General features: G+C 42.2%; 22 protein-coding genes and 1 long non-coding RNA gene across 30 annotated transcripts; 12 read left to right on the forward strand and 11 right to left on the reverse strand.

Moving 5' to 3' along the window:
- The first annotated feature begins 2336 nt into the window (after positions 1-2336).
- On the forward strand, positions 2337-3326 carry mc3r (melanocortin 3 receptor). The gene has a single exon (XM_071545829.1). It carries the CDS (start codon positions 2337-2339, stop codon positions 3324-3326), a length of 990 nt encoding a protein of 329 aa, XP_071401930.1.
- A 1863-nt stretch (positions 3327-5189) lies between these two features.
- On the reverse strand, positions 5190-9886 carry LOC139666608 (uncharacterized). Its single transcript, XM_071545897.1, has 5 exons — positions 9806-9886; positions 9512-9634; positions 8003-8210; positions 6234-6397; positions 5190-5738 (listed from the first exon to the last, which is right to left on the reverse strand). The coding sequence occupies exons 1-5, from the start codon at positions 9830-9832 to the stop codon at positions 5679-5681; spliced, it is 582 nt and encodes a 193-aa protein (XP_071401998.1). The 5' UTR covers positions 9833-9886; the 3' UTR covers positions 5190-5678.
- A 5956-nt stretch (positions 9887-15842) lies between these two features.
- tcf15 (transcription factor 15) lies at positions 15843-17157 on the reverse strand. Its single transcript, XM_071545895.1, has 2 exons — positions 16669-17157; positions 15843-15995 (listed from the first exon to the last, which is right to left on the reverse strand). The coding sequence occupies exons 1-2, from the start codon at positions 17155-17157 to the stop codon at positions 15933-15935; spliced, it is 552 nt and encodes a 183-aa protein (XP_071401996.1). The 3' UTR covers positions 15843-15932.
- A 5420-nt stretch (positions 17158-22577) lies between these two features.
- Positions 22578-38481, reverse strand: scrt2 (scratch family zinc finger 2). Its single transcript, XM_071545877.1, has 5 exons — positions 38322-38481; positions 34254-34532; positions 33767-34199; positions 24261-24447; positions 22578-23402 (listed from the first exon to the last, which is right to left on the reverse strand). Exons 1-5 carry the CDS (start codon positions 38479-38481, stop codon positions 23193-23195), a joined length of 1269 nt encoding a protein of 422 aa, XP_071401978.1. The 3' UTR covers positions 22578-23192.
- Positions 38482-62703: 24222 nt separating this feature from the next.
- On the reverse strand, positions 62704-67184 carry slc52a3-1 (solute carrier family 52 member 3-1). The gene is made up of 4 exons (XM_071545883.1): positions 67088-67184; positions 64667-65769; positions 64345-64468; positions 62704-63377 (listed from the first exon to the last, which is right to left on the reverse strand). The coding sequence occupies exons 2-4, from the start codon at positions 65674-65676 to the stop codon at positions 63165-63167; spliced, it is 1347 nt and encodes a 448-aa protein (XP_071401984.1). The 5' UTR covers positions 65677-65769; positions 67088-67184; the 3' UTR covers positions 62704-63164.
- Positions 67185-68280: 1096 nt separating this feature from the next.
- LOC139666551 (ubiquitin-conjugating enzyme E2 variant 1) lies at positions 68281-73011 on the reverse strand. 2 transcript variants are annotated; one of them, XM_071545820.1, is made up of 4 exons: positions 72915-73011; positions 71620-71768; positions 70933-71058; positions 68281-70048 (listed from the first exon to the last, which is right to left on the reverse strand). In XM_071545820.1, exons 1-4 carry the CDS (start codon positions 72934-72936, stop codon positions 69902-69904), a joined length of 444 nt encoding a protein of 147 aa, XP_071401921.1. In that variant the 5' UTR covers positions 72937-73011; the 3' UTR covers positions 68281-69901. The 2 variants fall into 2 exon arrangements, with proteins under 2 accessions (XP_071401921.1, XP_071401920.1); XM_071545819.1 differs by having other exon boundaries at positions 71620-71783; positions 72915-72936.
- Positions 73012-73286: 275 nt separating this feature from the next.
- peds1 (plasmanylethanolamine desaturase 1) lies at positions 73287-79594 on the reverse strand. 2 transcript variants are annotated; one of them, XM_071545818.1, is made up of 6 exons: positions 79425-79594; positions 78148-78267; positions 77850-77941; positions 77596-77671; positions 77172-77384; positions 73287-77030 (listed from the first exon to the last, which is right to left on the reverse strand). In XM_071545818.1, exons 1-6 carry the CDS (start codon positions 79558-79560, stop codon positions 76909-76911), a joined length of 759 nt encoding a protein of 252 aa, XP_071401919.1. In that variant the 5' UTR covers positions 79561-79594; the 3' UTR covers positions 73287-76908. The 2 variants fall into 2 exon arrangements, with proteins under 2 accessions (XP_071401919.1, XP_071401918.1); XM_071545817.1 differs by having other exon boundaries at positions 77527-77671.
- A 1949-nt stretch (positions 79595-81543) lies between these two features.
- On the forward strand, positions 81544-83144 carry cebpb (CCAAT enhancer binding protein beta). The gene has a single exon (XM_071545848.1). The coding sequence runs from the start codon at positions 81765-81767 to the stop codon at positions 82632-82634; it is 870 nt and encodes a 289-aa protein (XP_071401949.1). The 5' UTR covers positions 81544-81764; the 3' UTR covers positions 82635-83144.
- A 10813-nt stretch (positions 83145-93957) lies between these two features.
- Positions 93958-102156, reverse strand: ptpn1 (protein tyrosine phosphatase non-receptor type 1). Its single transcript, XM_071545824.1, has 9 exons — positions 101721-102156; positions 100930-101020; positions 99810-99910; positions 97922-98020; positions 97653-97790; positions 97220-97429; positions 96790-96951; positions 96427-96587; positions 93958-96252 (listed from the first exon to the last, which is right to left on the reverse strand). Exons 1-9 carry the CDS (start codon positions 101775-101777, stop codon positions 95958-95960), a joined length of 1314 nt encoding a protein of 437 aa, XP_071401925.1. The 5' UTR covers positions 101778-102156; the 3' UTR covers positions 93958-95957.
- Positions 102157-102308: 152 nt separating this feature from the next.
- LOC139666578 (kelch-like protein 12) lies at positions 102309-108976 on the forward strand. The gene is made up of 12 exons (XM_071545858.1): positions 102309-102569; positions 103180-103409; positions 103811-103964; positions 104171-104388; positions 105334-105483; positions 105626-105740; positions 105856-105962; positions 106046-106241; positions 106383-106541; positions 106638-106736; positions 106844-107030; positions 107991-108976. The coding sequence occupies exons 2-12, from the start codon at positions 103227-103229 to the stop codon at positions 108115-108117; spliced, it is 1695 nt and encodes a 564-aa protein (XP_071401959.1). The 5' UTR covers positions 102309-102569; positions 103180-103226; the 3' UTR covers positions 108118-108976.
- A 3481-nt stretch (positions 108977-112457) lies between these two features.
- tuba5 (tubulin alpha 5) lies at positions 112458-115007 on the forward strand. Its single transcript, XM_071545812.1, has 4 exons — positions 112458-112704; positions 113077-113225; positions 113709-114389; positions 114496-115007. The coding sequence occupies exons 1-4, from the start codon at positions 112458-112460 to the stop codon at positions 114793-114795; spliced, it is 1377 nt and encodes a 458-aa protein (XP_071401913.1). The 3' UTR covers positions 114796-115007.
- A 1649-nt stretch (positions 115008-116656) lies between these two features.
- On the forward strand, positions 116657-131456 carry kdm5bb (lysine demethylase 5Bb). Of its 2 annotated transcripts, none has more exons than XM_071545822.1 (28): positions 116657-116959; positions 118469-118546; positions 119179-119301; positions 119411-119581; positions 120199-120255; positions 121251-121388; positions 121665-121758; positions 121898-122019; positions 122305-122463; positions 122691-122810; positions 122901-123059; positions 123253-123434; positions 123606-123768; positions 123933-124052; positions 124556-124750; positions 125046-125227; positions 125420-125544; positions 125786-125936; positions 126069-126183; positions 126329-126684; positions 127653-127791; positions 127946-128125; positions 128225-128386; positions 128532-129017; positions 129153-129237; positions 129376-129584; positions 129677-129946; positions 130502-131456. In XM_071545822.1, exons 1-28 carry the CDS (start codon positions 116807-116809, stop codon positions 130637-130639), a joined length of 4632 nt encoding a protein of 1543 aa, XP_071401923.1. In that variant the 5' UTR covers positions 116657-116806; the 3' UTR covers positions 130640-131456. The 2 variants fall into 2 exon arrangements, with proteins under 2 accessions (XP_071401923.1, XP_071401924.1); XM_071545823.1 differs by having other exon boundaries at positions 121901-122019.
- A 981-nt stretch (positions 131457-132437) lies between these two features.
- On the forward strand, positions 132438-136670 carry lmod1a (leiomodin 1a (smooth muscle)). The gene is made up of 3 exons (XM_071545830.1): positions 132438-132689; positions 133852-135516; positions 135689-136670. Exons 1-3 carry the CDS (start codon positions 132438-132440, stop codon positions 135713-135715), a joined length of 1944 nt encoding a protein of 647 aa, XP_071401931.1. The 3' UTR covers positions 135716-136670.
- A 3363-nt stretch (positions 136671-140033) lies between these two features.
- LOC139666591 (ras-related protein Rap-1b) lies at positions 140034-149167 on the forward strand. The gene is made up of 9 exons (XM_071545876.1): positions 140034-140072; positions 141834-141989; positions 143856-143944; positions 144506-144574; positions 144708-144764; positions 144857-144997; positions 146584-146727; positions 146913-147031; positions 148412-149167. Exons 3-8 carry the CDS (start codon positions 143888-143890, stop codon positions 147000-147002), a joined length of 558 nt encoding a protein of 185 aa, XP_071401977.1. The 5' UTR covers positions 140034-140072; positions 141834-141989; positions 143856-143887; the 3' UTR covers positions 147003-147031; positions 148412-149167.
- A 1858-nt stretch (positions 149168-151025) lies between these two features.
- Positions 151026-155448, forward strand: xkr7a (XK related 7a). 3 transcript variants are annotated; one of them, XM_071545874.1, is made up of 4 exons: positions 151134-151401; positions 151480-151558; positions 154007-154206; positions 154493-155448. In XM_071545874.1, exons 2-4 carry the CDS (start codon positions 151506-151508, stop codon positions 155446-155448), a joined length of 1209 nt encoding a protein of 402 aa, XP_071401975.1. In that variant the 5' UTR covers positions 151134-151401; positions 151480-151505. The 3 variants fall into 3 exon arrangements, with proteins under 3 accessions (XP_071401974.1, XP_071401975.1, XP_071401976.1); XM_071545875.1 differs by having other exon boundaries at positions 151155-151392; positions 151483-151558; XM_071545873.1 differs by having other exon boundaries at positions 151026-151558.
- A 3082-nt stretch (positions 155449-158530) lies between these two features.
- Positions 158531-166719, forward strand: cables2a (Cdk5 and Abl enzyme substrate 2a). The gene is made up of 9 exons (XM_071545857.1): positions 158531-159078; positions 159783-159875; positions 161328-161405; positions 161542-161641; positions 161790-161958; positions 162092-162189; positions 162806-162912; positions 163085-163289; positions 164295-166719. The coding sequence occupies exons 1-9, from the start codon at positions 158531-158533 to the stop codon at positions 164433-164435; spliced, it is 1539 nt and encodes a 512-aa protein (XP_071401958.1). The 3' UTR covers positions 164436-166719.
- Positions 166720-166829: 110 nt separating this feature from the next.
- LOC139666599 (proteasomal ubiquitin receptor ADRM1-like) lies at positions 166830-173325 on the reverse strand. Its single transcript, XM_071545887.1, has 10 exons — positions 173295-173325; positions 172399-172623; positions 172171-172287; positions 170630-170753; positions 170400-170486; positions 170102-170183; positions 169038-169279; positions 168172-168329; positions 167529-167631; positions 166830-167247 (listed from the first exon to the last, which is right to left on the reverse strand). Exons 2-10 carry the CDS (start codon positions 172606-172608, stop codon positions 167144-167146), a joined length of 1227 nt encoding a protein of 408 aa, XP_071401988.1. The 5' UTR covers positions 172609-172623; positions 173295-173325; the 3' UTR covers positions 166830-167143.
- A 526-nt stretch (positions 173326-173851) lies between these two features.
- On the reverse strand, positions 173852-183063 carry LOC139666568 (oxysterol-binding protein-related protein 2-like). The gene is made up of 14 exons (XM_071545838.1): positions 182997-183063; positions 182525-182666; positions 182254-182365; positions 181727-181802; positions 181077-181211; positions 180826-180923; positions 180519-180701; positions 180254-180361; positions 180075-180164; positions 179818-179944; positions 179169-179288; positions 176426-176549; positions 176164-176254; positions 173852-175701 (listed from the first exon to the last, which is right to left on the reverse strand). Exons 2-14 carry the CDS (start codon positions 182559-182561, stop codon positions 175599-175601), a joined length of 1404 nt encoding a protein of 467 aa, XP_071401939.1. The 5' UTR covers positions 182562-182666; positions 182997-183063; the 3' UTR covers positions 173852-175598.
- Positions 183064-186068: 3005 nt separating this feature from the next.
- On the forward strand, positions 186069-195646 carry LOC139666561 (uncharacterized). Its single transcript, XM_071545831.1, has 10 exons — positions 186069-186743; positions 187707-187931; positions 188732-188881; positions 190513-190584; positions 190686-191586; positions 191698-191774; positions 192352-192471; positions 193175-193224; positions 193311-194544; positions 195065-195646. The coding sequence occupies exons 1-10, from the start codon at positions 186069-186071 to the stop codon at positions 195221-195223; spliced, it is 3663 nt and encodes a 1220-aa protein (XP_071401932.1). The 3' UTR covers positions 195224-195646.
- Positions 195647-200053: 4407 nt separating this feature from the next.
- LOC139666572 (microtubule-associated protein RP/EB family member 1-like) lies at positions 200054-204555 on the reverse strand. 2 transcript variants are annotated; one of them, XM_071545849.1, is made up of 7 exons: positions 204367-204555; positions 203413-203534; positions 203133-203278; positions 202848-203040; positions 202252-202358; positions 200733-200882; positions 200054-200612 (listed from the first exon to the last, which is right to left on the reverse strand). In XM_071545849.1, the coding sequence occupies exons 2-7, from the start codon at positions 203531-203533 to the stop codon at positions 200562-200564; spliced, it is 768 nt and encodes a 255-aa protein (XP_071401950.1). In that variant the 5' UTR covers position 203534; positions 204367-204555; the 3' UTR covers positions 200054-200561. The 2 variants fall into 2 exon arrangements, with proteins under 2 accessions (XP_071401950.1, XP_071401951.1); XM_071545850.1 differs by lacking the exon at positions 204367-204555 and adding an exon at positions 204110-204215.
- Positions 204556-204770: 215 nt separating this feature from the next.
- On the reverse strand, positions 204771-218247 carry dnmt3ba (DNA (cytosine-5-)-methyltransferase 3 beta, duplicate a). 2 transcript variants are annotated; one of them, XM_071545810.1, is made up of 25 exons: positions 218118-218247; positions 217860-218005; positions 217336-217522; positions 215474-217218; positions 214797-214974; positions 214379-214438; positions 213863-213918; positions 213187-213336; positions 212430-212501; positions 212071-212220; positions 211862-211969; positions 210684-210816; positions 210313-210429; positions 210149-210193; positions 209962-210041; positions 209721-209833; positions 209317-209500; positions 208719-208803; positions 208334-208479; positions 207774-207864; positions 207489-207637; positions 207302-207387; positions 207117-207186; positions 206868-206986; positions 204771-206464 (listed from the first exon to the last, which is right to left on the reverse strand). In XM_071545810.1, the coding sequence occupies exons 1-25, from the start codon at positions 218239-218241 to the stop codon at positions 206323-206325; spliced, it is 4536 nt and encodes a 1511-aa protein (XP_071401911.1). In that variant the 5' UTR covers positions 218242-218247; the 3' UTR covers positions 204771-206322. The 2 variants fall into 2 exon arrangements, with proteins under 2 accessions (XP_071401911.1, XP_071401912.1); XM_071545811.1 differs by lacking the exon at positions 204771-206464 and having other exon boundaries at positions 206878-206986; positions 207076-207186.
- A 403-nt stretch (positions 218248-218650) lies between these two features.
- Positions 218651-219186, forward strand: LOC139666542 (uncharacterized). Its single transcript, XR_011696913.1, has 3 exons — positions 218651-218700; positions 218798-218866; positions 218962-219186. It is a non-coding gene; the product is annotated as an uncharacterized lncRNA (long non-coding RNA).
- A 17522-nt stretch (positions 219187-236708) lies between these two features.
- nol4la (nucleolar protein 4-like a) lies at positions 236709-254229 on the forward strand. The gene is made up of 11 exons (XM_071545868.1): positions 236709-237050; positions 245190-245345; positions 246844-246955; positions 247797-247906; positions 250197-250338; positions 251177-251469; positions 251625-251810; positions 252474-252662; positions 252868-252987; positions 253138-253327; positions 254012-254229. Exons 1-11 carry the CDS (start codon positions 236709-236711, stop codon positions 254227-254229), a joined length of 2058 nt encoding a protein of 685 aa, XP_071401969.1.
- Positions 254230-255193: the final 964 nt, after the last annotated feature.

Genomic DNA, 255193 nt, shown 5'->3' on the forward strand with positions numbered 1-255193 from the left:
TTAGGCTAAATTTAGGCTGTATAAAACTATTTTGGCTGGATATTGAGTGTTTTTTTTCCAAGGTCATGATGTGACTCCAGGATGAGGTAAATGTACCACAGCAGTTCCAGTTTGACGACAGCATTTCAATTGCAAAACCATACAAACAATTAATACATAAAAAGTTAAAAACAACTACAGATCCAACACAGGTTTTATATTTTCTCTACAACATTGTCTCTGCCCAGCTGTCTTAAATTCTCTGCATACATTGTTGACTGTAGTGCCACTTATAATACTCTTCAGAATTAAAACCATACAGGTGGTGCATTATTTTAGAGATATGTGAAGAGAGAGAGAGATGTGTGAATGAGGAGAGAGGAGAAAGGAGTGAGCACAGGTGTTAGTGTGCTCAAGTTCTTGGCTTGAAGCAACTCAAGTGGACTCCATCTTCTCCTTTTTCTTATCCTTTTTTTCTCCTTTGTGGTAAGGAGCTTAGCAAATCTTCTCAACATGGAAGGCTTCTTGGTCTTTTTGGGGAGTTTTTGATCTTCCTCTCCAGAGCCTCCCTCTCTCTCTGCCTCTCTGTTGTTGGATTCAAGGGCCTTGAATCCAACTCTTTGGCCTTCAGCTGAATGATCTGCTCCTCCATCTTCTGGCGTAAGGCCTCCTCTGCACAGAGCTTTTTCAGCTCCTCAATCTCCAGCTCCTAGGTTTTGAGCTTGGTGGTCTGCTCATGGTTGCTCGAGGCCTTGTCTTTCTCGAGCATTTCAGTAAGCTCCTCCACTTTTCGCTGGAGGGCTTTCTTCTCCTTGCTCTGTTCCTTGAGCTTGGCTGCAAGCTTCACAGTGCTGGAGGCGATCTTTTTCTGGAGCACAGTCAGCTCCTCCACTTCTCTCCAATGTGCCTCCTCCATCTCTCTGGCCTTGTTCTTCATGGCCAGCCCAGCCATGGGCACTGTGGAGCTTCTCTGTGAAGTCCTTAATTTCCTTGCAGAGGTCCTCGTTCTGCTGGTGCAGGACCTCCTTCTCTGCCTCACGCTCGGCGGCCAGCTCCTTCTCTTTCTGTAGCATTTGATTAAGCTCCTCCACATCTCGGCGGAGGGCTGCCTTCTCCTGGTAGAGGTCCTCGTTCTCCTCCCTCTGTGTCTTGACCTCCGTCGCAACATCCTCAATGCCCATGGCAAGCTCTTTGTGGAGCATTTTCAGCTCCTGGATTTCTTTCCAGTGTGCCTTTTTCAGCTCATGGATCTTGCTCTTCATGGCCAGCTCATGGGCACTCTGGAGCTTTTCTATACACTCCATCTCTTTGCGGAGGTCCTCATTCTTACAGCGCAGAAACTCCTCCTTGTTCTCTGCCTGACGGTTATTGGCCTGCTCACCTCTGCAGAAGGCATTCTCTCTCTGGGGAATGAGCCCTTCCTTCTCCATCTAAAGGATGTAAACAGGATTTTATAATTGAACTATCAAATTCAGACTGTTATGTTGAAGGAAATATTGAGGGTTTGTTTATTCAGCAGAAAGTATGAAGTCATGAAAGCTTCTTTCACTCCTTGTGCTTTATTTCTTTGCAGGTAAATCCCAGGTCATGATCCAGAAAATGTTCACTCCACACTCTCTGTCCTTATTTGCGCCTTTGTCGCTACACATGAAAATGTCATACACCAATCAATTCAATATAAGTCTTGCCATTGACTGGGTGTTTTTTGTTTTCCTCTCCATGTAGGCAGTCAAATACAATTAGGGTGATTGATTTGGTATTTAATCAGGTGAAGTGAACATTTGCTCATTTGCAGGTTGACCTACGTATTAAAAACAACAATTGCGCTGGTTTGTCTCATTTTTGTGGAATAACCCAACATTAAATTCAAAATAAAGAAAATAGAAAAGCCTGACTTTCATTTACAACAAAGTGTCTTTTTTGTGTCTTTCATTTCAGGTCAGATCAAAGGAATCCCACCGATTTTCATCCCATGTAGGCCTATACATTTTAGATTTCTCTGGTTTTGCTTTGTCTTTGCTTGTGTGTGTGTTTGTGGGTCTTTGTATGCATATGCATGGTATGTATGTGTGTGTATTGTGTACCTACGCATGCTCTGTTTATTCATACAGCTCATTGGATGAGCTTGTTCCTTGTGTTCAGATTGATGAGGGGGGGTGCTTGCTTGCGTAAAGGGTCACACAAGGCTCAAAAGAGAGCAGACATCCACCCTCCTCTGAGTCTGGGTCTTCTCCGAGGACGTGAGGACCAGGACCAGCAGCACAGGATCACTGGAGACAGGACATAAAGGAGAAGCTGTGGGGTGCATCTGACTCACCGCAGCATCCCGACATTGCTCTTTTCAAAACCTTCACCTGATGAATAACTCCTACCGACAGCCTCTGCGGGGAGAGCTTCGCCTCAATGACACCGGGGAGCCTGCAGACGGTAAAGCTTCACCGGGGAACCGCACGGCTCCTGGCCTGTGCCAGCAGGTCCAGATCCAGGCGGAGGTGTTTCTGACGCTGGGGATCGTCAGCCTCCTGGAGAACATTCTGGTCATCTCTGCAGTGGTGAAGAACAAGAACCTCCACTCCCCCATGTACTTCTTCTTGTGCAGCCTCGCCGCTGCTGACATGTTGGTGAGTGTCTCCAACTCTTTGGAGACGGTTGTCATCGCCGCCCTGAACGACCACCTCCTAGTTGTGGGCGACCACTTCATCGAGCTCATGGACAACTTCTTCGACTCCATGATTTGCATCTCCCTGGTTGCCTCCATCTGCAACCTGCTGGCCATCGCCGTTGAGCGCTACGTGACCATCTTCTACGCTCTGCGCTACCACAGCATCGTGACAGTCCAGCGAGCTCTTCTGGCCATAGGGAGCATCTGGTTGGGCTGTGTGGTCTGCGGTATAGTCTTCATAGTCTACTCCAAGAGCAAGACGGTCATAGTGTGTCTTATCACCATGTTTTTTACCATGCTGGTGCTTATGGCAACACTCTACATGCACATGTTCCTTCTGGCCAGGCTGCACATCAAGCGCATCGCTGCCCTGCCTGCGGAGGATGTGGTGCCCCAGCGGACCTGCATGAAGGGAGCCGTCACCATCACCATCCTCCTCGGGGTCTTTGTCTGCTGCTGGGCACCCTTCTTCCTCCACCTGATCCTCCTCATCGCCTGCCCCAACAACCCCTACTGTGTGTGCTACATGTCTCATTTCACCACCTACTTGGTCCTCATCATGTGCAACTCTGTTATTGACCCCGTCATCTATGCCTTCCGCAGTATGGAGATGCGCAAAACCTTCAAGGAAATCCTGTGCTGTTTCACTAGGGGATGTAGTTTCCATTGTAAAGACAAACCCTAAACCCTAACCCTAAATACTGAAAAGTTGTTGAAAATGTATGTCTTATGTGATATATAGAGATTAAACCCAGAAACAGACACAACTAATCCTAATACAGATCACACCCAGGCTATGCACAGTGTGCACTATATGTGCAAAAGAATCAATATTCTCTTACTTACTGCAACTGTTGTTGGGTGGGTTGGTTTGTGTACAATCAGGCTTCTGTTTGTTTTGTGAACTATGTCACAAGCCAAGATTATAGCTTATAATTTTAGTGTTAGACTACAAGGATTTCAAATATATCAAACAAAGCTGCCGCGAAGAGGTAGATTCAAATGAAGATGTTTAATCATTTTAAAATGTGAATTTGTGCTCCAGTATAATTCAAGATATTCACAAGAAAGTTATTTTGTCAAAACATTCAATTCTGAAGTAAAGTATGAGTTGCAAATAGACGATGATGAAAAAACGTAGTTGATGTAATGATTCATTGTATCTGACCTGCTGTCAGACTGCATTAATACCAGCATGAGTGAATTTCAGCACATAATAGAAAGGTAATTCCTCCACAATATTATAGCCGCAGGACATGCAGCCAAACTGGGACTGGATTTCTGAAATTTTTGCCACCAAAGTAATTATTTACACGTCTCGCATAGCAACAAGATAGTAAATATCATTTTGGTCCATGATCGATTTTTATATGAATAACCAGCTCTTCAGCTCTGTCAGAGATTTTAATATTGTCTGCACTACTGCAAAGTGCCTAATGCTTAGTTAGGGAAGCCCTTCAATTAACCTGTATGAATTGCCCTAATTATAATTACTACCTGAATAAAGAGCTCATCTTTCCTCACAATAGTCTCTTGTGTGATATTGTGCAAGGATTACCTTTATCTTCCTTTTGATTAATTTTCTAACCTTCATTTATCCTGAAAAAGTTAAGCAACTCACAGCTTCACATTCACAGTTACACACATTCACACCTTGTAGCTCCACTGGAGGAGTTGGGGGGTTCAGTGCCTTGCTCAATGGCACCGTAACAGTATTTTGAGGGAGGAGAGAGTGTCACTGACTCACTTTCCCCAAACACATTTACCCCAGATGGTCTATGGATTTGAAGCAGCGACCTTCCAGCCACAAGCCCACTTCTCTAACCTGGAGGTTACCGCTGCCCCCTGTTCTCTTTTTGAAAATCATCCTGTTACATAAGTCCTGATGATGGAGGTGATGTTTGATTTTGTCTGACTGTGCCAGCGTTATCTAAAGAATTGCCAGCAGGTGGTGATCTGTGCACATTTTTTCAAAAGGAGTTCCCCTCGGCGAACCGCCTCACCTTCTCATGTGGTCTCAAATCGATACTCGCAATAGGCAGTGCTCCATATAATGTATTTCATACATTATTCTGAAGTTGGAAACCAGAGGAGGTCAAGTTCACTCCTGTGTGATCAGTGCATGTTACTGTCGATGTGTGTCGCCCTCAGCAGGATGCTATCTAACGCAACTGGGTGTCTTTACACCCCCAACAGAGAAAAGTCAATACAGGCTTGAGAGCACACAGAAAATAGTTGACTTTTACTTTTACTGTTTAACCTCAAGAGGACTTAATGTGTCAATCAAAGAAGAAACTGTGGAATTACTGATAACGATTCTTGTTGAGATTAAAAGGATATATTACTGATATTGTAGCGGCAAAATAGAACTGCAAAGTGACACTGTTTCTTGAGTGCTGTCATTTCCTTTTGGACTACATTCACGACAGGAACCTTAGGTGTAGCACATGGTATGAAAACCACAAGCCATTTTCACCATAAAAGACAAACCAAAGCAATTTGTATACATTTAACAATAGCATAATGAAACACACCAAGAGAATTCCCATCACTGCACTTTGTAATTTAAATCATGCTGTTGAACATCACAACATCATCAATATACACAAAATATATTTAAGTTTTGAGCCTTAATAATAGCTGGCTGTTCTGAAGCAGTTTGTGTGTGTGTGATGTAATGAGTGTGACAGTGATTGTTCCTCTGTCTGCACACATTACATCCTCTTATTTTTGTTTCTTTATGACAAACTCCGACCTAATTTTAGTTGAACTGACCTCTTCAGTGCAGAATAGGCAGTGTGACATGTTTCCACATACTGGGCTTTGCCAGAGAATGCAATTCTGTTCTCCTACTGTTACACCAAATACTGTATGCACTTACAAAAACGTAAACAAGTAAAAGAAAATAAATAAAAATACAATAAAATATAGTCATCTCAGCTGATTTTCAGCTGAGACACATTTATGTTGCAGCATTTGCTCCTGTAGTTACAGTATTTACAGCATCCCTGATGTTTTCAAACAGGAGGTGTTACAGTCAGCTTCGCCACCTCTGCTGTTGTCGTCTGGAGGACTTGATGCGAATGGCTCGAACGACCTGAATGATTACCAAAAAAAAAAAAAGCATAAGCACACTGTTTACTTGGAAAATGGCTGCCCACAAAATTACCCTGGAAGTGGAGAGAGGCCCCTTTAAGAGGAAACGGCACCTCAGAGCATGAGAAACTTTGAGTGAGCTCGCCTACACCTGGTTCAGTGGAACTGTTATTAGCACCCACACTGATGACGGCATAGCTCATCTACAGAATATAGTATACATTAATACTGCATTGCAACTTGTTCTATGTTTGTCTCATCAATAAAAACAAAACAACCAATAAAAAAGTCTGTCTGTGTGCCAACTGCTGATTTTACTTTTCATGTAGCATAAACTAGAATTTGATAATAACACACCAGATCATATTTATATACGAATATATTTTGAAATACAATGTTTTAAACTGTGGGACAGCCCACCAAACTATGAGACCAGGATTATTTCATAACCAGAACAAAACCATGTAGTGCAATCAGATAAATTATATTGATTTACCCCAATGGTGATTAGAGATAAAGCAATTTTGGCGAGGCCTATTAACAAGAAGCCTATAATGCTCCACATGACTGGCAGCTCTTTAGTGTGCATGGGGCAGCTGCTGGTATAAGTGATGTTCAGTTTATCTGCCACTGTTGTCCGGTAAGCCTGGGTCACACAGTCTGTAGAAGAATAACACAAAACAAAAAGATAGGAAACAAATAAGTGTACATATGAAGAGCTTCAGTCCAGACTGCTACAAATTAAAAATTATCTGATATTTGCATCTCACTGTTTCAAAAATACAGATGATTCTAGTCTCAAACATGCTTTTCAGAGTAAAAGTCTTTAAATAGCTGACAGCTTTTACAATTTTCCATACTGAAATTCCGGATTTTTTACTTTCATATAGCAATAATTTTGTCAGAGAGATTTAGAAAGCTGGTGAATAGGTAAGCTATGTATGGAAAACTTCAAAATGTCACAAAGGAAAGGAAAATATTGCGTGTTGGAGCAGATGGATGCAAGCAAGAGTGGGCTTCACAAGTCTGACATGCTGTTTGATGTTGCAGTTCTGCACGTTGTGCCTGTGCTGCTGTTTGCAGACTCAAACTGTGAAAATGGGGTTAAAATTATGTTCATAGATTATTTCCTCATATGAGCAACAAAACAAATCTAATTTGCTTTGTCTATCGGACGGATAAAGATTATGTCAAATAAAGTACTAATTTTTAGTGTGTTGTCAAAAATTGTCAACATGCAATGACTTCTAGGAGTTTGCAATCAATAAACACCAAAAAACTCTTGATTATGCTTTTGGGTGATTGATTGGTCTAAAAGAAGGAAATATTCAGCCATACTTGGTGAATATAGAAGAAGGAAAACCTTTGTTGAAAGTGAAATGCGTGTTTGCTCTCATAGCCTTCATCATAAAGAATCAATGTCCGATCAGAGAAGCCAACAATGGCCAATGTGACCAATCATATTGGAATTAGTCTACAAGCAAACTAAACTCATTTTATTTCAGTAGTGTGTCTGTATGAGACAGCAGCTGTCATCCACATTCTGCTTGTTATTATTAAGGTGGTGTCATGCAATACATGCTCAATCAAAAAAGGTCTAAAGTATCAACCCACGCAAAAAAGAATCAAGCTCCTGTGATGGAGCTTCATTACAGGCATCATTCACAGTCACTTTGTCCTTTCAGTCATTTATTCCTCCTGAACTGTGTGGGCAAATTACTCAAGAGAAACTACTAGTAAGGAGATTTCCATCTTGAAACTCGTTAGCAGGGACTTGATGGTTTCTCAAACACTTACAGGTATTTGTCCATATGATCCATAAAACACCAGAGTCATTTAGAGCAGAATGTAATCCACAGCTTAGTTCTTATGTAGGGAAACACTGAAAGGCAGTTAGGTTGTATCACTGACTGAAAAAGCACCTGGAAATAAGTTACAGTTTGTTGGTGTTTAAAGGATGGAAACTTGCTAAAGCCATTGCATGTCAAGAATTTTGATGACATATTAACAATGATTACTTAATATGTTTTTTTTGTGCTCAAGTACTTTGGCACCTGGAAAAAGACATACCATGTACAAAATATACTGCAAACTGTTCTTAAAATAAGGAGGAAAATACACTGTTTCCTATGTAGCTGTCTCCTTGTCACTGTAGCATTAGAAATGAAGAGCCAAGATATGAAAAAGCTGACCTTATCTGGTATAATCCTCTCATTGAAAATGTATATATTTTGCCAAGGATGGTGGTAACAGTAATAAACGCACCTGGAACAGTGAGGATGATTTTGGTGTTTAAGTTTTTTCCCCCTACATTTGCACCGATGCTACACTCGTAGGTCCCCGAGTCTCCAGGTATCAGACTGGGGAGTAACAGACTGTGGTCCTGTCCAAATCTGGCGGTTCGAGAGAAGTTAAAGTACTGGATCCTATTGGCACTCTTCCTGATGATGCCAACTTCTTTCTGGTTGATGACCTGTTCAAAGTGAAAAATAACATGGATGATGGCAGCTTTTTTCACAATAATAAATCAAATTAAATGAAAGCTAGTGACACACAAAGTGAAAAAAAAAATAATGGTAATACTTTCTATGACGCCCATGTCTATAATGCATTATAAACATACTTATAATGCGTTATAATCTGCTTATAGCACTGTATAACTATAGTTATAAGCACTCATAAATAGTCATAATGCCTTATAACAATAATCATAACACATCATAAAACATTTTATAATGACTTATAAGGTCAAGTATCATAATACTTCATAATTGCTGGTTACTCACAGACATTTTTTTGCAAGGATAATTCTCATAGTGGTAATACATTATAATAATTTTATAATGCATTATAATCACTGTTATAATGCATTATAATACTGATGAAATCTGATGATGAGTTGTTACCCTTCGCCACTTCACTGTGAATGTGCTCTCTCTCTCTCTCTCTCTCTCCCTTATCTCTTAAAGGTTGAAAGTTGAGACTTACCAAGTTTTTTTTAAGGAGTCACGTTTGTTGATCAAACATTTACATAAAAGTAAAATATACAGCTCCAGGTAAAGTAGAATTGTTTCAGTTATTATCTATAAATTGAGTCAATTGAGTCTTTAGAGTGAGTTTTTTGGGGGAAACATTACATTAGTGAAATGTAAATGTCCATCATTCAGTTGTTCATCATGAAAAAGCTGTGTCAAATTGGAGAACTCAATTTCTGTTATGAGCCATTAAACAAATAAATTAATTTAAAAAAAAAATTGTGTTATTCTTGCATAGATTTAATTATATTTTTTTCACTTTACTTAAAGCAAAGAATGACCACTTATAGTGACTTATAACCAGCTTGTAATGTATTATATCTGCCTATACCTCAGGAATTTCATTACTTAACTTAAAGCACCCAATGACCACTTAGAGTAACTTATAATCACATTATAATGCATTATAACAGTGATTATAATGCAACTATGAGAATTATAATACACTATGATCCTTGCAAAAAATGTCTGTGAGTGACCAGCAATTATGAAGTATTATGATACTTGACATATGATACTATGATACTTGAGTCATTATAAAATGTTTTATAATGTGTTATGATTATTGTTATAAAGCATTATGAATATTATGAGTGCTTATAACTGTAATTATACAGTGCTATAAGAAGATTATAACACATTATAAGTATGTTTATAATGCATTATAGACATGGGCGTCATAGAAAGTGTTACCAAAATAATAAGACAAACAGTATATTTCTGCCTGGACATGACTGACCTTATACCATGTCACTGCACGGAAGTTGGTGCCGTTGATACCTGGACACTGCAGAGAAACATCTTCATTGCAGTCTTCTTGGATTTGTATCAGATTCTGTGTTGCTGAATGCACCAACAGCAGCTGAGAGAAACAAACCACAGTGTTTTGGCAGCATAAAACACACATCAGAGTATATCATGTCACTGACACGGTCTCTGGTTTAAACAAGTACATTACGTTAAACAACTTTTGTTTGTTATATGATCGAATTGTCAATAAAACATGAATTTTAATTACTCCAAGTCTACTCACCTCAATGAACAAAACAATCTTGGACATCTTTTACAGTTCATCTGTCGCTTGCGTGAGCTGACTGAAGATTGATTTCACTTTTACAGAAATGGAAGTAGGATTTCCTGTGAAGGGGCATATTTAAGTTCAACAAGGTATTTCACAATAAGATGCATTCAGTTTCTTTTTTTGGGGGAAATATGCCACCATGTGGTGGTCGTAGTTGCTACGCCTGTTTGTGAACAGTGCATCATTACTGTATTATTAACTCATTATCAAATAGTCTATATTAGGACTATAAAATGTGGAAAATGTGTTTGAGGTGCGGGTCACTTCCATACAGCAGCAGCAGGTCAGTGGGTCTCTTCCAGAAGACTCTCCAAGACTGACTGTCTTACACAGAGCAGTCAGCAGGCTCACATCAAACACACACCAGAGGCTGGCTTATCCTGTTGTTTTCATCCCAGGGAACTCCCCATTGTCTCCCTTCAACCATATTATTTGTATGTGTCGCTCTTGTTGACAAAGGAGGCAGATATATGGTTATTAATAGGAGACTGGCTTTATGGAAAAGGGAAGAGTGAGGTCTTTGGATTCCACCATCTGGATTAAACAATGCCTCATTCAGCAGCAGCTGACACAATGAGCAGCAGGGAGGTAGAAAGTTATTGAGGACCAAATAACATCAGTGGAAATGAGGATGCTTGGCCACTTCCTATTGCAAGCCGGTAACTGCAGCTGTGAGTGTTTTTAGCTTTAGAACAGTCAACAGTGAGCAATTGCAGACAGAAAAGTATGATACTCCACATTTCTACATAATCCAGTAAATGTGTTCTCCATTATCTTTGTGGCGATGCTTGTGACACATTTTCAAAATTATTTTTCACTTGTTAGGCCATGCAAATGTCCAGGTGTCCCAGTGTTGTGGTCAGTAAAACACACTTTAATCAAGCACAAGGGAATTTTACAGTTGATGCAAAGTATGTGTTATACTCAGGAAAATAAATAAAAAAATAGTATTGAAGGTCATTGATTGGACAAACCTCGTCTGAAAATCGTCCACGTTAGGTTGAGATTAGCTTGGAAGAATCCTTAGTCATCAAAGTTGCAATTCTCTGATGGTTTGAAATATGTGAGTAAATGCACGTGTGTGGTGTGTGCATGTACGTGTCTGTTTGGTTCTGACTCTCTATATTGTAGCTACAGTGTGTTGCATACTACAGTAAATCCCAGAGGTTGTTAGCATGCCCAGCTGCAAGTGTAGGTCTCCATGTTTCTGTCAGCGAGGTTGTTCATTGCACACTCTGCAGCCTCTGATTGAGGAAATCCTCTGACTGTTTGCTCTTGTGTTGAAATGAAATGTCCCAATGGTTCCGCCATCTCTCCCTTAGGCCCAGTGCAGGGAGACTTTCCCATGAAGTCTGTGCAGTCTGTTTACTACGCTTTGACCGATAAGGCAGATACCAATACCAATCTTTCTGCACTGAAGTGGCTGATAGACGATATTTTAAGTCACTTCTCAATGTTTTTAAATTTGATAATTTTCATGCCAAAAATTACAAAATTCAGCGTTTCTCCTAGAATTGTATTTTTAGCCGTATGGAAAAGAAACAGAAACAACACTAAAACCATCATGTGACAGTAAACCTCTCCATTGAAACCCAGACTAATGACATTTTTTTAAGGTTAGCCGCTCTGTAAGGCAGGGTGACCATAGTAGGGGAGACTGTGATACATTACCGCCTTAAAATAAAGAATTACTTTACAAAATACATTAATGAACGTGCACATTAATAAATGAAATGTGCAAAAATAAATTTTCATTGCAGGTTTGCAGACTGTTATTATGCAGCTGAGGAACCTCCATCATATCAGCACTGACTGGTCGATATCCAATATTCAGTAAAAGGGCAATATCGGCCTGATATATCGGCAAACCGATATTTCGGCAAACTGATATCTTGGTCTAACCTTAATGTACACACATCTCACTCATGCATAACACACAAATAAACACACACAGCAACACATGGTCTTGATGTCAATTCTCATTTTCATATTCTTTGAGTTTATGATTATTTTTCTTGAATCCATGCAACATGTTTGATCTGGGTAATACAGTTGTTCTTAGGATGCTGTTGATTGTTACAAGACTGCTGCATTCGGCTAAAAGCGTTCCTGCTTTTGTGAAGGAATTGCGGCCATAGGGCTGAATCACATTGTTCAATTGTTTGTTTAAGGAAGCAAAGCCTTTGAGTCACTATTACTGGATTCTCACCTCTGCCTCTGGGCTTTGGCAGGCTGCTGAGTGCTGGGCGGGTCGTCCAAGCCTGCACCAGAACAGAGTTGCGTTACGATGGTCTGCATTGTTCCATAATTTCTTCTCTGGGAGTTCCTCTATTCTCTGAACACCCCCTCCCTCTCTCCCTCCACCCTCCTCCATTCACTATCCATGCACAGCCCTCCATCATCCTCCCCTGTCTCCAGGCCCTGCCAAACTCTCTGGCACAGGAAAACAATTGTTCCTGTATGTTTGGGAGAATGGCCTCAGACGCAACCTGCTCCTCAGACAGGCTCTTCTCCCCACAGAACCTCAGCTGATGGTCAGGCAGACTTCCTCCTCCTCCTCCTCCTCCTCTGGAAAAGCGGTCATGTACGGTCGGAAGCAGGGTATCCAAGTCTCAGGACAGGGAGAAACACCAAGTGTCTCACAGCCATTAATATATTTGACATGCAGGCTGAGTGAGGGGGCCATCTCCCCAGTCAATGAGCGTTTGAAACGTGGTGAAATAGACTTTGCTTCAAGCTGAGAGAGGATGCTATTAAAATATTACCCCATGTGCAGGTTTGTTTCCATAAAGAGCTCTTTAGAAAGACTCTCTGGGCTACAAAACGCTGAAGGTAAGCACCCATCTGGGAATCAGGGCTGCGCTCCCACATGATGTTGAAAAAACGTTTGACTTCCTTCCCTTTTCTGGATCATCTATTTTAGTTTTTCCTTTTTTTTGGGGTAAGGTGAGGGTAGGAACACGTTTGAGCAACCAGTGCTGACAGAGCAATGATTTGTGTTTACTATATAAAGATGGCTTTTAAGTTCAGGTTTTTTTTATAGTGCTATTCCTCACCAGGTGCATCGTAAATTTTCCCTTTTCTACTTCTGTATGCTTTACTTGTACAAAAGTTATTTATTTGTATCACCTAATAAGTCATTAAAGGGGAATAGGCATACTACTCAATGACAATTTGTTTGATATTTGTGCATGAATAACTCTCCAAAAGCTAGAAACAAGAAAACTAAAACCTTAATCTGTCATGTCACTAAGATGTAGAATATAGCCTTGAGCTGCTGTATGACAGCTCAAGACAAACTAAACTTTATTATATAGAACTGCAACCATCTCTGATCCAGATGATGTAGTCATATCTCCTGAAAATCATAAAGAAAGTTGTTGCTGTCACATTTTCATCCAGCTAAAATAAGACAAGAAGTAAAAGAGAAATAAAGACACAAGTAACGAGGGTTTCCTCTCCTTTTGTTTTGTATTTTCCATCTTCCACAAACAATAGAGCACACATGTAGGCCATTTTTCATCTCGGGTCATAGAAGTGGCAGGGGGAGGTGGAACCGCCGTCTAGCTTCATTTCACCCCCGCTGAAATTCTTCCGGCACAAAAATCTCTTTGGGCAGCTGGGAGATGCAAGCTTCCGAGGAAGAAAAAAAACTCACCAAAGTGAAGTAGTAAAGTATAAACGTTTGCAGCCGTCCCCCAGGTGGATCCATATCCTTGCCTGTCAGACATGTTAAACAGATCCACAGTGACCTTATTTGCTGCCTTTGCTTTTCTCCCCTTCGCTTCTTATGGTCTCTGTCATCAATTTCTACCTGTCATCTTGGAAAAAGTCTCCCTCCGAATTTGTTGAAAACTCAGTTTCGTTCTGGCACTCGCTCTGGAAGTACCACCAGAGAGCCGTACATCTGGGTCCCAGCGCCGGATGATGTCAAGACTGGCGCTGACCCAAAGCCTGCCGCACAGAGAGGAGCTCAGAGGGGTCGGCCGTGCGTGTTTTCCCTTCCTGTGCCTCCGTGACATCTTCCTGCCGGGGGGAACCTCAGGGAGCCATTCCAGGAGGCCTGGGCCTGAGCATGAAGGACTTAGCACAGCAAATTCTAATTAGCCTGACAGGGCAGGTGGGGAGGGGGGGAGGGGGGGGAGGGGGGGGAGGGACCCCAGCAAGCACCTTTAACTGCCTTGAAATTCACTTTCCATATCGCCTCCCCTGTCACCAGGGAGCCTTCCTCTGTCATTTTCAGGACTAAGTCTGCAATCTGATTCAAAGTGATCCCAGACAGGAACTTGTGAGCGCTGGTCTCAACTGTCTGTGTGTCTGAGCCACAGTCTGCCTGTTAGACCGATCACTACAGGGGCTTTTTCTGACTGGAGAAGAAAGAAAGAAAGAGCCCCATGGAGACTGGATTGCTTTTGCTTAGCAGCCCAATTTCAATTGACTAGTTATGAAACATTTTGGTCTAAGTTGGTTCTTTGCTATGGAGACTGTGTTGCAAGAGAATATAGCAAATACAGTAGAAAATGAAAAACCTTTTCTGCATCCTGCAAAGGGTCATATTGTTAGTGAATAAATGTTTAATAAATTAGAAAACAAAATGCAATTATTTATGGATATGTAAGATTGCAAAAATGTCACTGCCAAATGTTTTACTAGATACAATAAACATGTAATCATGATCCAGCCAGTCTGTATTATGAATCATGATGCTCAGGTGAAAGTGAACCTGGGAAGTGCAGATGTGTGAACTCTACAAATCAAACCTTATCTACTAATAAGATACAGTATCCTGAAATTATAGAAAGTATTTTCACAATCGACACCAGAATTATATCAGCATCAGTCTCCATCATTAGATGTCAGCAGGGTTTCACTTCTGTGCTCCACCATGACCTCTGACCTCTCACCCCATCTCTCCCTGTCCATTGGGCCCACAGCAGTGATTTATCCCTTTGACATACCAACAGCTGTGTAGGGGGCTCCGAGCAGAGTGAGGGCTACTATTTGCCGTGACTAATCGATAACAGACTTCAAAAAACAGCAACCGTGAGATTTGCAAAAAATACACCAGTCAATGACACCAGAAACCCTGACCCTTTGCTGTGGCTCCACGGGCTTCATAAACAACTTCTTGGCAACGCTATTGGAAACAATGGAATGGAATGTGTGTGTGTGTGTGTGTGTGTGTGTGTGTGTGTGTGTGTGTGTGTGTGTGTGTGTGTGTGGGCGGGTGGTGGGTGTTGTCACATAAAAGCCATTTCACATTTCTAATTTGGTGATATGGAGGATCGATGTTTGCAAATGGAGCTGAAGATAAAGATATTAATTGAGCATTAGGCTGTCGAACAAAAAGAAACTTTACACGTTGTCTTCATAAGAGCTGAAGTAGTCAAGTGTTTGGGTGGGGACCAGTCTCTTTTTTTTCACTGCATGCTCTGAACTGCTTGTTATAAAATAACAGCACCCTTCCTTATATAGCTACCAGCAGTACTAGCAGAAATAGAGGAGGTCTCAATAGATGCTATACTTTTTGATCCCAAAAAGACAGCACATCTCATTTTGTTCTTTTTCTTCTATTTTTTCTTATAGTCTCTTTTATATAGTCATGTAGCTTTCCATTCACATCCCACTGTAACCACATAAATCAGAAATATGTTCAGACAAGGCTAAAACTTCATTTGCTTTTAAAAGTATTTCTTCAGTTGTCAACAAACTTACTATAGTGTTACAGGTGATTTCTTGTCAACGTGAGATAAACTTTATTTCATCAAAAATAATCAAGAGCCAGGAAGAAAATCAGCTTTCATTTTGATAAAAATATATTTTATTTTAAACTTTTGCATTCATGCTCCAAAAAGTCATAAACTCTAAACAAATGCACTGCATTTTTGAAAGGCTCAAATTTCTCACTCAAGTATAAATAGTCTCTTTGGTTCCGTTATTTTATCCAGCAAGTGTGTTTGTGTGTGTGTGTGTGTGTGCGTGTGTGTCTGTGCGCGCGCGCTCTGTTAAACCAGCTTTGATTCTTCCCTGAGAAAGTCTATGAGGATTTTCAGGTTGCTGATCATTCACTGGTCTTCAATCAGCGTCTCATTCGCAGGGAGCCCAGCCCTCGCATTTTTAAACAGTCTTTGCCATCCTTTATCTGGAAAAAAGAAATGGAAATCAATTAGTCATACAAAATGACAGATTCAGCATTTTTATAATTTTTTATTTAAGCATATTTAATTTATCTGCCCCAGACTTCAACAGATTTCTTTTCTAGGCAATGACAGCATATCTAATAAATCATTTCAAGATAATTTATACAAATTACTACCCATTGACAAGCGCATCGTTATATTTTTAAGGTAACAAGGAACCATGAGCTAGCTCACTAGTATTTGATGTATCACATTCCAAAAGGATGCTGAGTTATGCTGTATGTTATTGCGTTACGTTGTGCACTATAGTAGTGTGAACTTCTTAGTAAAGAGGTTATAGCGATAACCATCTACAGCTGTGTGAGGAAGGCGTGCGTCATGAGAGACAGTGCGTAAAAGTGCTTTTTACGCACACACACGCAAGACAAAATAATAGAGTACAATAACAATGGGTATGACTAAAAGGTAAACAGATACTGCACGAGACACTACACCCCTATAAAACATGATCAAAACCAACAAATAGTGTCTGGTCTCAGAGATGATTGGCCTATTTCATGCCAATAACCAGCCACTGCGTCATATTTAGCATATTTGAATACATCAATTGTATTTAAGCTGCACTGGGGCTTTGGGCTGTTTGGTTGAATATATGATCTAAATAGCAGTAATTACCCCTTTCCTCTGGTTGCTCAAACAGAAGGTGCAGATGGTCCGCGGCTGCTTTGCGCCGCTCTCTCCTTGCGCATAGACAGCACCGAGACACGGCTGTCCATCACCGCTGCCGCCGTCTCCCAGAAGAAGCACGTTGGCCAAGTGGGAAATGTAGCTGGACGCCAAGCGAAGAGTTTCGATCTTCGACAGCTTTCTGTCCACCGGCTCGGTGGGAATCAGAGTCCGAAGTGCCGTGAAAGCAGTGTTGACACTTTGGGTCCGGTCTCTCTCCCGGGCATTAGCTGCGTTTCTCTGTTTTATAATCACAACGTTGCTTCCTTCCGATTTTCGTGAAAGCCTTCGTCGTTTTTCGGTGGTCGAACAAACTCCGTAACTTTGATCCGAGCTGCCGTCGCTCTCGCTGCGGTTTTCATCATCCTCGGACATCATGCTGAGGTCCGAGTAGATCAAGTGCGTCGCCATAGGCCGCAGCATGGCGAAAGTCATCATCAAAAGTTTGCCGATCCTAGCCCGAAATAACTGCAGAAATCCTCTCTGTAAAATCAGTCCTCTAGGTCTAACCCTATAGAGCCATCTCAGTATTGAACGAAGGCTGCACAGAACCGCTGAAAATAATCCACGACGGTTCTGATATAACTGACCGACCTCTCATCAGTCAGGAGTCGACTTTCTTTGGCCTGTTGAACGAATGGACCCGGACTACCTGGTCAGCTGGACTCTTATAGCTGGATGGGAGGAGTTGCCAAAAGGAGTCTACCCTCATAAAAAGAACTAGGCTATAGCAATCCTAGACAATTTAGAAGGATATGCACCTATACTACAATTATCACAACGAAAGTAGCCTAAGCCCCTGTAGGAAAATTAAAGAAACATAATAGGCCTAGTGATTTTTCGTGTGGGTAATTAAATATCAATAATCAGCACGCTTATATAAACTAATTATTATTTTATGTTTATAGGTTTTATGGTTTCATTTTTGGAGAGAGAAATTAATTCTGTCTTGCTTATTTCACCCATTTCAGCGAGATATAGCTACCTACTGTATATAGGCCTAGCTGTAGCTGCAGGACTCCTCTCGCCTAATTCATGATATCAATTAAAAGTCAGATGCATGATTATAAACTTGCAAAATTCTCATCTAGGGTATTTTAATTTTAATCCCATAAAGAAAGAGAAGTGTTGGTTTTTAATTGCTTTCCGACAGTTACCTTGTGTTTGCTTGACATGTTTATGGTGCTGCCACCCGCTGAGGTTTGTTTACCTTGATTTTAACTGGGCCATATAGTCAAGGCGCAAAATGGCGCTTTTTCCATAATAAATAGCTATAATATCAGCTTGCCACTCATTCCTTCATTGTCACCTTGATTAAAACAACCTGAGGATACGAGTTAAATCAATTTCATAACAATTTTGCAATTACTCAGGCGCTTGGTGTATTGAAGTGCATGTGATTATGTTTGTATTGTCAACTCTCAAATTTCCAATGGAAACTGTCAAGTCTCAAATGTAAGTTCACTTCTGTTCTTTGTATCTTTGAATATCTTTTCAGGAAGCCCAATTTACCTTTTTCTGCCACTAATGCACAGCAACATATTGACCTAGGCTCTCTTTTACTGAATGCTGACAAAACTTACATTGTAGAATTGATATTTCCTGGAGTTTCTATATACTTGTTATATCTAAATCTTCCTATGTTCATGTATCAGTAGCTGCCCTTGCCTCATGCTGAGCAGCATAGGTTAGGCAGAGGGAGAAAGTGAAGTGTGAGTAAATAAACACTGAGCAGATGTCCAGGAGTGATCCTGGAATGGCAAGGATTTATTTTCTTGTTGGTCCGGGTTTGAAAAAACAAAGTGGAAGGGCAAATGGCTGATTTAGAACCTCCTAACGTCTAACAGCCACGTCACCAGAGACCAAGTCCGACACACGTCCCCTCCAGCCGCAGCCACCGGCTCATCCAACCACTTCAATGTACCTCAGCTGCATCAACAATGCTGTCAGACACCCAGACTGGTTGGTGAAGCAGCACTGAGGTCTTTCAAAGGACCTGAACCAAACACAGGAATCTGACGTGGCAAAGGCTGCGTGAATGTGTGGACTTGCAAACAATTATCCAGAGAGATTTAACTCCATACAAATACAAAACATTTACTAACATTATTTTTATTAACAAACTGCACTGCTGAAACTACGCAAGATCTCTATAAAATGATACAACTTTTAATTTGTCTATCTCTGTGTTGTGATATCCAATATCCCAGCAATGACATGCAATTTTACATAAAGCAGACCTTATAGGCACTGGATGGGGTTAACAAGTGTTATTCTCTCTAACTATCAGTCAGTAAATTATGTTGTATAGCTTCAGTGGCCATATGGTTAACACCCATACCATGACACATGGAGGCTTAGTCAGAATTTATCATTGTGTTTGTTTGTAGCCTATATTTGGGCTGTGTGAGCCTGTGTATGCCTTAAGCAGTAAGTTTCTCTCTCTCTCTCTCTCTCTCTCTGTGTGTGTGTGTGTAAGTGTATGTGTATGAGCATGTTGACTTGGGACTGAGTCATGGAAGGTTAAGCCACGCTTTCTTAGAACAACACTCATATTTCATGGGATTTTGGAAGGCTCTTATGCTCATCCGGAAGAAGTGCTGCCATTCATCCATAGTGATGAGGCAACAGCCTGTTGGCTTCGCCACCCGCAGAGTCCTGTGTTGTTTTGCTTCAGAGAGCGCTGAGAACAGCAGCTCTGTCTGAGCCGCGGAGCGCAGAGCGGAAAGCTGTCTGCCATGTCTGTGCCACTGCATATTTCAGAGGAGAGCGTCCCGTACTGAGTCCCGCTGAACCATCCTCCGACGGGTCAGGGGAAACTTGTGAGAGAGACAGAGGCCTATTCACAGACAAAATGTTTTATGTCTTTTCTTAAAGTTTTATTTAGCTGTACCGTTAAAACAAAGAATACAATAAATGTGGTACGATATATACATGTATGTATGTACTACCAGTCAAAAGTTTGGACACACCTGAGTGAATGTTCTGGTTTTCATTCTCTTAAAGCCATTTTGACCTAAAGGCTTATGCTTAAATGCTTGAAATTTGTTTCTTAGACAAACATAAATCGTGAAGTTGATGCCTATATATGAATTTCTCTCCAAAGCCTTTGCCTTTCCATCAAGGCAAAGGGCGGCTACTTTTAAAGAATCTAAAATATAAGATAGTTTTGATTTGTTTAACTTTTTTGGTCACTACATAATACCATTTGTGTTATTTTATAGTTTTGATGTCTTTACTAATAGTAAATAAAGAAAAATGTGGTGTGTTCAAACTTTTGACTGGTAGTGTATGATAGCGAAAGGTTATCACTTATAATTTACAATAACTGTATTTTAAATGAAGACCTATTGTCTATGCTGATCAAATCTGAATTACACATCTAATACAAGTTGTGGGGGCATGACAAATGAAAAAAAAATCACATCAAGCTACATAGAGTTGTGTTAACCAGAGGTGGGGAGGTTGGTGCACAATGCGTCTCTGTGCAGCAGGGAGGTCGGAGGTTGAGTACAGCATTGCAAATCTGGCGCAAATTACACGCCTGTAGCGGCCGGTAGTCTGATGGAATTCCGGATAGGGAGCTGTGAGAAGACATCATCTCCTCAAACACCTACGCCCAACCTCCTTCAAAAGGACTGCGGCTGTAATGCCTCCCCAAGTGGAACAAATGGGTGAGCTGGCTAACCAGAGATCACTTTCCAGCTTTCGTTTTAAATTTAGACAGACTCTACAGGGGAGCAAGGATCAAGGGTGCGTTTAAACACCCCTAGGTAGGGCTTGGTAAGATCTTGGTAGTTTTATTCCGCCACTGTACTGGATCACGTTACAGACCCACCAGTGACAGAGAGACAAAAAGAGGGTAAAGCTCTTTCTATGGACACGTTGTTCGCTCCTTTATAAGCCTATTTGCAAAAACTGTAAGAAAAATAAAGGCTCAGTTGGATGAAGTGCATACATCCTAGGTTACAATCCTAACCTGCCCAATAAATCCTTAAAAAAAGACCTTTCGCTGAAGGTCTGCCATGTCTCTGAGCTTTAATAATTACAACTACACAAATAAACGGTAACTGAACTCAGCATAAGTTAGTCTGGCGAAAGTCATCATTGAACAAAACAATTCCAAATGGCACAAAGCACAGAGGGCAGGAGTGTGACATGGCAATAAACCATTTATCAAAAATGACCTGAAACACTTCCTCTTCTTGGCCCCTAAACCCCCTTGATCCGTTTAAATCCTCAAAGATGAAGCGTAGAGCACCACCCATGGAAACGGCTCCCCAAAGTAACAGGTGCAGTGTTTTTTTTTTTCATACCGGTTTTGCGTGTCAAAAACCCTTTGAGGATATGGTTACTTCCAGACAGTGAGGGAGCCACAGGAAATCTTCTCACACGCGACGATTCATTGGAGAAATTTACAGTCCTTCAGGGCCTCGCCGGTAAAGACTGCCCCGGGTCTCCCCTCACTTCCTCGATGGCCACAGAGGGACGCCATCAGGCGGGTCGGTGCTCGCATTGTGAGGGTACTGATGTAGGAAAGGCCTCGTCTCTGCGTAATGACCTGCGATGTATAGTTTACCTGGTATTATTCTGCTCTGCTGCAGTTCCTTCCTCTATGATGCAGGCAGGGGAGCCGACTGATTTAGTAAGCAAGGCCAGTCTCAAGGTCTGCACCAACAAACAGACTATTATGTAAAATACTCCACAGTGATGCATTCACTTAATAAGATTCTTCATCGCACCTGCAGGACACCGCATTAAGTTTTGGCATGATTAAGGAATGCAAAGGGCCAATATCTGTGCAATGTATTGTACTGGAATGCGTTCTCTTAAATAAATGCGTCAAGGACTGCAGCGCCATGCATTGGTCAAGCATATCACAATGTGGCCTATTTACAACAATGTGTATGTAATTAAATTCTACCTGATGTCATTCACCCTGTCAGTCAAGAGCAAGGATGTGAGAGAAAAGGTCTTGTTTTAGAAGGGGGGTTTTCTTATGAATTCACCCTCAGCCCTGCCATCCCAGAGGAAAGACTGCTTCTCATTCTCCTCTTTAGTTGGGCAAAACACAATCTGGAAGGGGTTGGAAGGTTAACATGAGGCATCCTTTTTACAGACGGCGGCTGGGTAAGACTGATGATGGGAGGAAGGGGCAAGACTCCAACGCCTGTCTCAAAATAGCCCGTACTGTAACATGGAGTGAAGACAGTCTTTTCCCAGTCAGCCTGATCCCGGCACTGTGTTCTCATGACACCTGACCCCTCCTACAACCCATCTGGTCTATCTATAGGCTCCTTTACATTATGCTGCCTGTTGAAAACATCGCAATTATAAGTGGAGTGAGCATGAACGACCCAACAAAGTGGTAAATACCGCTGGGAAAGTGGGAGTTTTCTATGATACTCTGAGCTGCAGAGATGTTGAAAGTACTGCATTTTGTTGCTATATGTAATTGTTTGTTATTTATGTAAATTATTAGCATTGTTATAGGTTTCTATTTTCACTCTGTTTAACTTTTAGTTGTCACTCATTTTTGTTGTGCAGAAGTAGGTCTGTGCTGCTTGATTTCTGACATAAAGCTGCCACCAAAACACTTTCGTTACAGGATCCATTTTGATATAATTTCAGACAAATAGAACTTGAATGTGCAAAGTTGTATTTACAACTTTACAATTTAAAACCTCAGTACTCAGAAGCAGGAGCTCAAGGAGCACCTGAAGGCAGCATTATAAGCAACTGTTGGACACTTGGAAAGTGGCACAAAATGCACAAACCTTCTCCCCGTTTTGTGCCACTCAACTATATTCCTATGGCAATGTAAATATTACATCTATTATAGGAAATGGCAATGAAGTCTGATCAAGCCAATGATTCATTCATTAAGTTTTCAGCCACATGCAGAAGAGAATAACGGCAGGAAATTGAAAATTTAAGTTACTTTTTATGTACAAGGGAATGACAAACACTTACTTGGTAAAATGTGAAACTTACACAAACACACACACACACACACACACACACACACACACACACACACACACACACACACACACACCTGCAGATGTTGGCTGACAGCAGAACCAGGCCAGCCTGCTATTCCATCTACTGCATACATTTTTCTTTACATTTTTGCACAGTATCTATCCGATACATAAAGGACAATGTTAAATATGGGATCTGTTCTGAATAGACCTTACTCAATATTAATTCATGAAGTAATTATAGTTCTGATAATAATGTGCCTTCAGCTGCAGCTTCCTAAACAGGAAAGTGTCTTGTGTACAATAACTAAAGAGTTACATTTCCCCCTGCTGGTGCACACTTTGCTCTGCAGTCATCAGCTGCAATTGAATCATCACTCCTAAAGGGAAAATATAAATTTACCCACTTACGAAATACAAATGCAGTCTAACTTCAACAGGCGTGAGCTACCTGAGCATGTCGGTTAAACAACCCAGACTACTGCTGCTTCACAGCAGATCAGGCGTCGAGGCACCCAAGTAGGTCCTAAGGTCTGAGATGTTTGATTTGAAGATCTTGGCTGGGATCGTTGTCATGTTCAGCCTCTGGTACGCAGCGAACCTGTGACAGCCTCCAAAAGAGTAGTAGTAATTTCCCCCTTCTCTACCTTTGATCCAGAGGACATCGATCGGAGGAACGGTGTTGATGTCTGCTGTCTCCTGGAGGAAAAGATCAATGTCAATTAATTCATAGGTGCATGGAGCATTAGGCAAGTGTCTCATTCAAAAGAAATGTGTTGCTGTGGAAATGATGAGCAACATGCATGATAACAACCCACTGGAATCTGATGTGTAAAATGACAAATGTAACTATCTGTTCGAGCCTCTATCTTTATTGCCACTTTAAAATCTCTTATGAAAAAGAACTATAATCAATTTTAGAAGGATACTATCTTTGAGAAGGATACATGCTTTTTTCTTCTACCTGAATTTCATTCATTATTTCATCATTATTCATCATTAAGATGTGCCAGTATTGATCTTTTTTGACTGGTGGTCACAGATACTTCACAAAACTGAATTACTTCTCATCAAAGGAAGCCATCTCTTTGCTCTTCATAGAAAGATACTACACAAATAACACAGACACACTGCAAGTCTCTACAGGAATACTATAGAATGCTAACTAGTGTATCACAGATACACTCTATGTTCCTACAGGAATATTATAGGAATACTATAGTGATATCATAGGAGATAAAAATACCACCTATGTTCCTGAATATTACAGACATTTTATAATGATACCATGAGATAAAAAAAAAATAATAACAGCCAAATACAAGGTAACTATAAACTCATAGTTTAGATTAGGCCTACAACAGACACACTATGTGACCCTGTAGGAATATAACAGTAATTTTCCACATCATCATTGTAGACCAGGCAGGTACTATCTCTTCCTATTAGAGCTCGTCTCTCTTTAATGTCATTTTTAACTACAGCCACCTCTCTATAGGTTAACAGAGCTGTCTTCAAACACACCGACAAAACAGTAAATATGTATATATGTTTTACCTTTATTGTGTTCATAAGGCTCTGAACTTTGTGCTCGTCCAGTACAGGAGGGATCGGCCTTGTAATGACATGCATTGGGACGTTGTGAACCTCTTCAACGCCATCGGAGTGAACCGACCTGTTGTCGCTGTTTTTAACGGCCGGACCGGACTGCGTAGACATGGACGGGCTTTTAGGGGAAAAAGCTGACAGGTTCACTCGGGTTTTTGTACCGTGAAACAACCGAAACATTTCCCTACAGTGCTTAGTGTTGCTTAGTGTCGTGTGTGTTTATTTCTTCACTTCCCTGACGCGAGTTTGAACGCGGAAATGAAACGTGCGTAATGTTTTGTGTTTTTTTTTTCACAGGAAGCTTTTCATTGGCTCTTCCGCGCTGTCCATCATCGCGCCCCGCCCGCCATCTCTCCCTAGTTGGCCTGTCTGGTCTCTGCACTCCAAGAACTCAAAGAATTTTTTTTTTCCATCTAAAGTAAGGGAACACATGTCTTATTTGTTTTGTTAGCATATAACATAACTGTTCTCTTTCTGTTCGGTCTTGTTGTGCGAACCAGTAAGAACCACATTCCTGCTGTTGTATTGTAGATTACAGTGTCATTATCAGTCACAGGTCTCCTGCTTCTTACATGCAAACAGGCCTGTAAAGTATTGCAGGTGGCTGATGAGTTATAGTGATCCAAACAAAACAAACCTAGTTAACATCAACTTTCCCCAAGCTGCATGGCCTACCCTTTGGATAGCGCACCCTCTGCAAGATAGCCTATTCATATCATGGCCAAACTATCTCTCATTAAAATTCATTCCAGCAATTAGTCGTACAGTTGAAAAGAACTGCTACAAGCTCAGAATCCTTTGGTGACAATAATTTTTAATGAGGTGAATGTTTTGTATTGTTGAGTGTTGCATGATATTAGGCTTCCTCCTTCAAAGAGCACTTGGTAATATGCTATTTTTGTAGATTTCAAAGAGCCAGCCAGGTTGCTGTGGTTACAAAAAGGACGTCTGGGCTCAGAGCTTTGCACAGGTAAGTGGAAAGCTTCAAAGATCTGCGGCAGTAGAGTGGAAACAGAACTATTGTTGTTTTCTCCAATCCACTGCTACAGCATCTTCTAATGAGACAATTAAAAATGATTTCTTGGACAGGAGAGGCAGACCATTATATTGAATTATTACAAATACTTTGAACTACAGTGGCAGCGCCTTTTATGTTGATTAATTGGTCACACGGGGATCAGTTGCAATATGCAGGAGGTCTATATATAGTGTGTAATCATTAACAATGGTAACAGTACATAATATAGCTTTGTAGAATAAAACTGAACAAAATACACCTTGTAATCTGGCTGCTGCAGTGAATATAATCAACTTTTTAGCATCGTTATTATAATGACAGTTACTCAGCAGTAGCAGCAGCAATCTGGTTCATAATTTTCCCAGAACAGTTAAGCATTGAAAGCCACTTTAAATTTTTAGCTTTTTTCTGAGAGAGCAATTCAGCTAATTGCAATAGGTTATGGTGTAAAAAGCCAACAACAAAAAAAAAAAAATCGAATAACACTATAATTTGCTCATAAACTGTGCACCTGGCTGCATGACTTGGTATTTCCGTATGAATAACGATGGTAAATATGTATGGTGACATATCCCTCCTGGGCATTCACTTCTTTTTACAATGCCATATTCAAGGCGATGCTTTGCTGTCAATCAAAAGCCACTACATCACAAACCGCCAAAAGAGCATCACATGAAGAGAGCGGACCATGTCAATCAAACCATATAGACATGTAAATGATCTGCAGTGCTGAGGTGTATTTGGAGTCCCACTACACTCTGTGTGACCCTCGGCTGTCACAGCAGGACTGTATTCTAGTTGCTAACATATCTCAATTACTTAGATTGAGTTAGTCACACAGGTACAGCGGCAGGTCATGGAAGAACAGTTCCCACATAATGATTTGCTGTTAATATTAGATTTCAGTCCCCGTGGGATTGTCACACTTAGAGCAGCTGGAGAAAATTACCTGCCAGCTCCCCGACAGGGAAGTGAGCTATATTTATTTATACCTTCTTTTTTTTTAACACATTGACATGCTTTTAAAGTGATAATTATTCTAACGGTGATTTTCAGTCTTCAAACCAGCTTTGTGATAGATGAATGTGTCTGAAATCATGACACGGTTTAGCAGCAGCGGATGTTGCTGTGTTTGCAGCTGAATATGTGACTGATTTGTTCAGTGATGTTGATTATTCACTGGTGGCTCTCGCTGCCTAAACCTTTGAAATTATTTTCATCGCTATCTCCTTCCAGTACAGCTGCCCAGAATGGGATTTCTGTTTAATGATCTTCCTTGCCTTGAAATGAATTTGCTCGCCCAACCTCATCCGGAGAGAGTACAAGTGGTTCTTTGGAGAGTGGTTATTTATATGTGGATTAAGCTCGCAATGCTGTAGTCTTTCTTTACGCTTACAGTAAGTTAACATAAAAAAAAAAACACGACTAAATTTCTAACAGTTTTTCAACTATATATTTCAGCTTGGGTATCAACATAACAAGCCACTCAGGAATCCTGAAAATAGTGTGTATTTCCCCCTAAAACAGATTATAAACACCTCGTAACTATTTTATCTGTAATTCATTTGTCTATTTTCCTTGTTACTGCATTTATTGTACATTAAGAAAAAAAGTATCTATTTAAGGAGCGCCCTTTTTGACTTTTTCCCTGAGTGCTGATGACAAGTTGGATATCTTAGATGCATAAAAATATGATTTTGACATGACTTCAAAAAGAGAAGCATACGGATGAGGTGGACCCTCTGCCAACAGAGAGAGGAGGAAACAGATGGGTTTTACACAAACAGCACAAACATCAAGAACACTGAGTTAAAGAGCTTGGCAGTCTCACTTGATGAAACAGTGAGGAATGGAGGCGCTTTAATGAGCATCTCTCTCCTGTGATGCAGAATGTGAAAAGACAAACTGTTAGCTCTTAAAGGGGAAGTTACAGTTGGTTGGCCTTGACTGATTGAACCAACTGGTGTTACCAGCCTCGTGTTGAGAGTGACTTTGGTCAGAAAGCATGCAGGTTGGTTATAATGAGTAGACTGCGTGGAGATGGAGCTGCAGGTTAAGATGGAGATGGAGATGAAGTTTCCATTTTGAAAATTAAATTGCCTACATCATAACTTTGCCTCCAGTTAAAGCATCCAATTTAGCTGATGACAGTGTCATCAATGAACAAAGGGTACTGAGCTTGTTTTATTGTTTCATTGTTTACGATGTGAGCTGACAGTAGGTGATCAGCCAACAGATGGCGCCAGATGGATGCATAGGGTCAGAGCAAGAGCCCACACCAGTTCAAAGACTGTTGGATTCAGTACTGATAGTTTTTCTTTTAATTACAAAGATGTCATGTTGTGTATTGCGTCAAGTGTGAGCAACAGACAGACACTGATTGCAATTAAAATACTCACTTTCACCAGTGAATCTGATTTGGACAGCAGCACGCATTAGGAAGATAATGCTTCTCCTTATTAGTTTTCCTGCCCATAATCTCAACAATAGAGGGAATTTCTTTGTGCTGGGCACCAGAGCAGAGTGTGAATAAATAGTGTTTACCAGTAAATAAGGCGATAATGACAGATGGGTTTGGATCTCATCCTCCTGTCTGTGTGTTGTTTAATAGCCCTATACCTGGTGCTGAATGCAGATTTGTGCAGTAACCTTGTGGTGCCCCTTACTCCATCAGAAGACTGATTTTCCTCCCTGACAGTCACTTAAAAGATGAAGGCGCTCTCAGGTCAGTCTCTTTGAAGTGAGAGTGTACCGCGCTCAATTTTGCAGGTTAGTTTTCAATAATTTACTTTATGTTTCCCTGAGTGTGTGTGATGGTGGGTGGCGATGGCTGTCATGCAGCAGAGTGATGCAGGGATATGTATGCAGGGCCACGGTCCCCCTGCCTGTGTCCCGGCGCTGATCACTCATAGCTGCTCTTGTTACACACGCAGCACACCCAAGGGTGATGTAATTGGATTCCATGGGTCCCCATTTTACAGTCCATTGGCATGTAATGAAATCAGTTATTTACTTTCATCATAAAATCTGATAAGGGGCAACATCTGCCACGCTAAACTTTCAGTGAGCAGCTCACATGAATGTTGATGTACGGTCTGGAGCATCCTCATCTGCAACACAGTGAGCTGCTGTTGTGCTGAGTGTGGTGTAGTGCGCTCCAGTCTGCACCCACACACACTCGGTGTAAACTTAGCGTTTGACTCTCAAAAGGGGGCAACATGTCGGCGAATACAGATTTGTCAATATATGTATGTATTTATTTGTTTGTTTGTTTACTTTTACTGATTGGACCTGCGAGGAGGCTTGTAGCTACAGTCGTGGCATTCACCACTTTCCTGCAGTTGGATGGGAGGAGAGTAATGTGCAGCAAAGAGTCTTGTTTCCGAGTCCTTGCTCAGCCTGCTGTCTCATTATACTGCTGCTGCGCTGCTGGAGGACACTGAAGGACACAAGCGATTGAATTCAAGTGTTGTATATTCCCTGGAAACCAATCAAGAAAAGCCCCAGAATAATAATCCCTGTCCTCTGCCATGATTCATTTTTATTTTGTTCCATAATTTTCTCTGGCTTTTGAGTCACTCAGAAAGAGTAGTTCCAGCATAAAATCAATGTTCCATTAAAATTTAATGGTCAGGAAGGGCTTAATAGTACTGGAACAGATGCCTCTGCTTTTGATATTACCCTACATCTCAGGAAGTCTTATTCAAAGCTTTATTGGTATTGTCAATGAATCCAACCATTCCTGTTCTCTTCAGCTGAAGACAGGCGCTGTGAAAAAGAATGGTTATTGGCACTGAAATTGTTGTAGATTCGAAGAACTGAAATTATAAGTTAGCAAATTGATAATAAAGCTCCTAAAATCCATCAAACACTGAGAGAGGAAGCTACAGCTGATGGCACATTATTATCATAACTATAATTACTTCATGAATTAATGTTGAGTAAGGTCTATTCAAAACAGATTCCATATTTAACATTGTCAGCTATGTGTTGGATAGATGTGCAAAAAATATATAAATAAATAAAAATAAAAAATGTATAAAAAATGTATGCAGTAGATGGAATAGCAGGCTGGCCTGGTTCTGCTCTGTCAAACAACATCTGCAGGTGTGTGTGTGTGTGTGTGTGTGTGTGTGTGTGTGTGTGTGTGTGTGTGTGTGTGTGAGTGTGTGAGAGAGAGAGAGAGAGTGTGTGTTTCCTTGAGCAGTGATAGCATAATCTTGTGTGTGTGTGTGTGTGTGTGTGTGTGTGTGTGTGTGTGTGTGTGTGTGTGTGTGTGTGTGTGTGTGTGTGTATGTCCTTGAGCAGTGATAACATAATCTCCAAAATATCTATCCTGGCATAATAAAATACTAAATAAAAACAAAATATCCTTTGAAAGTCCAGTGAATATTTCATAAGAAATAAAAATGGACTTGTAGGTTACTTGTGCTATTGTTTTTATTAACTTTATCATTGTTATTGTTGTCATCATTATTAATTGTAGCAGAACAAGATAAACCAAAACACCCCTCAGCAATCATGGCTTAAGTTTCTTCATACTCAGCTGGAACAGAGAGATAGAAAGATAAAGAGAGAGAGAGTGAGAAAGAAAGTGGAAAATCTAAATCAGTTTTTTTTTTTTTTGAGGACCATATGGAAGGTTTCAAGCAGCCAACCATATGTTGAAGGCTTTTGTCATGGAAATCATACTTTTTGGCACTTTTCATTGCGCAGCCAAGCCGGGCACATAAATAAAAGAAAACAAGAACAGAAAATTATACAGAACATGGTCAAATCTTTCAGAATACACAGAGTTTGAAGTTTTGTTGGTAACTTACAACAGATAGCTTTTAATCAAGACACTCCCTGATTCACATTGCCACCCAGACTGCAATTGGTACCTGTATTTGTCTTTTTTTTAAAAAGACAACATGAATAAAAAAGAGCAATTAAATGTCTACATGCATTGTCATATTATTGCTGTGATATATTTACAAATATATTTACAAAATAATCAAAGAGGAACAATGTTTCCCTATATCTAAGTTCAGAATCAAGTTGTGCCTCCTTTTCTGTAATTACTATTTTCTGTGTGGACAATCTGGTAATACTGCCAGTTTTAGATACAAGCTTGTTCAACCTATATTTCCGGGAGTTTGTGATGATCTCAATGTTTTTCTGCATTATTAAATCACAGTCCCCAGCTTTTTGGATATAGATCCCTCTCACACAGTAAAATAAAGCAAAAAAAACAAAACCACTCTATAGGAAATAATGATTCTGCCTCAATAGAAAGTTGTATAATGCAAACATAAAGCGACGTGCCGAGCCATGTGTGCACTGCAAGCTAATGAGGAGACAGGTGGTTCGGTTGCTCTCATGCAGCGATTCAACTGTAGCACTTAGGCTTCCATTGACAGGATGATGGTGGAATAGAAAGGGAAGGATGGATGGACCGGAAACTCCTATTTTCTCTTTTCTCCCCAGCTTTTTTTTTTTTTTTTAAAGACAAGCTCACCATTACTGTGACTGTGTCATCCATTTAGAATATGCAAATCGCTGACAGTGCATTTGCCTGCTGGTGCTTGACCTTCCCCTTGGAGGTCGCTCACCGACTCAATTACGCTCCCTATCTGCAGTCTGTCTGCAAACACCTGTTATCCTCCCACACTCCGCCACCCTCCGCCAATCCCACTTCAGCACTTCTCCTGCTCCGTGCGTCTGTTTAGAGACAGTGGGATGCGGACGGGCGGTGAGGGATGCGGAGCGGGGACAAATGATGGGGGAGTTGGAAGTGCATTACAGTGCATCGTTTTTATTACGACAATCATGAAAACTTTCTCTACCAGGACAGTCTGCGTCAAGATCATTCCCGTTAGCGCTGGTTAAAACTACATCTAACCCCTAACGGCCAATCATTCTGTTATCTCAGTGGGATTTTCTCCTTTAACACATCTGAGACCGACTTAGCTGTTTTAAGCCAAGCAGCATGATTTGAAAGCAGCGGTGACTTTGACTTTAATTTGATTTAAATGCCCTATTATGTCAGTGCCCTAAATGAGAATTATTGTCATCCTGTTGTGTAATACTTGTCCTTCCAGCAATTCAGTCAAACCATACCTTCCCTTCAGCTGCCAGGAGAGATTAGTTGTTTTTTTTTTTAGCTGGTTGCTCTTTAAAACAAAAGAGGCGTTAAAAAAAATAGTAAAAAAATAAAAGCTTTCTTCTCAAATTGGGTCTATTCAGCACACGTTTTCCCCAACACTTCTATCAGTTTTGGAATCTGTTACACTGTAAAAAGGATTGAGACTTGCTCATATATACTGCATCACTATTATTATTGCTTATCCACCTTTGAAAACTTAGTGTAACTAGATTACACCTACATTATACTATTCTCTAAGTTTAGCAAGCTGCGAATTTACAAATGGGTAATGTTATATTTTTGGGGGGAATATCTACAAGCACATCAAGGTCTGCCATCTCTGGGAATTATTGCCTGAGATTTGAAGACAAAGGGGCTAGAAATCTTCAATCATGAGGAGGCAGTGGACTTCTCTTTTTGGAAACAGCAAAATGGAGAATATTTTAGTGTTTCATTTTCATTGTTTCATTTTATTGCCCTAAATAGACTGAAAACAGGACAGCTATGATTGTTATACATGTCAATTGCCGTGCCAGTAAAGTTATTGCCGTGAAACAAAAGTCATCTGCATTCATTTGTTTGAAGTACTCTACCACTGGTACTGTACATTGTTCCTCTTTAAAAAACTAAGTCCCTCGGACTCTCTACAGTTTCATGCATATAAACATTTTCTTTGAAGATCAGCAGCATCTTACAAGGTCAATGGATGTTCATTTTTTTAAACTCAATTATAAACAATAAATAAATAAATAAATAGATGATAATAAATTAAGAAACAAGTCTTCAATAAATACACTGAAAAAATAAGGTAAATAAATACATAAATAAATAAATAAATAAATAAAGTATTTACATGATAAATAGATGGTATGTATCTAAACCATGGGCAGAGCTTTGAGCGACGTACAAACAGACAAACAGAATTATTTGACTGTCACTTTGTAACTGAGGGTGTGAGTCCATACCTTCATCACTCTGAGGTATCAGTGGAGGAGGGGGAGCACCTCAAACAGTGGAGGAAGATTGCTTGTTAAGACTGGATGATGCACCATAAAGGCAGCAGAGTTCATGCAAGCCACCATGGTGGAGGAAGAACAACGAGAGTTTTCATTGCTATAGACAGGATCACCGCACATGGCACTTATAACGATAGATCATTTGGTTTGGCTCCCAGTGTTTTTGTCCAAGTCAATATATCAGGGCGAGAACATGAATTTGATTGGACGGAGTAAGTGATAACCTGTTCAACAGGCTTGCCTAACATCAAAATACCTGCTCTTTCAGAATTGGATTGAATGACCTATGGCCTATGAGCTTGTGTAGCTTATGTGATTCACTAGAACGAGCTAATTTTTAACTTGTTTGAATACCCACAGTTACAAAGATACTTTTGATCAACAAGGGATAATAAGCACAAAAAAATAAATTTAGAAAAATCAAATAGAAAAATAACATCCGTTGAATTGAAACATTGGTGTGGAAAAAGGGGTTTGTCTTTTACCTTTTAAAATGATCTCCCTTTTTTGCAAATACTGTCATAGTTCACATTTTCATAAAAAGTTCATGTTGGCAGTTGCAAAAGAATTCAATTCTTAGCAAATAAAAAGCAGCATAAAAATACAAGAGGTCATTTTTGTCTCTAAAAAACAAAAGAACACTGTTACAGTCCTTTTTATGTTTTTTTTTTTTCATTTTCCCGTACTATTTGCTATAAAATATCAGGAATCTAAATATTATTACTATTGATATCAATATCATTATAGTCATTGATAAAAATTCACATGCCAGGCCTCATATATAATTGTGTAAGTGTATGTGTGTGTGTAAGTGTGTGTGCATGCACGCACGTGTGTGTGTGTGTGTGTGCATTAGTTTATGTGTATGTGTACATGTATGTGCGTGTGTGTGTGTGTGTTTGTGTGTGTGTACATGTATGTGTGTGTGTACATGTTTGTGTGTGTGTGTAGTGTGTGTAAGCGCACATCCGTGCGTGCACCTGTTAGTTATTTGTGTACAACTAACATCTACAGTTTCTATTTGGGGGAAGGTTGTTTGATTGTATGTTTCTGTGGACGATTAGCTACTGTGCAGGGAAAAAATCCAGCATCTTTTGAAATTGTCTTTGCCATAATCATTATAGTTTCTTCACGTAATCTCAGTGAAAATATTGCTTTCTAAAAAAAGGGAAGAAAAAAGGCATGGAGGGCAGAGTGAACAGGGTTATTGGTTGAGAACCTACAACAGGGGTTCAAAATTTTGCTTCCTTCTTGCAGTTAGTTTTCTGATCCAGAGTCGTCTTCGTCTGCGGAGCCCTTGAAGCAAGCTGACTCATAATGCTTGTTCAGGTAGGACTTGAGAGCGAAGGTCTTATTGCAGCGCTTGCATCTGTAGTGCTTGAAGGCAGAGTGTGTTTGCATGTGGGCGCGGAGGTTTGAACGGTCAGCAAAGGCTTTGCCACAGTGGGCGCAGGCAAAGGGCTTCTCCCCCGTGTGTGAGCGCATGTGGCCCTGGAGGAGCCACGGTCGGCTGAAGGCCTTGCTGCACACGTCACACTTGTGCTTGAGGTCGTGGGTGAGGATGTGCATGGCTAACGCAGGCATGGACACGTACACTTTGTCGCAGGTGGGACACTTGCGGGCCATCTTGCTGTCCAGGCTGCGGTGCGTCTGCTTATGTCTGCTGAGGTTGGAGGAGGTGGCGTACGTCTTGCCGCACTCGTTGCAGGTGTGGCGAGGCGTGCCGGCTCCCCTCTCCTGGGCCGCAGCGGTGGCAGTGCTGCTTCTGGAGCTCCCCCCGCAACTCTCGCCCTCTCCCTTCCGCCTCGAGCGCCCGTCAGAGATGAAGAAGGCATCCATGGTGTAACCCTCGGTCAGGGCCTCCGATTCGCCGCTGTAGAAGCCGCTGGCCGTCATGCCGGACTGCGGGCTGTCGGGGTGCTCCAGGTCGGGGTCGCAGTACTCCTCCCCTCCGCTGCTCACCTGGGTGTACAGGGGGTCCGACACCGGTGAAGCCAGCTTGTGCTCCATCTTCTTCTCCCCCTGGTATACAGATGGCGTGATGTAATCCTGGATGTAGCCTGGGGAAGAGACGCACGCAATTACAGTTGGCCAGCGGTTGAGATGGATAAGGACGCAGTGACATGGTGGTGATTACATGATTATCATGTTGGATGATTGCCCTTTGTGGAATGATGGAATAATGGCAGCACAGAACAAATTGCATTTTTTCCAGATCACACAGGTTGTATACACAATAGCGCGGTGATGCAGGAAAACATGATGTGCTCAGCTGCTTTTAGGAAGGTTGCACTATTACGTTGAGGATGAGTAGTGGATTTGAGGCACAGATAATAGCTCATCAAAGAATTCTCCTGTGAAAGGAGACGCACATTAAAGCCCCTCTTACATAAAGTAGTCTCATTGATTAGACCTCCTTCCCATGATAAGATTTTCTTCATCTACGGTATGTCAGTCCTCTGTGGCTGCGGCCTATCTCCCTGTTTGCTCAATTAAGGCTCTGTGAGCTCTGGCATTATGAGTCAAACAGACAGCACACTCTGTGTAAGAAGACACTGGCACAGAACAGCATTATGTTTCAACTCTGAACTTTGAAAAATGGTTAATGAATTTGAGGACATGCATCATTTTTCGAAAGTATTTTATTGCTGAACGGGTTTTGTTTGTTGTTTTTTTTCCAAATCAAAAGGTTTATGTTATAAGAAAACACTCCTCTAAACAGGTTGCACCTCTGACTTGAGAGAGCTCTCTGTATTATTCACTGATGTTTCATTGCAATGAAATATATTCTGGCACATAGTGGGGTAGATAGCAGATCAACTTGTTACATTCTGTAGGGTTTTATGCTGCTTGTTCAAGCAGGTTTAGGCATGATGCAGCAAAGCACAAAATACCATGAGCAATTTAAACGTCTACAACTATACAGTACATGATTACAGAGAGATATATTTTTGTTGGCATCATTCCTGTCTTTCTTTGCCTTCTGAAGCAGCGCAGTGCCATAGGAGCTAATAGGCTTGCTGGCAGCTAAATGCATCTAAACAGAAGTCAATATATCCTTGTGTAGTGAATCTCAGGAGCTGAATGAATTCTGAATGTGCTTTACCTCCAGGGTTGCTATCCTATAGGAAGAACATGTGAGTGCAAATGTAAAAAGTGGTGCAATTCCTACCCTGAGAGAAATAGTGCATAACTGCAGAAAAAAAGCCATTCCTAAGCACTGTGTGCAGCAAGCAGTGGAAATTAGGTATTGACTGCTTTTTAATGAAATTCAAAGTTTTGCACTGATCAATAGGCCATCATCTGTAAAATAGTACAGCTGTTAGAACAGCCGAGTGCAGGAGAGGATAGAAATAGTGTAAGGAACCGATTAAGTGTCTGCGACACACAATAATAGTTTATTGAGCACGGTGTACTTGAGCACAGAGTTGAGCTGATATCTAATACGTGGCATTACAGAGGAGCAAAATCCCCATATTGTTTGTGAAGAGGGTCACCTGTCTACACCGGCAGGCCTGCTGAAGTGCCTTCAAGAAGCAGGTCATTAGGAAATCAATTGAAGTGCTCTCTTACTACACCATCTCCATCCCTAAGGGTTTCTGCTCACACAGCCCACCGTGTCAAAGGCATGACCGTGACACCCAGGGACAGGGAGACACCAGGCACACACACTCACACACACTCACACACACTCCAAACACACAGACTGCTTTTTGTGTGAGGGAGCCAGCAACACTTTCTTTCAAAAAATGAAAAAATAAAATAATAATCTGTATTTTATTCAAGTATTTTATTAAGTATATCCTTACTATTATTCTTGAATTTAGTACCATAGCTTCAACAATTATTTGTAGCCATATCACAAGCCAAGATTAATTCAGACTTTCATGAACATACAGTAGCTAAAGGAGATCTGCACTCCATATGACCATATGGCCCTTATTTTGTTGAGATTATTATTTTTTTTTTTTCAGCAAAATGTATCAGTGTAAGCGGAGTTGTATAATATGTTTCAATTACCCAAGGTCAGACAAGGAGTTCATCATTTAGGACTAGCGCTGTATCAGCCTTTACAGCTCACAGACTCATTTCTCTAATGCAAAGCAAGCATGTAATTAATGGACCCTCTCAGCCACCCCTCTTTGTTGTTCGACAGACACTCAAGTCAAATGTCTCCACAATGGGGGGAAAGAAAATCTCTTGGCACGGCAGAAGTGCTGATGCTAGGTATTTCAGCCATGTTGAGAATTCTTTTATTTTGCCTTTTTTTTGACTCAGCATGAAAAGGGAGATTCTTTTGTGTGAATTAAATGGCTTTTGTCAAAGCTAATGTAGTGCCTTATCGTTCTTTTCTTCTTTTTTTATATAATGCTTATTTATCATGGTTTTGAACAATAGAATCAGGAACAATAGAGGGTGAGAATAATAATACAGAGATTTCCCATCATAATGATCTAAAATTGCACGGCATTAAAGCTGAATAACATTCAGTCCAAGTTAAAAATAAACCTGGTAAATATATCTATAATTCTATGCTAGTCTATAACAAATGCATTTCAAAAAATGTTTAAAGAAAAATGTATTTTTTATTTCTTGTCATAATTTTCTATTGTTCAGCCTGTAAGTTGTTTTTAATTTAACAAACCATTACTGTTTACAAACCCATGCAGCCTCTTTTCACCACAAATAACTATGCATCCATGTGCTTGTTAATACCACTAATGCTGATCACCTAAAATTCACTGATCCTTGGCATTAATGCGATTGAATAACAGGTGGGCATCATCTCATCATTTAGCCGTGGACTGTGAAGCTTATCTTATTGTGGCGATATCATAACAAATCACAACAAAGAAAGACAGACATCTGGCCCTCTAAATATGGCCACAAAATGGAAGCGGCAGGCTTAAACCTGACTGTGAAAGTGAAGGACGCCTCTCAGCACGGACCGGAGCTTAGTGCCTCAGTCTGTGTGTTGACCACAGTGCAGCTATGTGCCTTTCTTCATGTTTACTGTACAACCTCCGTCACGTGATCCCCCTCAATGCTGCCCCAAGCATTTTTGTCTCCTTTTTCTCCTTCCCTTCTCGATCCCTTCAACCCAGCTCCTCACCTCCCTCCTGGCTGTACTGTACAGTGTGTTGATGTCTCTTGTGGCGGCGATAGGCCTGCATGGCTGAAACTCTAACCCCTGCTAGTTTTCAAATGCCCGGAAGGAAGAGAAAGATGTAGCGGAGGGATGGGGGTGGGGAGACTGTGCATGCTCCAGTTGGATGGGAAGAGGGGGGCAAGGGAGGCTCGGACTGTGATGGGAACTCAAGGACAATAACAGCTAAGGACAAATGTATCATCCGATACTCATCTCTCATATTCATGAATTTTTTAGCCCGCATGACGAGCAGATAGAGTCAGCCTGTATGTCCGGCCACCACAGGGCTGGCGCAGTCATACAAATACGTAACTGAAGCTTCTCCTGATTAGAGACACGTTTTGTTCCCTATTTACATAAGCTAATCCGCCGCTGTGACCTGAATTGTGTCTGTCCTTCACTGGAGTCAAAAAACAAAAGTCTGGGAGCGCGGTGATGGGGGTGGGGTGCTGCTGGTGGGGATTATTTGGGATATTGATGCAAAAATCAGCAGGCTACGTGTCACATCTCATGTTAATTTACACACTATGGACATGTTACAGGCTGAGGCACAAGGAAATTTCACCTAACACACAAACAAAAGAGGATGCATTCTGTGTTAACTGTGGAAATGTCAGACATGCTGAAATCAGCAGCAGAGCTTTTCCACAGGGCAGCGGTGCTAGCAAACATCTTTGAGACCAGAGGCATGTTAACTCACCATTCTCACTGAGACGAACCCCCAGGCTGGTCACCGAGTCTGTGATGGAGCGTGCAAAAGTGAACGAGTCGTCCAGGTGGTGATGATGATTAGAGGTGGCCACATTGGACGAAGAGAAATCATCAAGCTTGATTTTCTTCACCAAAAATGAACGGGGCATGTTTCAATGGATAAAAACACAGAGCTGAGAAAAAAGCATGAGAGAAAAATAAGAGACCTTCTGAGAAAGCACACAAGCGGAGCTGGCTTGACGGTAATCCTTGTGAATAATGTGGAGACAACAGCCAAAAACATAAGATAAGAAAGAAAATGGAAACCAGTGGAGAACAAGGCTGACGGCAATGCTGTGTGATACTCTATGGCTCCCCCAGCTTTCCCCCCCAAAAAAAAAAAATAAAAACGATCCTGTTCAGCACTGGATAGCTCCTGTGATGCAGCAGGCTTAAGGGACCAGCGAGAAAGAGAAGAGATGGAGACAGACAGAGAGAGGAGGGAGAGAGAGAGAGAGAGAGAGAGACTGTCAGACTAGCTGAGATCAGCAATCACGCCAGCCTTTATATGGGGCACAGGCAGTGGAAGATCAGGTGGTGCTGCGAAATGGAGCTGCTTAGCTTTAATCCATCAAATGTCCCCGGGGACACACATCAAATTACTACTGAACCGTCTGTGCATTCGCACACAGACAGAGGAGAAAGAACACAGCCAGACCCCCACTGCCCCCGCTGCTGCTCCCCCTCTCCCTCCTCTCTCCCTCCTCTCTCCCTCTCCCTCCCTCTTTCACCCCGCTTATGCTCCCTGCTCGGAGGAGGAGTAAAAGAGGAGGGCAGACAATGGAGACGTGGATGAGAGCACATTCAGTGTCCTGTCCCCCATTGTTTTCAGATGAAGTGGCACAGTTTATGTTTGCCTTGTACAGGCGCTGCCTCCCTCATGTCCTCTCGGTTACCTCAGACACCCTCGCACCGCTCAGATCCATCCATCCCGTCGACACGCCGCACTGTGCTCGCATACTGAAAACGCCAAGTGCAGCACACGCACTATACAGGCTATCTGAGCATCTGGGAGTGCTGGACCTTTTTAAAGCTGGACTGGATTCCAGCACTGCTGATGAACAGGCTAGGGGGAAAGTAATAGTGCTGCACCGCTCAGCTTGTTTCTCCCTCCCCATTACCACAGCACAGATGTGTGTCCTGCCATGCGTGGCAATGAATTATCTGATTAATTAATTACATCTTTTTTGATTAGAGTGAAATCTAGAATTAGACTTGTGCTCGCTAAATTGGCCAGATATCTCTGGGTTGGTTTGTATTTGTTTGGACTCATTAGCTCACTATGACTTGTATTGTGTATGTATATCATTTTAACTCAGTGTTCATTGTTGCTTGTTAAAATGAATGGAAGCAAAATATTTATACAGACAAACAAATTCTTATGGAATTTTCATAAAACGACAATAGAGAAGTTTTCCCCAAGTGAAACACAAATTATATACCTGTTTGATTCAACATGAATAGTGGCAATCCTATGTTTTTAACTGTTATATAGAAAAACAAAAATTAAAATAAATCAAAACTATTTAAAAGTAAAACTAATCCTTCTATTTCTATTATATTGTGATATAGCTGAAGTTGAAACATCGGATCCTGATAGGGGAAGGTGCAGACATCAGAACACAGTGTAGATCTATGTTGTCCCATGTGCTACCAACTGATCTATTCTATTCTATTCTATTCTATTCTATTCTATTCTATTCTATTCTATGCTATGCTATGCTATGCTATGCTATGCTATTCTAATCTACCACTATTTTTGAACAGTAATAGTGCTGCTAAAGTAATTGTTTAGACTGAAAGAGTAAAGCATTGGAGTAGGAAATTGAATTTTCTCCATTTTAGGTAGACACAATTGGCCATAATAAGCCAAATTCATGTTTTCAAATAATCCTCTTTGTAAGATGTAATAATACATAGTTCATAATTCTGCTATGGTGATAGAATAGATAATTAAGAGTATTTGTTTTTTCTTTAAAAAGTGAATGTGAAATCAGTGAAATCATCCTTATAGATTTCAACACTCAAAATACCTTTCTCGCATATAAGTATGTGGTGAAGTTACATCTTTTGTGAAGCAATTATATTTTATTTTATTTAATATATTATATATCCCATAATTAGATTTTTTTATCAGTCACATTCATAGAAGTCACATTAAGCTTTGAAAGAACATGAGAATCAGATGAGAATTATTGAAAATCTGTGAGGTGACTGGGAGCGGGTAAATCCAAGGGATCCCACAACCTTTGTGCCTGTTTGACAGAGATGATAAGCTTATCTTTTGATTGATATCAGATATTTGCATATTCTATGTTGATAAGGGTCCCAAAATTGTGGTTGAATCTGGTTGAGGAGCCATAGATTCATCTTGACATTTAGAGGTGCCTTCTGGCTTGGGTCCCTCTAAATCATCCCTGCCACTGATGGTGACCCTGCAACTTGGATGTGGCAGGTTTCAAGAGGGAACTGTGTTAAATCAATGTGGTCAGGATTTATCACACATATGTGATTGTACATTACAGTACAAGTTCACATTGCTGTCACCGAGCCAAACTTATAGTACAGAACAAGGACAAGAAAGATCTGGGGAAAACTGTGCATCATATATGTCTAAAATAATGGATTACAGTGAGGGGGCTGCTGTTTTTATGAAGTATCTTATTTCATGAACATTATATTCTGTATGTGTCATGTTGTGTAGCAGGTTTTCACATTAAGACATCCTATCTAATTGCAACTATTTAATTATCTAACTGCAGCTATTTTCTATATGCTACTACTATTCGTCAAGCCTCCCGCCATCAACATCAGCTTCTCACGTCAACATGTCTGGGTTGCAGCAACCATCATAATTTGTTCATGAGAGAAAGGCTGTGTGGCTGTTAAATTATTTTTCCAACTTATACCAGGGAAGAGGGAGGTTAAATAGACAATGAACCTTCCTTGACTGATATTGAGCTTTTCCAGCAGCTGAACCAACCTCCAGTTTGACTCTGTCTGAACTACAGCTCACCTCTGGCAGAAGCACTCCTCATTATTCTGCCCTTTGTACAGTGCAGTGGAGCACAGCCAGTTCACTTCTCTAAAGTATACACATGGCACACACACATCAATATTTCAAACTCACGATGGTCTGAGGAAACATTTAGGTGCTGATCGCAGCTCAACATAATGGAGGAAGCCACCCATAACTAGAGAAAGCATCAACCAGCGTGTTTGAAACAGAAGCGTCCTCTCACCACTCCCTCATGGTTGTATCTTGTACACACACAATACGTTGCAGCACGATGCTTTGTATTAATTTCCGGTGCTCAGAACATTAACATAATTCGCTAATTTATTTCCACACCATTCCATCGTATTTCATAACGACAACAAATTGATGAATGAGTGCAACAAGTGAAAATGCATAGCTACAGGTTATGGGTTACAGGTGAAATGTTACAAATGAAAGGGAACATGCTGTGATTGAAATATCTCACAGGTCGCATGTATCAAGTTGCAGGCAACACATTGCCGGTTCTCTTCCACCCCAACCCCTCCACCCCCACCCCCACCCCCACCCCTCACCCCTCTCCCTCCCCCTACTCCAGTCCACGTTCAGCCCCCAGACTCCCTCTGACATGTGGTCACTGCCTCAGGACGTTACCATAGCGACTGACCCCCCCTGGGCTGAAGGAATGGTTTTTTACCCTCCCATGCCGTAGCCGCGGCTCGGGCCGGGGCTACACTCTGGTCAGATGGAGGGGGGAGGCTGTGATACAATCTCAACCTCATTAACATCCTGTATGGCCCTCCAGGGTTATGGAGATGACCTGGCCGGCCGAATGAATGAAGTCAATCTACTTGATTTGTTCCTCCTCCAGACTGTTACACAAGAGACGCCGCTGAAAATTACCCCGTCTACAGGAACATCTATTATCTCTATTTACAGACACGTGAAGCCCGTTTAATCATTTGACTTAATTCCCCAGCTAATTCAGATTATTATTTCAAAAGAAAGAAGGAAAACTGAATTGAAAATACAGTTTGCATTGAGATTGTGATGCATAAAAGCTAAAACCTAAGTGTCTCATACTGGAGCACCGCTTACATAAAGTCTCACTGAGTGTTGGGCTAGGTGGAGAGAAGCTATGAGTCCATTAGGCATAGACATCTATAATTCACCTCACTCTTGCTTACTGGGTCACTTCAATGAGGCTTTTTTTGAGCAGCTAGGATACTGTTGTATGCTTTAGAAAGATGTGAGCTGATGATGATGATACAGACTAAACAGCTGACAAAGTAAATGGATACAGCATGCATTCTTACTAGATGCAACAAGTATTTATTTCATTTGAAAAATATTGCTTTTTTCATTTACAGCCATTTCATTTTGTGGCAACCATTTATCTCTCACTCTCTCACAAGAAATGTATTTGGCGGACAATTTTTTATTTTTTTGTCCTTTTACACAGACGCTGATCAGATAGAGCACACTGAAGAAAGTCGAGAAGACAATATTTAACATTTTATTGTGGATTCCCAGGCCAACATTAAGACTAAATGGACCTTAACTGCTACTCCTGCCATACTGTATCTAATGCTGGTTGGCAGATAGTTCAGTGTATCACTCATGCCCTATTTGGCTTGTGTCTGCCTGTTGTCCTGTATGCATCTCAGAGCGTGTGTGCATTTGTTGTCCATGGGCAACTGTTCAGTAAATAGGGCAATGTTCCTATCTCTTTGGTGGGGGAGATAATTTATGCTAATAACATCTCTACCGCTCAAGCTGCCCAAAAATGATAGCAGACCCTTTTGGCTTCAGAAAAATCTTTTCATCCTCTTGAAAAAAAAAGTGGTTTCTCAACACCTTGCAAATAAGACAGCTGTGTGGCAGTGAATGAGCATCTCTCTCTCTCTCTCTCTCTCTCTCTCTCTCTCTCTCTCTCTCTCTCTCTCTCTCTCTCTCTCTCTCTCTCTCTCTCTCTCTCCTCTCTCTTTCATCTACAGATGATAATCTTTTCTCCTTCACTGTCTTGTATGGTGCCCGTTTGTTCTTCATTTAGCCTGTCGAATACTTGAAACCTAGTTTCCCCCCTCTCTCCCCTGCTCTCTCCTTCCCTCACGCCATCCACACAATCTATCATAATTTTTCCTTCAAGAGCCTTCATTAGGAAGTCGCAGCATGTGTGAATGTATTACTGTAAATAGTAGCCTATGCATGAGTGATGCTTCTTAATAACACTTAAACTGTAGCTCAGTATGCTGTTCATGTGGCATAAATTCCTCTTTCGTACTGAGGGGCACAGAGCGATTCAGTGGCTGTGGAGAGCAGGGGCCATGATGGCAGTTCAATAAATAACACTGGTGAAAGTAGGAGCAATAAACCATGTGAAATCTCTACCAGCTACCCACTATCATGCTCAGTAAGGAGCTCTCCTGTCACCCACTAAGAACAAATGTGTCAGCTTCCAAGGGTAAGCTAATTTCTTTTGTGCACCAGCAAACAGAATTGAAAGCACGATCAAAATACATGCTATAATTTTAACTCCTGCTCTTAACTTGGAATGAGCTTGATCTGGCAGTGGATTCATTCTTAATCGTTCTATTATCTCCCAATCATTCTTTTATATTTCAAAAGGAAGTTATAATTTCATCTACGGCCCAGGACATTGTACAAAAGACTTCCAGTGTATTCATAGTAAAGTATTTTCACTTTCTAGTGTTGTAATTAAACTGTAATTATAATAGTCATCATCACACCTTGCTCTGAGTTATCTAAAAATAATTGTTCAAATAATCTTATTCTAAATTAATTGGGTTAATTAATCACCACCGTACCCCCTCCCTCCCTCAAATGAAGGCATTGTGGGTCTTTTCACGTTATGTTTCATGGCGAAGGTCAGAGCAGTGGGTAATAGACTGTCTTAATAGACTGTCTTTTCCAATTTGTACTTCCACGAAAAGGAAGAGCAAATGCATTAGTGAGATGGTATCAGTCTGTTTAAAATTAGACAACAAATGGGAAGATTTGCATGCATGCAGCATGGATGGAGCGGCCCAGCAGAAGCAGCACAGATACTGTAGGTTATTCAGGTAGCTAGCTGTGTGCATCAGCAGCAAGTCTAGGAAACAATTACACACCAGTTACTCATTTTCTTTTTGAGGATTCAGTACACCTGTTTGCAGCCGAGGGGACAAACAAAGAGACCGGTCCCTGACACCAAATAAGGCGTGCTTTTATGAATAAAATGAAGAAATCTGCAACCAAACAAATTTTCCATCAGGCAACATTGAGAAAGGCATTTTCCTCTTATGTGTTTTTCCTACCGGTGCATGTCAGGGAGAGAGGTGAGATCAATTTCCACGGGATTAGGCTGCCTGGGGAAAATGATTGCTTTTTCTAATACTTAGTAACAATTTTTCAATTTCCTGTGGTCTTTGTTACTCCCAACATTTTTGCAAATGAGCAAAACAGAGGCAAGCGGCGTTGCTGCTCTGCGAACTTCACCTTGGGACCAAGCATCATTTGCATATATATTGAGAGCATACGTTTTTGGTTTATAATAGTCACCATTCTGGGGTGGGGGCGGGGAACTGGGGGCGGCTGGCAGGCATTCTGTCACCTGTTATGAGGCCCTTGTCCATGAACATCCCTGAGAGACGAAAGCAGGCGATAATTATGGTGCTGGGACTAAACTGGTGTTGCTCTCTCCCTTCACACATTGTTTTAAATCTGAACAGAATAACCTCAGGTAAAACAAAGACTCCTGGTCCATGACTCTGCAGGGTTTTATATTTGTCTCCCTGCTTCTGGAGATTTTCAGGAGGGACAAAATTGACAGAAAATGCAATTCATTCACTGGCACAGCAGCGATAGTGTGGTGATTAAGATTTGAGGCTGTCGTTAATATATCCACACGTTCCACACTTTCCTCTTTTCAGTGTGAAAAGACTAAGTATATTCAGGCAGAATCAGAGGAGATGCACTGCAGATGGTCACATGACAAATGGCTTTATTGCCCCGTTATGGAGATTTGAATCATAATTGAGTGTCTCTACAGTGATGTGTGCACTTGGTATGACTCACAGTGAGTCTTTTGCTAGAGGACAGATGAGCTCTGTTGCTTCTGCCACATTTGGTGCTGCATGCTTAGATTTCACCTTGAATCTTTTTAGATTAGGCTCACTGTTACACTGCTTTTAATGTTTGTGCAAGATTTCTGTCTTAAGAAAGTGCAGGCTTGTGAGGAAAATTAAAAATTCTCACAATGCATCGTGAAGCCCACTCAAAAGAAACCTCATTTTATTTCCCAATCAAGAAAAAAAACCCTGATATTCATTTTCATTGGGTATCTAACTGTGAATAAAGCGTAATAGAGTGAGCATGCACGTTTGCACACTGATGCATGTGCGCCACGCATCGTTGCATTTGTGTGTGTTGAGCGCTTTTCAAAGGGCATGCTTTTGTGCAGGCACAGATGATGCAGCTGGCAGAAGCATGACTATTGCTGGAAGCATGTCCAAGTTGGCACACTTTCAGAAAGCCCTGGCTCCTGGGTCACACTTTATATAGGGTACATAAAGGCTGCCTATCCGTCTGCTGTCTGGCCCATCGATAATGGCTGTGCTGAACAGGCTGAAAAGTGCAGAGACAATACGAAGCTGTCAGTCTTCATAAGCCATTATCAATTCTTTGTCAGATATTAATTTTACTACTTCCTGTCACATTGTGCTACTCCTCTCCTGTAAAAGGGGTGGAAGGTTTTTCATGAGGACAAGCTCTTTAATTCAAGATAGTAGACATAGTGTTACACTGAATGTTAATAAATGCAGCTTACAAGCCAAGCAGTCTCTGTGAAATGAGCAACCCACGTACAAGGCAGGATCATTGGGTACTCATCCTTTATGCTTCAAAACTTTGTTGAGGTGGATAACAAATTGGTTTATTTTGTTATTCTGAGCCTATTTTCAATACTCGACCCAATACTCAATACTTGACTCTAACAAGAAATCGTTTGTTGTGTAATTTCATGCAGGATCAATCAGGTTACCCAAGTAAAGATAGTTCCATTTATTCTGTAATTGCCTGATAAATTAACCAGCACAGACACCTGTCAAAACAGCAGACAATCTCTGTGAATCCACCTCCCAATAGGCTCATCTTGATGGGCTAAGTTGGTAATGACAACTCCCCAAGTCTGTCCCCCCAGGCTGAGGGATGAGAGCACCATAGAGTTCTCTTCTCCCATCCGTCCCTATTAGGATAATGCATCAAATAGACATTTTAATTTGAAGTTCATTTTCTCCTCAAGGCTCTGTAAATGTCTGCTAGCACACATGCTGGAAGAGATAACCTTTCTTTGCAGTGTTGGCATGTGTGATCTTTTCATTTTTGTGTCCTAATAAAATGTTCAGTTATCATTGACTACATTTTGATAGGCATACTGTAAGATTGAGTTCAAATTCTTTGGTGTGCGCTGGATCTATTCCAATTTATGTAAGATGGCACATGTAGCCTCCCAAAAAAAAAAAAAGAAAACCAGATATTCCTTTTATAGTTCACCTCCTCCAGCTTGACTAAAAACAAAACCGCTGATGACTCATTGATTTTCACAAACAAACCAAATTGCCAGTAATGGTACACACCACTGTGACTCTGAGGAAACCTCATCACTCAGCAGTTATATTGCCGTGCACCCGGCGACCTCCTTTTCCAACATAGCTAGTGTGACGATAACGTGCGTGAAATGAGCGCCAAGGCCTGCCAGCGGTGCCTGAGCCCTCGCAGGGCCCGACACCTGCCTGCGCTCAGCTGTTCCTGCCACGCTTGACCGCATGTGGCTAATAAACAGACCTGTCCTTATCCCTGGAACTCCATTAACGGGGACCGCAGTCACCTGAATCCCTCGCTGGGGCGACGGCAAATTATAAGGCAAATGTAATGGGTTCTGCGATATTGCCACACACTGAGATTGTGAATTACACCAAAGGCCTGATGTTATTACATGTCCCCGGGAGCCTGGCTCTGTGTTTTATGATGACTACAGTGAAAACCAGGTCAGTGCTCAAATTGTCATGGTCTTTGCCCCCATTGCTCCAGTTCTATCTATCACGTCCATTCAAACTGGGGATAAAGGCCTGCAGCAGGTCGTGCACTCCACATGTCAGCCAGTGTTGAACACTTCAGACAAGTGTCTCAGTCTGTGGAGACGGACGTGAACATCCAAGGCTAAATCATTCTCTTCATTATAATCTGTATAGGGTGAAATTTTGACAGCCATTTGCTATCTTTTCTCTTTGTCACAGTTGTAAACTTTGCCCTACTGCACTCTGTCCCTCTCCCCTGTGGCCGGTAGTAAACACACCGCAGCCTCCCTGTGGTCTACAGTGGAAAACAGTCAAAGGCGAGGCGTTTGTTTTTGATTATTGAACCCTGTGTCCCTTTCTGGCCATACATCTTCCTCTGCCAGGTCTCCCTGGGGCCACGGGCCATCCAACACCACAGGCCAGCGCTGGAGGGGGAGGCAGGGACAATGGTACCTGCAGTTCCCCATCCAGGCTCAGGAGATACCGCTGGGGCCTCGTTGACAAATTGTCCTTGTCTGGCCGCATGAGAGAGTGGGGATTGCAGTAATTGCATATTTCCCTCTAATTGCATTTGTCACATGTGGGGTCTGCTGCGGTGGAACCAGGTCCGGGGCCCTTCTCAGTGATGTGTTAAACTAAACAGCTGAACTCTCACCTGCCCCATGAGTAGGGGATGTGCAAGAAGAGGCCTGCAAAGAGGGCAATAAATTATGCAGTGGCACAAAACATCAGCAGAGCAGCCATGGAGTCAGGCACAGAGGGTACTGCCAGACGGAGACATGATGCAGGTCCATTAAAGCTTCAGACGTGATCATGGAGGGCTTGCCTCAATGACGCTATTTAAGGACAATCAAGGGCTACTACTTGGCTGGTTATGTAGCATGAAGCTTATAATGCAGACAGAGCAAAATAATGTCTCCAGAGAAATGTAACTTCCTGTTATAAAATTTTCATGCTTTTTTTTTATACACCCACTATTACTGTCAGATTGTTTGGAAATATCTATTTGAACTTGTCACGATTACTTCTCTTGTAACAAGTAAAACGGGTTTATTATGTGCCAAAATTTAAATGAACAAAAAAAAAATGAATGTGACTGAGAAGACAGGATCTGTCCAAATATTGGAATGGAAAAAGGTTTTCTTATCGGAAAATAATGTGATGATGATCTGAATCTGTTCGGTGCATTAACCACACGTTTCAGTCCTGTTTTTCCTGGTTCAGCAAAGTTTTGGGGGGGCAGTAATGAAGGGTGGCTCTCATCTTGGCTTCTGGTGCCTAGTGATATGCGGCCAGGCTGCTGCATTATACAGAGGGGTTGTACAACTACATTTTAATCCACTCGTGTTTCTGGCCTGATAAAAGGATTCTCTCCATCTCTTTCTGTTTAATTCACACCATCATCAATCAAATGTGTCCCTGCTCCCCCCTCCTGGGTTTTGGGGTCTGCTGCAGATAGGTTGGGGGTCCCCCGAGGGGGTTAGGGACACGACGGACTGGTCACAGATGCCACAGAAATTAAAATGCAAGAGTCTGTGCAAGGTGTTACATTTCTCAGACATGCTTATTTGCAGTAATATCGGAGCAACATAAGGAGGCTTATCTATGATTCCAAATACGACTCTCAATCTCAAAGATTATGTGAATATGATTAAAAAAAACACGCTACTTGGGAATGCTGCTGCTATAGCGTGGCTACAAGTGTGGAAGATTCCCCGCGTGGTAGATGCACTGTTTTTGTCTCTAGCCATTGTCTGCACATGACAGTCGCCACAGGCTACTTAGTAATGAATATGTGCCTGTAGCATGTGGGGTGTGTGGATCCTATGAATAGAGTAAATATGCACATCTCTGCACAACAGGTCAGCTTCTCAACAGAGACAGAAGAGAGCATGATCGACCGCAGAATGTGCTCCTGCAACAACAAAGGGATTATACATAAACAACTGTTCAATCTCTGACTAACGTGTCATGCAATGATGTCTGATATTCCAGCAAACCCTTTTAGACGAAAATAGGCTGCATTTCTATGTTCTTCATTGTCTTTCATGTATCCATAAACCTCTGACGGTAGCTCTCTTCATATGACACATGAATGTATCTTCCTCTGGCAGGTAACAAAAATAGCACATTTGTGAAACGCCCATGATGTTATTATATTTTGTGACACATTCATAATGGAAAAACATTTCTAACAGATTTGTTACACATTCATGTAACATGGTTACCAGTGGGTGGTTACACATTACAGTGATATTATTTCTTCTCTCATTAATGCAGTGTGGAAAATTGCATTTAAAAATTACGAAGTTGCTAAATTTGAATAATAATATGACATTTAGCAAAAGGTTATTACTTCTGTAATCATCCCCTATAAATACCAGAATTTGTCTGATCCAAAATCTGTGTGATTTGCTCTCTTGTCCCATCCACAAATTTCCTCATAATTGGCCCAGCTGTTGTTCTCGGTGCAGTACAAGAGAGAAGGCCTTGCACATATAGGAACTCGCTTGGCTTTTCATATCACGTTAGGGTCGCTGAAGCACTTGTATCCTGTCAACATTTTATCTGTGTCAACGTGACGTACTGGCGATGTTTGGCATTTTTGAAAGGACAAAGGATAAGAGCATGCAATACGCAGTTATTTAGTTAACAGGCTATTTTTCAGCACTGTATTCTTGTAATAAGATGCAATAGCAGGTGGTTGAAGAGGCAAGAGTGAAGGCCTGGTGAGGTTTTTCACTTCCTCAGCTACAATTATTTGAACTGTTCAACTTGAACAAAGGATTAAGTGTCCATCATTAATCATAGGCTAATCTTATTGATTTAGGTCAGCGGTTTCCAAAAGCCAATATAACTATAACTTAATCACAAAATGTCACCACTGTTTATGGAGGGATAAACACACAAGTGGACTTTACACACAAGGTATTGCACAATTTGCATTCAGCTGATCACTCCTATTAACAATAGACTGAAAGTGTCAATAAACACTGCAGGAGGTTTTTAGAAGTTTTCATACATTCATAGTGAAAAAAGAATCTGCACAGCAATCACCCACTATTAGAAGAAAAGAGAGGATGCAAATGTTGCAATCTTAACACTGTGATTCAATTGCAAGGCTCACAGTAAACACTGATTCAAATCTACACCAGTTGCCAATGTAAACAAACGTAATATAACAAGTGATATAAGAAATTGTTTATGTTCCCTATAGTTTTTTCACTGTAATACACTTTATCTATATCACATTGAATTGTAAGGTGTAATATAGGTGAGGACCAGGAGTTTTGGAAATGAGTGATAGCAGTTTTGTTTTTGACAGTTTGTTTTTGACAATTTTGTTTTGTTTTTTTCTCTTTGGCACATCTGAGTTATATTTATTATTCAAAATGAATCGCACAAGCATACACTAGGTGTGGCACATTGTTATTTGAATAATGTGAACATTTTGAAATTGAAAATTGGTCCAGGCAGCTTTTATTATGAAATCTGAATTGAAATCATGTTACATAAATGTTGATAAATGTCAGATCAGAGAAGCTGTTGATTGTTCATTGATGAATGTGTCAGTGAAACATCTATTACATTAAGCTCCTTTCATTCCTGTACTGATACACAAATTAAAGACCTGTTCCATTTCTGTTAACATCTACAGTAAATCCTATCATAATGATCTCAAACAATTTGGTAAGTACTGTGCTAGTAAAAGATGTTTTGCCCAAATGTTATATGATGCATCACCAAGGCTTCTGTTCTCTTGATTTAGTTGTAGCCTCACCGCCTAGTTTTAGTTAGTAGTTAGTGGGACAAAAGTATAAATATTTAATTCAAAGTAAATAATTCAACACCTGTGTATTCCTCTGTGGTTCACTACCAGCTCTGATCCAGTCACTTCAAGACGTCCTTTGTGGATGGAGAGCCCTTCAGCCTAAATGACACTTGGCCAAATAGCACTTAAGTACATGCTCAATATTTTAACAGGGCCGTGCAAGGAAGCTGTGGAATGGTTGGGCTGTTCCTGTAAAGCAGCACAGGTGGATTGTTTTTGGCAGAGAAGCATGGCATATAGCTCAAATCATAGACTCTAGAGCCTCTATGCTGAGCTAAAATTAAATGCAAATAGACTTGGAAATGTTATAGTCCAGCATTCAGTTACTCACAGATAACTCACTGATTCAAACCTACACTAGTTGCTAATAGTATATTTCATCAAGGAATTAAAATTGACAAGTGGAATTGATCTTGGGAAACATAGGTTATACTGACCATTTGACGTTACAAAATGTATTTTCTGTTACATTTATCATGGTACTGCTAAACTGGTAAACTGATTTTTTTTTTTTAAATGATACTGTAAACTGGTAAACAGGTCTTTTATACAAATGTGCAGTTTATATTAGCGGTTCGGAGTATTGGTAATCAAATTTACCAAAATGTTTTGAGAAGTATTCCCTGATAATTGCTGAAATGGCTATTGAAGGAGCTCTGATGAACGCTCTGTTGATGAGAAAATTAACTTATGTACACTTCATTATAAACCCGGCAGACCTCAAGGACCCAGACTTTTATGAAGCTGGGACCAGATGTCATCCAGCCACAGCCCCAATTAATCTCCGGGCCTTGTAACACGCCCCGAGAAACAAAAAAAAACCCTGATTGGGTGTGGAGGACAGAGACAGTGAGTAGAAAGCGAGGGTGAGAGATGCTATCCGGGGAGCAGCCGGCCCTGGCGAGTCTGCAGAGGGTGAGATAAGAGGGGGCGGCTGCGGTGGAGCCTGGGTCTCAGAGAGGAGGCTGAGGTTATTCATTGCTCTGCCGTGAAAGCTTGAGAAGATTACCCAGAGCCTGGTTGGCAGTGATACAAGGGGGACAGGCAGAGGGGGCCCCCCTCTCACCCCTTTGTTCCCCATCCATCTGCTTGAATCTCACAATGGCTCATCGGGACCAAGTAGGGTGGAGGGGTGGAGCAGCGGAGGCTCGCAGAATGGGAGGAAGTGAGGGAGGGTGGGAGGGGTGGAGAGGGTGAGGCGAGGTGGGGGGGGGGGGGGGGGGGGGGGGGGGGGGTGCAACCTGCAAGACATTGGGACCTAATGCGAGGCAGTGTAGGGAGAGTGAAACTAGGGGGGGGGGGGGGGGGGGGCAGGGAGAGAGATAGTGCAGGACAGGGAATGAATACTGGAGCACGCTGCTTGTTGAGATTGAATGAATGGTGCTGCAGCTGACAAGCTCTGACAGACTACATTGGGAAAGGCCAGGGAGGCGGGTGTTCACATTGTTATTTTCCGGGAGGTAATGGGCTGGCAGCTCCTCTTCACTCTGAATAATCAGTACTTTGGTTAGACTCAGACACCACTTCAAACCATGATAAATAAACCACTCCAAACCCTCGCGACCAAGAGGATAGCATTTGTCTCTAAATGCCTTGACCACCATATTTATCTTGTTGAGGAATGATCAGATGATGAAGGGTGCTTTCTTCCATTACGTAGGTAATTACAGGCATTTTTACACGGGGAAAACATGGGTGGCAGCTTGACTTTACAGCGTGAGACTTTACAGTAGTCACATAACGTTGATGGCGGTGAGGAATAGTAATTTCACTGCTCCCCACAAGAAGGTTTATTAATGGTAAAATAGATAAAATGTATTCATGTTGTGTTCGGCGGCTGCCAAGAAAATGTGTAGGTGCAAATACTGTGCATGTGTTATTGTGTAAGCGTTATGGGTGTATGTTATTATCATTGCGCTCACAACCCTTTGGAACTTTAACATAATTATTTCTAAGAGGATAATAACTCACCATAAGCTGCCACTGTAATTGATGATTCACTGCATACGTTTCAGAGAGCAGGGGCGCTGTAGGCCTTTTCCAGGGAAAGGAGGGCAGATTCTTATTCAAAGTGCAAGCAGGTTCTATTAATGGCAGTTCATCATAATGCAAGATTCACTGACTCCAACTCGCACAACTCGAGTTTCTTACTCTTTTTCACCTTCATACTTGTTTAGTACCAAAACTGTAATCTAGCGTTGCTGTTAAATCTAATTTTGCAGTACAGGAATCGTAAATCTCCCTGCTAAGTGCTACACAGACTGGAAGCCTGTGGATAAGTTGATGTTTGAAAGATGCTATCAGCAGAGGATTTATCTTCAGAAATGTTATCTCCTCGTTCATCCCATCAAACCAGGTTAGATTTTCTCACTGTGTCGTACATGTAACCCCTCCTCAAAAACTGTGACACTTGGGTCAACCCATCTTTTGATTGTCCTCAGTGTAACTAGTTCATGTGTGACTGTATGAATAGCTGGAGGCTATTACATTGCTGAATATGAATAGCAGACCAATTACTTTGGCCCAGATGGAGCTGTGTGCTCCTTGGAGAATGCCCCTATCCCTGCCTGCGCACACACACACATTCACATACACACACACACATACATACAGAGGAGTCTCGAGGCCTTGCACTCTCTTGGTAGTGAATAGGCATTGAGGGGATATGAAGAGGGCTAATGAGGTACAGAAATATGAATTTCAAAATGATAATCATGCTTTGACAGCATTTTAGATCATTTGATGCTTTCTCACTGTATTTGACGTGTGTGTCCTAGCAACGATGATTTGCCAATTTTGACAATGTTTTGATTGTCAGCTAATTGCTTAGCTGTGACAGATAACACACAGTGAAATTGCCATTTTAATATATCCAAACCTCAGAGGAGACAAGTGCACTGTTAAGCATTTTAACTGACCAAAATTGAGTGAACGGATGTTGTAGTCGAATCCATCTCTGTCCCAGAGGAGCTTTTACTGGGATGTTCCCAAAAGAATCCTATCTCAAACCGAGCCAGTGTAGCTGGCGCTCACACATACAGTGGACATATGGCCAATCTCCCGTCGTCTGCTCTGCTATTTACGGCCCAGTAGCCTGTCATTCGTTTTTCCTCTCAGGAACCAGGATGACACCTGTTTGAATTCTCAATAAAAGGCTTTTTCATGTGTGGGAGAAGACTGCTGTCACTTAATCTGTCTCTCTACCTCACTAATGATTGGTGCTGTGCTTCACTCAAGAGATAGACAGTGATGTTTCTGTTTTTGTTTGTTGTTTCTGTTGTTATTTGGGCCCACAACAACTGTCAAGGCAGCTATAAAAAGTCAAAGAATCCAAGAATTGATGTGTATTAGTGGCATTCATGTGCATTTGTACATGAGGTAAAGCGGTGCTCCAGTTGTTCTTGACATATTGACAATATGTTTTTATTTGGAATTTACAAAGCCCCATAACAGCAGCTAAAGCCCAAATATTCATTTTTGGTGGCACTTTAGGCACCTGCTTGAGGTGGCACTATAAGGGTGTGCAATATCTGGTCAGTAATGCAATTTATCAGGTATTATTCAGTATGCAAACTATGCAATTATGGAAATGTACAGCCATCTAATCAAAAGATAACCATTTACTGTTTTTTTTAAAGTACCATCTACTCTGGATTAATATTTAGCCTTTAGTGACGAGCTGCAATGGCTTTTGCACAAAATTATATTGTATTTGATTTTATTCATAACAAGAAAATATGCAATTATGCCAATTTTAAGCCCTTTGCTTCCATAAATAAGATCTATAGTAACAATACTTAAACTATCAATCTTTTTGTACTGTTACTGATTCCCACAATTCTCAGGTGCACCAATTTTTATTAGAGCTGCATGTCATCATGTTGTGTTCAAAACAAGAACATATACACCAGTCTCATTCCTCTACTCAGAAATTTGAGTTATACTATACAAGTGCTGTAATAATTATAATGGTCCCAAAACGACCAGCTATAATTGAACTACATCAGATTTTATTCAGCACACAGTAAATACCAGTATGCAAATTTTCAGTGTTCTACTCAAAAATGAAACATTAAGATCTACTGTATATGCCATACATGTACAACCACTGTGCACATCCTCTATACATGTGAAAGAGCCTCACTCTGCCCAGGTATAATGGATCCACAGTGGCTTGTATTACTGTACTTTTTCTACATGACACTCACTGTGTTTGAGTCTGTAGAAACCTGAAATGCAGGGTTTATCCAGTATGGCATATTAAACAAATTAAAGCATGAGAAGAAAATCTTTAATCCTTAACTTTACACACTCACATTTCTTCTATTCAATAACAGGAATCACAGATTCACTCCTATCCAGTCCTGTAATTCTTATGGATTTAGCGGTTTCTTCCTTAATGAATTTGACAGCAAGTCTTAGTTGTGAGATCAAAGGTTGTTTCCAGAGCCAAACAGATGTTTGCTCAGAGCGCTGTGGACCATAGGAGGCGAACACATGGAGCCCAGGGGGCTTGAGTGTGCTGGCTATGGATCCTCTTTTGTGAGAGTCCTGAAGTGTCTTGCTCCTCCATAAGCTATGAAAGCAGGAGACAGCCGCAGGAATGATGCACCCAGCAGAGGTCTGCATGACAAAGGAAGGACAAAACATTTTAACACACAAATTAATACTGATGGTAGAAGCGGGGTAAAACGATGGAAGGAAGGATTCTTTTGAAGGAGAAAAGTGGTGATGTACTGTATGTAGATAGCAGTATATCTTGATGATCATTTGTTGTTTTCTGTGTGGATCATTGTGATTTATGATTTGATTGCAGTGATAACCAACCAACCATCTTGGCCTGCAGAAATTCAGCGGGAGCCTGATGACGAATAGATCCATACATCCCAAAGCTCCCCTTCCTCCGCTCTATGTCCTTTGCATTTGGACGACCATGTCGCCCCCAACACAGGAGCCATCGCACCACAACCTGTTAGGGAGAGGACAGGATGCAATGCTCAGGTTTAGAGTGTCACCCTCAGGCCACAGAGTGCTGAGTCAGTCGCCAGTGACAAGGTCCCCTCGCCCTGCTTTCACCCTGACAGCTGAATTATTCATTAAAGGAGAGGAAAGCACAGGGGACCCTGCTAATTTCTCAATGGGATTGTTGGCTGTCCTCACAGCAGGCTGTCCAATGAAAAGACATGCTTAGAGACTAGGATTCAAATCATATGTGCAGGTTTTCCTCAATGTATGTATGAATCTACCATGCACACAATTAAAAATGTTCCGTGACACCGTGGCAATGTGGATAGATCTTGTGTTTCCTGAAGTGATAGGGCATTAACTGCAATACATGGCTACTTTCAAGGACACTGAATGGCTGTGTGTGTGAGTCTGAATCAGACCCGAGCAGATTTATTGAGTGCACTCTCACCATTGGATACATCCAACAGCAGCTAGGGTTGTTTTAAGGGTTGGGGACTTTGCCAATTGTCGTCATCAAAGAGAGTGCGTCTATGTTCTTGTCCTTTCATAACTGGCACCGAGCCATTGAGGCATGGAGAGGTTAACTTAGCATATGACATTCTCTCCAGCACCATATCCACATAATGAACTAAATCAGGGACAAAGAGGAATACCAAAGAGAAACATGAGCATAACACATTATTGTTTTTCCATCTCCAATAATTCTATTTAGAGAATAGTGTTACAGGCATAAGAGAGATCAGTGATTCTATCAGTGATTAATGAAAAGATATCATTAAACCTTAAAGCATATAGTGGTTACTATTGAAGACCTGACAACTCCTTTGATAGATACCAAGCAAATGGAAAAACAAAATCTAAATGTCACATGAATTAAAATACACTCAGTAAACATTAAGTCCACCAGAGTGTAAATGGAACAGTACAAAATAAAACACTGGAACACATTTCTTCCATTATCAATTAATTATTTATCAATTTCCTATATATTATGTACATCAAATATGACCATGCTCACCGCAGAACCATCCTGAATCCAGTTTACACATAGGACATCCATCACAAAAGTTCAGTATTTCAAAGGTGGAGGGTACGTAACACCCACAAGGTCAGTGATGTCAAATATCATATTCCCTTGAACTGTTTGCAGATAGACACTCGCTTCATTGTTTCAGCCTGTAATGTGTAATATCATTGTCCTCTGTGGTGTGCAGGTGGATAAATTATAACCTGTGGGCATCTATATGCTCTTTCACCCCTCTCACCCTCTCTCATTGTCTCCATGTTTGACCCTGAACGCTGGACGGAGTGACTTTACTGTGGTTGAGACAGAATACCGTTCAATACACGCTGTGGGTTCAAGGTCATTACATCTTTCATTTACATTGTGCTTCTTCACTGCTTTTCTCAATGAATTCACCTGTAATAAGAGACTTCCGGTAAAATGCCTGCTCTGATAATCACACACACACTCACACATACATATACATATGCAAGTATTTAACGCTGAAAGCATTCAAAAGAGCCTTTTCTACTGTTCTCAGAGAAGATAAGGTGCTCAAGAACAGCGGCATAGTGCAGACTCGGCAGAAAACAAATCAGTTGCTACAGTGCGTTAGAAAGGCCTCTTCTTTCTTTCGGTTCTTTATAAATCAGATTCCTTCTCTTCTCTTTTGGCTTTCCGTACGGTTATAGGAAAGAAGGCGTTAACACACTTGTTTCATTTGAATGTAGATCTAAGTATATCTCCCCTGGCTCTCAAATACCACCTCTGTTTGTGCTAATTACACACCGTGCATCCTGCCACCTTTGCTTGTCACCTTTTCCCACTTTAAATATCAGTTTCATAACTACAGGGAGCGCGAGAGAGCTGCACCTCTGGGAGCAGAGGTGTCAGCAGGCACAAAACCACAAATCACATATTTTCTACCCCACCTCTCCCACCCCCCTCTCCCACATACACACACACACAAACACACACACAGGCCTATGTATGCACACAGGCACCCATAGCCACACATCCTCATAGCAACAGATGGACTGCCTAGAGGCAGAGCCTGAGAGACTCATGTGAGGGTAGAGCTGCCAATTGATTGGTAAGATCAGGTGTGCTTCAACACAAAGGCACCTCCTGCTCTTTTCAAGTATTAGGGTTATACTAGCCTCTGGACAAATGGAGACACAAAACAACAGTGGCATCTGTGGCAGGTAATGATCCCTCCGCCAAAAATCTGGATAATGACATACCTCAACCATTTGTTGCAGTTAAAATCACTGTTGCTCATTCAGAGCTCCACATGTGTCCTCTAGCAACACGTGCCCGAGCTGTGAGAGCGGCTTGGTGGAGCACCAGAGTTTTACAGCGATAGATCAGCAGTCATTCTGTGTTGGAGCTGTGCCAGTGAAGGCAGGGCTGGATGAAACTATTTCAGTCACCTTTGTTTGACGCCGATCCAATCTGCATCCATAAACTGGGTTACACGTTGCCTGAGGTCATAGGCAAATTAGTATACACTGTATCGGGAAATTAGTATACAGTGCATCGGCTAATGAGCATAATAATTGCATAAGTTGTGTCAGCTTCAATATTTGTCCATAGCAGGTATGAACACTAGAACGATAATTACAGTGTAAGTAAGTAAGTGTGCATTAGTGGCATATGTGCCAACAACGCATCATACACAGTACGTCATCTGACCGTTATTGGATGACTTGTTCACTAAAAGCTCAGCTGACGTGTTGAAATTCAATCTCCACCTGGCTGTGAGTAATCTCATGTCATGTCTCCCTACAATGCCACTCTGGCACGGTGCAGACAAGCTCCCTGCTACCACTGGATTCAAACATCAACCGAAGGGGTCTCCCCTTGATCCTCTCTCTTCTCCCCTTGCTTTAGTAAACACGATAATAGCAGTGCTGTGTTCATGCGGGCTCCATGTTAACACTGTGGCTGTCAAAGGCCATCATGCCCCTTCAAAGGATGATGGCTCTCTGAAGTGGTCTCTCTCGGTAGCAGCCATTTTCCACTTGACTGGCCCCACACACAAGGGGGACTGGTAGCCCCTAGCAGCTGTGCTAGACTGGTCATTGGGGGTGGGGTACAGGAGATGAATGGGTTGGATATTAGGCTAGGGGACGGGGCTAATAGCGAGGAGGGAGGAGCATCGCCGTCCACAACATGCATCAAGAGGTGTGTCGTGTTTTGTCCTAAAATGTACCCTTTACTTTACTCTCAGAATGGTATTGATAATTTCATGCTTTTACTGTCAATTACCTCTGTTACAGTGCAGCACACAGTAAAAGGTCTGTCACATCAGTGTGTTTACCTGTTTTGGTTGACCTGTTCATCATTAATTTTCACCAAATTTAATACTTCATCAAATATCTGACTTTATTTTTGTGCTATGATTGGCACTAGGATAAAGCATAGCTTTGTATGTCAACTGAAACATTATGGTACTGGGTGAAAACCTGGCAAATCTCTTGCACTCCTTGATGCCGAACAGACTGCCAATAGCTCATCAGGAACTGGGAACAAAACCCCATAGAGATATTATGATATGAATGATAATTCATGCAAGTGTCTGGTTGCCCGGCCATATGGGCTTTGTGTCAACACACCAGGCCCAGTCAGGTCTCATTCGGGACAGGGAGAGCGGGATGCATTTTCATAAATCATTTCTTGACACCACATCAAGGTTATGTGGCTGGCAGTCAGTAGCCTGTAAATTGCCTTTGCATTGACAATGCAAAGGAGCACCGCTGGGATTTCACTAGTTCAGTAGCTGTTCATGGCTGGAAAATTAGGATGACCTTTTCCCAAATTGTGATAATAGTGCCTTCAGTATAAACCAATACACTGAAGTAAAAGGTGCTATATTATACTATACTGAAAATGTAAACCATCAAATCAGAACCAATATGCATCCAGACAAGCACCTTATACATCAGCATCTATTGTTACCCACCCATGATGAGCTGGGCTCTATGCTACCCGCAGTGTTGAGGTAATAATTAGCTCACTACAGCAGTGTAACAAGTTTGCACCCCCTCCCTGCTGTGCAGCTCTGTAATTGGTCCCCTCATGTGGCACAGTCGGGCCCCAGAACAAAGGGTTCCCAGAGGGGGAATCTATGCTGACCCATGCTGAACCCTCCACAACAATGACAGGCAGGAAGCATTTACATATGCTGACAGACTTGTCTCCTCCTAGGGTGGAGTGCTAGGCACTTCATTAAAGCAACATCAATACCTGCTGATAGAAAACGAGGAGTGGGCCTGCGCGCATCACTGTCTGCTGGAAGACACTATAGTGAAATGACATGGGGCTGTCACATTCAATTTGAAATAAATGGACAGCGTTTATTAAATGGAGTTTGTGTGGAAATTGATGGGAGAGAGGCGGTGAGGTACTGTCTGAACAGCGCCTTGTGCCTGTCTGTGAATTGTCTGCATGCATCAGCAATTGGTTTCCCCACAAGCTGTTCACCTGAAAATCAGCTGCCAAAATCTGTTGCCCTCCGGGTTTACTCAAGCAAATTTCCACACTTTCTGAATGTTCTGTTGTTATTTTTGACAATAACACTTTCCCTTTGAGTGGCTATGCTTTGACACTGTGCTCTCCAATCTAACATGCTACTCGGTGAACCCTGCACGCCATGCGATTGCCTTAGAACGAGAGGATCGTGCAAAGTCAGACACAGGTGACGTATCTGTCGATTCAGCAGCAGCCGTGCTCCAGGAGTGCAGCATATCTACACCGGTGGGTTCGCTCATTCATCGCATCATGGTGCTCTGAATTCATTCTCTTATCCAGTTAAAGGAAGGGTAAATCCTCCTTCCATTTGACACGCTGCTCATTTAGCTGAGAGGCACCGTGGCTGGCTGGGGGATAGGGAAGGAGGGGAGGTGGCGGGGCAGGGGCGGAGGGGTGGGGTGGATGGGGGGGGTGACTCTCTGGGAGGTGTCGTCCTGAGCAGATGGACCTCTCAGTGGCGTAGTAAGTGGAGTCTTCACATGGCAGAGGAGACTGCAGGATCTCACAGGACCAGGACACAGCATCCAGGTGGCCGCGGCCCCTCCTGACCAGCTGGAGGAGCGATGGGACCATCTGACACTCGCAGGGAAATGATACACTTTTCTTTGCCGCTTTGTTTTGTCAGTGCCCTGACACAAAAGCCCCGAGCCAATCAAGGAATTTAGCTAATGAAGCTAGGGGAAAATCCTTTTGATTGCACACAAATATTCAAGGTCATGTAACAAAAGGGGAACAGCATTTACATGCAAGCTTCAGGTGAACTATCTCATGCTAGCTTGTCACAGCTACAGAGTCTATGTGCAGGTTCTGTATAGAGAATAAAGACAATATATTTTTTTCAAAACCAAAACAATAGAAAAAAGCCGTTCATACTCGTCTTGACCTAAATATGATTTGAATTGATCAAGATTTCATACCAACCCATCAATCAATTCTGAGTGTTTCAACAACTGACTGTAGTGATTTCATGTGCAGCTTATGCATACTGCAATGTAGATTCAACAAATCCAAGTGAGAAAGTCCCATCTGTGCTCGTCTTCCACCGATCGTCAGCCCTGGAGGCTACATCGGGCTAATTGTGGCCCCGTTTTCCTTCCGTTTTTTGTTTTTACTCAGTGTCGGGGTCAGGGAAGCTCCCAAGTGACCAGCGGCAGGAGCAACAGCCAGTGGCCCCCTCTGAGTGTCAGTAATTAGAGCCCTCCTCCTCCCTGTGCTTCCCCGCAGACCCAGGCCTGGGGACCTCTCGCTCCCCGTCTGAGGGGCGGGGGGTGGGGAGGGGGAACAGCTGCTGATGGGAAACCACTCTCTGGTTCCCATGGATGACCAGCGTCCCTCCGTCCTCCTCTGAGGATGTGCAGCAGCATCCTTGACGGGGATGATAAGGCTTGGACCAGACATGGGATTAGAATCTTGCCTGTCTGGTTCCTTATGACTGACTGGGCTGACTATCTTGCTTCCTCTCTCTCTCTCTCTCTAATGTAAGCTTTTCAGTCAGTATTTGAAAGGCAGCATTTCAATACACAAATGGCATTTTTACTGATGTGTTGTTCAAGCTTACATATACAATGTGAGCAACAAAGTATACCATAAACTCCAGTGAGTTTCACAAAGCCTTGACTTGTACCTTGCATCCCACTGATGTTTCCCAAGCCCTTGCTGCCCTCACTGAAGGCAAAAACACAACTGGTAGCATACACAGCAGCTCATTGTCCTGTCTCTCTGTCATATTTATATTCACACTGGTAAACAGCTCATCAACAGCTTGTTTTTGTTTCAGTATTTCATTTAATATATGTAAGAACAAGTTTTTACAGATGTATTTTATTCCTTTCATAAATTCACAGTATAAATGTATTTCCTGTGCTGCAAGGATTTGTGGTCACTGGGCACCTGCAGGATGGAAGTGGAACAGGTTTTACTTGCGCCATCTAGTGAGCAAATGCACAAAAAGTGCCTGAAAGTTTCATGAGAGATTGCAACATCTTGCTGCAATGCAATTTTGACAAGAAAACATGATAATAATTAAAAGATCTATGTCCTAGTATTGAGCTGATTTGTCATATTTCATGTTTGTGCAATGATATAACAATGACGAGTTAACATCATCACAAAATAGATTCCAATCACAGTGTATCAAATGACTGACCCCATTTTAATACAGGCATTTACAAAGACAGGTACAAACAATGGACAAAAATCATAAAACTGCAAAGAAAAGAAAACAAAAAAATCACTCCCTTAACAAAATACTGAAGGCCTGCAGTATCCTGGTCCAGCAGAAGAACTTGAATTGAAGAGTCCTGTCTCAAGCAGTCAGTTGGAGATGTTTTTGTTTATGCAGTGTTTCCTCCCCCAGTCTGTTGTGGTTCTCAGATGAACTGTCATAACGGACATTTAGTGTTGCAGAAGTCTCCTGACTGAAACAGCCGGTAGACGTTGACCAGTGGGAACATAGTGACTGAGCCGACCAGGGAGCCCATCTGTGCTGCAGCTCCACACCAGACCAGGGCGCTGTGGCTCCGGTCTCTCAGGATGACGCCCACCATGACCTTCGCATACGTCAGGGTTCCAGTGAAGAAGACCCACGACAGCACCTGGGGATTGCAAAAGAGCAAGGTCGACTCGGTACTTTAGCTGAACAATAATCTAGCAAAGGACTACAATCTAAATTCATGGCTGAAATACAAAACATGAGTACTGTATGGATCATTATTTTCAAATTTTATACCTTAACTAAAGCCTAACAGCACACACATGTTACCTCATCACCAGGTGTGATGACTCTTAGCAGAGTTACTCAATGCTCAGTCTTCTGTAATAGAGGAGTTGAACTTTGCCACAGGCATTTCCCTGATAAAACCACTGAGAAATGTTTCTAAAGAAGCTGTGTTTATTCTGCCTGTGCCAAGTCTCTTACACAGTATCTGTTGAAGGAAACTATGTTATCTTCATAATCAATGCATAATCTATACTTAATCAATATAATCAAGAATATATTAACACATTCCTTTGATCAGACAGCACACATACATGTGCTCATGCACTATAAACAGGAGAGAGTAGAGAGAAAGAGGTTATTGTTACCAGCTCATGCCAGTAAGTTTCTCACAAACAAGATTAATGGGATTATTATTGCCAGAAAGAGAGGTTGTTATCAAATATTGCACGCCGAGAACACTCATATCAGGGACAGCATGATACAGGATTTAGGGAGGAAGACTCCTAGTTTCGGCCTTGAGGTACAAAACAACAGGTGCTTTCCTTCAGCAATAGCTGGATTGACGCACTGACCACATTCTAACAGTTAGACCAATTGGAGAGCTATAGCAGGTAAAAAATTGGGAATAGACTATCCCTCTAGGTGGAGCATGGTGTGTGTGTGTGTGTGTGTGTGTGTGTGAGAAGGTAGAAAAAAACCTGAAGATGAGAATTCTTGGTTAGACCCTTCACATATGCCCTTCAGTGTTTGTCTCATTCATTCTGTGTTTAGCTCCTCGAACCTGAAGTGGAAGTTGAAGAAGGAAGAAAATCCACAACAAAATATCTTAGTGTATCACTCACAATGATTGCCTCTCCCACTGCTGAATTTTGGAGCAGAGGACATGGACTCATAGCTGCCATAGCCATGTTATAGCTGCCAAATCCTGTCCCCAGCAGACCCAGCACACCTAGGAAGACCAGTGACCTGAAAACAATGTAGGACAGGATTTATAATCAGTAGTGATTTGCATATCCCCAGGAAGTAACTCCATATACAGATAAAGACAGCTTATCTTTAAAAGGGGACTTTGATTATCCCACATAAACTGGGCCATTTACTGGAATGATTAGTGCGAATGTTTTGAAAATGTTCATGAAAGGTCGATACCAATATAGTTTTTACCTGTTAGGGAAGAACATTGCAATGGTGCAAGCCACAGGGTTGGCCACGGATGCCAGAGCAGCGGAGAGGTGATAGGCCAGGTTCCCGTAAGGCATGCAGGAGTATGTCTGCACAGAGGGCAGCAGGCCGTTGGTCGCAGCATTAACCCACACCACCAGGAAGTAGATGAAGGTCAGCTGGTACACAGAGTGTTTCGGTTTGGCCAGTAGCGGCCTGCTCTGGCCCGTCCCCTCGCCCTGGCGTTTCACACCCTCGCCATCAGTCTCTGCTCCGGGGTTATCCAGGCCAGAGCAGACAGATGCCACAGTGTCTGGCACGAGGTTCTCGGTGGACAGCTCGAATGTCCGAGGAAGTCTGTTAAGTGCGCAGAAAGCAGCCAGGCTTATGCACATCATGGCTGCTAGGAAGAAGAAAAAAACCTCAGTGGAAAAGTTGGGAGGAAGGTACTGGGTCTGTAACGACCACACGTCCCCGCCATCTGAGTGGTTTCCTGAGGGCTGAGAGGAGTTGACACATTTGGCAATGCCGACTCCTTGTGCCAGGGCCACCAGGCCAGGAATGAAGCCGCTCAGTCCTTCCCCAATAAAGTATGTGGTGATGTACTTTGCTGGAAGCTGCATCATGAAAGGCAGGAAGGTAACCGAGGAAGTGCAATCCACCAGAGAGAGGAAGAAGGTTATGATGAAGAAGGCAGTGCTGTGTGAGGCTCCAGCCACAACCGTAGTCTCATCCCAGAAGAAGGCGAGCAGGAGGCAGGACAGGACACCGATGGACAGGATGGAGTAGATGACAACGGGCTCTTTCAGGCGGCCCGGGCACAGTTTGTGCATGAGAGTAACTAGCACGGGTCCCAGGTTAGCCAGTTGGATGATGACCGTCAGGTAGGAGGGAAGCTCCCAGCCCTCAGGCAGAGTGTTGACGATGAGGGGCAGCTCCACCCACAGGCCGTTCACAGCCACCCAGGAGCCCAGGCCAAAGGCACAGGCCAGCAGGTGGATGAGCAGAGCCATACTGTAGCCCGATCGGTCGGAGGCGGTCTGCAGAAACCTTGTGTATGAAGAAGCAGTCTCCCCAAATGGTTCAACTTCTGCTACTTGTCATACCTTGAGGAGCAAAAAGTCAAGAGCCTTACATTTTGCTGCTACATTGCTCCAAAATACAGCTTCTGAGGAAGAGCCTCCTCTTTAGATATTGTAGGTTGGCCCACAACAGGGATTTCAAAATTGTATTTCTAGAAAATACAAAATAAGCTTGAAGCTTGTAAATCTCTCTCCAAGAAGCATGCAGCTTATGGCAGCAGCACAACTTGTCTGTAGCCAATTTATTCATATCAACAGACAGCTAATAATGTCAGAAAAAGCATGCCAAAACATACATCCACCAGACGAGGCACTTTGTGAAAACTTACAAAACCTACTTTCAAGGCACAACTGAGCAGCTTTTCAGAAAGATTTTGACACCTCAGTGATTTTAATGAGTTTCTGAGGTGTGTAAAGTACATCTGAGATATATTTGATGTCATTGGCAGTTTGGCAGCGCTGCCAAATATCTCATTAATGGAAAACATGCCAGATTACTTTCTGAGATAATCTCTGCTATAAAGCAAGAATGACATATCTCCCAGAAACAGTGGGTGATGTGTCAAGACCCAGAATCAACAACCAACAAGGAAACCAATGGGCACTTAATGTGGTCCTACAAAACTCAGTATTGATTGGCTCAACAATGCAGCTATCTTAAATCACAGAAGGCAAATAAGTTATTAACTCTCTTCCTCAGAGCCGTTTGCATCCTACAACATTAAGGACAGAAAAATTCCCATGGTGAATTTCTGAAGTGTTTCTCTAATTTAATTTGTTAAATGCTGCTCAATGGAGCAAATGTCAATTGTGTACCCTGACTTGAAGAGGCTGGTTTAGTTTATTAGATACAATCAACAAATTATAACTTCACATGCATTAATAAAGCAAAGTAAGTCAAGGACAAGTGCCTTGCTTCATAGATGAAGTAGCTGGGAAGGCACGGCTCTCTTAACAAATCATGCATAGAAGGCACCAAAATGAGTCACTCCTGCTAACAGCTAAGTATATTATCCCTGTTTTCAAGCAGCTGATACAATTTTCACATCCCCTTTCACACATAGTGCAGAAATCTAACAAACCATATGGGCCTCTCTCGACAGGCTTGTAGCTTTCACACTAATCTCATGATGATGGTCAAAACAAATGAGAAAATATCTTGCCTCGCTTATCACATGATGTATCCATCTTGGTAGAATTAAGTGTTGCAAAAGCTTGTGAAAAAGTAGCTTTAGATAAAGGGGAAGTCTCAGAAAAATAGAAAACAGAATTGACATATAAAGTACCACACTTACTGTTCCCATAAGCCCAGTAACTCTTTCAAGCATGGAAATATACTTACAAGTTTCTTCAGTCTCTGGATGCCCTGAATGTGACTTGCTGTCATCTTACATAGAGCTAAGTGACAGTGGGAGATCTCCTTCGAGTGTTTCTTACACACACAGACTGAGGGAAATCACATGCCTTCCTGCTGGGTAGGTCAGAGTCCAGTCCAGCAGTCGACTCCCCCGGATAACAGAGGGCAGTGTCTAATTCAACTGCGCTCTCTCTGTCACACACTCCTGCTCATTTCAAATATCCAGGCGCTCCAGGTCGACGTTGAATCACTTGACCTTGAAGATTTTTGGCATGCATGCACATTTGACGGTTCCAAGAAGCAAATCAAATGTGCTCCAGTTGTTGTGGTGTACTGTTGGAGCCTGCACCACCCCCTACTGGCCGTGTGTGCTGAATATGTACAGAGTATCTATCACTGGAGTAGAAACTTCAACGCGGTCTCACTTTACACACTGGACAGTCTGTCAATAGGAGGGTTAAAATCAGTGTAAATGCCAGAGTTGTAAAATTATTCCAGGAAACTAGCAAATTCTTCTTCCCCCCTCCATTTCTATTCAGTAATGGGACACCACTGGCCTCCTATCACTATACCATTTATCTCTATATTTAATTTTAGAGCTGGTTTTAGTCCCGGTGAGATTGGTTGCATGGCAACCTGAGGCTACTATGAGGATATTATGTGCTGTTTCTATGTAATGATCATTGAAATAAGATGGTCTGGTATCAGATACAGCAAATGGAGTGGAGAAAAACAAAACCAGACAAATGGTTGAGTGTTGCAGACCAGAACAGACTGACCATGCACACAAAATGAACTGCTGTGACCTTCTGCAGTGAAAAAAGCAGATCAATAGGGCGCATCCTGGTGGGTTAACAGGCTCAAAATCCAGCTGACCTGTGCCAAGTGAAATTCCTCATCTCTCTCCCATTTTTCGAGTCAATCACCAATGTTCGCCATCTAATAAAGCAGAAATATCATGATCTAAAAAAAAAAATCAATGGTGTCCACAGAGGCCCAACAGAAGGAGCAGTTGTTTATCTACTTTGAATTTTGAAAAGGTCTTAAGGTCTTCCAGTGAGGATTTTTTAATAGAAAAACCTCTGAAGATCAGGATAAAGTTAGACGTGTCTCCAGGTTAGTGTTCTTGTGTCACCATAATTTAATGTTGAAGCTTGGAACGGCAAGAAATACTCACTTAAAATAACGCTTGGTCACACTTAAAACTGGGACATGATTACCTTCATTGCTGATAGACTAGCAGCAGCTTTTATTACTAGTACAGTGATTTGGGTATTGAACATGAAAGTTTCATTACAGCTGTATCTCATGGTGGGTTTACATTCTAATTTGGGGGGATAAAATGTAAAATTAATATTACATGTTGTCTGCACACAAATCCGATCACATAGAGATGTCTTACCAACAAGCATTAACTGTGTTGCTAAGCCCGTAAAAGCCAAACTGGAAGTGAAATTTGAAATGGTCTCCTCACTGATGGGAGGAGTGCTTACATTACACTTTTGCTGCATTTGGTAAGGTCATTCAAGGGCAGAAGATATGTAAACACTGTACATAAGGCAAGTCATTGTGTAAAAATGCAAAAAAAAAAATAATAATAATAAAACTAATTTAATGACCCTATTACTATATGTGGTGTATGAATGACTGACCTTGAAACCATATACACCAACATCTAGGGATCTAGAATGACCACACAAATGGAAAAGCATGATTTAGGATTTATGAAAGACGAGGAGAAAAAAAAAAAACAAAAGAAAAAAAAAAGTTGCAAAGAAGACAGTTCCACCAGTCAGATATGCTCTGACATTACACAGGACCAAAAGAGGTAGCTGATTTAAGTTCTCTTTTCAAGCATTGTTGAGTGGGATGTCTGCAGACCTCTTGATGCAGGCTACACATACTGTGACGGTGTAAGACTAGATATTCTGGTGTAGATTACATTATGTTCACTTGAGCTCTAAGGACTTATGACAGTTGTACTTCCTTAAATGAAATAATTATAAATATCTGTGGTTTGCTTTCAAAAAAAAAAAAAAAAGCTATGTGACAGTTGACTAAGGTGACCACTTATAGGCACCTCGCTATGAGCTGCACTCAAATGCATGTACCATGATACCATAACTTCAACAAATACTCGTGAAATACTCTCATTTGACAAATTTGTCATAATTTACATTACTTGCCAAGTTAAATATGTTTTGGGTACAATTTTCTTAGGGAAAGGTAAACCTTGAAAGATAATGTATCTCGTAACTAACAGCAACCACAAACGTTAAGTGAACTATGCGCAATTATGTTAAGTGGCTACTTTCAATGTTACAAAAAGGCAACACACGAGATGTACACTCAATAAGATTATTTATGTTATTGTACAATCTGCATTTATAACAAATAATAATAAAAAAAGATTAGTAAGATGTACAGTATTCGAATGATCACGTCTGGTGTGGACTGAGGACTCCACCTGCCTCGTCACATCTAGTCCACCCAGAGCTCCAGTGATGGGAGAGGGAGGGGACCAGGGCCTGAGAATGGCTTTCATGAACAGTGAATGAGTGTGCATGTGTGTGCGTGTGTGTATGTGTTTGTATGTGTGTATGTGTGTGTATTTATGCTTGTGTGTATCTGTCATTGTCATTGTATAAGCAGGTCTGCTGCCGTGTGTGTGCGCGCACAGCCAGAGGTGTTGGCAGGCAACTGAATGTCACGTGGCGGTGGATGGGATGAAGGGATGAATGCAAACAGAAGAGCGGGGAAAAAGGAGAAGGGAAACGAGGAGGCAAAAGTAGCACGGGCTCAGTTGGTGTAGCTCTGGCCCTCGGGTGGCTGAGGGAGCTTCATGTTTTCCTTGCACAACATAAGCCGTCTGAGCTCCTGCAGCACCATCCGGATACTGTTGGAGTTCTGCCACTTGGCCAGTGCCGACACCGCTCGCGTGTCAACCTGCAGGACAGAGAACCAACGGGGGACGGATCCAGTGTTACAACATGCGCCCCGTCACACCGATAACCTGCATCATTACACGCAATGAAAAGTGGCACATATCACTTTATGAAATGGAAATGAAAATAGGAGATGCTTGACATCCTTAACATCCTATCTGCAACTCTGCAGCCATCGCTTGAGGAGAAGAATTTGTGTTTTGCAACGCAAACACAACAGAAATTGTCTTCTAACTAATCTTTGCCTTTCAACAAACACAAAAATGTGAGAAAGGAGATTTTAAGGAACTTATGGTATGAGGGTTGCATGTCTCCAGTGATCACAGGTGTCTCATAAATGTTTTTGAAATATGCAGGTGATGCACTGACTTTCACCACATACATTTTACTTCTGTCCCTGTAGAAATGTAAAGATTGTACTAGCTCTCAGCAGCACTTAGAACAGGACCTTGTTCATCTGGACTGACCAGTCTAGTGAGCAGCCACGGGAAACAATTAGGACAAAATATCTTCCATTGCTTGCATGTAATTGATGGAACTTTGTTGATACATGCCACTCTAAAAGCATTTATACTGCAAATCAATCTGAACAAGCTTTATATTTCAGGCACATAGTCCCAAATACCCTCAATACTCTTCTCCAGTACAAACTCTTCCTGGTGGGTTTGGATCACATAGGACGTTAGTCCTACTGTACAAAACCTACATGAGCCTGGTCTCCAAATTTTATTTCTATTTCCAAATCTATTTACTTAAATAACAAAGAGACAATACATAAGGGCATTCTTATCTATTTCAGCCTCCCAACAGTTCTGCTGACAGCTTAGTCATTGCATTTAGGCTAAATCTATCAAGCTAGAATAGTAGATAAACAGATTTACTCACCACACCATTGGAGTTGTGCACGCCATTCAAGTTTATCTTCGTCACAAATCTGACAAATGGTGGTGTCTCAGGATATCTGGGCCCACATTCAAACTTCAGACTGTAAATCCTATTTTCATAGATTGTCTGTGAACAAAGACATGATTAAATAGGGTGGGGTGGGTAGAAGATCCTGCTTTCAAAAAAGAATGATTCCAGCACACACAATAGTAAATCCCACATTTAGTCTTGCGATGATGCATGCAAAAATATTGATTTTCAAAAAGGAATAAATATACTTTCTCAAGATTATGCCAAATGTTCTGCTACCTGTTTCAGCAGCTCCTGTCCTTTTGTGATATACATTTTATTGCCTTTTTATATTTTATGTATTATTCTCTCTTTTATCTTTACCATGCTGCTGACACCAACTCAGTTTCCCTCTGGGGAATAATGAAGCATCTATCCATTGTTTCTATAATTGCACAGTTCAATAACTACAGATCAGAGAGCAATGCCCCATTCCTTTACATTTACCTTTATGTTTTACTCATGTAGCCCAAGTAGAGGTTCAGTGTCTTGCTCAAGGACACTTCAAAAGGACACAAGGGTCCTGATGGGCACATTGACTGGGGATGGTTTCACTAAGCACTAATCCACTCGATGCCCTTTGCACACAGAGAGAAGTTTGTCTAAAATGCCACTCACCCTAGGAGGGCCGATGATCATCCCTCTCCATCGTGTTAAGGTCATGTCCTCGTCGTCTTCCAGACCCCAGCTGACTGTCCCATCTCCCACACCTTTCTGGCCTTCTTCCAGCTCTTCAAGCAGCCGGAAATTGCGAGGAACTTTAACGCCTGTAAGAGCATAACCTAGTTAAATAAGAACATAGTTCCACATACATTTCAGTTGACAGCAAGCTTGAAATCAGGCGCATGGATGTCCAGACGACTGTATTTTGACACCACAAATGCCGACCGAACTGTGAATTTATATAAACTCCTGCCTTAGTCAGTAGTGAAGTGCAATTAAAGGTGTGAATTGGCCATGACTCATTATGATACACAATACATGATCGGACAGAAAGCAACACGCCTTTTTCTACCACCTTGATCTATCGTCGCTGGACATTGAGATAATGATAGAAGCCTTTCAATGAGCCTGATGCAAAGTTATGCCCCCTAATTACTTCTGCATCTCCCTCTGATGCTGTTGCATCATTTGGCCTCTGCAGTGAGATATGGAGGTGCTTCAATGTTACTGAGCTTTGCTTCCATGCGGGCCAGCCGAGCAAACACATTCACACAGCTAGCTAGTACAGCAAATGTAGCTGTTAACTGTTAGCAAGTCGCTAGTCTTTACTACAACACTCAGCGAAGATTAACTTTGTTAGGTTAAATGTCACTGTCTCAATACTGTCATTGCTAAATAGCAAATGGTTGGCTAAGGGAGAAGGCTAAATGTTGAGGCTCAAATTCTATTCAATATTACAGTCTGTGTCATATCATACACATTTTCATAAAGAGAAAACAATTATGTAGCAAATTAGCTACCAGGCGTTCAGATAGCGCTACTGTGCTGCACTAATGTTAACGTTAGCGCGTTAGCTACGTTATCAAGTTAAAGCTAACAAGTTCAGCGATGTTACATACACAGATAGACAGTTTAATGCCATGTCATTCCGTTAAATTCATGCCAATCAAACCACATGATTAGTTGCTCAATTTTCGGCAATTATACTGCGTCTCACAGTTATCCATTAACTAGCTAGCTTAGCTAAGAGCAACCAAGACAGCCTAAACTAACGTTAGCTTCCTATTCATTCACTTCAACAATTCCATAGCTAGGCGTTAGCTTGCTGTTTAATTGTGGATTTTAACAGTACGTGCACAAACAGGTCGTCAAGCTCAGTATGTAACTTATATACAGCATAAGCATCCGTTGTATTTATTTTTTTAACAATAGTTTATTATGATGATGATTTATTTATCTCAAACATTTACCTGATCCGGCGGCGCCCGCCATCTTGTCGCTTAATAGCGGGTGCGCGCACGTAGTTTTGCCATTGTCGCCTGCAGTTCGTGCACGAGGAAGTTTGCACCTCACTGCAAACGTCGCTTCCTTTGTTGTATCCTAGTCCGATGCACCCCATTCCAAAAATACAGACATTGTAGGGCTCGACAAAAGTTGAATTACACGCAGTGGAATGCTATACACGAATATAACTATAGTGTGGTCTAAATTCTATGTATAGCAATGCAATTGCTTTATAGCCATGTCCCTGCACCATGTAGGCCTAACCCACTGTAAAGCAGTGTTAGTGGATTTCTCAGAGAAAACGGGCAATGGCAAAATTATTTAACTGTTTATTTAGTTTCTTTATAAATACAGTTTAATATATACATTGTAAGTCTCCCAAATGGAAGACAACAAAAAGGCATCAAGGCATTGTTTCTGATATCTAAAACTCCATCACCACCATACATAACCAACAACATCCATGGGTCTTGCCTCAGAAGAAACTGGAGGCAAGGGAAGGGCAACTTAAGGACAGTCAATAAAATGGTTTCCCAGATTGTGGGGTTTACAATAAATCAATTAGGTAGGGGATAAGGCAATTCAATAAAAAGTTCAAGGATCACTACAAAATTGATTTAGACACGTCAAACATACCAACAAGGACTGCCCAATTCTAGACAAAACTGATTTGTTCTCATAAAATTAGTTCCAGAGGGCAAATACGAATTAGCCTTACACTGTCAACAATACCCTTCAAATCCACTGATGAAAATCCATTGTCTTGAAACAAGAAAATCAAAAACAGCTTAACCACATGTCTACCTCAATAGCAGGCCTAGTTAATTATACTAATATATGGCTACAGTAGGACCTGTAAAGCATTCAGAAAAACAAAACAAAAAAACATTACTTTGGCCAACACAAACTCTGAGATGGAAAATGAGTGATACAACTCCTTTACCACACAGCAGTAATAACTACCTACCCAATGGCCACCTTAACATCACAATAAAAAGAGAAAAGGTGAAGAAATTATTTTCACCAATTCATATGTCAAACTCATTTTATCACTAGTAGGAATTACAGTATTTTCTTCAAATAAATGTGTTTGTCAATTTTGTTAATCTCCAAACTATTTACGGCATGTCATCTCTAGTTTTTCTATCCATTACCTTATAGCCATGTAAAAATTACTTACACTGAATTTTGCCATATTACGTAAACACAGAACTTTCTAGAAATGCAGGCAAATTATGTCACTAGTTTTATATTATGACCACAGAGAGCATTTTACTTCACTGGGGCGCCATACAGTAAGACCACAGCCATAATAAGTCCAAAATCCTATTTAGACAATTTGTTCTCATTCAAAGTTACAATGTGTTTAATATATTTAACAGTTCCCAAACAATATTTGACCCAATACTGATGAGAGAGCACCACTGAAGTAAAAATAAAACCCTCTATGCAGGCCTCAAACTCAGATGTAGTGACACAAAATGTCATCCCTTAACCAGCGTATACTAAAACTACCAAGCACACAAAACTGCCTCTCACAACATACATATCTTGGCAAGCACTATGCAATCTGCAGTGTAGCTTTGCTGCTGACCTATGGTGAAGAAATTTAAATAATCAAGTATGAAGGATTCAAAATCTGGAATATTACAGAGTATAAAAAGCTATTTTGGCTTTAAAATAAACTAGCTACTATCATTGAATTATCTACTTTGACTAAAACACCCAAGAAGCTTCACAATTTAGCCTTTAACCTGCTCAAGCCCACTGAACAGCAGGGTTTGCTTCTCCCGTTAGCACCTGAAAACAGTTCCCAGGAGTTCCTTGGAATGAAGATAAAGTTTTGGTAGTTCAAACCAGGGACCATTTGGTAAAAGTTGGGGGTCTTCATTTGAAAACGGTTCATTAGATGAGAAGATCACCTGCAGCAGAGTCCACTCCTGTCAGTGGCTGCTTCACTCAAACTCTAAGGAAAGCTGGCGAGCTAATATATTGCTTGCACAAGCCAACATGCTGTATGCATGCATGCATCCTTAAGCCTGTGTAAGTGACATCTTGAGAGTAATTAGTAAAAGTAGTTTGTTGTTTGCCATGCAGTTGTTTTTAACTAGCTAATTTTCTGAGCTCCATTTTTGCGTTTTTTTGCAAACATGGGTAAAACTTTGGGAAAAGGAAGCCATTTTAGCCAAATCAGATTATTTAACTTGAGTTAAGACATATAGTTAGGGGCCTCTTATTACACTGCATAGTTATCTGCTGTACAATACATTTACAAACTTACTAAATTATTAACAAACGTTTCACTCATCAGTTCATTATATAATCTCATCTGTAGCACTCAAGTCTTGGATCGTCAGTCATCGCTGAAGCCCTTGTAACATTACCAAGCCTGCTTGTCACAGTTACCAAGACGGTTCACATTGGCAATGTTACTCAAGGGGAATGTTATGTTCAAAAACTATGACTCTTCCCTCCCAGATTATAAAAGAATTGCTGTGAGATGTGAAAATAACGTTACATAAAATTGGCACGTGATTTAGGAGTGTCAGCGTTATGATGAAGTCTAAAACAGAAATCCTTGATAGCAAAAACTACCATTGCGACGTTACAAAGGAGAGCTGCAAATGCAAAAAATAACAATGACACAATTACTGCATCTGTGGTACTTAAGGCTGCTTGACAAAACGGCATGTGTCTCCTTCCTGACAGCAACACCAAGGCCTGACTGGAAAGAATCATACACTTAAAAAAAGAAAAAAGAAAAAGCTTTTCACAGAGGACACTTGATCATCTTAAAAGGCTATTTAGTAGGGCCAGACTGATGCAGCCGAACAACGTTAAAGATTCATATTTGCCCAAATTTTGTTTTGATCTAGCATCAACATGGGCTACAGTTACACACAATTCAGAATGTTTTGGGTTTTTTTAAGATCAAATCACTGTATGTCCGCACATGGCCTGAAAACAGCTATTGTTTGTCTTCTGTGTTTCCATTACTACTTTTCCCTCTCCATCTCGTTACGTTGTTCGTCTGCACATTGTGGCTGGATAGCGTCATTAAGCGCATCCTAGTGTGATGATTTTGGATTATTAAAGTCGCATTAAAACTTCCAGTGTAACTGTAGCCAATGTCTCAGATTCACTTGTGGATTATAATAAATCCACGACTTAAACTATTAATTATGATAGTAGCTAATACAGAAACAACGATGCTTGTGCCAAGTATGCAAATGGAATACTGCACAGATCACAAAAAGTCAGCATTAGCATATAAAACAGTAATTAACCAATTTGTTCTTTACATATCAACATTTGCAATGCATCAAATCCTGCATCAACCCAGCCCTACTACTTAGTCTAAATCCAACTTTGTTTTATAACCGTCAAGCAGACCCTTGTTGAGGTGGAGACACAACAACTGATCCAGCACTTACTGGCAAAGAAAATAATAATAGCAATAATAAACATACTCGTGTTTTATCATCTTTCCAAACGCGGATGTGTGGCTTTGAAGAAAAAAAAATTGAATATAAGTAAGTGCCATTAAGAAGTGCGTTTTCCTTTCAAGTATTCTTGCTGGGGATGTTTGAGTTTTTTGAGTAAAATCTCTTTGATTCTCCTTCCAAAGTGATTTCAAATTGTGCATCTCACCATACCTTCTGAGAGCAATGGCCTTTGTACATCACCTCAAAAAGTGGTGAGTTGTGTTAGACATACAACAAGGAGTTACGGAGATATTGCAATCTAAAATGACGATCTCCACCGCGGGTAATGAAAAATCCCATCAACAAAGCGCTCTTCTTGAAAACCAGACAAAATGTGCAAGACTTAAAGCTATGGCATCAGAAACTGTTGGTTAAGTTTTCTTCCAATGGATTACAGTTTGAGTTAGGCAAAAGGGGAGGAGAAGACGGGACAGCGCCGGCGTCTTCTGAGGTAGGGTGCGGTCGGCCTGCGCTGTTACTTGATTTTGTGAGCCCATTTCAGGTCGTCTGCCCGGGGCTTCTCCCCCGTCACGCCCTGGATGAGATCCTCAAGGTTACGCCAGAAGCCCAGCTTCTCCAGAGGGTAGTTCAGCCAACCTGGGAACACAAGGTCCAATGACAACTCAGCCCAGTCCTCTCCACTCTTAACCTACTAGTCTTTTGTCATTATTTCCAACTGTGTACACGCCTCTTTACCTCTATGACGGCAATTTCACAACAAAGAAATCGAGTACAAACCTGTGGTGATGCAGAAGTACGTCTCATGCGGGGAGACGTGGTGGACGCGGTGGTGCTTGCGGGGAAGGATGATGTGGCAGTCCTGTAGGAGCACGACCCAACGAGGCAGGCCGAAGTACGTGTGCGACCACTTGTGAATCTGGTTGGTGAGGGTCACAAAGATGGCCAGTGCAAACAAGAAGCAGTACCAGGGGTAGTTGTGGTAAATCTCCGCTACAAATAGGAGACAGAGGAAGAGAGAAATTCATTTGTTTAATTTAACATTTTTCTCTACATGGATATTCTGAAGTAACACCAGATTACAGCAATTCTGTGTGTAAAAACAAAAGCCGGGCTGAATTTGTTAGTAGCTCACCAGGGGAGAGGGTGAGGAAGTTGAAGGCCATGTTTGCTAGAGGGACTATGGTCAGCATGCAATTGTCACCATTGGTCTCAATGAAGTCGTGACGGGTGATGGCTGTGGGGTCAATGTGGTGCTCTCTAAATGGTCGTATAAAAGCCTGGGGGAGAGATCGGAAAGTAGGGTGAAGAACAACACAAACAGACGGCCATTCTGTTCAGAACAGAAACCCAGATTTTTATTAGTAGGCCTACATTGTGGGTAGAACAAAGTAACGGATTGTGGTTTTGGCACTAAACCCAAAAAACATGATGGGAAATCGACTCATGGACCTCTACCTTTCCAAAGATGGGAAGTTCCACTGATCCCCATGTATCAGCCCCCCAGTGAACAAGGCCTGATGCAAAGTCTGCGGTGAGTATTCCTGCCACTGAAATGGAGTTTGAGAGAAAAATAAAGGATGACAGAATCAACAAAACAAAGAAAGAACAAACAGCACTGTGCTTTAGTGAAGAGTGCTTTGTGGGCCATCGCATATTTGTAGCTCTGAGAAAAAAACAACAGAATTGCTCCACCGCTGACAATATGCAGTTGTAGCTCCATAGCACATTATATAATTGTCGAGGCTGTACTTACCGATGCCCAACACGATGTGCCACACATGTCCCAGGTGGAAATTGGCAAGGAGGTGAATGAAGTTGAAGGCCATAAGAGAGAAGCAGAGGACAACACTTATCCATTCTTGACATCTTTTGCCTTGAGAGTAAAAACAAAACACAAAAAAACATGAGCATACAACATACATGTCAGCATAACTAAAACAATGAGGTATGAGCATTGCTTCATCTTTGGGTTCATCTAGAAAAATAATTGTCTGATAAGCTGATAAGACTGTTGTTATGTTTAATCCTTGTCTACAGTCGATAGTACCTGTAATGACCTGATATCAAAAACTCCAAACTAAGTCCAAATGTCCTAATGTCCAAAGGTCAGTGAAGTGTTCGGCAGAATTAACTCTCAGGTATTACATCTATTTACAACAGAGACAACTTGCACACTAAGATACCACATTCCTCCATCTGTTGCTGGTTAAAGAACTCTTGTAAGCAGCTGGGCCTGAAATACCTGTCCAACTCTTACAATTCAAGGAGGGGTAGAAATCCTTACGGCTAAACCCCCACTGGTAGACAACTCCTGCAAAATCTAAAGCACCATAAGGCAATTCCCCTCTGTCAGAGAGAGAGACCGCCCAAACCAAACATTAGTATTATTTTTGTGGGTGTGCAAAGGCCATTCACGATGTGTTGATAATGCAAGTTCAAATGGTGATATTAGATTGCATTTCGTGAGGCAACCAGGCTCGAAAGAAGAGAAGTTGCTGTCACAGTGGCTGGACTAAAATCTAAAAACAACCAGCAAGAGCAACTTGGACTATTAGTTAACAGCCAAGTGCTCGGTTCTGCATTGCTGATTGAGTTCCAATCCATCAGCTGAGTTCGCAATTACAGCAACATTGTTATGAAAGGTCACAGCAACTTCGTGTCCATATGGAGCGTCTGTTCGTAAGGCAGGAGCAGTGGAATCTTCTAGCATTGCTGCCCCGTGCTGGAAATGTCACTGAAAGCATAACAACAGCACAAACAAATATCCAACCCGTAATCTCACATGATTCCTATTGTGTAACGATAAGAGTGTGACTATGTAACACGCCGACACTGTCTCGCTGTTTGCTCAGTATCATTTAATTGTAGCAACTGCAGGTAAATGGATACACATGATTGCAATTTTTTGAGGAGTTCTTTTCGCGTGCTTACTTAGTTACTAAAAAAAAGCCGACTGTTATGTCACGCCGATGCACACTTTGACCATGGGAACAGACCCACAACACGACACTGCCGGGTGAATTGGCTCACCTGGAGAGTATAAATTCGCTAGTTCTCGGGCCCCTGCGTGTTGCGCGCCCCATCTCGCCGCACCCCGGCCCGGTCCCTGTGGTTCTAGACTCTGTGTTTCTTGTCCACACCCGTTCTCGTTTACCATTCTCGCCATGTTCTCCACTTTTGGTTCAGCCCAACCCCTTCAATCTATCTACACATAGTCGGGAACCAACGGATTCATCAACTTCTCAGCCCACAAATAGCGTTAACGTTTTCAGCCAATCGCTTCCAGTTCGGTAAATGCGACAGCCAATCGCTGGACGGGAACAGGTTCTAGAATCCGCCGAGTAACCAATGGGGTTGCGAGGGAAAAGACCGCATTTCCTGACCCCACCCGTCCTGTCGAGTCCCAATTCTCAACCCACTGCTTGAAGCAGACGTCTCTTCACTCGCTCCCTCTGCCCACATGATCTGACACGCAAACACCGGCGTCAGCACGTAGTTTTACCATTGGCTTACACCAGCTAAGAGCTTTGAGATCCAATGTGAGAAGGGCCCAGTGCATGTTTCAGAGGGGAAAGGAGGCTGAAGAATGTTTTTACGCAAGACATGCCCAATCAGAAAAATGGCTGGCTGTAGAAGCGTAGGCCTACATTCACATGAATAGGTGACCACGGATGCAGGCTACAAGGTGTTGATGAAAAAGTTACAAAGCAACCATGCATTCATATTTTTGTGTTGTTGGACTGGCTGTGATGAGGGATAGGCTACAGCAGGTCACGCAGTTGTTGCTTCTTACATTGCCACAAAAAATATTTTGTCAGTTGTCAAAGAAGTAACTGGCCTATAAAGCGATGCTTATTTATGAGGGGAAAAAACATGTTTAGATATTACCAAACATGTCATATAAACACAATCACTACTGTAGACCGCTGTTGATTTCCCAGGCTAGGAGGGCTGAGCATCTCAATGTAATATCTAAAATAAATTCTCTCTCTCTTGGCCTCCTCTTCTTGATATAACAGTGAATGGATTGATACACAATAACAGTGCTAAATAGTATTTTTACTCGCACTATGGCTATCCGGGCGTTTATTTGCATTGTTGCAAGTCTATACCACAAGATGGCAGCAGTGCCACACATCAAATCCAAATCACTCTGCTCTGAGTCAAATTGGAGAGAAACAGCCTGTGCATTTAGACTCAATCAATATGTGCACACCAGTCTAGGTGATGAAGGTCTGTCTGCACTTGAGCAAGTTAGTTCAGCAGTGTTGCTTTCATGGCATTGTTTTTGTTATTAAAGTTGAAAATAAAGTTGAAAACAATGATATCCCATGTTTAATGCGCAACTTTTGCTTTGACTCCATTTAACATACATTACATAATTTTAGACAGCAAATAGTCATGCACCTGCTGATTATTTCTCATGCTATAAAAGAAGTGTTTGGGTTTGAACCCTTGTGTGCGCATCATCTTGTTTTTATTGTGTAATAACTGCAGTCTGGGAATGTTGTCCAGTGCTGCCTTCGTGAGCTGTCGGACACATCGTCATTAAGCGTGTGTTCATCACCCACCGAGGTCTTAAATAGCCTTTCACTGAGAAAGTGGGATTTTTAACGATACCCGAGTTGCCGAGATGTGACGTTTAGGGGGCGGTGGACATGGAAGCCGTGTCAACAATTATTGGTTAAAGTAAGCCTATTGCATTTTGTTGTTATATGTTACTGTTTGGCATTCTGTGTAAATTATTAGCATTGTTATATGTTTCTATTTTCAGCCTTTGTTTATCTTTTAGTTGCCGCACAATGTTGTTTTTGATAAAGTAGCCTAACTAAAGCAACAATTCTGATGTGCATTTCCTCAAATTCAATCTGTTGCTGCAGCACAAAGTAGCTCCGCGCTTGGTTTCTAAAATAACACAACTGCAAAAAAAAAAAACTACTTTCGTTACAGGATTCATCTTGTTATGATCTCCGAACAAAAGCAGTTGAGTGCGCGACAAGTCGTAGCCTATTTACGACATCCCCAGTCGGAAGCAGGTCACGACGAGCACTTGAAATCAGTACAGGTCGTTCGGATCTCGCGCGTCATTCACCTGTACAGACCCGGCCCCGCCCACTTCGAACCCTATATAAACCCCTCCAAGACAGGAAGAGCTGTCAAACACCCCACTGCATCAGAACAGCCACTTAAAACAATTTCACTTTATAAATTAATGTTGTAGTCTATGGTTTCAACAGTGATTCACTGGATATAGACTGACAGACACTGCGCCACTTGAGCCATTTCACTGTTGAGGCTTCAGCGAGCCAAACCACTTCGGGCGACTCATCTGCCCTCAATGTTCCTGCAATCCGGCGGGTGTTAAGATCCATGGAAGTGGCCGGCTTCTACAACGAGGACAGCTTTGCTTTCCACAACAGAGACAGCATTATCAGTCCCATCAGCAACAGCTCATACAGGAGGCTTGACGACTCGATGACGGAGCTGGGCATCGACGAGCGGGAGAAAGCAATAGATTTCTGTGTTTACCTGGATTCAGCTCTGCACTGTCCGCAGCTGGCGGCGCCGACGCAGCAGCAGGGGGACGAATACTCCGATTTCCTGGCGGAGAACAAGATAAAGAGAGTTACAGCTTTACAAAACTACAAAAACTACCCGTTTGCGAACGAGCTGGAGTCGAGTCAGTGCGACAACTTAAGGGACCCCAGGGAGCCCTACGCGCTGGGTTACAACGAGCTGCAGGAAACCCGTGTGGACACCGTCTTCAGCCCCGAACTTCTCGGGAACCGCTACAGAGCTGCCGAAAGAGACGAAAGTAAAGAAGGCACAAAGATGGACAACGGGTCGTCTGGTTTCGACATGAGGTCCTATCTTCACTACCAGTCCACTCCCAGCGGCAGTCTCGGCAACATCTCCACCGCGTCCTCGACCTGCTCCAGCCCGCCCGGCACACCTGCCCCTTCAGGTAACAGCAGGTCGCCGTCGCACACGTCCAAGATGTCCAGCGGCAAAGCAAAGAAACGGCTGGACAAGGACAGCGATGAGTACAAGCAGAGGCGGGAGAGGAACAACCTCGCGGTGAGGAAGAGCAGGGATAAAGCCAAAATGCGCAACATGGAGACTCAACATAAAGTGCTGGAACTGGCTGCAGAGAACGATCGTTTACAAAAGCGAGTGGAGCAGCTGTCCAGGGAGCTCGCGACCCTGCGCAACCTGCTCTCTGCTACCGGGCAGTGTTAGAGACCGTGGCCACAGGCTCCACATGGCTCTGTGGGAACCGGTAGAGACTCCTCGGCTACCTGTCTAATCATTGATGGACTTGAAGCCCGGAGGTGTTACACTGAACAAGTGTTGAAAATGGTACGCTTACAGGTGAAAACAGCTACCACCAGTTTACAAGGACACTTTGAATGGGAGTGAAGAACTGAGTGCATGGATTGCGCAATCATTCATGATTCTTGACATGTCACCTTCGCTTTATTCTCAGATATTCTCAGATATCCCCTCAGTAATTTTGTGTATGCAGTATTTGTGTGCAGGTTTTACATACATATGAGTGAATTTATATTTCCTTATCTGGAGCAATGGTTGTCAAGGGAAGAGTTGTACTGCAGTGAAATGATGCAACTCTTTGTAACAGTATTGGCAATGAATGAAATAAGTCTTAATTATTTAATATTAAAGGTGAAATGCTTTAATTGTACTTGATATTTTATTGAATTAAACAGATTTCTACTTTGTTTTTATCAATTTCACTTGTATTTTCTTCTTTTCTGCCCTTTCAAAGCAGGAGCATGCAAAGACTGACTGGGGTGTTATATTATGCTTGCCTTAGGTCTTCACACACATGATTTCAGTCAGACTGCATACTATATCATGTCTCTCAGCTGCAAGATATTGTGGATACAAAACTAGCCTAACAATACGCCTAAATTGCAATGTCTTATTTCAGACCCGTATGCCAAAATAACAAATTTGTAAGCCCTTATTCCAGGCTGCTGATTTGGATACTGCGAATGATTCAGTCATAGTCTTGTCAGAATAATCTCCAGTATAAAGTCTTGCCACATTGAAGGAATGTGGTGGTTCTGTTTTGACATGGAGTGAATTTCTTCAATCCAGTCATGACTAGTAAGGCTACAGATGTTTTAATAATGCTTCTTATTAGGGGATTGTCATCATCCCATGATGCACTTCCAATTCCTCTATCCACAAAACAAGATAGGGCACCCAGTGGTTTCAACAGCACAATTATAGTGTTATACACCTCAGATATTAAATAGCCTATGATCACAAATAAAAACGTAGAACATAATGATGTCTGAAATAGCATTTGTCATAAAATACAGTAGATAGGTGAGGTGATCACTCAAAATCGTTATGTTTGTAGCAATTAGCATTGACTAACTGACCAAAACTAGGTGAGAAACAGGCGCCGACTCTCCACACTGAGGTGTAACATAACCGAGGAAATTCTTTATACTGACGTTACCATAGGCTGCAAACCTATCTTTACCTCATTGGTTCTGAGAATGTGATACAAAAGAGCACTGATCCTGAATTACAATGACCAATTTATGCTGAAAATGATATTGCTTAGAGCAGCAGAAAGACACAGCCAAACTGCATGCAGCACAGAATTGTTAGCTTTATCTTTAGCACACAGCTCTGTCAACAGTCTGGTGGGTCCACTGGCCCAGAAAAGGGTTCAAGGTTGCATAAAAATTAATCAGCAACTAACCTCACACCACCTTAGGTCACGCTATAACAGCTAGGAACTGGGAGTCAATGAAGCTGACTGATATGGATAATCCCAAGCAAACCCTGTTTAAACCTGACATGGAAAACACTCAGTTGAGAATGTAGAAGTTGAAATGGGAGTGACAAGATAGATTACACCAGACAAGACTGATTAGCTGACAGCTGCTTATAGTGGAATTCACCAAAGCTTATCACTACATATGTGTAGTTTATTAAACTTGTATGATGCCGAAGCTAAAAACTCAGAGTAGATGAGGAGAGGAACAGGATCGAAGCAGCCAAGTGGAGGCAAGGTGTGATCTGTAGGTGATCCATGACAATTCAGGGTGGAGAATCTTTTTCAACTCTCACTTCAAACAATAAAGAGGAAAAACCTCTTCTGCCCGTTTTTCAGGAGAGGGCACATTTACTAGGCTGGCACTTTGAGAGTCATATTATATTACCTGAAATAGAGCAAACTATAGTAGAAACGGTGTCACTCCTGTTTCCTGCTGTGAGAGTTGACATTTTGAACACAGTGGATTTCTCAACACCTCCAATGATGAACAGCTTAGCTTTGTGCTATTGTGCAATATCCTCCTTTTCCAGCACATCACTTCTTTAAGAATGCTACGCCCACTACTAAATAAGTCAAAATATTCTTACACTCCTTATACACGACAATAGTTTCGGTAGTTATGGCTTGGCACTAGGCCTATGTAACTGGTTGCAAAACAGCACAAATGAAAATCCAAACTTTAAACAGGACCCAATCACTACAACAAAGATTTTGTCAAATCATTCATGTAACTCCGAAATATGTTATTGTTGTGATTTTGCGTAACAGCCATGGAAACAGCGGTGCCCTCGTCGCTCTCCGTCTTGGCACGGAGGGGTTCAAACATTCTAAACATTCTTTCTTAGATGACCCCTTGTTCCCTAACGCAGGCCCACAGAGTCTTTCCTCACTCCTGGCTCACACACTGACAGGAGTGAGGGAATTTCCCACACAGGATGACCTCTTTTTCTGGAAAGTTTAGCCCAACCCCCCTTTCAGATTTTACCGTCAATGGGCAGTGTCTGTCCGTAAGCTCCATGTTGCATCATACCCCCCTCCAGGACAACTGCCCTCCTCAAAACTCCTCTGATAAAGCAATACAAACAGAGCACACACACACACACACACACACACACACACACACACACACACACACACACACACACACACAACACACACACACCTGCCATTCTAATGTCCACGCTGTACCAATTTTGAAATGGAAGAATTTTTTTTGCCTATGAGTCACTTTTAGATTTCATGACACATGTTCTTAGTTGCTTTTGGCGCTTCCACTGTTCAAAACAGTGTTTTTACAAAGTGATAAGAGTAATAGGAGTTCAGTATCACATTGTATTGCCTCAATGAATCAAATAAGCTTGATGCTCTAAACAATTTGTCAAATCAAATACATAACCTGCTATTTTTTATTCATTTGGTATGAATAATACCAAATGAATAAAACATTTAGCTTTTTCCATGTTTTCTGGCCTGTTTAGTTTGACACAGTGTCATAACTGATGGAAACACATACACAATATTTATGCTGTTTTGCATCAAAAAGGAAAAATAATAATATATTAAATGAGGTACCCAAAGAAAGTTTTACATCATAAATGACACTAACAGGCCAATTGCCAAACAAAAGTGTATTACGGTAAACTGAGGGAAATGACACCATGAACATTGGGCAAAAAGGATGGGAAGGATTTTTTATGGCATCTTCACAGATTAAGGAATGCAATACAATAGGTATGACAGGTGTTCAAAATAATATACTTTATACTTAAAACATTTCAGTACAAACACTTAACTGTTGACCTCAAACCACATTGCAAAGTCACTCTGAACATGACCTAGCTGTGACAATGGCTTCATAAGATCTGAAAGATACATTTTATCATCAAGCACTTACAAAACACAAAACAGCACACAACACTAATAACAGAATAATTACAATTTTCTGCAAAAACAGATAAATCTTCACGGTTACAATTACTTTTGACACAGTTGATCATAAAATCTTAACTGATCGTCTTAGAGAGATTTTTTGAATGACATTTGGTTTATGTCCTATCTCTCAGACAGACAGCTGTCTGTTGGCTTGGGTGAATCTACATAGTCCTCCTCAGCACAATAAAGCTGTGGGGTACCACAAGGTTCCACTCTGGGTCCTGTTTCAGTTTCTATATGCTGCCACTTAGTCATATCCTTCACAGATACAATATTTATTACCAGGCGCCAAGGAGGTTATGTTTTCGGTGCCCTTTGTCTGTTTGTTTGTCTGTTAGCAGGATTACGGAAAAACTACTGGCCCGATTTTCATGAAACTTCGTGGAAGGGTGTAGCATGGGCCATGGAAGAACCCAATAAATTTTGGAGCGGATCCGGATCCGACTCACAAACAAGCAATAATAGCATGAACCTTGGTGGAGGTCTGTGCTCTCTGAGTGCCCTTTTAGTTTTCATTATTTTGCTGATGATAAACAGCTGTATCTGCCTGTAAAACCTAGTGATACAAGCAACCTTGATTCCCTAGCAGGTTGTTTTGCTGATATTAAATGTTGGATGTCTCAAAACATTCCTCAGCTAAAACATGATAAAACTGAGGTGTTTATTTTTGGCCCACCAAACGATACTCCTACAATTCTTGATTACCTTGGTAACTTGGCAACCAATGTCAAACTGAGTGCCAGACATTTGGAGTCATTTTAGACTCTGGTCTGAATTTTGAGAAACAAGTACAAAGAGCTGTTTAATCTTGTTTCTTCCAGTAAATGATTATCTCTAAAATTAGGTCATTTTTGTCCTCTTGGGAGTGCAGCAGTCAACACAAGATTAAATTAAAACTTTAATTTCATCTCGTATTGACTACTGCACTCCCTGTATTCTGGTCTCAGTTGAAAAACTCTTTCTCGTCTGCAGCTTGTCCAGAATACTGCAGATGGGCTTTTATCCAGAACTTAAAGAGGAGATCATAACCTTTATTCTACATTGGCTTACATTGGCTTCCAGTTGATTTAATCTGATTTGGGACATTTCATACATACTTACATGGTTCTTTACAGCACCATTAAGATTTTATCTAGAACCATTTGAGCATGATGCTGTAGAGAACCTTTCCAGTAGAACCTTTATGGTTCTACTATGATACAAGCCTAAAGAACCTCTTTCTGGTTCTACATGGAACCCTTTTAGTTCAGAGTTTAAGATTTTATTGATTACTTTCAAAGCAATAAATGATCTACCGACAAAATTTGCTTTTAACTGCTAACATTAGAATTTAGCTTTTTCAATCTTTGATTCTGCGATTGCTCGCGTTTGCTCTAGTTCTTTTTTTCTGTTTTATTCTATGTAAAGCACTTTGTGACTTTGTTTCAAACAGTGCTACACAACTAAAGTTTATCATTATGATTATTAATTACAGTTCCTCCTACAAGTGAAAGGAACACTGGACATCCGGAACATGGGGTGTAACGGGAACCCAGACCGCCTGAGCTACCGTAAAGGGACCAGAAGATGATCTGTCTTGAAGTGAACCCAGATTTCAACATCTTTATCCACTTCTCCTATTTCGCTGTAGATGACTGCGAAGAGGCATCGCTGACGTGCAAAAGTGACTTGTGGTCACTACACAGCAAGTATCATTGCCCAGGTCTTGTGTAACATTAGGCCACCCAGCGTCTTGCAAAACGAGCGTTGACTTATTAGAACAACACACACGGGTGTCAAGAGTTTACTTCAGTAAGCTTACAGTATGCAAAGGTTTAACGGATGCTTCACATACAGAGACCAACAGGTGTTTCCTTGCATACTAAAGTAATACACCGCATTGATATATCATTAAAGCATTCATTCATTGATATGTGAATAATATAAATCCCACTTCCACTAGGGTTTCAGCAACTTTTATGAAGCTAGTTAATTGTAGCTCTATGCAAAAGGTTGAGGGTGCTTAGGATACTTCCTCTCGTATTAAAATGGCTAAAAATGTGGTAATACAAATTCCAAAAGAGGCCTCTGTGAATGACCATTTGAAAAGCTTGTACAAAGTAATTGATCAAAATTATGGTAGTTTTTGAACAACTGGAGAGAGAGAACTCGAGAGATATTGAATGATGAACTTCACTCATCCTTTCAGAAGTTGTCTTCAGGCTGCAGGCTGAAGGCCCCACTGGCCAAGAAAAATGGCTACAAACACTCATTTGTGCCCTCTGCTGTGGCCATTCTTAATAATGGGCTACTTAAGGCTTCCCCTCTCTATTACTGATCTTAAACTGACACACACACTGCTTATCATTTATTATGCATATATTATCTATTTATTTATTGTTGATATTGTGTTGATGTTTTTATACTTGATGTTTTTATACTTGTTTTTAATAGTACCATGTAGGCAGGTGCACACAGAGACATAGACCTCAATAATGTCATGTGTGGAGTACTTTTGAAGAACTCTATAAAAATGAAGATGTCCAACTACTATCTCTTTTGAGGCACCAAAGTTTCAATCAATATAGAAAGTTTAGCTCATTGCCCTGTTCCTCAAAACTTTCCTTTAAAACTTCCTAGATTACCAGATACACTAACTTAGGGTCACATAAACTAAGGTCCTGTTTTCTTTTGACAATGGGGACTCAAAGACTGCAAATAATGGAAGTGAAAATTTCTTTTACTGTATTGCACATGTTGAAATTAAAGAAATAGTTGCAAGAATTGCGTCTGTGCAAACATTAGAGCACTAAAAGAGTAATAGAGTGCACTTTCAGTTCATTGTACATTATACATGGACTGGACTGGACACATCCGATCAAGTATAGAGATAAAAGACGTACTTTAATAGAATAAACTCTGCAAGAAGTGGAAACTGTTACTGGTATTGCAGCTATCAATGGATTCGTCATTCTATCTCTTTATCATTCAGCTTTGCATCTATTCATACATCATACACACATACATATAGTGTGTGAAGAAAGTTTGTTTACTAGTGTTATTTGTAAGCACTAGTGGGTAGACTTGTTTTTTGAGTCATGACAGGATGATTTTCCATCCGTAAATCTCACCCTTCAAGAATATGTCTCTATACTCTTTATCAATACACTTATAAAATCTTGGATAGGAGCTTTAAATAGAAGCAGTAGTGATCCGTGGGGTTTGACATGTACAGATTACTCAACAGGAAACAGGGTGTGTTGACTGGTGGCAGACTTGAAAACATTCACCACCCACACCAGCTAAGATATGTGGCCATCCTCACGTTCACATCAACCATGGCACCTTTCACCTCAATTCCATCAGTTGGTGCTCCAAACACACAACCATCTCGACAGTGATCTGCCATCAAGGCAATGATGCAATGATCTGTATATCAGGAAACTCAAAAATATAATCGCACATCAAATGTTACAGCCACACTGCAGCTTTTGGACAGTTGCTATGAAGACAACATCAACACTAACCAAAGGAACACTTTTGACATCTGTGGTGAGGCAGAGAGGTCAGCGAGCTTTGTTTACATGTGGACCCTATGTCTGTGTCGACGTCATCAGTCCTCGCTGCGTTCAGCAAGAGGAAGGATGCGGCAGCTTTGTAGCGCAGCAGGGGGAAACACCAGCGCCAGCCTCTCTGTATTTACGCTATGACCTACATGGATGAAGTGAGCGTGATGACAGCCGTACGACATGTCACGTCTATGGCTGTGCTTGACACTTCTGTCCACAACAGTCGCCAGGCACAGGAACAGGAACAGGAACAGCAACTGCTCTCGGTCGAGTGTCATAACAACCGTCACCAAAGAGATCAACCTCTTGGTGTGTGGCTGCGGTTTCAGGAGAGCAACAACACAGTGCTTTTCCATTTGAGTGAAAAACACAAACAAACACAACTGCTCAGTACAAACACTCATATTCTTAAGATATTGTATATCACCAGTAACAAATGAAAATAGTAGATTCAAGTGGATCAATACTGAAAGCTGACCCAGTCTCACTCAGTCTTCACAACCCTATCTAGGTTGTGAAATCATAAGGTCATGAGGAAACATGGTAAACATCACAATGCATTCACACCTCCCGCTATCAATTTCCCATTGTATGGTGTGTGGGGTGACTCAGGCCCAGAGTGCAGAGTCATACTTTTGGAAAAATCTCTCTCTCTCTCTCTCTCTCCTCATGGTTTCACATTCAGGAATTTCCTGATCCCTGCTTGGCTCACTGTGAAAATGATCCGCAGTCTGCAAATGAGACTTCCAGCCAAAGGTCGTCCCACCCGCCCTTAAAGCTGGCTGGCTATTGGGAAGTTCCAGGTTAATAACAAAACTGAGGACACACACTGGGAGAGTCAGCAGGGATTTTGACGACTTCTGACTGTCTGATTGACAACATTGTGTGAAATTAGACTAAGTAAGTAAGTAGGCTAGTCTAGTCACTAATAGGCTAATCAGTAGTGAATTTCAGTTTTGGTTCTTATCACTTTTTCAGACCTGTCATCTTTCCCTAAAGCCATCACACAAATTAATTTTGATCATAATTGTTACATTTCTGAGTTACCACTACTATTGTACTGACCATAGCAAATTGTCAGTACAGTAGTGGTAATATATTAAACTCACAAACACACAGTACAGTGTGTACCCAGATGTGTTGATTATCGGTTGCGAAATCTCTAAACCCCTGCTTAAGGAACACAAAATGAAAATTTGCATCAGCATGAAGAACACTGATGAGTCATGACAACAATGTCAGATCAGATAACACTTTGTTTCAATAGAACTATGCCTTTAAGATCACTTCCTGCGCTGGCCACACCTTGATAGTAGTTTTCCCAATGTAGATGAGTGCAGCTTGTTCCATCTTGCCGACCGGCTGACGTCAAGAAGCCGCTCGTGGTTGGGAGTGCTATTACTCACTGTTTAAGTTGCATTCCTGTGCAGCGTGTACCAGTGCCTCCTTCTTATTTCCCAAACAGGAAGTTCTAGCCAGGACGGTTGCCAAATCATTTACACTATACCAGCGGCAACACAGTTTACTCTTTTAAAGGCCTGAGAGTGTGAACCAACGTCTGTGTCTCCACACAAGCTTGCTTCCTCAATATGGACTGACCATAACTGCTACGGTCCTTATAGTAAAATGAACCAAAGGTCATTTGTGGCTCTTTCATAATGCAAACAGCTTGGAGACAAGTGAAGAAAACAGTTCTCATTAAGCTTAAAAATGTATACTTTGAAACTACATTGTACTACATTGAAAACTTTGTATTTCAGTGTAGTACAAGCCTGACTGTAGTGCTAAAAGGAACTCAATGTGTTTTCACAACAAACTATTAAGAAACAAACTGATTTTACATCTGTAATGTCTGTGGTCAAGATATGAGAATTCAAAGTCCAGTTTATGAAAACATTCTTCTTATTCTTATTCTTAAACATGGGGGCGATTAGATATTATTTCAACTACATTATTGTATTAAAGGGGGGAATATGTTTGGCAAGTAGTATAATGATTTCTCTAGAAATGTGAAAGAAGGGCATGTTCTACCACTAGAGGAATACTCCTGACAGTTAACTGTAAATAAAAGAGTGATAATTGATGAACAAACCCAGGTGCAGTAGAGAAAACAGGAAGTGTGGGCTGCAAGAAAAGGCCAAAGCACTAAAGTCACTGATCAAAGCAAAGGAACCAGAGTCTTACAGAGTCCCACAGAGCCACCTTGTGGTGCTTTTAAAAGACTTGACTCAGTCCTTCAAATGGCACAGAAGTAATGTTATTCACAATATTAAATACACTGACTGGCCCATAATAATGGAGGGATACTGGATAGGACTCTAACCGAGGTGGAAGATCATTTTGGATGGATATTTATGATTATTCTGATTATTTATGAGTCTTCAGGTGGGGCTGCCCTGCTTACAATACACATTTCATCCCTTGTTTACAGCATTTTGTAACTTGGTTGAAAAACATGCTATAGAATTATTACTGTTATTATTATTATGACCAGTAGTAGTTTTATTTATGTATTTACATACTTAATTACTTTTTTATATTGTTCCAAATTACATTTTCAAGACATCAGGACATGATTAGATTAAGGCTACCATACAACATGGCCCTACATTAGTAGAAAACAGTGGATGCAACAGAACAGATTAAAATAATTCTATTATTCAATAAACAGAATTGGGACCTTACCTTTACATTTATTTACAGAGAATGGCCTCCCTGGTTTCATTGTCTATTCACTGTAATAACCCATTACAATCCATAAATATCCCTATTTGTAGTATTCCTGTGGTGTTGCATGTATTTTCTGTCATAAACCTTGATCATTGGCTGTGGCCTGTCGATTACAAACATCTTTTGTTTGATAAGCAACTTGTTTGCCTATAAAGGTAGACATGTGAAATACTGTGAGAGGAGAAGCTACTTTAAGGGGTTAAATATCAAGTCTCCTGCTCTGATGTCACTACGTTTTTTTTAAATCCCCCCACAGTGCAAAATGTTGAAATCTCAACCTCCACTCGTGCCAGTTCACAGGAAAACAACCCCAGAAACACTGTGTATGCACGGCACATGTGGAATGGACGAGGAGGACCGTATGACAGCAGTGATGGAGGCTGCCATCTTTATGCACCTGGTATATTGGCATGGAGGTGATGCAAGTGCACAAGGTCATGGACTTGGGCTCTGTTCCACCAAGCAGTGCATGCTCTTTAGAAATGCAGGGTCATCAGAAAAGTGTGTATCTGTGAAGGACTGTGAAGGACAGGCAAAACAAATCAAATAATAGGTAACCACAGTCAAATGACAGCCAAAATCAGCTGCATTTATGGCAATGTTCCACATTGTTAGGAATTATGTGCAATATAATAGGAATAGATGACCAAGAATCTGTTGAAAATGGTGCAACAAGCCTGTGTAATCATCTAGAACAATTTGTTTTGCATACTGTAAGAAGTTATCTAGTGTGGGTGTGAGCTCTAATTCAGCTGTTGGTCCTAAGCAAGCTAACTGCAGCACAGACAGTTGGGTTTGCAGGTTTGAGCCTCAGCTTAGCGAATACTGTTCACAACCAGACCAGCTGTCCAGGTCCTGAGCCCAGCTGGGCCAGAGGGCTCATATAGATTAATGAATTACAACGCAATTATTCATGAGTAAGGCCCCTAATGTTTTGTCCCACCTTCGGGAGATACTTGAAGCAGCTGTTCTCTTTGAATTACCCAAATTACACTGAATATTGGTCCCATTTTACAAAGCTGTTTGCAACACCACTGATCCTGGGCCAGACTGAATGTGGAACCTGGGGCAGGACCATGACATGGCTCTGTTAGTCTGCTGTTCACTTCAGCCCAATAGTGTTTAGTGTTGTGTGTTGTGCAATGTCAGGCCTAGACATGGATTTGCTTTTAGCTGATTCAATTACCTGAATGAAGTGCTGACATGTATACATATTTTTGCCTTGGAACAAATAATTGCTTTTCATTCGGTCTTTTTCCAGCAATGTTCTCAAATCTGCTTCATACCCATTAAAGCTCAGCTGTGTGAATACCTCTGATTCACTTCATATAGTTGAGTTTTCACTGTGTTGAATGTTACATATGATAGCTGTGCCCCATCATAAGGCACATCAGCCCTTTTCATTTCTACTGGAGTCCTAACAATGAGATGAAAACACGTTGATGTGTGACATTTTATTACCACCGTCATTGTTCAGAATTAAGACTGAGAATGGAGTTGATGGACATAAATCTGTTCCAAAAACCAGAACAAATCAACAGTAGACTTTTTTTTATTAAAAAAGGAAAACAATGAATGTAAATAAAAATACATGTTTTCGAGCTCAGCATAAGTATAGAAAAACAGGAAAACCTGGTGCAATGGCTGCCCAGGTGCTGAGATTTAATCCCTTGCTGAAGCAGAACAAAATAACTCAGCACACTGAAACCTGATTTGAAAAAAAAATATATCTATAAGGGTGTGTCCATGGACAGGACATTTATACATTCTAGAGAAAGGTACAGCTGTGGGACTCAAGCACTGTACTTTTTTGAGTCACAAAGGTAAACTGAATGCTAGCAGCTGAACTAATCTCTTCTTAGGACAAACGTGTTGATTCACAACTGCAGCATGCTAAAAAGTTAAAAGTAATCATACAAAACAATATTGCCAGCTCAGGGCCACGCCATGACAAAACGGATCATCACTACAGTGTATTATTTCATCCCTGTGCTGGTGTTTGATTTTTGGTTTGTTCAAAATCCCTGGCTGCCTGTTCAGACAGGCAGGATGGTTTAGCATTCAGAGGTTGGTAACTTAAAGGGTGACATACTAGTAAGTATCTGTATTGCTGGCGAACAGAGTGGGGCGTTAGCTATTTTGTGTCTCCATCGGTTAAGCTGGCATTCTTGTGCGTAAACGCGGCTCCCTGTGTTCAGACTGAAACACATTAAACCACAACGCGCATCAGGCGCACTCAGGTGTTACGCATTCGCTTCTCTCAGCACGAAAAGCCTCTGCACATCTCATCCATTATGGTGACTCTGAAAAGTTGCTCTCCCTGAATGATTCTAATAATGAAGCAACTCCTTAAGAGCCAAATTGTAGAAAAAGTTAAGATTATGCTGATGCCAATTTTTGAGAATGCCAGGCGGAGGGAGAATGAGACGCCTCACACCGAGTCAAACAGAACAGCTCGAGACGTGCAGCGAATGCACCGTTTCTATTCAAAACTTACTGTACCGACAAGCAGGCTGTTCTGTGTAACCGTCGAGCTACCAGGGCAAGAATAAGCATGGGGATCAATTACCAGGAGGCACCCTAGATTACATCTCACATTTGACGTAAATGTTATTATATTAGCTTGAATATTTCTCACTAAGTAGATTTAACTCAAGCATCAGTAGAAAGCTCCAACAACTACCACTCGCACAAATTTACACGCACACACACACACTCTCACTCAACCAGCACGCCTCCAGCAGCCCTACATGGGCCGCTAGTGGAGACAGTTAAGATGTCAATGCCCCCCCTGCATGCATCCCTCATCTAGTGGGGACAGGGTTGCTTCCCTCTAGCTTCCACACACTTCACCTTACATTTGGGTTTAATACTGACCCATCTACAGGAGAACAAAAAAGAAAAAAAGTTTGGTATCTCCCTTATTGGTATGCCTTTAGACAGGCAGGTCAGAAATCTGGCTCTGTGATTTCTGATCCATCTGTGTAAGGAAAAACAAAGATTTGTGGAAAAAAAAAAAGTGAAAGCCTACTGGACACATTGGTAAAGGCTGAAATGGAAGAACACTTACGAGTGTCATTTGGTAAATGAAGAGAGGGCACACATGTAAAAATGGGCTGACAGACCATTCAGCCTGGTTCACAGAGTGGTTCACAGAACACAGGAGCTACAACATACCCTTTCCTCTACGGACTGCTATAAAGGGAAACACGTGTGGACTCTGGTATTTTTAAGTCGGCACATGTTTTTGGGATGTGACACCTGAAAAATTGAAGCCCTGAGCATCCAAACTGACAGTTTGAAGGGGAGTTACGGTGGGTAAGAGGGAAACAGCAGCCCCTTATTCCCAACCAGCCGTCCCTTTGCACTGCATTTGTAAATTAAACGAGTGAACCTGAATCCGCTGAAGTCCAAATAATCCACTCGCTCGCAGAGTAAACCGAGAGTCAAAGAAGGCCGGCCAGACCGGCCTAATTCACTCTGCAAAAACAGTGAAAAGAAAGGGAGGAACAGAAGGAGGAGGAAGGAAAGACATCAGTGGAAACAGGCTCGATAACAGACATAAGCACCGAGAGCCAGTGCCGTGCACAGGCACACATTGGCTAGTAGAGGGGACCAAGACCCGGGTGCAGGGCGGCTTTCCTCTGGCTGCTCCGCTGCCTGGGTGAACTCCAGCTCTTCTGCCTCGTGCTGCTGCTGCTGGGATTTAGTCAGAGCTTTGGAGGTCTGATCTTGGATTCCCGTCTGGAAATCCGGCTGATCAGCAGACTCAGCGGGAGGCTGGGGGGCAGCAATATTCCTCCTTCGCAAATCGGGCTCTTGTGAGGACCTGAATGAGGAAACATTGTGAGAAGAGTGATATAGCGGTCGGGAGATCATCATGCAGATAAGGACACTTTTCTGAAAACTAAGAATGGTTATGTCCCTTTTAGAAAGACTTTAAATTAGCTGTTCTGGACAGAAGACAGAAAAAGTCTTTCAAATAGATGACTTGGATGCTTACCCCAGAGTGTGGATGTCATTCTGTCGGATGATCTCGTCATTTTCTGGAAAGAAGGATGGCTCAACTTTGCCATTGTGAGGATCTCTGGCAGGGGGCGGAGGAGGAGGAGGTGTGAACTCTGGAGGAACATCTTCTTCGTTCGAGAGCTCTTTCCAGGATTCCTGGACAGAAACATGTAAAATCCCTTTGAGTACTTGCAAAATACATTTCTTGAAATTCATACAGTGAGAAGGACAAGCTGTTTGTGCATATGCATATGCATTTTCTTAATCTGACAAAAAAAAATTGGATATACCATGGAAAACGTGGCGTTTGTGTTAAAAACCACCAAAAGAAAGAACAGAAGACAGAGAATGGACTTGCCTGCAGAGATGTGTCTCCCATGATGCACTTTGCACCTTCAATGACAGCGAGGTAGGAAAAGCGAAGTTGATCTGCAGTCTGAATCAAGCCCATACGATAACGTCGCATCTCCAGCAGCACGTCACGAATACGCACAGATGACGGGTCCTTGCGAATGGACATCTAAATATAATCGAAAAAAGACATGCGGTAGATAAGTGCAAGGTTAGAGTTTAAAATACCTGATGAAATGGAACTGTATCAAATATCAACCCCTAAATATCACTGAAGCCTTGTGCTCCTTATTATTGGCTGTTTGTAATGTTGATGATCAACAAATTTAGGATTATTCTACTATTTCACTCAGTTGCTTTAGATAACCATGAGCTAATTTAACAGGTTAACTCCATATTAACATCATGATTTCTCAATAGCAGAGCTGGGTACAAACCAGTAAGAGGCAGGTGTCGACAAGACAAAAGGTCCCGGAGCGTCCGATGCCGGCACTGCAGTGCACCACCACGGGTCCCTGGTCCGAATTGAGACAACCTGATTCTCGCACCTTGAACAGGAAGTTAAGGAAGGAGGCAGGAGACTCTGGTACCCCAAAGTCAGGCCAGGTGGTGTAGTGAAAATGTAAAATCTCCCGAGTTTCATGAGTCTGTAGAGGGACATTGGGGGGGAAGCAGATCCAGCCATACAACAAGTGAGTTAAAGGACCAAAGAAGAGACCAGGACCCATATGCATTAAGTATCACAGTTTTTCTCTTAAGTCATTATGAAGTTTAATAAGTCATTTGACCTGGCCAGCGATCCTAGATCAGTACTCATAGGTTTAACATATACATGCCCAAAAAATAGCTAAAACTAGAGAGAAAACTTACAGACAGATTTTCCAGCTCCAGCTGACGGACTGTGTAGTAAGACTTGATGTCTTCTGAAACGAGGGTAAGCTTGAAATTGGTGTCTTCAAAGATAGCATCTTTCTCCTCTCTGTGGGGCCAATACTGGGCACATTTCACCTAAAAACAAATTCAGTTGTATTTTACATTTGAGGGCCAGAAGAAAGCAGTAATGATATTGGGGCAAACAGTTACTGGGGCTATGTCACTTATAAATAATTTCCACTGAGAAGAAAGAAACCACTGCTTACAGATCCTTTCTCTATGACTCGGTTCAGCATCACCACACCACGGGTCCGCTGCTCCCACACCATCTCCCAGAAGTGGCCACATGTATTAGGAAGGGGTCCCTGAAAAGACAAAGGGGACAGATGTGGTATTAGAACAGCCGAGTGTATTCCCAGTAGGCCTGAATGAAACCATCATGTCGTCCTATTTATAGATCTGGCCAAGGCTTTTGATACTGCTGACCAAACAAAGATTGCTTAGTGTAGGACTCTCAACGCAAGAGGAAGGATGGTTTGTAAACTTCCTGATAGATTCCAGCGAACTCAACTTGATGGTTTAACTTCAGCAATGTTATCCATCAGTATCAAAAAGTGTCAAATGCTAATCATCTACTGTTGGGCTGCTAACCTTGTTGAAGCCTTTAAAAATGTCCAAACTGCTTTTAAGAGAGCACAAGCTACCTTGTGTCATTTGAAACTTCAATGCTGAGAGAACAAAACTTATGTTGTTTTTAAAAAAAAAGTGAGTTGAATCTTTACGTAATAGGAATTAATCTAATTTATGATTACTTCTCCTTCAGGCCACATATTCAGCACCTTGCTAAGAAATTACAAGGGAGATTGGGATTTTAGTTTAGGAACAAGTCCTGTTTTTCTTTCACATCTCGAAAAACACTGGACGCCGCCACTTTCATGGCAGTAATTGATTATGGAGATGTTCTATAGTCACATGTCTTCATGCCTTGGACACTGTGTATCATGGACCATTGAAGTTTACTACTGACTGTAAAGCGCTCAGTCATCATTATATCTTGTATGTTCAGGCTGACTGGTCTGCCCTGTCCACTCGTACACTTAGATTTCTGCAAAACTTGGTAGAAATTACCGTTCACGGTCTCGGGAATTGTTTATGTTATCTGTCCCAAAAGGTGTTATCTGTCCCAAAAGCCAGAACTGAATTAGGCAAAAGAGCCTTGACGTACTCTGCTCAAATTTTTTAGAAAGATTTAAAGCTGAAGAAGCTGTCTGTCTTGGTGAGTTTAAACTGATAATGAAGGATCTTGTGGCTGAGCTACTTTTGCTTTGTTTAGTGAAGGTTAAAATAGATTTGGCCCACGAGCGTTCTGGTTCGATACGGGACCATTGTCTTTTGAAGCGCTCATGTAGTTCTCTCTTTTTTTCTTTTTTTGATTGTACTTTGGTTTTATTCACTATTTTACCTTGGTCTTCCTTTTATGTAACTTTGACTGTATTCTGACTTCATACATTGCTGCATGTTGTTGCTCAAAAACTTTTATGTTTGTCTTGATGCTGCTTTCTTTGCCAGGTCTCCATGGAAAAAGAGACTAAACTGGTTAAATAAAAAAATAAAACAAAATTCACTAGCGTCATTACTATGATCCTGGATAGTTCAGTCCAATCTGCAAACACCATGCATCAGTGCCATCACCTGGCACTGTCTGGAGCCACTCCTCTAATAATATAAACAACACATTGCGACAGTAGCTAGGTTTATTTTTTTTACAGATATGGGAACACTTTCAAGTTCACTGCTATGGAAATTTTTGTGTAAGAATCATAGACTGTAAAAAAAATGAATAACTCAACCACGTCCACAAGTCATCAGCCGCACATTCAGTGTCACTGAGCCAGAAGGTGATTCTTGATGATGTTACAGATTACAGGTGTGGTTCTCTAGCTTCGCTGTCCATGATAACAAACATTAACTGAAATGTCTACGATCATAGGAATCACACATGTGAATTCTGTGTCAGGGACGATTATCCCCTGCGGTCTTTTGGGTTATGGCGAGGGAAAGACATACTCTCAGTCAGTATCATGCTGAAGGTGACATCACTGCATCTCCAGGAGCGTGTCTTGTCCTCCTCAAAGCCTTTTGCTGAGCACTCACCTGAGTAAGGATGTAGCTCCTCTGCGCCTCCTCCACAGATATTAGGCTGGCATTAATGTAGTCATTCGTCCCCAGCTGCAGGCGGATCCTGCTGTGGTCGACTGGGGAGAAGAAAATAAGAATCATGAAAATATATTCACATGTTCGTAATATGCCACAACCCCACAGAGACCACAAATGCAATTGTCTTGAGGCCATCAGATGAGCACAGCTGCCCGGAACATGACATGTGTGTCTTTGAACAAAACACAGGTGTTGGGTTTTTGGCTTTACAAGCAAGACTGCCTGTGTCAGTTTTCTTGATATGAAGTGAAAGAACACTTCAGCTGCTGAGTCACTGGAATAAACATGTTTTGTTTCGGTTACTGATTTTCACATCAGTAAAAAAGTACATAAACTAGTTGTAACATTGGTGGGCACTATTTGCATATCCTATTTAATGTGAAAAAGAGGAAACCGCACAGTTCAGCTGTTGGACTGTGACGTTATGTAAAAAACACTGAACTACACCAACTGCTGCATGATGATTCTGACATGAAAAGACGCATCAGTCGTACAATGCGATGTGCTCAAGATGACAGCTGAACAGCAGTCACATTAAAGATAAGGCATTCATGGAGCTTCGTCTACATTTAATACGGCCATACTGATACCCTTAATAAATACATGGCAGGAAATTAACTGCTTTTAAGAATAGGACATCAAATAGGAATTAGAAGTCACATTTTTCACTATGTCACTCCATCGCAATGATGCAGGGGTTAGCCTATTGTGTAATAGCACTGTGCTGTTCACAAAATAATTAATGTTTGCATCTGAGACTGAGTTGTGGGCGAATCAATTTAGCAACTGTGTTCTGGCTGGTACTACAACCATAAAGACTAAGAAGCAGAAGCATAAATTACCCTTTAAGTCACCACTGGCTGAAGTTTGATCATAAATAGGAGATTACACAGCATCAGCTATCTTAGGTGTGATATGTAACACTGTAGGAGGTGTGCTGCTTATAGTCACAGGCTGCTGTCTACCCTCCATTTAAATGTCATCACTGTAAAATAACATTTAAATAGATTGTTCTGTCCATTGCTTTGAGATGTCAAGTGTAACAAGTGTAACTTACATGGGCTAACATCTCTGTAACGGTTCCGACTTTTGTTTTCTGGTAATTTGGCGAGTTTGCAAGGCAGCTCGCTTGACTGCTGACGAATTTCCTGTAAAAAAAAAAAAAAAAAAAAAAAGACATTACATTAAAATGCTGGTGCAACATGAGAGGTACATGCCATCACATGTCATGCCCCTGTGGTTGTTACAGGCTTTAAAGCAGAATTTATATGATAAAAGGTCCCGAGGTCTCTCTGACTAGGCCCACCACTGGTAGCATTTATAAAGAATTTGGAAAGGGGGATTTTTCCTCTGGTTAAGTCTGTTGATAAACTGTAATAAACAACTGGGGAGGGGGGGTACTTTGACATAGCAAGTAGGCCTATATACAACAGTAAAATACGGTCATATACTGATACTATCAGTGATTACTGGCTATTTTGTGTATGAAGCTGTCAAAACATAATGAAAAATGGTCGGCCCGAGCTGAAAAGGCTGAAATGGACATTTTTCAAACTGTATTAATGTAAAAGCACATGCTACAAAAGTATCAAGTGATACCAGATGTATCATTTGCATCGGACTGTTATCTAGATGCGAGGCAATAACGTGATGAGATCTGCTGCTTATGAGAGCCAGGCAGACACATCAATCATCGGACTGGTCCGAGCAGGAGAACGGTCAACTAAGAGGAACCAGGCAGATAATTACAGAAATTACAGTTATGTCGGCGCGGCATAACGGATTATCTGTCCTAAATGTGCCAGTCTCAACACTCGATTTGCACCTTGATTTACCGAGAGATCCTACCTGGTAAATGGCGCTCCAACTCCCGAGTTCATCGATTTCCCGAAACTCGGCTTCCATCGCAGTCCGGCTGCCACTCCTTCACCCGATACGGTCAACTGCAGCTCCTCAACGATTAAACTATTTCTACTCCGACAGTGTCCAGCAATTGCCGACAACTGTTCCGCCACTATTCTATATTTCTAAGTACTGTAGGCGACATAGATTACCGTGTTGTCTTTCGGCCTGGTCTTACCGGAAACACGCCGCAGGCTCCTCCTACACGTTATCACGACTGTCCTTGGGTGCCTAAAAAACAACTAACTGCGTTTAAAAGATAGATGATTCCTCTTGGAGGTCTGAGGGAACGTTTGTAGGTCCTCGTCAGACCAACATATATCGCTTCATACGTACGAGATATTCACTTTACCATTCCTACAGGCGCTATGGAGGTGAGTAAACGAGGACGCGCGGAAGGCATCTTTCTTCTGGAATGAAACGCGTCCTTCGTCGTGGAGCGCGCACGTACACCGACGTAGTGAGCTGTTTATGTCCAGCCTGGAGAATCTCTGCTGTGACGTGCTGTAGTTAGCGCTACAGTGTGTACGTTAAATGAAATATTGTAGCTAGTTCAAAATCGTGTCGGAGATAATATTACATCATTTTGAAATATCAAAAACTCATTTTTCCCCAAGAGGGCCCACGCGTAGTGGCACCCCAGCCGAGGCCATCATGGATTACCTATAGTTCAGTGACTTTTACCAGAGATTGTGACAGCAGGGATTGGGACTAGAGACTTTGTTGCTACTAGCTAGCAAAGCTAGTTAACGTTACATAGCCAAACGTTTTGAGCCAACGTTACTACGGTGACAGGTATATGCAAATTCTGGACATATTTTTTGTGTGTCAGTTGATTTGTTTTCTTCCTCGAACCATTAGCTTACTTTATAACGCTACATGTTGTGTGTATCGTTAGCCTAGAGTTAACGTTAGCCCTGAGTTGACGTTTGCTGCTAACTGTGTTAGCTTTTATATGCAACTATAGTTATTGCCTAAATAATCACACAGGTAACATTAGCTGACAAACACATCCAAACTCCATTTATTTATTTCGCTGTATACCAGAAATTTGCTGTTGGAATTTCACACACACATTACACCCACATTACACACACACACACAGACTCACTCACTCACTCACCCACCAAATGACAAATAATATTGCAGGGCTGCAGAACAAAGACTAAGACGCAGTTATCAAGGCTCAATCTTGTCCAGTCCATATCTACTAAGTGGTTTCTAACTTGTATGCTCAGCTTGTAAAATGTTGACGTGTAGAGTGACAAGAGTTAAGATTTTATTTACTCAGTAAGGTTTGACTTCTCCCAGCTGTGATCGGGCTGAGCCAGGCTGAAGTTCCTTGTGTCTGGACTTTGTTGTCTCTTCTCACAAGTTGTTGTTTTTCTGGCTGTTTATTTATTAGAGTCTTGGATTATTTTGAGGTCCTTGGGAAATACTCCTCAACGCATCATGGCTCCCAAAGACATCATGACCAATTCCCATGCCAAATCCATCCTCAATGCCATGAATTCACTTCGCAAGAGCAACACACTCTGCGATATCACTCTGAGGGTGGAGAACACAGATTTTCCAGCTCACCGTATTGTCCTGGCCGCCTGCAGCGACTACTTTTGTGCCATGTTTACCAGTGAGGTAACTGAAACTCTTCATTATTTTTAGTGTTCCATGCTTGGCCTGAATACAAAGAGGGTTGTTGAATTCTTTGCCTCTTCTAAATGTGTTACCTATGGCATGACAGAAATAAGTTAAGAGCATAATGGACTCTATTCTCAGGAAAGGAAGGCGCCCCGGTTACACTTCAGGATATGATCTGTTTATTTTAACCAATTAATTTGACTCCGCTCACCTCTCTATTTTGGTCTTTCTGAGAATCACTAAGGCAACGTTTCCCATTATTAATATATATCTGACTATGGTTGAGTCTCATGCTTAAAAGACAATCATAAGAGAATTGCTAAGGGATTATAATTAATCCCTTAATGTTGTGTTCCTTGCCGTCACACCTGTATGTCTCTGTTGTTGTGGCTCTGCAGCTAGCAGAGAAGGGGAAATCTTTTGTCGACATTCAGGGGCTCACTGCATCAACAATGGAGATCCTGCTGGACTTTGTCTACACAGAGACAGTGCTTGTTACAGTGGAGAATGTACAAGAACTGCTTCCTGCAGCATGCCTGCTGCAGCTCAAAGGTAAGTTTAGAAGTGCCTGCTGTAACCTGATTTGAATAGTGCGTGCTGAAGGCACTGAAGTATAATGTGTAAAAGAGGCATGGCACCAGCTTTCAAATGAGTTGTCTGCAGCATTTTCAGCTCTGGATTGATGTGCGACTCTCATGATTTGGCTGAATTTGAATGATACATGTGTACATTTACAAATGTATCTTTGTTTTCCTCAGGGGTGAAAAGAGCATGTTGTGATTTTCTGGATAGTCAGCTCGATCCCTCCAACTGTCTGGGGATTCGGGACTTTGCCGAGACTCACAATTGCCTTGACCTGATGCAGGCTGCTGAGCTCTTCTCCCAAAAGCACTTCCCTGAGGTGGTTCAGCACGAGGAGTTCATGCTGCTCAGCCAGACAGAAGTTGAAAAGCTTATAAAATGTGATGAAATCCAGGTAGGAAAACTGGATCTCTTGAGGCATTGCCCTTTTCGATGTTATTGTCAAGTGTGCTGTCAGGCTGCTTGGTCTGTAGTTGTTGTGTATTGTGGAGCTGTGCCTCAAGCACAAACTAAATATGTGCATGGAGACACCTGAGATCAGTCTGTAATAATAATGGTTCTCTGCTCCCCAATAAATCTATATACCTGCAGCAACTCTCAGGGTCAGAGTTAGTGTTAAGATGCCTGAAAAAATTGCATGATTTTAATAGTGTGAATTATAGTGTTTGACTTTCACAGCTTTCATATTGTGCTACAAACACCTGAGAAGGAAAAGAAAAAAGCAAGTACCAACTTGCTGTAATCTCAGTTAGTGCCCCCCCACTCCCAGTACCTCTCACTTTTGTGGATTTGGCTGACAATGAAATTGCAGAGAAGGAAACCTGATTTAAGTTTGCCTTTGTGCTTAGGAAATTCCTGTCTCTAACCACACGCGTTGCTTTGTGAAAACATGGTTATTATCACATGATGATTTATAGATCACCAAATCACTCAAAGGATTCTTCCTGTCATTTTTGTTGTTTTGAAAATTAAGCTAGACCATGCATGTAAATCACAGGCACGCATCATTTGCCCTCAGTACAACTGCTCTTTGTAACATCTCTCTCACATGAAGAATTTATTGAAAGAATTTGTTGTGTGCTTTACCTTTAGTAGGCTGCACAGTTTACTGTTAACACTAATGCCACATGAACGTTTTTTTTTCTATGTAACAAGACTCACAATTACTGAAGTAATAATTATGTGCTGAAAAATAGTTAGCTAGTTGCATTCTTGTTTAACTAATGAATATTATCCCAGATCTATCAAATGCAGTTGTCAGCTCATTCTTTAATAATAATGTGTGAATTCAATTTCTTTACTTAAGTTATAATTCTTATTATATGCTGTCTGTATGTAGGTGGACTCAGAAGAACCTGTGTTTGAGGCAGTGTTGAATTGGGTCAAACACAACCGGAAAGAGAGAGAGCCATATTTACCTGACATGCTTGAGTTTGTTCGAATGCCTCTGCTGACTCCCCGCTACATTACAGATGTCATTGATTCTGAGGTGAGCCAGACTGCACACTGGAGGCTGAGTCCCTCCTGACAGTTATTGTGTAATAATACATCTAGCTTCCAACAGAGAATTAACTTTTGAGGTATTCTCCACAGTTACCATCCCAATTAAGTTATGTTTTAACATGTTCCAGCCACTCATTCGGTGTAGTCTACCATGTCGAGACCTTGTGGATGAGGCCAAGAAATTCCACTTAAGACCAGAGCTGAGGAGTGAGATGCAGGGCCCACGCACACAAGCTAGATTAGGTATGAGTCCTGTTCTTAATAGCAATTTAGCTCTATGAACTCCTCCCATATACCACATTTGTAAACCACATTGTTGTTGATATAAAACGGTAAAGTTATTTATGATTCTTTTCAGGTGCCAAAGAAGTCCTGTTGGTTATAGGTGGGTTTGGCAGTCAACAATCGCCAATAGACATAGTTGAGAAATACGATCCTAAAACTCAAGAATGGAGCTTCCTACCTGTAAGTATTGAATATTTGCAATAGCACATTGTGATTTTTCTGATCTTAGTGCAGTTGATTGATCCCCGGCATGCCCTTTACAGAACATTGCACGAAAGAGGCGTTACGTGGCCACGGTGTCGCTCCATGACCGAGTGTATGTGATCGGAGGCTACGATGGTCGGTCGAGGCTCAGCTCAGTGGAATGCCTGGACTACACAGCGGACGAGGACGGCGTTTGGTACACCGTCGCCACCATGAATGTACGGCGTGGCCTTGCTGGGGCCACAACACTCGGAGGTAAAGGATCTTCTGCCGGTGCCAGAATGGTCAGAGGTTTATCCAGACAGAATTACCGCCTTTGAATGTTTTCTTATCTTTCATAAAAGTCAACAGTGCATTCATTTTGTTGTGCATTCTTTCTTATTTGGCCCTCAACAGACATGATCTATGTTGCTGGAGGCTTCGATGGCAGCCGGCGTCATACCAGCATGGAGCGATACGACCCGAACATTGACCAGTGGAGCATGCTGGGAGACATGCAGACAGCCAGAGAGGGAGCGGGGTTGGTGGTGGCCAGTGGACTTATATACTGTCTAGGTAGGAACAGATATGTGACATCGCAGTCTATGTTAGCTTTGACACATTGGTTCAGATTTAGAAAATATTGTAGCTTGTCCTGTTATTTATTCACAGGTGGCTACGATGGCTTAAATATACTGAATTCAGTGGAGCGGTATGATCCACACACGGGGCACTGGACAAGCGTTACACCCATGGCCACCAAGCGGTCAGGTAGGTTTAAGATAATGAAGAGGAATTATATATTACTAGGCAGCTTACTGTGTGCTGTTTGATGGTACTGTTTATCTGACAGGCCTCTATACTGTTTCTCTGTACAGGAGCTGGTGTAGCTTTGCTCAATGACCACATCTATGTGGTAGGAGGCTTTGATGGCGTTTCACACCTTGACTCTGTGGAGGTGTATAACATCAGAACAGACTATTGGACCACTGTAGCCAGTATGACCACTCCTCGATGTTATGTGGGAGCAACTGTTCTCCGAGGACGACTCTATGCTATAGCTGGGTAAGTAATGGTCCCGTGATCACCTGCCGTCTGTTGCACCGGGCAGTTCACATGTAGGCTAGTTTGAGTGTAAAATCTCACTAAGTCTGAGTTTACATATTGCTAATTTTAATGGTCACAAGTTAACTTAAAAAAAAAAAAGTCAACTTAGAACTCACGCCTACCTCGTCCTAGGTGTAAAGTATTTCGCAAAATAGCCGTTACATGGAGCATTGATTTGATAGATGGGAAAACTTACTGCAGGACTCGGAGGAGCAATTACAGTCCAGTTTACGTTGGCAACATGAAATTAGACCAGAAACAAAACCAACAGGAACCAAACTGCAATTTTAGCTAGCTAACAATAAAATACATAACGTTTTTCCACTCTATTAGTGATAAGGAGAATTGCAGTAGGCCTAACTACATAGCAGGGTATGGGAGACAAGCTACAAATTCATCCTCATATTTTATCCGAGATAACGTACCTGTTTTATGACAAAGTTTATCCTATTTTTCTCTTGCTATCATGGAAGTTAGAAAACTAAATGAGGCTACCGTTAATTAGGACATGAGAAATTGATTTTGGCACGCATGTTATTGGCCACTGAATGGAAAACATCTCTGTCTGCAACAATGTTTTGGTTAATGGTTCCTTTACACTAAGATGTAGGCCTGCGTTTAGTCTCCATGGTGCAATTATGCAAAGATACAGCTTTAGTGTGAAACTAACTAGTTTCAACGTAACATTTAATTTAGACTTTACACCCTAACTTTGGAGCGAACACACATCCAGCTATTTATAGGCAAATCCCAGTACAGTAATGCACACTTGTTTACGTTATGCTTTTATTGTTATATTCTTTTAAGCAGCATTTCCTTGTGGAGTCATTTACTGTTGTGATGTGATGCAACTAAAACCCCTCTCTCCCACTGTATTTCACAATCTCTCTACCTCACTCTGTCTCGATCTCTTTGTAGTTATGATGGGAACTCTCTGCTCAGCAGTATTGAGTGTTATGACCCAGTTATCGACACCTGGGAGGTCGTCACCTCCATGGCCACACAACGCTGTGATGCAGGAGTGTGTGTTCTACGAGAAAAGTGATCTTTGCCAAGAACAAGAATCTTAAGAAGACGACAAGTGGCGAAGAGGACAGGCAGCTAGACTTTGTTAAAATGCCACTACAATGGAGCCACAAAGGGAGATGTTTGGTCGCCAGTATGCAAATAGCTACACTCAAAAACTATTGATTGCAGCTGTTTGTGCTGCTCTCTCTACCAGACGGTTAAACCTTTGCAACTTGGACTGTGCAACAGAGATTCAGCCTCGCCGTGGTAGACTCCAAGGAATCCATCACCACTTGCATGACTCTCTTCGGTGGTACTTGTTGCTGTCGTTACCTGTGAGATTATTTTTTCAGTTTGTCTTCAAAGTGCAATATATTTCTACTTGTTGGGGAAAAAAATGAAAAGATGGAGCAGATTTAGACTCCAGCTGCTGCTATATGCCTTATGCCCTTGGCCTACATCTAACAGAGAACATCCGTGTTGCCTCCCATTTTGACTGTGATGATTGTTACATTAGCTTGTTATCAAGTATAATCATTTGGCATTTGCAAGGTCATTAATGGGTCAGTAATTCAATCCCTTTTTGTAATTCTTTCTGTATAAAGTGCTTTTAGAATCAAATCACTTTAATACAAACGGTTTACTACTTGTTATTGCTCTCAAAATAGAAAATATATTTAGAGATAAATATTGTTTTAGCAAATGACTGAATTGTACCATTTTACTCCGCTTATTTTGTCCTCTTATGTGATTGTTGAGATCTCAAAAGTGAAAAAAGGCAAAATAATGAGTATGAGGTGCATGTGATTGTCCTCAGCTTATTCATTTGGACATGTACATGTAAGTCATCAAGTCCTAAAGTCACTGTTGCTTGGGAAGTGAATAAACATAATGAGAAGTGATACATTTTATCTGTGTCAAGTCTCTCCAGTCCATTAACACCTGTTTAGTGATGCAGAGAGAAAAAGTGCCCCAGCCTCTTACGCAACAACAGCTGAGTCAGTAGCACTTCTGCCGTCAAAGTGATAATTTATTTACATCTGTTTCAAATGTTGGATTAAACTCTATTCTCTGACTCCAGAAATCCCATTGTACACCACTTGACAAGGTGTGCTTTAAAGATTTTAATGGACCAACCACTCAGAGCAACTGATTACCTGTTTCCTATGGCTCCAGAGCATAAACAGTATGTCCACAAGCCATTGCAATGCAAATCATGGTTCAACTTCAATGTGCACTGTACCGCACTTACTCTTTTCTGCAGTGGTGGAAAGTAACTAAGTACATTTACTCAAGTACTGTACTTAAGTACAATTTTGAGATACTTGTACTTTACTTGAGTATTTCCATTTGATGCTACTTTATACTTCCACTCCACTACATTTCAGAGGGAAATATTGTACTTTCTACTCCACTACATTTATTTGACAGCTTTAGTTACATTTTAGATGGAGATTTGACACAATGGATAATATAACAAGCTTTTAAAATACAACACATTGTTAAAGATTAAACCAGTGGTTTCCAACCTTTTTGGCTTTTGACGTCTTACAAAAAGCAGTGTGTAGTCGGGGTCACATTTCAGATGTCTATGAGTTAACAGCTCCACCAAATAGTGATTTTTCCCACTAAACCTCACATGGTTTCATTTCAATAAATGTTCAAATGATCCAATATTTCAGCAAAAATCAAAGATTAGAGAAAAAGTCCAAAAACTGAAAACAGATTTGTGTATCAGAACTTTGTTTTTTCTTCTTTCCTCTCCCATTTATCATCTCACGACCCCTCAGATTTATCTGGTGACCCTTTGGAGGGGCCCGACCCCTAGGTTGGGAACCACTGGACTAAACTAGCTAACTGTATATAAAGTAGTTCCAACTAGCTCCACCTCCAGCAGCTACAACAGTAACATGCTGCTTACACACTGATGCTTCAGTATTAATAATCTAATGATGTCATATATAATAAAATATCAGTCAGAGGGACCAAACCACTACTTTTACTTTAATACTTTAACTAAATTTTGCTGCTAATACTGATGTACTTTTACTTAAGTAGGATTTTTCATGCAGGACTTTTACTTGTAATGGAGTATTTTTACATTGCTGTATTGGTACTTTTACTTAAGTAAAGGATCAGAGTACTTCTTCCACCACTTTTTGTACCATATGGAAAAGATTGCTCCAGTATCAGTGTAGTAGCTCAAGGATTTCTTTCTCTCTAGCTCTGAGAGAGATTTATTATTCATAATTCTACACTGAACTCTCCAAATTCAAGGGAATGACTTATGTCAATTCATTTTTAAGGTGGACTTTCCCTTTAAAAAGGCCTTTGCTGGCTAACCTCTGTTAAGATGCAGAAGACAAAGTTATGAAATAACATGTAGCTTATATGTAACCAACAGCTAAACAATTTTAATTTAAAGTAGAAACTATTCATCTGTGAAATAGTCATTATTTATCCATAATTTACCTCTGGAATGAACTATGAACAATTGTGACTAGGTTAAACTTAATAGGGGGGGGGGGGGGGGGGTACTGTATCTGGATCAAACCCTGCATACGTTTTGAAAGAGCGTTAGTGGAATTATTGCTCAATGTGAAATACAGTAGACACGGCAAAATCTAAACCTGATCAGAAGACCAAACATGAATCAAAATATGAAACATGGCAGTCTAATTTGTTCTCGTCATCTTGTCCTGATATTGAGGGCGACATGTTCCCATGTCTCCCCCAAATCTGCACCTATGCTCCCTCAATAACCTGAGCGTGCACCGTCAGAGCAGAGCGGTGCGCCGCGCGGTCCGGACCAGACGAGGCTATAAAGAGCGCGTGGCACAGGGGGCGGCACAGTGCAGCGCTGTGTTGGCGGAGACTCGTTACCCGTCCGGTCGACACTGCAGAACAGCTCATCTATTTAGGCTGAAGCCTCTTGATAGACCATCAACTTCTATCAAAACCCATTACTTACAAATATCCGGAGCAACATGGTGAGAGACTGTACTAACTTTTGACTCAGAATTAGTTGAAATGAAGGAAACTTGCATTTTGGGGATGTTTGGCTTTTGACTGTAACTTACCACCATAAGCACAGAGAACAGAGCAGTTCCATTTCTTAATCGTTTACAAAAAGGAGGAATGTTTGTCTTTTGCTGCTTTTCGAACCTTAGTCAGTTTTTACACTTTGAAAACCTAAGAAGTCTATCTTAAATGTTCATATCTGGTCAAAAGACTTGTTAGGCCTTATTATCTGACAGGGCGATGCTATTGAATTTTAATAAACTATAGCACCTGATTTTCTCCAATTTACAAAACCCTGGGTGAGAAGTTGCCCACTATAAGTGCAGTGTATTTAGGATGACAGATGCAGCTGTTAAAGTTCACCATGTAGACCTACAACTTTTTGAAACTTTTAATCATTTAATTATTTTAGGCTACACGTCCCCTTGCGTTACAGAGTATATTCAAAATGTTATTCTTAATTGTTTTGTGAATGATGAGCATAGATAGGCTGTTTATGGTAGATATCTGCCTATACTGCAGCAAGAGGTGCTCACTGCAGATTTTCATCTTCAGCCTCAGAACAAATCAGACCTTTGTTGGTTCTTTGTGTTTTTTTATTGTCTTACCTCTAATCAGTGTTCATATTGTAAACTTCAGTCTGTTGACGTCTTACAAATGTCACTCAACAGCAGAAAATCATCTTGGGGGAAGTTTCCTCCAGGAGGACAAAAGCTGAAATTCTCAACATGTTGAAACATGACTGCTGGAAATACTTGGGAAATGCAACAGTAGAATGCCAGCTTATCCTGTTTCTAGCATTGTTTACTTTTAACACTTGCGAAAGCAGGGCTCAATTACAAGGAACAATATGTCCAGACACATTTTTGCATTGTGCTTGAGCTGTTATACAGCGTCATCTGTTTGTAATTACATTGTAATTGTAATTACACACCTCCAGACTCTGAAACATCTATTCACCTCAACAGCAATGTCGAATGTTAGAAGTTCGTATAAGGCTGTGGTCCCCAACCTGGGGGTCGCAAGATGATTTATGGAATCTGGAAAAAATGCATATTAATAATATAAATATAAATATATTTATTAGCAGGTGTGTAGTTTTTGTGATGAATGTGATGAATGTTTGCAGTCTCTATGCTCCTTCCAATAATTAAAGTTAAGAGCCTAAAAAGAGAAATAATCCTCATTTGACTCCAAAGTTCATCGTCCTATAGGGTTTATGCTTGCAATAGAGGGTCACGAGTAGAAATCACTAATGTCGAAAGGTGAAAATGTTGAAAACCACTGTTTTCACTGTCTACTTGGTACCTTTATTATGTGGAATTTGGTCACGGACATCAAAAATGCCATATATTAATGACAGTTTTTTTTGTTCAGAGAGAGTGCATCTCCATCCACGTGGGCCAGGCAGGTGTCCAGACAGGGAACGCCTGCTGGGAGCTCTTCTGCCTGGAGCATGGCGTCGGGCCTGACGGAGTGTTTCTGGACGGCCCTGCTGAGCCAAACACCCGTCAGGATCCCTTCAACACTTTCTTCAACACCGGGAGCTCTGGGCGTCACGTCCCGAGAGCTATATATGTAGACCTGGAGCCCACAGTGGTTGGTGAGCAGCCCCTTTATATGTGCTCATAGTGTACTCTCTTTATCTCTTTTTTCTCATTATCTTTCCCCTCACTGTACACTGTACTGAAAGGAAGGCAGGTATCCAAGCAACAAGTACAGTGGTGGCAGTGATGACTGCTTTACCTTTTATCCAATGAGACAGATGCTCGATAACACTTACAAAAGCCTATTTATGTAAATGGTAAGTTTTAGAGTGGAATATTGAATTAATTCATGATGATAAACTACACACCTGAACATAATGTGTATGTTGTTTTGGAGGCAAACATACGCCACTGTGCAATCTGTGAAGGTAAAACGAGTTTGATTGATCTGAACGTCCTCATTGAAAAAAAAAACTCTTTCTTTTCAGATGAAGTCAGGGTTGGAAAATACAGGGAGCTCTTCCACCCTGAGCAGCTGATCTCTGGAAAGGAGGATGCAGCCAACAACTACGCTCGCGGTCATTACACTGTCGGGAAAGAAATCATCGACGGGGTCTTGGAGCGTGTTCGGAAAATGGTCAGTGGGGTATAATAATTATGATGCCTGACTGAAGCTGACATACTGTTTACTATTGAGGTTTTAAAAAGTAATACCAGGGAATTTCATTATTCAAACATGGTTTTCCTATGCCCAAGTTAATATTATTGAACATTCAGTATGCCGTCTCCCACAGCCAGAAATGAGAGAGAAAGGTTTGTAAAATTTAATGATGAGAATGATGCTGCTGCTATAATTAGTCTTGCTATGTAAGCTTAAAGAAATGTCATCTGTATGCAGAACACATTAACTTTCTGTTATGAATATGTATAAATTCAACAGTCAACCTCTGACGCCAGGAAGCTGTACTGTAGTTACCACTGGAACTGAAGCCTTTCCCCTGACTCTACTTATCAGTAATTTCAAACAGGCAAATTTGAATTACTATCAAATTTCTACCTGAAAACAACAACCAGGAACACAGAAAAAACACTTAATGTAGAATACTTTTCTTCTCCTCAGACGGACCAGTGCACAGGTCTGCAAGGATTCCTTGTGTTTCACAGCTTTGGAGGGGGCACCGGCTCGGGCTTCACCTCCCTGCTGATGGAGCGTCTGTCTGTCGACTATGGCAAGAAATCCAAGTTGGAGTTCGCCATCTACCCGGCTCCGCAGGTGTCCACCGCTGTGGTGGAGCCCTACAACTCCATCCTGACCACCCACACCACCCTAGAGCACTCCGACTGCGCCTTCATGGTGGACAACGAGGCCATCTATGACATCTGCCATCGCAACATGGACATCGAGAGTCCCAGTTACACCAACCTCAACAGATTGATTGGTCAGATTGTTTCCTCCATCACCGCCTCCCTTCGTTTCGATGGCGCCCTCAACGTCGATCTGATGGAGTTCCAGACCAACTTGGTGCCGTTTCCGCGCATCCATTTCCCTCTGGTGACCTACTCACCCATCATCTCTGCTGAGAAAGCTTACCACGAGCAACTGACTGTCTCTGAGATCACAACTGCCTGCTTCGAGCCGACCAATCAGATGGTCAAGTGCGATCCTCGTCACGGCAAGTACATGGCCTGCTGTATGCTGTACCGAGGTGATGTCGTCCCTAAGGATGTAAACGCTGCCATCGCAAATATAAAGACCAGACGTTCCATTCAGTTCGTTGATTGGTGCCCCACTGGTTTCAAGGTGAGTAACATTATGAACTGCCAATTTTGATTATAATTGTAACTTGAGATGCACATCAGTACACACCCTTTTCTGTGATTACTTCTCTCTGACTTTGTCTCAACAGGTTGGAATCAATTATCAGCCTCCAACTGCAGTTCCTGGAGGCGACCTGGCCAAAGTCCAGAGGGCCGTGTGCATGCTGAGCAACACCACCGCCATTGCCGAGGCCTGGTCTCGCCTTGACCACAAGTTTGACCTTATGTACGCTAAGCGCGCTTTTGTCCACTGGTACGTGGGCGAAGGCATGGAGGAGGGAGAGTTTGCCGAGGCCAGAGAGGACCTGGCCTGTCTTGAGAAGGATTATGAGGAGCTGGGTAAAATGAGCCTCGACTCTGACGATGACGAAGAGGGCCAAGAATACTGAATCTTGAAGCCCGGGGGCTGTGCTGGCTACACAGCAATTGTCCTATCCTGTATTGAGTTAATAACCACTTCATAATTACACTGTGTATCTTCTAAGCCCAAGAAAACCAAATAGAATTTCTTTCTCAATACAGTGCTTGTATAATGTCAGTTTTAAATTCAAGAGACAAACTATATTGCATTTGAATCATGTGCTGCTGAATAAAGCTCGTCTTGGCATATTCTGTGTGGGATTTGATAGAATCCACATGCATGCATAAAACTAACCACAATAGCCTATATGAAATAACTAGGTGAAATGAAATCTTCCAAAATACAAGGAGTTGCAAGGTTAGTATGTACCATTAGTAGCCAACAGAGTATCTAAGGCACCTTCACTTGGGCCATCATGGCTACTTATTTATTGCTTTAGTAGCTAAGGAAAAGGACAGCTCCCAACTGATTCCTTGGTCTTTCCTCAGATAAGGCCCATCATCCAACTAGACACCACAAGCAATAAGACCAGTGATGTAGTGGCAAGTGCAAATGTGGATTAACTATGACCTGCAGACAGTGATCATCATATAACCACCAATATGAACAAAAACCAGCATTCATTGTTCTTTCTTAAAAGACCCTATCTTCTTGTAACTTATTTTGATGCTACTTATATACTAGGAAATATATACTAGGAATTTGCATCATCAAGATTTGCGTGTGAAAAGGTGAGTATAGGCTACTATATTTGAAAATATAGTGGAGGGTAAACTGAGTTTGTGTGGGTTTACCCTCCACCGCATCCCTGAACATGACATTGACCAAGTTTCTAAACAGGAACACAGTTGACAAGAGCCTCTGAGTGTAGCAGCAAGTGTTATAAAACCTTTATGAGGAACATCCAATCAAATTGTCCTTATTGGCTATTTAAACAATAAGTCCCGGTGGCCGTGAAGGTGTCACCTGAAAATATCCATCCGCGCAAGTGTAAACACAAGATAGGCTACAAAGGAGAGTTGTTTTACAGATAGTGAATAATACATGCACTAACATGGTGTTGACCGAAACTATCGTATTGATATTCACAATTAGATACAATAAGCAGTATGATACAGTGGAAAATGTCATGGGCCATCACACTTTTCGATTATTTTTCAAGCTAGATATGTAATTAGACATAACTAAAGTAGCCCAGTCTTGCATGATTTCAGAAATATGCGTCTTAAATTTTACAGGTACTGTTAACCATAGACTATTTTAAATTTAATTCGGATCATGTAAATATTTTCATTTTGGCTGTTGTTTAGGAACATAAAATCGATCACAATTCTATAGCCAAGACCAACTGAGCTCAGACATCCTGCCAGTAAAGTGATATGGGTATAATGAGTTTTTAACATTACAACAGCCTTACCTCAATGTCAGAATTTTTCTTTGACTAGGCTATAGCATAAAGCACATTAAAAACCTCTAAGCTACACCATTATAGACTCCAGGGCGGCCATATCCCTCATCTTTTGGATGGTAAACTGTAGACTTATTCTAAATTTCTCATGCCTGGATTGTGTAGTTATAAAAATTGTAGTTATGAAAGATTCAAAATTAAAATGTGACAATGTGATGTCTTGATCTGAAATTATGAGTGTAGGCCTAATTCTAAAACTCTTAACAATCGATGTATTATGCCACAGCGCTGACAAAAAAAATCAATCCATATTTAGGATTACCAACTTATTGTGAAATTTATTTTACACTAAACATTATGAAATGTTGACAAATTACACAAACGTTATAGAAACTATTTGGTGTCTAGTTTTTTGAGCGGACGTGCTCACTGCCTTGGAACATTCGCTTCACTGTGCGTGGATGTGTGTGAGTGTGTATGTGTGTGTGTGTAAGCTGCTTCTCGTGTTGATGTCGGTTGACTACCAGCGAGTCTGACGGTGGAAGAAAGGGATAGACCCCCAGGAAAATCAAAACACGGTGATACTTTGCTGCGACTTGTCCTGTCTGAGCTCCAAGGTCGGTCCAAAACGATGACCCAGCCTCGGCCGGACGAGTTCAAGCCGCCTCCGGAGTGCCCAGTCTTCGAGCCCAGCTGGGAAGAATTTGGAGATCCCTTTGCTTTTATCAACAAGATCCGTCCAATCGCCGAAAAAACTGGCATTTGCAAAGTCCGCCCGCCTCCGGTGAGTGTGATAAAAGATGATAAAGACACTGATGCTGAATTAGTTAAGCACATCTAACTATAAGATCGTAGCTGAAGATGGATCAAGCACAAGCAAGCGCTGAGGGATTTAAAGGGACTTTTCAACATGGCGGATTTAAGGCTATGCTGATTCTTTGTGTTGCTAGCTAGCTATCATTCGTGTTCATTTTGTAGTTACCGTTGCGTTTTTGGTTGAGTTGTAGCTTGTTAGCGGCGACACAGAGACAGCAATGTCTTGAAATTTGGAGTGTTGTTGTGGCTTGCAATGTGTCAACAAAGCTTCGGTCAGGTCATTGAGGCTGACCAGCTAGCTAGCAGGCTAACGCTAGCTAGTAGCTCACCAACCTGTCATAATTTAGCACACGGCATTGACATACTTGGCTATGCGGAAGCCATTCGACTGCATAGAATATTATAATGATATGACGACGAGATAAATAGTGACGGTAACGCTAATAATCCATCTTGGCTCTTCATTCCTGAAAACCCGTGCAGTTATTCTGCATTATTTGTTGAAGAGCATCATGATGCAGTTGAGTCAGTCATCAATGTCCCCCAGTGTGTGATCCACCACCTCTTGGCCAGCTGGTACTTCTTAATGAATGGCTGGTGTTTTTAATATTTTTGGTATTTTGTGTGGCAGAATAAAATACACATATATATATATATTTCATGGTTAGCTGTCAAAAGAAATTGCCCCGTGGTGGGACAAGAACTATATTGTGTAACTACATAGACCACTATTATTGTTACATAACAAGTTGGGACTTTTGAAGTTGTGCTCTAAACTGTCATTTTACAATTATAGTTGTGTAACACATTATTGTAATTTAGCCTAACTTTCTTTAAGATCAGTCACTGTTACTCATGTTCATGTATCAGCCTGTGTTAGGGTGTTGTCCTCCATGTTGGCTTTGTGGTAAGCTGGGCTGGTGAGTGAGTGTTCCATCTGGCCATTTTGTGTGTCAGTGGGGGATGTTGGCTAGTGAGTCAAAACAAGAACTTGGATCTCTCCCTTGCCCGATGGGGTATTGTCATCCTATAAGCTAGGCTGTCCGTAATAATGGCACATAAATATCGATTGGTGTTCTGAATTTTAGCTGAAAATGATCCCTGTAGTCTTCCTATATCAGTAGGCCTGCTTTTCTCCCAGACTAAATTTTAACCTCAGTCTAAAAATCATATCTCCAAATGGCAGTTATATGCTGTGTTTATCGGCCTGATTTCTGTTTTTAGTCCTACTTTTGGTTCAGGCACTGTGTGTGAAGGCTCTGAAATTTTGCTATTTGTGGGCCCATGCTTTGTGAAGAAACGGTCTTAAGCCAAGAGTCTTGAAAGAAAAATACAAATAGTCTCCAAAAATGTTAATCAGTGCCGAAATGGAAATCATGAAAACTGTCCACTACAAACTATTTAGGCTACACATTATGATGACCTTCATGTGCCATTATGTAGCGTAAAAGTTTTTTGTTTTTTTGTGGCTGTTTAGGGTTGGCAGCCTCCATTTGCTTGCGATGTTGACAGACTTCACTTTGTTCCTCGGATCCAGAGGCTCAATGAACTGGAGGTAAGTTTGGTTATTCATCTCTGTGGCTAGAAATTAACATAATTTACCATACTATTCATGTCTGTTGCAGCACTTTTATACTTCTATAATTATACAGATTAATGGCATGTTGTTACCTTGTATAGATAATTGCTATTTAGGCTATATTGATTATTACAACCATAGGACAAGGAACAGTTACACGATCATCTGTTAGTGATATCGCCTAACAAAGGACAAGCTGCTAATTTAGAATGAAAATTACAAGGCCTCAATTTCACAAAATGCAGGCTAAAATAAATAAAGGGAAAGTGTATTTACAATGTTTTGTTGAACAAAGGGACACACACTGACACACATACACACACACATACACACTCACACACACACACGCACAAATGCACCACCCATCCCACCCCACCCCCAGGTGCTTGGATAAAAATGTGTCTGTTTGGTTTGAGCTGCTCATCAACTTTGGATTATTTTTTGTGGATACATTCTTTTCTCCCTTAAGTCTCTCAGTCAGGAAACACTATGTAAACACTATGATTTCCTTGAATTTATTTTTTTATTTAATTAATTGATTCCTTAATTAATTTGTTGTTGTTTTTTAACCACTGTTATTGTATATGCTCATGTGTCCCTTTTCCCAGGCACAGACCAGAGTCAAGCTTAACTTCTTGGACCAGATTGCAAAATTTTGGGACTTGCAGGGGTGTGCCCTGAAGATTCCTCATGTGGAGAGGAAGATTTTGGATTTATATAAGCTAAACAAGGTTGATGTTTGATGAAATTCAACACTACATATTATTCTGATGTTTGTTTAAAAATGGCCTTGAACAACACACATCATTAATGTAACTTTGAGCCAACCTTTTGTTTCAGCTGGTAGCAGATGAGGGTGGATTTGATCTTGTCTGTCGGGACAGGCGATGGACCAAGATTGCACTACAAATGGGCTTTGCCCCTGGCAAGGCTGTAGGCTCACACCTGCGAGGGCATTACGAGAAAATCCTCTATCCCTACAATCTCTTTCAGAATGGAACAAACCTCCTGGTGAGTTGGACACATGCATCAATATGTCAACATATCTTGTGCCTAATAATAAACCCAAAGAGGAGCTGTCTTAGGTTCAAGAATGGCTGGCTCATCTGTAGGTGTAGGCGTAATAATGCTTTGCCGTATAGTTATTTACAACCAGGTTTTTAACATTACAATCAAAACTCAAAGCTCAAATTTATTTTGCTAAAAGATTTATATTTCATTTTCACATTTTATATTTCAACAGTAGGCCACTAGCCATATCAAGCATTTGATTGTGGCAAACATTTTTTTTGGGGGGGGGGGGAGGGGGGGGTATGGATAGTGGCAACACAGTAGAGTTAGGGTAAGTGGACAAGTGCATTATTATGATAAGTAGTACGCATGTTCTGTGATGGACAGAAACAACTTGATGTTTTTTTGAGATGCTAACTTTGTTGTTTGACTAATATATTGAGTGTGAATTGATTATCTGGTGTCTAGTCAAGATATATAAGATAACAGCAGTTTGCACCTTCATATTTCATAACAATTTGCAAGAGAGCTCATCCAGGAGAGTGGATTGGTACTGTGTGACCTCTTGAACAGGTCACTCTAAATTATTTAACTACCCAAGCTCTCTCTTGCCTCAGGCACCAGAGCCAGCTTCCAAACTGATGGGTTTGGAGGCTGATCCTGAACTTGAAAAGGTACAGTATGTTTGTGTCATGGTCAAGAAGCCAATAGGCCTCATAATTAACAAATTGCACGTTTATATAAGGGCAGGGCAGTATATTGACAGCTTATTGTTGTTGCAATATTTGTCGAAATTAATCTATAACAATTATAATTTTAATTTTTCTTTTTTAAATTTTCTTTGACCAGAAAGACACCAAAGTCATTCTACATTTAAATGTGTATCTTGGCACAAATGTTCAACAGAATGTGTTTGTCACTATGATAATTAGTCAGTAGTCAGTAATTAGTAGATAATTATTAATCAGTTCAAATATTGCAATAGAGTTTTCTGTTATAGATTGCCCAGCACTTCTTAAGGATACAGAAATGTATTAAACTGCAAACCAAAAGGCAACCCCCCTTCTTCTGCTCAACAGACACTCTTTATCTATAAACGACCCCGGCCTGTATCTGTCTGGCTTCTGATGAGCATGTTGGCTTTTGGTTTCTGTGCTCCCTTTCTGGGGCAAAACATAACTAACCACTTCACTCCCTGACCCCCTCTCTCTTTGGCTATTTACCTATTAGCTAGATTAATGCCAAAAACTGTATGGTGAAAACCTGTTAAAAATGACAATAGTATACAGTGTGTCCCTCAGTCCTCTCAAGCAAAGTATGGCAGCTGTTATGTTGCCCAGCGATTGTCACGCATCTTATTACATCTAATCAAGTTCAGGTTTAAATTTATTTCATTACCACTGGTAGACTGAAGTAATAATTACTTTGTATAATTAGATCCCTTTAAAATGTAGGCTGTGGCATGCTCACATTTACTAGACATTGAAATCAATCCTCTGTCGGTGCTTCTGTATTCTTCAGATTTTAAGATACGACTACCATTCCATTGATATCTTAATCGTCATCTGGAGTTGATCATACAAACATCTCCAGTTAGGTATACACTCTCTTTGTATAAGATAGGGAACTGTGATTATAACTGACAATTTGTGGCTCCTGTTTTTTTCAGTATGTTCAGAAACCGATCCTGCCAGTGGACAGCATGGACACCAAGGAGTACAAGCCCCACGACCTGGTTCAGAGACAGTTTGCCCAGCCGTCCGAGACTTGCCCCAATGCCCGCCGAGCCAAGCGCATGAAGTGTGATGTGGGTGTTCTTGAACAGAGTCTAAAAACACACAAACCTGACAGAGGGCCCTCCAAATAACAGCAATACAGATTTCCAAATAATACTTCACACTCCCTACTTCACTCTGTCCATCTGTGCTTCTGAAACTGAAATATGTAAAAAGTAATATGATGGAGTTAATATTCAGTTAATCTCCATGTTTTCCCACGCCATGATTCCATGGTTGTTGTTTCACCTGCACTCTCATTTCTTTCTCACTTCATTTATTTATTTATTTCTTCTTTCTTCTTGCAGTCTGTCTGTGTGAAGATGGAACCAGGCGAGCCTTGTGACAACAGGCCTAACCTGAGGAGGAGGATGGGTTCTTTTGTTGCCAAGCCAGAACCAGGTAAGGCTCAACATCCCAATGTCCAAAAAAATACTATTATACAGAACTACTATACAGACTACACAGCATTTACTTATATAGTTTATGTTAAAACCAGAAAAAAGGTGTGCTTGGTAATTGCTATATTCCTGTCACCTAGCAGAAAAAGAGATTCCAATTCCAGTGAAACAGGAACCAGTGGAGATTAAGGAACCAGTGATTGAAGTTGACAAAAACAAGTCACGATACAAGAAATACATGCCTCCAGTCCCTCCGAGCCCAGTAAGTAGGAATGTCTTTTGTTCACTATTTGGATGGGACAAGTATCTGTACAAGTTATCACATTTTTTGGCCAAATAGCTATTGACCTTAGTCTATTTAGTGCACCGTCAATCCTGCCAAATCCAAGTCCAAGCTCAGTTTTAATCACTTAGATTAAACAATGTTAATGTGATGCTGCTAAAGGTGTTTTCTTTGTCCATTCACTTTCATGTAACTTGAAGCCACTTTTGTCAGTAGTCATGGCTCTGGAACAGATTCATTACAAGCTACTCCCGTGTTCTCCAGGTGGACCTGGTTGTGTGTCTGGTGTGCGGCAGCGGGGCTGAAGAGGACCGTCTGTTGCTGTGTGACGGCTGTGATGACAGCTACCACACCTTCTGCCTGATCCCCCCTCTCCACGATGTCCCTAAAGGAGACTGGAGGTGCCCCAAGTGTCTGGCTCAGGTGAGAATAACAAGCAGTATCTGCCTACGTTGTTGCAAATTCGCTCTTCATCTATGCAGCCCCCGGGGATGATATGGAAAGTCCCACTACTCCTAAAAGAGTTAACACAAAATACGTCAATGTGCAAAAGGAGAAGACAAATTAGAAATATCTATGAAAGCTATCCAAATGCTACAAAGGATATTTAACTTATTTGTTCAACCCATGTTTTTTTATGTCACGAGCAGGAATGCAGCAAACCTCAAGAGGCATTTGGCTTCGAGCAGGCCTACAGAGACTATTCCCTGCGTGCATTTGGGCAAATGGCTGATGCATTCAAGTCTGATTACTTCAACATGCCAGTTCATGTAAGTAGAAAAGGTTTCAGAGTAATTTTTTCAGTCTCTATTGCTGCAAGTATTTTGAATTTGAATGTTCTTGTCGTGCATTTGTTACAGATGGTACCGACAGAGCTGGTGGAGAAAGAGTTCTGGCGCTTGGTGGGAGCCATCGAGGAGGATGTTACTGTAGAATACGGAGCAGATATTGCCTCGAAGGAGTTTGGGAGTGGATTCCCCATTCGGAATGGAAAATTTAAGATTTCCCCAGCGGATGAGGTAAACCACTCGCTATACATGAAAATATACTCTTGAAATAAGGCATTCAAAACCCTAGCTTTGTCTACAGAATCAGTGTTGTGGCAATCACATCTTTTGACGATATTAGGCAGCATCACTAATGAAAAATTAAGTGATATAGTACGCAATAACTCCAGTGTGATTGATCTGGGAATGTCTGTCTATCTTGCAGAAATACCTCAAGTGTGGCTGGAACCTCAACAACATGGCGATGATGGACCCGTCTGTACTGACTCATGTCACAGCCGACATCTGTGGAATGACTCTGCCATGGCTCTATGTTGGCATGTGCTTCTCCTCCTTCTGCTGGCACATCGAGGACCACTGGAGCTACTCCATCAACTACCTGCACTGGTACGTTGGGATATAGATTGGTGATACAGCTTTTTAGTTTTTCTTGACCAGAGCAGAGAGATATGTGGTTGTAACATGTGTTGGTAAACATCAGGTCTAGACCTCCTGGTCTTCTCATCATTTTTGGCATGTCTGAACTGAACTCTGCTGTTTAACTTATTCACTACAAAGGGGGGAACCGAAAACGTGGTACGGAGCTCCTGGTTTTGCTGCAGAACAGCTGGAGGCGGTGATGAAGAAACTGGCTCCAGAGCTGTTTGAGTCCCAGCCTGACCTTCTCCACCAGCTGGTCACCATCATGAACCCCAACACCCTGATGTCCTATGGAGTCCCAGTACGTCTTCATTTAGCTGCTTTCAAATTTACTGATTCTTTCTATCTCTCTTACCTCACAGTAATGCACTTCTGTAGTGATGGCTGATATATTCATGAATGAGGAGATGGTTTTTCTGTAACAGAGAAATCTTTTTTTTTTTTTTTGCCACCCCTGCCTTTTAGATTTACAGAACAAACCAGTGTGCCGGTGAGTTCGTTGTTACCTTTCCCAGAGCCTACCACAGTGGCTTCAATCAGGGCTTCAACTTTGCTGAGGCAGTCAACTTCTGCACTGTGGATTGGGTATGTTCCTCTTGGTTTATCATTCAATTTGTATTGTTCCTAACAATAGCTCTTAGCCATTTTATAACCACTGTAAAGTGTTGCCTCAAGTGGCTCATTGCTTTTATAAGATGGCGGGAACACCATTGTATCATAAAGGAAAGAGCACAATTTTTCAATTAATCTTTTATAATAATAATGTTGCACCAAGCAATATAGTTCTTAAACAGTAGCTAAATAAAATGCTTGCTAAGCAACACATAAGTAGTGGTATGAGTTGTGGGTTTTGGTTAGTGCATCAATATTTTAATTAACTGTTATGTGGTCCCAGAGTATTTTTTATCAGGTATTTTACAATGGCATCCAACGTGACTCAGCCAATCAGAACTGAGGACCGGGACTATCCATTTTCTAATTTATTTTATGGATTAGCCACTACTGTCAAACTGTAGTGTGTGTATAAATCTGACATGAAGTGAACTGTCCTTGTAACCTATCTTTTTTTTCCCACTCTACTATACCAGATGCCCCTCGGCAGGCAGTGTGTTGACCACTACCGTCTGCTGCACCGGTACAACGTCTTCTCCCATGACGAGATGGTTTGCAACATGGCCTCTAAAGCAGAGACGCTCGATGTGGTCCTGGCATCAGCTGTCCACAAGGACATGGCCATCATGATCCGTGAAGAGCAGGGACAGAGAGAGAAAATCAAGAAAATGGTAGGGTGGGACTCGTATCATGTTGATGCACCATTATACTGTATGTTGTGCAAGTTTTCTGGCAAGATTGAGTCCTGCTCAATGTGTAAAAACATGTGTAAGCCAGTCACTTTATCTGTATAAGCTTTGCAAGTAGTTAGTCATGCTGCTGCAATAGGTTCTAGGCTTGCTTTATACTTATTACATGATTAACAGTGTAATGAGAAACAATGTTTGCTCAAGCAAAAACCTGCTGTGTCGCCCTATACTTGAGGATTTTGCTATAAACTCTGTTGTTATTGTCTTGCTCCCTTAGGGGGTGTTGCATTGCAAGGAGGCAAAATACGATCACCTCCAAGATGACGAGCGGCAGTGTGCCAAGTGCAGGACCACCTGCTACCTGTCTGCCGTGACTTGTCCCTGCAGCCCAGGAGTGCTGGTCTGTCTGCACCACATCAACGACCTCTGCTCCTGCCCTGTCGCCAACTACACACTGAAGTAAGTCTCTCTGGAGCTGATTTAGAGCTAGTTAAAGGCTTAAGACACAGAGATGAGAGTACAGGGTCTGTATGAGATTTATGAACACATTGAATATGTCTGTAGAGATAAATTTCATAACTGAATACATCTGTTATCGTGAGATTTCCACTTGTGCTCCCCGTAATGTCAGTGTTGCATTTCCTCATTCAGTTTCAGATTTACACTGGACGACCTCTTCCCCATGATGAGCGCTGTGAGACAGCGAGCTGAATTGTATGATGAATGGGCTTCCCGTGTGGCGCAGACACTCGAGGCTAAACTGGAAAAGAAGAAAGGTGAGGAGCGAATGAGAGTGAATGAGAAAACGAAGGATTAAGCAAATATGACGACATGTAATATCATAGTCATCACAGGTGAAAATTAATTAAAAAAACATATAAGCACCAAGTCATTGAATGCTGAGCACGTTATTCACGCTGTGAATGCTACATTTAGTGGTGAGCCAGCCCTCATAACTTCAGTCTAGGCAGCCTGTGATTGTGAGCCTGTGTGATTAACCAGGTGTTCTCTCCTCAGGCCTGGCAGTCTTCCGCTCCCTTCTTGCTGAATCAGAAACCAACACGTTTCCTGAGAACGACCTCCTGCGTCGGCTGCGTCTAGTCACACAGGATGCAGAGAAGTGCTCCTCGGTGGCACAGCAGCTATTGAATGGCAAAAGGCAGACCAGGTAGAGTGCAAGCACTCCATCATACTGTCAGATAGGCGTATACTTTAGTTATCATCCCATTAGGAAATAGTATTACAGTGTTGTGACATAAATTGGGCTTATTTCTTTCATTGTTTTGACGCCCTCCCCTAGGTATCGGTGTGGTGGTGGGAAATCACAGAGCCAGCTGAGTGTGGAGGAGCTGAGTTCATTTGTGAGGCAGCTTTATAACCTTCCCTGCAGTCTCACTCAAGCCCCCTTGTTAAAGGTAGGCTGAAGGGGAGAAAGGCACCCTGTGATGTTATGACATTGAAATGACATTAATAATGGTGTAGGCAACCACATTTTGCTGTGGTGTAGCATTTTGAATACCTGTACATCTGGTTTGAACATTTCTCGATGTCTGACCTCAGGAACTCTTGAATCGCATCGAAGACTTCCAGCAGCACAGTGAAAAGGTCCTGGCGGATGAAGTCCCCGGCGTTGCTGAGATCCAGAGCCTGTTGGATGTCAGCTTTGACTTTGACGTCGAGCTGCCTGAGCTACCTCGCCTGAGAGTGAGGCTGGAACAGGCACGCTGGCTGGAGGGCGTGCAGCAGGCCGGCGCCCAGCCTGCCACCCTGACGCTGGAGACCATGAGGAGGCTCATCGACCAGGGAGTCGGCCTGGCCCCGCATCCATCCGTGGAGAAAGCCATGGCTCGCCTTCAGGAGCTGCTCACCGTGTCAGAGCACTGGGAGGACAAGGCGAGCAGCCTCCTCAAAGCCAGGTGAGGGCAGCGCCGACTGGGCCAAGACGCAGTATCTAAGCAACTGGGTGGAAACAACACCCACAAGGTTTAGAAAGGGAAACTGAAAGGTTGCTATGCTCTGTTTATAGTAGCCTCAAACTGAAAACTAATGCAAAACATGTTTCTGTCCACTGTCCACTGTTATCACAGTGTTTTACCACCAAACAGGGGTGTTGTTATTTTGTTTTACCAGAGAGAGCTTTAACTTTTTGTCCAAGTATTTGCACTGATTTTTAACTGAATAATGTAGTATTACATCAGTGCTCCTGATTTTGCTTCATTTTAATTACAGCTAGTGCAAAATGCTGCTGCTAGAATATTCAACAAGATCAACAAAAAGTGAGCATGCATATTTAGTTCTGCCCTCATTCCATCGACACTTAGTGCTATTCAGTATTAACTGTCACAAGTGCTTTCCAAAGGCTTTTAATGGCATGGCTATCAGGAATGTGCATCTGTGCTCTCCATATTTCAAATTAACTAACTTTGGGTCAGGCCTTTATTTTCTGCATCTCCCAAAAGTGTAATGATCATTGTTACAGCAGCTTTGAATTTTGAGATTCACAGCTTGTTTAAGATAGCATTTATTAGCGTTTCCCCACGATGTTTGACACTTCTCATGACTTAGAACTTTATTTCCATATTACAGTAGTTGTGGCTCCACAGAATGTGGCTGTAAAATCTCAGCAAGGTTCTTGGTTTTCAGAATAAGTGTAGGGTATAACATGGTCAAAACTGTCCTAACAGACCTTTATATTGGAGAAGACAGGTTTTGCATAGCACTGGATATTTGCAGTTGAAGGTGTTGCATGAGTGCAAAATAAATCTTTAAAAAGTTTCTTGTGAGGATTTCTGTATCTTTCATAGATAGTTATTAACTTGAATGTGATGCAGGTGTTTGTTGCCAAGCTTATTAGCTAAATCAGTTATATTTTACTCTCCACCAGACCACCACACTCCATAGAGACTCTGAGTGCTGCTGCTGAGAAGGCGTCTGGCATCCCTGCTTACCTCCCTAACTGTCTGCTTCTGAAGGACACCATCAGAAAAGCCAGAGAGTGGCTTCAGGAAACCGAGGAGCTTCAGGTTTGGACACACTTGACCTGGCATGACCAGGAGGAACATTATTTTCACGTTATCTTTGGATATTGCCCTCTATATTCTTGCTCTTTAAACTCAAAGTGATCTTTGATTTAGTTCGAATGGGATTGTAACGCTGAAATAACCCACCGTCTTTCAGGCTGGTGGTCACATACCTATGGTGGACAACGTGTCTGACATGGTGCTGCGAGGACAAGCCATTCAAGTACATCTGGAGCCTTTGGAGAGGCTTGAGACTTTGGTGGGAGAAGTGCAGGAATGGAAAGAATCCGCAGCTACAACTTTCCTGCTGAAAACCTCTCCCTTTACTTTACTGGAGGTAAATCTTATAACAACTTATAATGAATCTAAAGCCACTGAGGTCCTGCTAGTGCAGACTGACTGACTGACATGTATTATTTGTTTTTGTTCATCACAGGTCCTGTGTCCAAGATGTGAGGTTGGAAATTTAGGTTCTCCAAAGAGAAAGTCCAAGAAAGTGAAAGAATTACCTCAGAGTAACAAAAAGAAAACAGCCAGGCTAAACACTCTCTCTGATGTGGAGAAGGCGCTCTCAGAGACCAAGGACTCTACCTCGGCTGTAAGTGCAGTAACTTTGACAGCTGCCTATAATGAGCGTAAAAGGGGCCAAAGGTTTTATCAGAGCAGTAGAAGTAGATTTTTCCCTATCAGGTCTCACTGTCAAGAAGTGCCTCAAATAAATAAGTATCTATTTTATTCACCAGATGGCAACTCTGGAGGAGCTGCGGGTGAGGGAGATGGAGGCTCTCTCCATTCTCAGGGCAGCTAATGAGTCGAAGCTCCTTCCCACGGCAGACTGCATGGACCTGAAGGTGTGCATCTGTCAGAAGGCCCCCATGGGAGCAATGCTGCAGTGCGAGCTCTGCAGGGACGCGTTCCACAGCGTTTGTGTCAGGGACCCGTCAGACACCTGCGCTGCCCAGCCGTGGCTTTGTCCGCAGTGCCGGCGATCTGAAAAGCCCCCCCTGAACAAGGTCCTCTCCCTGCTGGCGTCCCTGCAGCGCATACGGGTGCGCCTGCCGGAGGGCGAGGCGCTGCACTATGTGGTCGAGAGGACGGCCGACTGGCAGCACCGGGCACAGCAGGTTTCACAGTCCTTTAACCTACCAGAGCTGGAAGAGAGACCTGGAACTCCGCCCACTCTGACCCGCTGGGCATCAGGCAGCCACAATGCTGATAACAACGCCCAGGTCAACCAGTTCCTTTGACTTGTGCCAGTTTTTGTAGCAAATCATTTGAAAAATGTACTTACTTACACGGTCATTGAAAATATACAGGTTGACATTTTGAATAACCAAACTTGTGTTTTGATGTTTTTGATCCAGGCTCCTTATTTGACTCCGGAGTGGAATAGGACAAGCCATGCTCAGACTGTCTTTTACACAGAGCAGAGATGCATACCTCTACAGGGTCAGTGTCGTGTTATTCCGAACTGTAACTAAATGGGAAAACACATTTCCGTACAGTGTTGATATATCTTGAAAACAGGATTTTTGGTTAATTGTGCAGTATAATAGTATATATTCTCTGTAATTTTCTTTGCGGCAGGTTTGAGTAGGGATCTTGAGGAGCTGATGGTGGAGGGACTCCTGCTGCAGGTGTCTCTGCCAGAGATCCAGAACCTCTACCACGTTTTACTGGACAGGGTCACAACCCACCACACCAATGGATGCATGTCGCCACCACAAGACGACTCCACAGACTGTGACAAACACACGCAGTACAACTCTCAGGGAAAAAATATGCCACAGAAAGAGGTTAATAAACCTGCCACCAAATGCAAGGAATTAGATGTGTTTCAAAGCTGCTACGATGCCAGTTTTAAATTTTAACTGTTTTTTATTTTCAGGATGGGGTCGTCGGCGCGAAGGAGGTTATGAACGGCTCAGAAAAGAAAGCCAAGCGGCATCTGGAGAGGGAGAGTCTAGCGGCGGAGCGCAGGGGAAAGGACAAAAAGCACTATCACAAGAGACAGAAGATGAATAAAGAGAAGAACCTGGAGCGCAGGGCGGCCTCGACCTCTTCCTCCCCCCGCTCCGATTTCTCCCAGTCAGATGACTCTGATGAGGAAATGGCCATGTGTCCAGCAGAGAGGTGTCAGCTGCCAGAGGGAGATGAGGTGAGGAAAATGGCTTCAATTATACATCCTGTCCACCTTATTCAGGTTGTCACTGATGTTCGCATCAGTAGGCAGGGATGTAGTGGAGGGTAAAACCACCAAAATACAGTTAACCCACCGTTCTTTCACAGAATGTACTTCTTTTTAGACTAAATAGACATAAATAGATAGAACATAGATTTAAATACGTGGTGTACATCATAGTAAGTAGTATCAAACTGATGTAAGGCGTCTGAGGATAGGGTCTTTAAAGTAAAAATGAACCTGAATTGTTTTTCTGAAATCATAGGGTTTTTTTTATATAGTTTGTTGTTTTCCTTATGATTATCATCAACTGGAAGTCATAATTTTTCTTCTATCTCCCATTTTCTGTCATACTTGATCTGGATGGTAAATCTGTTGTAAATCTGAAATACGATGCTTCTCTAGATCAAGGTCACTGGGAAACCTTATCAAGACTCAATCCAGAGGAAGCACTGGAGCGCGCGGATCATATTATTTCATATCGTGTTCCCTCTTTGTTAAGGTGCAAATGACTTGTGTGTGTCCCTTCAGGTGGATTGGGTCCAGTGCGACGGCAGCTGTAACCAGTGGTTCCACCAAGTCTGCGTGGGCGTCACGGCTGAGCTGGCAGAGAAGGAGGACTACATTTGCGTCAGCTGTACAATAAACGATGGACACATGAGAAAGTGAAGAGAAAATTGAGATTTTTTTTTTTTTGAAGGATGGCTGGAGAGGTCTGCCCGTCAATCCGTTATAGCAAGCCACCAGTCTGGATGTGTCACTGATCCTTTATCCCCTTTACCCCCTGTCCCGTCTGTCCAACCCTTTTGTAACAACGGTGCTATCTCCTCTTTATTGACTTGTTGTCCAGAACTATACTGTTTAGTTATTTTTTGTATTTTTACATATATATATATTATATATATTTCTTTCTTCCTATGAATTGTTTGTGGTTGTCTAAAAGAAAAAAAAAAAACAGGATGTGGAGTGTGCTGCATGGGATTCCATTACATTGGTGCAGAGGAGTCTTAACGAACGTGATGCACCCTGTAAAGATCAAGGGTTAATTATATTATCTTCTTTGGAACCTCCTTGCATGCAAAACCAGAGATAAGGGGAGAGAAGTAAAGGTTTTCACCCCCTGTCCCCCTCCCCTAAAAAAAATGACTATTACAACTTTTTTTTTCTTTGAAACCCAGTGTTTAGTACATGCATCTTAATATAATTATTCCCGATTTTTGTAGAATAGGTTTATTTATCTGAGCAATAATTTTTGTCTGAATTGACTTAAATGGCTTGATCTCCGCTGAACTGTGTTGGTGCTTTAGCAATGGTGTGGTGTACAGAATGCTAAATAGATGGATGGCTTACAGCTGTGGAGTGACAATGTAGCAGGCTGAAGGAAAGAAACTGCTTACATTTGCTGCCACAGCATGTGATTTGGCTTAGGATACTTTGAGAAGGCCGTGGGGTAGTTAAAGACGTTGCAAGTTTATATTGTGGAATAAAACCCTTTTGTTCTATGAACAAGTCTCATCCTTTCCCTTGATCATGATAGAAACAAACCACTAGATGTCCTCATAAACATGGCTTCAAGGAGAATATCATTTAGAGTTGTAGCCTATTTACTACTGTCTACATGTAGTTTACATTTCCCTTAATCATTTCCTGCCATTCCATGCCGTATCTAATTATATTTTTTAACATGAACTCGCTTTTCATAGTTTTGAAAGTACAAACTAAACAGTGCCTAGATTTAAATTAACTGCTGTCCCGGCTAACAAAGACGCCCTAAAATAAAAAGACACGGATGTGACAAAGTTTGCATGGCGACATATTTTGAGGGATTATTTCCTGGCGGAGACTTCCATTTATTCCCGAGGGTGTCGTAGTGCGCGCACTGATATGAAAACATAAACATAAAACCTTGTGAAGAAAGGGTAAAACAAAATCTGACAAAACCAAATGAAGTCTGACTATCTAGCTCGGGCAATGTTCAAGTCTGTGGAAGTTGTTTTTCATACTGGAAAAAAAAAGAAACTGCAGCAAATGAGCTTCTTCTGAAGGGAGGAAAACAAGCCCTGATATCTCCAACTGTTTTGGCTGTATGCAGACAGACAGACAACCTAGACTTGGCTTAAACTTAGAAAAAACACCATAATGTATTCCCACTCTGATTCTTTTTTTCCCTCCACTCATAAATTAAAGACAAAATCAGAAACTGTCTTTTAACAGTGCCAGCTAAGTTATTTCAGTGTGCTTCACCCTGTTATGTGACTGGAGAGGCGGTCCGGACGGTCCACCTGATAAACCAATGGTCCAGCTCTTCTCCAAAATAGGGTGTGAGGAGGAAGGCGAAGCTAATGGAGATTAGTGCCAGAAGGAGGTCCATTACGGTGTGACCATAAACCGTCTATCGCAGGTGTAAAGAAGACCAAATACCCCACATAATAAACCGGGTCAGCTGCCTCCTCCGGGCCGCCCGATAATGTCCAACGTGCGTGATGAGAGCACCGATGAGGAGGAGATTGACAGGCTGCTCGCCTGTCTGACTGCTACGGAGGTGGAGGAGCTGGGGAATGAACTGATGGATATCGACCCGGACCCGGCCGTGCCTGTCGGGCTCCGGCAGAGGAACCAGACGGAGAAGAAGCCGTCAGTCCAGTACAACAGGGAGGCGATGCTGGATTTCTGTGAGCAAGAGACCAAGAAGCTCATTCAGAGGGAAATGTCCTTTGAGGTTTGGTGATTTACTTTTTTTTTGTCCCCCATCCCAAACTGCGTTTGAATTATTCCATTCTAAATTATTACTAACCTGTAGGATTCAACTTTAAGGCTAAAGTAAGGCTTTATCTGGCTTGTGGTGTGTTTCTTTGAGGTGGACCTCTGCATATTGTGTAGATATATGGAACTGAGGCAAGCAAAAAGGATGCAATGGATGTAAAGTGAGTGCCCAGTTGCAATTTTCCTATAGAGGCATATATTTTGGAACAAATCTGTTAAATTGTTAGGAACCAAACATACAACCATATTCATGACTTATTTTTATTGCATATGCTCCATTTCTATGGGTTGTAGCTATATCTTTATACCAGTGTGAAAAGGCAGAATGTCTGATTTAAAAAAAATAAAAAAATACATGTCTATGACAGAGCAAGGCTCCCCCTGTCTAATCTGCCAATAACATAAACAACATGATGATACAACAAGGACATGCAGATTTTAAATTGCCATGCAATGATGATTATTTCAGAGCAGAGTTGTCATCATTCAGGTATTTCATGCATGTTTATCAGATTTATAACCACTCAAAAACAAGTCAAAATGGAGCTACTACAGACCTGTAATAGAAACCCAACCGTACAAATTAGTTTACACAACAACTACTGTTATAATACACTGTGCATTTCCTTTGCACTGCTATCTCAGATCTCAATTTCCTTCACTTTTAAAGTCAGTTTCCTTTAACAACAGGGAGTGGATCTCAGGGACTGCAGCAGGCTTGCTCATGCAGGCACGCTGCTCGTAATGTGAAGACAAATTAAATTCCTGTACAGGAGGCTACTGCCAAGCCATAGTGCCTTTTAAGGACTGGACAGTCAGAGTTTCTTCAACACACTCTTGTAAATCTCTTCCAGCATGTTTTTCTACAACAGCTTGCCTTCTAGCTTCAAAACACTGACCAATGGGGCAATGTTCACAAGCACAACATATTATTTTACCATTTAAGTTCTGTAATGTTTTAACAAATAAACCCCTGACTTTTTATTTGCATAATACACAAAAATTGATTTGCTCATGGGTGGTGTAGCCTCCCTGAACATTCAGTGTGTTTTGACAATGTCATTGTGCAATTATAATATCTTTATGACACACTGCTCTTAATCTGCTTCTCACTGAAGGGGGAGCCAAAAACCGACAGTGAGAGAAGAGGAAGCCAAACTACGACAGAGGTGGAGAAAGGTTGTGACAGCTGTGACACCCTAACAATACCAGATCACTGCAGTGGACTAAAAGCTGACGCCACCGATTTGGATATAAATAAGAATGACAGATCTGAGGACACAAAAGAGAAACAAGAGAACAAACGATTGGAGTGTGCTGGTGTGTTTCAAGACAGCAACAGGGAAGAAAGTCAGAGTGTAAAGCTAACAGAAGCTGAGGGTACGCTAGAGGTGAAGGAGAAAAACAAGGAGCCTACGAAACAGAAGAGGCGTGGCTGCAAAACACATGATCTCATATCAAAATTACAAAGAAAAAACGAGACTGAAGTAGAGAAGGGCAGAAAAGAGGAGAGCAGAAAGAGAGCAGACTGCAAAACCAAAGAACTTATTTCAAAGCTGCAAGGCCAAGGTGAGAAAGAGGATAGGAGGGGGATGGACAGACATGAAAAAAGACAAAAATTTAAGGATAGCAAAATTAGAGGACTCCACCCTGAAAAGGAAAGGCAAAGTGAACTAAGGGGATCTACAATGGAAGACAATAAGATTAGTGAGAAGGAATATCACAAAGACAACACAAAGTCACACAAGAAAGCATTGTCCAGAGAAAAGACAACAGGGACTGGTAATAAATGTGAAACTGATAATGCAAATCTATCAGGCAGCAATAGCAAAGAATCCCCAGCAGGTGAAACAGAGGAGGGCGAGGACGATGTTTCCAGTATGTTTGATGAACTGCTTGAGAGAGTCAGGAGAAATGACCCGTCACTGACCGAGCTGAACGTCAACAACTCGGACGTGATCCAAACTCAGACGCTCATCCAGTTTGCAGAAGCGCTTCACGACAACGTACACGTAAAGACTTTGGCTTTGGCAAACACCCGGGCCGATGACCATGTAGCTTATGCCGTTGCTGACACTCTGCAGAGCAACGCCTGCCTGACCAGCATTAATCTGGACTCCAACCACCTCACCAGCAAAGGCATCCTGGCTCTGATCCGCGCGATAGAGAACAACACGACCGTCACCGAGCTTCGCTTCCACAACCAGCGGCACATATGTGGGGGGAAAACGGAGATGGAGATGGCTAAGATGTTAAAAGGCAACACCGCGCTGCTAAAGCTGGGCTATCACTTTGAGCTGGCCGGGCCCAGGATGACGATGACCAGCATCCTGAGTCGCAATATGGACCAGCAGCGCCAAAGACGGATGCTAGAGAAGAAGCAGGCCGAGCAAACCCGTCCAGCTCAGTCTGGCCTGAAATCCCCCTCATTCCAGCACATTCCTCCATCCAGACACACAACACTAAAGAGCCCTCTAGACCTGCAGCAGGTCAACAAGGAAAAAACCACGCTCCCTCTGTTCAAGGAGAAAGGACGCATCATTAAGACACAGAATCCCTCCTCCACTGACCCCTCACTTGGACCCTGCGTCAAGGTAACACCAAAGCCTAAGGCTGGACGATCTGGGCAGGTTTCTACACCGGCTGCTCCTCCTGCTCCCAAGCTGGAAGGCCTGTCACCCAGTAAACTGGATCGTCAGACTTCACGACAGACTGGAGGGAGAAACTCCAGGGATCAGTTGCTGGACTCCATTCGCAACAGCGCATTGAAAGCTCTCAAAAAGGTTAGAAATGATGTAAAGGATATGATCTCATTATGTATTATATAATTAGCAATAGTATAACTTCAGGGCTTGCAAATGAGGCAAATATTAACTCGTGAAAATTTAATTTTCGTAATTACATTTCACATGTAACAGTGAATAAATTATCAGTAAGCCTCTTTCTCTCTTGCAGGTTGATGTTCCAAAGCGTCTTCGCTAAAGAATGAGATGCACTTAACTGAACCGCACCTGACTAACTGTAGTTTGTGAACATGAAATATCTTCAAATATCCAATTGATTGGTGTTATTATTAGTGGATGGATGACTCTTGGAGCAAGTCTACAGTTGTAAGGAAATTTCAACTGTGTCTTCACACTCAAAGCCCTGTGGTTTGTCCTCACATCATATATATAGCTGTTCTTTGATGTCTCTTTTATTTTATAATGTTGAGCTAAAGCTCAGTCACTGTGTTGCTATGCACCAATTTATTTTTACACTGAAAAATTAGAACAAATAGGAAAGTGTGTGTACCCTCTTAAGACAATCTGTGGTTTGTACTATGAGCTTTAAGGACAGTATATAGGTAAATGTTCATAGGTTTCTATTAGTAGAATGACAGAGCATACCAAAGAAGTAGAGATATAATTCTATTTAAATAAGTTACAATCAAATTTTGTGCCTGATGTTAGCTTATGGTTTATAACTTTTATGACTGTGGACCTCTATTGTAATACGTTCCTCAACTTGTTTGTTTGAACAAAGGCTGGAACATTTTGTTTGACTAACATAGTAACATTGTCTTAAGCACACATCAAGATGATATTCACAACCATAAGTCATCCTGTGATGCACTGCCTCCTGTCTGTTTGTGATGAATTCAATATCCATATTTGGCCATTGTAATGAGGAAGATATGCAGTAAGAGTAACTCATCCAATCCATTCAATTATTGGGCCATAGCCAACTGGGCGTCTTGCTCTGTTATGTAGGGCTTTGTCATGCCGAAAGGCACTGAGAATAATCAGGTTCACAGTGACAGTGGAAATATGTCAATAAAAAAGGGGAAGATCAAATGGAGGGAAATATTTAGACACTACCAATTTTGTGACCCGCTTAATAGTTAAAATGTGTTTAAAAACCGAATGAAATGGCAGCTGAGGTGTCACCGATAGCCTACAGACCACTGGGCTTCTGGCAAAACAGTCTTTGGTGGGTGTTGTGAGACAGTTCTGCTGTACTGAGACTATATAAAATGTTATGAAACACAATGTGGTGTTCAGTTACACCAACAATTTGAGTGCTTCACAACAGCAAATTGAGTGTGTGTTGAAAGTTTCTGAATGCTCAATAATGAAAGTGGAGACACTCACTCTTCTGCAGTGCCTACATATGCACATACACCCTTTATCTCAGTACACACCCAAACAGGACAGACGCAGAAACCACAAGGGCCTTGAGGTAGGGTGAATTCTATTAGAATTCAATGCATTTGCCTTGAGCTCACTGGAGCCTCTCATGCGAGCAAACTGAAAGTGTAAAGGCTTTACTGGAGGTTAAGCAGTCACCACTCCCTCAGCGATTTGTTGATTATCAGACAGTGTTAAAGAAATGGACTAAAAAGAACGTCAAGACAGATGTAATCTCAAAGCGTCGGGAACCTTGCAGGTCTAACTGACGGTCTGTGGTGGAGACCATCTTGCTAAATGGTAACTGGTGCATTATTATCACTGCACCACTGTGTCCACTGGCTACTGCCAGGCACTTTGTGTTCAGCACTTGCCCTCCTCTCACCAGTGCCATGTGATCACAAAAGTTAAATATGTACTGCCTTATCAGATTCACCACTTGAAAAGGATCCAGTTCAGATGGCAGGCCAGCGTATTTCAGCTCAGGAGTGACACACACCAAGTGGCTGCATCCCACATGTTACATAGACACTGTAGATGGATGGTTTCCCAGGCAAGTGCTTTCATAATCCATTCAGCAACAAGGGAATATCAGCAGTCTGTTTTCATGCTAAAATATAACACAACGGGAACAGAACAATTCCATGAAATATTTCTGACAAGAACATAAACATAACTGTGATTAGATTGCAAGGACTGCAAAACAACCTTTTTGTTGCTGTGATGTTTGTAGATGCACCCAAAAATCCAAACTCCTCAGTGCAAAAAATACATTTCTCAATATGGCTTTTTAAATAACGTTAGGTGCATTACTGCACTTGTTATTGGATTCAACTAAAATCACCTGACAAACATCAGTTCTCAGAACTTTATACTTAAAATAGAGGCCAGTTTCCAATCCTCTACAATAACATATTTGCATACTTACCTAAATATATTTTGGCCATAAAAGTTTTGTTGAACTTAATTTTGACCCAGTTTTTCTATGTTGAAACACAACTCTAAACATATTCTTAAGAATGTGGGAAATGCAAATGCTGAGCTGATTAGATATTTAAAATATTCCAAATGGTTATAGAAGTCTATAGACTAAAATTAGGCTACATAGGGTTTAAATGTGAAGGTGTTTCGCAAACTCAAAACATTTTCAAAATAATTTTCTCATCAAGTGCCACATCAAATAAATGAAGGGTACTTTTCAGTACAGTGAATATAACTAAAATCCTACACTGACCTAAATTCACTCTAAACACATGAATAACTATGATCCCAGCTGAAGAGCTGCAATGTTGGTGCCATGTGTCACTCATGGTATCAAGTACCATTTGGGTGATCTGGTCTCCAACTAAGGAGATCTCTCTGACTTGCAGTTTGAGTTTTGGTAATTCAAAAACACTCTCTTGATTTATTCAGAAGATGCTATCTTTTCGATTTCTGATTCTGATACATTGTATTATTTTGCATAAAACTCCATCTGACAAAGTAACCAATGGTCACTTATTTTTGTTCAGTGTGAATGCGAGGGAAGAGACCAGTTCTGTCCTATTGGTTTGAGACAGGATCACCTCTGGGTGAATCAACTTTCAAATTGGCCCTAAAACATAACCAATACCTTTTCAACAGTTATCCTGACAAAACCTTATTCTCCAAAATACACCTTAACCCATTCTCCTTACTAACTGTAGAGTGCTATTACACTGGTATGCACACGTTAACTGCAACAAAACAATCACTAACTGTATAAACATGGTTTCAAAATGGCTTTAAGAGGCACTTTTTCCTCCAAATGTCTTTTCATCTTGCAGTGTGAAAAACAATTATCATTTTATGAAGCGTTCCATAATGAAACACATTTTTGAAAAAGCATATAAACAAATGAAGTCCTGAATGCTATTAACTGTCTAAAGAGGATATTTTTAGAGCTTTAAACAGAAAATACATGCATGCTTGCCTTTTGTATGGGATGTAATTCAACCAGAATTATTTTTTTGGTACTGATAGTTGATATTTTCAGCATTTTATTTAGGTTTGTAATTATGCGTATTGCTGTTAGCAATATCTTTCCCCTCCAATGATTTCTGTTTTTTCTCACTGCAGTGGCATAGTGTCCTACGCAGAAAACAAGCATCACACATTAAGATCAAACACTCCTTTTTCTTCTCATTTTGAATATTGAGTCAGTTACATATATAATATTGAGACAGTTACAATTCCTAGTATGCCTCTGTTCTTTATGATATGCATTTTCCTTCCTCTGTCATCAGCACCCTCTAAATTATATTAAAATACTCTCCTCCTCCCCTCTTCTCTCCTGTTTCATCTGTCTCTCTCTCTCTCTTTCACACACACCGTTTTTCTCACAGGGTGAAAATGACGTTGGTCAGTGTGTGGATAGATGTAAATGAGATTATAGAACTGTGTGTGCCTCAGGAAGACACGAGTTCACACAATTACAGGTGACATCCCAGCACTGGAAATGGAACATGCTTTCAATTCCCTGGTGACATTAATGTTCTGGGGATTATAACCAAAAAAGACTCAAGATGGTATTTCTGCTCTTTCTTTGTTGTTGTAGCTATCCTCAGTTCAGCTGTCACAAACTTTAATCTTGGGTGCACATTTCTAACAATCACTGTTATGCCTCACATCACCACTGACCTTCTAAATGAATGTGTAGCCTACATTTTGTTTGAAATGATGTAATATGGGGCAGTGTATGAAATGCACTATTCAAAATACTCAGAGGGTTTGTGAATGAGAGAGATGGCTATTCCACAGAGCAACAATCATTGTTGATGCAAACCACATCATGTTTACTATGCAACCCACAGATATGTTGGAGGATACGTAGATCGTCAGTGTAGCCCAGTCATCTCTTTACTGGCTCTTTGAACCAGTCTGAAGGGGCTGTAATGAAACAAGTGCAGTGAACTGTGAAGAGATCCACACTAATCGTGATTTTCTAGCTGGTAGTCCGAGTTTAGTAAGAAATGTGCAAAGGGCAGAACAATACTTCGTTACGATGTGGGAGATGTTTGAATTGAAGAGGTTTATATTGTACCTTAACCTGGACAGCTCTGATAGGCTGATCATGATCCAATCAATAGCTGCTGTCCCGACCCTTCCGTACATTCGCCCAGTGTGATTTAGCGCACACATAGCGGAACACGGTAAGTGTCTTGTAAAGCTTTGCCCCTGTGTAAAATTGGCGATTTGATAGCTAATTATCCAGGTTGTAACATCGGATAATTAATAATTAGTTTGCAAATATTAGCCTATCTTCGATTAGATAGTAAAATGACGACTTCACTGTGGCAGAATAATTCAGGGTGTAAAATAGCGTACTAACGTTAGCTAGCTACCCGGATTGACTAGCGAATGTTAGCTAATGACTAACTAACGAGTTCGTGATTCTAACATGGTTTGGTTTTCAAGTAATTTACCGACTAACGTTAACTTTCTCGCTGTCAGTTAGTTAGGTAGCAGCTTACACATGCTAACGGCAAACCAGCTGGCTGCTCTAAGCTCTAGCTAGACGAAATACAAAAGGAGGTTTGTGAGTCCAGAAAAATGCTAGCTGGCTAGCTAACTTCTCGCCAGCCGACGTTAGCTAAACAGCTAAAGTTAACGTTAGCCGCTAGGTAACTTAAAAGGGAGGCTAAGTTTGTCAGCCAAGAGCTAGCTAACGTTAAACTGCTAAATCAACTTTCTTCACTGCAAAGCCAACTTTAGTCAACATTGGCGTCTGTACTGCACATTTCACCGAATCTTTTCCAGACTAACGTTAACATCCGATAACGTTAGCATTTTCTCATGGACGTTAACAAATGTTGCTAAACGTTAGCATTCAGGTTGTCAAGCCTGGTCGTGATTAAGCTGGCTTGTAGTACCGCAGTAGTGTAGTACTGCAAACTTAACGTTAACGTCAGATATAATTTGTCTAGCCATTGTTAACGCTACCGACTTTGACTGTGCTTATGTTAAACGTTGTAACAGTTGCTTACACAGTCACTTGCATTGGGAAACTAACTAATAGCCCCACCCTTCCTTTCGAAATCAACTGTGCCCCAAGTAGACACGAAAATAAGTTAGGTTTAGATATTGAGATGTAACTAACGCCAAAAGCGCACCAAAAAAAATGCATTTACAAGATAGAAATCTTTTCAGGTTTTATGAATCGACCTCAATCAGAAGTTTAGCATTTTGTGCTCTTCTGTGAAGTTAAAACCCATTTGCCCCCTTCTGGCTCCAACAGACACGCACAAACATACAAGAATATTCATAGCAAGTCCCGTCTATGGAGCTCGGGTATTGCAATTACCCATAATGGGCCACAATCATCTAACTTTGTGATTCATTTGTCGATAGCATTTTTTTTTTTTACAAGGAAAACATTATGGTCTTTGTTAAATGTTGCTCATAATTCTAATTTAGGTTGATCAGCAACAGGTTTTAAGAAATACAACGGTTTTGTGCTATTATAAAACATTTTTCATACACTTAGGCAGGTCAGTGAAATGATGTAGGTTTTATAAATGGCTAGGTTACTGTTGTCTCCTATACATGTAGCCAATATTTTATCTTATTTGTGTTTTAGACTGAGCTCACCTGTTGACACCTTGAAATAGGCCCACACAGCAGACAGTTTGGCCACATCAATAAAGTCATCACCAAAAGCATATGACCAACTGGCTTTATGACAGTACATGCAGCATAGCAAACCTGAAATTTCCATGTATGAGTTTGATAGTGTTCCAGTGTATTTTGAATCCATAATCTAGATGGTATAAATAAAAATAAAAAAGAACAGTTTTCCCCCTGCCATCCATCTACTTTTTTTTTTTTTTTAAACAGATGAGTAAATTATTCCAGTTTTACCAATAATGTAGTGCTGACCTGAATGTACATGCTTCAATATTGGTATGATTTAGGTCCAGTTTCCTGTTTGAATCACTTGGTGTAGCCTAGCTTACTGGCTCCCAACACACCCTCAGCACCTGCCTGCCGACATCAGTGTACTTGAGGATCTGCTGGCCCCCCCTCGCCAGATGTAGAGGGAGTTGTCATCTGCAGCAGCCGTGTACACGGTAGGTTAGGCTGTTCTCACAGCCTGAGTGTTTTGTTTTTGTGTGTTTGACAATGGTGCAAAGAACACTTTTGTTAAAGGCTTTGTACATTTGTAGATGATGGCAGGTGTTTGTTTATATATTTTGCTTCTTGATCATATCTGTACAATAAAGTGTTTGGCCATCATTAGTTGTTAACATCAAAGCCTGTCAACAAGGAAGCATTCTATGCCTATCAGCTAAACTAGGAGAAATTCTCGACTAGGATTGGTCAAGGTTGTCAGCTTGGGTGCTTGATACTTGAGATGTGTGAGGCTAGGCACATATCTAATCAGTGGAAGGCTTAGGCTTCTGGCTTATCTGATATAAAGGCTTTGCAGCAAATTTTGTGACACCCACATGAATTTACATTTTAAACAGTCTGGTTTGCCTTTACGTATATTATTAATAAAGGCTAATAAAGGCATCTGCACATGTTGCATCACATCTAGATGCATCACCTCACTCTGGTAATGATTTCAGAGCAGTGATCATGCATGCTCCTCTGATCTCTATTTTCTGTTTGTATGGTACACTTGAGTAGAGGAGGATCATTACAATGGCCCTTTGTAGAGTGCCTCATGTGCCCGTCTCTCACTGTGGGCTTCTGGTGGTGCTTCATACATCGTAGTTAGAATTGCAAATGCTGGTTGAGTGTGACAGAGTGGTTTTTGTATTGTTTGTCTCAGCATTTGACAAAGGTCCCACAGATCGTCAGACCTAGCACGATTAGTAGATTCAAAGAGGCTCTTAAATGAAATTTTGTTGTGCACCTCTTTGACATTTGTGCATCAAATGAACATATTTGCATTTTACAATTAGATGTTAAGCATATCTTATTAAAATCAATACTTTGCTTTAGTAAAACATGTTCACCTTTTAGCACATAGGCCTACTGTGTATGTTTATAAACAGTAATCCATTCATTATGGCTGCCCCACATATCTGTTGTTGCCACCACTCAATTGCTTTGAAAGGGACATGGGCTATCAAGTTGAAGGATCACTTAAAGAAAAAGCGCCTCTCTTCATCTTAAATATTTCCATGCCTGTGACAAATTTTCTATGACTGCCTATGTTGTCTAGGCCCAGTGCAGTTTCAAAACTGTGCCAGACTGATGGAGTTGGTGACATGTCACTCTCTGTGGCCTTTCTCCTCCGTATTGTAATGAGATTAAGTTATTTGTGGCACTGTGCTCTTACCTACTGACTGCACAGAGCACTGCCATATTCAGGATCTAGTGCAGGGCCCCAGAATGTGACCATTTGGTCGGACTTTGCGAGTCCTTTTTTCCAGTAGAGCCACTTGATTGTTTCTTTGGTGCTAGTGTCACCAGTGGGGGAAAAGTTGCTCTGAATCCCTGGAGTAGAGCAACCAGCCTTTGGCTTCCTTCAGTTCTTCTTGGCTTCTTTATTTGAAAAGAGAGGAGGAGGGGCCCCACCATCATGACAGCTGAAGTCCCAAGGTAGTGGGTGGGAAAGAAAGCTAATTTTTTGGCAGAAGAATGAAAGTTTAATCTGCTGATGTCAGCAGTGATTATTCATTGTCATAGATACTGTACTTGGGGAGGGTCGAAACTAAGCATTTCTGTTGACGCCTTGTTTTGGATGGAATACTGCTGTAATAGCTGGTAATTATGAATGAGGTTTATAATGATCTTATGATCAATTTATTAACATAATAGTAATTTTACAGTTATTTTCCTTATAGCAATAATTTACACAGGGTAATTTGGAAAAGTATACTAGTTGTTTAGCTTTATGTGGCTTAGGAGCTTTTCCTGTGATTGTAAATGAAATGACTTGTGCATCTAATTCACTTCATCATCCTTGCTTTCTCTTCCTACAGACCCTTGTACTGTCCAGTGAAGTTGCCCCACCATGCGTGAGTACAAGCTAGTGGTGCTGGGATCAGGAGGCGTGGGAAAATCAGCACTGGTGAGTGATGACTGCCGCCATGTAGGACTCAGCAGGGCTGAGAGTCGCCCGGTGTCCCATGATCTGAGCCGATATTGATCTTATGTTTATTACAATTTGATCAGTATTATTGATTTGATATTACGCAATTTGCAGTATTTTGGAGTTTAAAAAATATTAAATGATCCTCCAAGAGATGCTGGATAATGTTGAGGAGACCATTAGCCCAAGTTTTATTTTTGCCCTAACAATTACTATTGCCATTGTTATTACTTTAAATCTGTTTATTTTAAATGTTACCAAATTTATACGATGTGAAGTTTAGATGAAGAATCCTAATATTCAATGTCACAATTAAGTGTCTTTTGTTTTTTGTTTTTTTTGGAAGCAGACCTGGATTAAATATTTACTTCAATGCATACTCTTTTGGTAGATGTTTTTCAGTCTAGATGTGCCTATTATTCATGCAGTAAGCTAGATTGTAATCTACAAATATGCCTGTATTTTTCAGTTTTGTGCTGATAGTGATGTCTCTCTTGATACTCTCTTGACGCTCTCCTTCCCTTCATTTGTCCCTTCCAGACAGTCCAATTTGTGCAAGGCATTTTTGTGGAAAAGTATGACCCCACAATAGAAGACTCCTACAGAAAGGTAAGCTCCGAAAAATAAAATGCTGTCAACATTTCATACAACTGCCTCTATTTCTGCAAAGCAACTCATGAACTGCCTATTTAAATTCCCTCACCTGTATCATAATATTTATCTGCCCCCTTTTCTCCAACAGCAAGTTGAGGTCGATGGGCAGCAGTGTATGCTTGAAATTCTGGACACAGCCGGAACAGTAAGTCAAGTCAATTATAGATAGCAGATTATAACATGCAGGACAAAAGCAACCAGACTGATGATGGCTCCTCCCCTTTTCTTGTTCTGTAGGAACAGTTCACGGCTATGAGGGACCTGTACATGAAGAACGGCCAGGGCTTTGCCTTGGTGTACTCCATTACAGCGCAGTCGACATTTAATGACCTACAGGACCTCCGGGAACAGATCCTGCGAGTAAAGGACACTGAGGATGTGAGTGTCACAGTATCTCTTTCAATCACGCATAGCACCCTTTTTTTTTTTTTTTGAAGCTGTTATACTGTTTGCTTATTCTTTTACTCATCTTTTTCTGTTCAGTTTAATCAAGAACTGAAGTAAGTGATTTCATCACACATGCTAATTACAAACTATAAATCGCAAAATCAGATGACACAGTAGGAGTATGGTTATCTGGAGGAAATATGGAACATGGTAAAAGAGTATAATTCATAGTATCACATTTATGGCCCCAACTAACGATTATTTTCATTGTCGATTAATCTGTCGATTATTTTCTTGATTAATCGATTAGTTGTTTGGTCTATAAAATGTCAGAAAATGGTGAAAAATGTCGATCAGTGTTTCCCAAAGCCCAAGATGACGTCCTCAAATGTCTTGTTTTGTCCACAACCCAAAGATATTCAGTTTACTGTCATAGAGGAGTAAAGAAACCAGAAAATATTCACATTTAAGAAGCTGGAATCAGAGAATTTTGACTTATTTTTCTTAAAAAATTACTTAAAGCGATTAATCGATTATCAAAATAGTTGCCGATTAATTTAATAGTTGACAACTAATCGATTAATTGTTGCAGCTCTAATCACATTAAACACTAGACAGACGTCTTGGTTGGTAATCAGGTCTTTGAAATTATTTTAAATTAAAGAATACTAACAAAAATTATAGAATAATAATTTAGTGAACATGAATTTGATTGTTTAACATGATTCTGCATATGTTAGCAGTTACATGTCAATATCAGAATATTTTTTATGATTATTGTGATATTAATTTTGTCCATATTGCCAAGCCCTATAGTATTATGAGCTATAGCTTCTCAATGAATCTGTACAGTGAGCCTCTCTTTACTGATGGTAACCTTCTGTGTCGCACTATATAATGTGTCTGTGCAACTTCTGTAGCTGCCATTGATCCCTGTTCATCTTGCCCTCATTAGAGTCGGCTCTGTGGGAGAGAGGGCAAAGCAAAGGGGGGCAGGAACTTTGTAACAGGATGGAAATGTCAGTGCTGTTGTTAGATGCTATCTTCCACTTTCAGTCTTGCTCTCTTCATCTCCTGATTTAGAGAGAGGATGTGAAGCATGCTGAGTCTGTGCTTTATTTATTCATAGCCGGTTGCCTGATGGATCTGTATGTCTTTGTTAAAGCAATATTTCACTTCGGTAAAACATTTTCACCATTTAGCATGCATACCTTTATTAGACCATGAACCAATGTTAGCTGATTCTGTGCCTCTGTGGTGACCACTACTCACTTATTTGTTTTCAAAACCTAGACTAAAAAAAATCACGTGTCAACAATATTGTTGACACATGAATTACATTGATGTAACCTGATAAATTTGTGTCTCCCAGTCACATTTTTCAAAAGTGACTTGAGATTGGTAATAGTGAGAGTTGAAAATTGCTTCAGTGCTGGTGATTTTGTATGTTGAAGACAATGTTGGAGGCTTACTAGTGATGAATTTATATTGAGTCATGTAAAAAATGAAAATGTTCTACCAAAGTAAGATATCACTTTGAAATGCTTCGGTCTTTGACTCTGCTATTATTTGATCAGGTTCCCATGATCCTGGTGGGAAACAAGTGTGACCTGGAGGATGAGCGTGTGGTTGGCAAGGAGCAGGGCCAGAACCTGGCCCGTCAGTGGAACAACTGTGCCTTTTTAGAGACTTCAGCTAAATCAAAGATCAATGTTAATGAGGTATGTTCCAATGCTGCATATGGCATCAACTGAAGAATTAAGGTGGTCATATAATTTGAAATAGAATTCACATACGAGAAAATGAAATGCTTAGAATGACATTATTATTAACTTCACACTGCAAAGCATTAGTTTTGTGATTACTGCAGCAAAATGTTCAAACCATTGAGCTCATTCTGTTGTAGATTTTCTATGACCTGGTGCGGCAGATCAACAGGAAAACGCCGATGGAAAAGAAGAAGGCAAAAAAGAAGTCAAATTGCACACTGCTCTAAATGTCCTCCTACAAGCAGCTCCAGGCCAGGTGAGTGGGAGTTAAAATAGGATGTAATCCAGATATGTGCAGGGAGCCCACTGCTTGTGGAATCTGTGGATTGTCACTGAATTTTTATATTTCAAATAAGGAAAGCAAATTCATGAATCTGAAGTCATAGAATAGGGGGGAATTTTAGAATTTTCAGGGAATTTTAGAGATTGGTCTTTTTTCCAGGAATCTAGCAGAATGTATTTTACAGCTTGTGTCGGCACATTCAGCGGCCATCAGCTGTTTCCTCCATACGGCGGCCACTTTTTCACAGCAAGGACAAGTTTGGTTTGCCAGGGTAAATTCACAGTGCATAGGATTGAAAATACCATTGGATTATTTGAAACAACAATAGCCCTAAATCATGTTTGTAGGTAGATATTAAAAGAATAATGAACGTTTTTGAGGAAATTGAATTAAAAGTCAATTTTTGCTCTGTGGTGGTTACAACAAGTTATATCCCTTTGGACCTTTTCTGAGCTGAAAAACAGCCAAAACATTTTAAAAATTGTTTATCAAAATGCTTTGACATAGTCATGAAACGTCAGGGGATTTTGAAAGTATAATTATGGCGAGATCTATCTCTATCCAGTTTCTTCATTGACTTCATGTGAAACGGGAAACAATACTGAAAAGTGCACCCTCAGTATTTTCATATCTAGTGATGAATTTTTGGAAAACCCAGGAACTGTAATCAAATGTGAAAGTAAAAAATGTGCGAAAATGCATTTCCTTGTTTTATGTGGAATTGATTCAATGTAAGCCAGCAAGCCTCTGCTGAATCCTGTGGCTCCATCTGCTGTTGGAGCATTGTAGCAATGCTTCATGTTTGAATAGCTATCTGTGAACTTCAATAGTCTGGAAATTTTAAGTCTGATCCTCTCAGCTGAGTCTAAACATGTTTAATTACCAGACTCTGAGACTGAACACAAACTAGTCTACTCTTTCACTTTACTCTCACCTTTGAATAGTCACAGTGGCATGCATTGGCCTTTGGACTTGTGGAACGTGTCCCTCCATGCCTTTTGTCCTGCAAGAGTGACAAGTCATGTTTATTTATATGGCCCTTTATCACAAGCATGTCAAAAATGATTTAACATACCATATACATGTGTGTGCTATGAGCTGAGAGGATTTGGATATGTTCAGTAAGATTGTCCAAACTCTACTGGAGCCACTGATGGTTTGGTAAAATTCTTGACATTATTCTTGCCAGTTTGGAATATTTTGAGGTCTGGTCCTCAGTCTTAGTGATCTCACTGGGATAAATGCCAGATGCAAATTAAAGCCCTCAACTAAGGCTCCTTCTTTCCCCCAAACAGCTCATGTGCTCCAACATTTTCAGCGATGTGTACTGATACTATTGTTTCCTGTGTGCAGGACCCTGTAATGGTTAACTGCTGCCCAGTTGGAACGTGCCAGCATTCCCAGCCCTCTCCAGAACATTTTGAAAAGGCTGACAGATACTTCACCACTCTTGAAATGGGAGGAGATGGCACATACTTTCAAGATATTCTTCTCTGCTTTTTAATGGCAAAGAAATCCACCTGTTTCTTTTTTTTATTTGCCATTGTCAGCCTTGTGTGATGACAACTCTTTGTTTTTGTGTTTTCTTTTCCAAGGTGTCTTTCTTTTGGAAATATCGGTTTAAAAGAAAAGAGACCATGGGTGTAAATCCATATATGGGAACTAAACTGTTTTATTGAAAGTAACAACAATCTTTGGCATATTGTGACTATACGTTTGCAAAAGAAACCATGTGAAATGTTGGCCTTCGCATACCTTTCTGCACTAACGGTGTCAACAAAAATACATCATTGTCCATAAGTTTCTTGCTCCTACTTACAAGGATGTGTATTCATGAGATAACATCTTTCCTAAGTGACTTTGTTTTATATTGAGAGCTGCAAGGCTTTCATATTTCCCATAATATATTCTAATTCCATTTTTGCATAATGAAGCTAAGGAAAATTAGTATTTTATAGACTGATGGGGGAAATGACGCATTTTGATTTCTGTGTCTTGAGGCTGAAAATATATTGTACTAAACCAACTCTAATATTGCTTCTTGTGTTACCCTGTCACAAATGATTTTCCAGCTTTTATGAATGATTAAATTTTAGTACATTTTCATTATTTTTTGGTCTTAGTTTTTCCTTATTACGAGTGTTATTGTTAAGGTGAACATGACTGAAGTTATTCTAGGTAGGACACATTATAGGCTATGTCTTTTCCTGTCCAATGACTAGAACAATAATAGTTTATTTCCAAGAAAGTCTCCAAAAAGCTGAAGATCGAACAAGGCAAATTAAGTAGCCATTCTCCAACCAGCAACTTTCAGAGCAAATGTCATAAGCGTTTCCTGTGGGAATGCAGTAAACAACTTTGTTATCTTTTAAAGGTCTTATGGAGTCAAAAGGATAAACTATGGTGAAGCTTCAAACACCAGGCGTGAGAAGTTTCAGGCGAGGAATTGGCCCAGTTTAGCTGCAGCAGAGGTCAGAGCCTTGTGTCCACAGCAAAGAGCTTATCAGGCCAATGAGGAAACGGCTTCGGCCCAGGCTTGCAGCAGCAGAAAGGCAGAGAGAAATGAATGCAACAAAAGCAGAGTAAAAACACAGACTAGATGCTGCATTTGGACAACTGAATGTTTCATAGGTGAGTCTTAGCAGGCTGCTTCACCAAAGTATGACTGAGATAAAAGTCCTAAAAAAGTAAATTTCCTACATGAAAAGAACATTCTCCATAAGACATGCCTGGTCTATCAAATAATGTTAATTTGCACGTTCATCTAAACTAATATATTCATAGGTCTATTGATGATCTGAACAAGTTTTAATGAAATTATTAAGTTAATGAACTGTATATCATAAGGCGATGGATCTATATCTTTGATCTCAGGCCCATTTAGTTTTTTTTTTTATCACCGAGTAGACTTATACAAATACAGTATAACCTTCCTTAAGGCCAGTGAGATGAAGCAGAGGCCTGTTGTATTCCTGAAGAGACCAACCTCACTTTTCGGGACACTCTTAAACTACACGTGCTTGCGTGCGCGTGCGTACGTGCGTGTGCTTGCTCTACTTCCTCAAGTCCCAAACTGGTTACCAGAGGCCTCGGAGTGATGATGACATCCCTCCTGGTGTTAATTTGTCTTTCAACTTTGTTAGCCCGCAGGGCATAAGCTGCTAAGACTTTTGGGAAAAAATGCGACGGTTTGAAGAAACTGCGCGTGTGGTATTTAAAAAAAAAAAAAAAAGACAGTTTTATTTGTTTAATCAGAGGGAAAGGATGGGGTGCTGCTGAAAGATTGACGGTCGCGCGCTGGACAGATGCTGATGTTCCTCAGCCTATGAAATAAAGCCTTTTCCTTCCTAACTTAGACTAAACATCAGTTTGGTTTTTACCCTTTTAGCTGATCAACCTTCGAGTTTTCCCGAGTTACATCAACAGACTCTGTGCTTCACATTTCCACCAGAAGGTGACAGCACATTTGATAGTGGCTCTATATGTAGCCTACCAATAAGGAGATCTTTCTGACATTAAGGAATATACGGTCTTTTAATTGGAGACCGTACTACCGTACCGTACTACTGTAGTATGCAAGAGAATAGCCTCAGGTGAACCTACAGGCTACACAATGAACTGTAAACTAGCAATTCAATGGAGAAACCTTCCTTCTAAAGGTATGAGGTCAGTCTCCTAGAATTTTTATGTCATTAGACCGCCATTAAATTCGTATTTCTATAATCACTGATTCATGACAGTAGCCTGCCTCTTGATTTCAGTCGGGATTTAGCGGCGGTGGATCTCTCTCTCTCTCGCTCTCTCTCTCTCTCTCTCTCTCTCTCTCTCACCTACCCTCGCCCTCCTCCCTCCCTCCTTCTCCCCTCCCTCTCTCCCACACGCATGCATACAGACAGGCTGCACGACCCCCCTCCCCCCTTCCATCATTTTCCCATCTCTCTTACTCACTCTCTTCTCTACAACAAACATGGCCGCTAAATCTGATGGTGCACCCGTCTCTCTACGAAACGAAATCCCGCCCGAGTGCCCGTCCAGGTCGGACCAGCGGTCTCCCCAGCGCCGCCCCGCCGAGCAGCGCTACTCCCTCTCGGACTGCTGCTGGACGCTGTGCGCCCTTTTGGTCTTCTTTTCGGACGGGGCCTCAGACCTGTGGCTGGCCGCGGACTACTACCTAAGGAGAGACTACTGGTGGTTTGCACTGACTCTGGTCTTTGTGATAGTCCCGTCCGTGGTCGTGCAGGTGCTGAGCTTCCGATGGTTCGCCTACGACTACTCGGAGACCACCGAGAGTGGCACGGCGGCTGCGGCCGTGGTCGCCGCGTCGGGAGCGGAGAGCGACTTCAGCACCAAGGACAGCGACGAGCGGGGCGCTGGCCGCACTGCCGCGGTCGGGGTGCTGCCTGGGACGGGCACCAGGGGAGGAGCCCGGGGCTGCTGCAGAGCCTTCATGTGGCTCTTCCAGGCCGTCGTGCACGTCTTTCAGCTGGCGCAGGTCTGGAGGTAAGACCGGCCACTCATAACGGCATCTGACAGGGTAAACTACACACTCTGTCCCTGCCTTTCTCTCAGTGCGCGCGTGTGTGTGTGTGCGTGCGTGCGTGTGTGTGTGTGTGTGTGTGTGGGTGTCGCTCATGCATTCTTCTTCAAAGCCCAGCAACACTCCCCGTGGCTAAATGGTTATGAAACATAATCATTCAGAGAAGACTTGTGCCCAAAATGCCAAAATGTCTTTTGTATTGTTTGATGTCTCCCAGGCTTGGAAAGGGAGAATTAGGCTCCACCCCCCTTTCCTGACGCGCTTCTAGGTCAATAATCTCCCGGGGAAAATCGTCAACTCATCCACACCAATCGCCTTACAAATATAGTAAAATCCCTTTGTCTTTAGGGGTTTTGGGTGAGGAAGAGCCTGACTGTTTGGGATGTATGCATTCTGCTGGGTGGGGAGAGCTATATTGTTCCCAAACCATAATGTGAACTGAGGAGATCTGTAGTCATAAATGTCAGGAGTGTCGCCTCATATTTGCACAGTGATGGATGATCTGTGTACTTGATTGCCTATCACTGTTTGTGTCGTGTCAGTCCTTAGGCTTGTACTTTGGTGTTGATATTTGCAAAATCCACATCCTCAAATCTCCCAGCTTAAGTAGTTTTGAGATTTTTGAGTCTGATCCTGTCAGCTGAGAGTCCAAACACGTTTAATTGCCAGGCAGGCTGTGAGGCTGAAAACAAACTAGTGTACACTTTCACATTACTCTCACACGGATGGTAGTAGGTCTGTAGGTCAGCTACTCAGTCAGTGATGGTGAGGCAGTCCTCAAGCTCAGAGTGCACTGATTGATTCTGACAGGCTTGAACTGCTGCCAGCCAGGAAGAGGCATCCAGCTGAACTGTGGTGGGAGGATGGTTAGACAAATAATGTGTATGATACAGAGAGACAAATAATGTGTTTATACAGATATTGTGATGTTACAGAAAGACAAATAATGTATTTATACAGATACTATGATGATACAGAAATCTGACACAAATCAATTATACTATCTATCTGTAGGCCTACAATCTCTCCCTCTCCCTCTCTCTCTCTGTGGTCTCTCTTCCTGCCTCTTTAGACAGTCCTATGGGCAATATTTATTGATTCCTTATTTCCTCATGGAGACGGAGACTTGTATGTGTGTGTGTGTGTGTGTGTGTGTGTAAGTGTGTGCGCGCGTCAGGAGCACGTTAAAGCAGCGTGGCAGAGCAGAATTACCGGTAATGCCATTAAAGCTGTTGTGTGTGCTCTGTTCATCGCTGCTGCTCTCAGACCGGCGTGTCTGCACATTAAGAGGATTACCGTTGTGTGTTTTACCCTCAGCTGTTAACTCAGGAATGATCTGTCACTGATACATAGTCAGGTGAACCGGGATCAATTTGGGCCGGCTATTAGAATTAAATGCCAATGCGCACCGGATGGGATATGAGCTTTGATGCAGACACAATGAAACAGTGTGTGTGTGTCCTGTGTGGCTCTTTGACCCTCATTACAGCACGTACGCTCTATTTTCTCAGTGTGAGACATCCCAAGGCACACTTTGTGTAGCGGAAACCAGAACAAAAAAGGGTTACACAAACTCCCTCCTGGTTCACTGGGCTTATTGACATGGGACACTTCTGACCCTTCTCCCTGAGGCAATTACTGAGACATTTTTAGCTTCAGTCCTCAGCGAGCACCAATCTTTTCTCCAAACACTCACGGTTAGGTGCTGTGTGATGATAAAGGTAATGATTTACACATACTGTATATTTGCCTAGTACAAACACGTCACTTCATATCTTCAAAGCAAACACATTTATGTGCAAATATGTGTGTGCACAGTGTGTGAATGAATTTGCGTGTGCGTGCAAAGTCGTATGTGTTTGCTACACAAGGTCAATATAGAGTGTGTTGAGACGGGGGCGGGACTACATGCCAGTGGAGCTCAGGAGTTCAACAAGGGATTTGCGACGAGCTCGTTTTTTCTGAAACCCTACAACCTGAAGGCCGGAATGAGTGCATGTATATGGCTTCTTTTCTCCCCTCTTCCCCTCTTACTTTTCTTTCCGTGGCCCTCTGATTTATTTTATTTGAAGAGAGATTTGACAAGTTCTACAATCTCCCCCTCTGATGCCTGTACTAGAATTAAAAACCACATAGCAGTTCAGTTCAATTCCAGTCTAATCTAAACCCCAGAGGAGGAAGCAACCAGTTATTTTGGCAAGATCTACTGACAGCTCCCGAGTTTGGAGTAATGAGCTGTGACTTCTGAGAGTCTATCTTTGATGGGAAAAAAATGTTTTGAAGCACAATATAATGACCTAGAATTCTGTTTAATCTCACTTCTTTCATCCCCCCCAAAAAATTGCTGAATTCACTGATGCACTTTTCTGAATTCTGCTCCATTTCTCCCCATCACTGACTCTGTTCCATAGGTATGTCCACGCTCTGTACTTGGGGGTGCAGAGCCGCTGGCGTGGCGACCACGAGCGCCATCACTTCTACTGGCGCATGATGTTTGAGAGTGCTGATATCAGCATGCTGCGTCTGCTGGAGTCCTTCCTGAAGAGCGCCCCTCAGCTGGTGCTGCAGCTCAGCATCATGATCCAGGCCAGCCAGGTCCTGCCCCTGCAGGGTGAGTCCCTCCCGGTGATCGATCCTCACAGACACCGTCAACATGTCAAAAATAAATCCTGACATCAGTCCATCACACATCTCTAGCCCACACTCTGCGTGACTAGTGATTAGTGCCTTATTGAGGCACACGCAGAGCAGGAGAAATGTGTCACATATTCTTGCTGCGCTAAATGGTAAGACCGTTCCCCCGAAGCCATTTCCTTCCCCTCTAATTTCTTTCGCTCCCTCCCCCTCTCCATACTGTATCTCTCTCCTCCCACCTCCCATTCTCTCTCTCTCCCCAGGGCTCTCAGCCTCCGCCTCGCTCATATCCCTGGCCTGGATGATTGCCTCCTATCAGAAAGTCCTGAGGGACTCCAGAGATGATAAGCTGCCCATGACCTACAAGGCCGTCATAGTTCAGATCCTGTGGCACCTATTCACCATCGGCGCCCGCACACTGGCCTTCGCGCTGTTCGCCTCAGTGTTCCAGCTTTACTTTGGCATCTTCATCGTGGCCCACTGGTGCATCATGACATTTTGGATAATTCAAGGTGAAACAGACTTCTGCATGTCCAAATGGGAGGAGATCATCTACAACATGATGGTGGGCATTGTGTATGTGTTCTGCTGGTTCAGTGTGAGAGAGGGCCGCACTCGCTGCAGGATGCTCATCTACAGCCTGACTGTGTTCGTAGAGAACGTGGCGCTCACCACTGCCTGGTACCTGTACCGCGGCCCGCGTACCTCAGACTTCTACGCTGTCATCATGGTGTGTGTGGTGGCCAGCAGCTACGCTCTGGGCACCTTCTTCATGTTTGTGTATTACTGTCTGCTGCACCCTGATGGCCCCATCTCAGGGTGGGGCTATATGGTGGAGAAGGAGGGGCCGGTGGATTCCCTCGCCTCCCCGGCTTCCACCCTTCCCCCTGACCTGGTGAGCAGCCCCCCCAGGACCCTTCAGAGAACTAAAGGGGCAGACAGAGAGCAGGGGTCCGCGGTAGACGGGGACGTGTTTCAGGTACGACCGGCTCGGGGAGCTCAGGCCCCGGTGCCCCGCCTCACCCCCAGGACTGAGGGGCCGGTCATCCGAATAGATCTACCCAGGAAGAAGTACCCCGCCTGGGACGCCCACTTCATCGACCGTCGGCTGCGTAAAACCATCCTGGTGCTTGAAGGTGCTGCGCCGGTCACGCCAAGGATCCAGTACCGCTGTCTGGGTACGCCCAAAGAAATGATGGAGTATGAGACCACCGTGTGATGTGCCGAAGGCGCTGTGACTCAGCTCGCTGCCGTGCAGACGTCCCGACTCTAAATGGCACAGATGACACTCCCTGAGTAGTCTATTTCAGCTCCACACCTACTCGATTGCTCTCTGTACCGTCGAGCACCGGAGGCAAACTGACAGAGAAAGGGATGGTGTGTGGTGTCTTTTTTTACAAGGCGAAATCCTGACATGCTGTCTTACGATGGTGTGTATTTAGGTTTCTGTATCATTTCTCAGGTCAGGTGGTACAGAAAGAAGTTGTGGACTGAGGTTAAAGAGTCAGCAAGGCTCGCTGTCCAGTGAACTTGCGGAGGAGCCCAGGCAGAGAAGTGGAGTTGTATGATTATCAATCAGAGGTAGAATATCCTCAGTGAAGGTGCTTCAACACATCCTCTCAAGGCAGTTACCACCAGAGACAAGTCTTCAACATGCATGAATATTTATGGCAGCTAGCAGTGAAACATCACGCGGCAAGGTGTAGCAGGGTGAGGAGGCGAGGCATTTGAAGATGGGTAACTCACATCCTAATTTCAAACACGACCTACACTAAATATAACGCAGGTACCGATCTACATTACTTCCCATAGCTATTCACTCATGTTGAAGTAGTCTCCGAAACCGCTGTCTCAAAGCTGAAGGGCAGTTTAAAAGCAACATGTATTGAGTTGAATGTAAAAACAGTTGAAAATGTGATATTTGTGACAAGGCTTTGAGCATTTTCATGCTGTTAGTGGGATATACAACATTCCTGTGGTACTATATTTGTTTTTTGAGGTAAGGTAGAAAAAAAAAAAGAGATTTGTGTGTGTTTACAAACAATCTGTTGTTTTTGGGCCATGCCATCAATATTATTCTAATAGGACACACCTTCATCCAGAATGTGTAATGTATTGAACAATAGTTACATTATTATTTCCATTACGTTTGTAGGATGTATTCTATCGATATGACTCTCGACAGTTGTATTTTTCATACTGCATCCATCTTACACTGCAAAAGCAAAAGAATGGACATTCATTTCCATGTAAATTAAGCTGTACAACGAAGAGAGGGTTTACAGAAGGACAGCACTGTCTGTAATTGTACTGTATCCATACTTTGTTGTCGAGAAAATGTAAAAAAAAAATATGGGCTGCAGACTCCTAAGAGAATAGCTTTGATATTATTGATGGTTCAGGCATGTGCTACTTGTTTAATCAGGGTGTCAGGTTGTTGTTCTATAGAATAGTCACAAGAGGGAAATGTCTGAACTATGTGTGTGTGTGTGTGTGAGTGTGTGTGTGTGTGTGTGTCTGCGTGTGTGCGTGTATGTGTGTGTGAGCTCACATACCAGCATGCACATATCCAGTATGGATGGATGGGGGGGGGCGAGAGATATTGAGAGTGTCCTGTCATGTGCATTTGAGTTCATATGAAATGGTGTCATTGAAATATGACAGTTTTGTTCTAAACACTGTCCAGTCAACTCATTTTCCCAGACGACACTGAAATAAATTGCCCACGAAGCACCATTGCCACCACTGTCACAGTAACAAGGCCAGAGGCTTTGATTATGGTGCTAACTGTTGAGTCTATCATGTAACAACAACATGGCGTACCATAAACAGTGTCCTGGAAAGAGTTTGGCTGGGCTGTACCTCAAACACAAACAAAAAGCTAGAATCAAAGCCTTAAACTGGTCATGCCAGACTGTTGCTGTTCACAGCAAAAAAAAAAAGAAAAAAGATGAACAAAAGAGTGATTTCATTATGTTGTTGTTGCTAAAATAAAGAGCAATGTGTTTACCTGATTTGTGCTGAGTTGGTGTCTTTACAACACGCTGTAAGCCATACAGAACCACCGCAAGACAGAGGGAGAGAGAGAGAGAGAGAGAGAGTGCTAAGGAGACAGATTGTTCTGATTAGATTGAGACTAAATCCCATCTCTATGTTGCAGTGGATCAGTGGATTAGTGAACTGCCCTGCTTGCCTGCAATACCTATATCCACAGAGGTCACTGACCTCTCACCAGATGAACCTGTAACTTATTTTCCACAAACAGCATTTTTTGACACGGTGCTATCATTGTTTCTCTACAATCTGTAAAGGAACTTCCAGAATTTTCAATAGTCTAATCTATTGATCATGACTAAGACCCCACTTGGGACACACAAAAGCTTTCACACTTCAGCTTTTGTCTCTGAGAAATTGGCTTCAGTATCATGTTTGCAAGTCAATGGAGTGTGAAACCAAAATCAAAATCCCTCCTTCTATTGCTGTAGTAACAGACAGAACAAGTAATAGAGCCATTTACCAGAACTGTCTTTGATCTCAGAGCAACAGTTTCACATCCCACTGACTTGCTCACAAATGCTAATAGCTGGCTGCTGCCATTTTCTCAGAAGCAGAAGTTCTAGTGTGAAAACTTTCTAAGTGTCCACAGAGGGGGTGTTTAGTGATTAAATTAAGTTATATTAGGCTACTCTATTTAATTATAACTAAAATATATACATTTTGAGGCAATGTAGAAGGGCAATTTTGATAATACATATGAATAAAAATATCCTTTCATGGTACGTTTGTTCCTTACAACCCACTCTACCATCAACATTGATATTGTTCCTTTTGCCTGTGTCTGTTATGCTGAAGGAAACATTGTCTATCTACATTGCCACAAAATATTGATGATGTATCATAAACCTAGTATACTGATGTGAGAGAAATGTTGAAAGCAAAAGATTCTGATATCACGTGTCTGACAATCAAAAACAATACTAGGTGCCCCCCATAGATAATAGAAACATATTGTCATAACATATTATCATAACAAATTATAGAAAACCTATCAAGTGAAGTTGGTAACAATGTATATTTTCTTTGTTTCCAGCGCACCGCCCATCTTCTCCACACATCCAATCAACTGCGAGCAACATGAATAATTTTGCATAATAACCCTCTCATCCAATCATCTAGGACTATTTCTCGAAACTATTTTGCATAATGATTACTCAGGCCAATCAGCTCTCCGTGGGCGTGGCTAAGGGGCTCGCACCGGTCGCTCGTTTCCTTAACGTTCAACTGCCACATTTCAAACTAGAATGGCGACCGCTGCCTGTGGTCTCCAGTGTACCGGCAGCAACAACAACGCAGCGAAGACACACAAAGAGCAGCAGAGGAAAGCCAGGGACTCGAGACGGAGGCAGGCGGCTCTGCTGTTCCTCAACAACATCTCCCTCGACGGACGGCCCCAGTGTCAGCTTAGCAATGGAAATATCGACCAAAAAACGGCCGAGGAGCCCCGACTCATGGACGTCGGCGCACCGGCTGTACCCCAGCCAGCGGGTATCCAGGGAACGGTCGCCCAGGTGACACCCGCCGCCACCGGCAGCGCTCCTACTACTTTCCCGGGGACCGGAGTGATGAGCCCCGTCCGACCTTCTTTGGTAATGTCTCCGGGACCCGGGGCAAGCGCTGTAGGGGCCAGTGAAGTATTTTTGGAGGGTGGCAATGTAGCAGACACGTTACCCCCCGACAGCCCTCTGTCACCCGTGCCTCCCGGACACCAGTCCTGCTCACGTGTCAGATCACCGCCCGTTTTCAGCCCAGTCCCGGCCGCTAATTCACTACCCCTGGATTCACGGCAAAGGTGAGCACATGAGTGGGATAAACAGTGAGGGCTGCAGCTCAGTGCCCACTGTGGGCCTTTCTGCTGGCTACTTCCTTGTTTTGTGAAATCATGTGGCATCATCACGGCCTCTAACGACAAATCATTATAATATTCCTTTAGGGACTTCCAGTGTGTCTGTGGTACTCGATAGTGAGTTTATAGTGACTCTACCTTACTTAATGGTATTTTTATCTCCTGTGTTATTGTTATAGGATTCCCTGTGGTATAACAACAGTTGCACTCAACTTGCTATGATAGTTGTGCAGTATCCTATAGTATACAATTTAGGCTACTATATTCTTATATTTCTTGCATTGTTTTATTGTATTCTCTTCTCTTAAACACTGCTACTTGGTTTGCTGTGTTACCAGGGTCGTGGATCTAATCTGTGTTCAAAATAAAAGACACAACTCTGTCATATCAGTTACCAGATTTATAATTTGACAGGATACTTTTGCCCACAGGTCGACAGGAGAAGATAATTCATAATCCCTGTCCCTCTTACATAAGGATGCTTGACCTTGTAATTTGGCGTTAATTCCAAATCTGTGATGTAAAGGGATTTAGATTTGTTCAGAGAGCTAGTCCAGAACAAGACAAAGCCTGTTAACATCCATTGTTTTGTTGATGTTTATGTCAATAATAATGAGCTGGCCTTTCTGTGTCTCTTGATCTCTGTCCAGATCAAGGAATGTCTCTGGTTCCCCTGGACCTAAGGTGTCTAAGAAAGTCCACTTCATCAAGAGTATGAGGCAGTATGACACCAGGGGATGCAGGTTAGTCTCTTTAGGTACTGAATGAGTTGATGAATTTATGAGTGGAGCCCAGGCTTACTGCTTTGGAGATTCCTATCATCGTTCCTGTCGGACAAATCTAAAAACTAAGACTATTTTCCTTTTGGACTTTGAAGTAGGCCTTTAATTTACCAGCAGTGTTACTCTCCTCCCGCTAGTATTGTAATAAGCTGCTTAACTCAGACACTGCTTAGAGACTTACTTTGGCTTGCAGAGGAATAACAGTAGTACAGCTGCTGAGCAGTGATTGCAACAGTAAAGTTAATCACCCTTGGAAAGTTATCAAAAGCCAAAAAGAGGTGCCGTGTGGAAATGTAACACCGCTTTGCAACAACAGTGAAATAGCCCTCATGCAAGAGTGCAATATCACACTGAAGGCTGTCCGTCTGTCATTACTGTTTACTTGTGTTAGAAACCAGAGTATACTAATGTATTTGTTGGGCTGTAGACACGAAGAAACCACATTAGATTTACTTTTTTTTCTCCATTTTATTTAAGCTAAACTATCATTTTCTGACTCCCCTTCACTCATTTCTCCTCAGCTTTATGAACATTACTCCATCTCAGACAAGCTCATGTTCACGGTCACGTGTGCCAGTGTGTCATGTGTTTTCTGGTCTCCATGTAAGCTTAACTTTTTTGCTGATGCGTGCCAGATGATGATTTAGCAATCCTAAATTAACCTACCGTTCTGAGTGACTTTCTGTTTCTATTTAAAGCCATCACATACATTTTACTGAGTTGGAGACAAAAGGTGAAATCCAAATTAACAGTCATACCAGCGGGCACAGCCTCATCTTTCACTGTTAAAAGTTATATTAAGCTAGTTTACGCTGGCAGAGATTTAGATATTGAGATATTGTTGCCCTTAAGAGATTTGATATCTCCCCCTCAAGGTCTGTCCAGGTTGTTTTCTGCTGAGGGTCCACGCCAGAGACTGCTGACTGTATGTTATTGATTAGTGTTTTGTGAGGACTAGAACTGAAGCCCCTGGTGTTTGTGAAGTTTTCTTTGTGCAGAAAGCTAGTTACAACCATGCAGTTGTATTCACTGGTTGTTTGGTGCAACGTAGTCTTTTGATAGATTAGTTTGTCCATGTTTGTGTCAGCAGACTAAAGCCATATTGAGTGTGTGCTGTTTGCCCGTTGCTCCTCCCTGGTTTAAATGGGCCAGCTCTCAGATATCCCCTCCCGCCTTTAGCTTAGATCGTTGTTGACATCTCAGTAGCGACACTGCTGATCAACAGTTGTAGTGATGCAGATGAGTGTAGAAGTGGCTCTGTGTGACTGATCCCTGTCCTCTCCCCACCTCTACAGCACCGATACTGATTAATGTCATATGTGGCTGTTGTGTGTAGCAGTGACTGTAGTTGTTGCTTGTAGACTGACTGACACACCATCTGTTTTGTCTGCCTGTACTTGCTGTGTCCTGCAGGATCATGCTGATTTGTGCCAAGCGGTCGCTATATGCTGCTTTCTCAGTGCTGCCCTATGGAGAGAGTTATCACCTCAGGTACAAAGCACCATCCCAACTAGAGAGTCCCCGCTTTTATGTTTCATCCTCCTCTTGTGTACTCCATATCATTCTCAGCAAAGGGACTTGTGTGCAGCACGTGCTGAAAATGACACATGTGACTCTTTCTGCCCAGTGATCCTAAGTTGGAGGCTCAGAGACAAAGGCTTTCCTCTGTGGTCGCAGCTGACCTGCTCCCTTCACTGGAAGGCGTGGAGCTGGGGGCTTATGGCAAGGTAAATATGTCTTGCATAAGTGCTTGGTTATGTGGATATCTGCCTACCCATACTGTAATATACTCACATGCTTTCAATGTGCATTTTGATCCAGACAATTTTCATGAGGAATCTGTTTGTTTGCGGCTGCCCCATTTTCCCTCCCCAGACCGTTTCATACGCTCAGTTCCTCTACCCGACCAATGCCTTGGTGAGGCAGAAGAGCAGTGGCGCGCCGGAGAACTGCACAGCTCAGACCCCTCAGTCGCGTTTCCGTGGCAACGGGCAGAAGAACTTCACCCCAGCTCGTCTGAACAACGCTGTGGCACAGGACCCATGTATGGCTCCACTTCAGGCTACACACACAACACGCACTCTCTCACGCTTTCTTCACTGACATGGCCTAATACACCGGCCTCAGATGTTTTACCTCATGTAATGGAAGCGCTCATTCATCCTGTGTGTTAACAGGTACAGAAGAAGTGGCAGAGTATGATCCCAACCTCCTCAGTGACCCCCAGTGGCCCTGTGGGAGACACAAGAGGGTTCTGATATTTGCCTCATATGTGGTGAGCATTTATTCTTGTGATGGCATCACATGGTGACTGTACTTATTTGTTGTAGAAATCAGGGACTTGTAAATTGTTTTGATATTCCAAGTCAATGTAGTAAGTTGGAATTTGCTGTTCTCACACTAAGCTGAATTTGAATTGAATTTAAGGAAGTAGAAGTCAATTCTGACAAATTTCAGATGCATTTATTTGTAAAAGGTTTTACCATTTTAGCATCTGAGGTGTGATTGGATTCCAATGAATCACTTGAATTCCCCCCCAGTTTCAGTGAACTGTAATTCTGCTTCCTTCAATTAAATCCAAATTCATGTTGTATTTCCTGTTTGCCTTTCAAGTTCATTGATTAAATTCACCTGTTCTGAATTGACACCCAACTCTAATAAAGAGTAAAACACAGTGCACTGCAGCTCCTTAACATGATTTTATTAAAGGTCAGTAGATTACATCACAAGACTCAACAGTGGCACCATTGTGTGTGAAACAATTCATATCGAAACCATTTACAAGCAAAACAGTAAAGTGTTATTGCAGCAATAAGTCGTATAAAAGGAAGCTGCTGACACTAGACGATGCCGTGTTGATATGCAGGTGTGTTGTCTTTATGTCCCTGCAGACAACTGTTATTGAGTATGTGAAACCGTCCGACCTGAAGAAAGACATGAATGAGACTTTCAAGGAGAAGTTTCCCCACATCAAGTTGACACTCAGCAAGATCAGAAGGTACAGAGACATCAAATTCCTCTTTGCTTCTCCCACTTTGTTCCTAGAGCTTTGATCCTCTTATCTGTTAATAAGTGTGAAGCATGGTGGTTTTGAATCTGGTTTGAAGTATGCATGCCATGCACTCAGTAAAATAAAATGTATCAATGAGACTTCTCCTGCTGTCCACTAGCCTGAAGAGGGAGATGCGGGCTGTGAGCGAGGAGTGCGGTCTACAGCCGGTCACCATAGCGATGGCTTTTGTTTACTTTGAGAAGCTGGTGCTGCAGGGTCGCCTCAACAAGCAGAACAGGAAGCTGGTGGCTGCAGCGTGCGTGCTGCTGGCTGCAAAGATCAGCAGCGATCTGCGGAAACCCGAAGTCAGACAGCTGATTGATGTGAGTGAAGTTTCCTCAACAACACTTCTGAATGGCAGCGCTGCCCCGCTGATTGAGTTCAAATATAACACAAAACGACATATTGACACGTAACACTCTACCTTCAACCCACCCCTCTTTATAACTAATACCTGCAAAGAAAAAAGTAAACAAAATCTATAGAAAAAAAAACAGTAACATAACCATGTTGTCACTTATCAAATATTTTTCTTTAAAGGTCCCATATTATTCAGTTTTCAAATATATTATAATTCAAATATACTGTGGCTGAGGGTGGAAATATTGTTCCTCATGATGTTTTGTGAATCTGTACTTTAGTCAAAAGCTGAACTGAATTAGTTAAATTGAATGAATATGAAGTCTTCACAATACTGGACCCTGGCTGTCCGACAGCAGCAGCTCCTCTAAATGAGGTAAACCTGCTGACTGGAGGCTTTCCAGTTCAGATGCTGCATACTGGCCTGACTGGAAGGATTTCAGTAATTCTGGAGTGAGGAGAGCCAGTCAGGATTTTCTGGACTTATCTGAAACTGCCTGGAGAAAAAAGGGTGAATTTTTAAAAATGCAATAACTTTCAAATTAACAAATAAAAAACACTTTTTATCAATGTCTTCAACATCTTTGATCGTATGTATACACACGTTTGGACACACCTGATTGAATGTACTATGTTTTTCATTATCTTAAAGCCATTTTGATCTAAAGGCATATGCTTAAATGCTTGGAATTTGTTTCTTAGACAAATATAAATAGTGAAGTTGATGCCTATGTATGAATTTCTTTCCAAAGCCTTTGCCTTTCCATCAAGGCAAAAGGCGGCTACTTTAAAGTTAGAAGAATGTAAATGAAATTACACTTCATCATCTAGCCTTGTTACTCTGCCTACCTGCAAAAAAAATGACAATTACAGTTTCAGTTATAGCACAACTGTCATGACATAATTATCCACCTCTTAACACACATCCCCTTAAACCATCTCTCTGTCTTCTCTCCACGGCGGAGCAGAAGCTGGAGGAGCGTTTCCGTATCAACGGACGGGAGTTGATTCCTCTGGAGTTCCCGGTGCTGGTTGCCTTGGAGATGGGACTTTACCTCCCCGAGAGCAAGGTCATGCCGCACTACCGCAGACTGGTGCAGCAGGGTTAGCCTGGACGTTGTGAGGGCCGACCGCACGCTGGTTTCATTAATAAAAGTCAATAGCGGCGTGTGCTGCGCCGGTTTAATGGTGAGGTGAGTCAGGGAGCGTACTGGGAAGGTAACTGGGATTTGAATCAGAGCCAGCTGGTGGGTGGCCTTTACCTGTGGTGTAAATTATTTAAAACAAATAATTCACAGATATATGAACTTGGTATTATTTATTTTCTTTCAGTCATGAATCGGGTCCCTTATATGAAGGATAATTGTAATTTTTACTTGTTTGCAAATGTTTTAGACTTGATGGCATGTGTGTCTTTCTGAATGTCTTTTGAAGCGTTTTGTACGTGTTGTTCTGGTGTTAATCCAGCCATGAGCTCTATGTTAGAGATGTTGAACCAGCACATTGATGGTGCTTTTATTTTTTTGGTTTCTCCTGACTTTTTTTTTTTTTTTTTAAATCAACTTTCCTGTGCATAGCATTCTTAACTTAAACTCTATTTAAATGATGTGTTGGAAAACATACAGTGTTTAAATGTATGTTTGCTGTGATGTGATGTTGCTCAGTTATGATGTAACTTGTTTGTGTCTGTGGAAGTCATTCACCTGCACTTTTATCATTACTATACAGCCTGTATAGTACTGCTTACAAGCAGCCTTTGCAAATTACAGCAAAGACCCGCACTCTTGATTGTTTTCTGTAGATACCTATGACCCACTGTGAAATCGATGCATTTTTAGCCATTAGACTCCAATAGTATGGATTGTGGGTAGAAAACATGATTTTGTCTCTTCTTGGCTGTTTTCAGTCTGCCTGAAAGCTCCAGTGGGAGAAAGTGGCCTTTAAGTTGTTTTAGGACTCATTTGACAAGAGGGATTTGTATGTCCTTCAGTAATCCAGCCACATTCATATATTTATTGTCTTGTTCCTGAATATAAAGAAAGCTAGGGATATACAGTTCAGACTCTTACGCCCGGTGTCAGTTCTTCTTGTTGTAGATGTTGGTTGAAACACTGTGCTAATATAAAACCACTATGGTGTCTCGGGCTGGACAACAGAATTATAGAGGTGGATTATTTAAACTAAACTTGTTGCTTGTCAATACAAGGGATGTACCGATGTGTTTTTTTTTGAGGCAGATACCAACAATCTGACATTTTCCCATCCATATCGGCTGATATCACCAGACATGCTTATCTTAAGATAATTAAGTGGTTTGTAAACAGAAGACCATGTTAGTTTCATAGTTTCATTAAGCGACAAAATCCGTGGTCACAAAAATGCCACTTCCATAATCGGCCAAATAGCAGCAGTAAAAAAAGTCAGACTGATACCAACATTGCTGTTTGTTGATATTGGCTGATACCGATATATCGGTGCATCCCTAAGTCAATACCCAGGGATATGTTGTCTCAAACCCCAGTGCATCTACAATGCACTGGGGTTTATTCCTCACTACATTAGCTAGTTGTCACATTTTTCAGTTCTCAGGAAATATGTTCCAATTTGTTCTTCCTACTTACTTTTGAATGGCTCAAAATATCTGACCAAAAGAGTTTAAATGTTAACTACCATCTTGGGTGGGATTTTCCAGAATCGTCACTTAGATCATCTGTATCCCATTGTAAGTCAATGGAAGTTAACTGATTGTAGTGTTGGGACACTGGGGAAACCCAAACATGGTGGCCTAACACCCTTAGGAGAAGGATGGATGGATGGATGTATAAGTGGATGGAAGTTGCTTCTATATTTACCAAAAGCTATTATCCTGACTGCAGTATTTATGGCGTAGCTAACTCTTTTAAGATTTGGATGCCATAAGACATTCAAGTGTGAACAAAGTGCCTGAAACTACAGTTGCAGGGAAATGGTTAACCATCTTATCACAGTGATATTTCGTGTTGACATTTCTCTTGCTGCTGTAGAGATACTTAGATGTTGAGATTGCATACAGTATCGGGAAAAGATAATCATGAACACTTTCTAGAGGGTTGTTGTAGTTGTCATTTCAGTGATTCAAAGTGAAGTGTCTGAGTGCAGTGGTGTTAATTGTATTACAGTACACATCCAAATAGACCTCACAGAAGAAGCCTGTGTAGTTTTGACCTGTGTAACTGTGTTGTACTTGTATGGTTGGTGTCAATTTTGTAAATATTCACTGTTTTCATACCGTAAAATGAGAATGTTTTTGAAATATATTTTCTGATTCTGAAAAGTCCAAGCAGTTTGAGTTGTCTGTTTTTAAGTGAACCATCAGTAGTGTACAGTATACTGTATATGCACCTATGTTTGTCTTCAGGCCTATACAGGTAGTAAATAAAGTCTACAGCAGGTAAAGAGATCATGGCCAGAAAACCCAGACTGCAAAATAAATTCACAACAGACCACTGTGATTATGAGCATTTTACTGTTCCCTTGTCTTCTCTGGATAGGAGGGGCTAGTAGTTGACATGCAGGCAGAGTACATGTTGATTCAGTTAGACCTAAGAATCTCCATGAGACTTTTTGCAAACATTAACTCAACACAATGTCGGAGGATGAACACAGGGTGTCTTAGTCATAATGTGTATCATTAGTACATATCAGTTGTCTAGTTATGTATTGAGTAGAGAACATGTATTGACCATAATCTTTATCCTCAAAATGAAACGGTTAAAAAACAGCAGAAGCAGCTAAATAAATACAATGAGCAATAATGTTAATTTCCTTGGAGCAGTTCTTAGTCCAAACTCATGTCCTCATCGTCGTCTTTCTTGTCTTTGGAGTCTCCTTCCTGGTCCGACTTGTTCTCCGTCTCCATGGCTTTGGCAAAAGCCTCCACATCTGTGAGGAAAGACATTTCAAGTAAAATAAATCAATGTTTGCTTTATCTCTTTAGCTCACAGCAATCAATAGACTTGCAGACTTTACACAGCCAAATAAAGGCCTAAAATCTAAGCCTGTGACTGCAGTTCAATCTCATCTTTATAGCACCTCTGGGCTAATGAAAACAGATCCTGCACTCTGGAAAGTAATGACATTCTTTACATTGAAGGAATTTTCGAGCAACGACACATACAGTGACAATGTCTGTCCTGTAACATTTACGTGGGCAAGACACTGACCTCCTTTGTTAGCCGCATCGACAGCCTCTGCAGGCAAGCCAAACTGGTTCATTAGAGGCCCTAACTGTCCTGATGCCAGAGCGCTGCTGAACATGCTCATAGCCTGTAGAGAGACAAACACCATGAATACCAAAAACAAGAGATCCTTATGACAAACAGGGGACTATCACTCACTTCACATGTTATTCTTGTGCCCAGGAACAGTTGAATGTCAAATTCCTTACCAAGTTGGAAATAAGAGAGCCAAGACTGATATGTTTATCGAGATATCTAGACTGCTCCACAGGTAATGAATGGGAGGTTAGTTTTTGGGGATTATTGATTGTTGAACTACTACTAACAGTTCTAACCCAGAAACTCTAACTCATATCTCTAAAAAAATCCCTCCCAAGTGCTCTCACAGTCATAATTTCCACTATTCATTCTCAGTAGAGCTGCACACTGGTGTTACATGATAAATTATGCAGCAGTAAAAACCTCTCTCTCGCTTCTACTTCAAATAAAACTGCCCCGGAGCATAGGGAAAACATGTCGGCAGAGAGAAAGTCAACAGTTTTCACCTCTTTTTCGAATGAAACTGAATCGCAAATCAAATGGAAATTGACAGGAAGGTGTAGAGGGCGGTGTGTGTGTGCTCCGCTACCTGCTGAAACTGAGGAGAGCTGAGCGTGTTGTGGAGCTCCTCTGTGCTCTGAGGCAGCGACTCTCCAGAGGGTAGATAGGGCATCAGCCTCTGCTGCACCTCGGCGTTGGCCAGGATAGGAGCCATGATCTCGGGCGTCAGGACGCTGGCAAGGTCCACTACAGAAAACAAACACCACCGCTGGCTCAGTCAGCACCCCGCCGCTCCAAATAGAAACTATTCTCAGCTGAACGTGCTTCTGTTTGATCTGGTTCGTCTGAAAATGTATTTCACTGGTAAAAAGGTAACTGACGCGTTCCATGACCACAAGTCACAAGTTGTTCTTTTGTCCATCCGTTATAAACTTTGTACTTCTCTGCCAGGCTTGGTTCTCCTAGTGTAGTTGCAGGAAATTCCTATACATTTCATTACATTGCATGGGGAAAGCACTAGGAGCCTTTTAAAATACTCCCACTGCATTATGTAGTAGCTGCTGATCATCAAGGGTTTTTGGTACACATGGCAAGTTTGAAATTGTTCAGCAGCTAAGGTTTTCTCTAACATCATATACTCTGTAGGCAAAGTGATAAATACTATCCAGGAAGCAGTACGATGAATAGCTGTGCCTAATGCTGTGTGACAATAAAATCAAAACAATGGCAGATTTGCATTGATAGTTTGTGCTTTGGTAATAAACTGAGTTTATTATGCTGACTGCACAGTACTGCGGAGATTGTTGCATTCAGAACAGCAATTATTTAGTGCATAATTAGTTGTAATTACACTAATCAGGACTAATTATGTGCAATTTCCCCTCGGTACTCATTTAAGTTTTGTGTCGTGTCAATTCAGAGTGTAGTTTATCTCGGCGCCGCCCCACCACTCACCTCCCTGCCCGCTGGCAGGCACGTTCATGGTGGCCAGGATGCTCTGCAGGTCACTCAGCTGGATGGGCTGTGTGGGACTGGCTGCCCCCGCGGCCAGAGAGGAGACGGCGGGGGTGGAGGGGGTGGTGGCCGTGGGGGAGGCGGCTGAGGTGGCAGAGGGAGTGATGGGTGTGGTCGGCACCTGGGAGGAGCCGAGCCGACTGGCAGCGGAGGTAGAGGTGGGGGTGACCGCTGTTGACGGACTGAGAGAAGAGAGAAAAACAAGGATGGTCTATCCAAGTTCACTGGCCAGGCGAAAAACCCTTTCATGTTCAATTATTTAAGGAAAATTCCACCCTATGATACTCTGACACAATCTGTGATGTTCAATGCATTTCAGGAGTTACTTTGTAATGAAGTGTTGTAATTTAACTCTTTTGTTGTATCTACTTTCCCTCAACCTGTCTCATCTATTTCTTCTTCAGTTACCGAATTCCTACATTTCCCAGAATGCCTTTTGACAACCCCCAGAGAAGGGGCTTGAACTTGTGGCATAGCAATAGCATAATAACACCTTTCATACACTACCAACAAGAGAACACGTTTTTCCACTCGAGTCTCGCCCCTTACTCAAACACAACATGTCTTGTAGCTACATTGTGTTCTGGTCTATTGAGGCTACTGTTGGTGGAGAAATCGGTCTCTCTGCCTCTTCCATAATGGATTTCTTCCTGTATGATGGCTGAACGTCAGAAAGAAGCCTTTGCTCTTTGATTCTGAAGGACTGATACAAAAACCTGATGTTTACTGTTGTTTCAGACAGTTGATTCTGCTATAATTCTGCTATTAAATTCCAATGTAGCTGCACTGCAAATATCTCAATGGGATGTCACATTGTCTGCGTTTGGCCAGTTATTCACTGGAATAAGAAAAATACACCACCAAACACCAAAATGGAACCAGAAAAGCAAGGTTCATTGCCAATAGCTGTTTTTAGGGCGTATTTTTCCTTTAACAACACTGGGCTTTGTAGAAATAGCAGTCACATTTCATAGGCATGTGAGCCGGTGAGTCTCTGTTGATACCTTGTGGAGGAGTTGCTGGCTGCAGGAGCGCTGCTGCCCAGCAGACTGGCCAGGCCCGGTCCAGCCAAGGCCCCAAGTCCCCCTGGATCAGTCAGTCAGAAAAACAGGCATATTATTCTGCTGCTTGCATCACATTCTGAGCAGAGCGTGTGAGAGCATTTATCAAGACATTCCTCTCTTTGTAGAAATGTGTCAGATCAGCATGTTCTCAAGCTGTCAGCTGTGCTTGAGAAAATGCTGCCACTAATTGCCGCGTGCGGCGTCCATTAGTCCACTATGTAGTTAAGCAGGGACTTACCAAGCCCCCCCAGTCCAGTTGGTCCAATGAGCTGCATGAGCTGGTTGTGGCTCATGTTACCGAGCAGGCTCTGCAGGCCGCCCTCCCCTTTAAAGGAAAACACAGAGAGCTTGTGACACCCAGCGGGAGAATGGAGTTAAGTTTTTAAGATGTTTTTTTTTCAGGATCTCACACATCACATGATTATGATTATGGGATGTGAGTGTGACTCTGATGCTGCCTTGCCTCACCTCCCAGAGCAGACAGGTCGTGCCCCCCGCTGCCTCCACTACCAAGAGCTCCAGGCATGGGTGGGTTGTTCAAATACTCGTTCACTTTGCGGCAAAACTCCTCGTCCTTATCGGTCTTGGGCTCCTAATATCAGAAAGGCAGACAAAGTGGAGTCAGGTTCCATCCAGCTCGCGATCAGCTAACCTTACCTTACAGGTCGCTGGTTTCTTGCTAATGACTTCACAGGATTGGTTTTCAATAAAGACACAAAAAAATCCATTAAATTGTAATAGACCTCTAAAATAAAGTGAGACGTGTACTACCCATTCTTTTTTATATTTAATTTATTATAAACCAATCCCATGTCTCCAGTTCAATTATGGGTTCATTCAATCACTCTACTCTAAATTTATTTCAACACATATACCACCCAGTGCTACACTGAAACAATATTAGCTGGCTCCTCCAGCAAGCAACATAGCTATTACTGGTGATAGCTATGGTACTCACCATTGTATTCTGTATAATAAGGTGGGTTGGTCTTCTCTGGCAGAGAGGCGTAATAAACATTGGTATTGGATTATAAAGCCCTTGTTGGAAAGCTACCACCTTACATTTCAATGATGCTGGATTGGAACCTTGGACCCTATCAAACTCGCTCAAATGACTTGCTTATGCTTAAGGTCCCCCAAGCACGGTCTAAATTTGGACAATCAGCCTTTTATTTTAATGCTCCAAATTCTTGGAATGATCTTCAACACACGCTAAAAATCAATATTCTACTAACCTATGGACAATTTAAAACCATGATCACAAACCTCCCTGCCTCAATGTGTAACTGTTTTAATTGATTTTCTTTATTCTCATCTATGTCTTGTCCTATTTATTTTAAACGTTTAACTTGTTTGTAACTCAACATCATTGTAAATGAGGGCAACCTCAATGGTTATTCGAGTTTAAATAAAGGTTTGAATGAATTAATAGACCAGTAAAATTAACTGACAAATCCACTCCCCTTCTTTGTTAAATAGCATTTTTAATAATACATATTAAGCAATGTTTTTAAAGAAGCTTTACTACATTGATCAGTTGCATTGTTAGTAATGCATGGTCTTGTCTTTTTCTGCAGTGATCATTCCCATGTTCATCTGAAATTAATCTTAGAGTTGATTAGACTTCCATGTGCTCAATGTCTGTGGTGAAGACACTCCTGATTATATAAAAGGCCTAAATGTCTGCTGCACAAAACAGTGCTACCTGCTGGATGAACTTTCCGCTGCAAAAACCAGAGAAAAAAGTCTTCCTAGCTACCCACCAGTGCCTTTAAGGCTATTTTGTTATTTAAACAAGAACAAAATAAAATGTGCTTGGAAAAAGCAATAGCTGTCAATATATTTTACATTACTAACATAATAAAAGTTTTCTCTAGTAAATTTACAGATAAATGTATTTGTTTCTTTTATCAAGAGAAAACCAAAGGAATACCATGCATCATATACAGTATTAGAAGATCAGTCTGGGTTTTATAGCGATTTGATGATCACATCATCCAGGTACATACCTGCATCCAGAAGAACAGTCTTTTGGAGCCGGCTTTGAACTTCAGCACATACACCCGCCCAGTGGTGCACTGGTTGACCCGTTTGAATTCACAGTCATCAGGGAAGATGATCAGGTCCTGAATCAGGGCAAGAAGGGGGTGAAGATTAAAATGCAAAAGGCAGATAAGCCAACATAGCTACAGGAAAACAAGAGAGAAAGAGGCACCATTTCACCATTTGTCACCTACATCATCCACGTTTCCAGTGGTCCGATCCTTCCAGCAGAAATGGATGAGGGAGTCGTCGGTCTGCTGGATGTACACCTGACCCTTGCGCTTGTCAGGAGTCACTGTGCTGCCCTTCATCGTCATCTTACCGGCCCGAAACTCCACCAGGTACTTGCTGGAGGAGCCACGGGACCCAGATACCAGACTGGGGAACAGCGCTCCAGAGGCCATGATGAGCAGGACGGGCTGCTGGGACAGAGGGAGGAAGGCCTCAGTGAAGAGCTGAATCATGTGTCTATCCATCCAACCTTTGTCTTATACCCGAGAACACTTGGGCCCTGCTTGAAATGTAGGCTGTTTGCATATTATGTGGCAGAAATGAGAAGACATTGGTCCCAGATATCAGATATAAGAGGTTGTGTTTCCCCTACTGTGTCACTCCTCTCTGTTTACAGTCACATATTTTTAGTTTTATCTTTACAGTTGAGTCTTAGATTCATGACCACTAAATTAGACTTCTTGTTTGCATATTAATTCTGGACATTTTTTTTTTCTGTCTTCATTGCTATTTTGTTATTGTCCCCTATAGGGATAATAAGGCTCTACTGGACTGAAATGAACATACACACACACACACACACACAGAATACAGAATATAATCCGAGCTCAAATGTTAAATCATACAGAAGGAATACACATCCCAGTGTCCCGTATTAAAGCAGCCACTGGGACATGACAGCACCATAGATGCGCCGGGCGGCTCGTCCAGCCCGGATGACTCTGCATCCTGCAGCCAGCAGCTGCGTTCAGCTCACTGGACACACTTACACTTTATACTGCATACACACAAACTGAACATGCATCTGCTCTCCATGTTACAACCACAACACGCATCAAAAGGAAGACATTGTACTTACATTTCTTTCTGAAATATCACTCTGCTGCAGGACGGTCAAACCCAACGAAGAAGACGAATGTGATTGGTTGAGTGTCACCGCTGTCTCACTGTGATTGGTCAGAGTGCGTGCCAATATGCTGGTCTTTAACTCTCACGCGCATGTTCGGTAGAGAGAGCACTGCACAGCCTATTACACTTCATTATACTGTCATACCAATATGTGCAATATGTAGACCTACGAGTATAAATGTTATACAGATGTATAAGTACACTTATATGTGGGTATAAATAGAATCTAATCTGACTAAATATTAAATATGTTATAAATTAACTGGAAGAGATCTCATCTTCATATAAGATATTCACCTGCAAACATGGAAGGTTTTTTGACTCAACAGTTTAAAGCTAACCTATAGTACAGATTAAGGGACTACAAAGCTATTAAGGTGCTCAGATATGTGTCATCATGTGCTTTAACTGTGTTCAAGATTGATACAATGGGGGTAGACTGACAGTGAGAAGACAACCTGATCATACCAATAAATAACAAAAAGGCTGGCAATTGTAATAGTCCATAATTTATTTTTTAAATACACTTTGTATGCATATGGCCTATACAATACAATGGCGGGAGGTATGCTTTCTGTACTACTGTATGTTGCTAAAGGTGTAGGTGCTCTGTATATCGAAAAAACATGAAAAGGAAAAGAAGAAAAGGCAAATAACATACGATGTAAACATTTTCAAATGAATGGCAGACAACAACAAAAGGACAAAGAGTATTAGAGGAACCATGAGACCCAGGGACCTGAACCTCTGAGCGGCTGCAAAGTGCAATGAATCCATAGAGTAAGTCGAGGATAGCTGAGGAAGAACGATACATTACTATACAGTATGTGCATAGGACTGTGAGCATACAAATGTGCAGCTTGATGCAAAATTAGTGCTTGGAAACAAAAAGGAGCATCTCTACCCTCTAACAACCGTACTGTATGTAAGCATGATATTATTAGCACAAAACTAGAAAACATTCATTTCAACAGGTGGCATCTTAAGCACACATTGGATACTAGTTAAAAAGGACCAAAGTGTTTGTTTTTTTTCCTCTTCTTTTCACATTTCGGGAGGGAAGACTGAATGGAGATGGTTGTTTGCATAGGTTTATGATGTCTAAAGGTGTTTCATCTGCTGCCACTGTGTTCAACACCAGAGCTTTGTTTTGTGGAAAATGGGCCAGGACATCAAATTGGAAACTGAGTCCAACTGAAGCCTCAATCACAGGAGGTTCATTAGCAAATCAAAGTATGCCTTGTAAAAACTCAGCCATTAAAATACGACAGTCAGAGCAACTGCATTGTCCACATCTAAAGACAAATGGGTAAGAAGATGAAAGTTAAACAGGTTTCTCTTAGTGTCCCATTGCCATCTGATGAGTCAAACCAATACGCTCTGTATCGTATCGTCCCTTTTCTTAGCAATTTATATGAATGCATTTACAGTATTTTATTCAGTGCAGACCACCGTTTTATGGCTTTAAGTTGTGTAAATAATCATGTTGGTGACCATGCATGCACCAAAGTATTACGCACATTATGTTACAGTTGTCAACAACATAATTTACCAACAATATTTCTGTTTACTCTGAAACAGAAATAAACAGTGTTATAAGCAGCTTTCATTTCTAGTTCTCTAGTCACAGAAAATGATCACACTTGTGACACTTTAGGGATGGTTTAGTGCTAACTAAAATAGACATCTAATATTCAAAGAGATTATATAAAATTAGCAGATGTGTGTAAATAACCCCTGATATTTGAATGTACCTTGACAGAAGTGTGTGGTACATCTAGATGTGAGAGTGTGGCTGAGTACCTAAACTCAAACTGACAACTTATTTTCTAGAAGTCAGAGTTTTGTATCCCGCAGCAGTGTGGCCACCACTCCAGAGATCACATTACTGAATGGTTTACAAAAAGCAGAGTAGAGTAGGTATCATCTGTGAGGTGAGTAACATGAGTATAGTGTCAGAATCACGATTAGGGCACATAAAGATGGCTGACGTGTCGCCAACATTAAAGTAAACTCTAAAATACTCCTCAATATTACTTCACTTGTGTACAAACTTTCACGGTCAACTGCAGATAAATAATTTCTATCTGATACATATTGACATGTTGATATCAGCTGTCCATATCTAATGAAGAAACAGTACCAGTGAAGGTTTGGACGTCACAAAGACCCAAATCTTAGATGCCGAGACAAATAAAATAAATCCAATCGGGGAGGAGCTGGAGACTGAGCTTTACACTCAGCATCTCTTGTGTCAATAAATGTTGGGACAGTCAGTATAATTCCTGTCAAAGTATCCGCCTGTGTAGAGCCAATCCTCAGCCCCCGTATGAGGGTTTGTTCCCATCTGAAACCACCTGAGTAAAAATGAAACCCGTTAACACATGTTTTCAATTACGAACAATATTGCATATTAAGAGCAATGCACAGTTCTGTCAGGATGCTGTGAAAATTGTAATCTGAATGTAATCTTGAGTTTGCATTTGATTTTCTGGAAAACAGAAAATGGGTTTTCGGGGGATTTTCTATATCTAATTGGAATAAAAGTGTGAGGAATGGCTTTTGCAGCATCAAGGACAAAGCTGCTAAGTAGACTACACCATTTACTACAGTAAAACTGGGATGATTTGTGAAAACTGCAGTCACCATCATAATTTTAAAGACATTTTAAAACATTTTATAGGTTTTATGTGGCAGAACTCTGGGAATTGGGAGTTGCTCAAATTTACAAGCTTGAAAATAAATCTTAAATAGATCTAAAGTTACAAATTCGTGCAAGGACTGAAAACACACAGATGACAGGTCTTGCGGAAACACACCTGGTTGACCACTCTTCCTCATCCTTGGAGCGTTCCTTGCGTGCGGCTCGCTGTTTCTCCTCTAGCCGCTCTTTCTCTGTACTTGCTGTGTCTACAAAACACAAGATCGCAAATGGAGTCATTACAGAATCATGAGGATCACGGTGGTGTACCCGTGTGTCTAAAAGGAAACGTTTTAGCTTCTCTGTGCATGTATGTGAGACAGAGCATTCATGTGTGTGAGTGCGTTTTATGCATATTTATGAGTGAGTAGTGGCCTTACCTATGTCTCCTCTCTCCATGGCTCTGATGTCAGGCCGCAGCCGGCAGTCTGACGGTGCCAGCAGCCTCTCCATGCCGGGCTCCAGCTCGTTTAGTGTCATGGCAAAGCTGGTGAAGTTATACATCTACACAGGAGGAAATACAGCAGAGGTTATAGTGGAAATTATTAAAACAGAGACAAGAGTGTTCACACACACTCACACACACTCACACTCACACACACACACACACACACACACACACACACACACACACACACACACACACACACACACACACACACACACACACACACACACACACACACACACACACACACACACACATACGTCCTCTGAAATGAATTAAGGGGCTTTCTGTGGAGGCAGTTTATGTCCACTTGGTGATTTTCTTTATTTGCACATTGTCACAGGAGACACCAAGCGTCCCCCCAAGCATTTTGGGGGTTTTCTCCTATAGGAGAGAAGTGATTTGCTTACAAACTTTAGAGTCAGTTGAGGGCTGTTCCTCCATCTATTTGTACAGTATCTATCCTACACTGTTCAACCCCACACCAATCTGGAATCTTTCTGGCCAAATATTATATAGCCATGTTAAAAATGTAATGCCTTTGAGCTGATTATCTGAACGAGCTGATTATCTGTTTCCATTTACCAGCTGTCAGTGTTTTTCAAACTATTTTTCTGTGCAATCATATTTTTGTGCAATCTAAAACTCCAGATTTTGTGGGCTACTGATTTGGCTAATCTAACAAAAATGACCCTGTCTTTTAGGGCTACTCTCAGCTTTCAGCTACTGCCGCCGGCTAGCCCTCTTTGCAGGGGGTGAAAAGAGGAGCCGAGTGCGGCACACAGCCTCTCCACCGCCAAGACTCCTGCAGTGCCTCCTCGTGGCCTCCTCGAGAATCCTATACTTCCAGCGGCGGGAGTCCGCAGGAATCACACAGCAGACGGTGGTGCTGGTCCTCCCCCCAGTGGACAGCATGACGATGGGACCCCAAACCCGAAAGGGAGAGTTCAGTCTGACTACAGCACACGGTCTAATGCACTCTTGCGTTGTCGGAGACCATTTACTATGGGAACCTTCAATGCAAACACAGTGAGAGAAGAAGCGAGGTTGGCGGAGCTTGCACACTGTGCCGAAGAAAGGGGAGTGGAGATCCTGGGAGTCCAGGAGCACAGGAGAGTACATGCTGATGAGCCGATCGTGTATTGCAGAGTGGAGAGATGCTCGTTCATCACCTCATCTGCATGGCGAAACGAGGCCCAGGCTGCTACAGGTGGCGTGGGGCTAATGCCGAGTTCTCAGGTGCGTAAAGCTCTCCGTAGGGTTCACCATCACACCAAGAGGATCCTTATCGCAGATTTCGATGGTAACCCAGTTACAACCATCATGGTCGTGTACTCACCTACCAACTTAGCACCAGTCGAGGAAGTAGAGAAGTTCTATGAGGACCTTACAACAGCAGACTGTGATGTCCCGGTTCACAACTTCTGAGCAATTCTGGGTGACTTCAATGCACCCTTCACATACCACGACACCATTAACCGCAATGGCGAATATCTTGCTGCCCTACTCATGGAACAGTTTGACATCCTGGCGGGGATGTTGCAAGGGGACACCCTCGCTCCCTTCCTCTTCATTACAGTCCTAGACTATGCACTTGGGCAAGCCATCAGTGGACGGGAGGGCTGTTCTGTGCAGGAACTCGGCCTCACTATTACACCTAGGAGGTCTAGATGACTCCCTGCTGTAGTCCTAACGGACGACATCAGCCTGCTATCTGACCGCGGATGACATCAGCCTGCTATCTGACTGTGTGGAGCAGGCACAGGAGCTCTTGACCAGAGTGGAGACTGAGTGTGCCAAGGTTCGCCTCAGGCTAAATGCCAAGAAAACCGAAGTTATCACCTACAACATCCTCCCGGACCATCCACCTCTAACGACAACAGGAGGCATTGCTCTGAAAGAAGTCAATGACTTCAAAAACCTGGGCTCACGGGTCAACTCATCAGAGCAAGACCTTAAAGTGAGGAAGGGGCTCGCATGGAAGGCTCTGAACGGCATGGCTAGTGTGTGGAACTCCAACCTCCCCCGACATATCAAGCTCAGCTTCTTCTCTGTGACAGTAGAGTCCGTTCTCCTATATGGCTGTGAATGCTGGACCCTGAAGCCCACCCTGCAGAAGTCCCTGGAAGGATGCTACACAAGAATGCTGCGAGCAGTACTAAACATCGACCAGAACGAGCACGTTACCAACAAGCACCCAGGAGAATGAGGCTAGCCGGTCACTGCCAGAGACACCGGGAGCTCCCAGCCAGCAAGCTGGTGCTGTGGGAGCCAGCACACGGGCATCGATCACAAGGGTGTCCCACACCAACGTATGTGGACGTACTAAAGAAAGATGCAGGTGCGGAAAGTACTGGCGAGCTAGCCAGATGCATGGAGGATCAAGATGACTGGAAACGCTGGAGGGCTTGTCCGAGGACAACCTAATTGATTTCCGTCCCAAACCAAACACTGAAAAACACTTGTCCAGATCAGTGGTTCAGTGGTGACTCGTGGTCCCTACAAGTCAAATGGAAGCCAACTCATGATGAAGGCATAGATGCACAGAATGATGAACTGTAACAACAAAGGACAATCCTAATTTTCCTTTTCAGGTTATATCATTAAAATAGTCATTGCAGAAAGCTAAAGCCCCCTTGTGTGTGTGTGTGTGTGTGTGTGTGTGTGTGTGTTACCTGTGCTGAGTGAGCAGGTCGCGGCGTTATCCTCCACAGTAAGGCACTTCCTGGTATCACAGTCACAGTCTCCTGAAATTCTGGTATCTCATCTGCCTCGTCACTTTCAGTACTATGTTCCTACACACAAACACACACATGTGCGTGCACAAACAAACACATCCATCCACATATGTGACATTAGACACAGACTAACTAGCTTAAGCTTACATTACGTTCATATGCATTACATATGATTCACAAAACTACAGTTGCCACAAATTCAACACATCTCTCTCAAGCAACGATGCATGTCATTGCAAGACATTATGAATTAGTGCTGGCAATGATCTATTCATACACTGCACTTTGAACATAACTGGAACTAGACAACAGCAGTAGCACACTACAGATACCATATCAAATACACTTTTACCTTACCTTCCACTAATGCCACTGCATGTTATTGTGAAAGAAAAAGATACCATTTGAGAAACAAATGTACAGTGATCAGTAAAAAACAGAGATTACGTTGTAAAACAGGTACAATCTCTCAAGCACAAACGTGAGAACAAAACCCAGGCAACATTTAATCTCGGTGGAGGGTCAGAGACAGTCTGCTCATCAACAGATTTTCTTCAAAGCAGTAGTAAATCTGAGCATCACTCACCTGTTTCAGCTTTTTAGAGTCTCCCCCTGCCTTTTTTTCTGCCTTCTTGTTTGCATCGTAAACCTTGGGGTCCACGCTGTACATGCACTCTGTCCACTTCCCATAGATCACACGCCGCTTCTTCTTACTAGTTCAACAGCAAAGTGATCAAAATCAATTCAGTAAAAACGTCTATACAGCCAGATAAAAAGGTGCTAATATCATTTGTCTTCATAGTCACTGACCATTCACAGTCTTGCTGCCAGCCATTCTCTCACCTCTTGTCTTGGATATGACCCTCCACTCTGTGCAGCTCTTTTCCAAACATGCCACATGGTTTGAAGTTCAAGACACACTTATCTCCCGTGCTGACCAATCAGATGCGAAAGGAAGAAATCAATTAATAAACACTGGCCCAAATATTATAGAATTTGTCCTGAAGTATTTGTCATCATACCTGTGGTTGACTATCTCTACGGTTCCGTATTGCTCAATCCAAAGTTTTCCCAAGATGATGTTATGCACGCAGCACATTGGGTTTGTCCATGTGTACGCTTCCTTATGTCTGTAACAAATTCACAGCATCTTAAAAATTGCTCAGCAATATGGATTTCTGTTCACAGTCTGAAAAAGAGGACGCTGTACTGACATGTTTATCTGTTTGTGTAAATATGTGTACATGCACCCAGAACTGCACACACGCAAAACACACATGTACTCACTTCAGTAACTCCAGTGTCATGGTGCCTTTGGGCTCGGCCTCTACACTCTTGCCCCAGAACTTGAGTTTAGGGTAGATGGAGCCGTGGAACTCGAATTCCTGCTTCAGAGACTGGGCATGGAAGGCACTGACAGGGGGGTGGTGGCTCACCTGCTCTGAGATCAGTCTGTATCCCTCCTCCTCTCTAGAAAAACAACATCACAAAACTCACATTAATCGATCAAATACAGCAAGTTTGATTCCTCTGGGCAAAATTGCCCCTAGCAATTTAAGTTGCTATTTGCTTTTGTCAGCACTTGCTCTAATACCTTGTGAGTTCATAAGTCTCCCCAAGTAAAGGATTAAATGGCTTTCCAGTCCTTTCCCATTGAGATGCCACAGAGGAAACAGCAAACGCAGCGACAACCTGTCACAGAGAAACAGGGAGATTTGTCCAAGGATAAATATATTTTGGATAATGTTCAACTGCAGCAAATGTGTTTGCAAGAGAAGATGATACAGATGAGATTAAATTCTGGCAAAAACCGATAGTGAGAGTCTGTCTGTCTGTCATCTTTACCTGCATGCGGTCTATGGAGTCGGACAAGCTGCAGGCTTTGTGGATGAGGTGAGTGTGTTCCATGTACTCCGAGATTCTCTGGAGAAAGCTCAGCGGCTCATTAAACACAACTGGCATCGCTATTTTGGACAGCTCCTGTGTCACCACAACAAAGACACTTCAGTGAAGTCAAAAAATAGACCAGATAAATAAGCAAAAACAAATGGAAGGGAGCTTTATGCCAGATTTAAAGGACAACAAAGCACTGTTGTACAAAACAAATAAAATATTCCATGTTGTACAGCACATACAGTACACTATGCTACATGGTTCTGCTTTCATGCTACAGTACTGCACTGCCCTGTAAATATGGAACTGAGAAAACTGTCTGCCTCCAAAGAAAAGCGCTTCCAGCAAGCCAGTCTAGTTTTAACTGATCTTGTAGAGGAGAGATGAGTGCAGAAACATTTAAGCATTCAGTAATAAACAAAATCCATGTCAAGTTCCAAGTTTCATACTAGACCAAGAATCTGACCTGCAGCTTGCTTGTAGCAATTTTGTGGTCAGGAATTAAGGATTTATTTTGAATGGGAGTAGTTGCAAAGCATCTTAGCTTCTCATAGCCAACTATGCTGGTAGATCGGTTAATTAACTACCCAGGTAGCACTCACCATGCCAATGCATTTCTTCAGTATACTCCATACACTGAAGTTGTTTCTGGAGATCATTTCAGCAGGCAGGGTTTTCCTGGCACACATTGAAGCCAGAGACATTTTAAAATAAAACTTAAATAAAACACAAACTTGTGACAGCCGATTTGTTAATTATTGGCTCATAACAGCAAGCAAGCACCAGTATATAATCACACCATATATTGTTCTACATGAAAATTCAGATATTGATTATGGTGTAGAACAGTATAAACGGCCATTAAGAGATGACTACCTAAAGCCACACAAACAGTCTCTCCTCCTCATCAGCTTCTATCAATGTGCCCAACACACTTAACACTAATAACCAAATACTGCAGTGGAAGTTCTCAATGGTTAACAGCATAAAAATGTTGTTGCACTGGGCTGCTTCCATACATGTCAATGTGTGCATGCATGAAACGCTCAAACCCCTGCTGCCCTCGCCCGCTGCTGTAAATAGGAATGTGATAATGTGATAACTAACATACTTTTGCATTGTTTCTCACCTGCGCTCCCATACTCCATTCTCCTGTGTTGTACTGCCATCGGTTACCTGCTTGCTGTCAAACACTAGGGCATCTTTAAAACTGACCTCACAGGAGTCATCTGACTCCAGCCCTGAGAGACAAACACAAGAGGAAGGTAAGAAAGGAATGATCTTTGTGGGAAGTGGGGGGGTCTTCCCTTGGTTATTGTATGACCCCAACAGCCGTATCACTTAGTTATTTGACTGCCTTCATTAATTTTGGCATAACTTTTTCTGGCAGCTTGTCTCACCTGTCTCAGCGTCGTAAAACTCCTCCTCGCTGTTCATACTGAGCAGAGAAAGTCAATGTTACTCAGAAGTCATGTTTCCACCATCGGCCTGTCACCGCGCCCCAGCCGTTTTTTAAGCATCACAGACAGCCAAACACACAACCTGCAATGCATGAACAGCTCGTTACACCATGCAGGGCACGGCAGCTCGGTGTGGTGGTTAGGCAACACACTGTCTGTTGCATGCTATTCATAACAGAAAAACAGCGTGCTAGCTAGTTGTCAGTTCGTTTGTTCCCACAAGAGCCTTAGCTATTAGCTATCTAACTAGCTAGCCGTTAGCATCGCTGCTGCACTGAGTGAAAAACGTCAGCTGACGGCTGGATAATGGAGCTGGAGATTAGCTAACGTTATCAAGACAGGGGCCGACACACAAATATCAACAGAGCAGCGCGAATTAAATACATATATTTATACATTTACAAAGAAATACCTGTGAATTGAGACCAATATAACGCTCTGGAAACATAAACAATCGAGAGTGCTCAGCTTCACAAACTGGGCGGAAGTGGGCGGTAAGGACAACGTTACTGACAGGTCGGCCAGCCAATCAAATCGCAGCTGGGAGCAGTCTAGAAACAGAAGGCAAAGAGTCGATGTTCCGTTCAGCAGCTATTTTCAACACAGATTAAACAATACGATACCATGAAAAACTGTAAGAGGCCGTATAGGACTTAACTCAAACTTTGTTGTCCACACACACATATGAAATGTTCACTCTGACATGCGTATGAATTACTGACATGCGTATGACATACTCGCACATACACATTTGAACCACTTCTACATAACTAATAGTCTAAATATAGCCTATAAAGCACACATATAAAATACTTGCATTCATATCTCGTGTAGTTAAACCATGTGGCCGACACAAGAACTACTTGTTATTGTTGAAGCTGCATGTCATGTCGCCCAAACTTTGACCTCTGTAACAAAAGATCCAACTAACCAAAAGTCATATTTTTTTTAAAATAAAAATATATCAGTCTTCAAACAAAATTAAAATGAATAAATATAGGCTATAAACAAACAAATAAAGCAGTCAACAAATCGGTCAATCAATATGGGGGCAATGGCAAGGGCAATTTGACTATATGGAGTGAAAGCTCCTTTACGAATAACAACTAATCCTACAGTAGCCTACATTTTATGAGGATAATAGCCTACATAGCCTAAATATCACAACAAAACTATAAGCGCCTATAGGATACCATAGGAATTACTAGTCTACAGCCGATACGATACGCTCACTATTGAGTAGCCTACCACACATCACATGTCAGTTTATGAATATTATGGTTATATTTTTCGTTAGAGAGTCTTCAGATTTACGCCTGTTCTTTTCTTACCTTTCTATGCTGGATGTGTTGATGGACAGCACGTTGAACAAGCAGAAGAGCCTCTGTTTCTTGACACACCTACTTCTGTGTCCAATCAGACGGGAGGAACTCAGGCAGCGGCGGTGCTGAGAAAGGCGGAGGAGCCTAGAATAAAACCTACTATAAATCACCCCAATCATGTCTCAGACCCTGGCCGGGGTCGAGGTTAGGGTTAGGAGTAAACTCAGTGGAAAGTGATGATTTAAGACTTGAATTAATCAAAGCCTATATGTGAGCACTATATTGGATTATAACTCAACCTGAGACAAGAAAGAGCCAGTAACCGATGTGATGTAATCTGTGACGTCAAGATGCCATCTGGGTATAGGCCCACTGCTCTAGTCACAATAAATAACAGAGTCCGTTTGTGGTCTGTGTCTATTTGAGCTATTACTTCCATACAATGTTGTAGTTGTAGTACTGGCCTACCAGAAAACGCTGCCTGTCCCAATACAGAGTCTCACATCACCTCCATCTCTAACAAGTCACGGAGCAAATAACCAAATAGATAAGCGGGTTAGGGAAACTCCTCTCTGTCATTTCTGGCCACAGTAAACAGTATGTTCACTAAAATGTGCTTTCCAATGGCTCAGCAAAACGACATGAGATTGCTCAAATTGCGTTTGTGGTCTATTGCCCGTAAACAGTTGTGTGACAATGTGTCCATTGAATTAAACCAAACGCAGCTCAAGAGGATCCGCAAGATCAAGTCTACAATGTAGGCTAGTGTTATATTTCTTTCTAATTTTAATTTTGATGATTGAATGCAAAATACACCAAATTAAATTTGCTAAAAGTCAGACAGAATGCCACAAGTAAATTTCCTTATAGGTAAATTGCACAGGTGGACGCTCTGTCTCCATAATGACGCGTTGGCAAGATCAGTTGATGTGCGGAAAGCAAAATCAAAAGTCATGTGACTGTTTTAATATCAGCCAAGCAAATGTTTCAGTAGGTTGTTTGATCATGTAAACGCCTGGTAGCTGAATGAACAGAGGGAGACTTGGCCAGTGGCCCGTATAAGGCTTCGCCAGCCTCCGATAGGAGAGTGGAGGCTGTGGGCGGGGAGCAGCAACACAAACTCAGCTGCGTCAATTCGAACAGAGAAAGCCACAATAACACCGGAAAACAGACGATTTGGTTTCAAAATAAAAGCGTGTCATTTGGAAACAAGAAGATTGAAGGTCAATCTGCTGCCTTTCTCACATTAAAGTCACTGGGGATGTGGACAGAAGAAGTCAGGCACAACATTTTCCCAAAGAGCTGTTCCTGACTTATTTTTAAAAGGCAGAGCAGAGTGCCTTTTAAAGCTGAGAAAAGATCAGCTTTTTAGAAGAGTGTAGCCTACTGCTTTTTGTGACCTGACCAATTACAACAAAGATGAGGCAGGGTTTTGAACGAAAACAGCCAGACTGGAAATTGGAGAAAAACCGGTAGTAGGCCTAGGACTAGATGTTAGCAAATTCCCAGAAACTCGTAAATATGGAGCACATTGGCTGTGTTGTGAGATTTCCTGGTAAGTGTTTGAGAGTTATATCTGGCTAGCTACTGCTCTAGTTAGTGCTGCTGCTATAGTGGCAGCTACTGAGTGTCGCATGGCCTGCTTTTTATTGTCAGCAAAAAATAAGGTCGATGCCACAATTCAAAGCAGCAGAATAGTTTGAACACGGCCAAAGTAATGGAATGTACAGCAAACATTATCAAAATAAAGGACATATTGGAAAAATTGAATACATTACTTATTTTCACTTTGGTAGCCTACTTTGTAGGCCTACTAGGCTACTCAAAACATATTGCAATGTAGCCTAGGCCTATTTTTGTCAATGGCCTACAGTTTTTATTTTGAAAATTTTGACCGGAAGTTGTATTTTATAACTGTGTCTCGCTTAACGCTGGTCACGGCTTCTGTCCCCCTATCCTCCCTGGCATGATGGCAAAGTTTCAGACTTGGAGGATGGGGAGCAGCCTGTAGGATTCCTCCAGTCCGGTCCATGCGCTCTGGGCGGTGGAAATTAACAGACATTTCGGCAGATTTCTGACAGCATCATGATCAACCTGAACTGAATTGAAAGAGCTGCCTTTTCCGACCTGAAGACAGAAGAGAAAGAAGTCTGGGACACGGGATGAACAGAGAAGGAGACAAAAGCGCTAAGAAGGCGCTCCGGTGCCAGAAACAACCCAAGGCGCAACAGCAGGGTGCTGCTCAGAAGAAGAGGAGGGATCCATCTTCATTACCGTCTAAAGATGCTCCCGGCGGTGCTTCCCACTCCAAGGACGCACGGCCGGGTCAGTGCGACTCGGGGAGGGAGGTGAAAACGGTGGGAGAGGGAAAGCGTCCGGTAAAAGTCTCACCAAGTGCCACCGCGGAGTGCCAAAGGAGCCCGGTCGCGCAGAGGAAACTGTCCGATGCCAGTAATGCCTCAGAGGACCTGAGCAAGGACTCCGGCTGCGTGTCTGGGAAACTCTCCTCCTCAGACAGCAGCTCAGAAATATCCGACTGCCCCTCTGAGGGAAACAAGCCCGAGTCTCAGAGCAGCGACACTGAGTTCAGCTGGATAGACGGGAGAGTTTATGTGAGCCCGGACGGCGCGACAGGCGGGCAGGACGATGGCAAGCCGGGATCAAGAGCCACGCAAGATACTGGCGCTTTCCATACTGATGCTGGGAGCAATTTCCCCGGATCTGGAGGGTCTCTCGGTGTGTTAAATTCGTCATTTTTGGATCTAATAATGGGCGAGACAACGGAAGACCTCGTCAGGGAGGTGGAGGACCTGAGATCAGAGAACGAGTATTTAAAAGTAAGAGTTTTATTTATCCGATTTAATTCATATCATTAGGTTTGTGTTTTGCATTTAAATTTCCATATACCTGCATGTTTCCTTATGTGATCTGTCAGAGCATGTGACTCCCAGTGGTCCAGAGCCGATTTTCTATAAATGCTCATGTCAGTCTCAATTAGTGGCTGCAGGACGACTGAAGGGAAGCTCGCAGGGAAGCATCAACGGTCAAGAGTCACTGTGGGCCCGTGTTAAAAAAATACAATATCTGTGGAACTACAAACATCCACTTATTTGTTTATTTATTTGGAATAGAAACCACAAGGTAAAAAAATATATAAATCTTGAAAAAACAAAAAACATGTAGCCTATGTGAGTAGCATATAGGGCAGGCTTGTAAACACGAGGCTCATAATGAGATGTAATGGGGGGAGTCAGAAGATGACCACATTGCCCTTTTCCAGTTATTTTGTGTTGGTGCAATTCAAAAGCTGTTAATGCATCTTTATCTCAGATCAGTGGCACATATTAACCTGTTGGTTCTGGCATCTTGTTTGAGCTGTAGTTTATCTATTGTGAGTAAAGCCTGTTATGGCTGGGCCTTGTATCGTCATTCAAAGGGTGATGTGTTTGGCTTGTTTTATAAACATGTCCTGGTAAGCTAATATGCCAACTGAGTAAATAATCATTGTTCTTGCTCAAAATGAGTGAGAAGTGAAGAAATCAACAAAGTTGATGTCAAAATTGTTCTCCCAGAAGGCCCAGTGGAAATAAGGAGGTTCTCGGCCTTTAATTTGACCATGAGGCTCAGGCGAAATGTCAACCTAAGTTGAAATAATAATTGATTTATGTGTCAATTCATTATGTAGGTGGAAATTCATACGCACAATAAACTATAGTTGCAAAACTTCTCAGAATAAGCTTAATATCAAAATGCCAATATTCCTGGTCTTAATATCAGTATTTCTATATTGCCTGTCCCAGGATGAGGTGGAGGAGTTGCGCTGTGAGATGCTGGAGATGCGCGACATGTTCCAGGAGGAGGAGGTGTACCAGCTGCAGGAGCTGCGGCTGCAGGTGGAGCAAGCCAACAAGACGTGCCGCATCCTGCAGTACCGCCTCCGCAAGGCTGAGCGCCGTAGCATCAGAGTGGCCCAAACAGGACAGGTGGACGGGGAACTGGTCCGGACCCTGGAGCATGACATCAAGGTCAGGTCTCTCTCTCTCTCTCTTCCTCTCTCTCTCTGTCTCTCCTCTCTCTGTGCATTCTTGTGGTTTTGTTAGAGCTCACTCACCGCCAACAACCAGTAAGAGCTCTTGCTCAAAATTGGCTTTTGAGTGAATCACTGCTATTACAGTCATCGACATCAAAGCGAACATTTTGATTGGAGCTCCAATGCCATTTCTCACCTCAGTACACTAAGCAGTGACTGCCTTGCTCACATGCATTCAAGCAGTGTAATCAGCAGCATGAGTCATGACTGCTGCGCTGTAAAGTACATCCTGCTGTTGCTCCACGCCACAAAAAGTTTATTAGGCCTAAATGTCTTCATCATGCATCCTGTTTATTTGTTTGTCATACCATAGTGTAATTATGTGGTGAGTTGTTTTCTATGAGAAAGAGACATAAAACACAGTAATCTTCATCAGCATCATGGAAGGTCAATCACTCTGTTGTTAAATGAGACTCTGTGGTGGCAGCCATTCTCGGTTTCTTTACAAGGGGTGTGGTGGTAGGACTTCCAGCAGCAGCATAGACAGGAATTTGATACCCGTGCCAAAGTGCCCACCCTCACCCCCCCCCCCCCCCCCCATCCTCTTAGTTGGTGAATTCCTACCAAAAGCATTTCCTTGTAAAGTTCCTCAGCTTTAGCCAAACCAACTGTTGCAGAGAACATGCTGCACTCAGCCACAAAATGTGACGTATCAGGGCTGTAATGTTTTCTCAGTTGACCTGATTGGGGGAAATGGTTAGGGATACAATAACCGGCTATTGGCTTTGCTTGCAGGTTGCGAAGAGCGTGTCCCTCCGCCTACACAATGAGCTGGAGTCGGTGCAGAAGAAGAATTCCCAGTTGGAGTGGGACAACGAGGGGCTGCGTGAGAAGACGCAGGAGCTGGAAGTGACCAAGCAGGTCTTGCAGGCTGAGATGGACAAAGTCAGAGAGGTGCTATACTTTAAAACAATATGTTAAATAAATCTACGTATTGGGTCTAGATATGCAGGGCAGCCTCAACCTTAACCTTGACAGAGCCATCAGCTGCCGCCACCTATGTGCCCCATAAACCCCCATCGCTCTGGTCCATCCGCTTCTCCATTACCAGCGTTACTCTACACAGCTGCCCCATCTCAGCCAGTTGTCTCCCTCATCCCGCTGTCACCCTGATGTCAGATGACAGATGACCCTGGTGTAGATCAAGGATATGAGCTGAGGGCACGGCTAGCAGCTGACTGGTGCCTGGGTGGGGTGAAGCAGCATGGTATGCCGAAGTCTGAACTCTAGGCACAGCTGATATTCTCAGTAGAGAGGACAGAGGAAAGGGAGAGAGGGTGCAAACGAGGGAGAGTGAGTGAGTGTGGGGGTGAGAGATTACAAAAATAGATTCTCTCTCCCTTTCTCTCTTTCTGGTTCTATTAAGCTAGGCTAAATCTGGATCAGCATGTATTATGGTATTCAAAAACCCTTGGGTTTGCGGACTGACACACTGACCTATAACCATCACTGAACATGCTTTTATCACACGGTCGCTGCTACACCCTTGCAGTTACTGAATTCCCAGTCTACCTTTCTTTGTTGTGGCTCCTTCTGCCTTCGCCCGTACCTCTCATGATAATGATGGTGCCGTTCAGGGACACGTGCTCGGTTTAATCCAGGATTCGGTGCTTTGGCATGAGCTCAGTCTGGTCCACTCATCTGAGGCAGCTGCTAGTCCCTTTGATCCCAACTGGGAAATCCACTTAGATTACCTAATCTGGGACCACAGAGCCTAGTCTAGATAGAGGGGAAGGAGGATGAACATTTTGAAGACTTACACTGAAACTAGACTGTCTGTGACCCTGTTTGTGGGACTTACACAGTAACACAATATTGTATTGCCACAATATAGTGTCTGTCTGAAGAATAACAAAAAAATAAGTGAAGACTTGTGGTAAAAAGGCAAAAACTGTCACTGCACTTTCATTTATTCATTTTAAACAATACAAATTCTTCTGTTTTTCAGTTCAAGAAATGGCAGAGTTAACCTTTATCATACACATCATACTGTAATTCTTAATATCACATAGCAGGTCACAATATATCTACATGGCCTCTAGGCCCACTCATCTACAGACCTTGAATTGAGAAGGCTGTAACCCACTCCTCGTGATTCCCACTTCTAGCCTCTGGAAGACGACTATTTATAACGCTGTAACCTCCTGCCTAGTGTCTACCAGCGAGACAATGCCGCCAGACAGAGACAGACTTAAGCTTACATTCCTCTCATACTCAGACTTACAAATAACCTCACTCATGTAGGGTAGGGATGCGCTTGGAGGGGAAAAAAGTTTGCCTGCAATGGATCACGAGTTTGTGTTTGTGAATTGTAGTCTACTTTGCGTTCTCTAAGCACACTATGGGCATTTTGTGCATTTTGGTCGTTTCTGTGATACATTAAAAGGGCCACTAGGGCATGAGCGAAGCAAATTTTAAATATTTAACAGTATAACTACATAGGAAGATCTCTGATGTGTTTTTGGGAAAGTTATTTGTTACAGCTTTGATATAATTATTTGCCTTTTGTTCCCCAGAGCTCTCTGAGGAGGAAAGGTGTCAGATCGCCACCCAGTAAGGCTGAGAGGAGGCTCTCTCAACAGATCGAGGTTTGATATGTTCATAATTCATGCCTGATCTCAAACATGGTTGTATCCATGAAAGACTGCACCAGTATGATATTAAATGTGCTTTGTTTGCCTTTCCCAAGGATGACAGCGCTGATCTCAAGTGCCAACTCCACTTTGCCAAAGAGGAATTAGCTCTCATGTGCAAGAAGCTGACCAAGTTGGTATCAGAGAGCGAGGGCATGCGTGAGGAGCTGGCCAAATACCACTCAGCCTATGGAGACGTAGACGCCACCCAATCACCTGAAGGCAAAGGAAACTCCGCCCACGCCAGAGAGGCTGAGGTCAAAGTTCACTTGAAGTTGGTTGAGGAGGAGGCCACGCTGCTGAGCCGGCGCATTGTGGAGCTGGAGGTGGAGAACCGTGGATTGCGAGCAGAAATGAGCGACCTCAGGGAGAAAGTGGGAGGAGGAGGAGGAGGGGAAGAGGAGGATGAGGAGACACAGGAAGTGGTGGCAGAAAGTCTGTCCCCTTCCACACAAGTGAGGGACAGAGAGGGAAGGGAACAGAGCTTGAAAACGGGGTTCACGGAGTATGAGCAGGGTGAGGAGGAGAAAGCAGGTAAAGATAAAGGTGTTGTCGAGGCCTCTTTGCTTAGAGACAACAACCAAGCGCAGACTGAAGGGATGACTGCTGTTTGCCACATTACTCGAGAGGGTCCCGTGGGTGGTGAGTGGGATCCTTTAGACAGTCATGAGAAAGACGCTGACAAAAAGGTGGATCAAGGTCTCCATGGAATGACTGAGAAAGACTATGAAACTCTCCTCACTTTGAGAGACCATTCCTGCATTGTGAGTTCAGCCATCCAGCTCCTAACAGCACCGCCCAAAAATGGCCACTGCGCTTCACCCTCATCTGCTTTTGTCTCTCAGACAGAGGTGGACTCTAAGGATAAGGCCCAGCTCCTGGCACAGGACCCGTCCCAGCAGGGGCCTTTGAATGAGGCTTTGGAGCTGCTGCAGACCATGATATTAGCTTTCATTGGTAGGGTGGAGAAACTTCTAACAGGAGGGGATTTAGTTAGACTTTCCCCTCACAAGGAAGGACATGTTTGGGATTCTTACCTTTTCTCCTTTCTCTCTGGAGGCTGTGCAGCGCGCGATGTGGACACTCATAATGTCATAGAGTCACCAAGTAAGCAGGAGAGTGTGGAAGACCTCCGCACCATAGAGGTTAAGGAGAGAGCGAAACAAGCAAGACAAGGACCTCCCTCTCAATGGGGCCTGGTCCACAGCTGCAGGGAGCCGAAAATGCGACTCACCTTGCAGATTCTGTGGGTCCTCCATCAGTGGTGTCAAGTTAAAGGACCTGGCCTGGAGGGAAAAGAGGTAAAAATGAAGATGTTGATCATTTTCATTGACTGTTTTCAAATAAGCCGTGCTTGTGCTTTTGAAGCAAAGATACGGACAATTTACTTGCCATTAACATTACACATTGCGTATGAGAACTAAGTTATTTATCATCGCTGGTGAAAACCTTGTATCTCCAAGATGTCAACTAAGAAAACCAGCTTTTTATTTACATTTTTTTGTGTTTTTGACTTTATCCAGTGGGGTTTGAAAAGGTTTCAAAAGCCCAAGGATCATACAATTTTGTCAACCCATAAAGGACCAAGTAATCCTTCAATTCAAGTTAAAACATGAAAATCACCAATCAAGTTGGAGTTACAAGGTTTTCACACTACAACAGCAGTATTCTTAATATCTAAATATATTGAAGGTGATGAAGATTATGTATTTTTTGATTCAGACTAGAGATAAAACCTTGTCTCTGCTGCACGGGCTGTTGCAAGACCTTGGAGCAGAGCTTCAGGATGGAGGACCTGAATTTGACCACGAGGCCAAGGCTGCACAGAGCAGGACAACTGAGGTGAGGAAGGTGTTTACCCTTCAGGCATGTGTGTCTTGCTGTGTGTGAGTATGTGATACAGTGGGCTGCCCAGCTGATGATCTCTGTCTCTGGCAAGGTCTCCTCCTGATACTCAGTTCAACAGGCATCGTGAAGAGACTCGTGCCACAGTATTTAGGCTAATCTCTTGTAGGGGCTGCAGCCAAACAGGACAAGCATGTTCGCATCTACTGCATGAAACACTGCACTGATTCACTGCATTTCCAAAACTTACGGTTTGTTGTTCATCCATCGTTTCTCGTTCCCATTGCTGTGTGGTTTCATGAATGTGAATTTCTCGCATTCCATATCCTTCACTCTTGGTTCTCCCTGCTTGATCTAACAGTGATAACTTCATCTCTGCAAATAGAAAAACAATTCTTAATTCACATCAGATAAGAATTGTAATTTAATGTTTGAGTTGTTGCCACTGAACAGCTGTGCCAACAAGTGGTGTCTGCTTGGCACAGCATGACTGAGGATCTGCCCTTCAAGTGGAGGATTTATTTCTTTAATGGTTGTTTTCGTCCTTACTCCACTTACTAGACTAATCCCTCCCTTCCTCACAGACACAATTTGTTTGCCTTATAACTTCCATGACAAATAACCTCTGAATTTTCATAATTTATAAGATCAGTAATCATTATTTGCCAAATGAGTGATTTTGTTTTCTCCCTTTGCCCAGTGTGTTGTCAGTGCCATCTTTGATGAGGAAAGATACTCTGAAACTGACAGGTCAGTCTTCTCCACAAGCGTCCACATATTCTTTATCCATACTGTCACTGAAGTCTTTACACATATATAACCTGCTGTTTTCACAGGGCGTACAACTGTAAAGGGAAAAGACTGAGGCCAGAGTTTTCTCCATACGGCTCCAACAGAAAGAACTGGTGCTATCTGAGCCAGGAAGCTGCTCAGCTGGACCAAGAGGACCCCGTTAAGACCTGGGACCATCTAATCATGCCGCTTAGCTTTCCTGATCTCGACTTTGAGCAGATGTCCATGGACAGAAGCCACACCGCTCCAGAAAAGACCGCCTTCCGCATCTACTACAGTCCCCCGTCGGCCCGCAGAGTCCAGCTGGCTCAGCTGAAGCAAAACCCCATCGCAGACAGAGACTCCATCACCACCGTCTCTCCCTGGTGCACACCGCCGACCTCCTTCTCACCACTCTGTCTGGGGTTGTCTGCTAACCTGAGCGACGACATGAAGGAGATGACAGCCAGCTGGAGGCAGCCAGTCCGCTCCAGTTCGCTGGAGAGGAGAGGGAGATTAAACGGAGGGTGGGTGGATGTGGCCTGCTCAGGCACTCAGACTCACATGAAACCACAGATGGTGAGTGTTGGTCTGCAGACAGATGGGCCACAGACTGTGAGAAACAGCCCTTCCCGGGTCCTGAGCTCCTCCTTGGTCTCTGCCCGCACTCACCACAGCTCCTCCTCCCTGGAGAGGGTAGCAGGTAGGGTGGAGAGGCCCAAACCGACCTCCACCTCCCCTAAACTGTACCGGAGACACTCTGCTTCCGGCTCATCCTCTCTCCCCTCCTCCACCTCTTTTAGCACCTCCCTGTCGTCATCGTCCTCGTCTGCGGCCGCTTCCAGAGAACGGGCATTGTGGAATCTGTCTCATCAAAGTCACACAGGCATGACATGGTCCCGCCAAACAAACGGCCGAGCAGGCGGAGGGCAGAACCACAGCTCTCTCGGCAGTGAGGTTTCAGGCCGGAACGCGAAGCCCCCCAGCAAACCTGCAGGAACCAACCGTTACGGCTTGGTCACAGAGTTCCTGCGCAGAGTAAGCGGCCGGGCAGAGAAACCGGTACCGGCAGCTGGGCCAAAGGGGAAGAGCGGACTGAAGAAGCTGGAGCGCGTTCCGACTAGGCCTCCTGCCGCTCCGCTGCACAGGAACGACAGCGTGACCAGGATCGTCAACCAGAGGTTCATGAAGCAGAGAGAGGAGGCCGGTCGTGTCCAGAGAGAGGAGAAGGGGAGTCTGAACCAAGCTGCCAGAGCAGCCATCAGCAGGGAACACAGCCTGAGTGCCACCACAGCAGAGGTAAGTGTAACCATGCATTGTCCAGCTCACTAAATCATACCCACACCCCTGATTCCACTGTCTGATACGTACATAGCTTTGATGGTAGGGCTGGGTGATAATTCAATATTATTTTTTATCACCTTTCCATGGAATCATATAGGCTAGAGATGATATGGTGACTTTGATCGTGACACACAATTCTGCTGCCTAAAATTGAAAATAAAAAGCAAATTGTATTTAAAATCTCTGACAAAATGCAGGTATGAAACATTTTAAGGAATATTATTTGAAAATTTCAGTTTTGTTTGTCATCACACCTGATATTACCATTTGGTTCAATGGGACGAACAAAAACTTGATTATTTAACATGTGATTTTGCACACGTAAGCCATATCGTGATATATATCGATACTGATATATCATGATATATATGATTATCGTGATATTGATTTCCCAAACAATATATATTTACTTGCTGTTGACCCACTATAAGTATCCCTGCTGCCTCTCACCCTCCTCTGCTCTCCCACTTACCAGGAAGGAAACTACGACTGCAGCTCCAGCAGCACCTTGACGTTCTGCTTCGCCCGTCCGTCTCGCTCCGCCCAGCGACAAGCCTTGAGCCAGAGCAAACTACACCGACACAGATACCCAACCCCACCAGTCAGCGGGGCTGGAGACTCCAACTGTGAGTGAAGGGCAGGAGGTGCAGCGGGTAGACTGACACCGCTGGACAGCTGATGGGAGTCTGAGAGACGCAGAGACTTTCAGAGCCACGGGAACGGAATTTAAAATGTAATTTTAGTGATATATGATGAAGGCAGAGGATGACAGCGATGTAAGAAGTGTTGGGTTGATTGATATTAGGATAGAGTCAGGCTCGCTTTACTGCAGTGCACTGATGGCATACTGGAGAAATTGCTAGGCTATATATGGAGTGTGTATTGTGAGTTACCCCGATAGCTCAATCCTTATATTTTCTTTTGGTGCAATTCATAACGCTCATCTCTATTGACAGATGAGCTTAATCCTTATTTCATGTACTAGAAAAGAACATTGCAACACACCATGCTCATGTTAAAATTCAATGAAAAAACAAATTTTTGCACTTATTATTGTCTATGCAAATTAATTTTATATTATCTTTATGATGTTTTGTAGAGAATAATCTAATGATTTACTCAATAAACTGATCCGAACAACAAGCCTACACTGGGATCACTGACTGTATATTTGCTTACTTCTATCTATCTATCTATCTATCTATCTATCTATCTATCTATCTATCTATCTATCTATCTATCTATCCTGCCTATTGCCTGATACACAGTCACACCACTCACCTCACCCAAAGCTACAGATATTAGACACATGTCTCTACTGTGGGGGGTAATCAGCTCCTTCAGCAATGGGCTGCCGGCCATTGCGTCACATGCTCAAAAAAGAAGAAGTAACTGCTAAGTAGATAATGAGATAAGATTTCCTCGCCTGTCAGCAGCATGATCCCCTCTCTTTCTACTTGTGTGACTCTTGACTTTCATTGTCATTGAAGAAAATACAGAGCAAGCACCTCAAAGTGTATTGCTTTGTATTGTTGAACATTAAGAAGATTAAGAAGAGTGTGTGTGTGCAGTGTGCAGCAGTAGTATGCCAGTGTGTTTATGAGGGCAGCTGGTAAGGACTCAAAACATTTAGGTTCCCTGCACAGGACAGAGAAGCGCGAATACTTTCCCTGAGGTGCAACATTATGAGAATGAACAGAAGAGATCAGCTGAAATACTTTAGCACCTTTAGGTGTGGCTGGCAGCTGGCTGGCTGTGGTCAAGGGCAGGGCGAGTGGAGGGGTCACACAATCACACGGTGTCACGTTTCTGCTTACCACACTTGTTCATCTTCTACAGTTACAGATAGCACAACAATGTGGGCTGCTTCCTATGGAGTAATCTCAATTTATCATTATTCCAAGTCTCACATCATGAGGAAAGGGTAGCAAAAGGATAATTCCATAATATATATTACATAATTCCAAGTAACATACAATGACAATATTAATAATTAATCCTACCCCATACTGAAAAAATACAATTATTTCACAATACGTCTAGAAAAAAAAACAAAATTCAAAATTTATTTTGGATATACATTTTCTTTCTTTATTTTCAATATAAATCTGATGACAACAGAAGCATGACTGCAAGTATTCGAAATATATTTTGGCCACGGAAAATATGTTTTAAATGAATCACATTTTTGGCCGTGTTTTTGCAGATTTCAAAACACAAATAATATTCTGATAAGGGAAATCTATTTTCATTCAGTTACTTAGAATAACATGGGCTACACCCTGTTACACATTTACTAATGGCACTTATATATTGTCAAAATATTTTTTCAATCTCAAATCAATTACAATGAATATTATTTTACTCAGTAAGATAAAAAAGATTTATACCGTGTGTTAAACTGGACCGTCCATCCCATAAACCCCGGGGTACAGTATCATGTGCACCCTGTCTTTCACTGCAATATTAAAATCACCACACGGGGCGCTGCACTGTCAGTCCATGATCTTTCACTCGGCCACATTCCCCTCTTTAGCTACATTTGTTGATTGCAAACAACAACAATGCACGGAAGTCCGTCTCTATTTTCCTCTGGCATTAACAACAGCTAGATGAGATAAAAGTTAACCAAGGAGGAGATAAACACAAAGTAATGTTGAAATGGAGTCTGTTTTCGTGAGGTTTGACTCCTACAGTTTCGAGTCTGATAAGAGGTTTCAGAGCGGCCTGGTGTCTCTGGAGCAGTCCAGCATCAGCAGGGATCACAACAAAGTCTTGGAGATGAAATTATTCTTTTATAACCGGTATGTGCCATATGACACTGCTACTTTTTACTCACCTTCATAGATACTGTTATATGTAGCACATGTTTCAAATTTAGTAATCCATATTTTAAGTAAACAACCGTGACTGCTATTAGCATCTGTAAGTGACAACTGTAACAACTTTAAATGAATCCCTATAGCCTATGTAAGTAATCCATACTCTCTCCCCATAGTACTCACCCATACAGGCTACTAAACATGTGTTGGAATTGTCAGCAGCATATGTTCATAACACCCACAATTGTTTATATTATTTATTTTTTTGGACTGTTTTAATTTCTTATTTTACATTCTATGTATGTGTATTTCTGAATCTATTACACTCCGTTAACTTGGAATTATAAGGTTCTATCTGATCTTTGAATGGTACTTTATCTTTGTGGGTTTTTTTTAAAAAAAAACCGGTTAAATATTTAAATATATAACAGTTTTTACAGCTAAATGTATGTCAAATCTTTGCTGCTCAATATCTTAATTCCAACCTCATGATTTGCTGCTGCAACCACCTAATCAATAAAGTTTAATCTCAAGTTACTTAAACACCTTAATCAAAGCGAGAGGGGAAAACCATTCACTCTGAGTATTCATCTGTTATTCCTATGATCTAGCACAGTCTGTGAACATGAACAAGTCTCTCTCCCAAAGCCACAAACCAAAGATGTAAGCTATAAACCTGTAATTGACCCATAAGGGAAATGATAGAGATGAAGATGACATTAATAATAATAATTGTACATTTTATTTGTTTCTGATTTTAAAAGCTCTCTGTCATCACCAGGTTCGTGGAGCCCATAGACTCAACGGGGTACAAACAGTGGAGCCTCGGTTCCTCTCGCCTGACATCGATGGACCGCAGTGAACAGCTGGACCAGCAGACACTTTCAGGTTCAGATTCAGGCATCAGTGAAAACAACAGTGAAGAAACCTCCACAGACACCGGAGCAGCCCAGCTGTCCTTTGAGGAGGTGATGAGACTAGTTCAGGCGGGCGAGGAAGTCCCCGGAGTGATAAAACTGGACATACAGCCAAGCAACCAGAATCCCACTCCTTCTCAAATGGGAAGGATGTTGAAACCTTGGGAAATATCATCAGTGTCCGAGTGACGTTACCCATTCATGACCCCAAAAAGAACGTCATTTTTTAATAAAGGTTAGAAATTGGACTGTGGCAGAGGTGGGGACTCGAGTCACATGACTTGGGCTAGAGTCAGACTTGAGTCACAGTTTTAATTGCATGACACTTGACTTGAGTTGGGTTCTGGTGACTTGGGACTTAAGGTTTCTAAGGTCTTGACAAAAGATCTTGTGTCTGTGTAAACGACTTAGATTGAAAGTGATGAGATTTGTTCCACCAGACGACTGAATTTAAATTCTGTTTTCTGAATTTGTTTGGAATGATTGAATTTATTGAAGTTGAAACTGATTATAGAAATCAGACTTATGATGCTCTTACCAAGTTTTTATCCTATTGAAATCAGGTCAAGTCCTAGATATATCATTTTCTTTAAGATATTAAATTGATACTGGACCCTTGATTTGATGTTCTACATTTAGACTAGAGACTTGAGACCGACTCGGGACTTGAGCAAAAGTTGATGTGGTCACATCTCTGGACTGTGGCAAAGTCATTCCAACCAGATGTCCTCAATATGACTGAGATTCACTGAGACTGGACAAAGCAGATGTTTGGCAGAGTTACCCTGCTCCTAACTAGAGGTGACGCTTGCTGGCTAGTGGAGAGTCATACATGGTATAGGTGAATTCAGCCCTACTTGAAATATATGAAAATCATTGCATAAATATTGTTGTTTAAACCCTAAATGCATGTAGGTGGGCTTGCACCACGTCACTCATCTGCTCTCCCTTCTAATTCTTCATGTTTCCTCCATTTCCTCATCACTGTTATCAAATATCAAGAGGAACAAACTCAGCTGATTTTCAACACACCAGTTCTGCAATGTCTCTGTGGCACCTAACTGCAGACTTAAACTGAGACAGGATGCAGGTCTCAGTTCCACCTCTCCAAATGTGTCTGACAGGATATACTGCAGTGTAATTGTGACTACTATTGACCCCTTGTGGTAGAATACAGGTATCTCTGGTTGAATTTTTGCACAATTTCTCTGTCTCAACATTTAAGAGCTTGTACTTAAAAATAAACATGGCTCAGGTTGCTCAAGATGCCACTATGGTCTACTTACATTACAAACAAGGAAGTTGTGCTGAGTGCAACACATCCTGTCTTTGCCTTAATTGGGGAAGTAAAGCACGGCCCGAGATATCTGTCAGTACTGAACAACACTGTCTGGCTCTGAAATGATCATGTCCTGAATAATAATAAAAAAATGCTTTCTGCATCTTCAACACTCATTTCCTTATCTAGAACCTCTTATATCATCAGTCTGTATTGACTGTATCAGTTTGTCACATCTATTATGGAGGCACTGTGGCTCTAACTCTAAATGCAAGTGAGTTCCCTCTTTACAGAGAGTCAGCATTTCCACATTGCTGGTGATGAAACACTTTATCTTTTGAGACTGCAGAGAGAAGAATCATCTCAAAAGGGAAGTCACTGTGCTGTCTGTATGAGCAGGGACAGCTACATATGAAACAAAATACAATCACAAAACTTAAATTTAAATTCATCTTTAATTATTTTGCAATGTCATAGGAAAATTTCAAATAGTTTTTAAGTTAATAATATGTCTCATTCTTTCCAAAACACAGACAAGTACAATCTTAGATTTAACAATCACTTTCAATTGAGGCTGCTTTAAAGACTAAGATTACTTAGTTTTCATTTGATAAAACAAGCACTTCCATCCAATCACAGAAAAAAAAAAAAAATTGAATCCATTTCAAAAGTCATGTAACAAAACCGAAAGGTACGGTTAGAACAGAGAGGAGGAACAAGGAAAAAAATCATCTGGTGCTTCTTAAATTTTTAAGACTGGAGCAGCAGTCTCTGAAATGTTGCTTATGGCTCAAATAAAGCATGGACCAAGGCGGCCAACAGCAGTGAAATTCATATGCATTTAAACACTAAGTGGCAATGGGTTTGAATAAGTGCATCATTAACGTGTGTGTGTATGTAAAAAAGGTAAAATGTGTGATTAAGGTTTAGTCTAGAAGTGGTTCGCTGTTCCAATCAGAACTCTTCTGGCTCCTCCCCTTCCCCACCAGGAACAATAAATCCTTCCTGTGAGGAGAGAAACACTTTGTACTTTGAACAGCATTATGATATGCAAAGTAAGATGCAAATCTGACAGCTGAGCTGGGTGTGTGTGTGTGTGTGTGTGTTTACATGGGAATTACTTACATCTGTGGCATAAAGTATGTCCATAATTTTTTGCAGGGTCGGGTCTCCTTCTTCCTTCTCTTGGCAGATCAGCTCGATGTTCCTCAGCTTTCCAAAGTAAAAGTCCCTTTCTTTCTCTATATTAGCAACTGTTAATTTTAGAGAACCGATCTGAAAATTAAGAAGGGGATGCAATTACGCACTGAGAACATGACGTGCAAAAGAAATACAAAAGCCTAAAATTACCATCACCCCTTTATGTATTTTTTTTCTCCCTTTATTGTAACCGTGAGAAGAGTCAGGCACAAATGATTTTCTGGTCAGGACCAATCCTTGGCCTGAAGGAGCAGATACATTCCAAGAGACAGGAGTATTGACCACAGCACCACCTCTGATCTCTGGGCTAGCGTTGTCACGATAAATTACATTTCAATACTACATCGATACCACTGTGAGAGATTCAAGTCAACATTTACTTTTCTAAACACTAGATACTTTAACCAAATGTTTTCTGCAGCTGAAATTCCATTTCAACATCAGCTACAGAGGGTATATACATGCGAATAGCACGTCGATTGTAATAGTTAAAAAGGAAAAATCCACCCCAAAACACTGTAACACTGTTAAAAAACAGCTATTGGTGATAGTCCTTGCATTTCTGGGTGCATTAAGTTCTTTAGTGATGCATTTTTCTTTTTCCTCCATGGCTATCTGCCCAAACAGAGACAATGTGACAAAATATTTCCAGCGCAGCTACAGTGGAGTATAATAGGATAACATTTTTCAACCATCTAAAACTTAACGGTAGCTACGGCTACCTCTATTGCTCTCCGGCTACACATAAAAACCAGAGTAAAATATCCAATATCAAGCTAAATTTAGTCACATACAACCCCGAGCTGAATGAAACAAGTTCACGCCTGTTCTCTGGGGGTTGTTGAAAGGCATTCTGGGAAACGTAGGACGTCACTAACTAATAGAAGTAAACGAGGCAGGTTGAGGGAAAGTGGGTACAACAAATAGGTAAATTACAACATTTCATCATCACATAACCAACTAAATAACTCCTGGAATGCACTGAACATCATTGATTGATGATATAGAACACTGTCACAGTATCATAGGGTGGATTTTTCCTTTAATAGAAGAAGGAGGAGGACTGGAATAGACAGCCAAAGCCACAGTCGGCTCTTAACAGTGGACTGCAGCAGTCAGTGCAGTCCACTGTGATTTTTACAAGACATCACTGCACAGTTTTATTAAAGATGTTGATAAATTTATTCTGCCATTTGCTGTCATTCAAGAGTTGAATACTTTTGAAGTTATCCAAGCTATTGATATTCATGGGTTAGGGTTTAGGGTTGATGGCTCATGTTGCTTTTGGTTAAAATGAAGACAGTGGTTGTTTTGTGACATTGCTTGGTGTTTTTTCTTGTTTGCCATGGCATCATAGAGGTATCACATTTTTAGATATTAAACTTATTATTGGTATCAAAGTAAAAAAGTCTGGTATTGTGATAATACTACATTTGGGCCTTACCTCCTCGGCCAGCTGTGCCTTGTCACCCCCTGCACCTGTTGCAGTTCTCCGTGCTGCAGGTCGCACTGACCTGGATGGGCTCGCCGTCTGGGTAGAATTTACCGGCGCTGGATATATGGAAAAAAAAAAACAAGGAGAGTAGAGGCAATTACCTCGCATCAGTTTATCATTTCAATATCATCCCACTTAACCTGCAGTGTATTTTGTTAATAAGGTGCCCACTGATGCTGCCAACATTCATCACACCACCAGTTCCTGCCAATATTGCAGCCTCAAGACAAAGTGCACCACGGCTTTTAGGCCAATCATGTATCTACAGCCCAATGGCTCTTCTCGTGACTAGCTGTAGCAGAAAGCTGAGTGTGACCCATACACTGACCACCCAGTGACTCCCACGTCTTTTCTGAAAGTCCTGCAAAGTGACTCGCCCAACATGAGAACCCTTGTCTGACAACCAATAGAACACTTTACCGATTTTAGCAACTGGTTTGTCAGCAGGTTGGATGAGCTTTTCTGAAGCAAAAACAAATATTTAGACTTCAGAAAGTGGGCTAAAGGTTGTGACAAATTATTGGGTGAAAATACTTTGGGCTCACCAGATGTGACCCTCTTGGGTTTGCTAGAAGCCACCAATGCAGGGCAAGGTGTCGCCGTCTCCTGTCCTTGGCGAGCTGCAACTGGATCATACTCCTTTTGATCATAGTTTGCGTCAAAGAGCTTTTTGAACCACTGCACAAACTCAAAGTTGTCCTGGAACTTTGCTTTGGTCAGTTTGTCCACAGGGATTATCTGGAATAGAAATTTAAAGAATGGAATAGTTTGCATGCTTCACCTGCTTCAGCACTTACAAAGGATGAGAGATAAGAGCATCAAATACTCACTTTGTCAACCCCAGCCTTCTTGAAACTTGTCTGTAAAATTTTAAAATTATGTATGTATTCATGCTCAAGTTTGGCTTGGAATTTAACTTTTTTCAAAGGTAGGCATCCGGGGAACAGCATATCCATGAACTGGCAATAAGCTGCCCCTGTGTGAACAGACAGACATCTTTCCACCATCAGACAACCCTCATTTCTTAACTTCACACATATGTTCAACACTGCAAACACTCAAGCAGAAAGTTAGTATCATTATAAACAGTAGCCTGACAGTTTACCACACCTGAAGACAACTGCTCGATCTTAGAGTAGCTCATCTGTAAAGACTCGTTGATCCATCCAAGCATGTCATGGCGACTCAAGTTATCGCTGGTCACAGATGTGGAGTACACGTTCACAGCCATCCTGGACAGGTTATGAGAAATTACCAGAGATAGAATAATAAATAATACTAACCTAGTTGTGCTTTGAAAAGTACGACATGTACTCTATAACCAGGGCCTTAGTTTTAGGCATCAGCCCCTCACGTCTCTAATCACAGTTATTTAGTTACACCCACCCCGCTGGCCTTCACCTGAGCCCTGAAGAAGAAATAGTACTGTACTGCGGCTATTTAATGATGTACCGTCAAATCAAGATTAACTCAGGCAGCCCTTCCTTTACTTATATTTGCATGCGGTGACGTTACAGTTAAATGTGCAAATACAGTGAACATTCATCGCCTAGCCTTACTTTCCCATCCCATAAAATTGACAAATACAACTGCAGTTACAAAACAACTGTCCATTATGATATAAACATCCAGTTATGAGCCCCGGTTAGAAACTCCGGCCCTAGCAGAAGTGGGCCTGTCTCATTCGCAAACTTCACTAAAGCCAACTTTTGCTGCAAGCTAACGTTAGCAATTAAACGCGACTACTTTCAGATATGAACAACGCCATTAGCAGAAATGTGTCTTGACATCATTCACATAGACTTACTTTCGCGTTAGTTTTCGTAAGACAAAAAGCTAAATGTTATTGTCCTATTCCAGCAAACACAAGTTACTGACTTCACTGAGTCCTGACGAACAACGTATGTACACTGCACACTGTTAACCATGTGAAGTTTAAAGTTAGTCTAGTTAACGGTAACTGCTATCCTAGCTAACCAACTAGCTGAAACACTTCCTAGTATTAACCGCTAACAACTTTTTTGACAAAAAGTTTAACAGGTTGAATATAACTCTCCAACTTACGCTATACGCCGATGGCACGACTTTCAATAAAATCTCTTGAAACTTGTCAGCAACTTTATCAGACGCCTAAACGGTATTCTTACTGGCAAATAGCGTTAATATCACCATTTGCCGGCGACTGTTGATTGATTTAAATACCGTGTGGTGATGGCTGATGCTGTCAATCTCAACTGTGCGCTCGACGTGTATTTATACACCGGCCGGAGGGGGCGCCGTTACACATTTTCATTCAGGCTCAAGTGAAAGCCTCGCCTACTCCGGCGGAGCAGAGGCGAGAAAATAAGCATACCCGTAAACTGACATTTACATCGACTGTATGTTTCTGCCATCTGGCGTTTCATCTTAGAAATGCAGCACAAATCACATCGGAATTACACTACGTCAGTTTATTTCTCATTTCCAACATGAACACATAACTGAACGGTACTTTCATTGCAGAACAGCAGTGTAGAAGTGCACCTTTAGCTGGTGCCAAGGGCCGAGGTCTTTGGAAAACAACATTAAAACATACTGGCCTTTCTAAATTGTACATACAAACTTAGCACCATTAGCATAGCACCATTTACCACTTAGCACCATTAGCATAGCACCTTCAGGCATCAAAAGTCCAGTACCTCAACAGTTTGAGGTATTGGTATCGAACATATCAAAACACAGGCTAATGTCACTCATGGCTGATTCATTTTCATCACAACTAAAGGGCATGCGTGTGAATAAGGCCTATGTGTAACACTGCCCTGCTGGTGTTTGAACGACATGATTTCACACTCCTAAACATACTCTACACATCCTCTGTGAATAGTAATGTGTGGATGTGTGGTCAACCAAAGGAACAAATAACAATGATATAGGCCTAAGCACTACTTTCATATTAAAGGGTTGCACCATTTTTCAATAAAGCTCAAATTATTCATTCAGTAATAGGGTAGGTCTGCATAAAATCAATTCATATTTTAAGGTACACTTGAACAGCATTATGCACAAATCAATGTGTATGGAGAATGATGAAAGCTGCAATTTCAAACTATCACACTGAACATAAAAAAACAGATTCAATTTACTTTACTATTTACCACAGTACAGTTATCACACATGCAAACTAATGGGTAAAGACCACCACAGGAAAGTCTCAGTGAGGTTTAAGGTAGGCTACATTTCTCTCACACTAGGTGACACTGTATCAGGCCACTGCAGTACTGTAATGGTAGCCACCTCTGTAAAACAGCTGGCCTAACTAATTTAGTTATGTCAGCGGTTTTGGAAATATTAAAGAAACTATTCTAGCTGCAACACCTGATAACAATCACAGCAAAGTCAGTCTTCGATGAGTAGACACAAAATGTCACTGACGTATAAATAACATCACAGTAAAGTAAGACATGGTAGCAAAAATGTCCAATGAGGTAATGGACAGGTTGTGTAATTTGGATTAAAATGGATTAAACCAAGAGTAAAAATTGGCTAACTCCTTAATTTTCTCAGATTTTACGAGTACAAAACATTAAAATGCAACATGATTAATGAGGATCATGATTAGACCAGACTAACAAACCCCTGATAAGAATATTATAATATAAAAAAAATATAAAACACGGATCATCAGAAAGTCAACAAAAATATTGAGGTAGAGACCTGTAGTGAACAGGGTTATTGTTTGATCATAGCACCGTCATTTAACAAAGTAGACCTCCTCCCATGAACCAGAACTGAAAAGTGTCAATGCCTGCTGAAAAAATGTATCACACGACTGACTGACTACACCGAGGAATAAAATAACTCATCCGTAAACATTTCATATAGCATAAAGACAATGGTAAAACTAAGTTAGGTCTGTTTTAAAAGACGGGACAGCTTGAACTAACTCGGAAGCAGGAGAGGACAAGACAGTGGTTTTACCCCCGCTGCTTTGATATTGCTCCTCATTGTTAAACACAATGAGGATTCGGCTCTCAGTCCCTATTCACATTCAAAATAATCCTTGAGTGGGGAAAAGAGGTGACGGATAACCGGGACGCTCCAGGAACGACCCAGGACTTTCTGCCTCTGGCTCCGACCCATGTTGTTCACATCCGTGTAATGTTTGGGGAAACCAAAAATCCTGCACAAGGCAAGCACATGGGAAATGTTAGAGACGTACAAAACATCACATAAAGTGCATTTTGATCCAATTCAGCCCCTATATTAACAAAACAGTCATATGACTGAAATATATTGAAATACTGGTTGAAAGCTTGCCCAAAATATGAAACATTCATATATTCCTCTATAGAAATGTTTCTCAATCAGAGGGTCACGGCCCAGAAGCGGCTTGCTGGACTGTATTTACATTTTCTTAAGCAAATAATTTATCACCAATCTTAGAATGATTTGTCCAAGGCTTTTATGTTTCAATGTCTGAGGTTTAGGAAAATGTTTTTTTCTACTGTACACACTGAAAATGACATTATAGCTACAATGTAAACATTATTGTTATTTTATACGCTTATTCCAGAAATGCTTACTGTTCCATTTCGGTACACCACAGGTAGTCCTCCTTGCCATTCATGCTGACAGGCAGCGGTCCCATCTTCCCCTGCCTTATGGAGTTATACTTGGTTGTAATGGTGCGGACTTTGTCAAACTGCAAGAAGAGGAGACAAATCAGAATCAGAGTTTTTTATCATTTGATGGGAGAGCTTTGTTACTCCAGCTTTCCTTACCTTAGCTTACCTTTAAGATAACGTGAAAATATGACAAATCGCAGCTTCTACCTTTGCCATGCGTCCAACTTCCAAGCAATCCTGGAGTTCCACTTTGTCATCTAGGGCTGCAGCAAGAGGCCTAAAGAGAAAGGCAGACAGGCATGGAAAATATATTCAGTTTGAGGGAAAGAAGTCTTTGTCAGTGTGATATTATGCATCAAGGGGAGGAAACATGATTCTGTATTAGCATGTACCTGTTCATGCCAGGGAGGTTTCCCCAAAAGTAGCGAGCTCTGTGAGCAGGACTGACTTTCACTGCATCAATAAGAATTGGATTACACTGAAAGTAGAGGAGAAGGCAAATAATCAGTAATAAAGCTAAATACAACCTACTTTCAGCCATCGGGTTGACAGGACAGTTTGGTAATCACAAATAATCACCTCAAGGAATCTGCAGATATCTGCTTTGTCATTGGCACTCATGAAAACCACATTCTCAAACAGCCAGAAGAAAGGACGGTCGTCGCCTTCCTTCGGCCTCATCATGGTCAACATGCGGTAGAACTCAAAAAACAGCCTTCCAGTGCCCTCTGTGGGAGAAAAGGAGGACACAGAGAGAGAGAGAGACCTTACTTTACCCAGCTTTATCCATGATTTCATCAATTACTATTTGTTTTTGAAACGGTTCACACATAAGAATAGTTTAGAAGTTTGCAGGCTCCTTACCAAATAATCCTTTTCGAAGAGGATTGACCATGGACAGGTCGTTACATGGACTTCCTCCAATCAGAAGGTCAAACGGACCCCATTCAGCGAGCTGCAACACATGACAGCAGAGCTACAGGTGAGGTTTGATGTTTTTTACATTGTGATTTAGCTGATCAGGTGTGACAAGAACCTTTTTACAGTCATATATTCCTTCTGGTTTTTTTAGAGACAAATAGTTAGTCCCTGAATTTGGCCACACAGCTTTTCTATACAGCAGGACACTGGCTCTAAAATCAGTCAAAAAAGAAAAGAAAAGAAAAGAAAAGAAAAGGAAAGAAAAGAAAAGAAAAGAAAAGAAAAGAAAAGAAAAGAAAAGAAAAGAAAAGAAAAGAAAAGAAAAGAAAAGAAAAGAAAAGAAAAGAAAAGAAAAAAGAAAATAAAATAAATTTATAACACTGGGTGGTCGGCCATTTGTAGTCGAACTCTGCTAAACTCATTGATAAACTTCATGGCGCCGTCTTAGCTAATTTTTGCTTTATCAATGTTTATCATTTATTTATCATTTAAGTTGTACTCACATGTTTCCTGGTGATGGTGCGTACGTCGTTGACGTATTCTATCTTCCCCTCGTGTTTGATCATCCCCACAGCAATTGAATCCTCACATATCTCTGAGGCAATGTAGCGCTCAATCTTGAAGCCCAGGTCTCTGAGCACCAGGTATCCTGTCAGGGCACAACAGTTACAAGCAATTCACTCATTCAAGAAATACGCATGTTTTAGACAATATAAAATGCATTACTTTTTTGCCATTAAACGTGTACTTCTCATATATTTAATTGTCTGGTTGAAGCTTCCATAGTCTCTGCTCGAATAGTATGTTGAAGATAGAATATCTTAGAAATCAGATGAGTTTGCCTCAAACATGACATTATATGACATTTACATAACAGGACAAACCAACCTGTTGCAATGCCGTCAAAGAGGGACAGCACCTTCATTGGTCTGCGCTGATGTGCAGAGATGGAGGGGTAGACTCTGTGGGGCTCCTGGGTAGAATAAATAACCAACCATTACTGTAATAAGTATAATAATTTTAAAACTGATATCAAACATTAAGTCATTGACCCAGGACAGTGGAAATGTACCTGCAGCCTGACGCACCAGCTGGATGTGCATTCGGCCCCAAGTTAGGGTGTAAAGCCTAAATTAAAAGTGATGCTGAAACTTGCTAGTGTGACACTAAACCTGTGTTTTTGTGTAGTTGCACCATGGAGACTTAAGATCACCAAACATCACCAAATTAGTCTTTAGATTTAACCCATCTTTTACAGACTTTACACTTTACACAGAAGGGAGTAGGTGTAAGTTTGAAGTTGTAACTTGTGCCTACCTTGGAACTAGTTCAGTTAGTGCAGCCATTAAAATTAGTGAGACTTAGTGAGAATTTACACTCAAATTAGCGTATGTTTGAACTGGTGAAGTTTAACTGGTGCGACAGGCTGCTGGACTGTGAACGAGGGGAGAAAGGTGCTAGGAGAGATGCAGTGTGTGTGACTTACAAATTCCATGGCACTGTTGTTGACAAAGAACTCTTGGACCTTGACGCTCCAGTCGGGTCTCAGTCTGAGGTTCCCGTTGCACTTGGAGGGCTGGCAGATGTAGCAGCTCCAGGGATCAATGTCTTTCAGTTTCTCAAAGGTTCCTGGACCCACCAGGATGTTCACACAGTCCTTACAGAAACACCTGGGGGGGCGAAAGGCAACACCCAAGGAGATACATGTGAATGAGTTAAAAGGACCGGCAGAGACTGGAAATGCAAATTGGGGCAGACAGACAAAGAGCGTGATTAGTATGGGACATCTGAAAGAAGGTGATGAACAAGGTGAGGTCATTTACCATCCTCAGTGTTTCTTATTTGTTTAGTATCTAGAGAGGTGAGAGCGATTACACCTGAGCAGTTTACCTGCAGCAGCTAGCGTTGCCACAAAGAATGACCTCTAAGCCTGCACAGCACACGGTGCAATACGACTGGTAACCATCTTCATCGTAGCGATACAGCGTCTCGATGAAGTTCTCCTGCAAACAATGAGAATGTAGTTTGACAGTATTTGAGATATAAACAGCGGCAGTGTTTCGGGCTGGGCTGGAATGGAGTAAAGCAGACCAAATCAAACTAGTGATAGATTACTGGATTATTAGATTACCTTGCATTTCAGACAAAGACTCCCTTCAAAGAGTGGGTGGAACACTTCAGTCTCATTTGATCCACAAGACAAACAGAAACCTGAAATGACAAAATATTACCTTGGAATGATGAAGAAATACTTTATATTAATATCAAAGGCCTTAAATCAACAAAATAACACTTTTGTACTCTCACCCAAAACATACCTTCAATTTTTTTTCCTTTCTCAGTGACCGTTTTTATCATTGATTCTGTAAAGTAAAACATAAAAAAAAATTAGACTTGGAAATGATAATGATGATATTAACATGCAACATATGACTATCTAATAGTTGGTGTGGTTATGTGCTGCAACACAAGTCATACGTACCTCTGTTGTGGGTGATGACGGCCGCGTGTGCTTTAGCTTTTTGAACATATTTCCTTTTTGCTGGGGGCTGGTAGTCTGACAGGGCAGATTCTGAGGATTCAGTCTTTGCAGCAGAATCTTGAAGACCAGAACAAATGCAAACAAGCTTATTTTTATAGATGAATCACTGGTCGTTAAAGAAAAGAGAAGTTAAATGAAAGGACTCATAGATACATATATACAAATGGCCAGAACAGAAAAAATGCAGCGCCTACTTGTGTGTCCAGTTTTTTGTTGTAATCAAACATTGTCAACCAGGCTGTCTACTGCCTAAAGCAGTCTGTCATATTGGTCATGAAGAGCACTGGATATATCAGTAAAGATATACATACTGTCAGGAGGTGTGAATCCATCAGGTCCTGTAGGCAGGAAGCCTCCAAAAGCCCAGTCCAGCATCAGCTTCAGCTCTTCTTCTTTATTTCCCCCTGCCTGAGTAAAAGACTTCCCACTTCGCTCACCTGCCAACTGAAAATTACAGGGTGAAGTCAAAATCTGGGGGTTCGCTACGAGTGTGTGGAACATTTCCTGGCATGGAGTCAGCACAATCTATAGCAACACTTGTGAGTGACACCAAGATACATATGTTTCATGTCTTCAAAGACGACAGTGCCATAGAGTCACCCAGGGGTTTTATTTCATCCTTTCTAAAACATTGTTCATGCAAACCTTGTATAAAACTTGATCCAAATCAGCTGGTTTTCTGATTTCATCTTTGTCATTTCCCTCAACTTCCTGTCAGAATAGTTGTTTCAAAGTTGTTGATAACGGTGTAATTATCACTCCAGCCGCAACTACTACTGGCACTGTTCCATAAGAATTAATAATATCAAGCATGTGGTCTTTTAATAGAAAATGTAATGTATTGTACACTATTTGACGTTTTCAAATACCACAATATATAATATCAGGATACCACTCAACTCTATTAGCAAAATCGAAAGCCTTCTCATTAATCAGACATGAGCCCAATTGAGCCTTTATAGGAGATTTTCACATGGATCTGAAAATCCAATCATGAAAATGCAATCATGAAGAGGGCTGAAATGAACATTCAGAATTATAATGTCAGCAGTGATGAGAATTGACTTTGTCCTCTAGGACATGAGTTGACCAAAATCATGTCAGAAAAATCACCACACAACATTACAGAGCCACAGCCATGAAGGGAAATTAAGGGAAACTGTCCGTGAAATTCTCCATTTAGCGGTGAGGTACATTTCAATGTGACATTATATACTGTATAGCTACATTAGATTAGCACTATATTGTGTAGAATGTATGAAACAGACAATTATTTTTGCAATTATGTGGACAAGGCTAAAAATAATTGTCTGTTCCATACATAGTACACAATATAGTGCTAGTGTTGGGAGGGAGGCATATATTCAAAAGAACAATAGCACAGACACAGACAACAGACCTGCAATTCAATATTGTATGACATCACATGTACGTTGCAGAGACAGTATGTGGTGTGATACGCTTGTGATTGTGTGATGTTGCCTCTCACCTCAATGATCTGGTAGATGGCGTCCTTGTAGGTGGGCAAGCTGGCATAGGAATTCTTGCAGAAGCACTTAGAAAAGGCACCGAACGGCAAAAGCCCCTGTGTGTAGATCTGCAGCAGAAAACAATTAAGTAAGCAAGATTCATTTCAACAAATGTCAACTGTTTCTGCAGGTCTGGCACATACAGATCAAAACCAGATTTACTTCTAACCTCTGAGAACATGCCGTCGCCAAACCACTCCACCCTCCTCATACCCGGCGGTGTGGACTTAGTCTTCCAGGGCATGACCATCCCCGGCCACCAGGAAAAGCCCTTCAACTTCCCCCAGACCAGCACTCCTGTCTGAAACCCCTTCCCATCCTGCAAAGGCAAAAGACGAAGCACAGGAGGGATAAAGCAAAACCAAAACAGTATCTAAAGCAACTGGTGAAACGTGATGGATCTTACATGTAAATTCTAATTTCTGTGCCATGATGTTTGACTAGTAGACTTGGAGAATTCTACAGAACATTAATATTGTGTGCCTTTCCCCATAGGTTGTTACAGAATTGAATAGCTGCTCATGTTACCTGGTAGGCGGAGGCCCGTCTTGCTATCCGGGGGCTCGATGTGGTCTTACTGGATGGGGAACTCTCTTTCACCTGAAAATAAACCACATTTACACTGGTAAGAAATAACAGCTCATAAGGAATTTGGAAGGAAACGTGTGTATATTTCTTACGGGAAGCCTAAGATTACTGTGATTGTGTTTGGTGGTAAGTTTACTTAATGGCATTTCTACATTTACCACAGGTCAATTCCATTCTTAAATCTAGCTTGTCTTTAGTGATTAATTCCAGGAAGCATAAACACCGGTTCACTGCAACGTAATGACTAACTCAAACTGAGATAATCAAATGAAAAGAATCACTTCCTTTTTCCCATAAGTGAATAAGAGTTTCTCTTACTGACTAACATGGAAACAACCAGTCTTGTCATTGTGGCTATAGAAACTATGTGTACCGCTCATTTTCATAATTTTAATACTTGTATTGATATTTTCGAATGAAATTTTAAACTCAAGTCTTGATTCTAATTTAAAGTGGCACCAGGTGAACAAAGCGAATGAGAAATCTGAAATGAAGGCATGTTAGAGGAGTGACAAAACAAACCAAAGTGGAATCATGCAATCCAATTATGTGTTTGCCACTGTGCAGGATGACAAATGAGACACCTTGAAATGTAAATCATACAGTTGCGTGTTGGTTTTTTTTTCTGCTTGCATTTCAGGGGGCAGAGAAGCCTCTCAAGGCTCTGAGCTCTGGTAGTATACTTGAGTATACCTACCAACTCATCTTGGGACTCCAGGCCCTTTTTGCTGTCCTTATCAAGACCTACAGGTGCGTCCCAGGTGCCAGCACCGGCCTGAAACACTGTACGGGACTGCGGCTTCTGGCGCAAGCTGCTCTCCCAGCCATAACCTCCCCTAATGGTCCCCTGAGAGACAATATACTCTCATTACACACACATACATCATGCACATGCAAGTGAACAACCAAAAATGCTCACTCACATCTCTCTGTCTCGCTTCCTTACACACACACACACCTTCATACAGGGACAAATTGCCTCTCGCCATGCCAATCATGATTGTCCCTTGCAGATAAAAGAGGAAAGAATAAAGAAGTAAGGAAAGGGCAAAAGGCTGTTAGTAAGGTTAATATCAAATAAAGGAAGGAAAATTGGGAGGTTTACTTTAAAAAAGGTGCAACTTAGGATTTTGAATGAAGCTTAAAATGGTTGCAACAAAAATCCATGCTTCTGTTTTCTTTTGATTTGTTTCCATTGTCAAGTGTAGTTGAAGATATTTATGGTCAAATGATAAGACTTTAAGATTAGGTGCAGTAAAGTAAGCATAACCAAGTCATACAAAATCTAACTTTTTATCCAAGTTGCTGCTTTTCCATGTAGAAGTAGTAGTAGATTAAGAGGCAGAAGACGAACAGCGAACCAAATGTATTACCTCTTTCCAAAAGATGCCATCCTCTCCAAATACAGTGTCATGCTCATTTGTTGGCCCTATGTAAGAAAACAGAAAAAAGCGTATTGTTTTTTCATTGATGAAAGCAGATAGGTGATATCTGCCTTTGCACATGTTCAAAATGAAAATCTGGAGGATCTCAACCCCAAACATAAAATGCAAAAATGATGATCCTGATCGTGATGTTCGTTGCAAAATCATTTCAAAAATAGAATTCATTATATCATCTAAAATGTTATTCTTTAAACAGATCTTTAGGTAGCTAATAATCCATAGTGAGTTTTACTGTCTCAGCAACTTTGTAAGGGTAAAATTCACAACTACTTTAACTGATTGGATATCTAATTTCATAATAAAAGTAATAAAAGAGGCGAATAGAAAGTGAATAGCTTGCTGAATATTCTCTGGTAGTGTCACATCTGCATAACTCAAATTGTCCTTAAATAATATACAATATTACCAAATATCATCCTAATAAACTGAGAATATCTTTCTTACCAGTTAACTTTGTAAGGCGGACTGCACATGGCTTCATTGTCCCATTAAGGCAATTCAAGTCTAGAAAACAAGATAGATACACAGATAAATACCATAACAGACACTACTAGGACAATTTTAATAGGATCAGTACCTATCTAAAACATCTAGAGAAGTGATAACGTTATGCAATGGAGCTTTGGCTGCCTTTGAACCCTGTTAAAGTGCAAATAAAACATGCCAAATCCATGCTAAACCCTTTTGTCCAACATATTCAACACACAAACTTCAACAAAGATTGGCACTCATCCAACACTTCTTATACACCCAGACCACTGATTTCATAATAATCGTTATCATCGTCCAATGATAAATGGAATATAAAATAAGTTATTAAATACAGTTACATGCAGATGGGAGCTCAGCATTTTTAATTCACCTGATGCATCATGATTAGCTTTCTTCTTCCTGTCAGTCTTGACTGGTGAGTCCTTGTTGCTGGCGCTGTCGGACAGAGTGGCGTCCATGGCGATCTCAGCCTCCTGGACAGACTCCTGCTCGCTCTCTGTCATCGCTTCACTCTCACAGAACAGCGTGGCGTCCCCGTTCTCTACGGCCTGATGCAAGCACAGCATTAACACAACACACACAAACTAAAACACAAAGCCACACACCTTCTGAATAGAAGAATGTTTTTAGCTCCAGCACATATTTTCAGAGTGAAGGTGACACAAGATGGTGACACATAGCCCTGGGCGATATATTTTAGACCGAATACCTTGATATTGATAATGTGACAATGTTTTGGGGGTTTAGTATTCGTGCTTTCATAAGTTATTTACACACAAGAAAATTTTGAGAATTAGCGATGATCATTGGTAATCAGTGATGTGTATGTAAGTAATAGGTAATGTGGATATGATGAGCAGGTAAAGCCAATCATTGTTCAGAAAATTGTATCACTTTACTGTAACGCAGCCTTAAGACCAGGAAGACGTAACATTTAAGTTATTTCACAATATTACGATACCACATTCCCAGACAATATCTAGTGTCATATCACGATATCGATACGATATATCAGCCAGCCCCAGTGATGCGGCTCCATTTACACACCTGAGTAAAAACCCGCTGAGCCTCCAGTGGAGGACAGGGGAGGGACAGCAGGGTCAAAACAAGTTTCCTGAGGATGGAGGTGGACTCTGCGTCCTTCAGCACACCGGTCCAGTGTTTCTCCAGTGAAACCACTTCTGGGTTATCCTTCTCTCTCTCTTCTCTCTCTCCCTCCTCAGCCAGCTGGTACTCGAGGAACTCACTGGTGAGCTGGTTGACCTCCTCAGGGGAGCTGCAGACTCCCAGTTTGGTTCCAAGCTCCCCCACCGCTTTCCCCGTCACTTTCAGCCGGCTCTGGGGGCTCAGGAGCTGAGCCATGCTCCTTAGGACCCCGTCGCACAGAGGCAGCTCCTCTGCTATGCTGCCTGTGAGCGCAGCATAGAAAGACAAGGCTTCATCTTGTAAAAGTGGCAACGCTTCTGCAGCCTCAGACTCATTCAGGAAGTCTTCCACGGCGGACCCACCGAGACTAAGCTCGGCTCCTGACAGGTGGAATTTCTTGTTCTTGAGGATTTGGGTGTCACGCTCCTTGAGGAAGCGTACAACAGCCTGCGGGTGGAGGAAGCTGGAGGCGTAGGAGCGCAGCAGGCTGCTGGCTTCTTCTAAGATGTGCACCAAGTCAGCCCGGGCTGCTCCCTCGTGCGTCTGTAGATGCTTTTGGAAAGCCTGCAGCGGCTTCATGGCCTGATCCAGGAACATAAATGTTGCCCTGAGTTTGGGATCCTGCAGATGGGAGCAGATTAACTTGGCTTTGTCATCGTCCTTGTCACAAGAGCTAAAATATGATATGAGATCTGTCCACATTCCCAGGATTTTTGTGACTAACAGGCAAAAGTTAAGGCAGCTGGTGTTGAGATGAAAAAACGGACTGTCTGCATTGTTATCAGAGCCAAAAAGAGCCTTGAGGTTGTCGTTCTTGATGGAGCAGGCGGAGTAGTGGGCGTGGATGTCTACGATCATCTCTTGAGCCTGACTGGAGAGCTCCATAACCCCGGCTCGACAAGCACCATCAGCCACCATATACAGCCCTCCTAAGGCGACAATGTTCGGGTTGAGCTCCCTGAGCTGCGAGCAGATCTGCTCTGAGGCCGCACCGTTACCGTCTAAGTAAACAGCGGCAAGATTAGCTGCTGGAAACCCAAATCTCTTCAGGGTCTCCACCACTGCTGCCGCTGTTTGATCTCCTGCATCGTCCGCTGGAGACTGAAGAGCATCTAGAAGGCGGATGCAGTGCCTGGAGGCTTTGACATCAAAAAACCCAACGAGGACCACAGAGACAATGTCATCCTCTCCAAGTGCTATCCCTCCATAAATGTACACACAGTAAGGAGTGTGTTGGCAAACAGATACAATATCTTTGGGGTACTGCAACCCCAGCATATAGCGCGCAAAACGGCTCGACACCTGATCGCCATCAGCGGAGCCGGAGTGACAGTGCTTCTGAATAAAGCGAATAGCTGCCTCACTACACGGCGGCGGCTCTTCATTTCCGCTCGGCAGGCCAATGCTCTTGAACATTTGAGCTCTTTTCCTGTGTTTATTTGTATCCAGGTGTCGCTTGAGGTCAAAAAGGCCTGTGTGAAACGTGTTCAGGTTTATGTCACACACACGGCAGTAGGTATAAAGCCCTCCCAGAGTGCTGCGCTCCACCCAGTCATAGGTTTCCTTCCACTTATCATCGTAACGGACAGGTTTCCTATGCATTATATTGCCGTCCTCATCCACATCCGATTCCATCTTCAAGCTCCCTGACAAAGCAAAAGAAAAAGATTACCACATGATTACTATAATGAGCTGATCAAATTACATGCATTGCTGTATTTTAAGGCTATGACACTGAAAGAAAATCTAGAAGTTAGACTCACTGGGTCTAGGAGAACTGGTGCTCCTGGTGAGAGACGACACGCTAGGGCTGATTTCCTGGCCGTCCCGAGCTTTTAACGGGTCGTAGTCCTTATTTTTCACATTTGCCGAGAAGAAAACTTTGAACCACTTCAACATGGAAAAGCTGGTTTTGAAATTCCCTTTTATGAGCTCCTCAACCGGAATGGTCTGAAACAAGACAAAAATCATTCATAAGAAAATCCAAAAATGAAAATGCCTTCCACAACAAGCAATAGAAATGCATTATATTTAACAAAAGTTTAGGAAAAAAACAAACAGTGACATCTGCTTTTAAAAAAATGAAAATACATCATTATTACTTTGAAGCATAGTATATTTCAGACATAATTAAATGATGAACTTCAACTAAAGATTTTTTTTCCTAAATGGCTAGATAGCATTTTGGAAATGAACTCCTCAAATAAATGCCAGTAAAACACAGAGGAACAGTAATAAAAAAACAAAAACATTGTGATGTTTATACATAAAGGGAAAAGGTGCAGACCTTGGTGATGCTGCTCTTCTCGAAGACCTCCTGGAGGAGACTGAAGTTGTGCTTGTAGTCTTCCTCGCCTTGTGCCTGGAACTTCACCTTGCTCATGTCAACAGAGCCAGGGATGAGCCAGTCCATCATCTGACAGTAACATGCACCTGTGGACACACACACACACACACACACAGTTCAGTATGTAAGATATAAAAGTGCTGAGCTCGAGTTCTCTGAACCAGTGCAGACTGTTTGGTCTGCTAATGTGATGGGTACCTGAGCTTGTCTGCTCCACATGTGTGAAGCTGGTTTTCAGCAGGTTATTGAGCCAGGTCAACAAGTGAAAGCGGTTGCTTTTTCCAAGAGCAACGTCTGGAGTCACAACCACCTCAGTCGCCATCTTGCAGCTTTCTGAGAAAGAAAACAACAAAACCCCATTTTTCTAAATTGAAGTATTAAGGATTAATGGTTACATAATGACAAACATTACTATATGTGTTAATTCACTCGTATTCATGTCTATAATTATGTATAGATCTGTCCCTAACAAAGATTCACTATAATATTCCTATCATCTGTCTACAATCTGACTGTGGTGACATTATAGCAGCCTTACCATACTGTATGGTGTTTTTAATCTCCTGTTGTATCACTAATATTCCTACAATATTGTTATAAGCAATGGCATAATAGTGTAGTTTTGCTGTAATAGGGTTATTAAATTACAAGTCTCCACCCCACCTGCATCATCACATAGACTGCCACTCCTGACTAGACCACTCCCCCAAGATTATATAACTCCAGTGACTCTCCTCTTTTCCCTCCAAACCATTCCAGGCAGAACAAAGAGAGAACCAATGTGAGTTTTATAAGGACTTCACCTTTATAACATGTTATTTGGTTGATGGCATGTACTGTTTGAAAGTTAACAGATTGTTTTATATTTATTATGCTAGATTCCTGAGTTTAATCCTGTTAATTAAGGAGAAACGGGTGAAATGCCAGATTGTGGCTGCATTAATGATGTAAGTTAAAACGATAACCTAATTTACCTAATTTATTATTATTTGTTTGATACCATCAGATATGTAATATTTTCTTTTAATATTCCTTTGTATAGAAAAAATCATCCACCGACCACCATCCAACTGTTAACCATTTCAATCCACCCTTGATTACAATAAATGGTTGGAACAGCTTCCTGGATCCTGTTTAAATGTGCACCACATCAGATGTTCTGTGAGCCAGCGCCACCACAACCAATATAGCTTTTTCAAGGGTTGATAGGGTCTGTATATCATCCTTCTATTGCTGATTATAAAATGAACACAGGTGTTTTTCATAAAGGAACTGTCATAATGTCTTTACCAAATAAAAAAACAAGGACCTGTCAGTATTGCCAGGCCAAATGTCAATCCTGTCCCATGACACACCTCACTGGGTGAGGAGGGTGGGGGTCAGAATGGGTGGGTGGCTTAATCTCCTTTTGTCTGACTGTGGAGAGTGAAGGCTGGCTTTCTGTCATATTGTGTGGTGCAATCAAACACCAGACATCCTTCCATCTGTAATATCTGGTCATATGTGAGCTTTTTTCTTTTATCAAGACGAATAGCTGAGTGCCATGCTGCAAGACACTTTCTCCCTCAGCCACGCTGCTGCTTCTCCTCCCCTTCCTCAATGCATAGTCTCGTAAATCTCGCGTTATCGTTTTTTTTTGCCGCGAACGTTGGCTGTATACTTTCCCTTCAACCTGACAAGGCAACTTTGGGTTTAAGTTCAGATCAAATTTCGTAACTTAAGAGGGACAAAAAAATATGATCCACTACAAAGTGCCTCAACCCCACGCCGACCGGCATGTTGATTCTTCAGGACTCGTCTACAACATTGCACTTTCTAGGCATAGCGCTGCAGCAGTAGAGCTTCCTCACACTGGAGACAGCCGGTCGTCTATAAGTTTGTTTCTTTTAGGCTACTATTTTGTTGGACGAAACAACTAAATAGACCCAGTAATAAACCCGCAGAGCAGTATTATTAATAACAAATACACCAGACGTGTCAATTTAAGTCCCCAGCTCCCCATATTATCTGGTGATATCGTCTTGTGTTTGGATGAGCCGGCACCGGTCTTTGTGCTTTTGTGTCTGCAGCAGGTTACATTTAGAATAAACCATGACAATACCAGCTACAAAACATTACACTGCGAGTATGATCCTTAGGCTACCTTCACTCGAGCGCGAGAAAGTGACGCTATATTATAAATAAGCGACGCGTTTAATATATAGGATAGATCATGGGTGACTTACCTCGCCTGCCACCCTTAGGGATAGATGGGGGGCCTGAGTCTTGTATTCGTCGTACAGCACATTCTCCAATAGGTCTACTTTCATGTGACATGCGCTCTGGCCGGGGATTGGAGGACTGGATGTAGCCTATAAAGAGAGCTATCCCGTAGCAGGATTAGTTAGTATGCTGCTGTGGGTTTACGAATAATAGCATATGTATTACATATATATCACCGCCGTCAATAGTTAGGTAAAAACAGATAATTGGTAGCGTCATTGCAGGCAATGCAAACCCAAACTTGCAAATTGAAAATTGAAAATTGTTCCAGTGTATCACCGATTTCTGTTGTCAGACAGACCCTAGCCTCGCTAGCCTACTTTTAATTGGAGTTCTTTTACGAAAGGAACTATAGTAATCCTATAATATTTCTGATATCACCGCAGAACTATAGCCTACACTAGGCTAGGCCAATATCCTATTAGGAATATGATAGGCTAGTGATACTATAGGAGACATTAATAGCATAAAGTGTGATAAGGTCGCTATAAACTCACCACTGAGTACTGCAAACACATTTTAAATCCGTAGGCTACAGGAATACTATAATGGTGTTTGTTAGGGACAGGCTGCAGTCCAACTCAGGTAGCCTTTAGGGTCGTTGCAGATGATCATACATCCGAAAGATTTGATCGATTTTCAGTTGTTATACAGATCAGTCATTTCAAGATAGTGGTCTAATAGTTAAAACGTGGTAACCGATGCCACAACGGGAATACCTGACTTGCGTTTCTCAGAAATAAGAGACTCGTGGTGTGTTGAGTCTGGTCTCCTTTAGTGTGGGATCAGAAACTGTCTCCATAAACACATAGAAACGTTGATATGGTCGGGCTGAAACAATTTGTTACAATGGTAACAGTTAGTGGGGCTGCTAATGTTCCATGTAGTAGCTACTTTATTTGTAACATTGTATCGACGCACTGGCAAGAAAACAGGCGGTAGAGGGTTGAAATGTCGCGAAAGTCCACGAAAAAGGCAGACTTTGGTTTGGCTCTAATGATTCTTTTAGCCAAGTAAAACTTTAATGAAGCAGTCTTGTGTAAAAAAAAAAAAAAAAACTGGCGAAATGTAGGCGAAAACACAGTCAACATGAGCAAGCCAGTACAACCAATATGGCGCTTATCCAAAGCCCACAGAACAATGCCTGGGCCATCTTGTCGCATAGTCAGCTCACGATTGCAGCCATTACACCAAGTAGCCTTCAGCGTGTTTTACATAAGCTAACCGGAACACCGGGACTGAAACCGCGTGCCAATTGTCTGTGAAATAAGCTGCTGTTTTAGCATGAAAAGTGAACAAAATGAGCACATCTTCAACTAAAAGCATTTGATCCTAAGGTTTGGGCTGAGAAAGACCATACATTTCAAAACCCAAAACCTTGACACAGGGTTTGTGTGCAAACCGACTTGTTGCCTACATCTCTACTCTGAGCAAGAACAAATTTATCATAGTTGTAATTCACCTGGATTTTGAGTTAATTGGATAGAAGCCATGGGGCAAAACATATAAGGAAGGTGATTTTTGGGACCTGTAGATAAAAGTTGCATGAGCTGAGACCAGTTTGAGCTGCAGCTTTGGGTCAAATGCCGCTTTTCCGCCGCTTTTCCACCGCATGGTACCGGTCATGGAGTTTGGACCGGGCAAGAGGATTTAATTCATTATCTGATATTTGGAGCAACGTATGAATGAGCATGTAGGGGTTCAGTGTCTGGCTCAAGGGCAGTTTGACAGGACACATGACTGTTGAAGGACACACACAGGGACTGAACCTGTGGTGTTACAGTTACAGGACAGGCTGGGCCACCCATTCGCCCCATCTACCAACAATCACTGGTTTTGTTCCAGCGTAGAGCTGAATATTGCTTTTTGTCTTGGAGCAGCCGCAGTAATTATTTATGAAACGGAATGTGTGCTGGGCAATTAGTAGTTGTGTAACCTGCCAAAATGTCAGTCATTCAACATTGTCGGCAAGGGAAGATGACCATGTTATAGGAATGAAGTGGGCCGTAGACATAAATAACCCAATTATTAGAAATGTACATTTGCCAAACACAAGATACGTTTCTGATGTTTGAGGTAGGCAAAGGTTGCTTGAACGCTCCCCTGAAGTGTACCACAAATAGCTGTTTCCAAACATATCGGCCTGCAGTTACTAACACTTTTTAAACATGTTAGTGTGTTTAAAGCCCCTCTGAAGCATCATTTAATTGGTTATAGAAATTTTAAGTAGTAGTACTAGTTAGTAATAGTAGTAGCTATATTCACAGATTCTTGTGGATTTTGACTCGAAGCTTATTGCACCTTTCATAATAATATAGGTCCGTTTGATGTAGATCCTTGAAACATGACTAATATAAGCACACCTACTGCTTCAGTATGTAAGAGCCACATTTGGCTGCCGCATACTGCCAGTTCTCATATCAAGAGCTGAGAGTGAAAAGAAAATGTCTTCAGTTCAGTAACGCAAAATAAAAATAGATAGCAGTGTGGTGACATTGTCATCAGGGGCCAGCATACCGCAATTACAGAAAGTAAACATAAGGAACTGCTAATTTGGTGTCACATAAACAGTCAGGTATATTTATTCACAACAGCTGATTTCTGGTTTAGATTCCAGATATTATAAAAAAGGTTGAACACACGAGACACTTTGTGATTCCAAAATCATTTTATGACATTTTAACAATATTGTAATTATTATTATAGTTAAAAGTACAATAAGCTATTTTGAAAAAACAGTAATCTTTTTTGTATTAATGTCCAGCTGCATATCCTTGCAGGCTACTGTGCTATTGCAGTATTTAGTATTTAGTTATGTATTTCCTGCTCATTTTCATTTTTTTTTTTTTAAATTACAAATCTCAAAGTGTGTGTTTTAAGTTACAACTCTAAAAGTGCTTTCATATATTTTAAAGCTGGCAAATTTGACCTGCTTCATGAACATTTGTCTCTCAAATTCTTCAAGCAAAAATGGCCCAGTGGTGCCACTTAGTGGTTCAGTATTTGATCATGTTTAGAGTCTGAACACATGCTTTTCTACTGGGGCTTTACTCTAGAAATGTGTGTTTCAAAGTCATTGTCAAAGTAGGATAATTGAGAAAGAGATTCAAATGGCAAATAACTGTGCTGACTGTGTTTCAGGAGGAAATAGCAAAGCATCTCTCAGGTATATGAATCTGACCATTCATACTTTAGAAGAACACTTGGTAACACTTGAATAAGATCTAAATAATGATTGCTGTATTTTATTTATGTTTACTGGTTATTGCTGTTCTGCATGTCTGCATGTATCATAAGTTGGTTGTGGTCAGTATTGCTTGGCTGTGTGTTGTTGCTGTATTGTTGTGCTGATGTTTTGCTGTTTCCTGTTGCTTTGCATGGCTTGTGTTCTGCCTTGAGAGTTCTTGCTTTGTTGCTGTCTCTATGGCATCTTGTTGTCTTTTTTCTATACATTTTTTTTATCACTTTACAGGTTTTAAAACATCTCGCCAAAAGGACTACAGCTGAAAATTAGCCAGCTGGCTAACACTGGCACATTTACAGAAATGTTGATTAAAGCCCGACGGACCCGGTACCGGTTATGAAAAATCGCATAGAAGATGGTCTATTAATAGAAGATATGAATGTTATACTGTTTTGAAAACATGGGGTCTTCACCTTTCAGAATCTGTAAACCAACTGTATGTTGACCAAACTATGTCTTATTACTAAGTATTTTAACAATTAAGTCTTACAAATATAAACTTCGTAAATATAAGAGCAAGTTGTGATCAAAAGATCGGGGATAATTTTCTCTTCAGTCTACAATAACATGCTTGGTATCGCTGGAAACTAGAAATTCCGAGCTTTCCAATGACAGTAAACGCACCTCGAAAATGGAACGACACAGTCCGTCATTTCCGGGGAAAAGTAGCAGTCAAACTTCACATTTTACAGTCATACTGACAAAAATCTATGTTCTTGCCAAAATATTTCACTAAGGCTGTTATTTTCGCCAAAAACGGCACACTTTAGTTACTTACGTTTTCTCTGCCGTAACTTGGGACCAAACGGTAGTTAAAACGATCGTCAGGGGGGATTCCCCAGCCATTTTAGTCCAGCCAGACTGAATCCCTATGGAGGGTGTTGTGGCTCTTTGTCGCCCTCTGGTGGCTGCATCGAAGCACTGACACCAATGAGCCATATACCATTCTCTTCCTCTGACTCAGACGAAACTGGGGATACCTCACACAGCACTGAGGACCCTTGCATTCTCCATTAATCTGCCTGAATAGCATGGATCTCTTCAGACATATATGAATATTGATTCCTAATCATTGTGTTTATTACTATTTCAATGTTTTTGGGAGATGTATGTTATTTGTAACATGGCTATATGGAAATGAGTAGTGTTTTGAAGTAAAACTCCCAGTAAACAGGCATAATGTAAATTGTAAACTTGACCAAAACCTGGAGACCGCCTGAGTATATTTTTAGGAATTGTACATAAATGTTGTATTTTGGTGTATTTCCATCAAATTTGCAGTTACAGTTGTAGTCAAAGACTAGGAGAAGACATTCAGTTGCATTATTATCCATGGGATCTTGGTTATAATGGTGATATTGCCTTAAAATTTAGAATTATATACTAGGCGAGGATGAAAATCTTACTTTTTCCTTTATTGCATCTCCATTTACTCTGGAATGGTAACAGATATAGGTTTACTTACACTGAATGAATATTCCTTAGCTTCTTACCTATCAAAGGAGAAATATGCATATAGGCCTTATGGTTGAGGAGCTATTCCTGATTCATTTGGGGTATATTATTTTAGGCGTTTTTTCCTAGGGATAGGGCTAGGGCTTAACAGGTTAATGTGTGTTGTCCTAAATAAATAAACAAACAAACAAACTTATGGCAACTCCTGCTGTACTGTGAATACAATATCAACAATATTGGCAAAAGGCATTAACTATTAAATACTTTTTGAAATTTTGAATTGAAGTTTCCCCTTTGAATTTTTTTTTGCACCCATTAAGAATTGAATATATTATGACACAACTTACACAGTATGCATTTAAGATTGTGGGCTGATAAGCTTCAGCAGTAAGCATGTTATGAATGAATATCCTCATTGCTTCTATTAGATGGCAGTTACAGCATAAACCTTGGCATCATTTAATTAAGCAATTAATGCAATTGCGTTTATATGATAATGATATGTTCTTGTTTGATTATACAGAGCTTCAAGTAACATTCATTCATTATGAAGATATAAGTCAGGGCCTTCGTAACGCTGCCTGCTGTGTTTCTGTGGCTCCACTCGACTGGCAGCCCACAGCAGGGTCGCACAGGTCAGGCTGGGCTTTGTTTGTCCCACCACCTCTTCACCAGCCCATCCTCCCAAGGCTGGGCAGGGTCATCAGAGCACGAGGGCAAAAACAAGAGAAACAGGGTTCAGATGTTCACTTTCGGTCATTGAGATATACATGAAAATATGTGTGTTTCTGTTTAAATTTAAAGAAAGGGATGATGATGTTGAGTTTTGATAGGGTCTTTTTTTTTTTTACGTTGTCATCGTCCGTTGGGTTAAGAGGTCAAGTGAAAGAATTTAGGGATCTGAATCCCGGATAAAAGGAGAAAATAAAGAAGTCCCACCATAAATTACACTGACTGGTCTACATCCTTAGAGAAGCCTGAATGATTCTTGTAGCAAAGTCTAATGTGTCAAGAAAGCACATTTTAAAATGGGATACAGGGCAAGGCTGGATATAGCAGCAATATCATTCACTGGCCTTTCCTAACATATGTATCACTCTGTAACAAATGTGTAATGAACCTCATCACCTGTTTCATGGATAGTAACTCTCTTCCCTGAATTATAGACAATGCTCCTCCCTTCTGGCAGAGTAAGTAGCCTAAATCTTCACCTCCCACAGGTTGGGCGGTTTTAGTGCTCCTGGGACTCGATGATGAGATTACTCACTGAGAGTGACATGGTAAACAATTAACTCCGGCTAGATTATATATATATTCCCCCAAACCCAAAAAAAAGAGCTCTGTTTAGGGCTTTATTCTCGTATGTCATATGGGAATGCCTCAAGTTGTGATTCACTGATTTAATTTAGCTCTCAATGAGATCCACAATGTTAACGATTCATATGCCTCATAATGAAAACGATATGGAAATGGAAAACTGAATATGCAGCACAATTTCCTGACGTGTCATGCAATCAACAGTTGTTACAGAATTGATTTAATCGCGCAGTATCAAGAGAGGTAATGTCATGTAGGTAAAGAATCTCCACCTAACTTCTCTAAAGAGTATCGTGTGGCGGGGGAAGGGCAGGCAGGGTAACTTGTGGCCTGAGAACAGGGAAGAAAAGTCTAAAGAAGAGGGAGAAAACAGAGGCAAAGGTCAGGGGGAGCATTCAGGGGATAAGGCTTAGAGGACAGAGCCTGACAGGTGCGATCAGATGTGTCGCACAGCCACGCCAAAGTGGATGTCAGCACGGCTGTGGGGGGTCACTATAAGCATGTCACAGCCAATCAGGGTGGTGGAACAGGAGCTGTGGAGTGTTTGGGCAGTAGGGAGTGTTTGTGTCTTCCTATAGTGAGCCCAGTACAGCTGTAGAGGAGGAGGATAGAGGGGCCAAGCACAGGTGCCACTGACAGATCCTATGCATGTGAGAGAGAGAGAGCGGTTGAGCAAGAGTTTCAGCTACGCAAACCGGCTATTTGTGAATCGCCGAAAATCAGGTCGCTTAAGGTCAGGATCGGGTTTGTAGATTATAACAGTGGGCTTTATGCCAGCTTGTGCTTGTTTATTCCTTAAGTTGTTCATGGCTGCCATCTCAAGCAGATGTTGTGTCAAAGATAAAGGTTCAGTTATGAACAAGGGTTTGGACCACCAGGGTCACACATACATCTGCCTTTGTGTCGAAGTAATGGGCTTCCTCTGGGCCCCTCAGCCTCTCACACCACACAGGGGAAAGAGCAGCGGAGTGTATAGGGGAGGGGAGGGGCTGGGTGGCAAGGACTGTGGTTCTATGCATTTAACGCTCTTTCCCAATGCATTTATGGTTTTTCATTTTAAATCATTTCGATCTGGTGTAATATACCTGAAGTAAGTAAAATAATCCAGAGAATATTGTGTGTGATGATTTGTTCTGCGAGTTTCATAATACAGTACCTTTCATTACAGTGACTGTCACATATAGTGAGCTCCATGAATATTTGGATAGTTATACACTTTATTATTTTGGCCTCATACTCATGCTTCTTTGGTTATGAAAAGACACAATGGTTATGAGGCTAAAGTGCACATTTTCAGCTTCAGTGTGAGAGGATTTGCAGGTATAATGATTTATTATTATTTACCTTTATTTATTCAGGGTGGTCAATTGAGAGCGGGTGCCCTCTTTTACAATGACGCCCTGACACAATACAATAACAATAAAGCATCACAGAGACACACGATATAACAACACAATATATAGAAAATACATAAAGCCATACATATACATATAACATAAAGCATCTTTACAGATCAATAGAAACAGGAACACTCCACTGTTACCATGTCCTTCAATAAAAACTTAAAATGATTGAGTGAAACCAACTGTTTTAGTTTCAGCAATTCCTGCAGGCTGTTCCACTTGTCTGGTGCATAAAAACTAAAAGCTAATTTCCCAAGTTCAGTGTTAATGAAGGGAGTTTCAAGAGTCAAATATTCCTGTGCACGTGTCTTATAAGAGATAGATTTGAGCTTTAAAAGAGATGTAAGATATGAAGGTAACTGATTTAGTAATGCATTGTAGACAAAGAGGAGACAGTGTTGTTCCCTCCTAACACTAAGCGAAGGCCATCCTAATTTCAGATAAAGTAAGCAGTGGTGAGTTCTGAAACTATCCCCAGTTATAAACCGTAGGGCACTATGGTAGAATGTATCTAGTGATTTCAGAGTAGTAGGGGCAGCATGCATATAAAGTATATCACCGTAATCCAAAACTGATATAAGAGTTGATTGTACAATTGCCTTCCTGTTTTCAAGAGTAAAGCATGATCGGTTTCTGTAGAGAGATCCCAGTCTAGTCCTCAGTTTCTTTTTGAGCTCAAATATGTGAGTTTTAAATGAAAGCTTTTCATCTAGCCAGATACCTAGATATTTGTATGAGGCTACACGCTCAATTTTGGCCCCATTAAGGGAGCAAATGTTTAATGCTTTGTCTTGGTTTCTGGCTCGTGAGAAGAGCATATACTTCGTCTTAGAGTCATTGAGGATTAATCTGAGATCAGTCAGAGATTTCTGAACACAGTCAAATGCAACTTGAAGATTTTTTACAGCTTGTTCTGCGGATGATGCACAGGCATAGAGAATTGTATCATCGGCATAGAAGTGTAGCTTACAGTTCTTTACAGAGGCACCAATGTCATTTATATATAATGTGAACAATGTTGGACCTAAAATAGAACCCTGCGGCACACCATTCACTATTTCCAAAACCTGGGATTGCAAGCCCTTGGCCTCTATACGTTGGGTCCTTGCAAAGAAGTAGTCCCGAAACCAGTTACAGGCTACTTCATCACACCCTAAAGAGGACAGTCTGTCCAAAAGTAACCTATGATTTACTGTATCAAAAGCCTTTGATAGGTCGATAAACAGAGCTGCACAATGTTTCTTATTATCAAGAGCAGAAATTACATCATTAACTACAAGACTCGCAGCTGTAATTGTACTATGACCAGCTCTGAAACCAGACTGATAAGGGTTTAGAATAGCATTTGTAGACAAGAAATTCCGAAGCTGTGTATTAATGAGAGATTCCAATATCTTGGCTAGGCAAGGAAGCTTAGAAATGGGCCGGTAATTATTTAGATCACTTGTATCGCCCCCTTTATGTAAAGGAGTTACCAAGGCTGATTTCCAGATTTTAGGGATTAGGCCAGAGGTGATTGTTAAATTAAAAATGTGTGTTAGAGGCTCAGCTATAAGGGGGGCAGCAAGCTGTAACAGATATGGGTCTAACTGATCTGCGCCTGTAGAACTTTTCATAAATTTAGAAGAACACAGGGCATCTAAAACTTCATAGTAGTTAATTTCTCTGATTGTGAAAATGGAAACGCTTCCATGAGGAGAAGCCAAGGGCACTTCCTCATTTGCGTCAGCGACCCTGTCATCTAGAGCTAGTTGTGAATTAGGTACTCCATACAATTTATCAAATAGAGAGCCTGAATCAATAAAGTGATGATTAAAAACATTGCAGATCTCCCTCTCGTCACTTAAAGGGCCAGAGTCCAGCATTATCTGCTGCGGGAGAGTGGCTGAAATACTGCCCTTCAAAGATTTAGCCAATTTCCAGAATTTGGCTGAGTTGTTTCCACAATCAGACAGACTGTTCAGGTAGAAGGTAGACTTAGCTTTTTTCACCATGAACGTACATTTATTTCTAAGACATCTGAAAGTTTGCCAGTCCACAGCACAGCCAGTAGATCTGGCCAATACCCATGCTTTATTCCTCTGCAAAATAAGACCACTTAATTCACGAGTAAACCAAGGGTTACATCTGTTCTTAACTCGTTGTCTCTTAAATGGGGCATGTTTGTCTGTTAAAGAGTTAAAAATAGACAAAAAATGTTCCAGGGCCGGTTCAGCATCTGGAACCAGAGCTGTAGAAGCGAGATCACTATGATATAGATCATGTAGAAATGCTTGTTTATCAAATTTCTTAAAAGACCTCTTACAGATGAACTGTGACCCTGACCTCTTCATTCTAGTGTCCCTAATACAGCCAACCGGACAGTGATCACTGAAGTCTATTGAGAACACACAGCTATGCTGATAATTATGGGGCCTATTAGTGAGAATGAGATCTAAAAGAGTGGAATTCCCAAGGTTTTTCATATTTGGTCGTGTGGGTTCTGTAATTAATTGGGTCAGATTTAACTCAGAGCATATATCTTTCAAGCCATCAGCTACATGAGATGACCAGTTCAGGTTAAAATCCCCCATAATAACCACTTCCGAAGTAACCAAGGAAGATAAAAGCTCTGTCATATTGAACAGAACAGAACTAGCAGACGGCGGACGATACACTCCCACAACCATGAGAGGGCAGTCTCTACCTATTTCTACAAGAATCGCCAGTAGTTCAAACTGACCTGGGACAGAAACGGAAACCTTTACAGCAACATTTAAGTCATTTCTTACAAAAATGGCCACTCCACCACCTCTTTTGACTCTATCTACTCTGAAGATGTTAAAACCATTTATTTCCACATCCATATCAGAAATAGTGTTATTCAGCCATGATTCAGAGATAACAATGATGTCAGGGTTTGTGGTCTCAACCCAAATCCTTAGGAAGTCCATCTTAGCTATAAGGCTCCTAGCATTAAAATGCAAGAGACCAAGAGACCCTTTACGTGCTTTAAAATCGTTTGGAGTGAAAGAGGTCAATGTCGGGTTCACAACAGTAGTAGAAGGGGCTAACGTGATGTGACGAAGGCTCTGAGGATTAACACCGCCAGTTTTCCGAGTAGAGTGCCTAGGCCTAATAATTGAAGAAATCCTCTGGAGACACTTCCAGGCCACCAGGCCGCCCGGGGGGGCTAGTGAGCGTAAGTTTAGTGCAGGATGTGGTGGTGAGGAAGAAACACAATTAGTGACCGGTGTATTATCTGGACCATGATCTGGACATGCAGAGGTAGCAGAGGTCGATAGTCAGATTCTGGGGGCGTTAAAAACAGTATAAAATATATTTTCTGTTAAAATGAACAAACAGTTAAAGCAATTCAGGCCTTTTCATTCATGATCCCCTATTTCAGGCTGTTTGAAGTTGAACAGATTAAAACTGTATTCAAATAAACCTTTTTTTTTTGTATGTACTCAGAAATTCTTGCTGAGCACATCGAGATGTCTGAAACCCATATAAGCATCTCCGGGCTCCTGATATCTCAGTTTCATGTTCTCTTTCCTGCCTCTCTGAAGCAATGTGCAGTACTGTATAAACATGGGATACATGAGAAACAATCCACCACAGACCGTATATTTATTATATATCATGTATGCAATTAATTTCATGTTGACCAGACCTTTAAGGTAAAGTAGTTTGCTAATTTCTAATCACTGCTGTGCATTGAGACAACAAGCTTATATCCATAGAGTTCAATGGAGAAATTAGCAGTAGGGAAATAGTTGTCAAAGTTATTCATGATGATTTGAAGCTGGTTTGACAAGTCAGGCTCAGCTTTATTTGTTCTCATTCACCCAGCCAGGTATAATCTAGTTAGTCCAGTTAAGATCCTGACGTGGTGCGATGTGTGATGCATCTAAAGTTGTTAGACTTGCTGTCCCAAAGCACAGCTGTGATTAGAAAGTAGCAAACTACCTCTGATCAACATGAAATTAATTAATGACCCCTGCAGCCTAAATGGCCCAAATAAAATTTTTATTCAATAAAATACACACACACACACACACACACACATACATGCACAGGCATGCACACACACACACACACACACACACACACACACACACACACACACACACACATACACACACTACTTGCTGGTAGGCCACATCTGATGAATACCTTTTTGTTTGGTCGTAATGTAACTAACACACAGACAAACTTTAAACTACAATGCATTTTATATATAAGTACATCAATTCTATTCAAAAGGATTTTGCTTCTTTAAGTCTTTTTTTATTTTTTGGCTGAATCACAATTTATTGTCTACTTCACAGGAAAAACCAACCAACCAAACAAAATGTCCACTGTATGGTTCTGACCCGTAGGAAACATTCAACTGTGAATTTATATCATACTCAAAAATTATGCTCATTTGCTGTTTATCATGTATGATAACTCTTTCCTCTTATATATCTATCTTGAGCTGTATATCAGCAGCATGGTCAGGAATTTCAACACTGCTGTATATCATATATAGTAACAATCATAAAGCAAGTTTTTATCAGTGGAAACATGTGGCTCAGGAGCATGGGCGGATTAGAGAACTGTTGCACTTGTGGATGACTTGTGGACTACATTCTCGCAACAAGTGTTTCCTGAGGGTTACTTCCTTGTGGGTGTCAACTGTAGCTTCCTCTCTGTAGCGAGGCTGAGGCTGAGGCCAACCTACCCCCCCCCCCCCCCACCCCCCCCCCCCCCCCCCCCCCCTCACCCCCCCCCCCCCCCCCCCCCCCCCCCCCCCTCACATCCACCCGCCCACCCCCTCCATCTTCTGGGGCACAAATGCAACACACAGTATATTATACAGGCATACATGGGCAGGCCAACACTTACGCTCGACACACATGCATGCGCGCACATACAAACACAGAAGCACAAATACACACACACCTATATAGACTACACACATACACACACACACACACACGCACGCATACACGCACAAAGGCTCATCTTATGGCTGCAGTCCAGCTCGTTTCCCCTCTGCTTGTAGCACTCGCTCATTTACACCCCCTCATGAATTTACAAAGAAAAGGATGGTGCAAGCAGGGTGGAGGCTCCCTCTCCAGCACACGCTGACACTAATCCAGAGTCAATCCAATCCACGCAGGGAGTGAATGAGCTCACACTTTGGAGAAGACCTACGGCCCTTATCTCCCCGCCATTGCCCCCCCCCCCCCCCCGCCCGCCCCCCTTCCCTCCCTTCTCTCGCCAATACCCCCTCTCTTCATGATTAACCAGACCCATCGCCCTCTATGGTCCGTCGTTTCCTGTTACTTAGTTACCAGTTGCCATGATTTGCCTGGGCCGCTTGTGTTTCCATGGTGACTGTACCCATTCTGCCTCTTGGCTTTGCTGTCCCAATGGCCTGTAGCCACCGCAGGCCCTGACCCACCGCCCCGTGCCTCCCTGCCTCCGTGCCTCATGGTCCCATAAGGCTGTCAGTGTGTGTTCATGTCGCACCCCCCCCCCCCACACACACACACACACACACACACACACCACCACCACCACATCACACCAATAATCCAACTTCTGGCTGGTCGGTGTTGTGGCTGAATGAGCAGACAAAGAGAGAGTTGACATAATAGACACTAAATATGCAGTCAGCTCGCTCCTCCTCTCCGTACAGCCACAGAATCTCATCACACATCAAACGCAGCATCAGGGAATTAATAGAACAGATTGCTGTCATTTCTTTATTGAATATAAATGGAGGCACATTGTAAAATTCATATACCTATGCAAATTTCAGTGTTTTTTTCATCATTAAACAATGCAGAAATACACCAAGGCGGCAGTCAGTTCAAATAGGAAGGTATAATGATATGTGGAGTTGTGTAGGACGGGTCCGGACAGGATGGGGTGACACAAAGGAGGTGTAGTTTTAAGCTTGGCCATCAGGGGGCAGTAGCCGTCAAATTGTCACTCAGGCTTTATCACACTGGCAGATCAGCACCGGGCCGGGCAGGGTAAACTTGTCACCCTAACTGAGGCTGATTCACCATCACTCCCCCTCAATGTGTCTGCCTCTCATACACTTATTCAGTCTAACACTCACTGCTCTGTGTCAGTCTCTTCCTCGCTCTCCCTCTGCTCCCTCTCTCTCCCTCTGTCTGCTTGTGTTTACTGTGAGGCCTCCCTGTATGTCCCCCCTTAAGCCCTATTTACGTCTCTCCGCCCTCTACGAAGCCAGATTTTGTTTGTTTACACTACAACTAGGCTAGAGTTCTCTTTAAAGTGAAAGATCTGCAAACATCCTTTTTGTTAGCAATGTAAATATCCCCCTGGAGAAACTTCAAGTCGGGTTGGGTAAGCAGTCTGGGATAACATACCCACTACAGCATGTTCAGTGCATTTGTAAAGAGACAAATTTTCATCTCTTGGATGAAGAAGACGCTATATTTCTTAGCCTCAAGGCAACGACTGGGATGTTACCATACTTTTGAATAAAATCAGGGTTTATTAGGTCATGCAAGTGCCTGACATGGGTGTGAAAATGGTGACACGCACCTGTATAATATGAAAGAGCGTCTCGCTGAGGGGTTTTATTTTTGAATCTGGTATTCGAGCGCAAGGCGGCGCTCGCTGTGGCCCTTCAGGATAGGAGTCGTCCACCCCACGGTGAAAAGAAAGCTGTCAGTGGGAGATGGTGAGCATAATTACAGCAGTTTTGCCTCATTAGGAGTGAGGAGGCGTGACCCTCCCTACAGGTCCGACAGCTGAACCACACGGATGGTGGCGTTGAGGGCCAAGCTAGTCACTTCCACGCTCAGTGGATGCTAGGCGTTGGTGTAGTAGAAGACATTGGAAGTGTAGCATTTTGTTTCCTGTGTGTTCGTGTCAAGGAATCTATATGGAACAATAGACAGATATGGCATTTGCAAAAACCGAGGCTTGTGTGTGTTTATGAGTGTTTTCCCATCTTAAAGCTTTTTACAGTAACAACAAAATGCTTTGGAGGTTCATGTCTAAATGAAAACCTTACAGAATAAGAGTAGCTTGGAGATGTTTCCTCCTCTGTGGGATGGGGAGCCCTTGAGCTCATCCTGCATGCAGGCCGGTCCTGAGAGGAGACACAACACGAGACCAAATGATGAAACTGAATGAAATAGCCTGCTACGGCCTTGGTCATTCACCACTCACACACACACACACACACACACACACACACACTTACACACAAACACACACGCACGCACGCACACACAGTTTTACTTTATCTGACGAGCTATTGATTGACTGTTGAGCTGTTCATTATTTGGTGTGAGTCGGGGTGGGGCTTTTGTCCAGCATGCCGTTGTCTGAGTCAGGATGGAGAGATGAGGACGGGGCATCCCACTCACCCTCTGCACAGCCGGAGACACTGCTGCGCTGCTGTCATGGCAACAGCAGCAGTCACCACCACCAGCATGGTCCTATAACGCACAGGCCAGGAGGAGTCACACACACACACACACACACACACACACACAAAATAGGAATAGGACACCTCGCATTCAGGCACTAAACTAAATATACTAGACCTCCAGGAGACAAATGGAGATGCAGAACGTGTGGTGCATTGGTTCCTGGTTAGAGTTACAAACACTTCTCTCTGGGCTGTTTAAGCCTAAATTTAGTGAATATTTTTATGGCTTATCAGATTTTTCTGCCCTTGCCCCCCATGTGAAGGTAATGGGATGGAAATACTCATATTCTCATATAATGCTAAAATCATTCTATAGGGCAGATGTTGTTGCAGCTTAGAAATTTCAACACTACAAATAAGCTCATCAAGAGAGACAAAAATCTATATCCTTTCTTCAACTTAAAATCATGTTGGGCCACAGTCAGGTTTGTAGTGGAAGGTAAACACATCTAAACTCAGTTCATCAACCTTTTCTTTTGTAGAATAAAGTTTTTTTTATCTTTTTAGGCTGACATCCTTTATGACATAAATTCATAATATGCAGCATAATAAGTAGTATCAAACTGAAGAAAGTTATATGAGTGTATGGTCTTTTAAACAGAAAATATATATACTGTATATTTTTTTCAATATATATATTGATGGTTGTTAGCCTTAAGATGATCACTAGTTTACCCACCTTTATATGCACCGCTACATCACTGGTCATGATTAGTATGAATCTACAAAAAGTGTTGTTGTTTTTTTTCATTGCAAATAAATTGTGTTATTGGTGTTTTCTAGCATATTCTTATGCCCCTGTGAAAGAAATTCTGCCCCCGCCCTTTACCACCTTGCACGTCTCCAAATCGGACATTTTCTCTCTGCGACTAGGCATCATAACGCTACTTATAAGCCGCAGGCTTTGGGGCCGGAGCAAGGCAAAATGAGACAGTTAGCAGCCTCACACAGATATGAATGGTTTCATATGGGATAGACTATGAGACAGTGCCAGCGCAGGTCCCATTCAAACAGGTGTGAGGCTGAGAAACAATCCCAGGTGGCGCATGTTGATCGGATATGAGACCATATAGGAGCAAAATGTGAGCGTCTTTGCGCTTTTTTTTCAGGCTTGAGCAACCCGCATCCGAAAATAGTGTTGGCTGTTAGAAAGTAGGTCGATAGGAACCGAGAGCGACGTTTGTTTCCATGCTTTTGTCTGTTCTTTGTTGTTTAGCGAGGACTGTGGTTTTTTTCATAGCCTACCCTTTAGTGAAGAGCGTTTTACGCACAGGTGGGAGATACCCGCTCAGCATAGGACAGCCCCCTCTCTGCTCCTCGGCGGATGATGTGAGGAAGTGACATTTTTCACCGCTGCGGTTCGGGACAGCACAGCTCCTCTGCAAACAGGTGTGCGGCTGTCCGGGTCACTTTCATGAGCCTTTTTCCTGCTAGGACCAAAGGGAGGTATAGGATCCCAAAACCTTAAGCAAAGCCTCCTCGACGCGGGACAGGGGGGAGCAGAGGAGAAAATCAACCCCCCGTATTGAAGTCTGCTTTTTATTAGCCTGGTCTATTTGAACGGGATCAGACAGAGAGAGTGAGGGAGAGAGAGAGAGAGTGAGAGAGAGAGAGAGAGAGAGAGAGAGAGAGAGGGAGAGAGAGAGAGAGAGAGAGCAATGGCAACGAAAAAGGCGTGCATGGATGCGCCCAAAAGGAGCCGGAGTCCGGTCGTGTTGGAGGCGGAGATGTTCAGTGAATTTCAGGACTGGTGTCTCCGGACTTATGGAGACTCCGGGAAAACAAAGACCGTCACCCGGCGAAAATATAACAAAATCATGCAGACACTGTTGCAGAACGACGAGTCGGATGGCGTTTATGTCGACAACAGCCACATCAACGCCAAATTCAAATTTTGGGTGAAGTCTAAAGGATTTCAGGTCGGCAACAACATTTTGGGAGAGCACAACAAGAAAGGAGCATCAGGGAAACCCGTTCTATATGTCCCGGTCAAGTCAACGGTAAAGTGTGTGTGTGTGTGTGTGTGTGTGTGTGTGTGTGTGAGTGTGTGTGTGTGTGTGTGTGTATGTGAGAGAGAGAGAGAGAGAGAGAGAGAGAGATAGAGGGAGAAAGATAGAGGGAGAGAAAGAGCGTGCGTTTGCACACGCGCACGAGATGTCCCGTTGCCGCCTATTAAGTTGCCATTATTTCAGGCTTCGCACATGCACCTGTCACATGAATAAAATTACAACTTATCAATGTTTATCCGTCCGCGCTTGCTTTCACCTTTACCGACAAAGCTTCACTTTGTCCAAATCCCAACCAGAACAGCCCTACTCTCATCGCTTGCTGCCATAGCAACGCCGGTGCCTCCAGGCAATCGCAATTGTAAAAGGTAGGCTATCATGCATAGCCATCTCGCCAATGAGGTTGAAGTCCTGTCAGTGGCATGCTGCCGAGCGCAAAGCATGAGATAATTGTCCATTGACAACATTTTGTTTGAACCGCCTGCTGTAGCCCGGTACGGTGTAGTATGGTGTGTGTGTGCGCGCGAGGATGCCAGCGGCATGCCCACGGGTCGGCTGTGTCAGGGTACTTTGGTGTGCCCCTTCAGGGACCACACGCTATTTTCGGAAAGCCAACTTACAAGATGTCAGATCCACCTTTTCACTGTGGCGCTCAGCATGTTTGATTGTCATTGATTTATCATAGGACGCGCGTCCTCGTTGTCCCAACTCAGCCATGCAAAATTATCTATATGTTCATGCTCTGGATGGATTTATTGCCTTCTTTTGTAAGGATAAATATTGTGCACGTAATTGTCCCAAGATCAGGCTAATTGAGAATATATCGTAATGTGGCAGTGTTTGCATCCCACTTTTCATTGTCCTGGGCAGGATGCGGATCGGTTCACAGGCACTCGTTGCTCTGGCAACACCTGTGTAGCCCAGGATACTCTGCTGCCGCTGCATTTTATTATGTAGGCTACCGACTAGGAGTCTTACATGAAAAACTCCATTAGCCTACTTAAGGGTGTCTCTACAAGACGCACATTTTCAAAATTAATTTCTTTGTTTGATGGAGGGGAGCCGCTGTGCGTAATTTGGTGACCACATGAGGGGCTGTGGCGGAAACAAAAGGGTCTGTTCGGGGCTGATAGCGACGTGCGCTCACAATTAGTGCCGAGACTTCACTTCTATATCACACTGCTGCCGGGTTATGATGTTTCTGTAGTAGAATGGAAGTTAGGTCTACACACCATGATTAGCCCAAATTTACATTCGTATAGGCCTAATTATCAACTGCACCCTATTTAAGGGGTGTGCCATACATTCTTCTTTTTGTTTAATGGTGTTGAAAGGATGGATTGCCGAGACATGTAGATGTTTGATAAATTGTCACAGTGCCCGGCCAGGATATCCATCCGAGGATATTGGTTTGGGTGTTTAGCCAATCTGAGTGTGTGTGTGTGTGTGTGTGTGTGTGTGTGTGTGTGTGTGTGCGTGCGTGTGTGTGTGTGTGTGTGTGTACGTACGCGCGTGGGCGCATTTGTGTGAACGCGCTCCCATATCTCTGTATGGTGTTTGGGCCTACTGTGCCAGCAAGGAGGCAACCACCATTTTAAATAACCGCCTTGAGGGAATAATCAACCCCCACCCATCCTGTTGGGACAGAGTCTCTCAGGACCGCACAGAGCAAAAAACACAAATATGTTAACAAACTAGGATGATATGGGCACAGATTAGAGGTGTGAATTATTTCATTATTTGATTGAATAGCATTGATCCTTCCACAGGTGTTTTACCTGTGTGAGTGCACAATTTAGATTTAGGCCAATTGCCAGTCACAAATCTCCTCTAATCTCCATGCAATATTATGTTTCAGTCAGGGCAAGCGGACAGGTGCGATTTGTCTCTGGGCAGGTGCAGATGGTGCCTGAAATTTGCTGTTGTTTAGCTTTTGTCTGTGTCTCTCTCCAGTCATTTCTTGGCACGTTATTATTAATTCTTGAATGGCCTATTTTCCAATATATTTATCAATCTAACATTCTTTGGGCCACAGTTTTTTGTCACAGATTTCTGTGAAAGGCCCATCTAAAAATGGCTGAGCTGAAATGATTCTCTGGGGGTTAGGGTTAGTAAAAACCATATTTGGACTACACAAGGCTGAGAAAGGCACTGTATGGCTGAAAAGTGTACCATGCATTTGAGAGGAGTGCACAGGCTTTGTTGGTAATATCATAAGGCAGGGGGAAGCCTCCCCCTGACTCAGCTCCACTTGGGAAATTTGAACAACAAACAAAACAACAGCCAACACAAGCTGCTTCTAATGATGAGTCAGAAGTAACATATCGACCAATTTATATGGATGTGACTGAGTGTGTATTAGAATGAACGCTTTTTGATTTATCGTGCGTTCGCAGGCTTTATAAATAGGCTATCCTGGACGAGTGGAAAAGTGACACGCACACACACACACACACACACACATACATACACCCCCCCCCCCCGACACACACACATAATAGCCGTTGCCCCTTCCTACGGCTGCAGGGCCGGGGGCGTGTCTCTTGAGCGTGTGCATTGGAAGCCCCGCTGCAGCTGCTCCCGGGGTGTGCCAAGTTTCTGTATGGGGGCAGGCATGGGGGTAAATGACGGGAGGTTGGGTGGGGGCAGGGAAGGATGGTGGTTGATGGGCAGACAGAGGAGGTCTCTTCTCTGCGTTAGTGAAGCATACAAGGCAGCTTCAGTGTTTGGCGGGACAGAAAGGCCGAGCACAGTGGCATTGAACGGCGTTGCACAGACTCAGTGTGGCTGTTTGTTCTCAGGCGGCTGGAATATTATATGGAATTTCTCTCTCCCTTTTCTGTCCATCTGCAGCCTCCAGTCTCTCTTGTCTCGCCCTCTTTCTGAACGACTCACAGCCCTTTCCCAGTGCTCAGAGAATCCAGCAGCCCTCAGTGTGGAGATGCAACCTCGTTTAGCTCTCATTATGTCCTGATTAGAGGACGCTACAGAGGAGGAGGGGAATGGAACCAGAAACAGACACCGAGATGCGCCGCAGAATTGAACGCTACATGCTCATGCCTCTCCGAAGACGAAGGGTGTCACAGTGCACTCTATTTCAAAAGAAAGGCTTAAACGCTTTGTGCATTTTCCTCTGGCTGATCTGAGCATGGCACTGAACATTTTTTAAAGAATGAGAGCTGTTGGTTTTTGTTGCCATGCCAACTGGAACCTGTAAATATCTCTGTTCATCTCTCACAACCAGGTTTTGGTGGACATACTCTCACACACAAACACACACATATACATGTAGCGGTTCACCAACACTAAACGTGACTCACATGATGTTTAAAATACTTATAGAACCGTACTTGCAGGATAGGCAGTCACAAAGGATGAATCCCGTAAACATCAGCTTCTGGAAAGCTTTAAATTGAAACATACCTATGTGACTTGTCTAAACCCATTACTAACCATCTATCTGAAAAACAAAGAAATCCCAGTCACAGGACAGGACAAAAAAAACAGGACTGGCTGAGGAAGACTAGGTTCTCATTAATGCGTGTTGAATACAGAGGATTTAATAATAATACTACTGTACAAAATACAGACTGTGCCCAGTCCTGGACTCTGAATCCTGCTCAACCAAAACTCCTCCTTGGTATAGAAATCAAGAGTTGAGCACTATTCTTAATCTTTGTGTTGGAAAATGGGCCCTAAATGTTTTGCGCCTCACCATCAAAAGGGAAGAGGAACATCATCATTATTATCTGATTAATTAGTCCACATTTCCCCTGAGAGCGCTCCTTTTGTGAAAGGGGCATAGAGTCAAAAGAATAGTGCCCCTATTATTCTGCAGCATTTGCATTAATGCTAGTTTTGCATAGCACATTTCTAGCGCTTGATCCGGCCTTTTTGTTTGTCCCTCTCTGGTAATGTTTATTAGGGGCAGCACATGGGCTCATACTCACGGGTTCAAACAGCAAATTCAAAACCCTAAACAACCCTCACCTACTTGTTCTCCTCTCATTAGTCATCAGAGTGCTACTGATGGACTTGGCAGAATTTAGCTACTCCTTTATCTCGGGGATTGACTTGTTTTCATCATTTTTGTAGTGTTTAAAGTGTAGATGAGTCATGTTTGCTCACACACACTCACACACAGGACACATACACACACGCACACACAGGTATGTCCACATGCACACACACTCTAAGATTATGGAACACTTCTTTGTTGAATGAGGCGGAACCCGAGATGTACAAAGGAAGAGACAGTTCGTGTTAATATTTGTTTATTTGCTAATTTGTGACATTAGTATGTCAGCGGACGACCATGCTCCAATATGAGTTAATGAGAACGGGTGACGAAATATCTCCTGCATGTACGTGGTAGTTTGTGTGTATGTGTGTTCGTACAAAGAGGGGGTCGCTGATCGCACGCTCCGTGTTTCCTCCCTTCAGCACCCTCTCTGTTGCCATGGAGAGACAGTTCTTTGCTTTCCCATAGGAGGAGAAATTAACACCATTTTTAACTGGCCTGGGGGCCTCCCCCCTGTGTGGGAGATAGTCTGAGTTCTGCTCCAGACACACGCACACACACACACACACTCACACACAACACACACTCACACACACACACACGCACAAACACGCACGTCTTTAAGACAGCGGTAATCTTCCTGCCACGCCGCTACTGTCATTTTTAATACCTTTGCAAGGCCAGCATTTAACAAACTGGGACAGTATGGTAATAGCATGAAAACGGTGAGACGGACTCTGTGATGTTATGATGTGTGTGTGTGTGTCATTTGCATACCATTTTGAGTCAGTGACTGGAACATCAACAGTGCCGGTCTCCGGACCAGCGGGACTGTCTGTGTCACCGGCGCTATGGGATATTGGGGATGTCACACACTCTATCACATAATGATCATCATGGGAGCGGGAGAGAGAGAGAAACACACACACACGCACGCACACACACACACACACACACACACAGGCATGAATATGGGACAGAGGGGTAGAGCACGGTGCACCTAATGTGGATTTAATGACAGGGCTTTATGAATTGAGCCAGAGAGGAGAGGATGACGGTGAAAAGAAAAGAGGGAGGGATGAAGGGATGGAAGGGGATGGGTATTCAACATAGGGGCCACTATGGAGGTAATATTCTCTCTCATCCCAATTCCTCCCATATGAGCCTTTGCCTTCCACATAGTCCCTGTAATGAACCCTTCAACACACACACACACACACACACACACACACACACACACACACACACAGAAGATACAAAGATTCTTCCATTTACATGTCCATTAGCCAGTTGATATATTTACTGGGGGCTGATGGGGCTTTAAAAGATGACCTGTTGTCACATCTGCAGTGAGATAATCTGAGTCATGAGTAGTGTTGACACAGCCATCTTTACTCCCACCCTGCCCTCCTTGCTGGATGCACACACACACACACACACACACGCACACACACACACACACATCGCCTCACAGAATAACCCAGCACACACCACTACTACCACAATCAAACACTGAAGCTATTTACTGTGCAGCCACCTTACAAAACCCAAAACATGGATTCATTGCATCTTGGCTTGACTTTGGAAGTTAAAGGGCCTGTAACGCACAGTGCTAATTAGATGGTTTTGAGATTGTTGTTTTTTTGTAAATGCTCTTTACCGATACACCAGGAGAGTTAATATATGTCCTTGTGTGATGCATCTCCTCTATCTTTGCTGGCCTGTCTTTGTGACCCAGCTGCTCCCCCCCCCCCCTCCCCCCCCCTTCCTGACCTGCCTGTGTGCAGGACTGCTCCCCTCTCCCCTCAGCAACTCTCTGCTAGAGTGTGTGTGACTGCCAGGGGGGGTGGGGGCAGCCGACTCAACCCCTCCAGTCTCCTAGCAACAGAGCGGTTTGGAGCGGGACAGGGAGAGCGCGGAGGGGATGGGGGCTGGTGTACAGTGGCTGGGGAGAGCAAAGTCCTGCGGGATTAGAAAGATGGAGAGAAGGAGGAAGGGAGAGAGAGAGAGAGGGAGAGGGAGAGGGAGAGAGAGAGTTTTTGTGGTGGTTTTTTTTTTTTTTTTTTTTTTACGTGTTGTTGGTGATTAGGGATGCTGACATTTCTCCTTCCCTCTTTAAAAAAAATGGTGTGCTGCTGATGAGACCAAATATCTACAGAGCCATTCAACAGCTGTTCTCCTCGGAGATGCTTCGGCTACAAGCTCGGTGCTACGCCCGGTAAACACGGACCGTATTTAAACACACAAATACACACACACCCAGAGCACGTTGTGTTCAGAGGTGAATGTTTAACTCCCTGTTGAGTTGCGTTTGGCAGCCTATCTGGCAATCTACAACCGTGCCGGGCGATCCAAGGCCTTTAGGTAAATGGGTAGCAGGATTGACGTGGTGGCTAATTCCTGGCAGGAAAGAAATGCAGTCTTGGCTGCAAACATGATTCACTTGAAGGCATAGTCTTTCTTGAGGAGGAGAGGCAACGCAGGAGCATCACAAATGTTGGTCTTAGACTCAAATGCATGACAGCTTTCTACCAGGTCCAACACTGGTGGATTGCAACATATGTGTCCCTTTTTAGGCTGGATTTCTGGACTGCAAGCAGAGAATGCACTGAACACAGAATATCCCGTAGGTATGGTGGATATTTTGTTGGGCTAGGCAGAATTCAGTGGAGGATGCAGTGGTGTGGGTGCACTGCACACCCTACAGTTGTATGAGATTATCTAAATCCAGCGTGAATGGACCTGACACTATTGTCCCAAGCGACAGCGGTGATGTCACCAGGGAATGATGATACCTCTAGCGCGATAGATTACAGCGGTGATGATGAGGTGGAGGATCGCTATTATTTCATTTATTATCATTACATTTAGCCCATGCTGACAGGGAGAGTGGCTAGAGAGAGAGAGGGCCGGATTAAAACAAACCCGCTCTGTGAGCTGGTTTTAGTTGCCATGGCAACGATCATTACCTCGCACTTGGGAGAGCAGGAGCAAGGAGAGGGGGAAGAAAGAACGGGACGGAGGTAGGGGATGAAGACATGGAAGCAGGAGAGGGGCGCAGTTGGGGGAGGAAGAGAAAATGAAATGTCAGATCCCAGGAACAGCACAGAAATGTCAAGGGGGGGGGGGGGGGAGTGTGATTCCTCAATGCCAGGGGACAACTTTTTGAACTCTGGACCTTCCTCTCACTCAAACAAGAAAAGATCACTCCCCACCTAGAACCCATTCTCCAGAAAATGTCAGAGCTTGTCTCACATCAGTGTTTCAGAAGTGCACCCATATTATACATGAGAAACTAAATTAAAAGCAAAAAAAAAAAGTTCCATTTCACATTGTTGGGGCACTACATGTCTGAAATAGTACTACTTGCAGAAATATGATTGTGGCTTACATCTAGGAGGTTACAAGCAGCAAAGCATTGGCTTTTGATTATCAAGAGGCAAGTGAGGGAATGAAAGAAAACTTGTGGGGTAAATTAGAGTTATTCAGAGAGAGAGAGAGAGGTAGAGGTGGAGAGCAGCGAGTGAAAGAAAGAAAGCCCCATGTGGTGCTGTGGATGGGGGCCGTTGTCCTGGCGATCCCACTTCTATGGTGTGTCACATGACCCTCTGCCCCGCACACCTGCCCGAGAGAGATCGGTGGCAGTTTCTATGGCGACAGGGTCAGCGGTACGGGAAGCAGGATGGCTGCTAGAGGTGGCTGCAGGAGGGAGCGTTGGTCTTATACAGTAGCGGCGGTGTTATTTTTAAACATTGCAGAGCTGAGGCGCCCGATGGTTGCCGACCCAACCGGGGCCGAGACGTCTCCACCTGAGACAGCAGTGAGGAATTTCAAACTCACAGTTAAAGATAGACTGCTGGAGTAGAGCTGGGCAAAACAAGGCTGTTTCAGTTTTCAGTGAGAATACCTTGTACAGTGTGTTTGTTGACTGTCTACGGACACATGACCTATGACTCATATAAGCCTGAAAGATCTTTGCTGCCCCAATCACACGGCTCCATTTGCAGCAATGTATTTCAGAGATCGTTCACTGTAGATGATGCACACATGACATCCGCTCTGTCAGCCCGAGGCAGGACGCTAAACTAAACTACAGCCTCTCTGTGTTGCAGTGTTCAGATGGGGGTTCGGCCCAAGACAACTCCTCCTTGAAGCGTGTAGCAGTGGTCGAAGACTTCTTTGACATCATCTATGCCATGCATGTGGAGATGGGTGCTGACCCCGGCAGAGCACCCAAACATGCAGGCCAAAAGAAGACCTACAAAGCGGTGAGAACACGTCCAACAAAACAGCTCATCCTACCTGTAGACACACACACACACACACACACACACACACACGGGCCATCCAGGTGTACTTGCAGGGTGCAGATAACTTGCTAGCAATGATATCAGTATCTCTTTATGCTTGTCTGCATGACAAAGTTACTACTTCTTACTATTATACAGTATATTGGGAGTAGAGACAGAAAAATATTTAACAGTCAACATGGCTAGCATCATGACAGACAAACAAATGTTTTGAAACATTTTTGTTCTGAGATGAAATGTGCGGTTTGGAAGGGACTCTACAAGCGAACGATTGGGGTTTTTCCATTTTTGTTTTCCTCACTCTGCATATCTATACCATTGGCACGTTGTACACCCACAGACCACCAAGTACTTTGCTTTTTCTCAGAAACACAATATTCTACTTAGCTTAGACAAACATTATGTCTTGTTCTCAGCATCAGTAGTTACCAAGGTAACAATCAACCACCCTTACCATGAGACAAAAAAAGACAAAAACAAACTATATATGGTGCATAAAGCACAAGAGCAGTGGATGTTCTTGTGTCACATGATGGAAGCCTCTGGAACAAAGGCGAGCTGTGAGTTTACCCGACAACCTGAGGTGTGGTCTCGGGTGCGGCGCCCTCGCCAAGTGGCACAGGACAAAACGAGGGGCTTTGTCTGCGGCTGTAGGGGTGCGTCTGCGTTGCGGGGCAGGGTTTGGGAGGGGGGGGTAGCAGGACTCGGGTTCCCCTCCTCCCCCCCTTGGGACTAGAACAGCCAGAGAGCGGATTCCTCCCTGTGCCCCTGCCCTGTAGAGAGGTCCTGTCACGTCTCATACAGTGTACCCTTTTGAGGAGGCAGCACCACTGGGGCAGGGCATAATATGGAACTGTCAGTGTGGCCTTCTGGGAGGTGCACACTCCTCTGGGTGGCCTTTCCCTCTCTGCTGCCTCAAGGGGTCATGGGGGGTGGGGGCGTAGGGGATGGGTGGGGGCGGTGGGGAGGGGTGGGCACCCCTGCTGCCTCTCCATGGTCACGTGAAGGTCGCGTTTAACAGGGAAACGCCGGGGGGGGGCGGGTAGGCACGAGGCCGGAGATAAACAGAGAAGGGAGCTAGAGCATGAGAGAGAAGAATAGATATGAGTCAGCTGCACCTGGGAGAGGAGGAGGAGAAAGGAGACAGGATAGGATGAACACCAGTTGTGTTTTACGGTGTCAAGGTAGGAATATGTAGAGGGCAGGAGCTGGAGTCGGGCCATCGGCAGACGTGAGAGAGCGTCTAGAGGGAGGATTCCTGCTCTGAGATAACACATAATCACTGACCCCAAACTTCCACACGTGCACGGTACAAAAATACCACAGAATAAGAAGAGAAACACCTGCACGCAGTTTGAATTCAGCCGCAGCTGAGTCTGCCTGTAAGTACATATGTGCCGGTTATGCCGTGCCTCCTGCCATGACCCGGTCGCCTCTGCTCCCTCCCCCGGCACAGATAGCAGAGACCTACGCCTTCCTGCCCAGAGAGGCGGTGACACGGTTCCTAATGAGCTGCGGAGAGTGTCAGAAGAGGATGCACATCAACCCCAGCACTGCAGAGTTCAAAGGTAACAGCCCACATCTGACCTACGCTTGCTTCATTCATTCTGGAGACATCATTAACTGAAATGCCGTTGCAAATACGCTCAGATCTTTAGACATGCTATCACCAGAGAAAAGGGTTAATTACAACGTTACAGTACATACTGATACTGTTATACAGTACAGTACCATACACACTGTTATAAGCTCACTATCCAACCAGTAGATGATCATTACATTAGTCACTGTATGATTCGCTGAAATAATTTCATCATAATATTCACTGAGATATTTTTAAGCCACCACACAACAGCAGTCTAATCTAAGACAGAGGTGTTCAATGTGTGTCTGACACTGTATGACAACCACACACATCTGAATGACGGACCCAAGTTCTTCTCTGCCACACACAATCATCTGCAGGTGCATGTGCTTTGAAGAGTTTTTTTTTTTAAATTGAAACCTCATAAATAATAGCAATAAATAATATATATCCATCATCAACATGATGTAACAAAGACTCAAGACCAGTGATTGTAGAAATGGACTAAAATGATCATAGAGTTCCTCTAGTGGCCGATGTGGGGAATGCAGTCAATTCTCACCCACATTGTTTGATTTCAGGTGTGATTGAAAGACTGCTGGTTGTCAAGGATGCATTTTGATCATTTGCAGCATATTGCAACAATATTATCTTTAGATGACATAGACATTATTCACTGTCTATTGATATTCTACAGGTTTACCTTGATTCTGCTTGGCCTGCTTGCTTCTATAATGATTATTTTAAGATATCAATGCTTATTGTGTTTTATGTTTTAGGCTTTTAGGTGTGTATTGTTATTGTTGTATTTTTGCTTTTTGCAGAAAATGATAGACCAACCTCATTGGTCCCGGACCTCATTGATTACAACATGCCCCTTACTGCCACCTACCTGAAACAAATGAAACTACAGTGTATGACTGCCACTGAAAGGGTAAGGAGAGCCCGTCTGGTACATAGGCTACTATAGTATTTGTGAAAGCGTGGGGATGGAGGGAATGGCTTAACTACAAAATCGTGCATTATTAAGACTTCCTTATTTACAACAATTGCATTTGTATTGACTGTATGCCTATTCTTTGAGCTCTATGTGGTCTTTTCTTTTTGGGCAAAGCATATAGACCTAGGGAGTATTATTTTGTGGGGCAGAACAGGTCATCTTTCCTCTAAACTTTAAATTTAACATTAAACATCCAGTGCGGCCCCCTACTGGGAGAGTGCACCAGTGTGAAATGGGGTTTAGCTGCTGTTCTGTAGAGTGACGTCGCAGCGAGGCTCCGCCCGTTTGTGGCTCTGACAGCGACTGATGGATCAAAATACCGGCAGAAACGACTAATACTGAAGTAAAGGGAGCGGTGCTTCGAGATAATAATGTAGACCCCATGAATAATTAGGATTATCCGGAACAATGATTCATGCCATGATTCGCGGGTGAGTAAAATTAACATATGGACAGACTGTTAGCAGCCTCTATATTCAGACTCAGGATGAACAGGCAAATCATTTCATAATTCATAAACATTAATTTTAGTGTCGTTTTTGACTGTTTCATATCTCTGGGTCTGCTAAACTGCTTGGGAGAGAAGTTCCTACCTGAGACATTGTTTATGATTTAGTTGGATTTTAGTCTGTTTTAGTCAAGGGCTTGTTTCACCTTTCACCTATTTCTGTGTTCACAAGAACTGATCCCAAGTGGATTTATAATGTGTAACAGGTCTGCAGTACTCTCCATCAGTGATGACAGTTTAATTGCTCTAAAATCCACTCATCTGCTAAAGTTACTCCCATTAGAACTACAATTATCAGTGTTAGATCAATTAGTATTGTACAGAAATATGGTGATTCAGTTACAATAAAATCATACTTGCATGCAGTAAAGGAACAAATTTGACCCACGTTTCTTTTTTAAAAAGTGGATGAAATCAAATCTGAAGTTTCAGAGATAGCTTTTTATAGTAATGTATTATTCCCCAAATTTGCTCTTTACCTAACAGTCCTTACTGTTATGTTCTGTGTTGTAGTTTGGATGCAGTTAAACTACTTTCCCAAACATTTTGAGAATACCAATGGGTACTAAACTAATGGATGGACTTTATCCTCTGTGAACTCTGTGTAGTGTGATAAACTAACCTCCGTTTTAACAGTAGATCCCCCTACATTGTCAATTATTTATTTTCCTTAAGCAAAAAATAAATGATGCCACATATCCAACTACTTATCTTATAAACAGTGTAATTAGAGACTTTCTCTTCCCCTCTCTTTCTCTCTCTCTCTCTCTCTCTCTCTCTCTCTCCCCCTCTCTCTATTACTACATGGCTCACTTGGTACCTAATAGAGCCGTCACTGAGCGTTTTGGTCCTCCTCAAAACCCTTACACAGAGATGCATATTCCCATGAGTATAGGCCTATTTGTGTGCTCTTGTGGGGGAACGAGATGCCGAGGTGTAATTCTGCTCTGTTCCCATTACACAGGAGTTTGCCCCTTGGACTCATGGCGCCATGCATGCTACAACTCCATATTGTCTATAGTCTATAGTAAACCAGACAAGCTTAAGAGAAGTCGCCATCCAAATTGGCACGAAGTAAACTGGCATGGGTTGCAGCGTTGGCCCGAAAGAGGCGTCGCACTTGTTAGCAGATGATAGCGTTTGTACAGTTTGAAGCCAAAGCTCAGGACAGCCGTTGAATAGTGTGTTTTTGTGTTTGTGTGCCTGTGCTCTCCCCTCTCTCTCCAAGCTAATCCTTACCCCCGTGGTTCACTCATGTTTATGTTACGCTACAATGAGCATCTTTGGGGTCTCTACGTAGATGAGTTAAAAATAGCAGTGCTCCAAGACACGTATTATTTAAGAGGGAGGCTGCTCCTTTTCCTCTTCATTCTGCTGTCATACTTCCACAATGTGGAGTCAAGGGTCAAATCAAGAAAACCTCCATTAACAGTAAGCTGAGGATGTAGAACAGACAAGGCATGAAGAAACTCCTTCTCTCTCTCTCCCTCTCTCTGTCTCACAATGTGAATAAATCACACCGTACTTTATGAAGAAGGCTTTTTCACTTCAATCGTGTGTTGAATGGGAAAGCTGTAAGTTGCTGCTATGAGTGTGAGGTTCTCTCTCTGCCCATTCAGTTTTCTTTCAGTAGTCTGGTCCACGGGGCAATACATCCTACTTTTTCTGTCTCCCTTCCTGCTCACAGTTCCTCTCTCTCCCCCTGTCTCCCCTCAGGATGACAGTTCGGTGAGCAGTGAGGACATGGATACCGCTGAGCCCACGTGGGTCGCAGCTGAGCAGCCCCCAGTGCCTGAGCCCAGTCCGCCCAATGGAGAGCGGGTCAGCAGCCCACCAGCCACCGTTAAAGAGGAGGACGGTAAGACTCTTTTACATCTGGCAGTGCTTTATGTAGACTTATGTGCATAGCCTTCTTGTGTTAACTTGAGTAATTGGGCCCTCTTGTCAGCACTAGATGTTATTTATGTGATTTTTAATTTATTTTGTTTTCTAGTTTTGGATTTCCGTGAATTGTTTCCTCTGAGATTGGAAAGCATACTGTTTCATTGCATAGAAAGGGCACAGATTGGTACACAGGCAACAGCTTGTCTCGTTCTTAGTGGACTAATCCAAATAAATCCACTCTTATAGGGGGTGGTATAGCACCCCAGTCCCAATCCATTCTGCACCCCCGTGACCACCCACTCTCTCAGGGTAGAGGGCTTACAGAAGTAGGACAAAGACCGATATTAACCTTCACAGATTAGGCACCACAATAGAAAAGGCAAAAAAAAAATGGAAAGGGAGACTTTCGCTGTTCCAGTGAAAATGGGTGTGCACATGACACACAGGACCCATCACAGTGAAATCATCACAGACTATAATGTTGTACTTTGCAGACCAGGGAATGAAGGCTCCCCCTCCCCCGCCTGTCCCTCCTGCTTGCCTCTTTCCCTCCTCGCTGTTAAAACTCATAAGATACCCCCCGTTCCCCTAACTTATATTTATTTTGACAGTTGACCCCAATACCCACTTCCTTAACAAATTCAGACAGCACAACATTAAGCAGGAAGACCCCCCCCTAATACACACCCACACTGTTGTTACTGAAGACAAAAATAGTGCAATATTTGAGCAAACAAAGCCACATTCATGTTGAATTCCTTTGATGACAAACAACCGCTCCATTCATCAGTATATCTGTTCCTCTCCACCAGATGATGACTCCTCAGAGAGCGGCAGTGCCAACGGGCTGCCGGCCCTGACCTCCCCGGAGGTGCTGGCTGTGGGTGGGAACCCCCCAGATGGCGGGGCCCCTTACGGGGAGGTGACAGAGAACGGGGTGAGCGCTCCCCTGGACTTCAGCACCACCTCCTCCTCCTCCTCCTCAGAGGACCAGCAGCCAGTCAACCTGAGTGACAGACTGCTGCCTGTGGGGAACTCGCCCCTCGCCTCGTACCCCGCCGACCCCAACAGGAAGTACCCCGTCAAAACAGAGTACACCAACAAGGTAAGAGCGGAGACATGTTTGGGACTGTTAGCTCAAACACATGGTTCTTGATCTATCTCATGTGGTACGAACTTTGTCTTTCTTGTTAGAAAAGCACCTTGTTTGTCTAGTATAATCCATATTAACAGTGTTTTTGTGTATCTGTGTGTCTGCAGTCCCCTCAGTACAGCTCAGGAAGCTATGACTCTGTGAAAACTGAACTGAGCATGAGTGCAGAGGACTTGACCTCTGGTCGGGCGCAGATCATCGACGACGACGACGACGATCATGATGACCATGATGACAGTGACAAGATCAATGATGCGGAGGGCATGGACCCCGAGAGACTCAAAGCCTTCAATGTAAGAGTCCTATCCAGCCATGCTTTTTTGGAAGCTGCAGTAGAATTAAATTCTTATAGAGAGAACATAGTAGATTAAGAATCACAGGTACTATTCTTATTAATGTTGCACCAGTACTGGTATTGGGTATCGGCCAGCTATGGTGCTAAATTATGCATTTAGACTGGGATAACATTAATAAATTCTCTGTAATGTAACATTATGTAGAAAGATTTTTTTATAATCTTATAGAATAAAGTAACAACAATGCAAATATTAAGGACAAGAACAGTTCTCATATCCGTACTCAATATCGGCAAGTATTCAGCATAGTATTTGGGGTAAAATGTGTATCACTGCGGCTCTGATTCTAATGTAAATTAATATTAGACAGTGGTTCCAAAAATGCAAATGCAAGTGAATATAGACACCAGAAATATTGTTCTGCATATCAGCAACAATAAAATGTTCATCGCTCCTGTTCCCATAACCTCCCCCTCCCTCTTTATCCTCTCTCCTTCCACTTTCCCTCTACCTCCAACGCTCCCCCATCCCCTGCCTGCGCTTTCCTCTTTTGTTTCCCCCTCTCTACACCCCTCTCTCTCCACCCCGCACCCCCACTCCATTTTTCTGCTCTATATCCCCTCCTCCTCTCTCCCCTCCCCCCATCTCTGTCTCTGTCAGATGTTTGTGCGTCTGTTCGTGGATGAGAATCTGGACCGCATGGTGCCCATCTCCAAGCAGCCCAAGGAGAAGATCCAGGCCATCATCGAGTCCTGCAGCCGCCAGTTCCCAGAGTTCCAGGAGCGCTCCCGCAAGCGCATCCGCACCTACCTCAAATCCTGCCGCCGCATGAAGAAGGGCGGTTTTGAGGTACGAGGGCCCGAGCTGTAATGTTCTCTATACAACTGCACCATATCAACCCACTCATAAAGCTCAACCACTGATTTCCCCAACTCCCTCTTGCTTAGTGGGAGATTGTTGCTCTAAGGAGTAAATGGGACACAGAGAGATAGGAAAAATAATCCAGCATTATATATTCTTAATGTGCAAAAATCTCTCTGACCCATGTTGCCAGATACGACCAACACCTCCTCACCTCACCTCCGCCATGGCTGAGAACATCCTCGCTGCTGCCTGTGAGAGCGAAACTCGAAATGCTGCCAAGAGGATGCGGCTCGATGTCTACCAAGCGGCGGTAAATGTCTTGGCAGGAGAACGCTTGTGAATCTGCTCAGCAGGGATTGGGAATGTGCTAGGAGGGCTATGCGTCAATAACGCTGTGCCAAACTTTACAACTTAGATTTACAATTTTCTGCCAAAACTGAAAACATTTCATTTCTTGCAGGACGAGCCTGCCTCTGCTGACAAGCCCAGCTCGAGGGACCCTGCGTCTGTGGCCCCTTCAGGCTTCTCAATAGCCAGTGCAGCATATGCCCAAGACCAGCTCTACACCAATGGAGGCCTCAACTACAACTTAAGGGGCTATGGGACAGTCAGCAGCAACCAGCAGAGCACTGGTGCTGCACAAACCAATGGTGATTAGCTTTTATCATTCCAGCTTAGAAATTTAATTCATTCTGCACCAAATAGCACGGCCTGGAAAAACACATGGTGATGCCGGGCAGTTAGTCATTACACAGTCAGTACATAGTGTGGAAGAAAACTCCAACGAGAGAGTGGCAGTTTGACAAGTTTATTCAATCTGCAGGGTGGGAGCCAAGGAACTCAAAATCTGAATGATTACACAGAGTTGTATAGTGTTGAATATTCATGATTATGTTAATACAGATAGAATAATAAAGCTGTTGGTCAAAAAGAATAAAGTCATATGAACAAGACTGAACAACCAATGATAATTATAGTTCCAGCACTTTAAGGAGTAATAAGAGGTGAGCACCTTCCTCTAGAAGATTAGTTATTATTTTGTTAATGGTATCTATGAGATTTGGGCATTTGCACATTCTAGTTTTAATTCGATAAAGGTTCTTATAAAGGTGAAGCAGATTCAGTGTTCTTGTGTTTTAGGCACTTACGGTGTAAATATGGGTCAAAGGTTAAGTGACCATGTAGGAATGTTGCTTAGTATAGGTACTTTTCCATTTCTTCCTCAACAATAGGAATTTCTCAGGGTGAGGATGCTTCCTGCCCCTATTTCATTTTCCCTACTGTACGTCCTGTTTTGTATGCTTTCCTTAAAACCGTCCTCTTTCTGTCCACAGGTCCCACAGACCTGAGTATGAAGTCTGTGGCCCCTAACTCCTCCTCCTCCAGCGCCAACAGTCACGGTCAGGGCGGCGGCGGGGGCGGGGCATCGGCTCAACTCAGCCCCCCGGAGGTCACCGCAGTGAGGCAGCTCATCGCCGGATACCGGGAGTCTGCGGCCTTCCTGCTCCGCTCGGCAGACGAGCTGGAAAACCTGATCCTGCAGCAGAACTGAGTCCCGGCCAGGCTGAACTGGGCCAAAACCGTGCCAAGACCCTCTCCCAGCCTGTCCCGTCTGCATCGCTCGCTGTCACACGTATTCGGGCAGACTCTGAAACCCATACAAAGACACAAATGTACAAGAGTGAAACTGCAGCGCACAATTGGTCCTGTAGGTATGGTACCTTTACTTATTCGCACATGATTACGTATTTGAAAAGGAGCAGAACATATCACAGGCTGAAATATGTTTATTTACTTTATGCATTTGGTTCACTTTGACCTTAGTGCCCCGTTATCCTTAGCCATTCACCCTCTCCAGCTCATTTCACCACTTCAACCTCCATTCCTCTCAGGTCTTAAGCTACGATCTATGTGTGAAAAAAAAAAATGACAGTGCATTTATAGACAGAAGGACAAACTAGTACCAGAGGTGTTAATCTTAAATTAGCTGTCACCGTACCTTTACATCGGCTCTTCTGTGCAGATGTTTGGGTTCTAACATGAAGCTGCGTGCCTGAAACGCAAAGTTTTTGTTACATGGCAGTGAGTTAGTTTTTATTTTTTACACAAATGTAAAATATACCGTACAGTGGCATGATTTGACTGGGTCATCTGAGCAGATCTATTTCTAAATGATAACCCTAAATCTCTCTCCAAATTCACTTCTTTCCATGGAAAATTTGGTACATTGCTTTCAAAAGCTCCATACATGAATCGCTGCTAAAGATGTGGCTGCCTGCCACTGACCTGCTAACCTCAACAGCTACTGTAGGATGTGTTGACATACATATGTGCAAAAAAACGCAGAGACAGGAGAAGAAAAAAAAAACGAAAATGTTTGACATTTTTGACCTGTGATTTTGACATACTTGGTCCCTCTGGTTTTCACCATAGAATTAGAGTGGATTCATCAAAGCGATACCTCTGTCCTCTTCTGTCGGAGCCGTTTCCAGATTCTTAAGTGTGTGGTTACTAAG

This window comes from Centroberyx affinis, unplaced genomic scaffold (genome assembly GCF_046629955.1).
Source record: "Centroberyx affinis isolate AG114_WGS23_722 - 3 ecotype Tasmania unplaced genomic scaffold, CSIRO-AGI_Caff_v1 ptg005062l_1, whole genome shotgun sequence".
NCBI classification, from domain to species: domain Eukaryota; kingdom Metazoa; phylum Chordata; class Actinopteri; order Beryciformes; family Berycidae; genus Centroberyx; species Centroberyx affinis.

What these genes read in the sequence shown, in the direction of transcription:
- LOC139666561 (XM_071545831.1), top strand. Translation starts at nt 186,069, where the DNA reads ATGAACAGAGAAGGAGACAAAAGCGCTAAGAAGGCGCTCCGGTGCCAG. An exon ending in CATGATATTAGCTTTCATTG is followed by an intron (nt 191,587 to 191,697) that starts GTAGGGTGGAGA and finishes GAGGCTGTGCAG; the next exon opens with CGCGCGATGTGGACACTCAT. An exon ending in AGATACTCTGAAACTGACAG is followed by an intron (nt 193,225 to 193,310) that starts GTCAGTCTTCTC and finishes CTGTTTTCACAG; the next exon opens with GGCGTACAACTGTAAAGGGA.
- LOC139666568 (XM_071545838.1), bottom strand. Translation starts at nt 182,561, where the DNA reads ATGAACAGCGAGGAGGAGTTTTACGACGCTGAGACAG. An exon ending in ATGACACTGGAGTTACTGAA is followed by an intron (nt 180,362 to 180,518) that starts GTGAGTACATGT and finishes AATTTGTTACAG; the next exon opens with ACATAAGGAAGCGTACACAT. An exon ending in GACCTGCTCACTCAGCACAG is followed by an intron (nt 176,550 to 179,168) that starts GTAACACACACA and finishes CCTCCTGTGTAG; the next exon opens with ATGTATAACTTCACCAGCTT.
- nol4la (XM_071545868.1), top strand. Translation starts at nt 236,709, where the DNA reads ATGGCAACGAAAAAGGCGTGCATGGATGCGCCCAAAAGGAGCCGGAGT. An exon ending in CAGCACTGCAGAGTTCAAAG is followed by an intron (nt 246,956 to 247,796) that starts GTAACAGCCCAC and finishes TGCTTTTTGCAG; the next exon opens with AAAATGATAGACCAACCTCA. An exon ending in GTATGACTGCCACTGAAAGG is followed by an intron (nt 247,907 to 250,196) that starts GTAAGGAGAGCC and finishes GTCTCCCCTCAG; the next exon opens with GATGACAGTTCGGTGAGCAG.
- slc52a3-1 (XM_071545883.1), bottom strand. Translation starts at nt 65,676, where the DNA reads ATGGCTCTGCTCATCCACCTGCTGGCCTGTGCCTTTGGCCTGGGCTCC. An exon ending in GCAATGTTCTTCCCTAACAG is followed by an intron (nt 64,469 to 64,666) that starts GTAAAAACTATA and finishes CATTGTTTTCAG; the next exon opens with GTCACTGGTCTTCCTAGGTG. An exon ending in CAGTGGGAGAGGCAATCATT is followed by an intron (nt 63,378 to 64,344) that starts GTGAGTGATACA and finishes TGCAATCCCCAG; the next exon opens with GTGCTGTCGTGGGTCTTCTT.
- kdm5bb (XM_071545822.1), top strand. Translation starts at nt 116,807, where the DNA reads ATGACCCAGCCTCGGCCGGACGAGTTCAAGCCGCCTCCGGAGTGCCCA. An exon ending in ACTTCTGCACTGTGGATTGG is followed by an intron (nt 124,053 to 124,555) that starts GTATGTTCCTCT and finishes CTACTATACCAG; the next exon opens with ATGCCCCTCGGCAGGCAGTG. An exon ending in ATGCTGATAACAACGCCCAG is followed by an intron (nt 129,018 to 129,152) that starts GTCAACCAGTTC and finishes TTTTTGATCCAG; the next exon opens with GCTCCTTATTTGACTCCGGA.
- cables2a (XM_071545857.1), top strand. Translation starts at nt 158,531, where the DNA reads ATGGCGACCGCTGCCTGTGGTCTCCAGTGTACCGGCAGCAACAACAAC. An exon ending in GGAGAGAGTTATCACCTCAG is followed by an intron (nt 161,406 to 161,541) that starts GTACAAAGCACC and finishes CTTTCTGCCCAG; the next exon opens with TGATCCTAAGTTGGAGGCTC. An exon ending in TGATATTTGCCTCATATGTG is followed by an intron (nt 162,190 to 162,805) that starts GTGAGCATTTAT and finishes ATGTCCCTGCAG; the next exon opens with ACAACTGTTATTGAGTATGT.
- peds1 (XM_071545817.1), bottom strand. Translation starts at nt 79,560, where the DNA reads ATGGCGAGAATGGTAAACGAGAACGGGTGTGGACAAGAAACACAGAGT. An exon ending in GCACATCGTGTTGGGCATCG is followed by an intron (nt 77,942 to 78,147) that starts GTAAGTACAGCC and finishes ACTCCATTTCAG; the next exon opens with TGGCAGGAATACTCACCGCA. An exon ending in GTACTTCTGCATCACCACAG is followed by an intron (nt 77,031 to 77,171) that starts GTTTGTACTCGA and finishes TTGTGTTCCCAG; the next exon opens with GTTGGCTGAACTACCCTCTG.
- tuba5 (XM_071545812.1), top strand. Translation starts at nt 112,458, where the DNA reads ATGACAGTTTTTTTTGTTCAGAGAGAGTGCATCTCCATCCACGTGGGC. An exon ending in TGGAGCGTGTTCGGAAAATG is followed by an intron (nt 113,226 to 113,708) that starts GTCAGTGGGGTA and finishes TCTTCTCCTCAG; the next exon opens with ACGGACCAGTGCACAGGTCT. An exon ending in GGTGCCCCACTGGTTTCAAG is followed by an intron (nt 114,390 to 114,495) that starts GTGAGTAACATT and finishes TTGTCTCAACAG; the next exon opens with GTTGGAATCAATTATCAGCC.
- LOC139666578 (XM_071545858.1), top strand. Translation starts at nt 103,227, where the DNA reads ATGGCTCCCAAAGACATCATGACCAATTCCCATGCCAAATCCATCCTC. An exon ending in TAAAATGTGATGAAATCCAG is followed by an intron (nt 104,389 to 105,333) that starts GTAGGAAAACTG and finishes GTCTGTATGTAG; the next exon opens with GTGGACTCAGAAGAACCTGT. An exon ending in ACGCACACAAGCTAGATTAG is followed by an intron (nt 105,741 to 105,855) that starts GTATGAGTCCTG and finishes GATTCTTTTCAG; the next exon opens with GTGCCAAAGAAGTCCTGTTG.
- ptpn1 (XM_071545824.1), bottom strand. Translation starts at nt 101,777, where the DNA reads ATGGAAGCCGAGTTTCGGGAAATCGATGAACTCGGGAGTTGGAGCGCC. An exon ending in TGGAGCTGGAAAATCTGTCT is followed by an intron (nt 97,430 to 97,652) that starts GTAAGTTTTCTC and finishes GTCCCTCTACAG; the next exon opens with ACTCATGAAACTCGGGAGAT. An exon ending in AATGACATCCACACTCTGGG is followed by an intron (nt 96,253 to 96,426) that starts GTAAGCATCCAA and finishes TTCCTCATTCAG; the next exon opens with GTCCTCACAAGAGCCCGATT.
- LOC139666599 (XM_071545887.1), bottom strand. Translation starts at nt 172,608, where the DNA reads ATGGCCTCTGGAGCGCTGTTCCCCAGTCTGGTATCTGGGTCCCGTGGC. An exon ending in CCACTGGAAACGTGGATGAT is followed by an intron (nt 172,288 to 172,398) that starts GTAGGTGACAAA and finishes GCCCTGATTCAG; the next exon opens with GACCTGATCATCTTCCCTGA. An exon ending in GCCAGCAACTCCTCCACAAG is followed by an intron (nt 169,280 to 170,101) that starts GTATCAACAGAG and finishes CTCTTCTCTCAG; the next exon opens with TCCGTCAACAGCGGTCACCC.
- tcf15 (XM_071545895.1), bottom strand. Translation starts at nt 17,157, where the DNA reads ATGATGACTTTCGCCATGCTGCGGCCTATGGCGACGCACTTGATCTAC. An exon ending in TGAGCAACCAGAGGAAAGGG is followed by an intron (nt 15,996 to 16,668) that starts GTAATTACTGCT and finishes TCTTTTTTCCAG; the next exon opens with ATAAAGGATGGCAAAGACTG.
- cebpb (XM_071545848.1), top strand. Translation starts at nt 81,765, where the DNA reads ATGGAAGTGGCCGGCTTCTACAACGAGGACAGCTTTGCTTTCCACAAC.
- LOC139666551 (XM_071545819.1), bottom strand. Translation starts at nt 72,936, where the DNA reads ATGGCGGGCGCCGCCGGATCAG. An exon ending in TGATCATCGGCCCTCCTAGG is followed by an intron (nt 71,059 to 71,619) that starts GTGAGTGGCATT and finishes CTTTGTTCACAG; the next exon opens with ACAATCTATGAAAATAGGAT. An exon ending in TGCACAACTCCAATGGTGTG is followed by an intron (nt 70,049 to 70,932) that starts GTGAGTAAATCT and finishes TCTGTCCTGCAG; the next exon opens with GTTGACACGCGAGCGGTGTC.
- mc3r (XM_071545829.1), top strand. Translation starts at nt 2,337, where the DNA reads ATGAATAACTCCTACCGACAGCCTCTGCGGGGAGAGCTTCGCCTCAAT.
- LOC139666572 (XM_071545849.1), bottom strand. Translation starts at nt 203,533, where the DNA reads ATGGCTGTGAACGTGTACTCCACATCTGTGACCAGCGATAACTTGAGT. An exon ending in GATCGAGCAGTTGTCTTCAG is followed by an intron (nt 203,279 to 203,412) that starts GTGTGGTAAACT and finishes CTGTTCACACAG; the next exon opens with GGGCAGCTTATTGCCAGTTC. An exon ending in ACCCAAGAGGGTCACATCTG is followed by an intron (nt 202,359 to 202,847) that starts GTGAGCCCAAAG and finishes CCATATATCCAG; the next exon opens with CGCCGGTAAATTCTACCCAG.
- LOC139666591 (XM_071545876.1), top strand. Translation starts at nt 143,888, where the DNA reads ATGCGTGAGTACAAGCTAGTGGTGCTGGGATCAGGAGGCGTGGGAAAA. An exon ending in GAGTAAAGGACACTGAGGAT is followed by an intron (nt 144,998 to 146,583) that starts GTGAGTGTCACA and finishes TTATTTGATCAG; the next exon opens with GTTCCCATGATCCTGGTGGG. An exon ending in CAAAGATCAATGTTAATGAG is followed by an intron (nt 146,728 to 146,912) that starts GTATGTTCCAAT and finishes ATTCTGTTGTAG; the next exon opens with ATTTTCTATGACCTGGTGCG.
- dnmt3ba (XM_071545810.1), bottom strand. Translation starts at nt 218,241, where the DNA reads ATGGCGACTGAGGTGGTTGTGACTCCAGACGTTGCTCTTGGAAAAAGC. An exon ending in AGCTAATCATGATGCATCAG is followed by an intron (nt 214,439 to 214,796) that starts GTGAATTAAAAA and finishes CTTGTTTTCTAG; the next exon opens with ACTTGAATTGCCTTAATGGG. An exon ending in CCATCTACCAGATCATTGAG is followed by an intron (nt 210,817 to 211,861) that starts GTGAGAGGCAAC and finishes TGTAATTTTCAG; the next exon opens with TTGGCAGGTGAGCGAAGTGG.
- LOC139666608 (XM_071545897.1), bottom strand. Translation starts at nt 9,832, where the DNA reads ATGTCCAAGATTGTTTTGTTCATTGAG. An exon ending in AGATTGTTTTGTTCATTGAG is followed by an intron (nt 9,635 to 9,805) that starts GTGAGTAGACTT and finishes TGTTTCTCTCAG; the next exon opens with CTGCTGTTGGTGCATTCAGC. An exon ending in AATCATCCTCACTGTTCCAG is followed by an intron (nt 6,398 to 8,002) that starts GTGCGTTTATTA and finishes ATTCTTCTACAG; the next exon opens with ACTGTGTGACCCAGGCTTAC.
- xkr7a (XM_071545873.1), top strand. Translation starts at nt 151,026, where the DNA reads ATGGCCGCTAAATCTGATGGTGCACCCGTCTCTCTACGAAACGAAATC. An exon ending in CAGCTGGCGCAGGTCTGGAG is followed by an intron (nt 151,559 to 154,006) that starts GTAAGACCGGCC and finishes TCTGTTCCATAG; the next exon opens with GTATGTCCACGCTCTGTACT. An exon ending in CCAGGTCCTGCCCCTGCAGG is followed by an intron (nt 154,207 to 154,492) that starts GTGAGTCCCTCC and finishes CTCTCTCCCCAG; the next exon opens with GGCTCTCAGCCTCCGCCTCG.
- scrt2 (XM_071545877.1), bottom strand. Translation starts at nt 38,481, where the DNA reads ATGCCCCGTTCATTTTTGGTGAAGAAAATCAAGCTTGATGATTTCTCT. An exon ending in GAAGGGAGAGGGCGAGAGTT is followed by an intron (nt 34,200 to 34,253) that starts GCGGGGGGAGCT and finishes AGGAGAGGGGAG; the next exon opens with CCGGCACGCCTCGCCACACC. An exon ending in GAGTCAGCTTGCTTCAAGGG is followed by an intron (nt 24,448 to 33,766) that starts CTCCGCAGACGA and finishes AGTGAACCTGTC; the next exon opens with AGCTTTTTCCCCTAAAAGCC.
- lmod1a (XM_071545830.1), top strand. Translation starts at nt 132,438, where the DNA reads ATGTCCAACGTGCGTGATGAGAGCACCGATGAGGAGGAGATTGACAGG. An exon ending in AGAGGGAAATGTCCTTTGAG is followed by an intron (nt 132,690 to 133,851) that starts GTTTGGTGATTT and finishes TTCTCACTGAAG; the next exon opens with GGGGAGCCAAAAACCGACAG. An exon ending in CATTGAAAGCTCTCAAAAAG is followed by an intron (nt 135,517 to 135,688) that starts GTTAGAAATGAT and finishes TCTCTCTTGCAG; the next exon opens with GTTGATGTTCCAAAGCGTCT.